Source organism: Camelus dromedarius, chromosome 15 (assembly GCF_036321535.1).
Source record: "Camelus dromedarius isolate mCamDro1 chromosome 15, mCamDro1.pat, whole genome shotgun sequence".
In the NCBI taxonomy this organism is placed as follows: Eukaryota; Metazoa; Chordata; class Mammalia; order Artiodactyla; family Camelidae; genus Camelus; species Camelus dromedarius.
This window is the reverse complement of record NC_087450.1, coordinates 33603382-33858331: the sequence shown is the minus strand read 5'-3', so window position 1 is coordinate 33858331 and position 254950 is coordinate 33603382. Positions and strand designations below refer to the sequence as shown.

The following is a 254950-nucleotide window of genomic DNA, read 5'->3' as shown; positions in this document are numbered from 1 at the left end:
GCGCCAGCGCTGCGCCCCACTGGCCGAGAACCTGGCTGCCAGCGCCGCCGCCCCTGGCGCCCGGGGGATGCCCCCTCCGAGGCCGGAGTGCCCTTTCAAGGCGGCGGCGCTGTCCCCCCCTGAGGGGCGTGCGAGCCGAGAGGAGGTGCCGGTGCGGGATGGCTCCGGGTCCCCGGCGCTCCCTCCGGCCGCGGCTCCTGCGAGCGCCCCGCGGCCGTCCAGAGGCGACAGGCAAAGTGAGCGGGTTCGGAGGAGGCGAAAAGCCGGCTCCAAGAGGCGGGGGCGGGGCCTCCTCGCGGTTCCCCCTCCTCGCCTCCCGGCTCCTCTCCACTCACCTCCCTCCGCGCGCCGCCCTCCTCTTCCCACCCGCGCCCGCACCTCGCTCGGGCTGGGATTCCCCGGCGCCCCGCCCTGGACCTCGGGCTCCCCGCCTCGTGACGCGGTCCTCCCTCTCCGCTCCCTCCCGCATTGGCCAGGAGGGGTCCGCGGGGCGGGGGTGCGTGGAGCCGGGAGGCCCGGGTAGAGGCGGGGGCAAAGCCCCGCGGCCGGGGTCTCTGTTCCCGCGTCCCGCCTCGGGCCATCAGTATGATTTGGGGAGCCCCCAAGGGCCCTTTTAACAGCCCCCAAGGAGAGGGGACAGGCGGGTAAGGAGGAGTGAGGACTGGGGTGCGGGATTTGAGGGGCGGGGACAGATGGCGTTTGGAAAGCTTTTTCCAGAAACTATCCGGATCTCAGCTCAATCTGTGAGACCGCCCCAAAGGATTTCTCAGAGAAAGCACCCCAGCAATTCTTTTCTTGCCGACTTTGCTCTTCCTCTCCCGGCGCGGGGACCCACATACCGCGTGCTCCGAAGGCGGCCGCACACGCCAGCACCCAGTCTCAGTGCCGCCCTCCCGCCTGCCCTCTCCCGGAGGAGAGCGACTCTAGCCCCCGCTTTCTAGAGCGCTGGTCCTAAGAGAGCGCTACGTGTAGCGACCCTGAATCCCCTCGTGACGCTTCTTGTAGAATGGGATGGAAATCTGGGGGAAATCGCCTTGCCACTGTCAAGAACAGAATTTCTCCTTGCCTTCGTCTTCATCCTCCTTTTCATATTGTCTTAATTTCCCCCGTGCACCTTGGAGCCGGCTGGCAGGACCGGCCCTCGGAGCCTGAAGAGCCCTTCAAGGCTCTGCAGAGCTAATTGCCCTGGACCCTGCTCGATGCCCGAGGAGTGGGTTCCACTTGGCAGGGATTATTTTAAACTGCTCCCAGCAATTCAGAAGACTTCCGACACCGGCAGCCCTGCCCGCGCAGTACCCGCCAGAGGCGAAACAGGTGAGTTATAAGGCAAACTGTGTTAAATGCAAAACAAATCCTGGAAGAAAAAATGAGTGAGGTAGGGTGGGATGCGGTCATCTGATCTCAGAGTAACCCAGCTGTTTACTGGGAAGGGTTTTACTTCGCCCTTTACTTTTCATAATTTTGTAGAATTGTCCCATGCCCACTAGAGGTCACCATAAAGAGTCGTTTCGCTCTGATTCTACTGTGGATTCCTAGCGAAAACATCATACACCTAAAATTTGGAATGGTCTCTCTCACAAAGTAAAATCATTCTGGATGGTTTCTTAAAGAATGAAAATCACTGTAAGTTGTTTATCCCTAGACTTGGATAATTTATTTTAAATGTACTTAATGTGATGAAAAACTCAAAAACAGGAGTTTTTTGCTAAATAGCTACTAAACCAGAACACCCTGAAAGAAATGAGATTCAAGACAGAATCGAAGAAGGTGATGGCCATAAACTGGCGGAAAGAGCAGAGCATTCCAAGTAGCAAAATCTCAGGCGTGGAAGATTAAAGTCTGTAAAGAAAGCTAATGCATTTGCTTGGCTGAAAGGATAGGGATCTCCACTGCAGAATTTAGATTTTATCCTATAAGCAGTGGGACCCCTGAAGGTTTTAATAATAGAATTGACTTTATTTCAGGAAGATTCATTTGCCCTCATGGTTTATTCTAAGGAGGCCACTTCTGCAAACCACCTCCCAAATCTTTGTAGATGAGAGTGTCTGTTTTGAGAAACACTGAGACAAGACTCAGCAGGGCTTGGAAATGGATTTGTTATAGGATATGAGGATGGAGAAAAGTTTGCAGCTGCTAACGGAAAGAAGAGCCTGGCTTCACACCAGCGAGAGCCAATTCCTCAGGGAGTTGTTAAAAATACTTTCTAGAAGCATCACAAGCAACATAACAACTATTTTGTTGATTATTTGCTTCAACATTACTATATTTCCTGTTTCTCTATCTAAAAATCTCTTTAAAGTTTGTTGATTGAACCAGTTGAAGAGCTATCATATTTTAAATTAAATTTGAGCTTAGAAAACAAATTAATTTAATGACAGTACAATTTGTGTCTCCTAGGTATATTTTCATAAAGTATCTTAGAGAGATAGGTTTAAATCATTTCATTTGTTTCAAGGGTAATATTCTTACTTGATTTTAATATCGTCAACCACCACTACAGCAACTATCCCCAAATCATTTTCTTAAACAAAGAAAACAATAAGATGCAGAAATGATTGGCTTGTCTCAATATAATCTGGTTTAGAAAGCATTCTTAAAGACAATTCTACTCCTTTGTACTTTGAAAAGAAGATTATGATGAGCATTATTACACCTAAATTTTTTCTGGATTCTAGATGATGTTTAAATTCTTCGTATATAAATCTTCAGGCTGCGTTAAAATTTAAAGGCATCAGGCAGAATTTTAGAATTTGAAAGAGATTTTCTAGTCTCAGTTTATAAGCCCATTATTTAGGGAGGAGTAACAAGGCTTCAGAGATGTGGCTGTAACCTGCCCAAGGTTCCCCAGCCAGTAGCATCATGGTGGAGACATGGCTGGAACCAGGTTTTCTAGTTCCAGACTCTAGTGACTCCATCTCCAGGGCCTGAATTGCTGCCACAATGTCCTATCTGATCTCTGCACTCCAGTTCTTTCCTTCCTCTGTGAATCCTGTACTATGCCACTCAACAGCTCTTCTCTTCTTTTTCATCAAGTCATTCCCCAGTTCTAGAACCTAAAAGGTCTAAAGACCTAAAAGGTCTACAGTGAAACCCACACTGGTTCTTAGGGCCCTCTCTAGATTCAAATCCTGTCTGCACAACTGATTTGCTAAGTGAATTGGAACAAGTTTCTTAACCTCTTAGAGCCTCAGTTTTCTCATCCCTAGAATGGAGGTAAACATAGCTCCATCAGAGGGGTGAAATGGGAATTAAATGAGATGATGTAGGGGTGGTATATCGCTCAGGACATGACACTGGAAAAAATCTCACTTCATGTATGCCTCTATTAGCCCAGGCAGGCCATGCTTATTCTCATTCCTGGATTGTAAATAAATAAAAATTGGACAAGTGAGTTGATTCATCTAAAAATGTGACCAGTCACAAATAATTAATCCAAAATATCAAAAATTCAGTGAGAAGTTGTAACCCATATGCTGCTGAGCCTGGGTTGAAAATGGATTCCTCCATCACTTTGCACTGTGTAACCGGATGTGTTCTGGGTCCTTGAACAAGTCTAACCTCTTGAAGCCCCATTTTCTCATCTGGAAAATAAGGGTAATAGTAAGAGGGCTTTTGTGGGAAGCTGAGCTTGCTGAAGAAAAGATAGAACATAGAAAAGTCTCCCATCACCCTGCCCCAAAGCTTCATAAATTGAAATGCCCTGTGGCCAGTCCCTGCAACTTATTTATCAACTGGGCCTTAAAAAACCCTTGTTCTACTGTTAATTCATATTTCCAGATGTTTATGTTTATACCAGTTTATTTCTCAGCATCTGCAGAATCAGTGGATGCTTTAAACAGTCAGCTTTTTGAATGGAAATGGTAACCTTCCAAAGTCTCTAATTTTATATAAATGAAAGACTCTAATGACTTCACCCACTATGCACAAATACCTCTGTAGAAAGGAAGGATGTAACTTCCAATAAACTGCCCTCAGAACCACCCCAGCACACGGCCCCCACTCTTAAAGGTGAGAAACCGCCAGTGGGACATGTCACATCCCACACCAAAGCCCTTGCCTGTTTCTCTGCTCCATGACACTTTATGCTCTCATGCAAGCAAAAGGAACACTATCTTCTTTAAATTTCCAGCCTTGAGAAGGTCACTGTGAAATTACTACAGGGGAAGCAAAATTTTCGCTCTACCCTCTTAGGATTTTTGACCGAAATTGAGAATTAGATTGACATAAGAATAACCAGAGAAAAGCATCAAAATTTATTTAATACAAATTGTATATGATACTGGAGCCCTCAGAAGAAAATGAAGACCCTAGGAAGTGGCAGAACCTAAATACTTCTATACGAGGTTGAACAAAGAGAAGCAACTGTAGAAAAGTAACTAAGATGTAAGGGGAGGCTAAAGGCAGTTAAGAATTATTTTAACAAGGTCTGTTTGTCCAAAATTCTCTCAGCTTCAACTTCTGTCCTTGATGATAAGATTGGTATTTTCCTGGGGATGGGTATAACTCAGTGGTGGAGCACATGTTTAGTATACATGAGGTCCTGGGTTTAATCCCTAGTACCTCCATTTAAAAAAAAAAAAAAAAAGGTACTTTCCTCCCCATATAGAGGAGTATACCCTTATATATCTACCCCATCTATCTTGCATATGGGGGTTTTATCTCCTGCTCTTAAAAGAAAAGGGAGAGAGTCAGAGCACGTTTCTTGTACCTGATGTTTTGGTAAGTGCTTTTAGCTCAAAATAATCTTTATACCAAAGTGCCGTATATGCGGGTGGCATCTTCTCCTACCCTTCATCATTAGCAGCAACACTCTTGATGCCATTACAGAATGACCCCCCTTCTTTATATCGGCCCAGCCCTCACTCCCATCCTGCTACTATGTTGCCTTATGATGTCATGGCCCTTCCCACCACCACTCCGGGTCCCTTGTTCTTACAGTGACCTAGAGCCCTTTCCACATGTCAATACAAGCTCAGCTTTACACGAAAACATTCAACTATTACCCTCATTTTCCGAATGAGGAAATAAGGCTTCAGAAGGTTAGACTTGCTCAAGGATCCACAGCTCCTAGTAAATATCAGACCCAGTACTGAAGCCCAGAGTCTTTGCAGGCTCTCTTGCCTTCCGTGGTGGCTCACCGCCAACTCTCCTCTCTACCCAGCATCAAACACCCCCGGGAAGGGAGGAACACATTAGGTGATACCAGAGGAAATGCTCTGACAAATCTTGAATGTGGGTCATTCTACAAGAAAACTAATCCTCAGTAAGTCGCTTTCATATCCTGAAATATTTAATGAAGGGATGATATAATGTCTGATATTTGCTTGGAAATAATCAAAGACAGGGGCAAGTGGATTGAGGATCTAGATGAAACAAGACTGGCCATGAGGTGATAACTGTTGAAGCTGAGTGATAGGGTTCTTTATATTGACCTCTCCCCTCTTGTATTTATTTGAAATTGTCCAGAATAAAAAAATTAAATTCTTTTTAAACTTGAGCTTCATTTAAGCTCATTTTTGAATGTTAACAGTTATTCCTTCAGATTGGACCTGAATGCACTCTTTCATAATATCTATCATAAAGAGTCCCTTCAATCCTCCAGAGTGTAAAAAAGCTCAGCACACATTTGACCACATCTGTCAACATTTTAAATGTACACACCTAGTGATCCAGCAATTTTAACACCAGGGGTTTATCCTATAGAGGTAGTCACCTATTACACAGAGATGTGCATTTAAGGATCATTGCATTGTTTTCAATAGCAAAAGTCTAGAAATAACCTCAATGGCCATAATTAGGGGACTGGTTATTTTAATAATGGCCTATCTGAAATTAATGCTGTTGTTCATGCAGACTCATGTACAACCAATTCTAAGCCAAATTGCTAAACAAAAAAGGCCTCCCTCCTGAGCTGTGGACTAAATTATTCCCCCTTTATTTTAAAGATATCTAGATATGGATGTAGCTGTAGATACAGGATAAGATTTCTGAAAGAATACATAAATTATAGTTATGGTGGTGGTTTCTTGGATGAGGGACTGGGAAGGTTAGGGTAGAAATGAGGCCTATTTGTTACTGGTTACTGTAAACCCCTTGTCTTAATTTATTTATTTATTTTTAAACCAGTGCAAGGATTATGTTTTCAGTTAAAAAAAAAAAAGAAAGAAAAAGAAAAATCTCAGCACGTATCCTCTTATCAAATTCTCTCTTTTTCCTTTGGCCCATCCTTGCTGTGTCCTGCCTTCTCTTTCTGCTCAGTTACATCTGGGGCCATGCACCTGCTACTCCCTCAGCCCGGGACGTTCTGCTCCAGAGCATGACGTGGCTTATGCCTTCTTGCCAATCAAGTCTCAGTTCAAAGTCACTTCCTCAGAGAAGCCTTCTCTGACCACCATTCTAGCATATCAACGTATTTTTTAACTCCTTTATCAGTGTTTAAAAAAAAAAATCATCTTGCTCACCCACCTGTTTCTTAGTTATCATCTATCTCCCCACCAGATTCTCTGCTCATTCCTTTTGAGAGCAGGGACCCTAGGTCTAGTTCACAGCAGTGTCCCCAACTCCTAGAACAGTGTCAGGCTCCTTATTGAAGCTCAATAAATATTTGTTGAGTGAAGGAATGAATGATCATTACTGTTGATTAAAATAATGTCCTCTGAGTGCTGAACTGGCAATATCAGTGTGTGCATCTAGTGAGACTGGAATTGACCAACTTAAGAAATCCAGGCTCTTTCTGAAAAGCCACTTTCCTGTATAACAGAGTATGCCAGCTTCCTGCAGAAGCCCTACTCAGTTAGCAGGCCCCACCGTGGGTCAGTGGGTGTCCCTATATTCCTTACCCAGCAGATGCTTTAGTTAGGAAAGTTCTTAGAGTCAGCTCCAGTCAAGTCTGGGTCCCACCATCTGCCCATACCTGTCCCTGGAGGAAGGAGATGGTGTGAAAGCAGAGCAGGGGGTCCAAGGAAAGTACTGTCTGCCACTAAATTGAACACTTCAAATGGGTTAATTGTGCATTCTCTCTCCATAAAATTGTTATCAAAATAAAACGTGTCCAGAAAGGGTTGGATGTGGATCCAGGTGGTTCTGTGTGTCTTGGCTCACAAACTATAGGAAATAGGGAAAGAAATTTAAAAGGCTATTGCCTGAGTGGTAGATGGACATCTCAGAGACCCAACGGCCTGACTGGGTGCTCAAAATCGTAAGGTGAAGCTTCCCAGCAAAGCAGGTCTTGAGCCCAGATGGGAAGGAGACAGGAGAGCCAAGCAGAGAGAGAGGGATTCCCTGACTCTAACCCTTGTCACATCACAGGGCATATTCCCACAGCCTGAGAGAGGATTCTACTCACAAGAAAAATCAAAGCCATTTTCAAAATGAATGGAAAGTTCCCTGCTGTGTTCCACCCATTCTGCAAAGAGGAGAGCTGCCTTAATCAACATTAATGAACCAAAATTAACTAGTTTAGGAGTCAGCTTTCAAAAATACCTGCTGTTTTTATCCTTCTGCCCCTGTGACAATCTATTTCTCTGCCCTACAATCCTGGCCCTCCTCCCCACCTTACCCGGCGCTATTATTTCTGCCTCAGAGGAAAGACTGGGGCTGGGGTGGACTGAAGCGAAGCGTATGATATTCCTGGAAATGATCTTCTCATTGTAGATGCAACCAAAATAGCATTGGCTCCACACTTAATAATTGATATACTCTTCAACAGCAATTGAATTTTTCTCCAAGGTACAGGATTTAAAATACAGGCTATTTTTCTCCAATTCTTAACTGGAGATAAAATAATCCAATTCTGTTGTGTGTGATCCCATTCCCCTTCTATGGCAAAAACCCCAGGCATTTACCTCAGTTTTCCCTGAGATATATGGTCTTGCATGTTAGCAAAAAAAAAAGTGCTCTTCTTAGTGGAAAGCTCAGAGATACAGCAATCTGGAAGATTTGCAGTTTTAAAAGGAGGTTTGGAGCCGATGCAATTACGTCCGAATAAGCCTGTTTCAGGCCTAGGTCAGAGAACAGAGCCCATGGCTCAGCAGAAAATGCTGAAATAAGTGTCGGCTTTAACTCCATGTGCCCATGTGGACGTGCAACTTCAGATCCTGTCCCCGTGGGACCTTCCTCTGCCTGCAAGGAACTTTGCCCTCTGCTTAATATTTGCTAGTACCTTAGGTCTTCCACGCAGGGTTTTTCCTTTCCAGAGGAAAGCAATCACAAATAAAAATCTTTGTAACAAAAGACACTGAAAAGCTTTTTATACCCTTTCACTAGCTTCTATTGTGATGGATGAAACTTCAAGAACAATGGCACTAGAGCAAATGTCTGTGTAAATCTACAAAGAAAGAAGAAAATAAGTTTACCAGGTTTCCATTGACGATGACAAGGCATTCTCTTCTCTAGGTACAGTGCGTCTTTAACTTAGATGATGTCAAGAGATTAGCAAGCACTGAATGTACCAGTGGTCTATCTCAGTAGAGACAGGTACTTACGGAAAGGGAGAAATTGTGAATATAGCTTCCGTTGAATCAACATTAGTCAAGACTTTCAATTTATAGCTCATTGTGTTTTCACCCAGGTAACCAACTCAAGAGTGATATTTGTATTCTATATAGATTAAACATTACTGAGACATCCCCTTACTTATAGGACCCTTAATAAAAGTCCAGTTTTAATGGTGCTACACAGTCAATTCTCCCAGACTGTGAAAATGTGAGGTCTACAAGTAATTTTGCCACTTCTTTTGATTCAGTCACCATGGGATTCTAGAAGAATGTTCATTCTGCCCTCACTTCTTTTCTTTTTTTTAATTGAAGTATAGTCGGTTTACAATGTTGTGTTAATTTCTGGTGTACACCATAGTGATTCAGTTATACTGATTCAGGAATACATATATATATTCCTTTTCATATTCTTTTTCATTAGAGGCTATTACAAGGCATCTAATATAGTTCCCTATGCTATACAGTAGGACCTTGTTGCTTGCCCTCACTTATACCTGCTATATTATTAACTAAGCACATAGGAGAGGTTGGCGTTTCCAGCTACCCCTTCAGTGAGCACCCTACTTCATCTCTGCCTTAGCAAACACTCTGTTAGATGTTTAAGGTATTTTTTGGATGTTAAACCATAGTGACTTATTTTGCAAAAACCAGCTGGGGATTGGAGGGATTGTAAGGGGTAGAGTGAGAACTACTTGAAATAATCTGGTCCCTATTCAGAATTTGATAAAGGATTTTTGTAGTCATTGAGCTTGAACAGGTCAATCTTCATGGTTTTACAAATATCATTAGAACTGAGCATCTCAGAGGCTGAAAAAAAAAAAAAGAACCTTCCTGAGAGGGCCACTAGGAGGCATGAGAAGGAAAGAGCAGTGATAGCACCCTGGAAAAGGGATAGACTCCAAGTTCGGAAGGCAGTGGCCTCCAGAGGCCGCCTGGCCAGTGGTGACACTACACGTAAAGCTGGCAAGAGACTCAGCTCCATAGACGAGTATGACCAGGCTTATCAGGAACTTCAGAAGTATTCTTTGGATAGCCACGTAGCACAGAGAAATGGGTAGAGCTTCTAGGGCAGAGAAAGAGGGCTACCAGGAGGGACATTTGGAAAATTAGGCCCAGCTGAGTTGAAGCCCAGATGGTGACTGCTAGAGACAGTGAGCTGGGAATTAGGAGGAGCTGAGGGCACCAGGGAAGTACCAGGACAGCCAGGCATCCCAGGGGCAAATGGGGACTCATGCCCAGGAAGGCCCTGGAGGGGCCTCAGACTCCCATCAGACCCAGCAGTGCTGGCCCCCTTCCTCCACTCAGGTTGAGAAGCAGAAGTGAGAGCTTAAAGAATTCCAGGTCTGCAATAATGACAATTGGGCAAATCATGGTTATGTTAGGTCGAGAAAATTGTGCTCTGTTAATTTCTATGCTGTTTGTAAAAAATCTACACTTTTACATTTTCATTTGTGTGTGTGTGTGTGTTTTAAAAGGTCTTTCTGTAAAAGCTCAGTCTGTGTTTGCTAACTGAAGGAAGAGGGATTTTTGGCCATGCTTGGGTTTCAGGGTGGCAGCAGCAAAGATAAATTATTAAAAGCACCATAAATATTGCTCCCCTTTCTTTGAATCCAGGCTTTTTATTAAGCACAGAAAGTGGACATAGCTTCGTGAAACTAAAGGTTTCTCTGGTTTAGGGTCCCAACTCAATCCAGCTCTCTAGGTGTCCAGATGACTCCCTCTCTCCTTCCCCAACAAAGGTTTTTAGAAATTCTAATTTTTACAAGCTTACAAACTCAAGGCAAATGTTACAGTTTTATTTGAGAAAATGGCAATCCCCTTACTTTAGGAAGAAGACTTGAAACAGTAGATTTGATTAAAGAATCTAGCAATAACCCATGAACATGAGTCCAAAGCCCATTTAAGCAGCTTTAAAATGTAGATAGAAAACAAATGAGAGAATGGGTAGCAAAGTATACAAAGAAATTAGAAGCCAAAATGGAAACAAAAGTAGGCCATGCAAAAGTATAGCATATTTGATAGGTCAGGAGATAGTAAAGGATAAAAATATAGTTGAGCCCTCTCAGTGCCCAGATTTCAGCTTCTAATACCATTCTCCAATAAAAGGAACCAGGACTCCTTGGAGAAATGGCTGATTCCAGGACTAGGGCAGGAAATATACACAATAAACCTGAAGTATCTTACACTGCCAGAAAGTAAGAAAGTACTAAAAAAACCAAAAAACCATTACAGTGATGGTCGTTTGCAAAAACAACAGCCAAGTAAACTGAAAGAGCTTGCAAAGGCCAGAGCTGGAGCAATCGAAGCAAAACAACACAGTGTTGGATTATAACCCAAAGTATAAATTAAATATCCATGAATCCATACTGATTTAAATGAATGATTGATTAAGTAAGTAAACAGGGAGAAAAGACAAATCTACCGGGTTGAATAATCCTCAATAATTTGTGTAAGTTCTCCACCCTGAAAGGAAGTAGAAAATAACTCCTTACTTCTTAAGTGTAGGTTGCTCACAGTGACGTCCTTCAAAAGAGTGCATATAGCAAGGTGGAAAAAAAAAGAGTAATTTTAAGCGGAGGAAACTGGCAAACTACCTCAGCCAGGTAATCAAGGTCAACATCGCCAATGATGTGAGGTGCTGAGAACAGCACTTCACCTCTTCAGTCTTCCCCTCTACACACACACCCACAACCCCAGTCTGTCTAATCCTGAGGAAAACATCAGACAAATCCCAACAGAGGGACATTCTAAAAATACTTGACTAGTATTCCTCAAGGTCACCAAAAACAAGAAAAGTCTGAGAAACTTTCACAGTCAAAAGAGCTTAAGGAGACGTGACAACGAAATGCAGTGTGGTATCCTGGATGGGATCCAGGGACAGAAAAAGGACAGTAGGTTAAAAACTAAGGAAATTTGAATAAACTAATAAACTTTAGTCAATCATAATATATCATATTGATTAATTAATTGTAACAAATAGACCATCCTAATGTCAGCTGTTAATAATAGGAGAAACTGAATGTGGGGTATATGGAAACTCTCTATACTACTTTCTCAATTTTTCCATAAAGCTAAAACTGCTTTAAAAATAAAGTTTAGCCCTTAAAAATGCAATTTGAAATAAACACCAAATTTAAGATTTTTTTTAATGCAGTTGAGTTCAAGAAAAATCTAAACACAAACCAGGGTTGCAGGTCCATGACAGGTCTCAAAGAGGGAAGGTAAGTGTGTTAGAGACACTTTGAGTCGTGGTTGCCTGAGGACCTGACTGTTCCTTAGTCCACCTTGATGGCCCCTTCTCCTGCCTCTGCCCGCAAGTCTGAGTGTGTTCCCAACCCTACACATGCAGGTCCTTCCTAGATCTCCCATCCTTTTTCAGTTGCCCAAAGAACATCTCCATCTGGATGTCTCACAAGCACTACAAAAATCAACTCGTTCCAGAACAAATCAGTGACCCTCTTGATTCCTCTCTTGTGTAATTGTACCACCAGCATCTGTTCTGCCCAGCCTCATGCCTCAAGATGCTGCCCCATAAGTATGAGAACACCTGTGTGTTATGAGCAGGCTTCCTAAAACTGGTTCCTCAGTGCCCCATCGAATCCTTTATACTTTTTCCTATCTCCGGCCACTTCTGTTATTGGCTCTCACTCATTCTTTGGTTCCTCTGCTGCCCCTTTACTCCACCCAGACATCCCAGCTCCTAGTTCTGGCCTCAAGTCCTTGACTTTGATAAATGTCTCATTCCTCTGTCCTGGCATCTCCTAGAACTCACAGACCAGTGACAAACCCCTTATTGGCATCATGTCTTTGAGACTGGCTGTGTAGACAGACTGTAAGGTAATCCTCAATGATTTCTTGGGTCATCCCCTCCCCTTGAGTGTGGACTGGACCTAGTGACCCACTTCTAAAGAATAAAATACAGCAGAAGCGATAGGATGTCATTTCCAAGATTAGGTTACAAAAAGACTAAGGCTTCCACCTTGGGTACTCTCTCTCGTTTGCTCCCTCTGAGGGAAGCCAGCTGTCATGTCGTGAGTTGTTCTACAGAGAATCCCACATGGAGAGAAGCTGATATCTCTGATCAACAGTCAGAGAGGATCTGAGGTCTGTCAATAGCCATGTGAGTGAGCTGGCAGATCCAAGGCGGTACCTTGTAAAGACTGTGGTCCCAGTCAGCAAAGTGACTGCAGCCTTATGAGAGACTCTGGATCAGAGGCACCCAACTAAGCTATGCCCTGATTCCTGACCAAGGAATTTGAGATAATAACTGTTATTTTGAGTTGCTCACTTTTGGGGTAATTTGTTAGATAGCAATAAATAACCAATACACTTCCAAAAGCTTTGTACTGCCTTCACAGGCAACTCAAATTGGGTATAGCCCAATGGCACACAGACACACCAGATATCATCACACAGAGCCATGGGTCCAGGGCACACAGAAGGAAAGAATGAAGCTCGAGAGCAGGCAGAACCCTTCCCTTCTCATTAATTTAAGCCAATTTGGGAAGCCCTTTGTCAAACTGGCTAATCTAAGGCTGGCTAGTTGCCAGATAGTTGCGCCAGATTTCTTCTAAGGTTAGTCAAGCTGTCAAGTTCCCAATACAAATAGATATTTTCCTAACCTTTCCAGCTGAGTGATGGAGGCCAGCTGAGCAGTCTTCCTAATATTAAACCCAACTGGGGAAACAGAAGAGAGAGAAAGTTAAAACCAGCCTCCCTCCTTAACTCCAACATGCAGTAGAATCGTAAGGGGTTACTATCTGCAGAATATAAGATATCTGTGTCTCCGGTTCAGAGTACAGAGTTAGAGCACTGTGGCATCTCTGGGCGGGTCAGGGCAGATGAGTTGTGGCCCCTGCCTGGTATGTGCTTGCTTTGGAATAACGTTGTTCTTGGCACCCACTTTCAGAAAGGAATGGTCAGCCCCTCTGAAATGAGATACTTAGGCAAATGGCCTGGCAGAGCTGAGAGTCCCATGCTTTTGTCTTAGAGAAAGACAGGAGGCTAAAGTGTGATCTTAGTGGTGCAACAGGGACTGGACCGAGCCTCCATTCCTCCCTTGGGTCCAACCACAACCAGGTGATAGCAGAAGATTCAGGGCTTCCAGAAGCCCATAGACCCACACCTATGGCTGGGGCTTATCAGACCCTCAAGGTGTCTTCCAGAGCCTCCTGTGAAGCATAAAAGTGGCAAACTGGGACTCTACCAAGATTACCACTGTCTAGTGTATGTCCCAAACTTACACACATTTTCAAAACCACCTCTAAGGCCCAGCTACTTCGAACAGCCTGTCCTGCTCTTTGGCTGCTGCATCTCCCCTGCTGGGTACCAGCACCTAACAAATTGAAACGTGTAAGGCTTCCTGAACCAGGGCATGGTCAGGTATTTGAATAATAATCCCTGTGACAGTTTTCTCTTCTCTGGAAACAGATTCAATACACAGGTGGCACCCAGGGGTCTCTTCTGTGTCTCTCCTCTGTGCTCCTGGCTGGAGTGTGCTGATAGGGGTTGACAGCTGGCCCAGCCTGGGACAGCCATGTTCTGCCTGTAAAGCTGGAACATTCAGTGAATCCATACCAAGCCTGAGGGTTTGGGGTGCTGAGTCCAGAGTGTTGCCCTGGAGAATGTGTCCTTGACCTCAAACTGCTGAGAGCCCCAATGCTATGCTAGTTCCTATTCTTTCTGAGACTTGACTACTTAGCTCCTTTACTTCAACTCTAGAGGATGACCTCCACTAAACTCCTAATAATATGTTCTTGCAACCAAAAAAACCTTAACACAAATTTCTACATGTATTTATTTGGCACCCTCCATGTGTGGTTACTATGCTAGGTTCTGGGGATTTGGGAATGCCAAGATGAGTTTTTAATTAGTCTTTATCCTAAAGGGGTTCATAGTTCAATCTATATTCCTTGAACTTGGCCTCAAAATGTAAATGTAGGCTGACACAGGGTCTCTTCCTCCCTCCCTGCTGCTGGAATGTGGACCCTGCTTCAACCAGGGAGATAAAATAAGCCATGGGGGAATAGAGGAGCCACAAGAGTAAGGAACCTGGCCCCTAAATGGCCATAAGAAGCAGAGTTATCTGCTGACCTGGACACTCATCTCTGATGTTATGCAAGAGAGAAATCAGCTTCTTTGTTCTTTAAGCCTCTGAATTTGGGGGTTCTCTTTTGAATCATAATTTAGAAACTCCCTCTCCCCACAACTAATACCTATCCATTAACAGAGACACTGTGTTGTCACAGCCTGCGGTGGCCATCCTAGGGTACATCCTCAGCCAGGGCATGCTGACTCTAGGAAAGGTCACCATGTTTCTAGTTTGGAAACTTCAAGGCATCAAAGACACAGAACTGTTCCTGGGTTTTGCAAACTGTACCTCTCGTCTGATTCCTCTCTTTCCCACGACTTCCCCTTGATTGGCTTCTTGGGAGAAAAAAGAAGGTTTATATTCACCTGGAATGGCTGCAACCATCATTTTGGGAAGTTTAAGACCCTCTTCATCCCTATATATATCTGTACCTACCCTGAGCCATGATTTATACTAGAGATAGATACCTCCAATCTTGGGTGGTGCTACATTCTCTCAGAATCTGGAAGCACTAAGGGTCTGAAACTTTGTATTTTGGGACTGGTAGAAAAGAAGAAAAACCTATCTGGTTATGAGAGGGAAAAAAAAAAAAAAAAAGAGAGGCACCTGCAGTAAGCCTACCTTTCAGGCCTGAAGGCCAACCTTCAATCTGAAGGCCCCAATGCTCTGTGACATACTGAATTACCAATGCCTGAATCCTCTTGGGTCTCTTGAGGGTGAGGCCTCGCAGGTGCATCATGCCCTGTTACTTCTGCATTTCAACTGCAGCCTCTCCTTTGCCACAGAGAAAGAACTACCATGTCAATCCATGCTTTCCCAGGGAGCCCGAGTACCCAGGAATCCAAATGTTGCCTAAAGAAATCCACAGCAAGATAACCCCAACCAGACCCAGAAATCATTGCCCAGACCCAATGATAACATCATTCTGATACCCAGGGGCTCCATCTACCAGACACAGCTCCAGAGAAAGGCAGGTACAGGGGTGGCTGCCAACCCCCCAGGGCTGGTTGCTTGCCCATCTGGGTGAGGCTGAGATTCACGGCTATGCCTGTGTCCCCACACTTCTCTGCAGGCCTCCAGGGTCCTGCCAAGATGACTAACGCATTTCTTTGAGGATCTACTGGCCCTGCCAACACTCAGTGTGCTCTGCGACGTGAACTCAGACAAATGACAAGCACCCTGAGGACAGCCGCATTCACCATCATCTCTGGGCACCCTGGGAAATGGCCTGTGCTATGAAGATTTCTTTCCAAACTTGCCCTGTATCTGGACCATTATTTGTTTATTTTGTTCATTCTTCCATTTAACATTTATTGAGACATTTCTATGTGTCAGGCACTGTTCTGTTATCTGAGGGTACAATAGAGAACAAAATGGAAACTCTGTAGCTTGGAGCTTACATTCCAGTGGAGAAAATGAAATGATACATTAAAAAGTAAACATACAAAATATAGCTGCCAGTATTCCTCAAAACTGAAGTATAACTTAATCACAATTTTCTTTAAGTAAGTATACATACAATATGGTAGGTGCTGTTGAATGCTATGAAGAAAACACAGGGTCATAGTGGTGGTGTACTTCTTTAGACAGGGTGGTCAAGGAAGGTCTCTGCATTCACCAGAAATCTCAGTGAAGGAAAGAAGTAAAGTGTGTGGATTTCTGGAAAAGACAGAAGGAGTGAGTGCAAAGGCCCTGAGGCAGCAACATGCTTAGTGTGTTGGAGGAATACGGAGGAGACCTGCTTAACTATGTCTCTTGTTGGTCATTCCATCTGTCCCTCCCTTCCTTCCTATCTCCCTCCCTTTCTCACTATTTCTCTCCTTCCCTCCCTTTCTTCCTTCCTTCCCTTCTTTACTGAAAACGTGTTTTAATATTCAGTTCAGAAGGAGAAGAGCTGGATGTGGTCTTGAGACTATGCTCATATGCAGCTATGAACCCTTCAAGGCTTAAGTCCTCATGACCTCCGTGGTGTTGGTGTTGTAAATGGTCAGATGGTGCTGTAGATAGTCACATGGAGGCAACAGAGGCTTGAAGAGCCTGGAGAAGATATGTTGACTCAAACTTCAATCTTCTCACATATTTCAAACAATTTTTCTTTTTCATAAAAAAGTGCTGTTTCTTGATAAATAAAATGTCAAAATTTTCTTGTGGAGTCCCAGGGCTTCCTCTCCTCAGCTTGTTAGGGCCACATGATCAGTGGAAGTTCTTAACACCCAGATACTAGCCCTACATGTTAAAGAGTCATCCTTCCATGAGATAGCATGGGCTCTCTCCTTGGTCTCATGACCCTCTAGGCAGCCCGTATCTTTGCATTTGGCTGAGGAAGTTACCTAGTTCTCTTGTAAAAGGAGCTTAGCTTTAGGAGATAGACCTGGTTATTTGAATCCTGGCTTACCAATGACTAGCTATGTGATCTTAGGAAAATCACCTACCCTCTCTGAGCATCAGTTTTTTCATCTATCTCAGCCATTTTCAATTGTTTTGTTTTTTCAATTGTTTTTGCTTTTTTAAGTACTAGAACCATTTTTAAAAAGAGCATGCAAAACTTTTAAAAAGAGTACGCAAAACTTTCATGTATAAATAGATAAAAGAGGTCCTGCTCAGGTTGAGGGGAAGCTTGAAGAGCACAGAGTTCTACCCACTCCCCTTTGCAGGTCCTGCGTCCTATTCCAGGCAGCCCCCAGAGGATCCCCACACTGGGAACTTCACAGGGTACTGTTTGAAGATTACTGCTCTACCCACAGGAATTATCACAAGTTCACCAGCCCTAGATCTTGAGACCTCATGCTCTACGGCCTCACCTGTCTTTAGGTGCCAAGAGCCATGTGACACCTACCTACTTTTAGGGCATTGAGGGTCAAAAGAGAGAAAGCCCTTCTGCCTTCACCTTGCCCTATAAACTAGTTTTATTTCTACTCTGAGGACTTGCCAGTTTCCCAAGCAATTGACATTAAGAATAAACTCACTCATCAGATGAGTCTGTCTCTCACTCTTTCTGCTTCCTTTTCAATATCTTAAGTCTCAGCATTGGGTAGCCGTAGTGTGAGACTGCACATGTGAAAAGTCACCTAAGGAACTTCACCCCTCTTAACTTCCCTATCAAACAACTGCGCTCATGGAGGCTAGGCAAAGAATGGAGATGGGCTGGTCCATGTCTATATGGACCAAGAGGCAAAGAAGACCTAAAAGATTTTAAAGCATTCCCCAAAATGCATCAGTCCAAAGGAGTCAGGCAGAGAGACAAAAACCTCGCAATGAGATTACAACAAGAGACAAGGAGAGAAGAGGCAGAGTCGAGACTTACTCTGTTCAATATGGTAGTTACTAGGCATACGGGACAACTGAGCACTTAAAATGTGGCTAGCCCATATTGAGTGCACTGTTAGTGTGAAATATACACTGGATTTCGAAGACTTGGAACAAAAAAGTGTAACATATCTCAAAAAAAAAAAACCCATATCTCATTAATAATTCTTATATTGATTACATTTGACCCAATACAATTTATAATAATTCCGCTTACAATGATTACATTATGTTGAAAATGATAATATTTTCTATACTGGGGTTTAAGTAAACTATATTATTAAGATTAATTTTACCTGTCTCTTTTTAATTCTTTTTAATGTGGCTACTAGAAAAATTTTAATTGATTATGTGGCTCACATTATTGGAGAATGGTAGTGTAGACTCTGGGCCCTAGAGAGATCTCCTGAGGTGGGGAAGCAAAGCAGGGACCTGTTTATAGGATGCCTAAAACCTTGCCCTCAATGAGGAGGCAAAGGTTAAGAGGAATGCAACACTTCTCTAAGTCTTCTCAGAAAGAGGTCAGATGGAGTCTCTACCCCGTTTGCTTGGTGGAAGATCCTAGCAAGCTTGGGGGCACTTTGAAGGTGGGAGCAGATTCCCATGGGGCAGTGCTCTTTACTCTCAGTCAGCCTAGAACTGGATCATTGATTCCAACATACTCCAGTGCCCACCCTAGATTACCTGATGGAGTATCAGTTGCATGTAACACACAAAGCCCAAAATAATAATAGCATAAACAAGATAGAACTTTATCTATTAAGGAAAGCAAAAATTGAGGGAAATAAACTTTTATGTTGTTTATGCACTGGTGTATTTCTTTTGGACTTTGTCTATTATGTGCAATTAAACCTTGCAGGAAGTGTTGCATCTTGGACCATCTGGACCAAGTGACAGCCATCTTGGACCATGAGAAAATGAGCTAATGAAGGTGAACAGCAAGGTAGAAGGAACCCAGGTCCTGGATAGCATTGGAGCTATCACTGGTTTATTGTCTCATGGTTCAAGAGAATTGAACAATTAGAATTCCATGTTCCAGGCAGAAGAAGGTGAAAAGTGGGGGCAGGGGGGAATAAGACCTTTTCCTTCCTTTTAAGATGACTCCCCAGGAGTACCACGTAACATTTTGATTTGCATTTCATTGGCCAGAACTTGGTCACATGGTACACCTAGCTTCAAGAGAGGATGGGAAATACCTTTTAGATAGGTGAATTCTGCCTTGAATAAAATCAGGATTCTGTCACTAAGAAGGAAGAGGAAAATGCATGTTGGCATAAGAATACATTTGTACCTTTTGGGTATATGCTGATGACCTGCATCGCTCTGAAAGGACCCACAGGGTGGTCCTGCAGCTTTTGGCATGGACATCTAGATAAAAGATAATCCATAGGAGCATTGGCCCTCCAGAGATCTCCCCCTGGGCCTCATACACTGGAGGGGGCATAGAGTAAATCAAGTCTGTGTATAGGGGCAGGTTGTAGACCATCTCTAGGGCAATCCTGCCTCAGTGGCAATTGGGTAATTAGAAATATAGAGTGGTCCCTCATGCCCCATGTTTGACCATAGCACAGGTGTCCCAGTCAGAGGCTTTATTGACTCATGTAACCAAACTGCAAGAAAGGCAGGGGCAGCTGGCCTCAGAGACAACTGAAATCAGATATTCAAATACCACTTTCTCTCTGCATCATCTGCATCTTTGCTTCCTGGTGAAGAATGGCTTCTGCTGAGCTGGAAATTTGTCTGACAAATCAGCCTCAGAGCTTCACATCTACTACCAGAATGGAGCTGCACCTTCCTCCCTCTCTCTGGCTGGAAATTTAAAAATGCCAGGGAAGCAGGGATGGGGAAGAGAGGGAGAAAATAGCTCAGTGGTAGAGGGCATGCTTAATGTGCCCAAGGTCCTGAGTTCAATCCCCAGTACCTCCTTTAAATTAAAAAAAGAAGAAAAAAAAATGCCATGGAGGGCTCTTATTGGTCTGGTGTACACCACATGCCCTGTCCAGACATCAGGGATTGAGTCCGGTAAAGGAGGAAAGGGGGTCCACTGTGGATGAACAAAACAATACTCATTACAGCCAATATTAGGTATTAGCTTTGTAGAAATCTTCGCTAAAATGAGAGAGGAAGATTATATAGTTAGAAGTCTTTCCCCTTTGCTGTGATTTTCCCCCCCAATTTGCTGTTTGCCTTTAGGTTTTAGTTACTCAATAAACACTGCAAAACCCTCATTTTGTACTAGACTACTATGTCCTTCAGTATTCTTTCTTCAGTCATGGTAACAGTTGATTAGGTTACAGCTTTCACTAAATCCATTTCAGTCCGAAGGATACACTTCAGCCACTTGATAGGATTTAGGTGTTCCCCAGGTCTTCTCAGTGATATCTATTCTAGCCACTTCTCCCATTGAGGCCCTTACCCAGATGGCTACTGTCAAGTAATGAGGCTCCTAACAGAAGCCTGCTCAGATCAACTTAGGGAAAAAGGAAGACAGAACTCATGAGTTCAAAAAACAGGCCTTAGGAGGGACTGAAATCTGGAAATGTGGGGCTGTGAGGTGCCAAGGCTGCCATTCTTCAGTATTTCAGTGTGTGCTCTCTTGTGCTCTCTCTTCCTCTTTCTCTTTCTTTCTTTCTCTCTTTCTTTCTTTCTTTCTTTCTTTCTTTCTTTCTTTCTTTCTTTCTTTCTTTCTTTCTTTCTTTCTTTCTTTCTGTGGGGCTATACTGATTATCCCTGCTTCATTCTGCCTTCTTTGCAGATGGACTTTCTCTGTGCTCTTGGGGAAGATAACTGTCTGCTACCCCACCGTTCCAAAATGTGTATGTACTCCTAGATCAAGTACACAGACTCCCAAATCCCTGTCCCATCCACAGATTCTTGAGTAACTGGCCCACTTGAGTCAGGGGTCTTCTACTCCAGTCAGCTATGGTCAGGGGAACAGGGTCCCAAATGATAAACACGGCCCTTGTCCCAGCTCTGTGCAGGGGGTGGGAGTGTGGGTGGGTTCTCAGGGAATGCAGGTAGGTTTTAGGATTATGTTATTAGAATCTCCTTGAGAACTTTCTGTTATAGATCCCTATGGGAAGAGAGTGGTGCTGAACACCAAGGACCATTGTGTCCATTTCTTGCCTGGCTACCTGGCAACAGCTGGTATTTGACAACCAACTGACCCTGATCTACCCATTCACCCATTCTTTGATCAGAATAATGGTCTGTTTTCTGAGAGGGAGGTAATTAGTTTTCTTCATTGAGTTCCGCTTGGAGGAGGTACCAGTGATTGAACCCGGGACCTCTTGGGTGCTGAGCATGCGCTCTACCACTTGAGCTATAACCTTCCCCCAGGATAATGGTTTGTTTAGGTCTCACAGAGGTTAGAGGCATTCCAGGTCCCAGTGATGATAGCAACAGAAAACAGCTTGGTCAGGAGACCATCAGGATTTTCAATCCCAAAGAGTGCTGTTCTTAAAGTGATCTCAAGTGTATTAACTAATGTCGCTTGATTTATGGATTTGTGACATTATAACAGGAAAAGACATACGTGAAAAAATGCTAGATTCTTATCGCATTCTACAATTTCCCCCTCAGTGATCTCTCCATTTCCATGGTTTTAACTGTCGTCACCATAGAAAAAATTCACAAATCTATACCATAGCCCCCCTCTCCACACTTAGCTCTTGGTATAATTTCCAACTGCACTGGATATTGCTGTAAATTCACTATGACAAAGCAAGTTTATTTTTCCCACAAATTTGCTCTTACCACATTACCAGACAGGCATTCAGTGTCATTTCCATGTAGCTGCTGCCAAGTGAGAAACTTCCCTGCATCCTCTCTGTTTGTCCCTTTTCTGCAATCCCAGAACTGCCCCCTTTGGTTAAGCACTCTTGTGTCTTGTCTGGACAATTGCAATAGTCTCTTCACTAACTTCCTTACTGTTTCTCCCTTTCTGTCCTCTGGTCCATTTTCCATGCTGGAATCAGATTATTTCATTAAAAATAAAAACCCAATGTTGCTCCCTGTGTAAAAACCTCATCACCTACAGAGTAAAACCCAAAGCTTCTTAGCAATCAAGGGTCTTAAAGATACTCTAGCTTTTGGTTGTCCAGCTTCATCTCCTATTACGTTCCAGGCATTACACCTCACCTCTTCCTTACACCCTATTCATGTCAATTTCTCACCCTTCCCAGAACAAGCATCTTCCAACTTAGATGCCAGAATATCTATTACAGGGCAATGAACAAATGAAATGTGCTGGAACAGAGCTGTGCATAAATGCTAAGGGACCCAGAGGAGGAGCAACCGTCAGCCTGTGTGCTTGGGGAGGAGGGACTTCTAAGCCCCAAGCGGGAATTACCAGGTGGAGGGGAGAAGATCCACAGCAGATACTAAGGCCGAAGAAGCACAAGGGGGCATCTTTGTAGAGCGTGTGTGTGGTGGGGGAGGGAGGCCAGGGACTGGCGATTGTTCTAGCCCAGATAAACTGCAGTGGAGCATATTAGGGGAATGGTTTCAAGAGATTTGCAGGACAAAGAGGTCCCTCAGAAGAGCAGAAAGAACCTAAGAAAATGCAAGGCTTTGTCAGTAATTCTGGGAGAAATGCTCTGGGTGATGTGAGAACTAGGGCAGGGAAGATCATGCTGCTGGGATGGAGGGGAGAGCGGGGGTAACAGAATCAATGAATTGGAGTTAATAAAAAAATGGCGGTGGCGGGGCACTCGTGCATGGGGAGGAATCTAGCATCCTGTATGTAAGATAAGAGTCTAATATAATGCCTACTTCATTAGATAAAATGTGTAAAGTTTCTAGTTTTGTGCCTGGTGGTGCATGGCAGGTTTTCGAGAGGGTTTAAAGTCAATAAGCCACTTCCCATGGACTGCATGACATGACCCTCGGAAGTAGGGATACAAGGGCAGAGAGCTTACAGGTGGGAAAATGGAGGCCCAAAGTTTCCAGCTCCTTAAGTCAGTGGCTGGGTTTGAGATTCCAGACCAGGCCTTCTGCCTGAGACCTCTATGCCTTTGAAAGTACTTTCAAAAGGAAATTCTAGTTCTTGAAATTCTTTTAAGCTGAGAATCTTGAACTTGCCATCCCAGAAAGATTCTAAGATATGAAAGGAGGGCTCAATATAACTCTAATCACAGTGATAATAGTAGTGCTTAAAAGAAGCCACTCCTGAAAGAGTGATTGGCTGTTTTGGGAACTTATTCCATAGATAACCTGGTAGGGGAAGAGAGGCAGAGAAGGAGGGCCTTAGAGTCAATAAAAAACCCTTAACTTCAGCTAATAGCAATGACAATAGAGGCACCTGGGATTGCTTTGGGCACTTAAATGTAAATGGGAATAGAAGAGTACCTTGGTCGTCTCCACTGTTACATGCTAATGAAGTGGCTTCACTCAAACAAAGGCCACTGGGAGATTAGTGGAGGGTATGGCCTGGTCCCACACTGGGTCAGAAGTCTGAGGCAGTCCTGGGTCCAGAATTAGAATGTCTTCCTCTGACCTATACAACTTTGTGACCAGAAGCAAGACTCTGCACTTCCCTGGATGTGTGTGTGTGTGTGTTTGTAATCAACCCTAGGGGTGGCTACCTCCTACAGTCCAACCTGGCAACCAGATTGTTGATCGTGTTTTTTCCCTAGTCAAACCAAAAGAATTGAAAAGAATTATTTGTAGTTTCTCACATGCACTGCACTCTATTTAGAAGTTTTTCCAGCTTTTATTCCATATGCATATTAAATGTCTTCCTCCAGCATCCATGTGCATGGATTCGGTACTGCCTAATGAGGTCCCTGCCCTCAAAGGCTCACGTTTGGAAGGGAGATAGGGCATATGGAAAGATGGAAGGCAGAATGTGATCAGGTGGGACATGCAGACAAACTAGATAGCATGACATGTCACGTGGATCCCACAGCAAGAGCTGTACAAAAATGGGAGCAAAATGCTTTGGGAGCCAGTGAGTTGGCGTGGGAGGCTTTACAATGATGTGTTCTATGAGCTGTGGAGACACTCCACTCCTGGCTGATGACTACAGTCAATGGAGGACTTTAAAAAAAGAGAGAGTTCCCTGGCCCCTCCCCCAGAGGTCTCAGGTGGGGCCTGGGAGTCTAATAAAAAAACAACACAACAACAAGAAAACAAATGCCTTGTGCTTCTGATGATCAGCCAGGATTGGAGCCCATTGGTGCAGTGTGGGGACAGGCCCAAATAATCATGTTATAAGAATGCTACAAGGAGGGTGTTAACACTCTAGGGAGGGGGTTATGTTTAAGCTAAGAGGTTCACCCAGTGGAGCAGAAGGAAGGCCAGGTCATGGATCATGGGTGTAGAAGATGAGGCCAAGGCAAGCCTCTGTCCTGTTCAAGTTGCTAAGGGGGATCCAAGTGGGTGAAATATTTGTGTTAGACACAGAGTGAGACCAAACAAATCAAAACATCGGAATTTGGAGCAGAGATTTATTGCAGGGTCAAGGAAGGAGAGCAGGCAGATTGTGCTCAAAAAACCTGAATTCCCTGATGGTTTTCAGGGTGGGGGAGGAGCTTTTGTAGGCAAAATTTGGGGTGTGTGACTTTCTTCTGATTGGTTGGTGATGAGGTAACAGGGCAGTGTTCCTAGAATCTTGTGTTCAACCTGAAGTACCATCCTCCACTTAGGTGAGGGCCTTAGTTCCCACAGAAGAACTCAAAGACATTGTTATGTATATTCCTTGAGGAGGAACCAGGACCCTGCCCCAAGGCTACACTATTGTTTCTTGACTGTTCCTCCCTGCATCCCCTCCCTTCCCTGATTAGCAACTGTTTGGATCTGCCCTTTGGAACTCAAGCAAGGTCCAGGAGGCTGAATGAAGCCTAGGTCCTACTAACAAGAAATGGAAGACACAGAAAGTATTTGTCCCAGGGAGGACCCCAAGGGGTGGGTTTTAAGACTAAGAAGGGGAAGTTGGGGCCAGATTGTAAAGAGCTAGCCTTGAATATTGTGCAAAGGAGTCTGGATTTCATTGTGAGAGACTGGAGAACCAGAGCAGGTTGCTGTTACGCACACCATACCTTGACAGAATAGTGTATAAGTTCTTGTAGCTATTTTAGGGACTCGGTTATTCTTTCCTCCTCTCTCGGAGAAATGAATGCATAATACAGATTGCAAGTGAACATTAGTCAGTAAGTTTACAGCAGAATATGAAGAAGGCTATCTTAAAATCATCTCTCACTTGGACTATGGAAAAAGCTTTTTGTAACTAGACTCCGCTTCAGTCCTACACTTCTCAGATTGGTCCTCCTTTACTGCTTCTGAGAGGTATTTCTAAAATGCTTGTTACATCCTTGCTTATGACCCTTCAGTGATCCTCTGTTGTCTCCACATAATAATCAAGTTTCTTCTTAGCCTGGGGTACACAGACCCTCATGACCTGACACCCTCTTAGAGTAGTTAGGATGGGGTTTTTTTGTTTGTTTTGGGGGGGGTTGGGGTTTTTTTGGTTTTTGTTTTGTTTGTTTGCTTAGGTTTATGTAAACTAATTCAAGTTAATTTAAGGAAAAAATGAAAAGTTCATTGGTACAAGGAGCAGGGCTCCAGGCTGAACACCCAAAAGAAGTGGCTGATCAAGCTGGTTTCAGAAATTTCTACTTTATAATTTTGTGTTTATGTTCTTGATTTTTTAATTTTTCCTTAATTCAAAAAATATATTTGATGAAAATGTAATACATTCCCATTGTAAAAAAACTTCAAGCAATATGGAAGTATACAGAAGAAAATTGAGTTATTTTTCACATGCCTTCCACTCCCTGTCCCCAGAGGTAACTACTGTTGACTGCAGACCTTTCTAGCCAAACTACTATCCATTTATATGTCTATGTATTTACACTACAAATAATCCAATTTTTGGTTTTTCCTAAATGCAATTGGACCATATGTATTTTAATGAAGCTTGCTTTTTTTCACTTAATGTTATTTTTCTTAGCTCTTTTTGGGGGGGCAGGGGGTATTTTCCTATATTTTGTAGACATTCAAATCATTTTAGAAATGTCTAACCTTGTTTCTGTGAACAAATAAATTTTAAAATGTATGTTTCTATACTTGATTCTGGAAAGAGGATCAGGGCCCCTTCACCTGGAGGTGTGAACTCACCCATCTTTAGTGCCCAGAGGGGGACAACAGAGGGAACACAGGGCCATATCCTTGGGACTGTTACACATTTTGGTCAATCCTTAGCCAGCATTTCTTCTCAAGTTGCGTAATATTTACCTTTCTTAAAATTGTCATAAGTTGCCATCTATTATCTCTTCAGTTAATTTTCCAAAGGCCTGGGCAAACTCAGTCCTCATATTTCTCAAATTTGAATGATTTCCTGGTTCCTAAAAATCTACACATTCCCATCGTCAGAAGTCTCACAGGCTTGGATTACCACCTCTCTCAAGTTCTTATTCCTAAATAACCACTTCTCATAGGAGCCCCCAAACCTTCATCTGCTTCTTCTGGACAAGAATTCTCTAGGGCTTGGGTGACCTCATCCTCCAGGACTCCTGAGACCTCAGACAGCTGGGATTTTTGAAGTGGGAGCCAACACATAGGAAGGGTCCTCAGGCAATAACACTGTTTCTCCTCATATTTGGGTCATTTTCACCTTCCCAAAGTTTCTTAGGCAGTTTGAGCTGCTATAACTGCATAGCATAGAATGGAAGCTTGTAAACAACTGAAATTTATTTCTTACAGTTCTGGAGGCCGTAAGACTGAGATCAGGGTGCCAGTATGGTCAGGTCCTAGTGAGGACTCTCTTCTGGGTTGCAGACTTCCTTTTGTAACCTCACATGGTAGCAAGAGGGGTCTCTTTTATAATCCCATTCACGAAGTCTCCACTCTTGTGACCTAACCTTCTCCCAAACACTCCACCTCCTAACACCATCACATTAGGGGTTGGGATGCCAACATACGAATTTTGTGGGGACAAAAATATTCAGTCCATAATACCACGATAAAAGAGAATGAAACTTACACTGAGGCAAGAGGGAAGGGGGCAGGGCATGACCATTAAAAGAATGACACAACAATTAGCACCAAGATTCAACTCCCAGTAGACTGAGCTTCAGCGTACACTCACGAAAATACAGAAAATACAATAGCATGCTAAAGGACCACAACAGTTTCAAGGCTAACCATAAAAGGTGGAAAAGTGGGTGATGGCCTAGTTCCTGGGAATCCCAGACCCTTCCCCAAAGTAGCCAGAATAATCCTCCCACTTGTTTGCTTACAAAGTTACCTAGCGTCTCCCTCTCCCCAACTCTCCCTGTCTCCCTCTCTCTTCTCTCCCTCTCTCTCCTCTCTCTCTTGCCTTCCCAACAGCCCACACTTTTTTTATGGAGCGTGTAAATCTACTTTTGCTTTAAACACCCCTATGCCTTGTGGCCTCTCTGGCCTTCTGAGAAGGCTTCACTCTGTCTATTGAGTGTGTTATCTCTCTGAGTGAATCTACCTACACTCTACTATGGCTTTCTCTTGAATTTTTCCCTGCGTGAAGCCAAGGACTCTCACTTGGTGGAGTGAGTCAAGACCTGGGACGTGGCCATCCTCTTGAGCCCAATTTTCCTGCATCAACACAATAAGCTCTAATTTACCCTGTGTCTTTCCAAATACTTCTCTCTGTTGAATTTAAAGTTAAGTTTTGTAGGGAGCATGGCTGCCCATGCTCTATTGTCAGCTCTGCAGGACCAGGAACTTTATATATTAATGTCAACTTAACTCATGGGAGACTGTTATAAAAACTAAAGTGCCAATTTATTAAAATTTAACCACTACTATCTTTCTTACTTAATGCAGGTATAACCGTGTTAGCTCCCCACTGCCTCTAGGCCCTATAGGATTAGGTCAAACTCCTTAGCCTGGCATTTAAAGTCTTTATAATCTGGCTTTGAACCAAGTTTCCAGTTGGTTCTCTCATATCATACATATTCTTCCTATATGCTGTTCCCTCTGTCTGGAATGTCCTTTCTGACTCTACCAGGCAAAGTTTTTATTTTAATTGATGGTCCAGATCAAATATCACCTTCTCTCAAGGTTTTCTCTGACCAGCTCTGCCCCTCCAGCAGGCCATATTAATTGCTACCTATTCTGAGCAATTATGGCTTTTATTTTATTAAATTATAACTCATCATATACTAATTGCCTGCCTCTTCTATTGGATAGTGAGCTAGAAATCTATTTTATCCATCAAGGGAACCCAAGGTACAGTGCATCGACTAAACACAAGACTCTCAAGAAATGTTGAACTGAATTGAACTTCTGCATTTGTATTTTCTGCAATTATTTCCTTTTCTCTCCTAAGTTCTTATAAAAGTTAATTTTGAAAATGTCAGCCTGTCTTAGCTGTCTTTAGAGGAAAGGAGGATAAGGGCGTTTGTTCATGCGGGTACTGAGAAAAAGCACTTCCCTGGGGAGTGGGAATGGTGACTGCTGTGGAAATACAAGTGAGGGACCCCACTGGGAGTTAAAAACACAGCGGAAGAAGCCAGGCCAAATAACAACTGCTTCTTTCCACCAGGAAATTACTTTTTGAGATCCCTTCTTACCTCATATCTGGAGATTTCTTGCTATTGTAAATGGAGAGCCCTGCTTCCCTGTGTCCTTTCTGTGTAGAGTCTCCTCTGCATTTGTGTGGAGCGGGTGAAGGACGGTTTCCTAATTGGGACCTGTCTCAGCTGAGATAAGAAGAATCATGGTTGCCCAATATTCCATCATCTTCCTTCCAGCTAATCAAAAGGTAAGGGTAATAACGTGGGCAAATATAGTAGAACAGATCTTGCAAGACAGGGAAATAAAGAAAAAAGCCAGAGGCATGAATCCAGCCTGACTTTGTTCTGGTGTCTCCTACTTTCATTCCTACAGTGGCTCTCAAACCATCCCTTTGCTTCTCCATCTCCCATCCCCTCCTCTGACCCCCAAGATTCCTGCAAACCCTTTAGATCTGGTCTGGAGAGGGAGCTGGGAGCTGACCGTGGAGGAGGACAGGGGCCCTCAGCCTTCCCTTATTATCTGCATGGTGTTTACCAAGTCTTCAGCCTTGAAGTCATTTATGGCACTCTCTGCTTTACTGAAGAGAAATGGATTTTACCTCAATTTCTGATTCCTGTTTAAATATTTAGTTTAATCAACACAGACCCAAGTGCCTTTTCCATTTCCCCTGATGCCTGGGAGCCAATCATAAATAATGCATCAGATCCCAGCAACATGCCATTGGCTGGGAGTCACTCCATCCCTCAAGTCTCAGGGCCTGCCCTCTGCTGCAACTGCTTTGGGAGAAGCTGGGCTACGATGGAGAAGTCAATCTTGGGCTTTGAAGGCTTCACCTCAAAGCTACTCCTGAGGGAGTGATGGTGACTGGCAAGCAGTCCGCACTCCAGCCCATATCTGAGGGGCCTTGTGAGGTGTGTGTGTTGGTGGGGAGAGTGGGAGAAGTGGGAAGAGGTGGGAACACCAAGGCCACAGACTGTGAGACTTCAGACTCTGTTTTTGAGGTTGCTCCGACCTCGTGAGAGGCTTCAGGCCACCTCTAGAGAGGGTCCAAACTAGGTTCTGTGTGAGCGTGGAGCACAGGATGAGGACACCAGATGCGAAGAGGCAGCCAGATTAAGGGGCCCAGGAAGAAAGACTCCGTGAAATGTTGGAATATTTTCTCCTACCTCCACCTCCAGAATTCTGGCTTCTGACAGGGACTCCACCCTCTATTCTAAGAACACAGTCCAAATTTCACCTCACTAAACCAGAAACATGTAGAGGAGGAGGTGGGCAGAGTCAGGGTTTCCAGGGGATGGACACTTGTCCCCTCTTACAGAAAGCAACCAGTGATGGGCTGGACAGGTGCTAGGTGTCCTTTGCTGAAACCTCACAAAAGTTAAACTGCCTGCAGGTGTCCTCTCTTTGGAGCCAGATTCTCCATGCCCTGATCTGTGCAATTAAATGGGAAACACTGCATTAGTTATAATAATATGGTCCTGGCCTGACTTTGTAAAAGCTCCTTGGGGCAGCTCTGTTCTGCTTGTGCTTTTTTCCTCCAAAACTTTGCAGAGATAAAAGGAAACATAAACAACAGTTTATTTATCCAGGAGTTCAAAGTTTAGCTTTGAGCCCTCCAATATTTTCTGTCCTTTTTGAAATCAAGAGTGCAAATAAACTTCCCTCAGTGTCTTTTAGAAAGGGCAGCGGCTACAAATATGTGGCTAAAGATAAAAGTAGCTGATGAAAGGAGCAAATCCTAGTCTCCATTCCTCAGTCTGGCAGGGTTCACGAGCCCCCCCTTCTCTGCTCTTGGAGTCACCTATACCCTAGAACATCTAGGGCCAGAACCCTACCAGTTCCTTTTGAGCTGTCCAGGATTTGGACAGTCAGAGACCACCCAAAAAAAAAGATGGCAGGGGAGTTGGCCTCTGAAGACCACCATCTTGCCAAACCCAGTGATGGATTGGTTGCTCTGGTTTGTCACAGCTGGGGCTCCTCCCTTTTTCACTTGGCTTCTGAGACCTGTACTCCTCAGGCTTTTTTCCTAGCTTCCTCATTACTCCTCAGTCCTCCTCGGTGGCTCTTCTCTTCTGGTCACTACTTGACTAGTTCTCGATCTTGGCTGCCCCTTAAAATCACCTGAGGATTTTTTTCTCCTTGACGGAAAATCTCGACCCGCTCCGAACTAATTAAATTAGGATCTCTAGGGGTGGGGCCTAGCAGTTTCCTTGGTGCAGCCAGGGTGCAGAACCGACCCCTGCCTTTAATGCTGGCTTGCCCTGGGGCTCAGCCTTCCATGCTGTTTTCCATCTATACCCTCTCCCATGTGACCTGACCAGTCCCCAGCTTCATGGGCTGTCTATGTAGTGGTGACTCCCAGATTTGCATTCTCAGTCTGGGCCTCTCTGCTAAGCTCCAGAGCTCAGTTGTCTATTTAATACCTCCAAACAGGTATCTACAAGCACCTGGAAGTACTAATGTCCATTGATTTTGTCCTCTCATCTCCTACATCCAATCCTTCAGCCAGGGCTATTGGCTTTCTTAAAAATCTCTCTCCATTTGACCGCGTTGGCTATCATTCTATTCCAAGCCTTTGTTACCTCTCTCTTGAAGTATGTTAGCCTCTTAATAAGTCTCTGTGTTTCCGTACTGCACAGTCCATCCCCTGTACAGCAGCCTAAGTGATTTTTTGGTGTTTTTTTTTTTTAACTTTCGGGAGGCTTTCTTTCCAGTTATGATATTACACAGAGCATCACTTACAACCAAGAAACTTTAAGATAAAAAAATACAGTAAGTGGCTTTATTTAAGATGAAAAAATGCAGCAAGTGGCTTATACTCATAGAATGCACTGGTCTTACCGTGTGCCTCATGACCAGGATGTAGTTCATCTGAAAGAAAGCTGAATGGCCTATGAAAAAGTTACAGTATTGGGGATGAAGAAGAACTACAGACTACACAATTGGATATTGTTCAATATGATCTCAGAACTACAGTTTGAGTTGGAAGGAGTCTCTTTCACTGTTACATCAAGTGAAACACAGGAGTTTTGGTTTTTCATCACGATAAACTTTGGATTGATGACTTTTGAATTCCTAGTGCCTAGAGGAGGTTTCATGCCTGCAGAGAAGTCATGCTTTTTTAAAATTAGAAGTCCAGACTTGCCCATTCCTCTTTTGTGTTCCTCATATTCCAGGTGATCTTTTAAAAACATAAATCAGATCCCTGTCACTTCTATGTTTAATAGCTTTCAAAGGCTTCCCATTACACTTTGAATAAAATTCAAACAATTTACCATGGCTACCAGGCCCTACAGGATCCGACCCTACTCACCTCCCTGACCTCATCTCCCACTCACACTGGCTTTCCCAGGTCTGGATCAGGTCAGGCTGAGCCTTGATTTAGGGAATTTGCACTTGCTGTTCCCTTGCCTAGAATGTTGCTTCCCACATGTCCCAGTGGTTCACTCCATTCTGTCATGAGGCCTCTTTTCAGTTCTTACCACATCTAAGAGGACTTCTCTGACCACCATCATCACTTTTTGTTTCTTTATCCTGACTTAATTTCTCTAGAACATTTACCGCTGTGTACTGGCATGTCTACTGATTGATTTACTTGCTCATTCTCTTCCTTCTCCCCTAGAATACAAGCTCCAGGGGGACAGCTGATTTGCCTATCTTATTCATGGGTGTAACCTCAATGCTTTTAACAGTGCCATGACCTATTTGTTGAATGAAAGGGCATTTTTGTAGGCAAGTCTTATCTTCTTAGTATCCCCCCCCCACCCCGCGCCATAGAAGGGTCGATCAGGATGTGAAAAACCAGAGTGCTTCCTGACAAAGAAACCCAATTAAGGGGTTAATTGGTGCATTATCTTATTGGAAATCAGCTCTTGTTCATGGGAATGTGTGATATCTCACAGGTGAGTTGGGGAAGAAAAAATTTGGGATGTTTCCTTTGGCTCTTAGCTAAGGGACATAGCATCTGGGTGCTTTTTTCTCTTAGCACTAAGCCAACCATGTCAGCTGGAAGGAGAGACAAACTGAGACGAGATTAAATTGAGCTCTGTCTGAAAGCTTTGAGCAGGACTTAATGGAGTGGTGTTGGGCCCCCTTCTGTGTATCTCTCTTTTATTCTTTTATTCCACTTCCATGTCCCTTAGTCTCTGCATACAGTGCTCAGTGTTTTCTGGCTGAATCTATGTTTACTTAAAATTGAGTGGTGGTTACCATCTGTATTAGTCCCTAGGGCTGCCGTAACAAATTACCACAATTTAGGTGGCTTCAAACAATAGAAATTTGTTCTGAACAGTTCTAAGGGCCAGAAGCCAGAAATAAAGGTGCTGGCAAAGTTGGTTCCTTCTGGGGGCTATGAGGGAGAATCCATTCCATGCCTCTCCCCCAGTATCTTGTAGTTGCTGGCAATCTTTGGCATTGGCTTGGCTTATAGCTCATAACACCAATCTTTGCCTCAGCCTTCACATGCTTTCTCCTCTTCCGTCTGTGCCCTCTCTTCTTCTGTCCCATAGAAGGACACTTGTCGTTGGCTATAGGGCCCACTCTAATCCAGGATGATCTCATCTCCAGATCCTTAAGTAATTTCACCTGCCAATACTCTTTTTCCTAAATAAGGTCACATTCACAGGTTACAGATGGATATATATATTGGGGGACCACTTTCCACCCATTATGCCACCTTAGAGGCAAGAGGGTGAGGTAGGGAATAGTCAGAGTTGCTTTTTCAGGTGGTGTCCCTTCCCTTCTCCTCCTGTTCTTTTCATTCCCCACCCCAGCTGCTTTTTACGTGCTGGGAGCACAACCTTCTCTCTCTAGCTGAGAATTTTCCCTGTGACATCTCACAGTCCTGGGCATTGCCCCTTGTCTTCACCATCTGTCTTGGTCAGTGACTTGTGAGGCTCTCTGCCCATGACCTGCCTGTTTGCACATTTGGACCTGGACTCTGATCTCCTGAACATGGACCGGCTAAACCTGTTTTCTCCCAAGCAGGAGGACTCAGGAAACCTGCTTCTTCCCCTGGGGCCAGGGTTTGGCTTACTCCTCAGACAGGACACACTGGGATCTGCCCTAATGGTGACACAGAAGAGGGTATTTCTAGCCCAGATCTCTCAAACTCCAGGCCTGTACAACCACCTCTTTCCTAAAGAGGAAACATACACTTGCATGTTTCCAAAGGCACCTTGAACACAACCTGTCTAAAACTGACCCTGTCAACCACCCCTCTTCCCCCAACTTGCCTCCACTCTTATATTTTCTACTCACTGAATCACACCCAATTGCTCATAACTGAGTGCAACATTTCTTTCTTTCTTTTATTTGGGGGGTGGGGGTGGGGGATGAAGTAATTATGTCCATTTATTTATTTATTATTTTTTAGTATAAGTGCTGCCAAAGCAAGCACTATTTATTATTTTTTAATGGAGGTGCTGGGGATTGAGCCCAGGACATTATGCATGCTAAGCATGCACTTTACCACTGAGTTATACACCACCCAACTCCAAGTGCTACCTTTTTACTCCATGCCTCCCCAAAGGCACCAGATCCTGTGGCTCCAACCCCCTAAGTCTCTCCCAAACCCACCTACAGCTCTCATATTCCATTGCCTCTACTCTAGGTCATCATCCCTTTTCACCAACCTGCCAACTGATCTCACGGCCTGGACTCTCTACCTTCTCCAGTCTACTCTTTACTGCGGCCTTAGTCATCCTACAAACACTCCCTGTTGTGTCCCTTCAACACTTCCCATTGCCTTTTAGGATTTTTTTCTTTCTAGGATTTTTTTCCTGACCCCATACCCTATTCTGTCCAGCCTTCTCCCATTCAAATCCACAGGACTCCAGCATTTTGTAGGATAAAAAAAGGAAGCACTTAGTCAGTTAGCGTAACCTTCCAGAAGCTCATTTCTGTCCACATTGTGACTTCCAGTCCCTTTTCTACTACCTGGAGGCGATGCTGTCACTAGAGAAGGAACCTCCTTGTGAATACAATCAAATGGCTGAGCCTGCTCCCCTTTGAGGGCATGAGAGAATCATGGAATACCAGAAAATACACTTCCAAAAATCAAGATGTTCTGGGTTTGGTCCTGGGTTTCATGCTTTTAGGACAGGATCAATGGAAGGAGAATTTCCATGGCTGAAGAAGCTAGGAAACTCTGCCCCCAGTTTCCTTTCCCTTTAGGGGCTCCATTGCCTTGATTCTTGCTGTCACTTGCCAACCTTTCTCCTGGGATACAGTCATCTGCTTTTAAAACCCAGGACCACCTTGGAATAGCTGAGACAAACTGGCCTTTTCCCAAAAGAATTTTACTAACAACATAAGTTAAAGAAAGGCGGGGGGGGGGGGGAGAAAAACAAATCAAAGAAAACACAAAGGACAAGATACAGTACTTTATCCAAAGACTGATGTCTGGTTTCAGATTAATTACACTTTAGACCCCCAGGCTCCTTTCTTGAGCTCAATATCACAAAGCTCCCAGACTCTGGCCAGCCCTATCTTATTTTTCTGCATGTATAAAAACTCCATCCTGATGTTGAGACAAAAACCAACTGTGTCTTATCTATAGCTTTCTTGCAACATCCACTTTTTTTTCAGCTGAACTGTAGGACGCTGGGGACTGCACAGGGAACATTCTGGACCTTTTGGCAATCCTTTATCATGGTTCTTTAATCATAGCAGCTATGTCAGGAAATTTTACCCATGGGAAGGTGGGATTTGCCCTTGGGATTTCTGGCATGATCTGAGAGACACCTCTTTCTTAATAATGAGGATGGCCGGAATAGAGAGAAGGGACCTAATAAGTATGAAGCTTAACATGTGCCCAACACTTTAGTATATTTCAGTTTTTAGCATAAGCCTTTGCCATTGGAATCAATCACTAGTTATAATTTACAGAATTTGAAGATCAGAGGGGTTAAGCAACTTGCTCAAGGTCTTAAAGCTGAACAACCAAACTAGGAGTGCAGTTTGGTTTAGTTGATGATGTTTGCCATCTGAACCATGTAGCCTGAGGAGGTAGAGTGCCTTTGCTTTCTTTGAAGGTACAGGCCTTCCCATCCTTCTTTGTTTACTTGTTGTTGTTTTCTTTCAATGTACAAACATTTGCTGAACTCCTTTATGTGCAGCACACCTCTTTAATATTAGGAGGTGAAAAGTTTTATAGATGAAGTCCCTGCATTCAGCTCTGCACCTGGTTCTCTATGTTGAGTCCATCATTCACGGGCACTTATTCTTTCAGATATTGAGTACCTATTAAGTAGAAGACATTGGCCCAGGAGCTGGAGATAAAAAAGTTTAAATACATGGAATCTAGAGGAAGGAAAGAACCTAGGTTCATCATTACCTCCTGCTACTCACTCCCCCACCTGCAACCCAGATCTCTGAGGCCTTTCATGAGGGGGGTGTGTGTGTGTGGGGGAGCTTCTGGATAAGGCTGTTCCTAAGGGGAGGAGGTAGGTATGTATGGAGGGAGTTTTCTTGTCACTGTTTGCCCATTTATTGTGGTTAGTACCAGGTAAGGTGCACAAAACTGGGGAAATGAGTCAGACAAGGAACTAATGGAAATATGGAAATATTTTTGAAAGGTAGAAATTACTCATTTATTTAAAAATAATGGGGAAACCCCTTAATAGAGCTTGTGATCTATCATTCCTTTGCAGTTTATGGTTTCCAGGTGTCCTTTTCATTTGGAGAAAGGCTTCCTGGTTTAGAGAATTCTAGGTCATAGGAAAGGGCTGAATTATCCGAATACTGCTGCCAGTTTATGGTTTGACTCCAGTTAAATTATTCAACCTATTTTTGTGTCAGCTCAGAAACCGAGAGAGTCATGTCAGATACATCACACAATATGTTTTCTGTGGGATCTCCAGGAGAAGGATTATGATAAATAACAGCTATGTAGTGTGCATAACAGAACACTTTTGCTTTTTGTCTCTAGGTCAAAAGAACTGATGCAGGATCAGAATTCGACTCATGGCATAAAAACCTTTGGGAATCTGAAACTTTCTGGAGTTAAAAAAAAAAACAAAACAACAAGCACCTGTTATTTGCATAGTGCTCTATGCTGAATGATTTACAAAGCATTTTAAGATATCACAACTGATCCTTACCCCACCTGTGAAGTGGAATTAGTGTCCCCATTTTATACTTGAAGAAACTTAGGCAACACAGTCAATCAAGGTAATTCAGGCAAAGGTGATTTATTTTTTATTTTATTTTTTACTTTCCCTCAGCTATCTAGAAAAAAATTTTTTTTCACGTCAGTAATTTGTGGTAATGAACCATCACGAATGCTATCACCAGACAAACAAAACACAGTCTTCTTTTCCGGGGATACACCCCATCCCTGCACAGACCTCAAAACCAGAGTTAACAACGCACATCTGTAAATCACCAGAACTCCAAACAACCCACAACAGTAAGGGATCATCTTCATGTTTATTATACAGCATTGTCTGGGAGTAGTTTGGAATGGATTGGCTTCTCTAAAGAAATTTGTTTGTGTTCATTTGGGGAAGAGCCAGCTCAGATCCAAGTCTATTTGGTTCTTTGTTTGTGTTAGGGTATGGACGCTGAGAAAACAGGGGTTGTCTAGAGAATTCGCACGGGAAAATAACTTTAATAGCTTTAGGCACATAACCAGTTAACAGTCCATCAATAGCAAGCTGATTGGCATTCTCTCTTCCTTTGGGGGGTTGTGGTGATGCTAAACTGTCTGGCTCGGTTCCTCTTCAAGCAAAGGAAGACCCCCCCCCCCCCAAATGGTCTCTTCTCCCAACTATGCAGCACTGCATATAGGGCCTGTCTAGAGGCAGGCCCTCTAGGTGTGGGGGAATGGGGTTCTGTTCAGCCTAGTTTTGGGGTAATCGCGGATGGATCTGCCAATGCAGTTAGTGCAGACTTAGAAGGGGGCGCGTTTTTTCCGGCCTGGTCCACAGCTAGGTTTCTGCCTGGGGAAGCTGAGAGCACCTGGGGTCGTCCTGGTCCTTGGGCCTGCAGACTCCAGGCCTGCAGTATTAACATCACCACGAGAAAAGCGCCCTGCTGCGAGCACTTATTTGCATCCAAGTGTTTGCACCGAGACAGGGGCTCACGTGTTCGACGTCACACAGACTGGGGCTCTCCAGGGACATAAGCTGGGAGGAAGCCCTGTGTCGGGGTGGGCAGGTGCCAGGGTACGCAGGCTGGGGAGGTAGGGGTTCCGGAAAGGCTGAGCCCTTGCCGCCACCCTGATTCTCTTATAGCCCCTGGTCCGCATTTGCGGGTGCAGGCCTCAGTTTGGGCCAAGACCCCTGCCCAAGACCCTCCACTTCCAGCAAGATTCCCCGAACCGTCCCCCTCCCCAATTCCCTGCTGGCCCCATAGCGTTCCAGCCTCCCCGGGCCCAGCCACTCGGCCTCGCTAGCCCAGCGCTGGGGGAGGGCACCTGCCCCCACCCCTCGTCGTCCCCTCCCCTTCACTTCCCCCTCCCCTTGTTCCCTCCCTCCCCTCCCCCCCGCGGCGAGGCGGCAGCGGCGGCGGCGGCTGAGGCGGCGGCGGCGGCGGCAGCGGCGGGCGGAGCTCGGCTCGGGCTCCGCGGGCGGGCGGGCGGACATGGCGGCCAACATGTACCGGGTCGGAGGTAGGAAGGCTTGGCCCGACCCGGCCCGTCTGGGAGCGGGCTTCGGGAGTGGGGGGGTCGGGGCGAGTTCACCCTAACCGCTGGGAGCCACGGGCGCCCGGGCTGAGGGCGCAGGGGGCGGGGGGCCCCGCAGGGGGGGGCTGGGGCTGCCCACCCCCACTATCCCCCTCCCCCACTGTGGCCCGCGAGGTACCGGGACCCACCCACACCCACCTCGCACCCCGCCCAGGGTTTTAGGGCCAGGCCTGCACTTGGGGGTATGAACTATTAGACGCCCCCCACCATGAAACCCCCGTTTCGGTAGGGGCCGTCGAGCCCCCTAAGAGGGTGGTCTTTTCTCGCGTTGCTTCTAGGCAGTAGGTAGTTGGAGAGGGTGGGACAAACATCCCCCTTCTCTACTCCTCCCCTCCATTGGGAGTGGGGGTGGGGGCGGGGGCGATGGGGGCCCAGCCGGGGGCCCAGCTGGTTAGGCCTGTTTGTGGGGACAGGGCCCTGCACCTTTCCTTCGTCACTCCCCCTTCCGTTTCTTCTCTAGCCACCCCTCCTCTCCCCCAAGAACGGAGCTTAGTGAGGCCAGGGCACCTCAGCCAGGGGTAGGGAGTTGAGCTCTGCCTGGACGTTTGCTCTGCTGTCTGCCTCCTTCCCAGCCTTCTGCAGAAGAGAGAAATAAGGTCAAACAAACTTTCTCCCTACTCACGACGCCCTCCTCCCTCTTTCCTGGTAAAATAATAATTCAGATAAGTGGCGTGTTTGTGTGTGAGACTGGCTCATCTCTGCTCATTAGCCGAGCCCTTTGATGGATGGTGGTGGGAATGGCCTGACTAAATGAGGCCACTTTGCAGAAGAGAGACGGAGAGAGCCACTGAGATAGACAATAACAATGCAGCCCAGCCTCTCAAATAAACACACAGTGGGACTTTTCCAGTGAGCCTGTTAGATGAGAGGAAAAGCCATACTTGAAAATTTTTTATCTTTTTTGTTGAAAGCCTGCAGCAGTTTATAATAAAACCCTAAATGGGTCTGGATTAAATATAGTGAAGAAGTGTTTAAAAGATTACTATCACCTCCAGAGAGCTCTGCCTCTCAGAAAGTGACCCCTCTCCTTTTTTTTTTTACACCCTTACCTTCGTAGGTGTGAAAAAGTTTGTGTGTGTCAGCTCTACTCACCTGATTTTTTTTTTTTTTGAAGTTTGTGATTGAAGTATACTTTAGGCTGCTAAGCCTTTCAAGATGCTCTGAATTTGTCTTAGGTCAATAGTTTTATGTGAGAAGCATACTCCAGGGCAAATTGGATTGGAGTGAAAAGATGTGGAAGCAGTTACAGTATAAAAGACATGTTTAGTCAGCCCTGACGACTCAATGATAAGAGGTGTCTTTTTGTTTATTATTGAAGAAATGACATGTGTGGGACAGAGTCTAGGAGAACTTGTATAAAACATTAATTGAAATGAAAAATGCCAGGAAAATAAGGGTCTGTGAATAGTATGCACATGAAGGAATTTATTAAGTTAGCGTTACTACGTTTGCTTTTACCAGGGAATGAATTGCGGGCGTGCTTCATTTTGAATATGAATGACCTAATATAAAAAGTCACAGATTGACAAATGTGAACTTTCTTTGAAAAGATTAAGCTCTTTACTTCCTTTAATTGCAGATTATGTCTACTTTGAGAATTCCTCCAGCAATCCATACCTCATCAGAAGGATAGAAGAACTCAACAAGGTATACACTGAGTATTGATTCTAATATTAAAAAATACTTGTTTTCCATCGAAGGGTAATTGGGTAAAGGGTATAAGAGGTGATTTTACTTTCAATCCCAGCCTCCTTGAAAGTAGAGATTTCAGATTAGAGAGTTATGCAGGATTCTGAATATTCTTTTGCTTTTTAGAATTTGACCTCTGGTATTAAAATGCTAATACTGAATATGTAACATCTGCAGATATCTTCAAATTGCTTGGAGCTTCTCAGAGAAGGTCACTGCTGTAACTCAGTCCCTTTTTATATTTGAAGTTGTAATTTGTGTTTCTCCCTTTTTAGTGAATTTTTTCCTCTTTCAGCTTTAGAGGAGGAAGTTAGGAAGTATATTGGAGAGAATTTGTAAAATTCTAGACTAGGCTAACTAATAAGAATACAGTTTTGGTATAACATAAAGTGTCTTTTTGTACCTTAGGCCCCAGTAAATAAAACTTTACATTAAGATTTGTTCCTGATCACAGGTGTCCAGGACCGGGACATCAGAAACATTATGACTACTGGCAGTAACAGCTTTTACCGTGGAGGCATTCAGTCATAAATGACATGGGCCATAGATTTCTGATGGTTGAGGATTATTTGTGTAGCTGGTGAGAATTCATATTGTTAAAATGTTTGGGGCTGTCTAGCTAATAATTTTCCCTCAAAATGCCATCTGCAGACTGGTCCAGTTCTGAGTACAAGAAGGCCAGGTCTGGCCAAGGTATCCCTGGCTTATGAGCCTTAATATCTTGGTTTATTTTTGGAGATACCCTGGGGATCTTGCATTTTAAAAACTTGTAGTATTTAAGATCACCGCCAAATGAAGAGGGTGGCCTCAGTATAAAATTGTCTGTGGGGGGGATCTGTTGAGGTGTCATTCTCATGTGCTTTTCTTTTCTGTTATTGATGTAAGGTACAATTTAGGCTATGCCAAGCTGTTCACTGTATCAGTTTATTTAGAAAGTTCATTAGAATACAAAGAGAAATATTGGCCTATGAGACCTGTATTCTTTGACTGCTCTCTGCTTTGTTCATTTGGCCCTAAGTGCAGCAAACTCTTGGCTGTTTCTCACATGCACCCACCTTAAGACTGTCTAGTTGTTTCCAATCCCCCATACCTTGCTTTTCTTTCTTACCATTTATCACCTTCAAATATACTTAATGTGTTTATAGGCACATCTCAGAGATATTGTGGGTTCGGTTCAGACCACTGCAATAAAAAGTATGTCGCAGTAAAGCAAATCACATGAATTTTTTAGTTTCCTAGTGCGTATAAAAGTTATGTTTTTAACTTTCATAGTGTAGTCTGTTAAGTGTGCAGTAGCACTGTGTCTAAGAAAAAATGTGCGTGCCTAATTAAAAAATAGTTTATTGCTTAAAAAAAATGCCAGCCATCATCTGAGCCTTCAGAAAGTCATAACATAACATTAAAGATCACTGATCACAGGTCACCATAACAAATATAATAATAATGAAAAAGTCTGAAATATTGTGAGTTTTACCAAAATGTGTCAGATACAAAGTGAGCAAATGCTATTGGAAAAATGGCACTGATAGACTTTCTCGACCCAGGGTTGCCATAAACCTTCAATTTGTGAAAAACACAGTGTCTGTGAAGTGCAGTGAAGCACAGTGCAGTAAAACAGGGTGTGCCTGTATTTTCCTTGCCTGTTTTCCCAAACTAGAACATAAGTTCTAAGTGTGTAGTGATCTTTTCTGTCCACAAATGCATCCCAAGTGCCTTGGAATAGTGACTGGCACATAGTTAACACATTCAGTAATGTTTGTTGTATTAATGAATTTCTCAGATGTCTGATGTTAATACTTGTACATGGCTTTACTGTTTACAAAGTACTTTGACTAATTCATTTTACAGATATTTCTGGGGATCTGGTACCTGTCAGGTACTTTCAGATATGCACTTTTAGGAACTGAAGGATGAACAAAAATAGGTCTAGTGGTGGAGACTGACATCAGTCAAATAATCCCACAATTAGCAGGAAGACGGGGAGGGTATAGTTCAAGTGGTAGAGTGTGTGCTTAGCATGCACGAGGTCCTGGGTTCAGTTCCCAGTACCCCCTCTAAAAATAAATAAATAAATAGATAAATGAAACAAATTACCACCCCCTCCAAAAAAAAGAAAATTGCAGCTGTGCTGAATTTATAAATGTCAGGGCATGGTATCCTGGAAGCATAGAATCTGGGATTCATGTTACCTTTTTTGAGCCTCACAATAAACTTAAAATGGCAAATGCATCATGGACTGTTGTCGTGAAGCCTACTGTAGTTAAATGACTGGGTTGCACATCTAGCTAGAACCGGGATCATTTCATACACCTTTATCATTATATTACCATTTACTTCAAAAGTCCCTTGCCTTCCCCACATGCTCACCTTCTCCCTGCCCCTCTGCTTTCAGCCAAGAGTCATTAATACACTAATTGTCTTCAAGGGGCTGGGGAGGACTGAACTGTGAGAGAGGGGACTCTACTTTCAGAGAATAGCAGTTTGAATGCATGAAGTATTGGTAAAAAGGAACTGAAATTGGCTAATTAAGTACTAAATATTTACACAGGACCTTTATTTCTGAAGGGATGTGAAAAAGATATCTTATTTTAAATAATCCATTAAACAAATACTTATTGAGCACTGACAACATAGCACGCACTATGCTAGGCTCAGAGATACAACAGTGACCAGTGTGGATGTGATCTCTGTCCACACGGGGCCTGTGTTCTCATAAGGGAGACACATGGAAAAGTGTGTTAACAGGCATGAATAGTGATAACTGGTGTTAGCATCTACAAAGGAGCTAAGCAAGAGCCTTGACTTGGAGAATAAGAGGTCACTTCCTTTGAAAAAGCCTTGAGGAGCTTTAAGGACATTGAAGTTGACGCCTAAAGGAGGAGAAAGAGGTCGCCATGGGAGAGGGGCCACAGGAGTTCCAGAAAGGCCCTTGAGAGGGTCAGAGGTCAAGTTGGCTAAGTGGGAAAAGGTAACATAATTGAGAAATCCAAATAATGAATTTAGGAACACTTGGTATATTCTAATTGATCAACCAGGAGAAGAAGGGACATTAACCTACTTTATTAACTTTTTTCTAAATACAAGTTTTTTTGTTTTTTGTTTTTTAACGAAATTCCTCGGATATGCTGTCGGTCACCATTTTTATAGAAAATTCATGGTCCCTTTTTTTTTTTTTTTAAAAAACCTATTTGAAATGTTACTTGGTCATTTGGAAAGCAGGATTATAGTATTTTTTTTTTTAAAGTAAGGAAATAAATTTTTGTCTCATTCTGGCAACTTTTAAGTGCAAAACTAAATATTGGTTGATGAACACAGTTTAACATTGTTTATCTTTTATATTGTCTTTTTCTCTCCCCTATTTTTTACTCACATCTTTTGGAGGAAGTATATAAAGTTAAAACAGGAAACAGCTTCTTGGTAAATTTTATTTAGTCGCTATCTAGATAGGGTGTTGTTCTTCTAAAGACTGAGTCCACACATTGAAAGAGAGCTTTGTGCGTATAATAATGAAGGTACAGTCTCAGAAAGTTCTGAAAGTTCTGCTTGTAGATAAATTTAATGTCATTTGCTATTGTTTTTGGTATGTATGTTGTATAATTTGTATGTATCTTCATATATCTTGTGTATGTTATCAGCCATCCAGTTTGCACTGAGTTCATTTTAATGTTTAGGGGAGTTTTTGGTGGGGGAGGGTAGCCACTAACTTCTTTGAGCCTCTGTTCCAATCCCCCACTCTCAGTCTATATTTGCACATAATTTTAGGAGATCCTTTAAAAGCCCTTTTAAGTTAAAACCTCTCCTAACGTTTAGGATCCATTGGGAATAAGGACAGAAATTGGGAAAAGAAAGTTCCTTTCCATTTGTTCTTTTTTTTTTTTTGAAAGTATCTACCTTTTCTTTTATTCTTTGACTTGTTTCTGAAAGGATTTATGATGCCTTATTAAGATGCATGCAAGATAGCAAAATAAGTAAATTAAACCAAATAAGAAAAATGACACAAAGTCCATTTGTTCTTTAGCTCAACTTTCTGAAATGGAAAGGTGTTTGTTTTTTTTTAAATTTTTAAAATAATGTACTTTCTAAGTCTGGGATAGAAACGGATGGTAGTATGAAGTTCACTAAAAGCCCCTTATTGCCGGAGGATGTTTTATTTAATGTGTTTGACAGAGTAGAGATTTAAGAGGCTGCGGCCTAAATGGAGATAAGAATCCAGGAGAGAAGTTGCTGTTGATCATAGGTTCTTCTTTATACTGGTCCCTGCTTTTCCCACCTGTAGGTTTTGCTCATGTCTTCTTTTTTCTTAGACTGTTATGTCCTCCAGGCTTTGCCTCTTGGGCTTTGCTCCTTTTCTAGCTAGCTAGGGATCATCTACCCATTTTCTCCCTCTTTGAAGCTTTTTTGTACTCCCCAACGTGAGTGAGAAGTGGAATCTGGAGGGGAAAGGAAGGAGTAAACGAAAATAGTGCTGAGAATTTGTCAGGAATGTTTTACTTTTGTGCCTCTGTTGTGGGGAACCGGTGAAGGTTTCTGGGTGAGGGGCACGATGACAACCTGGCTCTGGAAGGCTGGAGAGGAGATGACATGTGAGCACACATCCTTGCTGCAGTGGAGGGAGGCTCTGTGAGGGCAGCCACCATGCATCCATGGTGATTAGCTTGTGGTGGGGCTCACAGGAAGAGCGCACAAGAAATTTGGTGAGTTGAAAGAATAACCAGGCTTCATATATACAAAATATTTAACCTAGGTTTTCAGAGCTTGCTTCTTAAACTATTTGTGGTGAAGGATTTTTTAAGAATTTTCACTACCTCAGACCGCTTTTGTAAAATTTTTTGAAAAGTAGTAGAACAATGAAATTTAAAGTAGTCTTATAAAAATAGAAGCCCCTCTTTTTTCATTACTAGGTTCAATATAGATATAAAATTAACTCTCAAATGCTATAATACACTTACTCTTAATGTCTGTGCTCATTGCACTACACAGTAACAGTTGTGGACTGGGCCTTGGACCACAATTTCAGTAGCTCACCTTTAGAGGAATGCTCAAGGGTGTGTGTGTGTGTGTATGTGTGTATTGTAGAGAAGAGGGATACTGTAGTTGTAAGCTACCTAATAGCCACGTGTGTACATGGTTCAGAAGAGAATATGTATTTTGAACTATGCCCTCCACCCCCAAGCAGGTTTAAATAAGCATTTAATTAGCTTTATAGAGTACCCCTACTGAAGGAACTCACCAGTGAGACAGAAAAAAAATACTTATGTCTTAAAACTCTTGCTTTGTTTTGGGTTTTTAACATGCTTTTGTCTCAAGAAGATGAAACTGATAAAGCACTTGAAATTGAAATAATTGATAGATTTTATTTACATGGAGATATTGGCCTGTTCATTTGGCAGATTGCTGGATCATTACTTCTGGAGGATGTGTCTGATCACAATATTGTGAAATATAGAAGCACTTTGGTTAGGATTTAATAAGATTTCAATTTTAAGGGGCAGTATTTCTCCAAGATTATTTCTCACTCTAAAATAACTGCCGCTGAACTTCATAAAATTGAGAAATTTACTGCAGTACATATATTTTCTTATTTCTTTATGGCTGAATATATCTGTAAGCCTAAAGAAATTCTGAAAATTTGTTCTCAAATTTGTTTGAATTTGGAAATCACAGTAGCATATTATTGTAATCTGTGTGTTTTTACAATGAACTTTGTAGTGAAATGATTGACCCTGAAAGCTCTCAGAATTCATAAAGAATAGAATAGGAGCCTAGGCCCCAGCTGCAGTAAATTACAAGCTAACTGAATATTGATTGTATTGTAGACTGTAGTCAAAAAGAAATAAGGGCTTCAGTGTTCATAACTCAGGGTTTTTAATACTTTCATATGTGAAGGTAAATTAAGTACTCCCAAGAATATTGACCTATATGGATTCATAGGCTCTCTTGGGCTGAGGATACTTTTCCAAGCTATCTAGTACACCCACATGAGGGCTGCCCTGCACCTGCAGAGCTTCACCACCAGTCAAACATGGAGGTGTTTTGGAGAGGGCTGGGTGATTGCACACTTAACCTGTGCCTCTGGAAGTGGGTTTTGAGGACGTATGTTTAACTCTCTTATGTTGTGGCTTTTGAAATTTGAGGGACTAGTTTCTTATGGCTAATCAGATTTAACTATGTGTCTGGCTTTAGTCATTAAAGGTGTTTGATCACTTTAGTTTAATTGAAGCCAGTGTGTTATTTTATGTTTGACATTTCAGTTTCACTTGGAACCTTTACAAATGTTGCTCGTCCTTATTTGAATTTTATAGCTCTCTGATTATCCTGCAGTTGTGGTTGGTACAGTGTAACCGACAGTGATCTTATAATTTTGCTGTCTCTAGTTTTGTTTTATAAACTACTTGAATCTAATACTCAGTACAGATGACTTTTATTTTTCTTATTTCTTAGACTGCAACTGGCAACGTGGAAGCAAAAGTAGTGTGCTTTTATAGACGACGAGATATTTCCAACACGCTTATAATGCTTGCAGACAAGCATGCTAGTAAGTTAATTGTCTTTATCTTGGAAAATTAAAACATGTTTTAAATCTTTTATTTTCTGTAATATGAGGAAAAGTCCTTTTTGTTGCCTTTTGCTTTCCCATTTGTCTTCCTTTTAGTTTAGATGGGAGTAAGTTTTGGGTGGTGCTTGGTTTTAGTATATATATATTTTAGGTTGCATCATATGTTCATTAATTAGTCAAAATGTTTAAATAGAAGTCTTTGCAAATAGGCTTTAGCAGACAATCAGTGCAGTGTTTTGCCATCTCCCATTTTCCATGATAGTTTGAAGGTTGGACATGAGGAAATTTATACTTCACTGGTATTTTGGAGAATTTTTTATCTCCCCTCTAAAACAACGGGGTTATACTTACAGTTTAAAAAATTCTGAGTATTTATTATATGTTTATAGTATTGGTATGTATGGGGAAAAAAAGTTTGCCAGAGAAAGAAGTACAAAGTGATATTTGGGTGTGGAAAATTCCTGTAGGTAGCAACTCTGAGTGCTTCTTTTTTTTTATTGTTTATTTATTTTTTAGGTTTTTTTTGGGGGGGGGGTGTAAATAGGTTTATTTATTTACATTTTGGAGGAGGTACTGGGGATTGAACCTAGAACCTCCTGCATGCTAAGCATTTGCTCTACCACTTGAGCTATACCCTCACCCCCTAAGCACTTCTTTATAGTTTGATCTTTATTGTGTGCTTCTCCCACCACCAACAGCTTTAACATACTTTAGCCCATTTGATTTTTTTTTAAACAACATTTAAAAAGTGATTTAAATTTTAAGAAGGGAGTACTTTATTTTGAAAGCCATTTTCATCCTACAAAATATGTAATGACACTAGGACCATATGTATTTGTATTTTTCAATTTAATACTGTGATATGTCAAACTCTGGTCTTGGGGATCCTGAAGCTTTTGAAATGTTTTGGTAATGGAGGAAGGGACACGATTTTGCACGCAGGTTTGTCTTGTGTGTCTGCCTGAGAATGATTCCTCCACTGTGTCGCCAGTTTAACCAAGCAGATTGACTGTCTCATAAATTAAATTCCTGCTATATTTTCTATTGTACTTCATAATGTTTTTCAGTCTCTTTCTATTTCCATAGAGGTAATGTTAATGATGATATAGGTTATTCTATAATATTTACAAATTATGTATTGACAGATTCAGGGCAATCATACTTGTTCCTCATGTGTGAGACCAAAACATTTCCTTTTTTTTTTTCTGATTCTACAGATTTACTGATTCTTTCTGATTTTCTGAATCTCCAAACTTTTTTTTTAATTGAAGCATAAAGATTGCTTTTTAAAATGACATATGAATTGGGTATTTTAGCTATAGCTGGAATCTATAAATTGAATGTGCTATTAAAGTATCTATACAAAATTATTTGGATTTTATTCACTGTTTACGACATAAACTTAAAGATAGAATGTCTCATTTATATTCACGTAGGTTTGGATTTAATTTAGCTTCTAATGTAGCTTCTGAAGTTGTTGCAAAGGTAGTGAGTTATAAAGATTGTTAGGGGCTCTGTTCACTCACTGTTCATGGAGGATCTCAGCATGGCTGCCTCTTGGTGCTGTCTATGAGGCTTGTAGATATAGAAAATCATTTTTTTGAGAACTGGTTAAGCTCTTGGTATTGACTCATAGAAATGAAATTTTACGAGACTTAATCAATCAAATTATATAATGGTAGTCCTGCAGTTTAAAGAAAGACTTGGGTTTAGATTCTAGTTGGTTAACTTCTTGCCTTGGGAAAATTTCTGAAATTCTTACTCATCTGCATTTTCTTCATTTGTAAAATGGGGTTGGAAAAAAATCACCTCATTTTCAATTATATATGTTTAAAAAAATTAAGGGATAAATTATGCCAGCATTGATGTGAGGTTTAAATGACCTAAGGAATGGCTCATAATGGGTGCTTAATAAATGCCAGCTGGTTTTTTTTAACCTCCTCAGCGATTTGTAGATCATCTCTTTGGGTCGATTACTTCTGTCTACATTTACCTATTTTCTTCCATTATTTATTGATTTTTTACTCTCAAAGGTAACTGTATGTCTGCATACAATGAAGTTAAAGGTATCAACTATATTTCTGTTTGTATTGACTAAAACTTCAGGTGGGGAGGATAAAATTGCTTAAATGATTCATGCTTTATAAAGAGGTTTTAAGGGAGGATTAATAGAGTGTCATATGTTAGATTTCAAAACTACGCTTGAATGTGGGTACTAAATTTTCTTGCAACTTAGTTTCTCCATTTGAGAAACTTCATTGTGGACTTCTTTAACACTTTTTATTGCAGAAAATTTCAAACATATAAAAGTATAGAGAATAGTATAATACACCTGATGTTTACATTATTCTGCTTTAACAGTTATTAATACATGACCAATTAATTCTTCTAGACCCCTACTCGTCCCATTATTTTGAAGCTCATCAGAGAAGTCTTACTATTTCATTGGTAAATATTTCAGCATCTATTCCTAAAAGATGTGGCCTCATTCAAACTTACAGAAAGTGCTTAGAATATACAAGGAACCCAGTAAGCCCTTTACCCAGGTTCAGCAGTTAACATTTTATCATTCTTTGTGTGTATGTGTGTGTGTGTATATTTTTTTTCCCCTGACCATTTAAGAGTAAGTTAGAGACTTAAGTGTGTTTTTCCTAAATGTAAGGAAAAACCCCTATATAGTAAACATCTCAGAAAACCTAATATTTTTACAAGATTATTATCTCATTCACAATCCTTATTCACATTTCATGTCTCAACAGTGTGCTGCATAGCTATATATTTTTACTTAGTCTAGAATAAAATTCAGGCTCACACATTGTGTTTTATTGTCATGTCTCCTTGATACGGAACCAGTTCATCAGTCTTTGTGTCTTTGGACCTTAACATATTTGAATAAAACAGGCCAGATATTTTGTTGAGGTTGGCTCAATTTGTGAGTGTCTAATGTTTCCTCATACTTAGATTCAGATTGTGTGTTTTTTGTATGGATGCCATGGAGGTGATGATGTGTCCTTTTCAGTACATTGTATTCGGATTAACCCAATTATGTGGATGATGTTAGGTTTGATGACTTGGCTAACATGGTGTTCCTCTGAATTCAGTAGGTTATTTTGAGGGGAGATAGTTGGCAATTACGGATGTATCTTGTTCTTGGTCAAATTTTAACCAGCTTATTTTATCATGCATTGATTACTTAAGATTTTGTAAACATTAGTATCATCAAATACCTGTTTTGTTTTCACATTTTTTCTTTTATAACATTTTTTCTTTTTTGTTTGTTTAGGTCAATAGATTGGTTGATAAGACTCAAGTCTTTTTTTCTTTGTCCATTTTTTTAAAAAAATGATACTTTTTGTCTCTTATTTTTCTTGACTGGGGGGAGATAATTAGGTTTTTATTTATTTTAATGGAGGTACTGAGGATTGAACCCAGGACCTCCTGCATGTTAAACACAAACCCTACCACTGAGCTATACCCTCTTCCCCTTTCTTGCCCATTTTTTGGTGTTGCTATGTAATTCACATAGCATAAAATCCATGCTTTTAAACTGCACAATTTAGTGATTTTTAGTATACTCACAAAGCTGTATAACCATCACTGTGATTATTTTCATCACCCCCTCCCTCCCTAAAAAAAAAACAACAATTACACCCTATTCTTCCTTTCTTTCATTCCCTGGCAACCATTGATCTACTTTCTGTCTCTATAGATTGGCTTTTTCTGGACATTTCATATAAATGGAATCTTGCAGTATGTGTTTTTCTGTGTCTGGCTTTTTTTTACTTAGCATAATGTTTTCAAGTTTCTTCTGTGTTATATATAGCATGAATTCCTTAATTTCTTTTTATAGCTAAATGATATCCCATTGGATGGATGTACCACATTTTGTTTATCTGTTCATCAGTTAATGGACATTTGGATTGTTTCCACTTTCTGGTTATTATGAATAATACTGTTATGGACCTTCCTGTACAAGTTTTTGTGTGGACATCTTAAGTTTTTGTACCTATAGATACATATTATTTCACATTCTCTCTCTCTGTTTCAATATTTTGTTGACGATACCAAGTGGTTCATCCGATAGAGTTTCCTTTGGTTTGGAGTTTGTTCATTGCATCTTTGTTGTGTCCTTTACCATGTTTCTCTGTAGATGGATAGTTAGATCAGATTCTAGAGCATCTCAGTCCACAGTTTTTTTAGGGAGAAGGGTGGGGGTGGGAGTACAAGATCATTTCATGGGTAGTATTTTGTACTTTTATCATGAGGTCCATAATGTATTGTTGCCTTTCTCTTTTGTTAACATTTCACTTTGAAATAATTTTACATTTATAAAAATTATTTAAAACGTTACCAAGAATTCCATATGCCCTTTGTCCAGATTCCCCAAATGTTAACATTTTACTCTATTTGCTCTATTATTCTATTAGTGTACATATTAAAAATTTTGAACCATTTGAAAATAAATTGAAGACATATTTCCCCAATCCCTAAAGATACTTCAGTGTGTATCTTCTAAGAACAGGGACATTCTCTTATGTAACACCAGCATGATGAAAATCTATGGATTTATTCAGATTTTGCAAAATTCTCTACTGCCTTTTATAGTAAAAAAATGAAGAATTTGTAAGCTATCTTTTTGTGGTGTTATCATTGATTGGTTGACGATTGTCTTAATCTGTTTATTCAGTAAAACTGCAAAAATTGTGCTTTTAAAACTATCATCCCCTCATTTGTTGGATAGAATATTTCTCTGAAACAAATATTCCCTCTGTCAGCCATCAGGTTACTCTTTAGGTTCAGCTCAAATAGGAGAGGCAGGTTAAATGCTTGACTGATTTTTCTTCTTTTTAGTTGCCAGTTTTCAGAAATAATGGGATGGTTCCTGTCATCCGCCAAAGATCACCAATTTATTTCTTTTTTATTTTTATCATGTACTCAAGGACTTGAACATATTTCACATTTATTATCAATTATTATCCTGTTGATACTCAAGTTGTCTAATCTTTAGCCAGTGGGGCTTATTTAGGTTTGTTCCTGAGTCATTTTGAAATGCTTCCAGTGGTCTTTAATATCTGACTTGCTTTCTGGTATGACAAGATGGTCCAAGCTCATATTCTAGACCTAGAACTGTGTCTCCATGGAGTCCTGATTCCTTTTACTGGGAAATGGTCTTGGAGACCACAATCTGAGCATTAAGAAATGGACTCTCTTTTGAGAGAGGGTTGCGCTATTCCTAGGTTGTTGTGTACTTAACATATTGGACTGTTTTGTGGTATATTCTTCAGAATCAAAAGAAATTTGACTTGGGTACTTGTTACCGATTCTTCTTTTCTAAGGTAATTTCACTGAAAGCTAGCATACATGCTTTGTATTTTAAAAAAACTTGCAACAGACTCACAGACATAGAGAACAAACTTATGGTTACCAGGGAGTAAACGGGGTACAAAACAATAAATTGGGAATTCGAAAATTGCACCTCTTGGGGAGGTGATGGAAATGTTTAGCTGTCTTGATTGTAGTAGTGGTTTCATTGGTGTATAAATCTATCAAAATTCATCAAATTGTACATTTGAAATATGTGTAGTTTACTATACGGGAACCATACTACAATAAAGGTGTTAAAAATAAACAAATAAAAATAAATAAAAGCGGGGGGAAGGGTATAGCTCAGTGGTAGAGTACATGCTTAGCATGCATGAGGTCATGGGTTCGATCCCCAGTACCTCTGTTAAATTAAAAAAAGAAAAAAAACTAAACCTAATTACCTCCTCCCCAAACAAAAGTATTTAAAAATAAATAAATAAAAGCAATCTTGATTTTCTTAATCTGTTAGAAATAGAATTTCAGATTAAAAAAGTGATGACAGTTTAAGATGGGCATGGTTCTCACGACTGATGAAGTCTTTGAAAATGAGGAATTTCATCAGGGCTCTTTATGGCCTTTCACATATTTTAGTTGTTTTTGACATATTGTGTACTTTTATATTGTGATTCGGAAAATGTAAAGCTTTAGAATGTTAAATTTTGTGTCCCTGTCATTTTTTAACCTGTTAGGCAAAAGGTAAAGTGTTTACTGTACTTAACAGCTCTCTACCTTCCTTAAATTTTCTTTCCAACTTTTCAGTTGTGTCACTTACACTGTGGGCTGAAGTTGGGACATAGAGAAAAATGGGACAAGTGAGAATGATTCTTTAACTTATTAATGCTCATTCTGTTTGCCTCTGCTTTTCCACTCTTAACACCCACACACTTGAAGCTTTGTGGAAGGAGAAAAAGAAAGATGGGGAGGATTTATTTATTATTTCTCAGAATTGTAAAGCCACAATTAGCTGTTGGAGAGAACTGGGGAGAAGCTGACCCTGCCTACCTTAAGTCCTGTTCATATAGTTTACCAATTTATTGATAATTCTGATGTTTTTGTGTTACTGATGTAAGTAGAATCAGAAAGTAGTGTTGACACTATCATTATAATTTTAAATAGACATTTCAGGATATGGTAATATTATTAAGCAATAAGGTTATGATTTGTTTCAGGTAAAAGGTGAGGTGACTTCTGTACCCAGTTCTTATCACATCCTGGTTTGAGTCATTATGTTCTTAGAAAATGTTTTGGTGTCAAAGGGCATATTGGGACTTTATTTTTTTAAGATTCATGCAATATACAATTCAGAATTATTTAAAAAATTTAGAATGTTAATAGCGTTTTGGACTAAAATAGGATTTTATAATAGAGTTAGCACCTTTTAAAAAAAAATTTATAACTAGTGTATGTAAAATAAATAACAAGCTCATACTATATAGCACAGGGAACTATGTTCAATACCTTGTAAGTTTTATGAAAAAGAATATACATCAATATATACATATATATGTATAGAGAGAGTTAGAACCAATAATCACAATTGATTGTTACTTCAAAGTACTGAAATTGGATTTTTTTTTTGTTCAGTTGTTTTGTTTTAGCATCTTGGTTGGCTGAAAAGTTGGTTTTAAAATATGGTCCCCAAATTCTTTGACATTCCTTCCATGGTGGAGTCCGTGTCTTCTCCCCTTGGATCTGGTTGGGGTTGTGACCAATACAGTATGGTGGAAGTAATGCTGTGTGGCTCCCAAGGTTATATCATAAAAGGCCATACAGCTTCTACCTGGTTTTCTTGGAATATTTGCTCTCAGGATATTTCTACTTGGAACTCAGCCACCATACTGTGAGAAGACCAAGCTACGTGGAGAGGCCATTTGTTGGTACTATGGTTGACAGTCCTAGCTGAGTGCAGATGCTAGACATGTGCCTCAAGGAGCCACCAGCTTATCCAGCCTGTGCCGTTTGAGTTCCCGTTGAGGCCCCAGTTATTGTGAACCAAAGACAAGATTTCTGTGCTAGGTCTGAATTGCTCACCCACTGAACCTGTGAGCAAAATAAAGCAGTTGTTTTGTGCTACTGTGTTTTGGGGTGATTTCTAACTCAGCAATTGATGATGTAACTAGAACAGGATCCTAGTAGATTTTTCTGTTATGGGGTATTTTTTTCTTTCCGTGACAATTTAAAATCAATATCTAAGCTTATAACTACCTACTTAAAGTATTTAATCAGCTATTAGTTTTCTTTAAGTAGACTTCATTTTCTTTTGACAAATTGACTTGAATGAAGAGATCTTGCCCTAATGCCTTACACTGAATATTTTCCTTATAAGTGATTTTCGGCCACATTGAGCACAAATCAGGAAAAGTGACCTCTTAATTATTCTGAAATGAAATTCATTGATAGTATAACTTATACATATAATGTAAAAAACCAAAATATTCTATTAATAGAATATAATAACATAATATATAATAGGATCATATGTACTGTGTATTTCAGTATATGTATGTTCTGGGGCATGACAAAAGCAGAAGGTATAATGAAATTATAGAATGTTTGCCTATGTGCATAGAATCACTGGCAGTGCGAACTCATATTTCCTGAGGTTTTTCCAAATGGTACTATAGGTAAATTCTAAAGAAAACAACATGCAGTCTTTTTTCTTTTTATATGATGGCCATATTGCTGGAAAAATCAGTTACATTAAAACCAGACCCTATATATTTTGTGTTCTCATATCTAAAATGGAATTAGCTCTAGTCTCAGATAACAGAATCATGTTTTTCACTTATATAAATGTCCAGAGGGACATGCAACAGTCATGTGAGTCAGTTCTTTGGTATTGGACTGTTTTCTGGTATATACCTATACATCTATGGGGTATCTAACATCCTTGTCTTCCGTCTATGAAGTGTTAATACTGCTACCATTGTGGTAGTACTACCTCCCCCAACCTCACCCTTTTCAAAGGACTCCTGGGGGTGTGGACTAGTACCCATTCAAGAGTAATGACACTAAACTCAATATCATAAAAGAAAAACTATGTCTCTGTTGTTGCCTAATATATTTGCTAGTATTCATCATAATACTGGGAACATGGAAGTTACTCAGTAGGTACAAATTTTTAAAAACTCAGTATTTTCCAAAATTCCCCAAAATTAGAGATTAAAGTTACAAGTAATAAAAAAGTTAAAATTGTTTATATTCAGCTGGAATTGATACTGCCTTGACCTGGAATACAGAAGAGAATTTGGCAATATCTAGTAAATTAAAATTCAGTATTTTTATTACTGGATGCTAATCATAGGTGCCCAAGGAAACATGCCTTTGAAATATCGAAAAAAAAAAATAAAATAAAAAAAGGAGAAAAACCTAAGTATTCAGCAATAGGGTATTGAGCCAAACTTTGTTTATGTTCTGGAATGCCTTGTAGCCATTTAAATGAATGAAATAGACTTGTATCATAGGCAGGTGGCACAGTGTATAACAGAATTAAATAACTAGATAAATATGTAAGATATAACCCCAGCTTTGAAGCATATATATTTAAAGTAGAATTTTATGGACATTTATGTGTGAATTTCTATGTGTGTGTATTTATGTGTGTGCATGTGGCATGCATATACATATTGATCCTATAAGACAGTTATAAAGAATGATCAGAATAAGGAAATGTTTTGAGAAATTAAAATGCTTATTGAAATAAAATAATGAATAGAAGGGCTTAATAATAATGCCACTGTATTTAAGTAATAAACATAAATGAGAGATATTTCTTCTCAACTCCAGCTGAAGTTAAGAGGTCTTGAAGAAAGAACAAAGCACAGAATGGAATCCAACTCTTAGAGGACATCAAAAATGCAGTTTTCATACCATTTCTTAAATACAACCTAGCTGTTCAAATTAGCATGCAATCATTTTGGCCTTTTTAAATAAAAAATTTGTCTTTTTAAACCTTCAAAAAAATGAGAGAAAGGGAAAAATTATTAAAAAGAACATTTCTTCAGGGATAAAGGACAAGAATTTTTAGATTGAATGGAAAAAAGACACATACTTCATTTCAGAACACTAAAGAAAAACTGAGGACCCTAGGCTTTTTAGAGAGAAAGTTATCCATGAAGGAATGAGCATCAGATTTCTTAGTTACATACTAGAAGAGCAAATTATTTAAAGTTGAAAATTCAATAAGTATGAATGACCACGTAAAGGTATTTTTCAACACACAAGAAATACGACATAAATTAACACTTTAGGAATACAATTCCAGATTATTAGCACATTAGAATTGGGAAAGGGGAGTAAAAGTTTTCTAAAAGTCTGGTATTTTTTCAGGGGGAAGGCATAGCTCAGTGGTAGAGTGCAATGCTTAGCATGGATGAGGTCCTGGGTTCAATCCTTGGTACCTCCATTTAAAAATAATAATAAATAAATAAACCAAATTACCTCCTTCCCCCCACCAAAAAGGAAAAAAGAAGTCTGATATTTTGGGGAAAAGGAAGGTTATAGTTACTGTTCAATTTATTACATTGATAGGAAGTTCATATTAGTTATATCTCTTCATTTAAGGATAACCAGTTGAAAAATACAGATACGTCATTTGATTTTACTTCATCCACATTGCTAGATTAATATATGAGTTTAAAATGATCCCAAATAGACCCTGACTCAATAGAAAAGAGAAAAATAACAGTAAGGTGACCAGAATAAGTCCAGATATATCAATGACAAAAAATCTGAATGAAATAAAATTTTCTATTAAGAGACAGACTATTAATTCATAACATTCATCAATAAATGAGGCCTAAAGAAAACCTTAACAAATAATTGAAAGTAGGAATTACACAAGTAATATTCTGTCTACAAGTCAATGACATAAGCAACAATAAAAGGAAAACTGGTCAAGGTACTATCCAACTTGGAAGTTTAAAAAACATGTTTATAAGTAGCTTTTGTGCTCAAGGAGAAATAAAACCTGCAATTGTGAATGATTCCAAAAAGAGTGACAGTGAAAGTACTAATCTTAAAAACCTGTAGGAAGAGGCCAGAGTGATACTCGTAAGAAAATCTAAAGCCTTCAAAGCAACCCTTGGGGAAAAAAAATGACTAAAAATAATTATTAAAGCCAGGCATTCAAGATAGAAGAGAAAAAAAAATTCAAAAGAAGGAAGGAATTAAATATAAAAGCAAAAATGAATGAAATAATGAGAAATGTAGAAGTTACAAAATCAGAAGCAGGTTTTTTAAAGTATTATTTAATACTATAAATGAGTTTTCCCCCAAGTTAATCTGTAAGTTTAATGAAATCCCAATAGGACTTCATATGGAACTTGGCAAGGTGATTCTGTCATACACTGAGAGAAGAATAAAAGCAGAAAAAAAAAAGTCAGATTCATTTGTCTTCTCTTCTAGTAAATGCTTTTTTCCTCCTCACTGGACAATGATTTTATTACTGTTATTGTTTTTCTTTTTTTTTTTTTTTTAAATTGAAGTATAGTTGATTTACAATGTGTATTAGTTTCAGGTACGGTAAAGTGATTCAGTTATATATATACACACACACACCAGTATTCTTTTTCAGATTCTTTTCTATATAGGTTATTATAAGATGTTGAGTATAGTTTCCTGTGCTATACAATAGGTCCTTGTTGGTTATCTGTTTTATATTTGTTAGTGTGTACATGTTAATCCCAAACTCCTAATTTATCTCTACCGCCTCTAGTGAGTGCTTTTAAAGTTACATACTTTTCTTTGAGAACCTGTGGTCATCTCACGTAGGTTTTGCTGCGTAATGCTTTTCATTCACTTCTGAGTAGTCCAGGTTTTTCAGACAACAGCAGAGGAATACATTTAATATCACTTAACTTCAACAATTAATCCACATAATCTTACTTCATTGACATTCTGCTTCCTCTGCCTCAGACCCCAACTCAAATCTCTGTAAATACATCTTTTTTAAACTTGATATTTATTTACATGAATAGGCTTAGTTTGTCTGATCTGTTGATTATTAATCGGTTGATTACTTCCGCTAAGTTTATCAGTCCATTTCTCCTTACATTTCTAACAGTTTTTGATCTTGAAGCTATCAGGTGCATAAAGGTTGTTCTTTAGTTGGATTCTTTTTTAAAATAGTAGGAAATATCTTTCTCTAATGATTTTCACTTTGAATTCTGGTTTTTCTGATATGCCATTCCCATTTTTGTTAGCATTTGTCTACTTTGTACTTTTTTTATCTTTTAATTTTTAATCTTTTAGGTATTTTAGTGTTATGTCTCTTCAAACTGCATATAGCTGGGGTTTTGCTTGCATTTTTTTTCTTTTGAAATCTATTCGGGGAGTCTTTAACTTCAGTAGAATATTTAATTCTTTCATATTTAATTATGTTTTAATTCCCTTATGTTTGTGTGCATGTTTTTTCTCCTTCCTTTGGTTGATTTTGTGAAATTTTCTATTTGTCAGGAAGGTATTCATCCTATTTGTGGTCTTTTACATTTTTATTTTAGTTAATTGTTAAAGTTTTTGTTTTCTGAAAGGTAATATTTGAATATGAGTCAGTCAAAAGGTACAAAAAATATATTCAGTGCAAAAACTCCCCATATCAGGTCTTGATTGTTACTAGTTTCTGGTATCTTTTCCAGAGAAAGTCAGTGTACGTGGAAGGAAATCATTCATGTTTGTATACACGTATTTTCCCCAACCTTTTTTTCCCAGAAATAATAATATAGTGGTTTTCATATTTTTTACTCCAGATTTTTCCTTAATTTAAAAAATTTTACTCTCATACATTTGAAAATTGACATCAAAAGTTGTAATAAAAAATTTTAAATATATACAAATTTAAAAAAAAATAGTTGCAAAGGTATAATATCTAGTTTTTGTTGCCAATACTGACATTGAAAAGTAATTGCTATAAACATTTTAAAATATTCTAGTGTAAAAGAAATACTGTGACAATTTGCCCACTATCACAGGTTAAAAAAAAAAAAGCCTGAACAGGCTCTTCTATAAGTTTGAAATTTTACGTGAGCTTTTTTTCTCCTTGAGCTCATTTCCATTTTACTTTCTAAACAGAATTTTAGCCTAATGTATTTTATGCTTGAAAATTTTACCATTCTCTGCTACAAAAATTGTATGTAAATTAAAATTTAAGAACATTTTGTATTTCTTGTTCATAAGGTTCAGGGTCTTAATTTCTTTAGAATTTATTATAATTAAAGTATAAATATTATAAAAATTTTGATAATTGCTAAACATAAAAATACGTTTTTATTGGCAATCATCTCTTAATGAGATGGGTGGGGCTTTAGTTAACAAATCCTTGCATTAATATAACTCATTGCTAGGATGAGACAAGGTGTAGGTACTGATTTGTTCCTGATTTTTGTAGTTATAGATGTAGGTTCTGACAGAATTTTTTCATCTATGTAGATGAGAATGGTGAAGCCTTGCTCATTTATTCGTTCGTCAAATATGTTTTGAGCTTCTGCTATGTTGTGGACACTCTTCTTAAGCTCTAAGGGTGAGCACTGAACAGAGCAGCAACAAACCCAGTCCTCAGAGTGTCTCTTTCTTTATTATTCTGAGTAGTATGTAAAAAATTATATAGCAGTTTTTCATCAGAGGTGATTTTTAATGATTTTGCAGCTGACAGTTCAATTATGTCCTCTTTCAGTCTTGCTGAAAGCAGAGAATTTTGAAACCACCAGATTTAGAAGAGGTTGTTAAACCAGTTAATAAGAGTCATTTTCTGAGAAGAACAGTTTAAAAAGTTTTGCCAAGACCTAACAGTTGCTTTTACGTATGCTTCGTGCTCTTTCCCCTATATAAATTGTATCACTTAGGGTTCTACCAGATAAACAACTGGTTGAAGATTATGTATATGTATGTATGTAGAACCATGCACACACACTGTCCATCAACAGATGATTAGATAAAGAAGATGTGGTATATGTATACAATGGAATACTACTCAGCCATAAAAAAGAATAAAATAATGCCATTTGTAGCAACATGGATGGACCTGGAGATTCTAAGTGAAGTAAGCCAGAGAGAGAGAAAAATGCCACATGATACTGCTTATGTGTAGAATCTAAAAAAGGACACAAATGAACTACTTATTGTTTATAACTTAGATGATTGATTTTTTGAATATGTGTAAGCACATTTGACTATCCTTTATGATTGGATTGCTGCATTCTGTTGATTCTTATTTTGTGGTTGGCTTTATTCTTTTGTTAACTGTGTAAGTTTAAAAAGATAAAGGTCTGAAGTGTTCTTAGAGACAAAGAAAGTACATATTTGTACATTTTAAAACAGTTTTCTCTCTCAGTGAGTTGCTCTTCCCAAAATAAACTTTGTTTACCTCCCCACGCCCAAAAAATCATGCATACATGTAATCTCCTATATGCATACATAATCTCCAGCTGGTTTGTATAAATAGAGTTTTATGGTGAATAATTGGCTTAAATAATTGTGGGGCTGGCCAGGGGGAATTTCTTCTTTCTTAGGGAAATCTCAGTTTTGCTCCTGAGGCCTTTCAATTGATTGGATGAGACCCACCCAGATCGTTGAGGATAGTCTCCTTTACTTAAATCAGCTGATTTTTTTTTAAACTTTCTAAGAATATATGCCTAATTTATTGCGTGGCAACACACAACACACACACACACCCCTGGTTTGATAATCATTGTTTTGAGGTGTTCCAAGCACCTGTTTATTCTTAGCATGTTTGGCAAAATAAAGAGATGCACTCAGCTCATTAACAGCATTGCATAAATCATACTGCCAAAGAGAAGGCTGAAGGAAAAGATAACTTTATAAATGGCCTTATGTCTTGGTTAAATGGCCTTTTGTCTTGGAAAAGTCAGCTGATGTTAATCACATCTACAGAGTTCTTTCACAGCAACACCTGGATTATAATTTGAATAACTAGGAACTATAGCCTAGCCAATTTGATACACAAAACTAACCATCATAGGGACCTTTAAATCAATATACTCAGAAGGGTTTGGGAAAGGTGACATAATGTTCATTGAAGTACACCTTTGCATTTTAATTTATGTCTGATAAAATGTTTGGATCTTGTACTATGTATGTACTTATATATTCAAATATATACGACCTGTAAATTGATGTACAAAGTATAATACGAGTTGTATTGAAATATATTTTCATCAGATTATTGGAGCTGTGGATTTTATTTATTCAATGGAAAATGAGTACCAATAAAACCTTAATGGCAAGGCCAGTACTTCTTGACAAACCTGGCAGCCAAATCACCCTTTCTTTCAAGAAGTCTATTTTTTTGAAGTTTAATAAATGAGTATTGAGCATCCCCTAGGCAACCATCTCCTGAATTCTAAGATAGATTCCTGGATAATGCTAGAGCCTTGCTGTGATGGACTTAGGCCTTCAGTAGTTCTTACAGATTCTCTTTGTTTTTTTGTTTGTTTGTTTTCTTGGGATTGTTTTCTGAGGTGTGATGTATTTTTTTTTAATTGAAGTATAGTTGATTTACAGTGTTGTGTTTCAGGTGTACAGCAAAGTTGATTCAGTTATACATATCATATATAGTCTTTTTCAGATTCTCTTCCATTATGGGTTATTACAAGGTATTGAATATAGTTCCCTGTACAGTAGGTCCTTGTTGTTTATCTGCTTTATATATAGTACTATGTATAAGTTAACCCCAAATTCCTAATTTATCCCTCCCCTACTAGGAGTGGTGTATTTTTTAATCACCATTCAGGGGTTGGAAAAAGTGAAGTCTTTAAGTGAAAATTGTTCATATGTCTATTTATTTATTGACCTATGGTCTCAAATATTTCTAAATTAATAACATGCTAACACTGGCCAAAATACCCCAATTCTGATACCAGCACTAGATAGCTAAGGTGCATGTCAAAGGAATGATTTCAGTAAGTCCAGAATCTTGCATCTTCCCATGCATAAAAAAGTGCTAAATTCATTAACTTGAGATATCTGTTTTTCTTTAACTAATAGTAATCTTTTGATGTTCCAAGAACCTGGTCTTTTTAAAAAAAATTTTTTCTTTTTTCAATTAAAATATGGTTTACAGTGTTGTGTCAATTTCTGTTGCACAGCACAATGCTTCTGACATACATATACATGCATATATTTGTTTTCATTATCTTTTTCACCATAAGTTACTACAAGATAACTGAATATAGTTCCCTGTGCTATACAGTAGAAACTTGTTTATTTTATATATAGTAGTATCTGCAAATCTCGAACTCCCAGTTTATTCCCTCCCACCAGCTTTCTCCCCTGGCAACCACAAGTTTGCTTTTCTATGTGCTAATTGGTTTTTGTTGCAAAAAATCCTTATATTCTGGCTCCTCCCTTACCTTAGAGCTATCTGAGAGGCTGTCTCCTAGACTTGAAGTCCTCAGAAAATCAACCGAATAAAAACATAATTCTCAACTTCTGAGTTGTGCATTTTTCTCTGTAAGATCGACAGAATGGTTTTTTTTTATATTGAGTAACTTTTGCTAAATTAATTTTAATGGAAAAGTCTTTAATAAATGCTGGAGGGGTTTTGTACCCAAGTTATCTTTATTTTTGAATTACATTTATATTTTGCTTTGCCTTCATCTAAATTTTTTTCACAAGGTGTTGATGGGTGATGAGCTTTCTAAATCTTTGCATGCCTTCAAATGTCTTTATCTTACCATCACACTTAGTGTTAGTTTGGCTCTTTATAGAATTCTAGGTTCAAAATAATATCCTCTCAGAACATTAAAGTAATTGCTCCATTGTCTTCTGGAATCTAGTGTTATTGATAAGAAGTCTGATGTCAGTATTGTTCTTTCTCTTTTGTAGGTAACATGTTTTTTCCTCTGGAAGCTTTTTCTTTTAGAATTGGCATTCTGAAATCTTGCCAGAGTATGTCTACATGTTGGACTTATTTCAGCCAACCAATTTATGTATGTTCAAGTGAGGGAAGACCTGTAACTTATTTTAGTTCAGGGATGTTTTCTTCTAAGATTTCTATTTCTTGTCTCTGTTCTCTATAGAATTCCTAGTAACAAAGGTTTGTGACTTCTGTTAATTGATCTCATTCTTTTCTTTTATTAGGCCTTTTGTGTGGTTTACTGGAAAAATTCTTTGATGTAATACTCCAGTTCACTTATCTGATCAACAACTGTATCTTCTCTGAGTCATTCAGCCCAGTTGTTGAAATTGTAATACTTCCAAAAAGAATACTAAAGAGAGAAGAGAAAATAAAACAACAGAAAGTTACTGTTGTGTGTAAAGAACTTTTTCTTGTTTCCAGTTTTTGTGCTTTGACCACAAATTTTATTAGAAGGGATAAGGATTTCTAGATGTCTGTTGTACTTTCTTGTGAAGTTTGACATTATGAGGACATAGCCCGTAGTTCTGTTGATTCGTAGTCTGCCAAGTATGTAGATGCGTAGACCTCAGCCTGACACTCTTCTTTTTTGAATCCAAGTCCAGATGTGGCTAATCTGAGACCTTGAACCCTAACTCTGCCCCTGGAGAACCTTCTCAGTCTTTTCCAGGCAGCTACTACCAGCTGATTGGAGTTGGCACAAAGATCTATTTTCTGTCACTGCATTAAAAGTAATAAATACTCATTCGTAAGAACATTTTTCTCTTGCTACTTTGTAATGTTTTATTTTTGTGAATGACATTTTATAATTATCAGTTATGGCAAGTTTGTGTCTCATTAATCAGATTATCATCAACTGTAAATATTATAGAGGTTTTTTTATTTGACTAGTTAACTATGTTTTATGATACACATTTTCTTATTGATCTGTTACTTTGAATGTTAATGGTTACTATTATCTTTTTAAACAAAGCAAGTACTATATAATTATTTTAAAATTGATGTCACATTGCTTATTGATTATTAAATGAGGCATTCCAGTAATTAGCTATTCTTAAGCTTCTTTAAAAACCTTGTGTTAGCTTGACTTAAATTGTGGGTTGGAAGGATATAGACTCATGTTTTCTATTTTCATATGACGAGTTTAATGAATATCATTATTGTTGGCTGAGTGGCTAATGTAAAATTTTCCACAGGTTATCTTTAAAAAAACTTTCCATTGAAGTATAGTATACATTTTTAATTCTGCAGCTTTCTACTGCTACCTCTGTTTCTACTAGTGCTTTTTCCTTTATATATTGCCTTTATTTAGAATAGCTCAAAATGTGTTTTCATGTAGCATTTCAAGCTATAGAATTTTAGATGTGGAAGTACCTTAGACATAACCTGTTTAGACCCTCTGTATATTATAGCTGAGTTCTTGACCCAAGGCTACCTAGCTGGACTAATATTCTGTCCTCTGATTGCTGTTTTTCTGTGTTTTGTTTTATCTTTTAAAAATTTATTTTGGAGAAGATAAATATGACTATAGCCCATTTTATGTTTGTCCAGTATGGCATTGTGGCAAAACAAGTTTTGGAGTCTTCCTGGTCATTATTAATATGGGTCTACCATTTAGACTTTGGGCAGATTAATTAACCTTGTTGAGCCTTAGTGTCTTCATCTTTAATTTACAAGGAGCTTGCTAATACTTTCTACCTACTGTTACCCTCCATGTCTTGAGAGTTTTGTAGGAATTAAATGAATAAAATGTCTGGCAAATCATGGGATGTACAGAAAATGGTAGCTTTTTGAATCAGAGTCAGTGAAAGAAACAGAAGCCAGTCCAGATTTGATCTGTTACTGGGAATTTAGTGCTTACAAAATAGTGGAAAGTTGGGAGGAACAGATCCTAGGCTGGGCCCCTGGCAGACTCGCAGAACACTACAGAGAAGTGACCCACATGGGAACCTAGTCCCTCTAAAGCCTTCTCTGGAGCTAAGCTAGCAAGCAGCATGCTTTTTCCATTGCCCTTCACAGCCAGGAAGTTGGAAAATGGTCACCTGAAGCCTAAGTCCAAGGTTACCGAAGTCATATGAAGAAGCTTGCTGATGCCTGCCCCTGTCTTGGCACCTAGGAACTTGGAGAATGGAAATTGCTGCATAAAAGCCTCACCTTTTCAACTTCGTTTGCTGATGGCCAAGAGTCTCAGGACAATACCCCTGCCTCATAGCCTCCCAGTACATCTCACACCAGTTCCCATGCTTATAACTTGGAGGATAAGGGGTGTGGGAAGCTGGGAGATAATTATAAGCTTTCTGATTTCTCCAAAGGGAAGGAAGGAGGTTGAGAATATCTGAATATTGGCAACAGTGGTATTAAGATGGATGATAGTGGTGAATAAGGATTATTATTGCTGTGTTTCATATATTCCATTCAGAATTATACATCAAGTGGATGACATCCTAGAACAAAAACTGGAAACTCTAAGTCCAGTTATTTTCAATGGACCGTGTTCCTTCCAATATCTTGTTCTTTATTTATTAAATAAATAATTCACTGTACATCTCAGGATGAGCAGGTGTCTATTCTGAGTGCTGGGAATGTTTGTAGTGACCAGACACTGTCCCTGCTGTCGGAAAGCCTTTGCCCTGTGGGTTACAGACACAGGCTGGTTTACTGTAGGAGAGTAAGTGCTGTGGTAGAGGTGACATGCCCAGGAGGGACGCCCACCCCCTGTCAGGGGGACTTATAAAGTGACACCCAGTGCTTTTAGGGAGTGATCATTCAAAAGTAAAAGTACCCCAATTGCCTACGCATTTATAAAAGAGGAAAGAGAACTGTTTCATGACAATTTGGGGTAAGAACAGGGCAGTGTAGAGGGGAGGTTCTTCGTGTAGAGAGATGGAGAGAATCCTTATGAGGAGAAAATCCTCTTGGGTCTGGCCAGTTCTGTCGCTGAGCTGACGTTTGAGGCATCTTTGATGGCTCCTGCCATGGCCCATTTATCACCTTCACCTGTAAGGCTTTCAGGAGCCTTACTCCTTCTCTGAAGGTGAAGCTGGCATCTGCATCATTACACAGACTCCAGGCCTGGGGCCCGGGTGTTCTCTATCCCTTTTTCTCATTATCTTCATTTTCTTGGTGCAAGATGTGAGAAGGGGCTCCTTTTATTCTATATGTTTATTGCACACATAGAATAAAAGTAATAAAATTTTAAGGCACTGAAGATGGCCTTATTTGTTCATTTCCATTTTTCTTAGTAGCCAGTGGTGTGGTGGTCTTCAGTTCTTGAGGACACAGGTGGAGAAAAGATCAAAACTTGTGTCAAAATTGCCTCTGTGTTAGAGAACAGATACAAATTGTCATTTTTAAAAACAGACTTACAAATCCTGGAAGCATTAATAAATGTACATTTTTATACATTTTTAAAGATTATGCCAATATTTTGTTTGATTTTGTGCAGTCTTTAAGCTTAATTCAGATATTTTTGCTCTGTTGGTTGTAAATCAGTGCTGTTTCATCTGGCCTTTTGTTCATAGGCTTTGCATTTTAGTAAGTTGATAATAACTTGTATCAAAAGAGATTTTACATCTGTAAGCCACCAATACTTTATCTTGAAGAAGGAAGGAAAACTCTGAACTCTGTGTTTTAGGTGCTACACTAGGCACATATTCATTTTGTTCTTTTAATCATTACAACCAGAATTTGTTAATTTATGTTATTATTAGCTCTATTTTTACAGTGGCCCAAAGAGAAATCAGCAACTTACTAAAAGTCATAGCAACATTAAGTCAAATTAGAATATGAGCTTTTTGAGGGTGGTACCCTGGTCTTCTATTCCTTTGTTGCCATTGACTCCACATAGTGGACATTTAAATATTTGGTGATGAATGTCTCAAAAGCCTCCTCTGCCTTTCTAGTGTAGGAGCCTTTTCAATATCAGTCCAACCTTTAGTGATAAGTTGCAAATTAAAAAATGTGCTGCTTTGAATATGTTTGTACCTCTTCCATCAGTTCTTGTAGAGAGCTGTTGGGCTGAAGGCTTTTTCCCTTTTCATACTTTTGTTCCCCTTTTCAAGGCCATAGTACATAGGTCCCATTATATCAGAAAAAGTGTAAGACAAAGAAAAGCTCGGTGGGAGCAGGGGAGTACACCGTGAAGCGCAGCAGGATGTGATATTTTTGGGAAGTGCAACCCACGAGACTAGTTGTTGGTACTGCCTTGTGCTTCTTCCCCCATCTGAGACAGTGAATCCTCGCCATGTATCTTTCCTGGAGTATGTTTTAATTCCTCCATAATCGTGACCCACCACCACCACCATCACCACCATCACCACCACCCTCCATCATCACCAGCAGTGGAACAGATATTTTAATTCATTTGTACTGCAGTTACTAGTAGAGATTAGCACAGAGCAGTGTGTGTTACACATTTCCTAACGAGGATGCTTCTATTTAAGTGAAAGAGGTGGTCATTCAGAAGCCCTCCTTGTACCCTCTTTTTTCCATATAGCTTCCCCACTATACTGAAAATCTTCTAAACTGATGCTCAGAATGATTGTTCCAGAGCTCTGTGCTGCACCCTTTAAAAAAGCCTTTGTAAATACCCTTGGGCATAACGTTATTGTAGTCTTTTAGGTATAAACTTGTGTTTTTAGTTTGTGTCTTTGTGGAGGGAGGTAAGGGCAGAAGTACTTAAATTCTAAAAATGCATATTGGAGTCATTTTTAGTGAAAGGACTTTCTCCTGCCCTATCTCCTTTTATTCTTTAATTTGTAAATGAATAGAGAATAAAATCATCCCTGGATTTACACTACTTTGGTTGAATAGGAATGTTACTTCTTGAGCTTTCATATTCTAACATAGAAATAGAATGATAAAATGTCATTACTTTACATGCTTACTCTAATCAGCTTTTTTTTTTTTTTGAATCCACACTGGAATTAGCATTAATTTATGTCATTAATTTTTGAAACTTCCAAAGGATGATGTACTCTATTTTCACTCGTGGAAGACCTTGAATTTTTAGGGCTAGATGGGTATACGATTTTGAAGAGAAATAAAAGGCTTGGTTTACAATTTACTTTTACTTTTAATTTCTGTATCCTGCATTTTATACAGCACATCAGATCAACTCTTGAGTTTTGTTTTGTTTTTTTCTTTTTAATTCCCTTCAGTAAAGGATAGAGTAGAAATTGCATCCTACCTGAATGCCAGATAAGAATAGTTTTTATCTGGGTTAAAGGGTTACTTTCCAATCATGGCACTTCATGAGCATGGTTTTTCCTGCCCCATAGTTTACTGGAGTAATTAATTTTCTTCACAGCTACATTGAGCATTTCTGTTGGCCAGTATTTATAGATGTTGAAATAAAGTGTAGCTTCAGATACCATCTGATACAGTATCTTGGTTCTATCCAGCTTCTTTCCATAAATAATGATTTTTGTAAATTCATCCTTCTTAACACAGTTTTTTCTCCCTATAATCTCCTACTTTTTCTTGTGTTTTGTCCTCCCTCCACCACCTAGTGTACAATACTTCCATTAGTCTTTAAAGCTGCAAGAATATTTTCACATTGTTGGGATTTGTGAGTCTTAGTGGCAAGGTTGTAAAAATAGCTGGTTAGTCAAACTTGCTTTACATTTTAGAGTATCAGTAACTCATGTGGGTGAAACTGTAATTCCTGAGAGAAATTAATTTCAACCTGGTAGAAAAATTATTGAAGGTGTTGGAAAGACCTCTCCTGAGATAAAAGAACAGGAAATAAAATCTTTTACATGTTAATAATTCTTTTTGCCTTTGAGGTGTACTATGGTTGACTCCTTTGTTGGGTTTTCATAGTTTAAGCAGCAAATCCATTTCTTCTTTTGTTGATGTTGTTTTCAAATTATTCAGTACTCAATACAGTTGGAGAAATGTTTTCCATATTCTTCCCTGTTTGAAAAGACTTTTTTAAAAGCTTGCTTAGGATTGTATATCTTTTCATATAAATGACTATAGGGGGAGGGGGAAAATAAATGACTATAAATAGGATAGGAGAGGATGATAGGATTATATGAAATTTTTAGCAATTATGAAGCTCGTTAGTGAAAGGCCTCTCAGGAGGAAAGATTCTGCAGAAACGTAATTGTCATCCTGTACCCTTTGATTGATTCTTGTTTCTATTTTGTCGATAGTAGACTATCAATGTTCTGAACTTGGTTTCCAGACTGCTTAAAGCTTTGAAAAAGATTATATCTTATAGTATGAGACGACTCATGATTCTTATATTGATAATTCATATATCACATAATTGACAACTTTAAATAGCATGTACATTAGAGAATTCTTTTAGACTATTTAGTAGTTTACAGGGGAAAAGGAGTTGAAAAAAATGCTTCCATGACTATCCTAGCAGATACTTTCTGAATGTCATGAATTTATCTGTCTATTTTGGTGGAATGATTGGATTAGAGGGCATGTGCAGGTTTTAAGGTTTTTAATAAGTGTTTCTAAAGAGCCTTCCAGAAAGTATGAATCAGTTTTGCTTTTGTACTTTGCTGTAATTTAGTCTTCTCCTATATTTTCTTGTAGAAGTTTTATAGTTTTAGATTTAAGTTTGATCCATTTTTATTTAATTTTTGTGCAAGCTATCCATATTCAATTTCTTTTGGGAGCAGGGGTTTGGATGCATATTTAATTGCCCCAGCACCATTTGTTGAAAAAGGCTATCCTTTCTCCATTGCATTGCTTTTGCGCCTTTGTCAGATTTGTTGGTCATGTATGCATGGCCCCATTTCTGGCCTTTCTGATCTGTTCCTTTGATCCACTTGTTGGTCTTTCCACCATTAATACACTTGGGATGATTATTATAGCTTTCTAATACTTTTTAAATATATTTTTTATTGAAGTATAGTCAGTTTATAATGTTGCATCAATTTTTGGTGTGCAGCACAGTGCTTCAGTTATATAGGAACATACATACATCTTGTTTCCATATTCTTTTTCACCATGTTACTACCAGATATTGAATATTGTTCCCTGTGCTTCTAATACTTCTTGAAATCAAGTAATGTTAGCCCTCCAACTTTGATTTCTGTTTTTAAGAATTGTTTTGGCTATTCTAGATCCTTTGCATTTCTGTATAAATTTTAGAATCAGCTCATCAATTTCAGCAGAACTCTGCTGGGGTTTTGATTGGGGTTGTGTTAAATCCATTGATCAATTTGGGAGGAGAATTGACATTTTAACAATACTGAGAAATGTCTTATCAACAATGTAGTAAACAAACAAACTGTGGTACATCCATAGAATGGAATACAGGTCAACAAAAAGAACAAACCGTTGATCGATGTGTTCGGGAATTAGAAGACTCAATACTGTTTTTGGGTATGACAAATAATGTTGCTGTGAATGTGTGCAAGTCTTTGGACAGACATACATTTTCTCTTGGTTTGAAGTGAAGTGGCTTTATCATGTGATGGATATTTTTAGCTTTTTAGGAAACTGCAAACTATTTGCCAAAGTGATTGTACCACTGTACATTCCGTCTGCAGTGTGGAGGAGAGTTCTGGTTTCTTCACATCATTGCCAGCGCTTTGTATGGTCAGTCTTTTTAATTTTAGGCCTTCTAATAGGTGTGTAGCAGTGGTAAATTTTACTTTTTTGAGTCCTGGATATTCTTGTATTACTATAAATCTGTTGAGCCTTGTTCTGGGATACACTCAAGTCATTGGGAAACAGTTTGGTCCTTTTGGTTGTGTATGTGTTAAGTGGATACCGAACAATAAGTGCGCAGACTAGGGCTTAATTGTTCCCTGTTACTTAGGCAAGACCTTTTTGTGTACTCTACCCAATAGTGTGAATTATGAGTTTTTCCAGTGTGGTCATTTGGGAACAAGCACTGTTCGTGGCCCCATTTGAGCACTGGGCAGTGTCCCCTCTCACTCTTCCCCTGGTTTATGGCAGTTTCCTCTCCTGTGTTCATTGATGGGTGCTGTGCTCCAGGACCACCATCTGCAATCTCCAGGTTTTCTCTCGTCTTGTACTCTGTCTTCTGGATTCTAGTTTCTTTGGTCTGCCTGGTCTCTCACCTTTGTCTCCTCATTCCAGGAGTCTGCCAGACTTGCCAGTTTCCCCTCCTTCATTGTTGCCTAGAAGTTCTGTCAAGGCAATCAGGAGGGCCAGTGCTGGGGCTCACCCTCTGTTTCCTGTCTCTCAGGGATCTCTAGTCTTCATTGCCTGATGTGCCAGTGGCCTCATGTTTCATGTATTTTGTCTGCTTTTAAAATTATTTATTAGTTTTTGATGTTTTGGAGTAAATTTGTAAAAACCAAAATGTGTAAATTCTGGTTATTTCAGGCAGGAGGGTAGATGTGGTCCCTGTTACTTCATTGGTCTGGAAGGAGAAATCCTAGTTCTGTTTAAAAGTATTTTAAAATCAAGATGTGAAATACAGTGTAACAGGTAAAGTGTACAGGTCAATCAGTTTTCACAGATGTATGCGTTTCTATTACACCACTCAGATCAAGATGGACAGACTTTCTAATACCTCATTGGGTTCCTTTGTGCCCCTTCTTGGTCATTGCCACCATCTTCCCCTCCGGGTAACCACTTCTCTGATGTCTGCCACTCCCTGTTGGTTTTGCCTGGTCTGTGACTTCACTCAGTGGCATACCTGCAGTATTCTTGCCTGATGTTTTTCACTCAGCACGATGTCTGTGGGATCCGTCTTTGTTACTGCTTCTGTCACTTACTCTTCTTTCTGGCCCAGCAGTGCCTGTTCTCCCATGGGTGGACATTCGAGTGGCTTCCAGTTTTGGCTCCTGTGAATCAAGCTGCTGTGAACGTCCTTTTGGTGTACCTTAAGCTCTCCTTCCTCTTGAGTAAATACTGAGTGGAATTGTTGATTCATGGGGCGGTATACTCTGTCTACTAGACACTCTAGTAGATATCGCCAAACAGATTTCCACAGTGGTTGAGCCACTTTTCACTTCTGCTGTCAATGTATGTGAGCCCTGATGAGACTTGGCATTTTCAGTCTTTTAAAGTTTAGCCATTATGGGGCCACAATTTTTCTTTATTAGGCCAAAGCATGGTACTTAGATTAAGTAATGTGAGGGCTAGGGCGGCCAGCCATCCTGGTTTGCTGGGACTGAGGGGTTCTCTGAACGTAGGACTTCCAGTTTTAAAACCAGGACAGTTCGTCACCTTCAGTCCATCCAGAGGAGGCTCTCAGGTGATGTAGTCAGCAGGATGTGCAGGTAAAAGCAGGAGATTCACAAGGTTCAAGCCAAGCCCAAGTACAGATAAGGACCTGGGCCAGCCTTCCCAGTGGTTGTGTTCTATAGGCAAGAAAACAGGGGCCACTCACTCCACCCCCTTTTATCCTCAGGTCTCAGCTTAAACTGTGTTTCTTCAGAGAAGGCTCAGCTGGCCCCTCAGGCTGCATTAGTTTCCTCTGTTGTATTTTTGGAGCACTGTATATAATCTTATAATACTTACCACACTTTGAAGTATATGTTCTTATCTGAATTATCTATAATCTAGATCATCTGTAATCTTTATATCTTCACGGATATTCCCAGAACACATTGGTAGGCATGTCAATAAATTTTCTTTTCTTTTTTTCCCCTGGGAAGTGGGGTGTGGTTGTAGGGGGAAGTAGGTGAGACATACAGCAGAGTAGATCGTTAGATTTATAAACCATGAGGCTTTTCTTTTTTCTCCCAAGGCAAGGGAGAAATGAGTTGTGTTGTAGGAAGATACTGGCTGCTGTGTCCATAATGAACCAGAGAGGATGGTGGTCTTGTGCTGGAAAATTTGGTTATGCCTAAATCCTTTTATTTTGTTTCTTAAGTTTTAAAATTGATAGCAAATGTAAAAATGCATGGTGGCATGTTAAGGCTGCATAAAATTCCAGATGGACTTTGAATATATTTATATAAGATTGGGCAGCCTTTGCCAGATGCACTGTTCTTTGAATAAATAAATGTAAAGCAGAAATAGCTTAAATTTCTGATGGGATCCTAACTTGCTGTAGAACAACTTATGAGTCATTGTATCTCACAATGTGAAGATAAAATTTCTGTGACAGTTTTCTTAAAGCCAGTAATGAACCCTTGCTTCAGTCAGTTCTTGTTTTTCTTTTCAGATTAGACTTTGAGTTAATATTTCTTTTGCATGTTAGTTGTTCCTGAATATCTTTCATGGTGTCTGTGGTGAAAACAATTTTGATGATAATACTACGCTGTCATCTAATTGTTTTTCTGGTTCTCTCATGAGTGTGTAGCAGTTTTTCCAGGCTGTGTGACACGTGATAGCATCATCACTCATGATAATAATACAATGTGTGCTTGTGATTTCCTGTGTCTTAGAAGTTTCTTCATTTTAATTTCTAACACAATATTGATAGATAGAACCCATGTAAACAAAACTTCTTTGAATTCCTGATAGGATTTAAGAGCATAAAGGGGTCTGGTGACTATACACCTTGAGAACCGCTGGAATCAGTGTTCTGCCAGAAAAATGTGTTAAAATTAGTATTTTATCCTAGTGATTCTTAACTGAGGCTCAGCTGGTGTGGCTCTACCCCAGAGTTTGAAAATCAGAATTTCTAGGGGTGAGATCTGGAGATCGATCTGTTTTTGGTTGTTTACAAAAAGTGAAAACAAAATTTAAATTTGTTTTAATTTTAATATAATTTGCTTTATTAATTAGGAACCATTGTTTTAGGAGATAGGAATCATTTTCCAAACGTCAAAGAAAATTCATTTGAAATTCATTTGAAAAATAGTAATAGCAGCTTTTTAAAATTTAGCATTGTTAGGCACTGTGCTAATCACATTATGTGCATTTTCTTAATCCTCACAATAACCTTATAAAGGAGACATTATGTCCACATTTTACAGATGACGAAACTGAGGATTACAGACAGTAAATAATTTGTCTAATGTCACACAACTGGGAAACGGGTGGAACTAAGTTTTGAATTTAGGTGTGACTCTGAAGCTTAGTGTTAGATCCACTCTGTGTTAGATCTGGAAAGGCGAGTAGTGGAAAGCTTCGGAATGAGATGTGACAGGTAGAGCCCTCAAACAGTAACCTTTTGATGGTTACTCTGTGTAGTGGTTTATGTTGTAACTTTATGAGTCTGCCCTTGCAGCAGGTGACTTGAGTGTTACTGATAGTTCTTACCTGGTCTATTGTGAACATTTCTTGAGGTTCCATCTTCTCTTACTTCATGAGGAAAACAACACTGATACAAAGATAAAACACCTGCCTTTGTTCTTAAGGGACTCTGTGAATCAGATGATTGTAGTGTGCAGCATACTATGACAAGTACCTTCAGCTTTTGCGGCTGCTGCTTTGTAGCAAAGAAGAGGTGACTCCTCCACTTGAGGTTGGCGAAAGTCTCATGGATCAGACACCAAAGTCTCAGACTCCTTTCAACTTTACATGTGATCTCACTTCCGTTAACATTTCTTCCACTCCCGTATTCTCACTGTTTATCTCATACATTTCTATATAGAAGCATTCATCTCCTAGTTCTTTCCGGTTTTTGGTTTCCCAAGATGGGCCACTTTTCTTCTTTGTTCCCCTCCTTTTTAAATCTTCAAACCCAAAATTTATTTCTATATTTATAATTATGTATATCTGTGTATATTTCAGAAATTAATGTTATACAAAATGCCAGTTGAAATTTATATTTTGGCAAGAGGATACAAAGAGATGGGGAGAAGGAAGATAGAGGTAAAGAAATGATTAACACCTATGGTGGTTATCACATTAAGAAAAAACAATTTAACATGGAGTAGAGTTTAGTTACAGAACAAAGAAGTGTTTTCCTTCTCTTGAGTCCTATTCACTTTTTATTTTGAAGTATTTTTAGGAAGCAGAAAAGAGAGACTAATTTGTTAATTATGAACCTGCCAGCCAACTTTGTCTTCCCTTATTATGACATACGTATTTGCTTCAGATTCTTGTAGTGCAGTGTACACTTCCCAACCCCACTGCCTTCCTGGTTTCCCCATAGGGGAATTGCTGTGTCAACTTCAGTGTGTCTTTTTCCATTCTTGGATTTATACTTGAGCTACATATGTATGTATTTATCTAGAGCATTGTTTTTGCATTTTAAAAAATGGTATTTTACATATGTATCCTTCTACAGATTGCTTTCTTGCCCAGTATCAAGTTTCTGAGATTTATCCATGTTAGTATGTGGATTCATTATTTTTAGGTTCAGAATAGAATTCCATTACATGACTATAGTGTAATTTATCCATTCTTCTTTTGACCTTTTGCACTTAATTTGCAACCCCCCTCAGGTTTAACTTGTTCTCTTTTTTTTTTTTTTATGGGGGGAGGTAATTTAGGTTTATTTATTACTCTTTTTTTTTAAGCAGAGGTGCTGAGAATTGAACCCAGGACCTTGTGCATGCTAGGCATGCACTCTAACCACTGAGCTATACCGTCCCCCCTACTTGTTCTCTTTTTGATATAATTTACATACCATATGTAATCTACCACTTTAAAAGGTATATAATTTAGTGGCTTTTAGTATATTCACAAATTTATGCAACTGTAACTATCATTTAATTCCAGGACATTTTTATCACTCTAAGAAGAAACCCTGCATCTATTAGCAGTCACTCCTGTCTATTTCCCTGTCCACTTATCCTCTGGCAGCCACTGGTCTACTTCTGTCTCTCTGGATTTGCCTATTCTGGATTTTTCAGATAAATGGAATCATATAATATGTGGCGTTTTGTGTTTTTCACTTTTGTAATGTTTCATTTAGTATAATGTCTCAAGGTTCATCCATGTTGTGGCATGATCAGCATTTACTTCCTCTTTATGGCTGAATGATAAATACCCCGTTGTATGGATATACCTTTGTTTATCCATTTATCAGACATTTGGGTTGTTTCCATTTTTTGGCAGCTATGAGTAATGCTACTATAAACATTCATGTTCAGGTTTTCATGTTGACATATTTCCAGTTCTCTTGACCTAGGAATGTAATCACATGGTTATATGGTAACTCTTTTTAGCAATTTGAGGAACTGTTGGGCTGTTTTACAATGCAGCTGCACCATTTGATATTCCCATCAATAATGTACGAAGATTACAATTTCTCCACATTTTTACTTACTATCTTTTTGATTATAGTCATCCTAGTCTATAGGAAATAATCTCATTGTAGTTTTGATTTGCATTTCCCTAGTGACTAATGATGTCAAGCATTACTGGCTCTTTGTGCATCTTCTGGAGAAATGTCTATTCAAATCCATTGCCCATTATTTAATTGGGTTTTCTTTTTATTGTTGAATTATAAGAGTTCTTTATATATCCTGGATACTAGATCCTTATGAGAGACATGATTTGCAAATATTTTTTCCAGTTCTATGGGTTGTCTTCTTTCTTGAGAGTATCCTTTTAAGGACAAACATTTTAATGTTAATTCCAGTTTATCTGTTTTTTCTTTGGTTGCTTATGATTTATTTTGGGTGCCATAGTGAAGAAACTTGCCTATCCTAAGATCATGAAGATTTATTTAGCACCATTTTTAGAAAAGACTATTCATTTCCCCAGTGAGTTGTCTTGGCACACTTTTCCAAAATCATTTAACTAGAAATTTATGGGCTTATTTCTGGACTCTCAGTTATATTGTATTTAATTTGTGCCTATCCTTATTCCAATACCATGTAGTCTTGGTTGTTGTAGCTTTGAAGTAAGCTTTGAAGTAAGCTTTGAAATCTGGAAGTATGAGTCCTCTTAAATTTTTTCTTTTTCAAAATTATTTGGGCTATTCTAGGTAGCTTACATGTCCATACAAATTTTAGGATTAGTTTGCCAAGTTTTACAAAAAAGGTAATTGGAATTTTGGTAGAGGTTGTACTGAATCTGTAGATAAGGAGTATTGCCATCTTAACAATATTAAATCTTCCGATCTGTGAACATAGTTTTTCCATTTATTTAGATCTTCATACATTCCCTCAGTATAGTTTCCTTCTGTATTCTTGCTCCCATCCATGCCCCCCATGCCTTACTGCTAATAAACTGTTTTCTGAAGCTCTGCCACCTGTAAAGAAAGTGCAGTAAATAATTTGGTATCAGTCTTTATATCATTGTGATGTTTGTGTGGGACTTCTACTTTAAAAACTTTTAGAAGGTGGCAAATTTAATGTTTCATCAAGCTTTGTAAAATGGTTTAAAACATTATAATATAAATATATTACCATGGACATGATTTTTGATGATAATAGCTATATTTAGTCTTTTAAATTTTTTTATTTTCTAAATGCCAGTTTTTGTCATTATGGTTATTTAATGTGTTTAGGATGTTAATGGCATGGGAGTCATTCCTATTCAGAAGCCAGTATAAGTGTATACAAGTATATAAATGAAATTTAACTTGTAAATTTGAAAAAAAAAGTTTCAGATGCTCTTATGGTGATTTCTGTGTTTGGTTAGGTTAAACTTAGAGATTTTAGTCAAGATTGGCTGCTATTACCATTATTTGTAGAGCTTGTTGCTGCTTTAGCCCTATAGGGTACACATTAGAATTCAGTTAGCTGCGTTTTACGGAACAGCAATTTATCAAATCCTAATTAGGTAAAGAGTATAATTTTGTATGTGGTATTTGCTGGTTTTAATAGTGCCAGTGCAGCAATAACGTCATTGGTCTCCACTGGTAAAATGTTATTAGACTTGCAAGTAAATGGCTCTGGTAGTTTCTGTGCTTCCCTTTGAGTAGTTCATTATAAAGAACATTCAGAGAATCTTAAATCACATTATTCTGTTTTTGAGCTTGGTGTATCTTTTTCTAAATCAGTTTCAAAGTTTTACAGGTTCATTTTCAATTCAGAGTTTTAAAAGTTTGAAAGTAGAGAAGACCTGACACCTAGCCCATTCATTGCCCTCACACGATCCAGAGGAACTACAGCGAGGGGCTTCTGTATGATAAAACTTCTTTTGTGGTCCTGGGTCCATATGTAAGAAAATTTAAAGAATAGTGAGGAACAGAAACGTGCCGTGTGTGTGTTGCCAGTCAGTGTTCAAAAGTTACGGCCTCTGAGGCCTAACCTGGCGCTTTACTTCCTGTGTGAAAAGCCAGCTGCCTACTCCCGGACTGAGTTCTCAGTGCTCCTGCTATTCCCATAGCTACCTGCTCTGGTCCAGGTAAGGCTGCAGAGGATCTGTGAGCCTCTACAGGTTTTATATTTTTAAAAATTTTATAAATTATTTGGAATTATATCTGTAAATGACATCTGCGGTTTTTTGTTTTTTTTTCCTTTAAAAAGAGTATTAAATGCAGGATTAAAAAAAAATCTCAGGTAAAACTTTCTCTCTTTCCTGTCCGTTTCTTCCAACTCTGCTTCCTAAAGGCAAACACTTTGAATTTTCTTCTTAGTAGTAACTTTTTTGCTCACTGATCATCTCCAGCGCCTTGATAGCGCCTGCTCTGGTGCCTATTAATACAATTGACTCTTCAACACTGCAGAGGTTAGGGTGCTGATTCCCTGCACAGCTGAAATTCTGTGTATAACTTGACTTCCCCCAGCCAAGCTTAACTAGTAGCCTACTGTTGACCAGAAATCTTAACATAAACAGTTGATTAACACATATTTTGTATGTTATGTGGATTATGTACTGTATTCTTAAAATAACTAGAGAAAAGAAAATATTAAGAAAATCATAAGGAAGAGAAAATACATTTATAGTACAATGCTGTATTTATTGATACATAAGTTTATGTTGTCTGATTATGAATTGTCTGGCAGTACCTATGTCAGTATTGTCTTATACAATACAAAACACTGTAGGTGTTATCTATATTACTAACACTAGTCATCAAAAATGAAAAAAACATGTGAAAAATTCTTATTTATTTACAGGTATAATGATCCATGCATTAATGATGGAGAGGTAGCAATATGATTCTTTATGGTAGCCTAGTATAAAAATACCATTGTTTCACAATAGCTTAGCCTATATGATAATTAATAAATCATTTAAAAATTTTTATAGCATATAAATAGTATTACAGTCATATAAATAGTACACTATTGGAAACATTTTTACGTTAAAAAAAACACCCAGCAGGCTGATAAAGCAGTTTTTCCAATTATGAGAGGGAGGGAGAGTGAGGCACAATATAATGTATGGTAATGTAAACTCTTTGAAAGTTATAGGGCAGTTAGAAAACTAACACAGTGTTTATATAAAAATCACTCTATGCCTCTGTAAGGATAGACTATTACCTACATTTATTTTATGAATTCATGACATACCTTTTTCTTAATTTTTTCCGTATTTCTGATCTATGTGTTTTATCTGACCTTTTTCAAATTGTTGCAAATCTCCAAAAATTTTTCCAGTGTACTGTAAATACAATATTGAAAAAAATTCACATGTAAGTGGACTTGTGCAGTTCAAACTCACATTGTTCAAGGGTGGACTGTAAATCTTGATTGAATGAATAGAAGGTTGTCCTTACTCTATTTTCAGATGTGATAGCTTAATATGCAGTTCTAGGTTGACTATCACTTTTTATCTTGGGTGGCATTGCTCTGCCATCTTAGCATATAGTGTTGCTATTCTGTGATTCCACTCTAATTCTGGTTTCTTTGCTCGTGCCGATACTTCCTTCCTGTGAATGTTTGGGATCTTCCCATGTTACTACTTAAACAAAAAAATTAAGTATGTTGGGAATTCAATCTGGACACTCATCTTCTTCAGTAAGGGGAAATTTTCTTGAATCATTTCTTTGATAGGTCCTCCCTCATTCCTTTCCCCCCCAAAAAGAAGTAAAAGAATCTGTTTTCTCTATTTTTTCTTTCTGAGACTTCTATTAGTGGGTTGTTGGACCTCATTCATTGTTCTGTTTTCAGTCTTTAGGTTTTCAAGTTATCCCTTTTTTTATTATTATTCTTGGGAGATTTTGGTAATATTATCTTATCCTCCTATTACTTTTTTATTTGTGTTATTAATTTTGAAATGTGTTAACCTATTTCTTGTTTTCTGATTATATTTTCTAAATGGAGTATTCAGGGATTCAGTGATTGTGTTGTAGATAGACTTTCAGCCCTTTCCTTCTCTTTTTTAGCTCTCACCCCACTCTTCTTTCCAGGGTACTTGGCATCTTCAAGGGCTAAGTCAGTGCACCCCCTGTGCCTGCCTGCCCCATGGCATCCCTCTCTGTATGCACATAGATTGTCACTTCCTTCTCCTCACTAAGTGTGTACCTTTTTTTTATGTCTGCTTTCCATCTTCTAAAACTTTTTTTAATCTAAAACTTAAAAAAATAAATCTTTCTTCCATTGTTGCTTCATTTTTCATTGTCATTGAAATGTTAATACATTTTAGTTGCTATTTTGGTGTGGTTTCATGGGGGAAGAGGAAATATATGCATATGTTCCATCTGCCATTTTAAAATTGGAGTTCTTCCTCTTCCTCTGAGGTCTGGTAACTTAATTTTATGGTTGTAATTCGAGTAGCAAGTTAAATATATAAATTTAAAATCAATTAGTTTGAAGAAAATAGTGAATAAAGGCTGATTTGATCTGTCTTAATAACCAAATGGATAGTGTGCTTTGTAGTAATGAATTTTTTGAATTTTATTTTTGTAGAAGAAATTGAGGAAGAATCTGAAACAACAATTGAGGCTGACTTGACTGATAAACAGAAACATCAGTTGAAACATAGGGAACTCTTTTTGTCACGCCAGTATGAATCTCTGCCTGCAACACATATCAGGTAAGAACTTTTTAGAAGTTGATTTGAAGTACTCAGTAACATTGTGACAATTGGGGGGAAAAGAAAACTAAAACAACCTTTTTGAAGCATTTTCCAAACTCTCCTGACAATCTTGCTCAAATTAGTTCACTAAAGGCTTTATTATGTAATTTTATCTTGGAAATCCATAGTGTGTATTAACATTTTAAAGCCCTGCAAATGTTCTGTAGTAAAGTAACCATGTTAGCTTTGTTTTAATAGAGACTTTTCTAATATACTTCCATTTTAGGAAATGTTGGTCCTCTTCAGATTCCTAAAAAGTTTTATAGTTATTAAAATCCAAGAACTAGATCCCAAGATCGGGTTCCCAGGCAGATGTCTCTTGACCTTATAGGATATAAGACTTTTTACTTATTTATTTTTTGGGGGGACCTCTGGGATGAAAACTTAATATTTTTCATTACTCAGCTTGCATCTGCTCTGTGCATTGGTGGGATGTAGAAGTGAAATCCAGTTCCTGGTTTGTAGTTTTAGGAGAATGGGATGGTCTTTTATGATCTGGTGGTAGTAAGATTTAAGTATAGATCCAGGTGAGCTCTTTCTCGGTGCTGTCTGTAATAGGTGCATCTTATTTGAAGGTGTGACAAAATATTTGAACTCAAAAGACAGGCATTTACTTGGTGTCAGGAAAACTTCAGAAGAGGTTGGCATTTACTCAACCTTCGAGAGACTGTGGGGCGTGTTTCAGGTAAAGGGAACAGGCGAGCAAGGGTATGTGCAGGGAGCAGCGTGTGTCCAGGGTCATGGATGTGGGGGATGCAGTGTTTTGTCCCCTCCCGTTAAAGAAGTTCCTTCAACTTTTGTTCACAATCTTTCCTGCTTTTATTCAGTTCTTCAGTAGTCATAATTGTCTTAAAAACACTTTATATACGGAAACAAAACATACTGCCAAAACACATTAACCTTTTTTTTAATTGAAAATATTAACTGTGTATTTCAACAAATGGGCCCCTCCTCTTTAGCTTTGAATGTTGATATAAGTCTCTCTATTTTGGGCTCAGACCGGTTTGGAGACTTCCTAAAGCTCTGATTTGGTTCAGAAGTAGACACAGAGATTTTATTTTCTAAGGCAGGAAATGTATGACAAGGATACCAGAATTCCTTTTCCTGCAAATCTTTTCAGAAATAACTTGATCCCCCTCAGTAGTGAACATCATATTCTTGCTTTACTTAGGTTTTTTAAGGGACACTGTATTTAGATTGGCTAGAGTTAGTATATTCTGTGTGATTTAGGTCTTTTACTGGGAAAAATAATCAGGCCAAGTAATGTGGAAACAGTCACTTTCCCTACAAATAGGGGTTATTTTAAGAAGTAGGAAAGGAAGTTACTTTTTGCTTAAAGAGATAAAACATGAAAACATATTTTGTAATTTTCTTAAAGATGTATGTAACTAATAAATATTGAAGAGTCATATGCATGTATTATTTAATTGGAAGAAGCTAGAACATAAAGATTCACTTTAAACCCAAGAAGTTATGTGGCCAGTCATAAGAATCTTGCCAGCAGAAGAATCTGACAAATGATTTTAAAGATGTATTCAAAACACACAAGTATATTTTTAATTTACCCTCCTGATAGCTTGGAATCTGTTTATAAGTAATGTTGGTTTCTTTAAACAGATTGCTTGGAATGGAAAAACTAGTGATATATTTCTCATCTTCCATACAGACTGAGAGAGTATATTAAAATGTAATTTTCAAGACCTTCTTATGTTGAACATAGAAATTACATAGAATACATGATGATTCAGTCATGTTAAACACATTTCCTGAGTATATTCTCAGTTAGGGAGCTTACTAATGGCTTGATGAATGAGACAAGGCCCCCGGCTTGTAAATGCAAGGAGTTTAACTGGTGGCAATTCTTTTGAATTATGAGGAAGAGATACAGGCATTTGAGGCTTTTGGTTTTTTTGTTCTTCAAGTTGAGATGCAGGCAGAGCCAAACAGCTGAATGGAATTAGGGGCAGTCTCTGGCCAAAGCATGGAGCTGCGCTAACCAGCCCTCATGCTGATGGAGAACAAGTGCACGTTGGAGTGATCCTGACATTCTGCTCATGTTGAAGTCATGCCCTATCTATTTGTGCTATAACAGGAAAAAAATTACTGAAGTCCTGTTGTTCTTTGGCAGCAAAGAGGGGTAATTTGATGAATACTGGCTTTTTATTCTCAGGAACATTATGAAGTGCCCAGAATTTCCTTGGTGATGTATGGAACATAGAAAACCTAACTGAGGCATTCCCTAGGGCCTTTGTAGTTTGTGAGCTGTAATAACTAACTGGATATGACAAGCTTCTCAAAGTGGCAGGGAGACAACTCTTCCTTCTGATTCCATTGGAAGAGAAAGAATAGGAAGGACCAGGACAGTTTTCGGTAGAGTTAGTGATTCATCTCTTGTTTGTGAGATAGACAGGACTTGAACATGAGAATTCCTTTGGAACATTTTTCGGGGGGAAAGGGTAAGGCAGCCTACTTCATGCACAGTGTCTTAGGTCATTAATAATAGATTACATGCTGCATATGCAATGAAGCACTGTAAAATTTATTATTATGCCAGCTGTTAGACCTGTCACATATTTTTATATATACACATATAGATATGCATATACATATATATAGAATACTATATTCAGTTATATAGAGTCTATATTTATTGAACTTGGCTTTTTAAAAATTCTAACATTTGTTGAACTTTTAGGTTCTTTTATAATCCCCATTTTACAGAGGAGGAAACTGAAGCACAAAAAAGTTAAGTAATTTGTCAGTCTCACAGCTTTTAAATGGTAGGTTCAGAAATTGGACCCAGGTCATGTGGCTGCAGATATACAGTATTATGATGCTATACATGCCTTAAGTGTTAAAAGGTATCAGACAGAAAGGAAGCTATTCAGTAGCTTGTTGAATAGATAGGCTGTTTGATTTTTTATTTTTTCACGTAACTTTTCTAAGTCAAACGAGCAGAACTAGATTAAAAACTGAGTTAAGCATATTAACTATACTATACTAAAAGATGATGTTACAGTGTTAGAAAAATATACGTAGTGACTGGGAACTACCTGCTTGATTGGGTGCCTGAGGTTTGGGATGTGGTCAAATGTCAGTTTTTTCCTCATCTTGCACACACAAAGCTTGGCTTTTAAAAGCTGCTAATTACAGCATTGTATGTGTAATGATTAATGCCTCTTCCCAGCTTCTGGTGCAGCTAGTTAGTCATATTTAAACAGAGCCAATCTTTTCCTGCTTGCCAACATTGGGGTCTGGACTACAGCCTTTGAAGTTATGCTTCATTGTGTCTTAAAAGCGTTTCTTTAGGTACCCTTCGATTATTGGCCTCAATTTGTTCCATAGTAAGGGTTTTTGGACTAGTCTTGCTATAAGGAGTGAGTGGTGGTAGAGAAGCCATTATATCCATGTCATTAGACCTGGCTTTTCCTCAGAACATCAGTGGTGAGCCTGTTTACCTTGTTGCTGAACTTTGACTATGCTTTTTTTAAAAATCCAGAGGAACTCTCACAGAACCTGAATTTAATATCAGTAGTAGGATAGGTCTTAAATATATAGATGCACAGTATTCAAGCAGTCTCTCTCTCTCTTTTTTGGAATTACAAAGCTACTTTTAATACTTTATGGTGAGCCCCACAGGAATCAAAAACACTGGGAAGGGGTAACCCCTCACCCCCAGGAGTGACCCAGGGGGAGAGAGGCTACCTGAGGGGAAGGAAGCACAAAAGGGCCGCGCTGCAAACTCAGGGCAAAGGGAATGAGCACTACAGGAGAAATGCTAGTGTGGTGGGACTGGCTTCAGGCACACAGGCAAAGGGCAAGAGGGTTGGACACGAAGCCACAAAGCTACTTGGGTTCCTCCTTCTTCTCATTTGCCTTTTTCTGCTTCTGCTGCATCGTCTCAGAGTCCCTCTGCTTGTGGGCGGCAGCAGAAAGCCCGTCTTGGCGCTTGGCGCTTTCCCTTAACCGAGTCGCTCTGCTTTTTCACGTTCTTCTGGTGCAACGGCAGCAGCTCTGACCTCCAAGCAGGCTCTTAGTGGCAGGGTGCTTCAGAGAAAGCTTTACATTCTTTTCCTTTTAAACAATTTTTAGGTTAGGATTCCAGAGTACAATCATTATCATCACCATAATCACTTTTATTGCTCCATAGAAGGCTGGCTGCAACCGCAGTTTATAGTGAACATTTCTTGGTTTAAACAATGTGATGCTGCCTCTACATTGTCTCTTCATCTCCAAGATGAGGAGCTTTCTTAATTCAGCTGAAAGAAGTATCTTCAGTTGCTGATTAAAATCTTAGAGATTATGTATAACTTGTGTAGATTGTTGAAGTCGGACAACATCTTAGCATGTAGGATTCTTAAAGTTTAGTATCTTCCTTTTTTTATTTTTCCTGCCAGCAGTGGAACACAGAACACAGTACCAGTTAGAATCTGAAGCTTGCCTAGTTTTCATTTAATTTTATTTTCGTTCTTTAAGGAAATAAAAGAATCAACAGATAGAGGAATATCTCTTCTCCATTACTATTGACCTTAAATGAAATTTTAGATTGTGTGCCTTTCTCTCTTTATGAGAATTAAAGATTAATATATGGAATCACAAGTTGCTTAGGGCTCTGAGGGAGAGTGACTTACTTAGAGTCAACACCAAGCTTTTACATGGAAGGCTAGGAATAGGAAATCTATTTTGTATATATATTAGTCACCAAACAAAATGAATTTATGAGCCATATACCACAACCATGAGAAAGGGAGAAATGGAAAAGCTTCTAGCCGATAAGAGATATTTGGGGGAATGGAATACTGTAGTTCCTGTCTTAACATCCAGTGTTTGTGAAGGTAGGGAAATAAATAACTCTTCTATATTTGTGTTTGTGTAATCAGAAAAATCAAATTTTAATGTGCGTATATCCTTTGATGTAGCAGTTCCACTTTGATTTTTACCTAACAGAAGTTCTCATGCAAGTGTGTAGAAATATGTTTATTGCAGAATTGTTTTCTTTATTTTTAGTTAATGATTTTTTGAGAATAAATCAGATCATTTACATTACTAAGTGTGAGTCTATACCACAAGTGTAGTTAGGAACTTGGTGTTTGATAGATCTCAGAATTGTTTTAATATCAGAAAATGCAACCAACTTTCATATTTTTGCTTTATATTTCCATCTTTTTCTGAAAGGAAAACACATTAAAGATATAATGGAAAGAGTATTATTTTAAAATTTGCACATTTGGACATTAGATAGAGAGGGAAAATGCCATTTTACATATATTTTTATCCCCTTCCTTGCCTGACTGCATGGCTGGTTTTGATGAAGGCATAATAGATGGAAATCTGTGAAAAACTAAACTCTTTATCTTCTCTTCCCCAGTAGTAAAGTAGTAACATTAGCTACTACTATTACTATTTGATAGCAAACCTAAGGGTATGTTTTTCAAATATTTTTATTGCAAAGTGCTAAATTTCCTTCAAGAATTATTCTGTCAATTTATATTCCTACTACAGTATATTGTGAATATGCTCATTTTGCTGTTCCCTCAACATCATTACATATTAAAATTTAAAAATAGACTTATTATTTATTTTCTGATAGTGAAAGAATTATAATTTATTGTTGAAATGGGGTAAATACTAAAAAGGACACAGACACACACACAGACCCCTGTAATTCCTCCACCCAGCAGCACTGACATTTTGACGTATCGTCAATGCATTTTTCTTTTCTAATCCTACGTGCGTTTGTTGGATTTGGGCCGCGTGTTGTCGGCGTTTGCTTGGAATGAACGGCAGAGCTGCTGCACTCCTTGGGGCAGCTTCCTCTCTTGTTAAGTAGTACTTATTTTTCAGTGCTGCTGTTGTCAACTTTCCTCTTTCTAGGTTGGTTGATTTGTTTTTAAATATGTGAGAAATATGGTTGGAAAATGAACGATGGAACAGCAGGAGGAGGGGAGGAGGACAGTTAAATAAAGGCTGGAAAAATTCCATTCTTGGGACGTTAACAGACATGCCTGATAGGTTTGACGTATGTGAAGGAGGAGAATGAATCTAGAGTAAGAATACTTTGTTACTTAGAAGGAGTGCTCATTCAGAAACCAGTCCAAGTGTCACTGTCTTGGAATGGGCAAAGATTTCTTAAGACTGAAGATACTCTATGTTTTCTTGAAGTTTTACTGTTTCATCTTTTGTATTTAAGTCTGTTTTATGTATATGGTATGAGGAGGGGTTAGTTAGAAAACTAAGCTTAAAAGGTACTTTTTATAATATCAAGAAATAGCAAATATTTAGGAATAAATTTAAAGACAGATATCTAAAAAAGGGGGGAAGATGTGTAAAAACTACATAGAAACTACAAAGTACTGCTAAAGGAATGGAAAATTTAAGTTAATGCATGGCAATATGTCAGTTTTCCCCAAATTGATCCAAAGATTCAGTGTAATTCCAGAGAAAAGCTTAGCAGGGTTCTGTGTGAGTGTGTGTATGTGTATAAATTGAGAAGTTGATACTAAAATTTTGGGGAATGGGAAGGACTAAGAACAGTGAAAAGGAGTTTTCAAAGCATGATTTGAGTACTCCTGGGTGTCCCCCAGACCCATTCAGATGCTAACAGCAGTAAGATGTTATTCGCCTTTTCCCTGTGTTGATTTTGCAAAAGGAAAAGTCACTTACGAAAGCAAAAATCATGTGCAAAAGCAGTGGTGGGTAAACTGCTGGCACCTTAGCAGGAATCAAGTTAGTGGCACTGATCTTTGCTATACTTGTCACTGTATTGTGTATGTTTGCAGTTAAAAAGAAAAGGGAGAGAAAAAAGACAAGCTTTAACTAAGAATGTTCTTGAGAGATTAATAGTTTATTGATTTTAACAAATCTTAAGTGCCTTTTGTTTTAAATTGAAAAGTCCACATCAAATTAACCACTGTACAGTGTATAGGGTCTAGTCAGTGGCATTGTGTATACTAATAACATTGTACAACCATCACCTGTACCTTGTTTCAAGACATAACTCATCTTCGTTTTATGATGTGTATAAGTCAAATTATTATACTGTATCCCTTAAACTTTTATGTCAATTATATCAATAGAACTGCGGACAAAGAAAAGATTACAACATCTTTTTAAAGTTCTGTGTATGTCAATTATATCAGTAGAACTGGGGGAAAAGAAGAGATTACACATCTTTTTAATGTTCTGTGTGATGAAATGGGAAGTATGCTTTAATCACTTCTGCATATGAAAGTGTGATGGTCATCTTGAGAAAAAACTCATGAGCTTGTTTGAAACGTGAGTGGAACTAGCTGCCTTTTTAATGGAATACCATTTTTGCTTAAAATAACCACTGAGAGACAAACTATGGTTATTTAGACATGAGTATTTGATGGATGTTTCCTGAAAATGAATTAAACTAGTTACTCATGTGAAAACCTAGTTGTCTGTTAAGCCAGACAATGAAGAGATTTGGAAAAGTGTAAGACAGTGGCACTGTTTTCATTAAATTTTTTGGGAAAATATAGTAATTATTCTAACATATTTGCTAATACATTTATTATTATTTTAAATTAATGTTAAATGTTAACTTTTTTCAGTTTTAATTTCTAACATGGTAAATATTGATAGATACAACTCACAAAAGCAATAATTCTTTGAGGTCCTTAATGAATTTTTAGAAACATGAAGATATTTTGAGACCAAAAAGTTTAAGAACCATTGACAGAGTCTTGAATTAAAAAAATGTTAGAGGCTTATATCATTAGATATTAAGACACTTGTATAGTTATAATAATTAATGTAGGGTGGTATTGATAAGTGGATTGAGAAATAAACCGGTCGGACAGAATAGAAAAGCTGAAACAGACCTGCATACATAATACATCTTGTTACTTGATGAAGGCACCACTGTGGTATAGTGGGGAAGGAGCGGTCTTTTCAGTATCTGGTGCCAAATCATTTGACTGGCCCTAGGGGAAGATAAAGGAAAGCTTTTCTTTTTCTCTCTCTCTCTTTTTTCCCCCTTGCAGTTTTTTTGTTGATGAAATGAGGGTTTTGTTTCTCAGCATTTGAATCTTGCTGATTATATTCCCATCTTGTTCAACCGTGTTCCCCTCTCCCTCATATTTCTCGTGAATTGGTAATAGAGAGTGTGTTTTCCTCTCCCCTTCCTCTTTCCTTCTTCCTGGGGGGAATGGGGAAGGACAAGAGACAAAAACTTCTTCATAGGTGGTATTGTAGATCAGGAGGTATAAAATCTCTCATTTCTGGATGTTACTGGTATTTGATGATTATTGCCCAGAGTTCCATTAAGTCACAGTGGTGACCTTCTAATTAACTGTTCCTTCTTCATATACTAATTGGAAGGCTTCTATGTTTGTTGGTTCTGATTCTTAATTCTAGTTTTACGTTTTAGTGTATTGACAACTTACAGCAGTGGCTCTCAACTTTGAACATACTCAACCTCTCTTTTATATATTTTGTAATATTTCCTATGCCATTCTGGAATGAAATTCATAGATAACTTATTACTACACACATGATACATGGTTTGGCTTGACATTGAACTTTGGGTTGAAAATGACCCCATTGTCTTCAAACATCTCTTGTCATTGAACACATAGATTTTCCATACTTTGCATACTACCTGTTTTTTCCCCTTCTTTTAAATCTTAGAATTCTCTTACTCATTGTCTCCTGAGATTTCAGTGACACCTCAGTGGTAAGGATGTTTGATAGACCATTTTAATTGGGAGATATCTGTTTTCCTTTATAGCTGGAATTTTTTTTCTAATATTTCTTTCTTTCTACCAGTATTTTTGATGTTTTAAAAATTTAATGCTTTTTTAAAATTCATTTTTTCTTGAGGTAACACTGGTATCTAACATTATGTACTATATTATACTCCTATTTCAATATATACTACTAACCACAAAAAGTTTAATTTCCATTCATCGCCATACAGGAGATTTCTCTTTACCTATTTTGTTCTCCCCCTGGCCCTGCCCCTTTGGTAACCACTGTTCTCTGGATCTATGTGTTTGGTTTGGTTTGTTCATTTATTTATTATTTGTTTATTTTATTCCACATGAGTGAAATCATATTTCTTTGTCTAACTTATTTCACTTTAGCATAATATCCATGTTGTTGCAAATGTCAAGATTTTATCTTTTTTATGGCTGATTAATATTCCATTGTATATGTATCCCACATCTTCTTTATCCATTCATCTATTGATGGGCGCTCAGTTTGTTTCCATGTCTTGGCTATTGTAAATAATGCTGCAGTGAACATAGTGGGAGGTGTGTATATCTTTTCCTTCCCTCTCCTCTCCTCTCCTCTCCCCTCCCCTCCCCTCCTCTCCTCTCCCCTCCTGTCCCCTCTTCTCCTCTCCTCTCCTCTCCCTTCCTCTCCTCTCCCTTCCTCTCCTCTCCTTTCTTTTCTTTTCTTCCTTTCTTCCTTCCTTTCTTTCCTTCCTTCCTTCCTTTCCTTCTTTATTTCTACCTTTCCTTCTTGTCTAATAGTTTTAAAATTTTTTTTTAAATTGACATGTAGCCAGTTTACAATGTTGTGTCAATTTCTGGTGTACAGCATAATGTTTCAGTCATACATATATATACATATATTTGTTTTCATATTCTTTTTTATTATAGGTTACTACAAGATATTGAATATAGTTCCCTGTGCTATACAGTATATACTCATTATTTATTTTATATATGGTAGTTAGTATGTGCAAATCTCAAACTCCCAGTTTATCCCTTTCCACCCTGTTTCTTCCCTGGTAACTATAAGTTTGCTTTCTAGGTCTGTGAGTCTGTTTCACAAAGTTCATTTGTGTCTTTATTTTAGAGATTCCATATAAAAGTGATATCGTAATGGTATTTTAAATGTTTCTCTTTCTGCCTTAATTCACTTAGAATGATGATCTCTAGGTCCATCTATGTTGATGCAAATGGCATTATTTCATTCTTTTTTTTTTTTTAATGTCTGATATTATTCCATTGTATATATATTACCTCATCTTTGACTGGTCATCTGTCGATGGACATTTAGGTTGTTTCCATGTCTTGGCTGTTGTAAATAGTACTGCAGTAGACATTGGGGTGCACGTATCTTTTCGAATTAGAGTTTCCTCTGGATATATGCCCAGAAGTGGGATTGCTGGATCCATATATCTTTTTGAATTAGTGTTTTCATATTATGTGGATAAATACCCCGAAGTTGAATAGCTAGATCATATAGTAATTCTGTTCTTAATTTTTTGAGGAATTTACATACTGTTTTCCACAGTGGCTGCACTAATTAAATTCCCATGAATGGTGTGTGAGGGTTCCCTTTTCTCCACATTCTCACCAATACTTGTTATTTCTTGCCTTTTTTTTTTTTTTTTTGCCATTCTAGCAGGGGTGAGGTTGTTTTATTGTGGTTTTGTCTCATTGTGGTTTTGATTTCCATTTGCTTAATAATAGTGATGTTGAACATCTTTTCATGTGCCTGTTGACCATCTATATGTCTTCTTTGAAAAAATGTCTGTTCATTTCTTCTGCCCAGTTTTTAATCAGGATATTTGTTTTTTGTTGTTGATTTGTATGAGTTCTTTCCAGTACTTTTATTGCTTGTAAATTAGACTTTTTAAATTGAGGATTGTCTGTCTCTTGTTTTTCCCCTCAGTTTTTACATTCTTACTTGTTTTTGATTTTGAGCGCAGTCTTTGACTTTTATCTTCTAGTCCATCTGGTGCTATTTTAATTTTGCATACCATATTTTAAAATTTCAGAGGCCCTTCTTTATTTTCTGAATGTTCTTTTTCAATGCATCCTATGTTTGTTTTATGAATGAAATCTTTCTAGAATTTCGAATTTCTATCTTCAAAGTTCTTGTTGCTTAAACCACCTGTTTCCTCTAGATTCAGGTTTTTTGAGTTTTGATTTCTTATGTATTTATCTTTTGTGCTGTAGTCTTTCCTCAAATATTAGATGATTCATAGTTATCTGTGCTTTCTTAAAGTTAAGGGAATAGCAGGGGTGACCAGGAGCTACATTTATCTAGACAGACTGTTGGTGGGCTTCTTGTTAGAATGTGGAACAGGTTTTTCTAGGTTCTGTTCTTGAGACTGGAATTTTTTTTTCCTTCCTTTCTTTTTGTCTCTGTCTGTCTGTCTCTCTTTTTTTTTTTTTTTAAAGCCTACAGCACAGGGTATTTCCAGGCAGTCTCCTATCCAATACTCAGTATGTCTGACCCTGCTTAGCTTCCAAGATCAGATAAGACTGGGCATGTCCAGGGCTGTTTGGTCATGGAGTGGAATTTCTTCAGGGCTCTACTAAGTACATCAGTTCCATTTTCCCTAGCATCAGCTCCCTTCATGCATGTTACGGACTTTGTCTCTTAATTGTTTTCTCTTGTATGATTGTATTAGGTGAAACCACCAATGCCATGTTTTATAGTAATGTGTAAAATGGTCATTTGTACCTTGTTCCTGATCTTAGTAGAAATATCTCTAGTATTTCCCTGTTAAATGAAATAGTCATCTTGGACTTTGGTTTGCCCTGATAGTCTCTCTTATCTGTCTGTGTCTTCCAGAATTTTCTGAAATCTTTCATGTATTGATGGCCCCCTCTTTGTAGTGATTTTAGGTTCTTTTGTTTCTAATTCTCATGCTATCATTTTTAAAGTCATCTTAGAAAAGAAGAGATAAACACATGGGCTTTGCCTGTCATTAATTCATTATTATTGTGTTGAGACTGTAAAAATATTACCTCCCCTTTCCCCCATTGGAATGCTGTTAAATGTCTTTCAATTAGGTCACTGGGAAAAATACTTTACAGTATTGAGATTTATCTCTTTGTGTCTCTGTGAAACGGAGTTATCAAATTATTTTGAAAATGCATTGTGACTAAGTTATTCAGCATTGCAAAAGCATTTCCATTCATTTCAAAATGTGTAATCTGAAATTTTTTTTGGTTCATGGTTTACCCAGAGCTGTTAATTTTTGAAGGTAGAATTTTTTTTAGGTGGTCATATATATCAGAAACTAATAAATGAACAGAAAATGCCTATCTATAAGCAGAATTTTTTTTTTTTAACAAAAAATGTTCCAAAGACTACAAAGCTATAATTAGTAGATAGGAGTTGGGAATTTATTGCCATAGTGAGTTTATGAGTTATTGTGATTGGGGCTGGTATACCCAGTTTGGATTAATCCTCAGGATAACCTGGAATCCAAAAGCAGTGGGTGATGGAGCAATCCTTTTTGTTGGTCAGAATTACAGAAAACTGATCCGGTCCTCTTCTTTTAAAAATTTGAACATTTTTTTTTGTTGTTGTTGTGGGTAGGGAGTGGGGAGAATATATAGTATATTGACATGGTTCAGACATCCAAATAGGGGATAAATAATAAAATGTCGCATTCCTGTACAGTCCTTCAGCCCATCAGTGTTTCTAGAATTTTGTTGATTTGCAGAAACATTTTATGCATATAAAAGCAGTGAAGTGTGTGTTTGTGTCTTAAATTTAATGTCTCCACTTAAGTTGTAAAGTAAATTATGGCATTGTTACATTGTGCTTTTTGCAAGAAATATCTTGGGTATAGCTCCATATCAGATCATAAGGCTGTTTTATTTTTCTAATTTATATAATCCTAATTGATGGATTTTTGCTTCATTTTAGTTTTTTACTGTTACAAATAATACTGAAAAGTTAGTAAACTTTTACATGGGTCATTTCACACATGCATGATTGTGAGGATGTATACAAAATAAATTGTAATAGGTAAAATAGTTAAAAATGTCTTAATTGTGTTTTCTGTGTTTTGTAGTTTTCATATTTCTGTATTGGTCAAAGCAGGGAGATTGGGCTGAAAGAATTTGTAAATTTAATTTATGATATGTCTGAAGTCTTTTTTTAATCTTCAGAGAAAACAAATTTTTATAGACTTAATGTTTATCGAAAAATAAGTTGTAATGCTAAATTTTAAGTATATAAGTAATAAAATAGAACTCCACTGTGGATTAGCAGTCTCTCCCCAGTTTGGCTATTCATGTTAAAGAAACGTGATAAGTATCTTTAAAACAAAATTCAAGTAAAGACAGTTTTCTTCCTGTACATTTCTTTATGCTGGTATTTTTGTACGATGTTAGATTTTGTAATTTTCTTTGTATGTGTAAAAAAAAATTTGAGTTAGCCAAAAGGGTGCTATTGAGTCTATAAGTAGTACTACTTAAGAAATGAATGTAGCATAAAGAATTTATTTAGTGTTCCTAGGCTTTTAGGATTGCTAGTAGGAGGAGGACCAAAGGAAAAGTACAGTAATTGGAGAAAAATCATATAATTTAACATTTTAAAGTTTACATGTTTAGCACTTTTTTTATTGAACGTTGTGTTCGTACTATATAATCTGCCTTTGAAATGACCAGTTTATCCACTGTAGGTTGAAGTATCCTCTTCTCCAACCAACAGCCTAATGCAGAAAAGCACTGGGCTTTATCACAGTATATCCTGTATGTTGTTTCGAGTACTCGTGTTCACATGGTTGTGGAAATGCCTGAGATTTTCCTGGTAATCAGAACAATTTTATTTGTCATCCGGCCTTGGAGAAGAGGCTCTTCCTAATCCTTAGTGCCTTTTTTTGAACATTTCCACTTTCTCCTAGCTATGAAAGAAAAAAGTTGAGGGTAGGTATAGCTCAGTGGTAGAGCACGTGCTTGGCATGCATGAGGGTCCTGGGTTCAATCCCAGTACCTCCATTAAACATAAATAAATAAACCTAATTACCTCCCCCCTAAAAATAGTAAAATTAAATTAAATTAATAAAAAGGAAAAAGTGGCATCAAGAGAGGATTTATCCCCCCTTGAATTCCTCTTTGACAGTTTCCTTCACATTTGTTACGAAATCTCCAGGATCATGGATTAATGTCTTGTTGCTTTGGTGCTATCCACATGCCACTAACAGAAGGGACTTTCCAAAATGCTGCTTGTTGTGCTTCTTCAAAAACTTCATTGATCTATCCCATTAAACTTCTCTTTTTTGGCTTTTTATTTCTGTATTTTACCTACTCCAGTGGATGTTCCAGTTTTTGTTTTGTTTTGTTTCTTGAGGGCCCCCTTTACCCTGTATTTGTTAACATCTGTTAAAGTAGAATTAACAACAGAAAATGTATCTTTGGATAGAAGTATTTGAAGGTTCCCAGATTTCTTTCTCCTCTTTGTCCTTCTCTTCCCTTTTTTTTGTTTAAGATGCATGAAATTATACTCTTTTCCTTATATAGGTAGTCCTTAAATATTTGTTACTAAGATACAGTTATGAAAACCATAGTTCATCAGTTCTATAATGTAGAACACTGGTCCTCAACTAGGGGCAATTTTGTCTCCCAGGGACATTTGGCAAAGTGTGGACAATTTTGGTTGTCACAGCTGGATATGAGGTGCTACTGTCATCCAGTGGGTATAGGTCAGGGGTCCTGCTAGACACCCTATCTGCACAGGAGAGCCCCCACAGCAAAGAATTACCTGGTCCAAGGTCAGTAGTGCCAAGGTTGAGAAAACCTGATGTGGTGTCATTGTAAGTAATCTTCCCTTTTTATATATAGAGTATTCACACAAATTTATTCACTTTATCTAATTAGGACTCACCTCACTTTAAATTTAAATTTGATTACTTTTTCAAGTTGTATATGAGTATATAGCTGCCATATATGTACATATATGTATATAGTCATATGCCCGGTTCCCACTCTGCAATCGTTTTCAACTTCTCTGACAGTGGCTTTAGCATTGATACCACTCTTATACTGCTACTATTAATTTACATCTTTAGAAATCTCTCTCTTTATTCCCTTTCCATTGTGTTTCCAACATATCAGACTTTTATTTAACTTAATAATCAGTCTTTGTATTTTATGAATATGTAAATATTCACATAATTTTTTCTTATATAAACTTTTGTTTTCCTTGGGGTTAATAATTGTTTTACCTTTTCCTTTTGATTAGTCTTCTAAAATGTAAAGAATTCCTAGTCCTTCACTTATCTGAAAATTTTTCACACTTGGCTGATGGTTTGTTTAGGCATATAATTCTGGTTTGGAAATAATTTTCCTGATAATTTTTTTATCTTTTGTCAGATCTTACATTGCTGCTGTTGTGAAATAAAATCTTCTGAAATTATTTTGGAACTTTGAACTTTTTTTTTATTCGTTCATTGTATTCAGTGGATTAAATGATGTATAAAACTGCTTGCTGAATTTCCAGTCAGAGAACCTCGCATGGTTCTTTATGTGAAAAAAATGTTGGGAATTCAATTTGTGGCTAATGTAAGATTCATAAGACCAATTAAGAAAGATGTCCTTTGGTGGAGGGGGTTTAAAAAAAAACATTTTGGGAGGAGGGTATAGCTCAAGTGGTAGATCACATGCTTAGTATGCATGAGGTCCTGGGTTCAATCCCCAGTACCTCTAAAAATAAATAAATAAACCTATCCCCCCCCCACCAAAAAAAAACCCAAACAAATAAATAAGTCACTCTTAAAATAATTTTTTTTAAACAACACTTTATTTTGGGATAGCTTTAGATTTACAAGCAAAGCTGCAAAGATATTAGAGTTCCCATATACCATTCACTCAGTATCCCCTAACCGTTGACAGCTTACACAACCACGGCACCTTTATCAACACTAAGAAATTAACATAGATGCATTGCTATAAACTAAACTTAAGACCCTATTCAGATTTTACCATTCTTTCCACTTACATCTTTTTTCTGTTCCAGGATTCAGTCTGACATTGCATTTAGGCGTCTTGTTTCCATAGTCTCCTCTGGTTTGTGATAGTACCTCAGTCTTTCCTTATTTTTCATGGCCTTGACAGTTTTGAAGAGTAATTTATGAATTTTTAATAATAACTTTATTGAGATATTGTGATGGTTAATTTTATGTGTCAACTTCATTGGGCTGTATGATGCCCACATACTTGGTTAAACATTATTCTGGGTGTATCCATAACAGTATTTCCTTGAAGAGATTAGTTGAATCAGTAGGCTCAGTAAACCAGATTGTCTTCCCCAATGTGGGAGGACCTCGTCCAGTCAGTTGAGGGTTTGAAAAGAACAAAAAGGTGGAAGAAGGGAGAATTCTCTCTCTCTGCCTGACTAAGTGGGACATTGGGCTCCTGCTCTTGGACTAGGATTTACAGCATCAGCAATCCTGGTTCTCAGGCCCTTGGATTTAGACTAGAACTGCAAATTTTTTTTTTCAAATCCATTCATCAGTTGATGAAAATTTGGGTTATTTCCACTTTTGGGATATTATGAATAATGTTGCTATGAACATTCATTTACAAATTTTTTGTGTGGACATATATTTTCTCTTACATAACACTTAGGAGTGGAATTGCTGGGTCAGATGGCAACTCTGTGTTTAACATTTTGAGGAACTGCCAAACTGTTTTCCAAAGTAGGTGCACCATTTTACATCCTCACTAGCAAAGTATTAGGGTTCCAGTTTCTCCACATCCTTGTCAACACTTGTTATTGTCTGTATGTGAAGTGTATCTCACTGTGGTTTTGATTTTGCGTTTTCCTAATGGCTAAGAATGTTGTGTCCTTTTTACCCCTTCCTGGCAACTAAAAAAGAATTTTTTTTTTCACTTGAAATATACTTGACATACAACATTATGTTAGTTTCAGGTCTACTACATAGTGATTTGATGTTCGCATACATTATGAAATGATTACCACAATAAGTGTAGTAACCATCTGTCCCTGTACAAAGTTACTACAATATTATTGACCGTATTCCTTATGCTGTATATTACATCCCCATGGCTTATTTATTTTCTAACTGGACGTTTATACCTCTTAATCCCCTTCATCTGTTTGTATGCTCACCCCCTCCCCCTTCCTTCTGGGAACCACCCATTTGTTTTCTGTATCTGTGAGTCTGTTTTCCATTTGTTTTGTTTTATTTTTTTAGATTCCATGTATAAGTAAGATCAGATGGTATTTGTCTTTTTTTTTTTTAGTTTATTTATTTATTTTAACATTTTTTATTGATTTATAATCATTTTTACAATGTTGTGTCAAATTCCAGTGTTCAGCACAATTTTTCAGTTATTCATGGACATATACACACTCATTGTCACATTTTTTTCTCTGTGAGTTATCATAACATTTTGTGTATATTTCCCTGTGCTATACAGTGTAGTCTATTCTACAATTTTGAAATCCCAGTCTATCCCTTCCCACCCTCCACCCCACTGGTAACCACAAGTCTGTATTCTCTGTCTGTGAGTCTATTTCTGTCCTTTATTTATGCTTTGTTTTTGTTTGTTTGTTTGTTTTTGTTTTTGTTTTTTAGATTCCACATATGAGCGATCTCATATGGTATTTTTCTTTCTCTTTCTGGCTTACTTCACTTAGAATGACATTCTCCAGGAGCATCCATGTTGCTGCAAATGGCATTATGTTGTCGGTTTTTATGGCTGAGTAGTATTCCATTGTATAAATATACCACCTCTTCTTTATCCAGTCACCTGTTGATGGACATTTAGGCTGTTTCCATGTTTTGGCTATTGTAAATAGTGCTGCTATGAACATTGGGGTGCAGGTGTCATCCTGAAGTAGATTTCCTTCTGGATACAAGCCCAGGAGTGGGATTCCTGGATCATATGGTAAGTCTATTCCTAGTCTTTTGAGGAATCTCCACACTGTTTTCCATAGTGGCTGCACCAAACTGCATTCCCACCAGCAGTGTAGGAGGGTTCCTCTTTCTCCACAGCCTCTCCAGCATTTGTCATTTGTGGATTTTTGAATGACGGCCATTCTGACTGGTGTGAGGTGATACCTCATTGTAGTTTTGATTTGCATTTCTCTGATAATTAGTGATATTGAGCATTTTTTCATGTGCTTTTTGATCATTTGTATGTCTTCCTTGGAGAATTGCTTGTTTAGGTCTTCTGCCCATTTTTGGATTGGGTTGTTTATTTTTTTCTTATTCAGTCGTATGAGCTGCTTATATATTCTGGAGATCAAGCCTTTGTCGGTTTCACTTGCAAAAATTTTGTCCCATTCCGTAGGTTTTCTTCTTGTTTTATTTCTGGTTTCCTTTGCTGTGCAGAAGCTTGTAAGTTTCATTAGGTCCCATTTGTTTATTCTTGCTTTTATTTCTTCTGGGAGAAAATTTTTTAAATGTATGTCAGATAATGTTTTGCCTATGTTTTCCTCTAGGAGGTTTATTGTATCTTGTCTTATGTTTAAGTCTTTAATCCATTTTGAGTTGATTTTTGTATATGGTGTAAGGGAGTGTTCTAGCTTCATTGTTTTACATGCTGCTGTCCAGTTTTCCCAACACCATTTGCTGAAGAGACTGTCTTTATTCCAATGTATATTCTTGCCTCCTTTGTCAAAGATGAGTTGACCAAAAGTTTGTGGGTTCATTTCTGGGCTCTCTATTCTGTTCCATTGGTCTATATGTCTGTTTTGGTACCAGTACCATGCTGTCTTGATGACTGTAGCTCTATAGTATTGTCTGAAGTCTGGGAGAGTTATTCCTCCAGCCTCTTTCTTTCTCTTCAGTAATGCTTTGGCAATTCTAGGTCTTTGATGGTTCCATATGAATTTTATTATGATTTTTTCTAGTTCTGTGAAATATGTCCTGGGTAATTGGATAGGGATTGCATTAAATCTGTAGATTGCCTTGGGCAGTGTGACCATTTTAACAATATTGATTCTTCCAATCCAAGAGCATGGAATATCTTTCCATTTTTTAAAGTCTTCTTTAATTTCCTTCATCAATGGTTTATAGTTTTCTGTGTATAATTCTTTCACCTCCTTGGTTAGATTTATTCCCAGATATTTTATTACTTTGGGTGCTATTTTAAAGGGGATTGTTTCTTTACTTTCTTCTGTTGATTTATCGTTAGTGTAAAGAAATGCAACTGATTTTTGAACGTTAATTTTGTAACCTGCTACCTTGCTGAATTCTTCAATCAGCTCTAGTAGCTTTTGTGTGGACCTTTTAGGGTTTTCTATATATAGTAGCATGTCATCAGCATATAATGACACTTTTACCTCTTCTTTTCCAATTTGGATCCCTTTTATTTCTTTCTCTTGCCTGACTGCTGTGGCTAGGACTTCCAGGACTATGTTGAATAGGAGTGGTGATAGTGGGCATCCTTGTCTTGTCCCAGATTTTAGTGGGAAGCTTTTGAGTTTTTCACCGTTGAGTACTATGCTGGCTGTAGGTTTGTCATATATAGCTTTTATTATGTTGAGATATGTTCCCTCTATACCCACTTTGGCGAGAGTTTTTATCATAAATGGGTGTTGAATTTTATCAAATGCTTTTTCTGCATCGATTGAGATGATCATGTGGTTTTTGTCCTTTCTCTTGTTGATGTGATGTATTACACTGATTGATTTGCGTATGTTGAACCAGCCTTGTGTTCCTGGGATGAACCCCACTGGTCATGATGTATTATAATCTTTTTTATGTGTTGTTGGATTCTACTTGCTAATATTTTGGTGAGGATTTTGGCGTCTATGTTCATCAGTGATATTGGCCTATAATTCTCTTTTTTTGTAGTGTCTTTGCCTGGTTTTGGTATCAGGGTGATGGTGGCTTCATAGAATGAGTTTGGGAGTATTCCCTCCTTTTCAATCGTCTGGAAGAGTTTGAGAAGGACTGGTATGAGTTCTTCTTTGTATGTTTGGTAGAATTCCCCGGTGAAGCTGTCCGGTCCTGGACTTTTATTTGTAGGGAGGTTTTTAATTGCTATTTCTATTTCCTTTCTAGTGATCGGATTGTTCAAGTGTTCAGATTCTTCTTGATTCAGTCTTGGTGGACAGTATGTTTCCAGAAACTTGTCCATCTCCTCTAGGTTATCCAGTTTGGTTCCATATAGTTTTTCATAATATTCTCGTATGATATTCTGTATTTCTATTTTGTTTGTTGTAATTTCTCCATTTTCCTTTCTTATTTTGCTAATTTGTGCTCTCTCTTTTTTCTTCTTTGTGAGTTTGGCCAGAGGTTTGTCGATTTTATTTACTTTTTCAAAAAACCAGCTTTTGGTTGATTTTTTTCTATGGTCTTGTTAATCTCTATTGTATTTAATTCCTCTCTGATCTTTATTATTTCCTTCCTTCTGCTGCTTTTTGGGGCTTTTTGTTCTTCTTTTTCTAATTCATTCAGGTGGTGGGTTAAATTGTTTATTTGAGATTGTTCTTCTTTTTTGAGGAAGGCCTGTATCGCTATAAACTTCCCTCTTAGCACTGCCTTTGCTGTGTCCCATAGGTTTTGAGTGGTTGTGCGGTATTTGTCTTTCTTTGACTTATTTCACTTAGCATATCTCCCTCTAGATCCATCCATGTTGTCACAAATGGCAAGATTTCATTTTTCTTTTAATGGAGAAATGCTTTTTTTAATGAAGAAATAATGGTTTTCATTGAGCAGGGAAAGTTTAAAGTCCAATAAGTCTCGTGTGGCACTAATAAATTTTCATTTTTCCAAGGAGGAATGGTCGTCTTGAACCATTCTATCAGCTTCAGTTGTATCAAAGTGCAGGGAAGTCATCAGGTAGTGGGGAAATGGATGCTAATTTAAACTTTTTCATGTTTAATTTGTACAATAGGTAACATTTTTAGATAAAAGGAAAAATAACCTGTGTACACATTTTTACGTAAGGTTTTTGAGTTTGTAGAGATTATATTGGACATCTTATTAAGCAAATAGATTCCAGGCTGATCAGCACCTGCTATTAAACACTGGACCATGTTGTATTATTGTATTTATTCACATTTCTCTCTGTTCCAGCACTCTGCACAGTTTCCAAGCCGGAAACAGTATATTTTTAAAAACTCTTTGAATGATCGGTAGGAAAATATGTTATCTCTGTAGAAATTCTGTGCTTCTGTGTGATTCTGTATAGAAAAGCAGTATGAATGATTATATAGACCTGGAGTGATCTTTCTGAATGTTGTGTGGTCTTTGATATGTTTTATATCATTATGTTTGGATGTCTTCATTCCTAAAGATTTAAAGTTCTGTGGAGGAGACATAATTAGGTACATTGCTTGAGGTTCAGGATAAAACAATTGGGTTATCTATATTCACAATTTGATAATGGTTCCTTTAGTTTGTGGTTAGAAATGTATGATGTTTTTTCCTATGAGCCAAGATTTGTTCAGCATAAAGGAAGCCAACACTTTAAATCTCTTTTTAAACTTCTTTTGTCAACAACGTTTGGCATGGTTGTACATGTGTTAATTATATATTCATATTTACTTCATAAAATAATTCTGACTCAACCTCTTACTCTGTTAGCTGTTAATGTATGTACATGAAAATTTAAGTGTCAGATTTTCATTTTTAATTTGGGAAAAAATACACTATAGCTACATTAAAGAGTTTAAAAATTAAATCACCTGTTATTCTTTCATCTTGGTGTAAAATCTACACTTCCAAAAATAATTTATATTTTAGATTGGTGAGATATCCTTCTATTGGTTTTGTAATCATGTTGTGCCTCTAAAAACAGTATAACCAATATTTCTTTGTCTCCTAATATAATTGTGAAAATAGTGGTTTAGTGATTCAGTTTAAATTCTTTTGTCATTTCAGACAGTATGGCGGTGACTTCATGTTTTATTGTTTATATGAATTTTCAGTGTCTGTTATCCCATAAAATTCAAGTGGTATCTATTAATAACATTTAGTAGCTTCTGCTCCCCCCCCCCCCATTTAAAAAAACCTCTGATTTTGGAGAACTTAAAAAAAAAGATTTTTTTTCTAGATGATTAAGTATTAAATGTTAGAAATACTGCTTTTTCAGCTGTTACTGGGGCAAAAAAAGTAAGTGAAACTATTTTTGGAAATCCCATTTATTACTTAAGTGCTCTTGCATGTGTGAGCACGTATTCACAGGTCATAGAAGTTCTATGGCAGCTGTAGTTGTGCTAACAGCAACAGAGCAATTTCCCTACTCTAAATCTGTCCTTTGTAAGAGCATGTCAGATTATTATTGACTTTGAGTGTTATATGCACTGAAGGAATGATGTTAATTTTTCTGCTTCAGTAATATGCATGAAAAAATATATTAGAAAAACAGAAAACCTGTATAACTCTTGGTAACCAAATTAGAGATTTGACAGGATAATATGGAAATACCACATGCTCTCAGAGAAACCTTTTGAAGCAATATTAACCTGAGATGATTAACAGAGAAAGATGTTTTGATTAGAGGAATTCTTTTTTATTTAATGAATATACAATTGCAAAAATATTTTGTAAGCTACAATTTTTGACCTGTGTTAATGTTTTACTTTTGCTATTTTATCTTGCTTTTGGTAATTTTTTCTTTTGAATCATATTTCACTCTGATAATCCAACAAAGCCCTTCTAGCTTCCTATTTAATGTATATGTGATGTATTTGTTCTTGTATGTTATTTTGTGGAGAGCAAGTTGTGACATTTGTTTAGAAAATCAAATGACATTATAACATTAAAAAATATTCTGTGAGCCCTGACCAATATCTGTAACTTGAATAGCCTGTCAGAATTCTCGTTTCAAATTTGTAGCTGTTCTGAATTTTTCAAGCTGCTGAGAGTAATTTAAAAAATGTTTGTAATACATATCACTACTTGGATAATCTTAATTTTTCTCAAGTGTAGACAGGTCTTTTTTAATAGACATTTTATTTTTGAACTCACACTCAGCTATGACCAAAGATAAATGCTGTCAGACTTCAAGGTCCTTGAATCTGTCAGTCTTTATTTGCCCCTTGCTCTATAGAAGTCCTTGTGTTTAAATTTTAACTACTCTTTAGAGCAGTTTCAATAAAGATAGTCCAGATGTGAATGTGTATTATTTTTAGGTTCTCATATGCAGTGGCTACTTAAAAAATCTGAAGGTTATTTTAGGCAAATTTGCGTGGTGATGTCTTTGAGGGACCCTTGTATAAAATTATCTTATATTAATTCTTTACAGAATCAGAAACTGACTCTTTATCTAAAGGTTGCATTGTACTCTGCTTTCTTGGAAAATAAGGAAATTACCTATAAAGTGTTTTATGTTAAAAGAATTTACTGCCTAACATTGTTCCCTCCCCAGGTTGGCCTCTCAATAAATGTCTACAAAGATAGTTTTATTTTTTAGGTTACACAATGTCAGGATTGTAAAGTGAGTCTAAATATATACATATATAAATGTTCCTGACCGCCATCTGGTTTCTTAATGGCAGCTTTACATTTCGAATATTCCTAACTTTTGTAGGAATCACTGTGAAGGTGAGGAGGTCTTTTTTACATTTATTCCCTTTTTTCTCTTTCAACAGGGGGAAATGCAGTGTTGCCCTTCTGAATGAGACAGAGTCAGTGTTATCGTATCTAGATAAAGAGGTAATTCATAAATATATGTATGTTAGTGTTTTTGTTTTCTATTTTACGTGAAGCCTATAAATTTAAATTGTTTCTTCTACCAAATTTTTGCACAGTGATAGCAGTATTATGGTAAAAGTATTATGACTATTTACATTCGAGTAATTTAATTTTTCTGGTTAACTAAGAGTTGGCAAAAACTCCTGTGTCTGTCTCACTTGGTACTTGAAAGGCTTATAAAGTATAGCACATGATTTAGTTGCCAGTAGAAGAAATATTTTTGGCTTTATGAGATAAGTGACTTATGTATACTTTGTCTTTCTCCCTATGTTTTGTTTCTTTCTTTTTTTTCCCTCTCTTTTTAAATAAATAGCTTTTCTTTTAGACTCTTTCCAGATGAGATTTTACCATTGGTGGTCTGCTTTCTTTCCTGGAATCATAATAAACTTTGTCAACTAAGAATACTTCTTTCTGTAAACTTCAACAAGAAACTTTTTAAACATTTTTAACAAGTTGAGTTAGAGCCTGTACTTTATTGAAGGGAGGAAATTCTTGTAAACAGAGTATTCCATATTTTGCAGTTTTTTGTGATTTTTATTGTTTGTATCGTGGGGAAAATATTTTACTATTAATAATATTTCAGTGTTGGGGGAGAGTATAGCTCAGTGGTAGAGCATGCACGAGGTCCTGGGTTCAATCCCCAGTACCTCCATTAAAAAAGAAAAGATAATATTTCAGTGTTTAACCGTTATGGTTTCATGGTAAAAGTTTCCAAAAAGTTTTATTACATGTATTTTTTTTAAGAATTAAAGGGACATATTTTCTTTTTAAAAAGTATTTTATTGTGCTCAAAAGTGCTGTTCCTTTATCTCGAAGAAAACATTACAGAAGATTGGTACAAACATGTAGAACTACTATCCATATGAAAACCTAATAATGAAAATGAAAGGGAAAATAAAATTCAAGGGAGAAAAAAGGTTAATAGTCTTTATAACTTACACGCATGAAATTTAGAAAAGAAAGTAGGGTTTGTTGTCGATTCAACAGAATGATGGATAATAATATGGCAAATGATTATGCTCAGAAATTAGCTTTTGTTCACAGAAGCAGAAATAAAAAGGAAATACTCAACATGTTTCAGTATATTTTATTGTATTTGGTTGTTGAGAGTGGATCTTTTTTTTAAAAGGTGATATTTTTGCTTTATAATTTGTTAGCAATTTGTATGTGCTAAGCACTGTAGTAGATGAAAATTTGCAAAGGTCTGTAGGATTTTTTTTCCTACTCATTTGCTTTTTAACCATGTAGTCCTTTATCAGTCTGCTGTTGGTAGGATTAGGCTTTTCCAGGATGTAATACAGTCATGCAGTAGATGACCCTCAGAACCACAGTGGGAAGCAGGGGCAAGACTTTGCTGGTTCAGATGACCTCCAGTGGTATTGCAGAATCCAGCCAAGGACTGGTGGCTATAGGTCATTTTGCCCATTAGACACAGTAACTAGGGTGTTTGCTCTTAAGGGACCATGGAAAGTTAGGTGGGTGTGCTAGTGGTGTTTATATGCTTATCTATATATACATAGGAGTGTTTCAGAATTTAAAGAACTGCAAAGTTGTACTTACAGATATTTAATTAAATTGTATACAATGTAACATATTAGTAAACTGCATATAAACTAAGCTCCTCTATAGTTCATATAATGTGAGATGTATGTGCATTGTAGTATTTTTGATAAAATGTGGGACAGAAACACTTCAAAACTGAGAGTGCCCGGTATCTGTGAAGGCATCTTTACTGTTTAGTGTGGGCTTTACAGCTTTAAATGATTTCTTGAGTTCAGGTGTCTTCCTTTGACTTTTGCTTAACTTTGCTAGCTTTTAATTTTAGAGTTGTTAATGGTTTTCTGTTAGACTGAAATGGATAATAATGAAACTTCATTATCTACCTTTATTGTTAAGCTATTTGTTTTGCTTTCATTTAATTCTGTACTTTTTTTTTTTTAATTCTGTACTGTTTTATCTGATGACAGTAACATCTTGCTCTCCTTGGAGATTTATTCACCAAAATGAAGTTTTATAGTCTCTGAAGTTTTATGGTTTCATTATTGTGACACTGGATTTATTACTTTATAAAAAGTAGAAGGAATTACATTTACCTAGATATTTTTTGTCTTTTTTCCCCAGGATACCTTTTTCTACTCATTGGTCTATGACCCCTCAGTGAAAACACTATTAGCTGACAAAGGTGAAATCAGAGTGGGACCTAGATATCAAGCAGACATTCCAGAAATGCTCTTAGAAGGTATGTTTTTCTTTGGGTTTTCAAGTCCTATGAAAACAAAGGTACTTTAAAACTCAAATATTATTTTCTTCATATGGAAGAAGCAACTTTCAGGCTAAAGTTTAAAAGTTAGGGCCTCTTCCAATTTTAGACATATAGCAAACAGCAATGAAAAGTAATTTATTTGATCAGTTATTCTTTTTTGACTTTATAATTTTGTGAGTTTTCTAGCTGTGTTCTTCTTTCAAATACATCTTTAAGAATGTTTTAGTGCTGTTGAACTTGTGACATGCTCATGCCTTGGGATCCTGAATGCCCTCCTGTCATCATTCTGAGGTAGCCATGGAATCTGGTGAACAGTTAGGTTTTATTGGGGATGTTGGCTGGTCTGAATAGTTTATATACCAGAGAGATTCAAAGCTTTGCATTTTAAGAACAGGTCTTCCTAGCAAGACTTAATTTTTCCTTCTCCTGCCCTAACTGTATACTTAAAACCTTTATTTTCTGATTTCAAAAGTGAAACATTCTTACTGTTAAAAAGTGAAACACAAAATACAGAAATGTGTAGTATAGAAAACAAACACCATCCCCTTGCCTTCATTCCAAACCCCCATTTAATTACTATTATTATTTAGGGTATTATTTTTGTGCTTTTTTGGAAGTGTAGATTTTACACAAAGATGAAAGAATAATAGGTGATTTAATTTTGGGAGGGGTGTAGTTAGTACTTATTTATTTATTTTTAGAGGTGGTACTGGGGATTAAACCCAGGACCTTGTGTATGGTAAGCATGCGCTCTACCACTTGAGCTCTATCCTCCCTCTAGGGTATTGTTTTTGGTACATGCTCTGGCTCATAATCCATTCAGTCTTTGTGCAGTTCCAGGTTGCATATGTTATTCTGCAGCTGCTTCTTTCAGTTGGTCATGTATCTTTAGCATCTTTCCCCATTAGTAGAGTGACTTTATTTTTTTTGGTGACTAATAGTTCTTAAGTCTGCATGGATGTACCATAATTTCCTTTTCTAGGACCCTATATTAATTTTTGTGTGAGAGAGCCAGATGCCTCCAATAGATTATTAGGGAATTCCTCCCCCTCGTGTCCCCCGACTCTCATTTTGTTATATTATTGTCTTGGCTTTTTGGTTTTTCTTTGCTGCTGCTGCTGTTGTGTTAACTTTTAAAAGTTGAGATTATGCTTTCCTTAGTTACCTTTAGTTTTTCTGTAAATTCCTTGTATATTTTCTATTTGCTTATTTATCTGTATAGGTGTTAATAAAGATAAACAAAGTATTTGTCCTTTGTCTTCAAGTATTGCACATACTGCCTCTTCATTTTTAAAAAAGTTAATGATTTTAAATTTAACTCATTTATTTTTGTTATATAAAAATTTAGAATTTTTGTCATATAGAAGTTTAGAATTTATTAGTCTTTTCCCTTAAGGTTTTCATAATTTGCATTCTTTACCTTGCCTTACTCATAGGAAATGTATACAGAAAAGTTAAATCAACTCAGGATAGAGTTTGCGAACCATAAGGCACACTGGTCGGTTGTCATTGTCAGTGGTGGGTAGGTGGGGTGCCTGTGAATAATACCAGGCTGCATATGTCTGCATTTTAGTGAACTTAATACCAGGAAAGGTCAATCAATAATGACTAAGTTTTGAGAACAGATGCGGTATCTACACTCAACTGTGTTGTGTTTAGAAGTTTTTATGAATAGTTTGTAAGTAGTTAATCAGTTCGTTATAGGCTGACAGATCACATTTATTGGCATTGTGATCTGTGCAAGTGGACTTGTATTCCAGAAATAATTTTGGATGTTTATACAATTGTTAACGTTTGATCTTAGACTTGTATCACTGCATCTAAGTGTTCGCTATATATTTGTTATTTTTAAAAACACTTCATTTAAAAAATTTATAAATAGTGCTACAATGAGTACCCTTTAAATAATGGATAATTTTATATTCTGGATATAACTGGAAAATAAGTTCCTGGAAGTGGAATTTCTAAGTCATAAGAAATGTATGTTTGTAATTTTATTCAAAATGCCAGTTGTCTTCCAAGTAATCATTTACAGGTAGGTTTTTTCCTTGTTTTTTTATTAAGGTGTAATTTGTATGTAGTACATTTCACCCTTTTTTGTGTACAGTACAATGAGTTTTTGACAAATGTTTATGCTCCTGTTGAAATAGTTCAGCAAGTCCTTCTGTGCACAGTCCAAAAGCCAGAAATGTCCCTAGTGTTCATGTGTGTGTGTCACTCGACCCGCAATATCCCCCAATCAGGCCTTTGTTACTCCTCCCTGAACTCTGATCGTTACTTTTTTCAAACTATGTGGACTGTGTTGTTCATGTAATCTTTGGTGCTATTTTAATTATTTGATTTTTAAAATTTTGGACTGCGTGAGCTGTTGATGGTGTGGTTCTCTCTTGAGCACTGAGCATAAACTTCGGTGTATAGAAAGCCTAGAAATTTTGTAGTATTGTTCATGTAAAGATAAAATGCTGAACCAGGTAACAAAATTGGGATGTTTCAAGTGCCAGTGGCAGAAAAATCATATGATGGAAACCCGCGAGTTCTCATTTATCTGAAAAATTATGTACTTGTGATATTAAGCCTCGAAAACATAAAGTTGGTTAGAGTGTTGTAATTTGGAAAGCATATCTACCTAGCTTAGAATTTTAAAAAATTAATTTAAGGAACAAAATCATACATAAAATGAAATAATTTATTCTATAGTTCTTCTCAGTAACAATTTGAAGTTTCTAAGGATAAGAACCTTGAAGTGGTTCTTGTAGGTTAAAGCAATTATTAACACCTTGTGGCATTTGAGGAGTTATACCAGTTATCTGACAACGGCATTCTTTGTATTCAGAAAACGTACCTAAATATTCATTAATGTAATAGATCTTATAGTTTATTAACAAGTATTAATTGCTTTTAACATTGTTTCTCCTGGTAGTCCTCAGGATGAGTGGTTTACAAACTTTATTTAGGCAGTAGAACCCTTTCTTATTATGCATATGACCTTAAATAGGAGAAGTCACATTGTGGATGAGGTGGAAGAGAAAGCCCCACTGAGTCTCATGAGGTACCCTATTGAGCCTTAGGATTTAGAGAACCTTAGGGGTGCTGTTCAGTACTCCGCATCTCTTAGAATGCTGTCTCTTTAATACACAGTCAACATCTCCAAATAAACCTTGCAGCTAGAAGTGCTTGTGATGAAGTCCCTTTGTAGCAGTAGTGTAACAAAGGGACTCCACTATTTTCCCTTTCTTTTCCCAGTTTTTAAATCTGAAAGTTTATTTTATTGCAAATGATATGAATTGTGGTAGAAAAATGCAACTATACTGGAAACAAAAGTAGTAGTCCCTCAGATCTTCCCTTCTAGACCACTATTAACTGCTGTTATTAATTTAACATGTTCTCCCAGACTGTTTGTTACATAAATCTGTAGAGAGAGATCCATGAAATTATGTTTTATGCAGTATTCCATCGTGTGATAGATCCAAGTTTATTTTATGTAGCTCTTATATGTTTAATGGCAGGGCAAGTTTTCCCTCATTGTTCTTAAAAAATTTCTTTGTCGAGGAGGGTCTCATCTCATAGATTTTTTTTCTTACTGTTGAAATTTATCATCAATTTGTCACTTTCTTCCTTTCCAGATTTCATTAGGATTCTGATGGAAATTGTATTAATGTTATATATTGCTTTGGGAAGTGACTGATTATTTTATAGCATTGAGCAGTACGTGGGTCTGCTTCTGAGGTTTCTATTCTATTCCACTGGTCTATCTGTTCATGCTCTAGTTAAACTCTGCTTTAATTATAGCACTTTGTAAGTGTATGTTAATATTTGGTAAGGCTAGTTTCTCTCTTATTTCCAAGCTTCACTAAAACCAGAAGAAAAAAAACCTTCCTTCCTATTTTTTTTTTGAGTTGCAGTTAATTTTTAAGTTAATTTAGGGAGAACAGATATTTTGATGATTTTTGAAACGTCCTATCCAGACACAAGGAATTCTTTCTCTTCGTTCAAGGCAACTTTTGGGTCTTGTGGAAACTTTTGTTTGTTTTGTTCTATTTTAATAGTGATTTTATATATTTCTTACTAAGTTTATAACTTGTTAGCTTTATTTGTAGGTATTCATCTTTAACAATGAAAAACACCATAGTTTTCATCACAAATGAAGAAGTCACTTTGAACTCTTTACTTCAACTTTAAAGCATTTAGCATATCCAGAATGTTTCTTTTCACTTGTATCAGGCAACTAGCTAGATGAAAGATTTAAAGAACCCGTCTTTACTCCCTAATTAGTGTATTTTCAGGGGAGCAGGAGTAGGGTGGCAAATAGGTACACCAGCAGTTAAACCAGACTTGAAAGACATAGACATTGCCATTATAAAGCTTTCATACATGCAGCTTGTACCTGTTTTTAGGGAAATTAAATAGTAGAAAACACCATGTTCAAGAACAGATATTTAGGGCTTGATGCAGTCTGTGCTTACTAACCCTTTTGATACTCTTGAGTGGGTACGTTTAGACCAGTGGCCAGATTCCAATTTGCATTGGCATGAGATGTAGAACCTGAATTAATATCCTGAGTAGGTGGAAGCATCAGCTCCGTGCCAGAATATATCACAGGCTTGCTTTCTTTGTGAACGTGTCCTGATGAATTCTAAGACATCGATGTGGCATTTGTCTTGCTGGTGAAAATTTTTCTTTTTTGTGGCTTTAGAATTTTAAATTTTGTTTATGGCTACCCACCGTGTAACAAACTGTTGAGATCTTGAAAGCTCAGCATATAGTTTGCAAAGGAAGGTAAAGGTTTCTTTTGAGATTTTAAATCTTTATTGAGTTTGAGAAAACCACCTAGAGAATTTTCCGTAGAATAAAGACGTCATATGTAGTAAGTTTTGCATTATTATTTAGCTGTGCTGTAACACTGGAATTTTAAGAAGTAAATCATTTACATGTTAAGTTAAACTTTGTTAACTGTTTAAAGTATTATAATAACATTAAATTATTAAACTAAAATAACTTTGGATTCACAGTCTTGGGTGAAAACTGGCTGTATTATGTTTCAACTGAGTAACATTGGGAAAACTAACCCCTCCAAGTTCCCATTTCTTTCTCTTTAAAAAGGGAATAGTGATGTGTGTGCATACATGATAGAGTTGTGATGATCAAATGAAGTAATTTTTATAAAGCATTTAGCACAGAGTCCAGAACTCAGTGTTAGCTACTACAGTTGCTTCTCCCCTGGCCACCACTGTCTACTGTTACTAATTAAGTAACATTTGTCTGTAGTTGGGAATTTAGGATGCATCTGTCTTTGAAAGTTAAAGAATTAAGTTAGTAGTCCCTTTGGCTACAGTACATGCTCTTTACGCTTGAATTGCTTCACATGCAGTCAATAGATAGAAAGATGTCAGTGTAGTGTGGAAATTATGTCAGTTCATCTGAGACTTTTCTAAGCAGTTATTCTCACAGATGAAGAGTGTTTACAGAAAAAAAAAAAAAAAGGAGGCAATTCTACAGTAGTGCTTTCCTCCAGTGGAGGTATTGGCCTCAAAATCTGTGGCACTTTGACTGTGTTAAAACTATATGGGGCATATTAGAGTTACAAATCAAAGGATGAAAAATATTTTCCTCACTGTTTTAAAAAAAAAAAACCCTGCACACTATATTCTATTTTTAATTTTGTTGAAACTGTACACAGTGACCTACATCTCAGTGGAGGAAGCAAGAGATCAGGGTTTAAGGAGATAAAGGATTGACTGACCTTTGTACTTGGTGTAAATGTCAGTGGAGATTTAACTGTGTTGGTATTTTTATTATGATTGTTGTGCTCTGTGTGTGTGTGTGTGTGTGTGTTCTTATTACCAAGTTCATAGGTTTTAAAAGTTCTGTCTTATTTTTTCTATAACCCTTATTATTTTTAAGTGTATAATTTTGCAGAATGTGTTTTCTACAATATGGTGACTATTAATTAACTTAAAAACATCAGATTATGATAAGTTAATGTAAGCAGGTATTGGTTGCAACCATGTAAGAACAGTAATGCTTAACCCGGAGCAGTTTACCTCCTAGGGAAAGGTAATTATTCTTTTAAGAATTGTATTCTTAGATTTATAGAGATTAATATTTGAATTATTTGACTTTCAAAACTAAATTTTGTTAAATTTATTAAACTACTTGTACAAAAATGATACCCTTAAGATTTTAAAACCATCTTTTTTCAAGTCGTCTTATATTCTCTGAAAGTTTTGTAATTTCTTTATATAAACATTCTTCCAATTTTATTTCTTAATATTTTATATTTTTGTTGCCACGATGAATGATTTTTTTCAAATTTTTTGTTTATTTCTCTTTGGTGGAATGCCATTAAGTTTTATATATTTATTTTAATTGTGCCTTTCTAGTAATTTACTTTTTTTTAATTTATTGAGATATAATTATCATATAACACTGTGTAAGTTTAATTTGTTGATTTGATACATTTATGTAATGCAGTTTGATTACCACCATAGCATTAGCTAATAACTTCTATCATGTCGTATAATTATTTCTTTTTTGTGGTGGGAACAATTAAGATCTAGTTTCTTATCAAGTTTAAAGTTTATAATAACAGTCTGTAATCACTATGCTGTGTATTAGATCTCCAGAACTTATTTACCTATATAGGTTGTAAGTTTGTACCCTTGAACTACATCTCCCTATTCTCCCCACCCTCCAGGCCCTGGTAACCACCATTCTACTCTGTTTTTATGAGTTTGGATTTTTAAGATTCTACATATAAGTGATATCAACAGTATTTGTCTCTACTATTATCCCTTTGATGCATAACTTAAAACATTGCCCAGAACTTTCAGAACATTAATACAAATGGTGATAAATAGCATCTTTGTATGTTTCTGAATTAAGTATAACACAAAAAGTGTAGTATTCTGATGGTTGTTGCCAAGAAAATGAATTGTATTTAGAACAAAGAATATTTCTAGTTGTCCAGTAAAGAATCTGTAGAATGACAGCTCATACAGCCTTAGTTCTTCAGTCTTTAAACAGTGTCATGTGCTGTTAGGGGACTTCTACTACTGAAGAAGTAGTTTGTCATTATTTTCTAGAAATCTTAAAGTATAGCTGAAGGGTTACGGCTAACACATTTAAAATCATTGCTGAATCTACCTTTCTTCAAAATTATGAAGAGGAACATATGAAGTAAAAATCAGGATGCTGTACATAGTCATGTAATTAGTTGGTAAGTACATTTTATAGGAATTAACAGATTAGGGAGATCTTCACAGGCTGACTGGGATTCCAGCAGATCGGAATTGCCCAGATTATCATAAATGGAGGAGGAAAGTGAGGTTATTGCAGTGACTGGGATGAGCATGACCCTCAGCATAGAATTCATCTTGGTCCAGTCTCTGGCTTATCCCATAGCTCGCAAGACCATTCTAAAGATTGCTGATAGCTTGGTTGAGGATTTAGTTATACATGTTCTAAGTAAGTTTGGTCAAGAGCTTCTTAAAAGTTTTTCCTCAAGAAGAAGTGATCAGACTGTGATATAAATGTAATTATATGATGACTCCAAAATGGGGAATTCTCTAGAGTGACTGAATAGAAAATTTCTGTATTTATTCTTTTGTTCTTATCCCACGATATGGTCTGTGCTTTACGTGTGAGTAGAAATGCATTCAGGAGTGTTTTATTATTTATAGCAAATTTATTTAGAACACTTACACTGAATTCTCTTTCTGTTTTATGCTGCAGAATGTATGGATTGGATTGAAGTTTATCAATTTAACTAACTTGAATTTGGAAAGTAAATACCAATTTTACCCATATGTTCTTCTGTATAATAGGAGCTTAATACTAAATACCGTCATTGTTTCATTTTGTATTATTTAAAAATACAGATTTCAAATATAGATTTATTTTTACCATACTATTATTATATTTCTTTTTTTTACCAGTACTATTTATCTTACTTAAAATGTTTTGCTTGAAGATACAGGAAAGTGTAATTGTGTCATTCTCCTTTCTCAAATTTCATGCAGTTTGCAAACTTTTGGGTTTATAACTAGTTTTTAAAAATGAACCTAATGTTGAATGTCTTAGCTCATGGTTATATCTCCTTGTGAGACATTCCTAAAACAAAGCATCCTGTATTATCATCCATCCATCTTTACCTCAGTCCGCACCTCCTGGTTGTTTCTTTCTGTTAATGCCAACAGTATCCATGTAGTTCTCAAGACTTGAAATCTACCCACTATGTTGTCTGTCACTGACATTCCTAAATCATTGTCTGGTCTCTATTGTCACTGTCAATACCATGTCTCTGTCTTTATCATGTATGTCTGTGGAGCAAATTATTTCATTGCTAAGTGTGAGATGTGACGTTTGGTTCTGGTTTTGTCACTCTTCTGCTAAAAAGGCAAGGGCTTTTCCTTACCTCCAAATAAAAAAATCTATTCAGAAAATATATCATCAGTGACATTTTCATAACCCACTTCTTTTATTTATTTAGTTAGTTAGTTAGTTAGTTAAACTTTTTAAAATTGAGTTATAGTCATTTTACAATGTGTGTCAAATTCCAGTGTAGAGCACAATTTTTTGGTTATACATGAACATACATATATTCATTGTCATTTTTTTCGCTGTGAGCTACGTAACCCACTTCTTTTAGCCATCTCTTTTCTTTACATTCCCTTTAGTGTATTCCTGACAACATGAGCTACTTTTTTTATCACATCTTAAAGCCCCATGACTTTGTTCATGTTTTCATTTCTTACTTTAAGTTCTCTACCCCTGCAAGTGCCTTCATATCCTTCAATTCTTAGCAGAAACGCCACCTCTTGCATGATCTCGTTCCCTAGCTAGCCTGAAATGATTTTTCTTATCTTCAGAATCTTACATCATATATCTATGTGTCTCTGTGACATGTTTCTTTTCGTTTCTATCAGAGCTCTTCATGTGTAAGTTTTAGCACAGTTTGAGCTTGCGGCAGGAGCACTTTTTTGTCTTTTAATCTCTTATTGTGAGGTTTGGTGCCTCACGTATACAAATACTCAGGAAAGACATGTTAATGGTCAGTTTGATTGTGTCATCATCAGAGCTCACTTTACAGAGTTCTGCATCTACTGCCTGAAAGGATGTATGCAAACCATGAACATTTACCCTCCTTTTTTTATGGTGTGGTGATCAGAGTCATCAGTCATATGTGACAATATATATGCCTTGTGAGTAACAAGACTCCATTTCCTTTGTTCTCGGACAGGAGAATCAGATGAGAGGGAGCAGTCAAAATTGGAAGTGAAAGTTTGGGACCCAAATAGCCCACTTACAGATCGACAGATTGACCAGTTTTTAGTTGTAGCACGGTGAGTATGGTGCTGTTGAGTCAAGAGATATCTTTTCTTTTTATAAAGGAATTTCTAGAAAATGTATGTGTTTTTCCTTCAGTGTGTTCTACTTTTTTTCATTGGTTGTGTTTTTCTTTTTCTAACTATGTAAGAAAGCCTAATTTATATCACACTACTAAATAATATGATTTATTATCATTAGTTTCTGTTTTAAAAATGAAAAGAGATTAATTTTTACTGATTAAGAAAAATAAGAAATGCCCCTTGTAAAAACTTAAGCACTACAGAAACGTATAAAGAAGAAATTCCACACCTGAAATCCCAGATCTTTAATTAAAGTGGCAATCTCCTTTACTCTAGACAGGGATTTTTGAGGGTCATTGGTACCGTGCCCCTCTCATCGCACTGTGCTGAGTGAGGTCTGCTGGTAGGTGTGAGGCTTTCCTTTGAGAGCTCTAAGCCTGGAGGCCTGGCTGACTTGCTTGCCCCTCCCTGCGCCCTCTTTCTTGAGAAAATGAATAAGACAGAAGTTTATTTTTATTTTTCAGTTATAAAAGTAGACAATGTTCATGTGGGAATTGCTGCAAAGCAGAAAATAAAAAAGATTATCATAGCATTGCATTTAATAGAAAAATCTGAAAAAACCTTAAAGTACATTAGCAAGCAGTTGATGAATGAACTGAGATATACTGAGTAATGGGTTATTACTATACAGCAATGAAAACAAATCAATCAGGGCTATATGTAGCAAAGGGAGAAATCTCAAAAATAATGTTTAGTGAGGATCCATACAGTATGATCACTGAAAGAAATTTTACAGTATGCAACCAGTGTCTTCACTAATGGGTGTATATATGCATATGCATATTACATATGTATATATGAGTTCTGGGACTAGGTATGGAGGTATACTTTTAAAAGTATTTATTTCCTTAAAAAAATGAACCAAACATGGCAGAATATTATTATCTTTTTAATTAATTAATTTATTTTTGTTGAAATATAGCTAAGTTACAGTACTACATTAGTTTTCAAGTGTACAGCATAGGGATTGAGTATTTTTATAGATTATACTCTCTTCAAAGTTATTACAAAATAATGGCTATATTTCCCTGTGCTGTACAATATATCCTTATTGCTTCAAACATGGCAAAATAGTAAAATGAGGTGCATCTGGACATGATTACAAGGGTCTTCACTGTATCCTCTTAATTTTCTGTTGAACAGTTTTCATAATACAAAGGGAAAAAGGGTCTTGGTCCATCCTTAGTACTCACTGTTCATGGTGCCAGTCATCATGGAAGTCATTGGTGGTGGCTAGGCATTCAGACTCCAGAGCCCACACGCCTAGCCACTAAGTTATTGGATGAAGAGACTTGATGTACATTGTTAGGGAGGAGCCAGCCAGTGGAGTGGATGAGACTGAAGATTCAGGAGTAGGAATGAATCACTGGTAGAACTGCTGTCTAGAGACTTCAGAAAATTTACCTGGATTTTGGATTATTTAGTAGATATTGCAGTTTCAGATTTGATTTGTATTGTTTTTTTCTTTTCCTGATTGCCAGCGACCATATATGTATTTTCCCCCTTGAAGCCAGCATAAGAAGCACCAAGGAGGTGCACCTAGTGTCTTTGTAAATTTTTGTTTAAAAAAAAAAAATCTAAATATGTATTAAGACCACAGTCAGGTACTACTGCACATCCCACCAGAATGGTTTAAATTTTAAAAACTAATGAGTGCCAAGCATTGGTCAAACAGCCCTACAGAAGGAGTCTTCAGGGCGCTGTCACGATGTGTTTTTTGACCTGAATGTTGGTGACATGGGTGCACTGACTTTGTGATAACTAGATAGGTGTACAATTTGTACTTTTTGCACATGTGTTATATTTTAATTAAACTGTTTAAAAAATCTCCTCCTCAGCTAGCATGTTTAAAATACAGACAAAAAGCAGCAAGTTTTATCTTCATTTCATGCTTTATTTCTTGAAGTTAGGGATCTCAGTATATGGGAAGAGCTTCTAAACCATTAAATGAAAATCAGTATTGTGGTAATTCTTCTTTTTTTTTTTTTTTTAATGAAAATCTAGTATATATTGAGTCCTCAAAGGAGCTCGTTGCTACAGCTGATGATATCTCATCTCAAGGAAAAATGTTTCTAGAATGTCACAATTTGGGCTAGAAAAGTGGTCAGAACTTGCTGTGCAGTAATAGTCAAACTCTGCATCTAATTTACTTCTTACTTTTTGAGCACTTTTGGATACCAAATTGTTTACTCCATGGCATTTCATTATGGATCGTTCCATTCTTTATGCCACACAAGCCACTTTTTCTTAATTTAATTATAATGACCCATATGTATAGCATTGGCTTGTCAGTTCTTAAATCGTACAGAATATACTTTATCTATACAGCAATTAAAACAAATCAGTGAGGGCTATATGTAGCAAAGGGAGAAATCTCAAAAATAATGTTTAGTAAGGATTCATACAGTAGGATCACTGACAAAAATTTTATAATGTGCAGCCAGTGTCTTCATTAATGGATATCAAATCTGATATTTGATTCTTACACATTTGAATGAACTTGTTTGACTTTTACAGTTTTTTATTTGCTACCTAAATGTGTGTGTATATATGTTTAAGATTAAAAAAATAGCAGCACCTTACTCTTTCCTGTTTGCTTTTATGGTTTATCCAGTGCTGTTGGGACATTTGCTCGAGCCCTTGATTGCAGCAGTTCTGTAAGGCAGCCTAGTTTGCATATGAGTGCAGCTGCAGCTTCTCGAGACATCACTCTGGTAAGGTGCTTTTTGAAGTTTGGGGGTTATTATTTCCTCTGCTGTTCGTTTAATATAAAAACCAGTATGACAGTGCTGTAGATGTGAGAGCTTTCTGGCTCTTAGCCCTGCTAACTGTTGGGTTGATTTTGCTTGGCTGATTGGTTCACTGGGGTGTCTCATTCCTAAATCACCTCTTGTGTTTGTGAGCTAGAACAAGTAAGAATAACTGTTCATGAAGTAGGTACAAAATGGTAAAAAAAAAAAATATTTTGGGGAAAACAGTTCAACTTTCATCTGTTTCCACTTTTGTTCTCTTTTAGTGTATTAGATCTGTGTACTTAAATATTTGTAGATCATGCCCAGTGCTTTACAATTTTGTTAAGTGAAAGTGACCATCTCTTGAAACCATTGCTATAAGGAATTATTCTGTTGTCATTATTCACTATCAGTATTTAAAGTTTTGTGTTCATCACAAAGAGGTTCCGTTTTCTTAAAGTATTTCATTACATTATGATTGCTATCTTCTAAGACTATTTCCTTTTTCCCCTTGATGATCAAATGAGGCTTCCCACATTCGGTTTAATATACCACTGAAGCCTGCTATGGCCGGACATCAGGCTTGGCTTTTGCTTCTTTCACTGCACCCTCCAGCAAAGTAGACCAGGTTTTTGCCGATGGAAGTTCCTTACTGTACTCAATTGCCACTCCCTTTGAGAGAGGCATGGTAGGATGCTCATTTTACAGGTGAGAAAACTGAGGTTTGGCAAGGTTAAGTTGTTTGACTGATATTCTTTACATATAATAAAAGTTCCCGTTTTGTTTTCTGATGGAATGGAATACAATGATAGGCTTTATTACCTTCTCATTATATTCCAATTTGAAAAGCTTTCCACAAACTATTTATCATGATAATGGAAAAAGTAGTACTGGAATACACACCAAATTTGTTTCTTGTGATGCTTTCTTGTATTTTTATACAATTACAGATAATGATGAAAGCATTAACAGTCTATAGCCATTAGGGAACCCCTTTCTCTGTCCTTCCACAAAGACCAGAATGTTGTTTAGAAGCAACTTTTGTCCTCTCCATTGGTACATTGATATTTTGTATAAAAGTTTTGGGATTTCAAAATAGGTTTTTATTTTGGCTTTTGAGGACTTTTAGAGTCCCAAAGAAGCAAGAGTACATATGTCATGTTGTAACAGCCTTAAATCCTGTCAACAGATATTTATGTGAACCAGAACTATATGGAATCTAATCACTACCTGTATATTTTTTCCTGTTCAAAAGATTTTTCCCCCAATTCTTAAACTAATGTACACTTATTATGAAAAAATTGAAAAATAAAGTACAGCAGCAGCCAAAAAAAGTTTTGTTTTTATAACCCAGAGTGGCATATTCTAACCAGTTTGTTGTTTCCTTTCAGCCACTTTTTGTGCATTGTGAACAATAATACTAGCAAGTTACATAATAGTACAGAGGATAATGCAGTAAAACTCCACATCATGCCACCTGAAGCAAGTGTTAATATTTTTGTTCTTTGGGTTAAACAGATTCTCAACCATTATATTACTATTGAAGTCTCTAGTATTCTCCCCAGTCCTGTTCCCCATCCTTCGTCTGTACCTCTGACCCTGATCATCCCTGCCAACAGCAAGGGGCAGCCACTGGAACAAATCTGCTATGCAGCCAGTCTGTGTTTTTCTAGTTTTACTATGTATTTGTGTATCCAAAAACAACATAAACATTGTTTTACATGTGTTTAAGTTTACTCTGTAACATTTTGCTATTTGCTTATTAGTGAAATGTAGCTATGTTAATAAATAGTACCTAGTTCGCTGGTCACTTGTTTTAACTACTTGGTAGTATTGTTATATTCTTTCATAGAATGCTATACCGCATTATTTGTGTATTTTACCAGTGAACATCTGGAGTGCTTTAAAAAATGTTTTTCTTTTGCTGTTACCCATAATGCTGCATTGAAAATTCTAACACATGTCCTTTGTGAGCATGTGTGCAAGCTTTCTAGGCTATAACTAGAATTGGAATAATTATTCATCGTGATTCGTATGGTAGTGCTCATTTTCAGTTTGACCGCATACAGCCAAATTATTCGGCACAGCATACTAGAAATTTATAATCCCACAAGCCATTAAGGACTGTTCACCTTTTTTCATTCATTTCCTTACATTGTCTTCAACACTTGTTATTTTCAGACCAAAATTGTTTTAGTAACCTGATGCCACCTCATTTTAATTTGTATTTTTAAGAATGGAGTAAGGTGGAGGTCTAATTTTGTTTTTGTCTGTAGGGAAAATTACCCGAACATCTTTTATTGAGTTTGTTGTTTCCTCGTGATTTTGTAATCTTCTGTTTTATTTCAAGGTGCTAGATATGCTTAGGATTCTTAATCTGTTCTCTTCTGTTTCATTGATTTATTTGTACCTGCAAAAGCACCACATTATAATAAATTTTGATAGCTGGTAAGACAAATCCCATGTGAAATTTATTTTTAACATATAGTTATCATTTAAAACAGAGTTTTGTACTTTGCCTCCCCTCCACCCAATGTGTTCCCTAACAATATAATGTAAACACTTCCTCATATCATTTTAAGAATTGTGCAGTTTTTTTTTTTTCCTCTAATGTTTTTTCCTCTAATGATCTTGCCTTGTGTAGATAGGCTGTTACTTATGTAGCCAATCTCTTGTGATTTAACACTGTTCTTAGGAGATAATGCTTCCCAGATTATAATGGGGCATGCTCTCCCTGTTGTAGTCCAGCAGATTTCCTCTACACTGAGGAGCAAGAGTGGAAAGCCTGTTCCTGAGATGGGATAGAGCTCTTGTGGCCGTTGGGGCTGATTTGCCCCAAGATGGGTCTGACAGGTGAAGCAGGTGTGTGGGCTCTTGATTCGCAGCTCCAGCAACTCTTTGCTTCCCACTGCTGGTGACTGGCGGAACAGCGGAAGAATTTCTTTTGGTAGAGGGCAGAGTTTCAAGAGTCATTTTTTTTTGTCAGTGCAGTTCATTTTAAAGGGGATACAATCTGTACATCTTAATTAGTTTAAATATTATTGTGTGTGTGTGTCTTTTGTGATGCTTGCCTGTTATGCTCCTTCTAGGCAGGTGCTTTCACACCCTCCAGTGTTTTCATCTCTTCTGTTTCAGTTCCTTTAGGATTTAGCAATTTGGAGGTCACTTTTAAACTACATTATTATCTTAAATTATTTATTATATTGTAATGTTTTTTAACAAAAGTATACTCAGAGGCTTAGGAAATTGTGTTTTGTCTTATTTGTACAGCTGATTTCAGAGACAGGATTTGGGTCTTGACTCCTACTGAGGCATTCTTTCTACCAGATTACCTCTTCTGTTTTGTTCTTGTTAGAATGGCTTGGGTTTAAACATCATTGTTGTCTGTCTTGGATCAGGCAGCACTGAAAAGTCTGTTCTTTTGTCTGCAACATTTACGTGCCTTGGTTTTCTGCACTAACTACTCTAGGTTCACCTTCACTTGTACTCTTTCTGTATGTTCCTATGTTGAGATTGTATTATTTTCAGTTATAAAAATGGATATCTTTTAGAAGTCTTGAAAGCAAGAAGTCATTGCCCTTTGTTATTTCAGATACCATGACCTGCAGCTTTCATCCTGTTTGCCAAGTGGTATCATGCCTTCTACTTTGGTGTTAAAATATAAGATCTTGAGGCATTTCTATAAAATGAATGGGAGTGGTCAAAATTAATAATATGTTGGTAATGCAAGTTTTGCAGATTGTTTTCCAAAAAGAACATATGAAAGACTGATAAATTGTTTTGTTCCATTAGATGAAAATGGATTCATCTTTGAGTTGAATTTGGAGAGTCAGTTTCTTACTTTTCTTTCAGTGTTTACAGGCCTTTATAGATCAGGTTAGTACCATTATCAGGTGACCAGACCATGGACCTGGAGACCACAGAGAGGGCAGGGTTGTGGAACTGCTGGGTAGCTCATTCATAGCTCATTCTAGGTGACTTCCTTTGTGGCTTTTCCTGCAAGGACCTCAGTCAGCCTTCAGCATTCCTAACCCAACACATCTGTTTGTCTAAGACAATTTATGCCACTTGTCAAATCCCCAGTAATATTTTGGGGGCAAATAATTAAGCTGCATGCAGGATTACTAGATCCAACTTTCTCATTTTGAGATCTGATATATATACATGGCTGGGCCATGAATTTCAAACACGACTTGTCTAAGACATGTGGTAAGATTTATAAGTGTTAAAAAGCATTGAAGCCATGGAGGCTTCATAGATGTCACCCTCATTTCATTAAAATGTAAAGTATGCTTAGTACAATGTGCGAAGAAAAAAGATCAGTTTACAATAGTCCCTATGGATACTCGCCCCCTCACTCCCCCAGCATTGTGTACACAAAATCCCCTGGAATAAAGTAAACCCTGGGGTGGTTAGTAAGTAGTAGTTGGTGGCCGGTCTAGCCTGTTCCTTCCTGTTTGTGCCTGTGCATTGTTAGGGAGCTGTTGCTGGAGCAGAGCCTCTGTCTTGGAGAAATGGTAGTTGCATAGCTACTGGATTTCTCTTTTGTCTGGACTCTGAGGACTAAAGCAAGTTGGAAGGTAGGATTCTTGCTTAAACTTTTTAAGTTTTTTGCCTCCTTAGAAATTTTGTAGGATAGACTGTATTAGAGGTAATGGTTAAGTAACATATAAGACTAGAAACTTAGGTTTCCTGATGCCAAGTCTGGTTCTGAGAAAGGTCAGGCTATGTTGATTTAGTAGGGAGGAAATTGCATGCTGGAGCCTCTCCAATTTCTATATCATGTCTGATCTTTTTGAAATGCAACTTTGATTTTGCTGTCTTCTATCTTAAATCCTTTTAATGGCTTTTAATTGCATTTAGGGTAAAACGGTTCCTAGCCCTTGGAAACCACCATTCTACTTTATGTCTCTATGAATTTGACTTCTCTGAGGGGTGTAGAGCTCACTGTGCCATTGGATGTCCAGGTTGGGTGGAAGACAACTGATTTATTGCTATGGCACAAGTCTTTTTGAGCTTCTATCGGTATTCCAAAAGAAACTGCATTCAGCAGTTTATGTCCCTTCAGTTAAAGTAATGTTTACGAACACTAGGCTCTCCTGGATCTTGTGGCCCCACCCTCACTAGGAGAGAAAGCAGGCGGTGCCTCAGTGTCCTCTTCCAGCCTCCAGAAAAGCTTGTCTTTGAGTTACCATGTGGCATCAACTTGAGGATTAAACAAGGTAATACTTGTAGATCATTTAGAACAGAGTCGGGCACAATGTAAGAGCTCAATAAATATTGTTATTGTTTAGCTGATGATGCATCCCCCCCAATCTTTATTGAGTCTTATACATTTTCTTACTTTTTTTTATAGTATTATTGATTGTTTAAAAAGGGGTTTTTATCATGCCATATTTACTGTCATTGTAGTAGATTATCAAGTTTGAATATGGTCATTAGGCTATGGTTAACCATATATTTTAATATAATTGTTACAAGGAAATCACTATATGATTTAAGGATCCCCTTAGAACAAGCTATAATTTTTAGGATAAAAATTTTCCCATTAAAAAATACTTAGAAAAATAAGTAACTTATTTTTCTGATAAGAGAAAGTTGATTTAACCAACAATAGTTTTTTTCTTTTAAAGATTACTTCTTATTTTTTTATTTTTACTTTTTTTTTTTTTTTTTGGTGGTGGGGAGGTAATTAGGTTTGTTTGTTTGTTTGTTTATTTTTGATGGAGGTACTGGGAATTGAACCCAGGACCCTGTGTATTAACCAGTGATAGTTTTAGTCTTCAGATACTATCTCTTTGTAAAAATGCTAGCTGTTGACCATGCATTTCATCCTTTTTGTGAGTCATGTTCACATCACACATTTCATTTAGGGCTTTGAGGGTACTGGGAATTGAGAATATTTCAGAAATCATAGTCATTACATCATTTAAAGAAATTGTACTCAACAGAATATATAAATCTTTTGATTAACATTTTAGGCATCAACTTACATCAGAAATCTGGTCGTCAAAATGAATATAAAAATTGATTATATGAGAATTCCTGTAGTTTTTTAAAGCACAGTTTGCTAAAACTTATGAGTATTATCCATGTTTCTAATGGACTACCACTGCAGTAAAAAAAAAAAAAAGTGAAACATGAAATGTCCCTTCCTTCTTCCTTAGACATGTTTCCTTTTTGCCTGATGATCTCCTGCAGAGAACTTTAAAATTATATTAAATAAACTTAGAGACATTACAAACTATCCTAAGGGAATTGTTCGTATGTGTTAAGGTCTATTTGTCTATCTCTTTAATTTAAGCATAAATTTGTTTTTGTTTTTTGTTTCGGATATATGTCACCTTTTACTTTACGTTTTCTCCTATGCATTTGACACTAATGTAAGAAACATTAGAAAATAACTGTAGAATTAAACTATGGGGAAATACAATGAATATTCTTGTAACTTCTTTGTCTAGGATTAATGGTGAAGAGATTGGGATTTACAAGTTTGAGTTAAGGCTTGCAGTTAAAATTTTTTAAAATTTGTTATTTTTGTATTTAGAGATAATACAAAAATAAGACTTCCTGTATTCCCTTCACCGAGACTGCCCATTTACCACATTTCTTTTATCATTCTTTCCCTATGTACACATTATTATTATTCCTGAACAACTTGAGAGTAAGTTACAGAATGGACGTCCCTTTATTGCTAAGTATTTCCTAAAAGAACAAGGGTATTTTCTCACATAACCACAGTACAATTGTCAGATTTAGGAAATGAATATTACTATAGTACTGTTATCTAATCTAGAGGCTTTAATCACATTTGCTAGGTGTCTCAGTAATATCCTTTATGATAAGAGAAAAACTTTTTTTTCTGATTTAAGATCTACGTTAGAATCACTGCTGCATTTAGTTGTCACATCTTTAATTTCCTTCAATCCTGAACAGTTCTTCATTCTTTCTGTCTCTTGTGACTGGCATTTTGAAGAGGATGGGCCATTTACTTTAAAGAATGTCCCTCCATTTGGGTTGTGGTTGTTATTTTATTAATAATTAGAATAAGTTTTTACTCAAAAGTCCCTTTTGGTCAGTTATGTCTGAAGATTTTCCATTTTTCTTTTAGGTTTTCAAATTTATCAACATAATTTTTCATAGTATTTTTTAGAAAAATTTTCTGTACCTATGGTTATAAATAGCATTACATTCCTGTTATTGTTTATATGTGTCATTTCTCATTTTTTCTTGATAGTTTTGCCCGACATTTCTCTTTTATTGTCTAAAAAAATGAGATTTTAGTTGATTTTCTTTGGTGTATGTTTGCTTTCTTTTTAGTGTATCTTTGCTCTTCATTTTTTTCCTTCTACTTTTCTTTGGCTTTACCCTGATATTCCTATCCCAGAATTGTAAGACCAGTTTTTAGCCCATTATTTTCATTTATCTACTTTTCTGTTATTAGTATTTAAGATTATAAATGTTCCCTTATATCTTACGTATTTTGATATGTAGTATTCATTATTATTTGATTCTAAATATTTCCTAATTTACTTTATAGTTTTGCATTTGATTTTGGGTTAATTTCCAAGGAAATGAGGTTCATAAATTTATCTTAATTGCTTTGTGAGTTGTGGTCAGAGAATATGTATGATGCCAGTTATTTTAACATGATGTGATTTCCTTCAGGGCCAGGAATATAATCCTCCCTAGGGTTTTGCTCCCCCGTCTTACCCACTTTTGCCTCAGCCTCGTACAAGGCACTCTCCGTTTGACCCGTTCTCTCTCGTAGCAGTCTAGAAAATACCCTCACGGTCAGCGTGGAAGCTCACCTCTCCTGCTTCCTCTTCCTCAGTTATCTTGCAGTGCAACTTGTTCACTGGTGTCTTCACACAGTTGTACATATATTTGGCTTGTGTCTAGAATCACGGCCGGGGGTGAGGGCAACGGCCCACAGTTATGCTCATGGTAAGTTTGTAATGACATTTAGGGCCATGTGGTTACTGTTGTCTGCCGCCCCTGTAGTTTTCTTATGATAATAATGGAAAGGAATGAGTACACGTAAGAACATGGCTCTGGTTGTCTTGTAGATTGATTTCCATGAATGACAACTAAGTCTTAACAGATTTGATTATGAATGAGGCATTTTGTTTTGAGTACTATGCATTGAAGCAAAAACTTACAATGGGTGGCATACTTGTCACATATAAAATTTTTTGCCATGATCATGGTTTGAGGTTTATTCATAAGAATTTATATTTCTGTTTGAAAATAAAAACATGCTCATTAATTTAAAAATAGATTTGATGTTCTGAATGCTGTAATTTGTTCTGGACTTACATATGTAAAGTTTTTGTAAAATCCTAACTTGAGCAAATCCGTAGTTAGTATTGAATATATATGGGTATCAGCAGTTGCCAAAATAATGCTACATGTTACAAGTTGGGTTCTTGGGAAACAGGTTTTGAGATGGAGATTAGCATCCTGGAAATTTATTAAGGAGTACCCTTTGGATCAATACCTGTGGAAGAGAAAGGAAGGAGGCAGGACTGAACAGAGGGAGAAGGTGGGCTGTGACACAGTGTGAATGAAGACCTCAGCCTTTACACTCCTGCGTCATTGGATGCAGGCTGCCCCAGGAAGAGGACAGACCTTGGGTGATGAATCTTTCTTAAATTGAGATCACTCCAAGACAACAGCTGAAGGCTGTCATCTCATAGCACTTCTAGCACTGGTGAAAAAGTTCTTAATTCTTAAAGGGGAAAACACAGTATCTATTACACTGCCCAGAATTTCATTGGCTTATAACAACAAGCATTCATTTCTTGCGCATTCCTCTACAGATTGTCCAGGATTCTGCTGAACTACTCTGGGCTGGTTTAGGTGTGAAGCTGTAGGTTGGGTCCAGATCTGGTCCATGTATGTCTCATCCTCTATTGATAAAAGCCACTAGCACAAGTCCAAATGCATAAACTCATGTCAAGGCTCTGTTATGTCACACATCTTAGCATCCAGTTGGCCACACAAATCAAGTGGCCAGACCCAATCTCAAGGGAATGGAAGAATACTCTCCTATGGAGGTTCAGGGGAGGGAGTGAATATTTACCGAACAATAGACCAATCTACAATAGTGTGATTCTGCTTAATGAACAAAAGATGAGAGTTCCACTGCCAAGATTTCATTGTCAGTCTTTTTCCTAAAATACTTCTGTTTGTCATCTCCATCTGTTTTAAATGAGATGAAATGTGACAACACCTTCACCACTATTTGGCAGAGAGAACAGCTTGTGCTGAGTTCTTATAATTTTTAAAATTTAGATTTGAGTGGATCTTGTCATGTATATCTGTATCTCTACTGAAAAGATGGTCTCTTTGCAAAGCATTTATCTGAAGGGAGGACTTTCAGTTTTTAAGTTCTTTATCTTTTTTTTTTAGTTGAGGTATATATATATAATAAAGTGTGTTAAGTTCAGTTAGGTCATAGCTTATAAATTTTTATATACGTATGCATCCATATAACCACCACCCAGATCTAGATGAAGAGCAAATTTCCCTTATGCGCCTTTCCAGTCAGTGATTCCCCCCTCTCATGTAGTCATTATTCTGTTTCTTTCATCATCAGTTAATTTAGTTACTTTTCTCAAAATTCTTATAAATGGAATTAGAGTATGTTCTCTTGTATGTCTTACTCTTCAAGTTTTTATCTTAGTTGATAGACAATAAGCCAATTATGTCAAACTTCTATGTCTTTTCTTCACTTTTTTTTTATGAATCTTTACTGTAGTGTCTCTTCTGTTTTAGGAACTATATTCTGTGTATTATTTACTTAGCTTTTCAGGGTAGAATTAGACTAAACAAAAGTCCATTCAGAAGAAGCTTTTATGTCTGTCAGAAAGATGGAGTTAATATCAATTCCTGGCAAATAATAAAGTAGTCCTCTGGTTTCCTTTGTAAAGTTGGTCATTGATTTTAACAGAATTATCCTTAGGCATCCCACAGTACCTATGTCTGATGGGATGTTTATTTTTCTACGCATCCTGATCATTACCACACTCCGGGCTGTGGTGTAAATGTGGGTTTTGGAGGTTTCATAGCTGGCAGTCAGCTGTAAATTCGACCATTCTTTCCATTTGATTTGTGACACAACACAGGAACTTGTCTTCGAAAAGCAAATCCTTACTTCAGTGTTTCGTAACATGAACACTCTACAGAACAGAACTTTTAAAACAACCTGATACTTTGAGGCTTTATTAGATAGTAGCCCATCGTTTTAAAAGTGCCTATAAAAAGGCATCTTCATTCATCTAATACGAGCAAAAGACCGAAAATCCATTCACACTTTGAGTGTTTAGTATAATATCAGCTGAGATAAATGCATTTAATTCTGTGACTTTTGTTTTCAGAGCCACCTGTTCATTACAGAAATTTCTTGTACCTCCTGAGGAATCTCAGCAGCACAGTTACTTTGTATAATTACTGATTTTGAATGCCATTTTTTAGTTAACTCCTGTAAATTTAGGAGTTTTAAAAATAATTGTTATGGAAATATATTATTAATTGAAGTGATCCCTAAGTCTCTGTGCTAAGTAGTTCATAGTTCTAGCATATGCTTTCATAGATCAGTTATCTAGAAACAGTAGTTTCAGGGATGGTGACAGAATGTATAATAGTGTGTATACAGTTAAACTGCTGAATCTGTTAAGTGAGAGGTTAGCTAGAGAAGTAGAGTTTAGTGGATTCTGAAGTTTGCAGAGTGCAAGTGAGGAATAAAGGTCAATTCTAACATTTTTGTAACCTCTGCTGCAGAAGGGTGAGAAAAAATTCACTTGAAAGTTGCACTTACTATTCCATGATTGTGACACATACAGTGAAAGACTGCACATGGTCAGTGTGGTCTTAGCTGTGATTATAACTAGGAGATTGATAATGAATCCCTACTTACTTTTGTTTTGTGGAATCCAATGACTTATTTTAAGTGAGATGTCAACCTTTGTTAAAGCAGTTGGTTACTGTTCCTAAACATGTCCTAAATCCTGCCTTTGGCATTGTCAGCAAATTCATATTCTACACCCTTAATCAGCGTCTTAATGTATCACAGTGTAAATAACATATTTTTTAATGTGTACTTTAGCTAATATTTTTTTTTCTCTGTAATAGATGTTAGTTGACATTTGAGCTTATTTTATGTTTTTGTACCAGGTTCGCTGTCCCCTACCAAATATTTTAGGGATCACTTATAAGCTAAATTTTTAAGAAATGTCACATAGATATGACGCTAAATTTATGAAATTTAAAAATTATCAGAAGATACTTGTGTAAAAGGTGTAAGACTTGACTTTCATATACTAGAAAGTTTAAACAGAACAACTCACTTATCAAGGATTTGATCACCAAACAGATCTGTGCCACACCAATATGCTTATCCAGACACTAACAGAGTGACCGTTCTGTTTTGCAGTTTTCCTACTGTACATACAAATATGTCTGCATGTTATGAATGGAACTTTTTACAGTAAGCTAGACCCAGGGTACTGTCAAAAAGAGGCAGTTATATTATCCTACTCCATCTTTCCTCCTTTCCAATTTCTCTTCAAATCACTCTCCTGTGAAATATATATGAAACCCACACCAGCCTAGCTAGCTGTTCCAAGCAAGCCTGGTTGTCTATTCTTGGTCTTAGAGGATCTCAATCAAGTTACTCTTTTTACAAGCATGTGTAATTTTGTTTGTTTTATTTTGTTTAACGTGGCTGTGTAATTTTGACTCACCATCATTCTCCTTTTAATTGTTTTCTATCGATCTCTTATTCTTAGTGTATTGTTCTCGTAACCTGAGAATATCTTTTCTTACTCTGTGGCACGTACTCTGTCTACAGATTTTTCCCTTGTCAAGGAAGGCTGTGCCAGCCTTGTACAATAACTGAAGTGACTTTGGCACTTTTAAACAAGAAGATGGTGAAATTTACTGGGTTCTCATTTTAATACCTGGAGTTCCTAGATCTTCGTGATTAGGTTGCTGTAACTAATGAATGCATTTTTTAAAAATACACACCTTAAAAGGTAGAAATGAACATTTTCTTAAAAGCAATACATGATATTTTAAATAAGTAATCTGTTTAACTTTTTCCTAATTTTGTTACTTAAAAAATAAATACTAAGTATATTGCTGTTAATTAAGTGTATCATGCATTTTACTATTTCTGTTCTTAAATAATCTAGCAAGGTGGCATTTCTGGCTGATCTTTTCCATTTTGTTTGTTTTCTTTAGTTTCATGCTATGGATACGTTGTATAGGCACAGCTATGATTTGAGCAGCGCAATTAGTGTCTTAGTACCACTTGGGGGACCTGTTTTATGCAGAGATGAAATGGAAGAATGGTCGGCCTCTGAAGCTAGTTTATTTGAAGAGGCACTGGAAAAATATGGCAAAGATTTCAATGACATACGCCAAGACTTTGTGAGTAGAAAATTTTGAATTAAATAAAATGGGATGGGAATATTTTCTGTTTTAAAAATTTGTAAACCTTAAACTATTCATCTACCAAGCCTGTGACTTAGTAATTTTTATCTGCTCAACATAGAATGAAGGCCAGTCTTGTGGAGGGAGGAATTATCATTTGTCCTGAGAAGTAATTGTGAGTAAGACCCAGGGTCAGGAGGCCCTGAGTTCTTGCTGTAAACTTTGGCAGTATGAATTCATCCTCTTCACCTCTCTCTGAGTTCCAAGTTTAAAATATGCACAGCTTTTCTAACCATTTGCACTAAATATTTCTTACCTCTGCTTTTTAAGCTTGTTGCTCTCCTTTAGACCCTTCAGTATTTTTCTAGTTGTCTTACTAATCATTGAGCCTGAATTTGATACAGACCTCTAACATAGAAACCACCTGTACCAAGCAGAGTAGGAGAATTTGCTTTATGGGTTTTGGATCTCTGACTCCTCTTAATGATATGCAGTATCTTACTTGCATTTTAAATACCAGGTAATCTTGTCTACTTTTATGTACTTCCTTTGTCTTTGTTTTTATGGAATTGAATTCAATTAAGCTCCCAATCTCTTTGAAATGGGGAAATTTCTATTGGAGAAGTTCATAAATAGCTTTCAATAGCAGTCATTCCTTTTTTTAAAATTATGAAAATACTTTTTAAATATGAAGTATTTAATGTTAAGCTAATCTCCTGCCTTTTATGTTGCTGCACCTTCTTTGAATTATTTCTGAAGGGAAATTGTTACTTACCGATACAGGTTGATAAATTAAGTCTCAAACATGATAATTAAAGCTGTTAGTGTTACTAGCATTTGTTCTGGCAAAACTTCACTCGTTACCCAGATTGTTATATGTCATGGTTTCAGTTTATAGGATGTGCAGCTGAGAATTTAAAATGCATTGGTGGCATTTAGCTTCAGATGGTCAGAATAAGATACCAGTGCAATGTTATTAATATAATATAGTTACACCACTAAATAGAAACTGCAGAAACAAAACGCTGAAGTGAAACTGCTTTTCCCTGCATTGTCAGACATGCTTATTTTATGTCCTAGTAATCATTCTGAACTCAGTTCAATTCACCAGTTGTTTACTGAGCATCTGCAACATACCAGGCCCTCAGGTACGCACTAGACATGCAACAGAAGCTGAATGTGGTCCTTATTCAAGAAATGGTTTCATAGTCAAGATCAAGAGAGAGAAAGATATGTCCTCAAGTGAAATATAATGTAATCATTTCTATTGGTAGGAAGAACAAATATTATGGGAGTAGTGGGAAGGGAACTATTAGTTTTGCCTGTCAACTCAGGAGTGGATTCATGGAGTTAACTGGCATTTCAGCTGGACTTCTGGGGGTAAAGGGAGAAAATAGCAGATTGACATCTATACACTAGCTGTGAAACTTGTAGACAGCACTCCTGGGCACTTAATACAGGACTAGGAAGTAACTCTGAAAGTAGCTTGGTGCAGTGTTCTTGGACATAGAGGTGGGCATTGATAGGAGGTAAATAACTGTGTGAAAATTAATATAGCAGCAATAATGCCTTCATGACCTAACAGAATTCTTGTAAATTTGTGGCATGATGTATATTAGTTTTTCTGAAGTGGTTAGAATGCTTGTCAGTGAGCTAATCCACATTAGATTTGTTGTATTTTGGGGGCTGGAATTGGCCACCAGTGTCAAAAACCTTAAAGAAGGTAGAACATCAGGAGGCTGGCTGTTCAAAGAGTTTGTGTTTTGTGTAGTTTGTGGTGTTTTTAAACTTATTATCTCTCCCCTCCACCACCCCGTACTTGTAAAGTAATACTAAAATCTACAGACCATGTATGACAAGCCTACGGCTAACACCATACTCACTGATGAAAAGCAGGTATATGAAAAAGTGTTCAGCATCACTAGTCATCAGGGAAATACAAATCAAAACCACAATGTGATATTGCCTCATACCTGTTAGGGTGACTATTATTTTAAAATAGAGAGCGAGATAACATGTTGGTGAGGATATAGAGAAGAATTGTCATTAATTCTTCTTTAAATGTTTGGTGAAGCCATCTAGTCCTGAGCTTTTCTTGGTTGGAAGGTTTTTGATTCAGTCTCCTGACTAGTTATAGGTCATTCACATTTTCTGTTTCTTCATGATTCAGGTTGTATGTTTCTAGGAATTTATCCATTTTTTCCCTAGATTATCCAATTTGTTTATGTGTAATTGTTCATAACAGTCTTTTATGATCCTTTATATTTCTGTGGTCTCATTTGTAACATCTCCTCTTTCACTTCTCATTCTATTTTGGTCTTCTCTCTTCTTAGTTTAGCTAATGGTTTGTCAATTTTGTTTCTCTTTTCAAAAAATCAACTCTTAGTTCGTAGATCTTCTCTATTGGTTTTCTCATTTCTACTTCTTTATTTCTTCTTTGATCTTTATTGTTTCCTTCCTTCTACTAATTGGAATCACTCTTTTCATTTTTCCCTCCTCTGACTGGGTAATTTCTAATGACCTGTCTTTGAGTTCACAGATATTTCTGCTTGATCAAGTCTGTTGTTGATGTCCTGTATTGTATTTTTCATTAGATTCATTATATCCTTCAGCTTTAGAGTTTGGGTTTTTTAAAAATGATTTCTCTGTCTGTTGAATTTGTTTTTATGTTGTTTTTCTGATTTTGTTGACTTCTCTATCCATATTTTCTTGTAGCTCACTCAGCTTCCTTAAAATAATTCTTCTGAATTCTTTGTGAGGCAAATCCTAGATCTCTATTTCTTTAGGATCAGTTCCTGGAAAGTTACTGTGTTCCTGTGAGGGTGTCATGTTTTCTTAATTTTTCATGTTTCTCATAGCCTTTTGTTAGTTCTGTGCATTTGACTGAGCAGTCACCTGCAGGTAGGCGCAAGGGTACCCGGTGAGTGAGGTGTGATGATGGTTCTAGCCCCTAGGGAGGCCCATTGGCATAGCGCACGTTCAGCCTTATCAGCTGAGGTCAGTGTTGGTAAAGATTGCAGGGGTCCTCAGCAACCAAGGGTGTGGGAGTCTACAGTAGCACTGAGGGCTGTTGGGGTCTTCAGTGGCAAAGGTTGCTGGAGACCTCCTGAATTCCCACAAGGTATGTCCTGGGCAAAAGGATCCCTCTTGGTGCTGGATGTGGCTTTGGAGTGCCCTCACGGTAGCAAGTAGTGCCTGAGATGTGAACATGCTCAGATGTGTCCCAGAGCCAGGAGTGGAATATGTGTGCTCACAGGCCTGGGGCTTAGTTTGCTGGCTAGCCCACAGTGTCAGTGGCTCTGGTTCCTGTGATGTGAGCACATGTGCAGCTCTGGGGTCTGGAGTGTGCATGGAGTGGGAGCTGAGGGCTGGCAGCCCTGTCCTGGGATGCGGACACAGCAGCATCTCCCTCTCCAGGAGGCCAGCAGCAGCAGTGGCTCTGAATTACCTCAGGGGCAGAAGCTGCCAGTTCCCTCTGCAGAGCAGGCTGCTGAGATCCACGCCACAGAGTCCCCTGCTGTGAGAATTCTGTAAATATGATAGCATATTTTTCTCACATTCGTATTTTATGCTTATTATCACTATTTAAATTCTCCATCTATTTTGCCTTTTCAACTAGAGCCTTTGTTATATTATATTAATATAACATTGCGTTAATATAGTCTGTAGTTGGCCGGATTTGGATTTCCTTGTTGTTCTGGTTACCTTCAGTACACCACTGTGTTGGAAGGCCTACTATTTCATGTACTCCTACATCTTTGAACCTCACAGGGCCCCAGAAGCTTAACTGAGTTTCTCCATTCTTGCCAGATATGCCCCTCACCCAGCAGAAAACCCACCCGACCTGGTTACTTCATCTAGCACCCTACCCAGTCTTCAACCTAATGAGTTTCACTACCCTGCCAGCACACAGAGTTATTGAAACAAGCCAATCACATCCTGCTATGGGGACTTTCTTCCAGAACGAGGGCACAGCTCTCCTCGTTACACAAAGCCTCACTTCCACTGCCCCTGCCGGCTCACTTTTCTCAAGTGCAATTCCCGTGCAACCTTACATGGTGTGCAGTGTCCTCTTCTCCTGGACTTCAAGTATATGTGACTAATAAGCTGCTGTCAGCCTCATCTGTTTTGTCTCCAGTGTCATATGTTGTATGTCTAGCCATCCTGCACTGTTTTGAAGGGCGGGTCCTTCCCTCACTGAAGGGGTGAACAGACTTCTAAGTCTTATGCTTAACGTGGGACTCGGATAGCAGAAGGGTTTTTCAGTGTTCCCCTACCATCCTCAGCAGGCCTTGCACTACAGAGCCTCTCCCCGCATTTTTGCCCTTACCCTAGTGGTAGAATGGTGTTGCAGGTTCATGGTGAGGGCACAGGGGGTTTCTTAGTTGTGCTGTTTTAGCCCAGTCTTGGGCAGGCTTTGTGTGCCTGAGTCTCAGTGCTGGAGCTCCCACAGCATTTCTGCTCTTCCTCCAGCTCTCTTGTGGCAGCCAGTCTCTACCTTGTGTAGCCTTTTATTAGCAGGGGTTCTTGGATGTGAGCTAATTTCCAGTCCCCCTCCATTGACCACTGCACTTTGCCTGGGACTTGGGGTGAGATGGTTTCTAGTCCCTCTCAGATGGCAGACACTTTTGCTTCGTATGAAAGGAGGATGTAAGAGAAGGATCTGGGAAGCAAGGGGTTTTCGGCCTGGTCCCCCTGTGGTAGCTGATCACCATTGTGCACACCCACATCACCACCAGTGGGCACTTTCTTAGTTCTCTTGCCCTGTCCAAGTTCTTCCTGCTGGACACCTGATGGAGGAAAGGGAGTGTGGCAGTTTCCTTGTGCACTGCTTTATGTAGCTTCATCTGACAGAGTATAATAAGTTTTGTTTTCATTCCTTCAGAGTATTTTTTTCATTTTTCCCTATGATTTCTTTTTTGACCCACGGATTATTTAGAAATAAGTTTCCCATATTTGTGGGTTTCCCCCATATATTTTTCTGTTACGACTTCCAGGTTAATTCTGCTGTATTCAGAAAACGTAACCCCAAAGCCACAAATTTTACATTTTAGAGATTTGATTGACTTTGACCCAGTATATGGTTTATTATGGTGAATGCACCATGTGTTCTTGAAAGAACAGATATTTTGCTGTTAGGTAGAATGTCCTGTAAATGCTCCTTAGGTCAAGTTTACCCATAGTGTTCAAGTATTCTGGAGCGAGCCTTACTGATTTTTCTGGCCACTTGTTCTATTACTTGTTAAAAGAGTGATGTAATAGAAGTCTCTACCTATAATTGTGGATTTTTCTTTTTTTCTTTTCAATTGTATTAGGTTTTTGCTTTAAATATGTTGAATCTCTGTTATTAGTTACATACACATTTAAGATTGTTAACGTTTCGTATGAATTGACCCTTTTTTCTTTACATCGTGTTTCTGTATCCCTGCTAATATGCCTTGTGGTGAAGTCTACTTTTTCTCCTACTAATTCCCACTCCAGATTTATTTTGTTTCCAGGTATTTCTTGTTTCCATCCTTTTACTTTCATTTATGTCCAGAGTGGGCTTTTTGTAGACAGGGTACAGTTAGATTATTATTTTTTTTAACCAATCTGACCATCTCTGCCTTTTATGAAGAGTGTTTAGACCACTTACCTTTAATATAACTACCAGTAATACCATCTTATGTGAATTTTCCATATATCCCACTGTTCTTTGTTCTTTCTCCTTTTTTTCTTTCTTTATGATTCCCATTTCACCTCTACTAGTGGTTTATTAATTAAACTTTTTGTAAAAGACAGGTTTACTGCACGTATCTTTAACATACCATATTCTACCTTTGAGTCAAATACTGCTTAAATCACATAGATTATAAGAACCATGAAACAGTACACTTTTAGCTCCTCCTTCCCATTCTTGTGCTTTCATTGTCATATACTTTATTTCTGCCCATGTTCTAAATCCCACAGTGCATTATCACTGTTTCTTGCTTTAGATAATCAGTAATCTTTTAAAGAGATCCCCCCAATATTTATTTATTTATTGTTATTTTATTAATTTTTTTAAAATTTACCATTTCTGCCCCTTCTTCATTTCTTTGTGTAGATTCACATTTTCATCACCACTAATGGGGGATTCCTCAGGTTTCTTGCTCTGGTCCATTTCTTTCTGATGAACACCTGATAGAGATCTATGGCAAATAGATTTGGATTCCCCTTGTGTCTAGAGCTTCCATGGATGCTAAACAGTTGTCCTAGCCCACTGATGACCTTTAATAAAATTTAGTAAATTTTGTTGCTGTTCTTACCTTCATTTTTATTGGTCATCTGTTTCTTTTATGCTTTGCCAAAGTAAAAATAGTTTGAGTCCTGTCTCTCCTCAGGGTGACTTGGGAATTTAGTTCAGTTTATTGTCTTGTAATTTTAGCTCTCTGATGGAGTAAAGTATTGGTATAGTTTTGCAAAATATCTGATTTTTTCTCATTGTTAGGGTGGGAAAGACATTCTCTTGTGGATTTCTACATCCTAAGCAGGACCTGACATATGCAGAGGAATCTGGAAAATTCAAAGTGCAAATTGGCGAAGTCCTCTCTTCATACAATGAAGTCCTTCTCTATAGAAACTCCTTTCAGCAAAGGGTATTTCCTACCTGTTATGTCATTTAGGCTTCAGTTGCAGGTAACAAAATTATAGGAGCTGTTTTGAACAGAATGGAATTAAATTTGGGAAATTAGGTGCTTAAAGCCATTGGTAGGGTTGGAGAAGTAGGCTCAGGCTGGACCTCAGAACAATCCCGCAGAAGTGGTTGCACAGATGATTACCTTTGCCCCATATGGAAACTAAAAAGCTCCTGGGTTAACTTCTGCTCCAGGATCACCCTTCTTTAACCATGATTTTGAGATCAGGAGACCTCTAGCAGAGCCGTTGACTCTAGAAAGATTTACACCTCCTACTTCTGCTGCAGCAAAATGAATCCCTTGTGCACCATCTGCTCTATCCCTGCTTAATCACTTGTGAATTTTGGTCTTATTCACACACGTCTGATTGGCAGAAATAAATCACAGAGGAGTCTTGGGAAGATAAAACGTTTAGATTTCTAGCCTTTGTGGTATAAGAAAGTGAACTAGAAGGAAGTCAAAAAGGATACTGAGCAAGTCATAGAGACAACAGAATCCATTTGAGTAAGCTAGTTTCAGGAGAAGGAAATTGTTTAAAGGGGTATTAGAAGGCCAACAGAGCTCTGGGAAGGCCAGGGATCCACGTTTTAATGCTTCACATCCGGGATTTGTGAAGCCAAGAGCAGTATCTAACCAGCAATGGCAGCTCTGTCAGCAGGAACCCCACACAGCATCTGCTGCCTCTGCCTCCAGTCTTGCGTGACTCTGTTCTACCTTGACACTGTCAGTAAGTGCCACGTATCTGGGATCTAGTCTTAGAACACTCCACTTGTTACCAGTTTTTGTATTAGAGTGCTTTTGATTATAAGTGAGAAAAACTCAGCCTCATATAGTTTAGAATAATGAATAGATGTTTTGGTTATATTAGGGTTCTTAGTTGCTAAGTACCAAATTCACTATATCTAATTTAAGCCAAAAAGCATATGGGATATTAGGTTCTCATAAAATCTTTGGGAAGACTAGAGAACCAGGTGTGGATGCTACACTTCCAGAAATAGTGGATAACCCTGTGCTCTCTGCTGCTTGGAATCCATGATGTCAAACATGGAGGTAGAAAGATCAACACAGATGCCCCAGAAGAGTATGATATCTCAGCTCTGTTCTTGCCAGACTATCCAGTCTCCCCTCATGCAGCCTTATCCGCATGTTGCTCACTTATATCTAAATGTCACTCGTGCTTGTCAGCTTGGTTAAATCTGGCCCATTAGTCCAGATCCTTGTTCAGGAGTATCTGGGGAAAAGTGAAGGTCAGCTAGAAGTGGGTTGGAAATGGACGTACAGTTTCTGCCACCACTTGCTTCTTTGACTGCTTAGCATCCATCCTTGCCTTCTGTAATGCTTCTTTTCCATACATCAACTTTTAAACAATAGTAATTATCCTTGAATCATTCGAATATATGGTACTGTTTCCTCCAATGGGGAGGCTTGATGTCACAACATCCGTCTCTGGTTGATGCTTTTTCCTCCTCTGGTTTTAGTCATAACCCTGTCTTTAAAGCTTGTACTTTCTGCATTAAGTTATAAAGGTAAGAAAACCACCGCCAACAGACCTTATATGAAAATAGAAAGGGAATTGGGTACAGAAGGTAAATAATTACACTGGGCAAGGAAAGGAATAAAGATAGCTTCTTTAATTTTCCTTTCTCCATTTGCAGAACTCTTCCTGAGGCCTTTGCTGTCATTCAAAATAGGACCCCCTACCTGCCTTTCCCTTGGTATCTTGGTTGACCAGAGTTCTAGTGGGGTGACCCAAACCTTCATTCCTGAGGTCCTGAGCTCTGGGTTAGGAGCCATGTTCTGTGGCAATAAGTCTGTGTGTGGTATTGAAGAAAAGGCATATCATATCTAGAACAATTGTGTATTCAGTGAGAACAGATAGCTATTATTCCAGGATGCTGAGTCTAATCGAACTGACATGTTACCAGGAATATGCCATGTTGGAGGCCCAGTGTCTGTGTTCCTTGCAGATTAGATACTTAGAGTAATCAGATCAGATTTGCTGAGAGGACATCCATGTGGTGACATAAATGTATAATCTGTCTCCTTACTACTGTGTCCATTTTGTATAGGTGTCCTTTGAGCAATCTTTGAGTGGCTAGGGAAAGAGGCTGGCTGATAGCCATGAAGGAGACCAGCTTATCCAACTGATGAACGAGAAACCTCCTCTACAGAGGAGGCTTTGTGAGCGTGGGGGCTCAAATATCCTCACGCTCAGGCCCACCCTCAGATGTCTGTCCCACAAACCTCTTTTCTAAACCTCATTGTTACAAGTCCTCTGATTCCTTTCAAGTCCCCAGTCATTGTGACAAGTTAATAACCATCGTCCACAGATGGGCATGGATTAGCACCTCTCCTGCAACTCAAAGTAGAAAAGCAGATGTCCACTCGAACGTTCTGGCTCCTAGGAGGCTCTTCCTTCTTCACTGTGCTTCAGAGTCACTCCTGCTCTGGGCTGAAATGCTGCAGCAGTATAATAACCATGGAGAGCCATCTGCCACATTCAGAGTTTTTCCTCCGCAATTGACATGTCTATGGAACTTCCATGAGACCAGACTGAGGGCTGAGGGAGAAATGCCACTGCCTCAGGAGTAGAGACACTGAGCCATGCCCTGTACTCCTCGTGGATGAGGAAGAGTGGTGGTCTGAGTACAGCTGAAGAGGATTTTGTGGCTTAGATAAAATCTGGCTCATGGGAGGCTCAGGTTACACCATTGCTTGGTTTTCTTTTCTCAGGCTTCCAGGTAAATTGCGTGTCACACAAAGAAGAATCGTTAGGAGATAAAGAGGTCTTAGCTTGCTTAAAACCCTAGGAGGCAGTTCGGTAACTGTCCTGTGAGGTTCTGCTGCGGTCGGCTCTTTTCACCGTCCCTCACTTTCAGCTCCATTAGATTGCTTGTTAAATTGGAGAAAATTGTATTTGCTTTAACTGCAATCCAAATACCAGCTGTGACAATCTGTTCCTGTAAGGAGACCACATTAGTTGAAGTTGCCACCCAATTAAGCTTAAAATAATTGCCTTTTTCTAAACTCCATTTATTTTCTCTTCAGGCCAACCAGGTGAGTTAAATGCAGAGGTGATAGGAATGGCATAGATGCTGTCCTTGAGGGTCACAAAGAGACCCCCAGCTGCGCCGCGGTCTGGGAAGTACTGCTTTAACTCTCTAACCCCAGTGGTACATTAGGGCAAGCTAGATGGGAGGCAGAGTGCCGAGTCACCTACCCATAAAATCTGCCACAGCAGCTAAAACTGAATGTCACCAGTCATTTTGTTTGAAGTTTTGATCTGCTCTGATTTGCATCTTGGATGACTAACAGATCTCCTGTTGCAGGGGAACATACTGAATATATTCTTTATTTGTGGGTCTCATATGTAGAGGCTCATTTTTCCATTTTTGAATAATTATGGCAAACAGCAAAGGCAGGCTTCCTATTTTTCTAATATGAACTACACCCGGCTATGTTCTTTTTCAGAGATTTAGGTTTTCATTTTATTTACAACAAAATAGGTCAAAATAGAGCAGTTTTGAAAAGGATGAGAAATATGCCAGAGACCAAATGACACCTAGTTGTAGGTGGCATCTTTGCAAGTTAAAGAACTCAGGCCCAATCTATTTAAATATCATTTCTAAAAGTTTTACTTTAACCCCACCTATACTCTGAGAAAACCTTTTCTGAGTAACTCATGAAATATTATCAGTCATAAGGCTTATTGTTTTTAACAAAATGGGAGTTGAGAGAGATGGAATGTGTTGTCTCTAGCTGAGTAGAACTTGTTTGGGGACCATTTACTAAGAAGTAATTTCAGTTTTCTCAAACATTTCTTTCAGAATGCATCTTCCATGTGGATATTTGCCTCATTATTGTAAAGAAGTGATTTTAAAGGAAAACAGTTTCTACAGTAGCTTGTTTTCATTATCATGTTAAATATTTTTTCAGCTCCCTTGGAAATCGTTGACTAGCATCATTGAATATTATTACATGTGGAAAACTACTGACAGATACGTGCAGCAGGTGAGTTTTTCATATTGCTACCAACACGATTGCACTGAAGTGAACTTTCTGTTTTGTGTTAATATTTCTTAGCTATATACTTAATTTTAAATTTGTTTGCTTTATCCTTTCTAGACCATTTTAAACTACATGATTTCATATCTTTATTGTTTTGAGATTTTAGTCTTAATATTTTCTTCAGAGTCCATTATGATAAATATTTTGGAAAGATGGCAGGGAAGGATACCACTAGAGAGGTACTGTTTTCCTTGCAGGTGCCTGGTCCTTCATCTCTTTGTGAGTATAGTTGACGGGAATGCCTTGAGATGTGTAAAAGAGCCTCTGAAACCTCCTCATGTGTGATATTTGTACACCCCTAAGTCTTTGATCTTAACTGTGGTAGTCGGTCTTTATCAGTTTGATGCTTTGGTACTGCACATAAATTTTTCTCCAAAAATTTCTCTAAAAGCAGGGAATCACTAATTTTTTTTAATGCTTCCCAAATGTACCAAATTGAGTAATCCTCTCAGTTATCTATTTTGAGTAATATTACTTCTGTAGAAAGGTATAATTTCCTGACGTGACCCTAGTCAATACTTGTTTTTATATTCTTCTGGTCACATGTCAGAACTAGTAAAGAAAGGGGCAGATATATTTAACACAGACATTATTTTTCCAAAGTGTGTGATTGGATGCTATAAATATACAATTGAAGGATCACTTTAAAAATTACCATAGTGAGTTGTTGAGACTGTGAATATTGAATAGATACCCATGGCTTGTTAAATTTCTAGAATCAACACCATATATAATTCAAAAAGTGTTTATTTCAAACATCTTAGGTAGCTGTGAAGACCATGTGCTCAGGGAGCCTGGGTAATTCAGAGTAAAACGATTTCCTGCAGATGGTGGAGATGATGGCATTATGGATGGTTGAAACGTGTTTGGAGAAAATTATTTCCAAATATTCCAGTTCCTTCTTTAAAAGTTTTGTATCCTTAAATGCTTCTGTTTCCTTCTCATTGAGAAAATGGAGGATTGCCTTGTATGGTTTCTATTCTGATCTGTCTTAATTTTGGATGTCTACCATACTTATTTTTCTTCCCTATTTGCATTTGTTATTTATGTTGCTCAATCTCTGGACTTGATCATATAATAAAAATTTTCCCCATTCCTTTCCTTGCATTTGGCTCTTAATTGGTTCCTAAAAATGTGACATGAGTTCAGCCAAGCTTTAAAGTACACCAACTGTCTCCCAGCACTTGAGGGTAGATACTTGTTTAATTGGACTTAGATTAGTTAGTCTCTTTCTTTTGCATGGACTTTGGAAACTAATCATCTCCTGAATGATTTTCTAAAAGCAAAGATTATTTGTGTTTTTTTCCTCCCAGAAAGGTAGAAAAGAAATAAAATAGAAACAAAATTTGAAAAGTAAAAATGGTTACTTTATCTGTTCATCCATTCATGGAAGAATGGATAATAGAGTTGTTCATTATTTTACTTTTTAAATTTATGTCTAAAATGTTGTTAATACTTGGGAGTTCTGTGCCTCAGAATTTTTAGTATCTTTTCTTACAAATTACTGCACTTTAAGAATATACACATGAAAGAAAAGCTCATCTTAAAAGGCAATTTTTGAATTGTGCTTTAATATTTTATTTTCTTGTGGATTTTTAAAACGAATTAGTAATAATTACTAGACATTGTGTGTAAAATATTTTATCTGTCTTTTGAATTAGAAACGTCTAAAAGCAGCAGAAGCTGAGAGTAAACTGAAACAAGTGTATATCCCAACTTAGTAAGTAATGGAAATCTTTTAAATTTTTTGCCTCGGAATTAATTCTGTCAGAAACAAAATATGTACATTTGGTCAGTTTCAGCCAAATTTGAATTTCTTTATGTATCTTATTTTCTTCCACTACAAAACACAGTTTGCTTTCCATTATAATGCCACTACAATGATTTTTTAGAAAGAAAAATGGTTAGTGGGAATATCCCCAAGTAGACTAACAAAAGGACCAGAAGAAAAAGCCATGTACCATATTTATATCAAAGCTGCAGGAAAAGTGTTAGAAAACTAACCTATGAAACTATTATTTGAAGCAAATGTGTTTCAGAAAGCTAACATCTTTTGAAACTTCTATATTGTATAATGTATTTTGTTGGCTTAATGTGCATTGCTCTTTTGAGGTATGTTGTTTATTTGATTGAGGATTTTACATTGTTTGCTTGGGAAAGGTCAGGGAAAGCAATTAGAACCAAACTTTGTAAATATTGGTTAAGCAATAAACAGACTTCGATTGTTTCAGATGCCTAGCAGTCTATCATTATTATCCTTTGAGGTTAGAAATCATTGTCATATCAAGATGAATGCCAGTTTTCTTTTCATTAAATCAATTATCTTTGTTTGAGGTCTTTAGATTTTGACAGTTCATTTGTTCAGGAAAATTTAGTTTATTGAGCACCATGTATGTAGTGCTATCCTAGGTTCTTTGCTGATTAAAATGAAATTTACTACAGAGTTCTATGTATTGATTCAAGATTTTTCCTCTTTTGAGCTCAGTACACTTGTTTTATACCTAGCCTTTTGTCTGCTAAATTTTGATATATTAATACATATTTTTATACGTAGGAGTCTCATGGACAATGAATTGTGATATTTCTTATGAATCTTTTATCTCAAGGCAGAAAACATGTAATTTACACAGTCTATAATTTTTATTCAGAGCTGTAATGTCCCTTCTGCAGAGTGGTTTCCAGTATTTTAGTAAATTACATAATTTATTTGACTAACTTTTGAAAGACCAACCCCCCAAAGAAAAAATTGTTGTGGGAGTAGCGGAAGTATATAGTTCAGTGGTAGTGTGTGTGCTTGGTGTGCACGAGGTCCTGGGTTCCATCCCTGGTGCCTCTGTTAAGGGGGAAAAATCTGTCGTGATTCCTGTGTCTTAGATTTTCAAAAGCACACCAGCTTTCTTATACTTTGCAGGTCTGTCACATCAAAGGAAAGGTACATTTGACCAGTTTTCACCAAGTAACCCAGATAATTACTTCTATTCTGTTTTACATTGACTTTTGGAGTCTTGATCTAAGTCAAGGACCAGTGTGCAGACTAAATCTGACCTGCCACCAGATTTTATAAATGAAGTGTTATTGGAACACAGCCATGTTCATCCATTTATGTACTAAGTCTCCTTTTGTGCTACAATGGCAGCATTCAGTGGTTGTGACTGAAATTGTAATACCCACAAAACTTAAAATATTTACTCTGCCAACCCCTGATGAAAGTGAATGATTTTTAGAGATTGAGGTGGAGTTTCTAATGATACTTTTTCTAAAGGTAATATAAATCATGTATGTAAATAGAATATAGGTAAATAGAAGTTATGAATCTGTATTGTTGAGTTGGATAAGAATCTGAGTTCTTTGAAGAATTAATTCTGAAACATTATTTTAAGACAAATAATAGATTAAGAATTGTTTTATACTGTCACTCTTTCGAGTCTGGCAGTCTCCTGTATGCAAGCACTCTGTTCAGTACTGTTCAGTTAAGAAGACAGGTTGTCTTTCTGGAGCCTACGTTCTATTGTGGGGGAGACAAGCCAAACAGCTAGTCACCCAGTGTGGTGAGTACTGTGTTGGAGAGGAATAGCTTTTGTGAGTGCATATACTAGGGGACCACTCTCAGTTGATGCCGTCAGGAAAGATTCCTTGAGGAGGTGAGTTTGCGTGAACTCTGGACGAGGAGGAAGAGGAGGAATTAACCATGTGATGGAGGCTTTCCAGGCCAAAGGGATCATGAGATGGGAAGGGGCAGAACATAGTTAAGGAGCTGAGAGAAAGGCAGTGGGGTTGTTGTGAAGAGAGAGTGGTGAGCCACGGGAGGCCAGTATGGTAGGTAAGGGCCAGGAGTTACTCATCTGATGAACAGCGGAAATGGATTTTAAACAGGGAAGTGTCATGATCAAGTTTGTATATACTTTATGATCACTGGCTGTATTTTAGAAAGTGGTATGGGGGAGGGGAGAGTGGCTGTAAGGAAGCCAACAATGAAGTTCTTGGAGAGGAAAGTTGGACCTAGAGCTGTGGCCTGGAAATGGTGTGCTGCTTAGAGGTGACTGACTTGTATGGAGGGATAGACGGGAGATGTCAAGTTGAGTCCCAGGTTTCTGGCTAGCACAGCTAGGTGAATTGCTGTGCTGGTCACCAAAAGAGGTGTTGAATATGCTGTTGGATATATTGGTCTTAAACTCAGGGGAAAGTTTTGGGCTAGAGGTACAGATTTGAGCTTCATCCGCATATAATATTGTGCTTAAAACTATGGATGAGATTTCTTAGGAAGTAATGAGGAAAAAGGTTTTGGACCAAACTTGAGTATTTCTTGGACCAAATCTAGTATTTCTGTATCAGGTAGAGTATGGTAACCAGGTGAGTACTTTATCACACAAGTTGAGAGGGAAGTATGTTTCCAGGAGGGAAAGAGGTTAACAGCATCAAATGCTAATGAAAACTAGCCAGGGAATTTAGCAACATAGAGGTCATTGGTGATCTTCAGTGTAGTGCTGAGGACTGCAGATAGTGAAGGTTGGAAACTCAAGATAACTGGCCAGAAAAGGCAGTCGAGAGAGAGTTCTTGGCTTTGAGGGGTGAGTTGGGATAGAGTAATGAAAGTTTTTTAAATAGGAGAAATATGTTTACAAGTTAATGAGGAGGGTCCAAGAAAGAATCAGTGTACAGTTCTCAAGAGGGCAGGAGGGGTGGAATCTGGAGCACAGACGAAGAGAGGAAAAGTTTGGGCATTAGCTAAAGGAAGGGCAGTTTCATATAATGCAGCTTTAAAAGTTTTTTTTAAATGTATTTATCTTACAGTCAAAGTTTATTCAGATGGTCACATTGACATCAGCCATTTGTCCCCTGAGAATTAATCTGTAGGTACCTGGTTTTACAAAACATTTTAAGTGGTTCACATGTCTACATTCAGTCTTTGCACGCTCGTTTTCCTTTTGTGATGATTAGAATTAAGGTCAGTGTTTTATTCAGTCAAACAACATTCTAGATTCAATTGAATAACTAAAGTCATGTTTACTCTCATTCTTTTTTTCAGGCAGCTCAACTGCAAGTTCGTATTAGCTCCTTTTCAATGCGTGTATTTAGCCCTGGGTTAAATGACAGAAATTTTCATATTTGGGGGAAGCCTTTTGACATTATCAGCCATTTGACTTCAAGGGGCCATCATTTCTATCTATATAGTAGGTTTAAAAAATAAGAAATATTTTTACATACCCCTGGAATTCTTAATCATTATAAATCACGACTTTTCATTTTGTACGTTTCCAACTGAAAACTGTAAGAGGAGAAATTCATTCTGTCTAGGTTAAAATGTGTTTTTGAAATCAACTTGTCTTCAAAATACATTGCTGGCACAGATTAGAAGTGTAAATAATAGCCCTGTCTATAGAATGGGGCCCTCGGTGCACACATAGGCTAAATGATGCTTTCTGAGGTGGTGATGGGGTGTCACCTAACAGTTACAGTAACAGCACCAGAAAGAATTCTTAATTTGTCATCAGGCCAAATTTACATATTAGGCTTTCACTGGTAAATGTAAACGTGGGAATGAGAAACAGGAAAAAGGAAACTCATGAGCCTACTCTGTGGGGAAATTCCAAGTGTCTTGAAGGTTGTGAGCTCCCTTAGTTCAGTAGCCACAGGAAGAAAGGGTGTGGTCTGCATTTAGTCGTTCAGCATTCTTCGTTTCTAACAAATAATTTGCTAATTGACTGCTTATTTTCTGCCCAGCAAATAGACATGAAAGCTTCTCTAGAATGGAAGTTCCTTGATGTTGGCACTTTGGTTTACTAGGCACTGAATAAATATATGTTGAATGAATTATGAGTGTATTGAGGACATGTTATGTACACTTGTGCAGTATTCTTGGGTATGACTTTTAAGCAAGGGAGTTAGCTGACCTAGATGGGGAAAAGTTAGCCATGTTTGCACAGTAAATACCAAGGTAGTCTAGGCTCCATGTTTCTGAGGAATTGTAGCCTCTGGGGAATCTGATAGATGTTACCTTTTTCCTCTAAAAAAAAGAAATAGCTCAAAATACACGTGTTGGTTTTTCTAATTTCAAGTTATGTAATATTCCTCATTAAAAACTCTATACATAGTAGAAATCATGAGTGGTCACAATATCCCAAAATGCTGACTCACCTCTAGAGATACACCCTGTTGATCCACAGTGTCTGTTGAGCTTGTGGCTTTCGTGCAGTTCCCTTGAGAGCCAGTGGGTAGGGTCAGCAGCTGTCAGACCAGCAGCAGGAATGGGACAGTGGTTTTCTCTAACCACAGCACACTGCCTTTGGCTTCATTTATTTGATCCAAAAGTTATTTTATTTTCTCAGCAGAATTTATGATAAGTGATAAAACTTAATAACTTATATCTTTCAAAAAAGCATCAGAGGGTGTCCTCAGGAAATTGTTTTGGTGGAGAGAAGATATGGCTGTATTTATTTCGTGAGTGTCGGGCTTAAGAGACTGGCTTTTACATAGTCTTGGTTTGTAATGATTAATTGTTTTGGTTCATTTTTACTCTTACCAGTGTATTTCATTTTCACCGAACATTCAGATGTTTATTTATGTGTAATTAAGATAGATCAGTAATGAAATATAGAGCCTTTTGCTTTGTTATACAAGTCATTTTTATCACTTCACTTTATATTTCATTGAAAGCAGCAAACCAAATCCCAATCAGATATCCACCAGCAATGGCAAACCTGGTGCTGTGAATGGAGCCGTGGGAACCACGTTCCAGCCACAGAATCCTCTCCTTGGGCGAGCCTGTGAGAGCTGCTATGGTAAGTTTTCTCGAGCAGAGCAGTTTTCTCCCTCCTTTGAGACTGGGGTGGGTGAAGGGCAGGGGACTCTGCTGCCCCTGTGGGGTGCGAGGTGTGAGGGTTCAGTGCGGCACAGAGGCCTGCACAGAGAATTCGTAGCCTCAGTGAGCAGATGCACCTCCTCACCTTCTGCCGGGACGCTGAATCTAGGTATTGGGTTTCCTTTGGTTTGCTTCTGTGATGTCCTGTGTTTGTTGAATATTCCACAGCAGTGTTTGCTAAGCTGCGTTCAGAGTTGTTACTAGCTTTGTGCAAACCGTGGTCCCACAAAATACACCAAACCTCCTTTTGGAGTTTCTCAGTATATTTAACAAATTAAAGGCTCCAAAGAATTCTGTGGGAAAGACCGGTGTGTGGATACACTGCTATTTATAGTCCTCAGACCAGGTTTCCTCAGAGCACTGGTTTGGAAGATGCTGTTCTGTGATGCTTGCTTTTGGCCTCAGGGCCCTGGTGTACTTTTCATTATTTATTCATGTAAAAACCCAACAGACACTGGCAGTATTATATCTGCCCTTGATGCTAAGTTGGGTTGGTGAGATGAACTGTTAGGTAGTCAGTACATTCTTAATATTTATTTAAAACCTCAGAAAACAATGTAATCTCTTAAATTGGACATTGGTGACACAATCATCTCTTTCTTTCCAATCAAAGTGGCCTCGTGTGGAAGAAGAAAGGACTCTAATATTTATTAAAAGTCTGCTTGTTGCCCAGTTTTTGTCTCTCAGCAGCTCTTTGGGGTGAGGGGTAGCCTACTGCCATAAGGACATAGGGATAAAGAACATTTGTGACTCGGCTCCATACTCCACTAGAAAAGGCTTTTAAACCAATTCATATAATTATCTTTCCTGCAACCAAGGAAGGTGTGAGCCAGACAGATTACTGTCTTCATAGAAATAGCACATGTCTAACCATTTTCTGCACCATGGGAGAACAAAGGGAAACACTTTGTGGAAAATCAGATTCTTTTAGTCAGAATTTTACATGGATTACATCATAACTGTTTTTGAATTGGGAATTCTTAGATTTTGAAGTTCACTTATATTTCAATGAAAATGAATAGAATCTTATAAATGGTGGCTTAATTTTGACTTACAAACTCCTTTCACATTAAGTATAGTCTCACATATCTCTTTAAATAGTTACTCCATTATTTTAATGTGTACATGACAAATAAGCAGTTTTAATTTTATAAGATTTATTTTATGTCTATATATTTGTCTGTCATAAAAATGTACCTTAATATAACATACATATAAGATCTATCTTTATATATAAAGAAAGATAGAATTTGGTGTTTTCTGTTTGTCACTCTTTAACTGAATTTTAATTAATTATGTAAAGGGAAAGGCATTTGTTGACATATTAAAATGACATGTAATGATTTATTTGGGTAAAAATGTATATTTAAATACAAGTGGCATTTTATATTCAGAATCCAATAGGTTCATGCCTAATATTTAGGTTTCTTTTTTAATTTTTTAATTATTATTTTTTAATTGAAATGTAGTTGATTTACAACATTAGTTTCAGGTGTACAGCAAAGCAATTTGTTTATGCATAAACATACACACACATACATGTTTTCAGATTCTTTTCCATTATATCTTATTACAAGAAATTGAGTGTAATTCCCTGCCCTATATAGTAGGTTAAGATTCTTAAAATTTGTGTTTAAAAAAGAAATCAGCTTTTTTTTTAAATTATAAGAGGAAAGGTTTTAGGCTGCTATTTGCAAGGAGTCCTCCAAGAATAACACATGATGGGTGCCCAGTATTATTTTCGATAATTCAAGTGCAGTTTGATTGTAATGGTCACTATATTTTTTCTCTCTGACATTGGTTTGTTAATGTGTTAGTTGGTACCTTGATGTGCTATTTGAACATTTTGATCTGATGAAGGTAACTTAGAGATCAGGGGAAGAATATTCCAAGGCAGACTTAGAGAATCATAATAATTTTTTATGTACTTTATTAACTTAATGTTTAGTGTCAGTGTTTTCTATTTTAAACTTAAGATCCCTTGAGGGAATACTTTAAATGTTATATAGCAGTAATTTAAACTGCAGAGCAAAATAAAACAGGTTTATAGTGTTTAGCTAAGGAATAAATCAACCAAGTTATCAAATCTTGTAAGCATGCTGTGATCTCATGCACATGCTCATTTGATAGGGACTAGTCTGGAAAGGGATTCTGTTTTTAAAGGAAGAAATAGTAAAATAATTATTTTATCTATTGATTAAAATAAAGGAATGGAAAACATACCGCTTCCTGTCAGACTTCTGCCTTTATCAGTGGGACCCCTCTAACCACCTTAAACCTTGAGGTGGTTCTGAACCATTGGTTCATAATAATACTTTTCTGATAACTTATTTTCAGACATGTACACAATAAAGGATATTTTAAATTAACAAACAAAAACTCCTTCAGTAGCACAACATATAAGGGTACTTCCTCTAATTACTCTTAATAGGGGCCACAGGCACTTAATAGGGGCCACAGGCACTTGAAATAAATGGCTTAATGAATTCTGCCTTGAAAAATACATGCGCCTATGAGACTTTCATCTTTGCCTGGTAAACTGGGAGAAGAAAAATAACATCGTAAACTAAAGATGGCTTTGGAATATTTGTGAGATATTTGATTATATGTGTGTTGATGTTACAAATAATACCGCATTCTTTGTTTCTTCTTGTTTTTCTTCCATCTTTAGCTACACAGTCGCATCAGTGGTATTCTTGGGGCCCACCTAATATGCAGTGTAGATTATGTGCAACCTGTTGGCTCTATTGGAAAAAATATGGAGGCTTGAAAATGCCCACCCAGTCGGAAGAGGAGAAGTTATCTCCCAGCCCAGCTGCAGAGGTACATGAGCCTTTTTAGCATTGAGAAATGTCGTATGTTTCAGTGGTTAGATCACTCCTTGAAAACCCAGAAGTACAATATAGGATAACTTAAAAACAATCAAAGAGATTATAGCTAAACAGCACCGAAATGTTTAGGGTGGGTCTGGAGAGAGGGACAGGGACAAGTCCAGTTTTTTCAGGTATTTTAAATACTGGTCTTGAGAGATTACTCAGACAAAAGAAGAATAATGTATGTGGGAGGTGTTACAGCATAAGTGGAGAGCTTACAAATTAAATGTTTGTTTTAATTGCTGTTTTGAAAACACTTTACAACCTTTAGGTACTGTTGAAAGTATATTTTATTGCATAAAAAAATAAATACAAACTGAGCATTTTTTTCTGTCCCTGGGCTGTCATAGGAGGGACAAGAAGACATGGGCTCAATATTGATGTGAACAACAGTAAAGCAAGATTTTGGTAAAATTCTCATAGATGGCAGGTATCAGGCATCTATGTCCACCAAATGGAGACTATTCGTTTTGAATGCTAACAAGATTTAAGGACCCCCTTTAGTATTTTTTTTAAGTAGTCTAATTAACCCCCTGGCAATTTTTTTTGACTATTGTGAATGTGATTTTGGATTGTTAAGGTCACTTTAGAAGGAAAAAATACAGGATCACATAACACCGCCACTTCTACCCAGTTTCCTTCTTTACTTTCTACCTCCTTCCCAAAAGTACACACTTATAAATCCTATCCCCTTTATGTTGAGTTATATATTCTTCAGTGAAAGACTTAAACATTGCACTTTAAGGAGGATGCAAGTAGTACTGTATTTGACAGTTTCTGTTCTTTACATGTTTGCTGGTGTCTGATTTTGCAGGACCCTCGCGTTAGAAGTCACATGTCTCGCCAGGCCATGCAGGGGATGCCGGTCCGAAACACTGGGAGCCCCAAGTCTGCAGTGAAGACCCGCCAAGCTTTCTTCCTTCACACTACATATTTCACAAAATTTGCTCGTCAGGTCTGCAAAAATACCCTCCGGCTGCGGCAGGCAGCAAGACGGCCGTTTGTTCCTATTAATTATGCTGCCATTAGGGCAGAATGTAAGATGCTTTTAAATTCTTAACCTTATATGTTGTGCTTCTGACCATTTCCCTCTTTCCCTTTCTCTCTCTCTCTCTCTCTGTTTTTTTGTTTTTGTTTTTGTTTGCAATAAACATAAGTTTTTGTGTACAGCCTTTTATTTGATTTATTTTTTTAACATTGTTTTGTCTGCTGCCACTTGTGTCATGCCAACCTGAAAAGAAAACGTTAAACTTACGCAATCTTTATGAAAAAGTTAGTGCTCAGCAAAAGATTGGTGGGAGGTGATCCTATCCAGTGGGGTTTTGTGATGAAACTGCCTAAAAACCCTTACTGAGGAGGCAATTTTACCTATAAGGTAGAATAAAATTTGCCAGTTTACACTAATGAGAAATTGTATGTCTTTGTAAACCTGTCAATTTCCCTCAAACCTTTTATAATTATACGACATTATCAAAATTCACAATGTTTCATAAGAAATTAGAAGATTTAGCAAATTATAAGTGAATTTTAAAGTCTTTTGGGTAAATTTTCTGAAAATACACATTTACTTTTTACAGGCTGGTGTCCAGATTTGTGGTTGAGCATTCCTTCTATTTGTCCAATTTGGTTTCCATTTCATAAATCATATACCAAGTATATTACCACATAACATTTACATGACTTTATTACTCTCATTTTCAGCACATTCAGTCTTGCTTATGTTTTTTGGTTTTTTTTTTTTTTTATTGTTGTTAGAACAAAGGTCATATGTACCAGTGAATTGTAGGTTGTTCTGTTATTACCATGTACCCCTAAATGTGTCCCTAATCTGTGTGTGAGCTCTGATTCTAGTCTTGCTACTTTTAGTTACATTCCTGGTTGGCATGTTAGAGCCATGCAACTTTTTTCCCTAAAGGATGAGAAAACTTGCTGTCTGGCCTAACAGGAAATCTTAAAGACATTCAGTAGATATTTTATCTGTGAGATAAGAAATTTCTTATTATGAGATGTTCCATTTTGATTTAAAGAGGGTATCTGTAGAAGGAGTGATGATGATTCAAAAGGGTTTTTTGTTCCTAAAGATAATTTTCAGCAAAACAGTTGGAAGGCTTTAAAACTTACAGATAAAAGCTTTACAAGAAGAAGAAAATTGCTTTGTAAAGGGAGTGGAAATTGGAAGTAATCTCTTCATTCCTTGGAGGGGAAATTTAGCTACATTAGACTCATGTGTATTTGAGAACTTAGATGTATATTGAGGGTTTTTTTGCTAGCATTTCTGAATTCATGGGTTTATGTTATTATCACTTTCTTTCCACTTTAAGAAACTGGAAAATATTTATATCCATCTAAACTGCTCAGTTGATTTAAAACACATACTTTCTTATATAGTTTTGTAAGTATAAAGAATAATAAAACGTATGAGAAAGAAGATGAATGAAATTCTTCCATTAAAATTGGTCAGGATTCAGGATCATCTTTTGTGAAAAGAAATCATCACCAACTAAATTGGCTTCTGAGGAAGCTCCTGTTTCCCATTAAGCCTCTGTTAATTTCTCAGTTAATTTCTAAATTATCCTTATTTCAGTTGTTCTTCAATGAAGTATATTCTTCTGTCACCTCATTTAAACTTTTCTCAATTGAAAGGTCACGTTACTGAAAAAGGGTCAAGATTAAATTACCAGTATTTCTACAAACGTATAGCTATAATGATAAAAGAACAGAGTCATTTGTTGTGATGCGATTCAAGGAGCATATTTTATTTTGTATTTAGCTTCACTGGTCAAGTTACATATAGAATCAGGGTCTCAGAATAATTTTACCTTGAAATTTAAAATTATAAAATTTCAGCAGCCACCTACTCAGTACCTTCTCCACTGGCAAGCAACTAATGAATTCTTCCTAACATCTAATTGCTTCGTGCATTATCTTCTCCCATCTTTTATGTACCTTACAACTTCTGTAGCAGATTCCTTGATCTTGGCTTGTTAGCAGGATTAGGTGTTAATAATAACATATCTGTACACAACCATGTTTATGGTCCAGTGGGAGGGTAAAGCTGTATTTTTGAGTAAACTTTCCTTAGTTTCTCAAAGGCAGTGGTGACCCTGTCCCTCCCTAAAAATTTAAGAATCAATATGCTGCAGTATGAATGCACTTTCAGGTCAGGTGAAAGTTTGTAATTCTAAAGATATTGATGGATCAGGATCTCCAATTAATGCTTTTAAAATAATTCTTCATAATACTGGGAAAGGGAAATAGTTTTCCCTGTGAACTTGAGACTCTTCTTATAAGTCCTGTAGAAGTTGACCCCTTCCGTGGCTTCTGGCCTTGGCAGCACCATCACAACCAATATCATAGCCAGAGTTTGTGGGGTGACAGACTGCGTAAGAGTGAAGAAGTGGGGAGCTGAGGAGATACATTCTCAATTACAAGAGGGCGAGCATAACCACAGCCTTGAGTTCTTGACTTACAAGTTAATCCTTGTTTAGAAGATTTTTTTTTTTTTTTGCTTGTTACAGCAGCACTCTCTGGCCTTTATTTTCATTAAGAAGCTAGTATTAAGGAATATATTATAGTGACAGGAGAATCTTGTTTGCATATCCATAAAGTATCGCGAAGAAAATGTAAGAAGTAATATCTGTGGGAAGGGAAACTGGGAGTCTGAGGCCAAGAGGTGGGAAGGAGACTTTCCACTTTTCATTCTTTTAAACTTTTTCAATTTTGAGTCATGGGAATAAATTTCCTATTAAACAATAATATATAGTATGTCCAAAATGTGTGTGTGTATATATATACACACACACATATATATGATTTTCAAAACCGAATCCCCAAATACCTATTTAATAATAATACCTTTATACATGAATGTATAAATCCACGCTAGACATTGCTAACGTCAGTATAGTGCCTGAGCCAGTTCTACCACATAGATAATGCCTATGAAAAATGGATTGCTAGACCAAAAGCCAAAGCACTGCATAAAGAAAGGTTCCATGTCCTTGACAAGATTTGCAGACCAACAGCATAGTTGTATCGATTCAGACAGCCTGCCTCTTTTCCCCCTTGACACCCCTCCCCTCAGTAAAAGAGCCATGATGTTATGATATTGGTATTTCTCCGTTGTTACTGTCATCTGACATGACTAGTGAGTTACTGAGTGAATTGTCAGAGGTCTGTAAAATCACCCAGCGCCCGGTGAGCACAGGGTTTCTATTTGACACTCAGGATCTAGAGACTTAGGTTAAGTAGAAGTAGGTATGTTAGCAGCATTCCATAGATGAAGCATAAGTGCCCAGAGAAGTGGATCCAAATGAGTTACCTGCCAGCTCTGTAGCTTGCATGGGTAATTAAGTGGTTTCTGAGTTGATAACACACCAGACTTGAATGACAGCACCATTCCCCAGTATGAACTTCAAGAGACACCTAGAGCCCTTTTTTCAGTTTGAAGATGCTAATTTACCTTCAGAAGTGTCCCAAGGGCTCATATTCAGAAGAAATTTGTTAAATATTTTGAGTTTTTCCAGAGATTTCTCAGCAAAAGTTACTACTAATAATCCTATAAAGTTTTGTGGAAATTTAATTTCTACAATTAGGAGAAAACACTTTTGGCTTATTTATTTTGGTAGTTTATTATTTTAATAAAATTTGTTTTTGAATGGATACTTTAGATTTTCCTAAAGGTACAAAAGCAGTTACAAATCTCAGTGCCATTCTCATTCCTGTCTTTTTCAGAGGTAGCCATTGTCATCAGTGTCTAAGTATCTAGAGACATTGTGTCTAACAAAGTAGGTGCATTTTTTTCTTGTACCATTGTTAATGTCTACATTGTTCTGCACTCTGCCTTCCTTCCTTAACATATGCTGGAAGCCATTCCATACCAGTATAGTAAGAGCTTCCTCCTTTTATATCAGCTGCATAATAATCTATTTTATACTTGAGCCAGTTCCCCTATTTAAAAAACTTCTTAGGTTGTTTACAGTCATTTTCTATTATAAGTAATGTTACAACAAATATTCTTCTACAGATATCATTTCAGACTGATGTGTGAAATGTGCATGTAGTTTACAGGATAGATTCCTAAAAGTAAGACATCTGGGTCAAGCAACATGCATTTTGAATTTTGATAGTCACTACCCAGTTGCCCTCAGAAAACCAGTTTACACTCCTACCACAAGTGCCTGTTTCTCTAGAACTTTGTCAGCAGTGTTATCCATCTCTGAAACCCTTAACTAGTTGACAGGTGACATGTAAGTTATATTAGCTTGCATTTTGAATGGGGTAGACATGTTTGCATATATTTGAAAACCATTTGTATTTCCTTTTTTGTAAACTGTTTTGCCCAGGCCTGTTTTCTATTAGAAGTCTTACTGACTTGTGGGGACTTTTTATATTTTAAGAAAGTTAACTCTTGATCTGTGATGCAGATGCTCCCCTATATTGTCTTTGATTTTGTTTATGACATATTTCCCAAGCAGATTTTTTTTAAGTAGTTGAATTTATTTCTCTCTCTCTCTTTTTTAATTGCACTTGGGTTTTGTGTCTTGTTTAGAAATACCTAATTCCTATGAGAAAATTCTGTGGATAGTTTTACTTTGATAGCAATTTTGAAGGCCCATGTGAGGTATTTTTGTGAATTTTAATTCATTGTGGGGTTTTTTTTGTAGGTTTTCTAATACTTCTAATACTTTTAATACTTCTAAAACATTTTAGAAAGAGGGTCATGAGTTGCAAAAAAAATATAACTTTTTCCAGATTTACCTCAAGGAGGTGTAAATCACCCTCTAGGAAGCCAGGGAAATGTGCCTTATGCTCAGTCAGGGGGTTTGAGTGACATGAAGATGCTCTCCCTCTCTGGGTGGAGTTTGATTCCTTCTGGCTTTTGGGGCATTTCTCAGGTTGCTTTCTTTATCTATGTTTTTAATGCATACTAATGATCTCTGTTTAAGTAAGTCAAATGAATAATCTGAAAGCAAGGACTGACGGCAAAGCGGTACCAGTAGCCTGGTCTTGAGTGCAGCCGAGATTCTATTTTTAGCCTGCTCAAGTATGGACGTGATCATCCTATATTTATGATCATTACTTCCGGACAGAAGCTATTTCTTCTCTTTATATCCAGTAAAATCGCTGAATGGATGCATTTTTTAATGTTAAACACTGACCAGGTAGTCTTAACACCCACCTTTCATCCTCATTTATTCATAGTTGAGACTGATAATTCTTGCCACCAACTACTTCCTTTAAAATATAATGAGAATTGATAAAACATGGATCCTTCTAAGGAGCTTTGATCTCCCACTTAGATCCTGTGTAAATTGTCCCTTGGAACATTGCATAATTAATCTATTAATTTAGTGAGAAATTAAAAGCAGATTAATTTAAAGAGAAATGTCTTTGGGTATTGTGTTGGTGACCCCTTTGACGGGTTTGTTGATTATTGTCAAGGTGACAGTCACGTGGGAGTCCATCACTTGAAACAACAGTGGCAGTTTTCCTTTGGGCCTTATAAACTGGATTAAGGAAGAAAGTTAATCTTACTACTAGTAACACAGTAAAGGTTTTTTCCCAAAACATTGAAGAAATGCCAAGATGATGCATTCAAGCTCTATTTTATTAACATGTTTTCTCTTATCCTCTTCCTAAGTAGAACTTGAATTTTAGGTGAATTAGTAATGTTAGGAAGGAATTATTTAGTATTAACTCACAGTGAATTGACAGGGATTCAGCATTCAGGGTTTGGGCTGCTGTTTGTTTGTTTAGATTACTCCTCCAAAATTGGCTTATTACATACCCTCCTGTATTGTCCCTCTTACTCAACAATAGGTGAAAAGCTTCATATCATAGTAATCTTTTTTTCCCCTCAAAGGAAATCAGCTGAATAGGAGGAAAAGAAATTGGACCATTTATAGTTGTCAGTGGTTGCATAATAATTAGCTAGTGCTTGGAATACATATTCAGATTCATATTATTTAAAGCTCCCTGCAGCATGTTGTCTATTTCAATATTGTAAAATGCTACTTTCCCACCTTTTTCTGTTTAATAGTTACTAGAAAAGAGTTTGCTTGATGAAAGAGAACTAGAGCTTATGAAAAAGTTAATTTTTAATTTTTAATTATTTGAGATTCCAAATTGAATTGTACATTTTAATGCTAATAGTGCAGAGAATTCCTATGAATGTCAAAGGAAATTTCCTATATGTAGGCCTAAAAATGTGGACTCAGCCACAGAAAACCTGTAGGACATTTTTGTCAAAAATTTGAAGGTGGGGAAAAGGCATAAACAAAGCAGAATCACATCTGCTAAAGCTACTCTGTTAAGCTTTATGACAGTATCTGCAAATTTTAAAAATACATCAATGCACTCTTTTTTGTGGTTTCAAACTGTATAACTTACCTGTTTGGTATGCGAGGCCACCACGTTCCACATCTACTCTTCCATCCTAATGACAGCTAATTAAAACACAGAGTGTTTGTGTTGTGTGCTTTATTTTTCTCTGTCTGAAATGTATTATGGTAGGGTATGTGGAATGTGATGTGAAATTTTATTAACTAATACCCATCACAATATCATTCTGACCATCGGATGAAATAGTGTCTGCATACATGTAAACTTTCAAATCTCAGTGCTAATGACATCGTAATAGGATATGAAGGATGGAAAACTACTGATGAAACCAAATGGTCCATTTTTACCTGTGAGAAGCTCTCACCTAATGGAACTGAGTTTAATCAAGATACATGCAGACTCCTCAGTGGAGAGGACCTCCCTCTAGGTCAGGGATGGACAACTGTGCTGCCTTTGTCTTCATGCCAGATTAACCTTACATTAGGACTGGTTCCACCTCATACTTTGTGAAAGTTTTTCTACTTTCATACAGAAACAGCATGGCTAGAAAGGAAGCATATTTCCACTGTTTTACACACGCAGAAAGAAAGAATGTGTGTGTAAGATGGGACTTTAAAGGGAGGATTCTTCAGGTAAAATCCCGTTCAGTAATTTGGAACCAGAACTGGAAATGGCTTTCTCAAGCCCCAAAGGGAATTATGGAGGAATCTGGTGGATCTTTTGCACTGTTTTCCACTTGCACATTTTATTTCTGTGCTGTGTGTAGTGTAGGCAGAGAAATCGGCCTCATTGGTTGTCTCCATGTTTCTCTTTCTCCTCAGATGCAGACAGACATGCGGAACTATCTGGAAGTCCACTGAAAAGCAAAAGCACTAGGAAACCTTTGGCATGTATCATTGGGTATTTAGGTGGGTATTTTCTAATAGAGGAAAAACTCAACGATTTCTGTATCTTGTGATTGGCTACTCAATACTGGCATACCTAAATTAAATGCAAGCCTTTCAAATGGCTGAAACTGGATGCCTTAATATGTATAGTCAATTTATTTCAGAAACGTTTAATTACCAAATCACACACGCAACATGCAGTGTTACTGATGTTTACTTTTTCCAAGAAAAATCATTGAATAAAAATGTAAAGTATCTATGGATATAAATGCAGATTAAGCAAAAAGAGGAAAATAAGAATTACTAAATTATTAGAGGGTGAATATTCTTTTTTTTCTGTTGAAGTATAATTGACTTACAATGTTATATTAGTTTCAGATGTACCACGTAGTGATTCGAAATTCATACACATTATGAGGTAATCACCACAATAATTCTAATTATCATCTGTCATCATTCCAAGTTATTAAAAATTAAGGATGAATATTCTTAATATTTTGATTAGGTCATTCCACTATTTCAAGCCCTCCTCACACCTTCCCTTAAACAGAGGAGGATCACTTTATTTACTTTTTTTTTTAAGAGATGAAACTGGTTTTTAACCCACCTTTAAAAAATATTTATAGTATTGATGTGCCAATTAAGGTTACTTTGAAAGGGCAGCATTAGTATTGCTTTCTGGTTTTTATCATGTTATTTAACTTAGAAGTCACCAAAGATGAATGTTCCATTTACACTTTGATATATCATAATTAAGAACAGCAAAAAAAAATTACTAGGCAATACCCCCTGCTTTTTTGGGCAAAATTTTAAGATAAATAATTTACACAATAATGGTTTCTAAAATGGTTCCTACTATACCTAGAAGCTATAATGACATGTTTTTGTGCTTCTAATAGTCTTGCTTTTTCATCTTCTCCGTAAAAGTGAAATGTTCTCAGAGTTGCATTGAACCTTATTACTCTGCCAGAAAGATTTATACTTATGAAGTGTTTAGACTTTAGACATCCACTCTTTTAAAAATCAAAGGGTAGGCTTAAACTTGGTGTATTATCTGGTCCTCACCAGAGCATCCTAGAAGTCAGAGGCTCACAGCTCTCTTTGATGTTACTTCGCCACATTATTTCCTGTTTTATTCCTCAGGGCCTAAAGAGCTGCTTCAGTATCTCCCGAAAATATCACATGGTTAAATCATAGGCACAACCTAGGTCATGGTGATCAAGTCTTTGAAGTTTGCTATCTGTCTTCCCTTGCAGGCTCTAAGCCTAGAGGCCCCTACCACCTTGCAAGGAAAAGTTTCTGATCATAAGAAATAGAATATACCATTGCGTATCAGTCAGCATTTCCGTAGGAAATTATGTGTTCCTCCTGTGGGCGAAGTGGTCTCTGTCCCTACCAGATAAGCCCACAGCTGTGCTGTCCTTACTAGCTGAGCCACACCCCTATACATCTGTCTGAGTATTTATTATGTATAAGAACTACACTAAGTGATTTGGGGAACACCAAGATGAATATGACCTTGCCCTTAAAATCTTAGTCTAGTGGAGAAAGCACACAGGTAAGGACAGTTGAGCAAAGGATTAGATCCTGTAGAAGAATCACAAGTAGTAAGTATTGGACATTTGGAGAAAGGGGCAGTTATTTCTGATGAGCGTTAGGGCAGCCTATGTGAAGAAAGTAATCTCAGCCTTGAAAGATATGTAGTATTTGAATAGATAGAAAAATAGAAAAAGAGTATTTTACCCCTTAATGAGGCCAAGAGAACTATATAGACAAAGACTCCTTGAGTCCAAGGACCTGAGAACAGGGTAAGATAAGGTGGGTTATCTGATCTGATGGAGTGTAGAGATTAGTGGTTGTAATGAAATATGAGGTTGGCAAACCTTCAATACCATGTCAGGGGCGGAGGCGAATCCAGCACTGTATTTTGGTTAGTACCTCATCCATTCCTAAATTTTGGATGTTGACCAGACAAAGATGGAGTAATTCTAACACTCCTAATGGCTCTTTGTAAATTTCAGTAAATAAGGCTGATATCCTGGCCCTCACCTGAGAAGACAGCGTGGCTTGTACATGGTTGGCATGCTGGATGGTGTCTCAGAATCAGTGAAAAGGTTTAGCTTTAGAGAGAGGTTGCCTAGTATTAGTAATAGGCTGAGGTCTTTAAATCCAGTTTCTTGAGCGTTGCCATTTCTGTCCAGCTGCTGTATCCAAAAAGTGCAAGTAGTTCTGGGCTGTGTGACTGACAGCAACATACTCGACACAAGCACAGACATACCACATGCACGTTGCAGTTTTGTGATATATCCTCAACCAAAGCTTTTCTCCTGCTACCTCTTAACTCTAGTATTTGGAGTTTGGTGTCAGATTTCTTCCAGAGCAAACTGTTCTGGGCTGGGAGTGACTGACCCTGGTTGTATATCTTGGCCACAGAGCCGGAGGAGGAATCCTGGTTTTTCACAAAGCTCTCACACCCGAGACGTGCAGCACACTATGTTCCTGGTTTGAAAGAGCACAGAGGTAGTTTTCTCCTAGGCTACCTCTCCAGATAACCTTTGGATTTCTAATTCTGTGAAGAGTCAGATGCCTTATTCCCTTAGTAAATCTCGTGTTTAAGTGACCTTCTGAAGTGGCTCCCCCTGCCCCACCACTCCTCACAACGTGAAGCTCAGAGCTCCAGCTAGCAGGGCCAGAACCAGCTCCCTTTTGATAAATAAAGCCAAAGTAATAGCACTTGAAGTTGATTCATTATGCGAGTCCTTGGGAAAAAAGGCTGGGTCATAAGGAACTGGCTCTCAGCTCATCAAGAAATAAGATGTGTGCCTATTAGCCAACGTAAGTGCACACAGATTTTTAATACCATGTTCTGAGTTGAGAAACCTTTTCTCCCCCCCATCAGAGATTCATCCTTCGAAGAAACCTAATGTAATTCGATCGACACCAAGCCTGCAAACCCCAACTACCAAGCGGATGCTAACCACCCCGAATCACACGTCTCTGAGCATTTTGGGGAAAAGAAACTACAGTCATCACAATGGCCTGGATGGTATGTAAGCCCAGGAGTTCTGGGGGCTGATCCCATGGGCCAGGGCCTCTCTGCCTTTGCCCTCTCCAGAGTGTCATCTGCCACGTCCCGGAACGTGTAACAGACAGGTTCTACCCCCTGGTTGAACTATCTATGTGGAAAGAGGGTAAGAGGGGAGGCTGCCTACCGTGTGCCACAGTGAAGACACCTTGCCAAGTGATATTTCTCCATCTCAGAAGGGACTTTTTTGCTCACATGTCCTGTTAGGAGGCTTGTTGGGAAATGAAAGCCTGTATTTAGCAGGCTGTCTCTGCTGGGTAACAATGCTCTTGCTGTGATGCACACTCGCTGCTCACTTATGTTTTCTTGAGCAGAAGGGATTATTTCGCCTTGTGTCTGAGACAGCAGTGCTGTCTGGGGGCTCTTCAGTGTTCTGCGGACCATTCTGAATTTGGCGTTTGTCCCTTACTTCTTCCACCTTATAAATTTTCTTAATTGCTCGAGAGTACTACAAGTCATGAAAAGAATTGCCTGGGTGATGTCCTAAATACAGAAATAATAATTTGTTTGAAATGGAAAAACTGAGAAATACCACTTCTTATCCAAAGTACTTCTCTTAGGCCTGGCCATATAATGACTCTCCAGGTGGAACTGAATTATCTTCCCATTTGGACTGTAAACACAAGCATAATAAATCATCCAGGATATATATATTGTTCATTTCAAGAGTTCTGGAGTTCGAATCTGTCTTGATTGTTTAAATTTTGGCATTTATAAAAAAAATGTTGGCATTTATTTATGAATAAAGCTCTCTCCAGGCTTTTCATGTCTTACGGAACTCTAAATTCCCTCAGTGACAGTATATTATTTATCATGAGGCCTTAGAGTAAGGATGTGGAATAGACGTTCTAGTAATAATTTCCCATGGTTGTTTTCCTTCAGTATGACTTCTGATGGTCATGGCAATGTCAAAATGAATAAAGAATTGAGGGTGAAGAGTTTAGTTTGCATTTAAAGATATCAATGTGTTATAGATACGGCTTTCAAGAATTTAGCTACACAATAGTCTTGCAGAAATAATTCCTTGCTAATGAGAACATCGGTCATCTCTGCCACAGTAATATGCCTGATATCTAGACAGCAGAAGTCCAAGAAAGGATTGTGTCAAAACGAGATTAGATTTCTTTCCAGCTTTTCCTTGCCCTCAGTGTGAGATCTTTGGATTCAGGCTTAAATGGAATCAGGAATCTTTCTTTTCCATCTTATAACACCCTGGGCTTTCTAGGTTTATAGTCCTACTGCAGAACGCATAAAGTAAATTCTGGTTTATTTGAGATATGTGTATGTTCGTTGTGGTAAAAAGACCCCTCCGTGACTGATGTTGGAATAGCGGCTTTCTAGTACCTTTCTCTGCTCACGCCCGGTGATGACGGTCATTCTGGACCTCAGCCCGAGCCCTGCATTGCAGCTCCTGTTGCTCTTTCTTTGTGTCACAGGCACCTGTCTCTTTGGGATTTCTAAAAAAAATGCCACTCTGTAGTGTTCCCTCTCTAGGGCTCTTTGTCCCATTTCCTTCTGAATGAATGCTGTTGCCAGGGCATTGCTCCTCTGCTGTGAGCAGGAGGAATGGACAGGGCACACAACAAACTCCTGGTGTTAGGTTGACTGAGATGTTCAGCCTTGTTGAGGCTAAGACAGTCTCGTTTCCTGAAGAGACCAAGCTGTTGAAACACTTTATTCCTCAAGACCCATTGATCTTTGCTCTCCTGTCGTGGTACCAGGAGGAAGGCTGATAACATGAGCCTTACTGCCTTATCTTACCTGATTCACAGGACAGAAGGTTCCAGGGCAGGGAGTTTAACTGTTTTGCAGAACACTGTATCTCTACCGCCCAGCATAGTGCTTGGAACTGGGTAGCTGCGCAATAAATGTTGAATACGTGAAAGTGATTGAGAAAAATGAGACCTAGAGAGGTGAATTAAATGTTCCCAAGTTACCAGATACCATATAAATGGGTTGGGACTCCCATTCAGGTGTGACTGATTTCAGGCTCTGCTCTTTTAACCACTGTTATAAATGAGATTGTGGCTCTCAAATGCACTGTATTAGTCAGCAAAGTAGAAACTACATTAAGTTATTTTAACAGCTCATTTGATATAAGAAGTCAATGTGACAGGTATTGGAGGACAGAATAAGTAAACAGGGGACATGGGCCTGGGGCAGGGGGAGAGGGAGACGGACAGAAGCAACCACCATCCCTAGAGCTGGGAGACCAAAAGGAAGAAGTCGGGGTAATCACAGCTAGAATCAAGGAGGGGCCCCAGGGAGCTGGGTCTCAGACCCTTGAGGAAAGGGCTGCTCTGTCAGTGCTGGCATCTCTCAGGAGGTGTGATGAGGCTGCTTCCGGGGGTGTGAAGTAAAGCTGGGAACTGAAACCAACTGCTGCAGCTACCTGGGGTGACACCCACAGGACAGGGAAGGTGCTAGTCTCTTCTCCTCCAGCCTCCCAGGTGCCTTCTAGCACCCCCTACTGGTGTAACAGGGAGCTGGATGGATGGCAGAGAGTCCCAGCCCCACCCAGCATCACAAAGCTGAGTTTAGCTGAATGGATGTGGAGCTGAGAGGCAGGAGTGTAACAGAAACACACACTTTAGAAAATGTCTCCATTTTTGTATTCTCAGTGGACCTTTTCCTTGGGATAACTGGTCTGTTTCTTATTTCCTCAGGATATAGGATCCTAACTAACCTGGGTTTCCAAGGTGAACTCAAGTACTACAGAAAACTTTAGGCTAATAGTGAGTTTTCATGGGAGAGTTAATACCATTAAATATTGGAATTGATAGATACAAATTCATGGGAAGGCTTTGCCCTGTGTGATCCAATAATACAATCAGTTAGCACTGCTATGGTATTATGAGCATGTCAGACAGATGAGTGCACCACACAGGATGTTGATGGGCAGAACTAATTTAAGTGGAAACAAAACCTGATTGTATTGAAATATCCAGGTCTCTCAGCTTTAGGGCCTCCTGTCCCTTTCTCAGATCCCTACCCCCTTCACTTACCCTCCATTTTCAGTTGGAGGTTCTTGACGATGAGAAAAGAGTTTCTGAATTTCTGCTAGTAGAAAGGATTTTACCTGACACTTAAACACACACACATACACAAACAAAAAACAGTGGACAGCTTCGTATTACCTTCTGAAAGTCACTGTCTTTCACCTGGCCCTGGCCCTGTAAAGGCCCTGATGTGACTGGGAGTCAGGCCTCTGTGTCCTCTTAACCCATGGCACCCAGCCACACACAGACCACTGTCGACTGTCCTAAAGGAACTTACATTCCAAGGATGAAAAGGAAATCTGCATACATAAGAAGCCTCATTATTTGGAGTCAGTAGTGATAGAAGACTGAAGTTTCAAAATGTAGACCTACCCAGATCTGTCAGCACCCCTGCACTTCAGTCTCTCCCGTCAGGCTGTTGGTCCCGTGCAGTGCCCCATGCCATCGTGGTGCTTTCCAAATTCTGTCTTCTTCTCTGACTGACACATACTTTGATGACATTCTTATTGCCAGCAAACCAAGAAGCTACCACATTTGGCTGACTTGGTTTACTCCAAGTGACTATGAGGAGAGAAGGCCCTGAGATCAGTTGGGATACAAGAGGTGTTACTTTCCATATCTGAGAGCCCAAAAGAGGGGGCAGCAGGGGAGATGGGATTTGTGCCATGGAAAAAAGAACATCTGAGTGTTTGGAGTCAGATGGGATTACTTGCTGACTTCTCTGATTATATCCTGTGTGGTTTTGGGTCAATTGCTTGTTTGTTTTTTTTCCTCCTCTATAAAGTACAGATTTCATTTGCCTTAACAGAGTTGCTATAATGATTAAAAATTTTCACCTACTCTGTATCACTTGATCTTCCAAACACTTTATGAGGTAGATGTTATAACCTGAATTTTAATAGTGAAAAAAGCCAAAGCTCAAAGAGGTGAGGGGATTTGCCCAAAGTCACACTGCTAGCAAGTAGCAGAGATGAGACTTACAATACGAATCTAGATTAATAAGGACCCCAGATTTGTGTGTTGAGTGCAGCATGTACATGGGAGATGTTTCTGTTTTCTTTGTGTCAGAGATGTGCTTGTGTTTGTACACTTAGAGAGTAATGTAGAGGTAAATTTTCTTTGCTCCATCCATGAAGTATAAGCCATTATTGTCTAATAAAAGCTGTTGCCTCCACCTCCTGCCTCTGTGAAGCTCCTCTGCCAATATCATACCACTTTCTTGTTCTGGAACTTGGGGGCACAGGAGCTATATTAGTCAGAGAGAGGGGAGAAAAAAGAGAAAAATCACAGAATCACCTAAAGGTGAAATGTGCTTAAGTTAAATTATGTGATAGTCCCAGCATTGACTCTGACACATAGGTGTTCATTAAGTGTTAAAATTCCATCCCTTCCTTTAAAGAAAAGCTATTATTAAAGTTGTATTTTGAAAATTGTTAAGATATCAGCCAAAGTTTTTGTAGTTATATGTGAATTGCATATAAATAAAATGCCAATACGTTCCCTATAACTACATTTCTTTCTTACCTAAAGAAATGATCTCTAAAAAAATCACTCATAAAAATCACACAAATGCTCGAAGGTAAATGGGTATGTTTCAAGGTATAGTTGCATATTAGAAGGGCCCAGTGTCTATAAATGAAATTTTCCTCGTTTAAGTCATTTCAACGAGTATTAAAAACAAAATTAGTTTTATGAAGAGTGTTCATTTAGCTTCCTGTAGGTTCCTGTAATTAGAGGCCCTGCAGCAAAGGGGATGGAACTTCATGATCCTGACAGTGAAATCTCTTTCAGAGTGAAGGCTGAGTCAGAAGAGACTCCAGAGAGGGGAGGAGCAGATGGGCTGTTTAAGCATCTCCCATCCTCTCCTGACTCCGTAAGGAGGTGCCCTGGGATCCCCTCAGTGTCAGATGCTTGATTTTAGTCAGTCAGCAGATCTCCAAATTCCACTGCACAGGGACAAGGGGACTTCCAACTGTATCTCCATCTTTATCAAATGGGGGACCTTTGAGGACAGCTCCTGCTGTGTAGTGATACAAACCAAGGGAGCATCGACTGGAAGTGCTCTTAGCCTTCCTCTGAGGCGCGTGGCTTTTGTTCCAGGGGTGCTATGGAAGCAGGCCTCAGTGTGTCAGGAAAACCAAAGCAACGGGCTCAGAAGAGAGGTGAATTTTCTGTAGGACAGAGTTAGGGCATCTGAGCCAAGGAGGTTGATGAATTGTACTGTAAACTTCTTTTTAATCTGCTCTCCTCTGGCTTATTTCCCCTGGGGTTACGTGAGTACACTGTAGATCTAGTTATTTTTCTTATTTGTTTTCTGCACTGAGTAATATCATTTCTCAATGTCGTTATACCATGAAAAGGATATCTGATGTGGATGCCTCTTAGTATAATATTATGATCTGAGGTGTGAAGGCTGTCCTTTTGATGACTTGTTTCTGAAATCAATGATTCAACAGCTCCCACTGTTTGCATCCAACCCCGAGAAATGGGTGGTGGTGAGGGCCGTTGTACCAGTGAGAGAGCTCTGGGAATGCATCTATTGTCTTCACAAATCCCAATAAAAATAGATTGCCAGGAGCAGCTGATGGCACTGCCAGGCCTGCTGAGGCCCAGGCTGCCTTCTGTCAAAATTTTTATGTCACTTTAAAAGACCATGATTTTTTTTTTCGAATCTTCTAAAACACTTTTAATGGAAGAACATTGAGTGCCCCTAGACTCACCTCCGGTCTCCTTGTCTCAAGGTGTAATGTGATAACCTGCTTAAATATATCTAAATGCCTTCTAGTTTTTTTTTTTTCTTTTCAGTTTTTATAATGGATCATTATGGCCCCAGAGTTTATTGAATGTGAAGCAGTTATAGGAAATTGCCTCATGTATCTGGAGAGTGTGCGGACTGCTGAAGTATTACCTGAGGGCAGGGGAGGTCCTCTCACTCTGCGAAGCCATAGGGTGGGGCTTGTAGAGGAAGACAGACCCGAGTGCATTAGGCACGAATAGTCAATAACTTGGGGTTTTGGCATATTCTGGAAGGATGCCACATTGACCACCCCTGGGACCACAGTGGGGTTTATTAATAAGTATCACAGTTTCTCCCAGGGAATACTTTTGTCCTTGTCCCCGAGGAAAATGCTAGTGTGTGAACTTGTAAGAGGTCTAGATCTCAGACCCTCTCAGCAGTATGGAGGTATTAGAAGAGTGACTAAAGTCCAGGGTAGTTACTCAAGGCTCCTCAGCTGTGAGAGCCAGCCATGGCCTCCTCAGTTAAGTGTCTCTGTTTACCTGCAAGGGCCATTACAGGAAGCCTTTCCAACCAGCCGCTTCCTACGCACGCCTACTCTCGGTGACACGTAGAGGCTGCATGTCGGAGAAGGTGAGCCTCTGACTTGAGAGCTGGGTCCCAGGGTTTTTAGGGGGAGGGTAGATGCTTGAGGAAGGATAGGGAGAAGGACAGCAGAGGGAGGGAACTGTTTCCCTGAGAAACAGCTCTTCCTTAGCCAAGGTTTGACTCACTCATCCAAAGTGCAGGCCTATATCTGAGGAAGCCATTGGGACATCAGTACTAGATCTTGATGCCCCAGGGAAGTAAAGACCAAGTCCAGAAACCGAAGGAGTCAGTCATCCTCCTGTGCAGTCTCGCTGGGTCCCAGTGAGGAAGTGAGGAGAAGGCTTCTGAATCTGCAGAGCCCCAGGGCAATGGAAATGGAAGGATTTGTCACAGCCTCGTTGATCTGGGGACTCCCGCTGGGTTCATTTTTAAGCTTCCCAGCCTAGCTCGTTATTTTAATTCAATGTTTCCTGTTTTCCCTTCCAGATAACTGAGCACTCTTTAAGCTCAGAAAACGTCTGAGTTATAATCTATGTATTTTCCTCCCTCAACCAAATACTTATTTTTATCAGTGACTGTTTACATATCCATGAATATGAAAAGTAATTAATGTAAAATTGAGGAGCAAACTTGAAGGCAACTTTGTTAGGTGGAGCTTCTGAAGGAAAATATCCGAGAAGACTTTCCATGCTGGTCTGATTGCAGCTTCACTGAGTGCCTGCACGACCCCTCTGGGGCAGTGAGTGCGCACGCTGACAGTGAGTCCTGGGGAAATAGGGCTAATTGTATTTAAGGCATCTGGGACCAGACAGTCAGCAGAAGAAAGGATAGAGATATTAGCTATTGGACCTCCTGCATTGCTCTTTTAATTTTCTTGTTTCTCCTGTTTTCTTTCTCTGTGTCTTTTTACTCTACTTTTTGGGAGACATTCTCAACTTTATATTCCAACCACATTTGTATGATTTCTCCCTTTAGTCCGTGAATTTTAACTTCGTGTAATTTTGAAATTCTGTTGTTGGGCTTATATGTAGTTAGAATTTTTATGTCTTTTTGACCATTTGTATCACTTTGAAGTGATGCTTTTTATTTTGTTACTCCTCCCTGTATTTTTTTAAATTGAAGTATAGTTTTTTTTTTTCAATAGATTTGGCTTTCTTGAGTATATAGTCTGTTATTACTTGTTTAACTGCTTTCCAGGCTCCAAAATCCTGATGGTGGTTTTTCCCTGGGTTTTAGGAGGGAAGGGAATCACTCAGACACCAGTAGCTAGAAACTTAAAAATTTTGGTTTTCATTGCGTCCAGAATCTCCAAGTCCATGGACTTTGAAATACTTCTGAATAGTCGAACCAAAAGGGAAAAGTTTGTTTAAAAAGAAAATATATATACATATATATCTATAAATGCTTATGGATCAGGATTAGTATAGACAAAAGCAGCAAATGTAGATGGATACATTTGAGAATTTATTTATAAGCATAAAGGGAAATGATTTGGGCTATGTTATTTAGGAAGGAGACCTAAGAATGGGCACAGGTCTTTTCCTGGGGCCCTCTGCCATGCTGGGGGCCCTTCAGTGTGGCTTTGGGTTCCTTGCTGCAAAAAAATGCAGCAGAGCTGAGGACGAGCAGTGGAGAGTGGAGGTGGTGCCAGGGCAGGAAGTAAGCACTGGGATTCTTCAGCCCGGAGTGCAGAGAGGTGACATAGCTCCACTTAACACCATGGCCAGTGTGGAGAAGGCAGGTGTGAACCTGGACGCCAGATCCTGAGCTGCTGGGAGGAGAGGGTTGCTTTTGAACCCAGAGCAGGTAAGTTTAGCACAAATAGAAGAAAGCGCAGTTTACTGTGGCAGGTCAGAAACTTGGGAAACTTACAAGTGACTCTTCTGGCAGATGGTGTAATTCCATATGGGGTTGGACAAATGAATGACAGAGCAGCCCCCCAACACACACACACAAAGGCTTCTAAGAGATACTAGAAATACTGACAGACACAGAAGCCTTAATTTAGACACTGAAGAGGACAGTATGCTCTTAGTGGGATGGATGGAGAATGGGGCAGGCTTGGAGTAGTAGGAAAACCTTTACCTGAAGGAAGAAGATCTGGGTTCAAATTCTGATTCCTCAACTCACCACCCACTCACCTTGAGCAAGTCCCTAACCTTTCTGACCCTCACAAGTTTCTGATGAAAGTTAAATGAGGCAGTTCCATAACCTATCAATAAAGCAAAAGTTAGCCTAGTCCTAAACTGAATTATCTGGGTTTTAATTTAACACATATTTGCCCTGTCAAATACCAGGCTGTGTGCATGTATCTCCCCTATTCTAGAAAGGCTCATGAAGTGAAGGCGCAGCTCTGCTCTATCCTGCAGACCTTCCTCAGGATGGCGGGAGGCTGTGAAGGTGAGCATCCCTGTGCCTCTCTTGGCTGTGGAGTGGCGTGCGTGATGGGAGAGAGGACCTGAGCGCTGCCTTGGCCCGAGCACCTGGTCCCATCTCAGCAGACACCCCCCACTTCCCTCCTAGCCACTTTCCTAATGACCAACCACAAGTTTTCACAACCTGCTGTGTAATATCAGATGGTGACGGTGTCATTTGCCAACCACTTCTCCTTTCTCATTTACTTGTTTCTACTGAGAATCTGCCGGTGCCCAGCTCTGGGTCAGGGAGAGGTAAAGGTTTGGGGGGAGGTGGAGTGGGTGGGCATGAGGGGCACTGTGACACTGTGGGTATTTGAGGTCACTCCACTCCTACAGAAAAATGTGTGCCTAGCCTCTGAGTGCCCACATCATTATGATTCATTATGGTGACCTCAGACCGGGGTGTGCCTTCTCCAGGCCAGTTGTGTTCTGCATTCCTTAGCATCCGGACAGGGAAGTTCCATGATGTTGCTCTGATAAGCGTGGAAGCACTTGCCTGGTATGCTGTGGTCCCTTGCCAGTGACTGCTAAACCTGCCCATCCAAATCCCAGCTTTTAAGAGACTTCAGTGTCATTCACGTATTTTCTTGGCCTCAATTAAACTTTCCTTTGGTCCAGCCTTAAACTATATTGCAAGCTTTTATTTGAATTAGTGCCCCACCTCCTTTTCTTGAAGGTTGTGATGGTGGTGGTGGGCTAGTAGATCGCATCCTTCCTCTCACCTTGCCTTCACCATCGGAACTTGTTTAACTTCAACGCTGTTTCTTTCCTTTTCCAGAACTCACATGCTGCGTGTCAGACTGAGCTGTCCCTATTTAATCCTATAATCCAAGACTTGCTACACTGTCCTGCTGATGTTCACAGCTGTGCCTGGGAAGGAGGCAACCCCATCCCCCGTCCATTTCAGTGGGAGACCTCTGTGTGCACCCCACGGAGACTTGATGGGGCAAGGAAAGAAATTGTGGGAGTGCACGTCCCCAGAACTGCATCTCCATGTGTGAATCAGTGTCACCTTGCTTTCCTCTCGGAGACCTCGCTGCCCCAGAGAGGGACCTGCCTGGGGAGTCGAGGGGGTAGGGGAGCCACTGCGTGTCCCCTCTCCTCCCGAGCTCTGCACCCAGGCACCGCGGCTCCTGGGGCAGTGGAGCTGCTGCGTGCCCAGCTGTGTCACATGTCAGCTGTGTGAGTGTGTACAGGAGGGACATGGCATCCTTCTGAATGGATTTTTCTTAAGACATGTGCCAGTGTTTATGCGGTTCATGATACTCCCTCGTCCTTGCTGTTACTGTCACTCGGCTTTTCCTCAGTAGACTTCACACTTATTTTTTTTAATGGGGAAATTTTGTCCTTCACCCTCTGCATCCTGTATTTGACCCCCTACCTCCACCCCACCAAGGTACAGAATGACCTATGGTTCTGACAAAAGATAAGAAAATTGTCTTTGGTAAGCTTGTGAACTCTTTGTATCATCTGTATTGTGTCGTTGGAGAGAGACTGGGGTTCCGCTTGGTCCCAGACAGCTCCAGCAAGAGCAGGTGTGAAGCTGGGTCAAGTGTGTATATCACTGTGACCAGCCACTGGGTACCGCCCTGTTCCTTCGCAGCCAAGCCAGCTGATGAGGAGCTGCAGCCAGACTGGTCCTTCTACGAGTCTCATCCACCAGGTTGATGTTAAGCAGATGGAGTCTGTTTGGCTTAGAAGGGTGAAGTGGGAGAACTGTGTCTGCAGGTGAGTCTGTGTGTATGACACCATGAGCCCCCTGCCACCCTTCCAGCCAAAACGTTTCTGTGAGCACATGTGCCTGGGCCCCGGGAGACCTGCCTGCCCCCGGTTTCCACCAGCCCGGGCGCTTCCTGTCTGCCCTCAGCTACGGCCCTTGTGCAGGCATCACAGGCTGGCTGCTCTGCGCTCAGTGCACACAGCAGGGATAGGAATGACTTAGTGCCCCACTGGCTCCCCGAGCAGATGTGAGTCTGGCCACTCCTCTGCCTCTGTTTGCAGGGACAGGCTGCGGGGCACAGGTTCACAGCAGCGTGAAAGGTAATTGAAGTCTGGCCTCCCAGCTGTCCCTGGGGTCTGCAGCTGGGAGGCAGCTGGGTGGCTATACTAGATGCCCCAGATGGCTAGGTGGTTGCAAGACAGAGTGGCTCCAACTGAGTTGACTGTCCCTCCACCCCAGACAGAGGGAGGTACTCCTAAAATGGCAATGACACTCAAAATGTCTAGGTCCTCGGAGGCGGGGTTCAGCTTAGCAGAGAGGATGTGATGTGTGATGACTGAAGGTGACGCTCGTGGCTTGAGCTGCCTTTTTCTTTTCCAGTGTTGCGGTCATCGTGGCTTCTCCTCTCAAGAGGGGTTGGTTCTCATCTTAGGCTTTTGCAGGGTGACCCCAGGGATGTTCTCACCACTGCCAACTCTTGGAGCTGCTCTGGGTCTTGGCTTAGGGCCCCATGGTGGGCCTGTGTCAGAGGTGCTCAGTGAGCCGGGTCGGGTGGCAGGCACTGCCCTCAGGGGCCCCTATAGAAAAAACCCCGGGAGATGGGGCAGCTGGCTCTCACGTCATACGCCACATGCCACGTTCTCCTCTAAAGAAAGAGACGCAGCCAAGCTGTCTCCCTGGGCCCTGCCCTGGATCTGTTGTGCACACAGACGTAGGTGGAATGTTCCCTCACCCTTTCGCTTTCCTCTCCTGACCCACCTGCAACGGTGACTGGTGGTCATAGAAACAATTAGCCACCCGTGACTCTGCTGCCTACTTTTTAGGGGAGGCCCTCCTGACCCAGGCCAGGAGATTTGGAGACCAGGGCCAGGCCGGGGCTGAGGGGAGAACAGGGAGGCCCAGCCTAGCTCCAGTTCAAGTTTGGCTGTGGGACAAGTGGGCTCATTTTGAGCCACATGTACCAAGGCAGCTCTCCTTCACCTTGTAGTCAAAGCTCCTGGGTCTGCAGCCCCGTCCTCCTACGGAGAGGATGTTGATTAAGATCTTACGCTCTCACTTCATCTCTGGGAAGTGCCCCAGCCCTGAACCTCCAGGGAATGGAGGAAGGGCGCCAAGGAGCCTCTGATATTTGCCTTTGTTTTCTGAGCAGTTGGCGCTAAGAGGATTTCCCAGCCACCTCCTTTCTGGGGGCTACGGGGTCACCATCGTGGGTGTCAGTGGAGTGTCACCGCTGTGAACAGTGAGCTTGCTAGGTGACACGCAGAGCCTGTCTGCATGGCCCGAAGCACACATGCCCAGTGGTGCTGTGCTGAGCCTGGTCTGTGCTCTCTTGGATGAGGACACAGATGCCTGCAAGTCATCTTCCCTCTCCTTCTGCATCATCACCCACACACCCCTGATTTCCTAGAGGTGGTGCAAGGGAGGAGGACACACTGGCTTTTTCCGCACGCCTCTCACAATTCTACCTTGTCCACAGTCCAGCTTCTGTCAGTCAGCGTCCAATCAGGAAAACAACCAGTCTATATATTTAAAACACAGGAGTTTTTAATCCAGTGAATTGTTTAACACAGAAACAAGAAGAGTTGAGATGCCAAACCGGGGCATGAAGGGCAGCTTGGAGATGGGGAGCAACAGCTGTTGGGACATGGGACAGGACATGTTACCAGATCCTGGGGGACCAGGGCCACTGAGCAGGGCCTGGGACCACAGAGGACCTATCTGGTGGGAGCTGGAGCCACGAGGAGGCATGATCCCCTGCCAGAAATATCCCCCTGGGCAGAGTGAGGAGAAATAGCCTGGCTTCTCCCTTCCTCATGCCCTCCAGATTTCTGCAGGAGCCTTGTTAGCTAAACCGAGCTGGAAGCCTGCAGGCCTGGGAGCCTGGGACAGGCAACCTGCAGCAGTCAGCCCCCCCACCCCACCCCAACCGCTCAGAGCAGAGCAGGGGAGGGCGAGGGGCTGATCAGAGGGTAAGCAGGCCCAGGATGTGCATGGCCTCGGTCCAATCTATGTCATGTCCAAGTCTGGTGTTAATGCCCATGGTGTCCTATGACCCCAGTAAGGATAAGTGGAGGAGCTGCCCCCTGGAGTTTTTATAGATTCTCTTTCACTCTGCCTAGAGAGGAAAGTGCTTTTGGCCGGGTTGGGGTGGGGGAGCTTTATTCTTAACAGTTGTCCAAGTTATCCTTTGGGGGAATTCAGCCCTTTAGCATCCCCACCTCACCATTCCCCTCAGGAAAGCTGTGTCCCAGTTTTCTGCCCACCCCTCCCCATTCCTCTTCCCCCAACCCCTGGCTTTCCCTGCCAGAGAACACCAACCCAGACCATGCATCAGTGGTCATGAGTGTTTCCCCAGGGTAATTCATTCAAAGCGTGGTATTACGGCGTGGACCATCTGTCTGTAAGTAGTCGCCATCTACTAATCAATTTGTATTGTGTTTCCAATAAATTTCTGGAACTCCTGCCTGGTTTTATGCTGTCCTTTACTGGGACAGTGGCTCTGATGCAGGGCTCAGTGCAGGTATGCTCCCAGCCCCCAGTGTCAGGTGCTCCTTCCCCTGCGCCATGTAGCTCTGAGGTCAGGCTGTTTAGTCTGATGTTACCCCGGCCACACAGAGATGCTCAGAGGCCTTTCCCCAGACACAAGGTCTGCACTTTCTTCTGCTGTGTCATAAGCCACATCCTGAGGACATGGAGGTTTCATGAGGCCAGGTCACCCCAGTAGGTGGCTTTTGACCCTGTATCCCCGAGGTCTGGAGGTATGAGGAGCAACAGGCAGACTTTCGCCATCAACCACTCTTGCCTGCTGTCCCCAGAGCCGGGGGAGTGGGGACGTGTTCCTGGCTACTAAGATGGTGAGCCGAGGGAGCATGCGGTAGTGCCCCCACCCGTGGGTTTGACAGGAAGGCTCCTGTGCAAGTGACGTGGGTGCAGCATGAAGCCCAGCACCCTTTTCTGCATCCCACCCTCCACAGCTCTGAAAGTCAGAAGTGAGCATGTCTGAGGTGATTTGAAATGTGTAGGGAGCCTGATTCTAGTGCCTGGCATCCTCCACTGTTTCCCAGGCCCTGAGTGCTGCAACCCGCTGGGGAGAAATTGTTCTCTGCTGTGTATTTTATTGATTCAAGTTTGTTTGACTCAGTGTAGACTCTGTCTCAGTTTCTGTGCTGGGACCCTTGTAGGCTCACTTGGGACCCCTTCAGCCCATGTTTATGACCCTAGTTTGCTGGGATTTATGAGAGATTGTTTTTTAAAAAGAGAGACACTGAGTTTCTTTCAGGTTTCACGAGAAAAGCAAGACATATGTGCGTGGGTTACTGGATGACAGGAAAGGTTGTAGTTAAGGCAAAGCCGTGCTGATACTTGTAGGCGTTACAGGAGAGGGGGCTCAGCCAGGCTGGACTAGGGGTCAGGGAAGGTTTGGGGGAAGCAGAGGGGCCCTCGAGGTGGAACGCAGCAGACTCCCCCACCCCCAGTGAAATCTGACATGATGGTTCTTAGTGTCTTTTTATTAATACCTTTAATCCTGGCTCAAGTACCTCCATCTCTCTGGAAGCTCACTGTAAAGTGTTGTGTGCCCTAGCTCTCAGGGTGTACCATCCTTTCCATCACCAGGACTGGGTTTTTATGATCAAACTTCCTGAGAGGTTTCTTCTGGATAAGTTTTATCTTCCAGTTGTTCTGATCTTGCTTCTGAACTGCAGGGGGTCACTGGAGGAAGCCATTCAACCTGCAGGGACTGTTGCCCTCTCAGAGCTCTGAGTGCCCGACTCACCAGGGCTCTCTGGGCTGCTTGCCGGGGGGCCATTTATATGTTCTTCCAGAACTTGTTTATTCCCAGGACTGGCTCTTCCAATCCTTTGTCCCTCCCGAAGCCCTCACCCCCCAGAGCTGAGCCTTCTAAGGATCCCTTCACCTGTCTTTCCCCCAACTCCAAGACCTACTGTATGTAACAGTGCCCTTCCACCAACCCACGGCGGTGCCCCTTGGCTGCTAGAGGACCCTCCTGGCACCCTGGATCCATTCCCCACCCCCCACCTTCCTTAAGGCCTTGCAGTAGAGTGTCCTCACCCAGGCCAGACTGCTGCTTACTAGCTGGATGACCTTGGGCAAGTCACTCAACCTCTCTGTGCCTCAGTTTTTTTCATCTATAAGATGGGATAATAGTACCCCCCTTGCAGGACTAAATTAATTGGTACATGTAAAGTGCTTAGCACGGGCCTGGGGCAGAGTGTTACTGCTCCGTGGTCCTTCTCTTCTCCTCTCCCTGCATCTTCACCCTCTCCCCCTTTTCCTCATACCACTGTGCTTAAATTGTCCACCCAGTCAGCAAAACAACAGGACAATCAAAGCACAAAAACATCTGTCCTCTTCTTAGCTTCATGGAAGCTATGGTCTCATCTCCCTCTCTTGGAAGATTTCTTGAGAGAGGGAAGAGTTGTGCCTTCAAATCTTATTAATTCCTTAACCCGTTATAGTACTTTATGGCTTCCATTCTGCCTCATCCCAGCCACTCACTGAGTCTGCTGTCGATACAGTCACCAGGGACCTCCCGATTGCCAAATCCAGCACGACTTTTGGTCATCCTCTGAGCTTTCTTGGGCACTTGACGCTGTTGTCCTCATGGTGCATTTCTTTGTACTTTGCATTACATTGACTCCTTTATTCTCTATCCAGAGCAATGCTACGTAACATTCAGATATCACTCATATTCATTTTTTCAGATTTTTTTTTACAAAGATAAATTTCAGACATAGTAGTAATCACCTGGGAACACCCTTTCCATGTGCCTCCATTTCAGAAATCTGCACTTTCCCTCATTTGGTGTTTCTTATCCCAGTGCATGATTTTATACAATTAATGCATACGTACGAATCCATAACCAGTATAGAACATTTTGCATATTATTAAGCTGTATATGAACAACAACCTATCACTTCTTGAGAAGTGGTTTTTGATAGCACCAGACCATGTGGTGTTAATCTAGGGTGTCAGTCCAAGCTGCCTGACCAGACAGTGTCAGACACACACTTTGGTTCTCACCTCAGCTTTCTTCAGCATGCAATTAGGAATTCTGAAAATGCTTTATTCTTGCATGAGGCACTTTGCAGCCTGTCTGGGTGTTTTATGTTTGGCTTTTACGCTCATAAAAGATGGCTCTGTTATGTTTGTTTGTTTGTTTGTTTGTTTATAATACTTCTTTCATGCTTTTTTTTTATTGCTGCACTCCTGGTTTTCTTCCTACTTAAAGGTTTCTTCTGTGCATTTCATTACATATTTCTTTGTGTGTCTATTACTTGTGGGATTTTTAAAAGGATGGTCGTTGGTCCTCCTCACCCTCTCCCTCCCTGACAGCATAACCCCATCCATTTTCATAAGCTCAACTCCCATCAGTAAGAGGAAGATTCTGAAATCCTATCTTCAGCCCTAAGTGTGCTCCTGTACGTGTTTACCTCCAGGTCCTCCAAGCCCCTCCAACTTGCTCCACCACCTGTATCTTCAATGCGTCACTGTCCACCCATCTTCCACAGAGTCACCTCTCTTTTTAACCTGGGCTCTGCCTCTCTGTCTGCACGTTTGTGCTCTCTGCTGCTTCCCTTTATTCAGGCCCTTGCTTGAAATACAGATTGTTTCCTACACAAGTTGTCTCCCACACCCCTTCACCAGTCTGTCCACACTATTACCAGAGTAACTGACCAAAATGCAAAACTGATCATCCTTGACTTCTTAAAAACCTCAGGCACACTCCCCTTCCTGCCATTTTGGATTGTCTGCAGGCCCAGCCCAGGCTCCCGAGCTTGCTGGGTCCAGCCTGCCTTTCCTGCCTGTCTCCTGACTCTGTTGGTAGGCCTCCTCTTCCCTCACCTCAGTCATCTCCTCACCCTACACACTAGGTCTTCTCAGCTCTGTGCCCTTGTTCATGCCCTTCCCTCTACCAGGGATGCTGTTCCCTTCGTACTTTCCTCATCCTCCAAGATTCAGCTTACACGCATCACCCCGACACCTGGGCAGAGCTGGCTCTTCTGCGCCCTGTGCTTTCAGCGGTGGGTTACAAACTTGCAGTCCTTGGATTACACTGGTTTGGGTTACATTTGATCTATTTGCATGTCTCTCTCCCAGGCTTGGCCTGAAGGGGCTCAAGGTCAGAGCTGTATTGTCTGCCTTGGTGTCTTTGTGCCTGGCCCCTGATGGATGCCCAGCAAACACTGGATGATTAGTGACTACAGGCCGGTCAGCCCAGCCCTGCCTGTTTGCCCCCTGCACACAGTCCCTGGGGTGAAGTCATGGAGGCTGTTTGTTCATCCCTCAGGATGACAGCAGGTCACATTAGAAAGAGTAGAGAGGTGCTGTCCAACATCTACACTGGATAGTGCAGCCCACTCCGGGCACCAAAATGCTATTTGAAACCCAAATGTGGGCAATGGGGTCTTTACTCAGCCGATCTCCAGCTCACCTCGTACCAGCACAGCCACTACCCTCCTGTCTGTAGAAAACCCTCCACTTCAACAGTTAGCTGTCCTCCTGCCCCATCCCTCTCAGTCCTTCCCCGACCCCTGCCCCATGATAACTGTCTTCCTCACTCACTCGGCCATATCCAGTATTTCCATCTCCAGCCCCTGGAGCTGGACAAGGGCCAGGGCGCTCCCATTTCATAGATGAAGAACTAAGTCCAGAGAGGGGGCCAAGGTTAGGACAGGGAACCCTTCCATACACGAAGAGTGTGGAAGCAGCTTGCAGCCCTGCTTCTTTCCCATGGGGTGACACCCAGACCCCCTGTTGAGAGGGCAGCCCTCAGCTTCAAGATGAGGGGCAGGGAGTATCCAGGGCAGCTTGGGAGCACGGACCCACACCCTGTGACCAGCAGCCACCTTGGGCGCCTTATAGGGGAGGCGGCAGTGCCTGCTAGCCGTGGGGCCATCTGGTCATTTCTCTTACACCAGGTCAGGAGAGGGAGCCCAGATGCTGAGAGGGTGGCAGGACATGGTAGCGGTGTTGAGGGAAAGGGTCCGGGGAAAGAAGGACTGAAGAAATGACACATGGAGCCCCATTTGCTGCTAGAGTTGCTCTGAACCCAGGCAGGTACAAATGTGGGGAGAGAAGATACTGGAAGGAAGGTGTGTTCAGCACACAGCATGTGTTAGCGCCCCTGGGTGGGAAGCGGAGGATTCCGTGAGAAAGTGCTCCATCCCCAGACTCCAGGCGTGTTTGGGCCTCTCATAAAAAATGTCTGACTTGGAAATTACAAACCTCAGACTGAGGCTGGACTGGCCCAGGCTTGTCCCACTCCTCCCCATGGTGGCAGAGGATGGCCAGGTGGTGGGGAGGGAGTTCCTAGGAGTGGCTCTACCAGTGAGAAAAAGGCAGTCCCAGAGCAAAGGAAGAGTAGGGGGTCTTTGGGGGGGAAAGAGACACCTTGGAGTGGCCCAGGTGGCACACTCCTTTCCACCACTTAGTTTGGGTTGTCAGTATCTCTGTGGGTTTCTGAGAGGAGCTGGTGAGCTTTCAGAAAAGGGAAGTTGGCTGAAGACACACCAGGAGATGGGTTTTAATACCCATCCAACTCGTCCCCTAGGCCGCCTCCCTCTGCCTGACACGCTCTGTCTCCCACTCCAGCATCCACACTGCTCCTGGATGCCTCCCTGCTGGCGCGGGGGTGAATCTCCTGGGCCTTGGCCACTATCCCTAGGGACTTTTAACAGAGTGAGAGTGTCTCTGTCCATGATATAAGAGGGCTGGACTAAGAAGATTAAAGCAATTGGGAACAGGGGATTTGGTCCCATCAGACCTTGTATCTGAAGCCTAAAAGCCTGTGGCTGGGGTGACGATTGGAGAAACAGTCCTAGGCCCTTGTCTCCTCCAGCAGGAAGAGGTGTGTGTGTTGGGGGGACGTTCATTCTCCTGAGATGGCTAGGGCTGAGGATATGTGGGGTTCAGGGGTGCATGTTTGGGGCTTTAGTCACCTCTTTGTAGCCCTTTGGAAGCCCTGAAGGCTGTGTGCCCCCTATGACTTCCCCTGTGGACAGAGGACAGACACATCACCCCACCCCAAAAGAAACCCCTGACTCATGCAACATACACGTCTTGTGCGTGGGGGCCCTAGGCAGCAGATAGGTTATCTTGGGTGCTCTCAGACATTGACACAGGCATACTGAACAAAACAGAAAGGGGTGGAGGTGGGCAAGACGGCTTTGGTTCTGAGGGAGGGCAGTGGGCCAGCTCTGGTGACCCTGAAGCCCCTGCCTCACCCAGTGTCCTTTCCTGGTGTGGTAGCAGCCACCACAGGTTCCAGGGCCAGGGAAGGGTACTTGGCGCTGAGGAAAGCCAGGGGAGGGGGTCTAAGCGGAGCCAAGAGCTTGAACTGGATGGAGGTGGCAAATTCCCAGGCTGAAGAGCCTCACATCATCCCAGAGGAGAGAAGGGCAAGGCCCTTGGTGCCTTGGGCAGGACCTCGGGATTGCAGAGGGGACCTGGAGGCCAGAGAAGAGCAGGGGCCTCCCAGGGGTCCAGGCAGGCCACCTCTCCTGTGAGCCTGAGGGCCTCTCCTGGGGAAGTGTTCTGACTTTAAGGACACACAGGGCAGGGCCCTGGACAGTTTCCCCACTCTGTCCCCAGAGTGTCCCTTCATCTTGGGGAACCCACTTTGAACCCTACTGATGCTAGGGCCAGATGGACCCAGTGACATTTATTTGGTTTTCCTTCGAACAGCTGAGGCAGGCTTGCATTTTCAAAAGGAACTTTACTAGTATTGAGAGAGAAAAGCAAGATCACAGAAAACGCAGCTTTCCGGTTAAGCAAGACTTCTGCTCTCAGTTATCAGGCTCTGGCTGGGAACTGGGCAGCTGGAGCTCCCAAAGCCCCTGCCTGTCTCCTCCTGCCGTCGTGCTCTGCGCTGTGGGGACATCATCCCTGGCACACTACTCCAAACCAAGACCCTTTTCTCTTCCTGCCACCCACCTGGCTCCTGCAGATGTCCCTTGTCCAGTTGGCTGAGGGGCCCTGTGCTGGCAATAGACCAGGGAGTGACCTTGTCCCTCCCGCCCAGAGCCTGCCTGTCCTCGCTCCTGCGGCACGGCCACAGACCCCCAGTCCGGGGAGGGGCCTTCCTGGTCAGTCCTCCTCCGAGATTTCCAGCGAGACCTCCGCCTTCAGCCTCCCCGTGGCCTCTGCCTTCTTAGAGGACACCCATCGGCGTGCAGAGAGCTGGTAGGAGCTCTCATCCCTGGCTGGACCCTGCGAGCCCTGGGTGAGGCCCAGCAGAGCCCGGCCCTGGCGGAGGAATTTGGGGCTGGAGAAGCAGTAGAGCACGGGGTCCAGGACACTGTTGAGGTAGGTGAAGGCCAGGGAGCCGTGGAAGAGCTGCGTGCAGACGTTGAGGGTGGGGCAGGCCCGCAGGCGGAAGGCCACGATGGAAGCACCGCCGAAGATGACGCTGGGCAGGAAGCAAACGGTGTAGACGGCCACCACCGCGGCCAGCACGCGCATGGCCCTGCGCGGGCCCGCCTGCCTGTCCAGGCCGCGGCGCCGGAGGCTGAGCGCCATGCTCACGATGGCGAAGAGGATGAGCGCCAGCGGCAGGAAGAACTCCAGCAGAAACAGCGCCTGGTGCCAGCGGAGTGAGGCCGAGGGGCGCGTGCCCAGCTGGTAACTGAGGCAGGAGTGGCCGGAGTAGGCGGTCAGGAGCAGGTGCCCGTTGAGGAGCAGGAGGCCCCCCCAGAGCCCCCCGGCCACCTGGGCGGCTGCCCCCACCGAGGCCCTGCTCAGCGCGTGGTGGGGCCGCACCACCTTCAGGTAGCGGTTGAGCGCGATGGCCGTGAGGAAGACCACGCTGGCCGAGCGGTTGGTGGACATCATGAAGAGGTTGACTTTGCAGGCAGCACCTCCGAAGCGCCAGGTCTCCTGGCGGAAGTAGTAGTCCACGCGCAGGGGCAGGTTGATGATTAGGAGAAAGTCCGCCACCACCAGGCTGACCAGGAAGACTGTGCTGGACGTCCAGGGCCGCATGTGGAAGCAGAAGATGAAGAAGGCCAAGCCGTTCCCCACAAGGCCCAGGACAAACTCCATGCCCAGGACTGGCGCCAGGAGGGCAGACACCGTGGGGGAGGAGGCCGGGCGGCAGGGAGCTGAGGCCTCTCCAGGTGACCCCAAGGCAGTGGTGAAGGCAGAGGGAGAGAAGGAGGGAGAGGGAGGGAGGGAGGCAGGGAGAGTGGAGGGGGAGAGAGAAGAAAGGGGAGATGCAGAGCTCATGTTAAATTCCATGGGATCCGTGGGCTGTGGACCTGAGAGAAGTTTCCAGGGTCTTCCTACCCCAGCACGAGTGTTCAGGGATGAGTGCTTGCTCTCAGCTGGCCACCACAATGACTCAGTATCCTGGGGTTTGCATCAACAGCTGCTGAGAAACACCCAGGGTTGCTATTTGCAGGCAAAGGGGAACCCTGCAGGCCTCCCTCCCTCCCCTCCTCCCTGGGGCACTGAGTGGCCTGTGAGGTCTCTAAGCCCAGCCTCAGTTGCAGTCTGCAAGGCAGGGCTCAGCAGGGGTGATCGGAGGCCCTGAGAGACCCTGCATGGGGAGGAGGGCCAAGCTGGGGTGAAGTTGAGGACAGTGTTCGCAGCCCTGAGTGGTCTGACATTTGCTTGCCTGAAGGCAGGAGCTGGTCCTGGCAACTCACAGCCCTCTGGAATATGCAGACCACTCTGGACCCCCTTCCCATTACAGATAAAGACAGGAGACTACCTCCTTGCCTCTACCTGCTCTAGCAGCAGCAGGGACTGTGGACTCAACAATGTTGCCCTGGGAGAGGGAGGCCTGGTGGGAACAGCCTGCTGTATGTCCGCCAGCCTGCTGTGGTTATTCCCAGGTTCCGACAGTTCCAAAGTTGTGATGGTCCCAAGTCCACGTCCATGATGAAGACCATCCCACAGGCAGAGGGCACCCCTGCCAAGTTTCTACTGCCATGATCTGGGGGCTTCTCCCACAAACAGAACAATCCTGAGAATCGAGTTTCTCTGCCATTGTCCACCCACCTCGGCGGGCCATCACCCTCTATGCACTACCCACTTTCCCAGTGCGTGGTGTTCTCATGAGCCCATAGGGGCAGGCCCGTGGGTAAAGATGAGGGCTGGGGCTCCTGGGAACCTGGGACAGCACCAAGAGAGGCTGTGGTTCCAGCTCCAGGACTTGATAACCTCCCTTGCTAACTGACTATGGTCAGTGGGGTGCCATGTGCTGCCAACTCTGCTTAGGACTGGGTTTCAGGCACAGTGGCTGTTGGCCCCTCTCCTGCAGACCCTCTAGGCCTTTCCACTGGCCAAGGCTAAGGGCAGACAGCCTGCGATCACAGGGTGCAGGGTGGTCGGACCACAAGCCTGAGATTTGAATGCAGACAGGCCTGGGCTGGAAACAGCCTCTCTGAGTCTCATCTGTAAGGTGGGTGTTCCACCTTCCTATTGACATGTGAGGATTTAATGAGGTCAGGTCTGTAAAAACTTCTAGCAAATTCCTTGGCACAGAGTTAGTGTTCAGAAAAACAGGTTCTAATTTTCATGATTTTCTGTCTAGGATCAGGCCTGCCTTTGGCACTAGGAGCAAACTCCCCTTCTTGTGGCCACCTGCTCTCTGCCCAGCGGGCCTCCCCTGGACATTCCTTTGTCCTGTCAGCTCCCGCACAGAGCAACTCATTGCCTTAGCCTCTGCCCTCACTGCCCAGGACTGGTCACAAGTTAGGGGAAGGCGGGTGGTGTTTTTGCTTTGCTTGCAGGAGAGGAAATCCCTTAGGTGTAGAGCGGTAGGTGGGTGAGGGTTCCGACATCCCTCAGGGCTGGAAGCCCTTTCGGCAAGGTCAGGGCCTCCTTTAGTCAGAGGAGGGGATCAAAGCAGTGAGCTGCCAGGCTGGGGTGGGGAAGGCAGGGTTCAGACTCAAGTTTTCTGGAGGAAGCTTTGATTCTACCCAGGGACCTGTTTAACCCAGATCAGCTTCAGTTCCCTCCCCAGGCGGCCCCTCACCAACTTCTCACTGAAGTCCCAGGAAACTGAGCCCAGATCTCCCACTGCAGGTTCCATGTTTCATCTCTACCTACTGCTGTGCCCAGAGCTCCCAGCACCCCTGGACCCCACCGGGGCCTGTGCATAGCAGGGGGCGCAGGGGGATGAGGCCAGACACCTCTCCCCCTGCTGCCAAGCTCCCCATACAGCTTCACAGCCCTGTGCAGGCTCATCACGATCTTCGGGTATTAACCGTAGTTCTCTCTGGGGGCGGGGGGCGGTTGTGTTTTTTACGTATTTCTGTGTTTTCTACAATTAGCACAGGTCACTTCTGTTATTGGGGAGAAAAACCTCAACAGATGCTATTTTTTAAAGTTATGTAAAAAGAGTAGGTGAGAAAGAGGCAGATAAGAGACCCTTCACACATCCATGGCCACCTGGTGCCCCAGACACCGCCACACAGTCACGGGAGCTCGCGGTGCCTGCCATCCCCCATGGCCTGTGTGAGTGCAGACAAGCAGGCGCTCATCCACCAGGAAGCCTTTATTGAGGGCCTTCTTGGCGGCAGGGACAGAGGGCTGGAGAGGCAGCCTGGCCTCAGGGAGCAGTTCACCTGGCCAAACTGTATAGAGGGCTGTTAGGAGAGAAGGGGAGTTACTGTCCCCAGCAACCTGGCATCCTGGCCGAGAGGACAGGAGATGGATGGGTGGCACTGATGTTCAGGGCCCAGCCTGGGGCACGCTGAGTCACTTGGCAGCAGTACACATAGAAGCAGTGAGGTGGGGGGAGTTATTTGGCAGGGGTGGTGTTCAGGCCAGGGTGGCTGCTCTGGGCTCACAGCAAGAGGGTCACCCTAGGGGCTTCTTGCGGGCGGGGTCCTGGGTCACAGAGAGGGCTGCGGAGCCTCGCCCTTGCTCCCAGGAGTACCTGTGGAGACGCCGGTGGGCAGGGGTCAGACAAGGTTGGGCCCTGAGGATCCCAGGGAAAGGAGGGCAGTCCCAGTGTTGGGGGTCAGTCCTCCCAGGGACTCACGCAGTCCCGGCTGGCACCAGGAAGCTGTCATCAGCGTTCAGGCTCAGGCGCAGTCCTTCCATCATCAACACCGAGGAGCCCTCCTAGGAAAGAGGAGTAGGAGAAGGGAATGGAGGCTGTTGGCCACCACACCTGTGTGAGCATCCCTGAGTCTGCCTCAGGAAGGAAGCCCTGGGAGCCGGTCCAGGCTAGGGGCGTCTAAGACCCAGTAACAGCCTGGTCCCCAAGGGCTGGCAGGAGGCTGGGCCACCCTCTCCCAGGGACCCCACTTGCCAGCTGCCACAGCCATACGTCCACGTCCTGTCTCGAGCCTTTGCTGCTGCCTTGTCCGTGGACGATCACCTGGTAGGAAGTGACAAAGACCGTTCTGGTGCACCCTGCCCCACACAGGACCAGGCCTTGAACCTGCCCCCAGACACCAGGCCTGTATGGGGCAGGGGTGGGGCCCACAACACAGCTTCATTTCCATGCGCAGAGCAGAGACCAGGAATTGGAGAGGAAGGCTGCTCAGGCCACAGGCCTCCCTGCCCACCTGCTGTTGGGATCACACATGCCTGTCCTTCACACACACGTGCATATCTGCTCCCTCTGACACATGACACAACTACTGCTGACTCATATGGATGCCCGCCTGCCAGGGACACACTAGGGACACACGCACACTTGTATACAGGCACAGTGCAAACCCATGTACCACACACACATGAATGCCCCAAAGGACACCTGTCTCCCTTCCTCCATGAGATGTTAGGAGTCTGGCCTAAGGAGGAGGAGGGAGATGGGAGGGGATGAGCGGGAGTGAGAGGGAGGCTGAGCTGCTCCTATCTGCATCAGCCTGGAAGCCCACAGCTACTGTGCAGGCCACCTTCCCACAGGCCCAGAGTGGAACCCAGTAGATATTTGCTGGAGTAAACGGAAGCAGGGAGGAGGAAGGGTGTGAAAGAGGCGGAAGGCAGGGCCACGGGGCGGGAGGCGCTTGGTGGTGTGTGCACCGGCTCGCACAGCCCTGTATAAGCTCAGAGGCTTGTTGGCCAGGCCTCTTAGGGCACGTCTGCATCCAGTGAGCATCCCTCCATAGGGTTGTCTGATTCAAACTGCAAGGGATGTGGCAAATTGCAAAGCACAAGTGAACATGAGCCTCCTAGCAGGTCTCCTTGTTGCCACACTTGCCCACCTGACCTGGTCCTCATGTAGCCTACAGTGATCTTTTTGAAACACCACTCTAGCCTGGTCACACACCTGCTTCAACGTTTGGGTGAAGCTCTCCTGTCTCCAGGACAGGTCCTTGCACCTTGCCCAGCCCAGGAGGGCTGCGAACACCTGGGCACTGCCTGCTACTCTGGCCATCTAGCAATTGTGCCTGCTGCCCCCACCCCTTGCCCTGGTCCCCCAACCTCAGCTATCTGCAATATCAGTCAGTTTCAAGCCTCCAGACCTTTGCTCATGCTTCTCTTTCACCTGGAATGCTCTCTCCATCTCCCTTTCTTCCTTTTGCAAACTCCTATATTAGCTTTAAAGCTCAGCCTATACATCACCTCTGCCAGGAAGTCTTCCCTGACTTCCCTCACAGCTGGGTTCCTTCTTTATCCTCCTATGGCTTCCCGTAGCTTCTCTAGCAAAGAATGTGTCACATGCTTGTGGCAATTGTTGATTAACTTGTCCAACTGCCAGACGATACCTTCATCTATCTTATTTTCCTACCAAAACCTGAAACATAACAGGCCCTCAATAAATGTTGAATGAAAGGAGGCCAGCTTTGTTGGGCTCTCTCACTGTGCAACTCTTCACCCAATCCTCACCCCCAAATATCTCTGTCCCTTCTGGCTCCTAAGGCTATGATTGCCCAAAGGCCCAGGAATTCCTGGCAGGGGGTTGACACTAGACTCTCAGGAACCTGCTGTGGATGGGGGCAACCCCTTACTCTGAAAGCAAAGGAGGATTGCTGGGGACCAGGTAGCTTCCATGGGCTTCCACTCACAGCAAAGCCATCATTCTCTGAGTCAGGGAGGAAAAAGGAAAGTCTGTGATCGTGTCTGCAACCTCCAGAACTGGCAAGTGAGTGTGTGTGTCCATGTGTCACCAGTTCCCATCTCCCAGGGCTGCTGGGTGGGTGCCCTGGGTGGCCCAGGGCTGCATTACCTGGGTCTCATAGGTGTCCCCAAACAGGCTGAGCGGTGTGCCTGCCTGCAGCTCCTTGCGGTGGCCATCCAGCCAGGCCTCCAGGGACATGGGCTCCATGATGGACCGTGTACTCAGGGGGAATGGTGGTTCCTTGAGCAGCTGGTCTGCACCCACAGCACAGCTGTGGTCAGTGTCTTCTGGCCTCGCCTGAACAGCCCCAGCAGACCCAGTTCCCAGTGGTCCCAGCTCCTAGTCTCTGGAATGGGCTCTGAATCCAGCTCAAGGACCCAGCAGCCATGTGGGGGTACTATTTGGTGCCATTTTCTTGTGCCTTGAGTACTGGACAGAGTACTCAAAAGGAGACTCCCTGGTACCCAGGGCCAAGAGCCATCCTTCTGTGGGAAGGGAGGGAGGGAGGGAGGGAGAAAGGTGGTTCCCGGTGGCCTCACCAGGCTTGGGCTTCCCTGTTCTGTGCTGCTCAGAGGTGAAGAACCTATAGGAAGAAATGCACAGGGGGAGTGGCTAGTAAGACACAGGAACACACACACTCACACTCATACACTCTAGGGCACAGGAGCCCACATATGCTCATAGGGCCCTCACACAACTTGTTGTATATCTGCCATCCTTTCCTTCCCCTCCCCAGGTTGCTTTCCAGCCCGGGGTCCTCCCACCCCGGGAGAGGCAGACTTTCTCCCTAAATCCTGGGCGTGGTGGCTCCGGGCTGGCCAGTGCTGCCGAGGAGCACTGCTGGGATGGGTCTGCTCTCCCCGCCAGAGCGCAGGGCTCCTCAAGAGAGCCAGGGGCAGGGGCAGGGCTGGGGGCTCACTCCTGGATGATGGGGGCCAACTGTGTGCCAAGGTCCTCGCAGTAAAACCACTTTTCAAACAGGACGTCCGTGGTGTCCCCCACGTAGTACCTGCCAGAACAAAGGACAGCACGCGGCTCCCCACCTGGACGGCCTCAGGGCAGCCTCTCTCAGGCCTGGCTCTGCTAGTGGACGCCTGCGCCCCCACCCCAGCCCTGCACAGCTGACTGCCAGCTTCGTCCTGTTGGCGCCACCTAGTGGCCAATGCACGCTCACCCACACCCACGCCTGGCTCTCCCAGGAACACCTGTGTGGCCCCAAAGTGGGAGGACTATTATCAGCCCCATTCTCATAGCTCCTCCTAGTTCCCAAACCTGACCATTTACAAAGAAGACAGAAGTAACTCTGAAGCTCAGAGAGAAGCTGGGCAGCGCGGCAGGGATTACACAGCCTGTAAGTGGCACAAGCAGGGCAGACCCGAGACAGTCTTAGAAGCATAGGGAACATCAGTGACAAGTGTTTTTCCAAAAACTGAGGAAGCTGAGGCTGACCAGGACCCGTGGCTGGATCTCCACCTGCCTGCTGGCATTCTAGGTCGGAGCACATGGAACCTTAAGGAACCAATGTGCAGAAGATGCCCCCCAGATGACGGGGTTCTTCTCCCCTTGGGGTCATGGATCCCTTTGAGAACTAGAGCAAAGCACTGGGCCTCTTCTCTGGAGGAAGGTCCACATGCATGCCCACATAGCCTCCAGCAGACTCCCTGAAGTCACCTGGGCCCCCAGCCCCCAGCTCCGCTGGCCTGAGGAATGTCTGGCAGACACATGCCCGGCCTCAGGGCCCTATGTGTGCAGCACATCTACTGACCAAATGCCTAATCCCCAGGCTCAGCTCCCAGGGCCAACACAGCTCTGCTCTTCAGCTCCTCCTGAAAAAGAGAAGTGGTCCTGCTTATGGGAGGTGGTTTACAGACACACAGTGCATCCACCCCACCTGACACCCTGAGTTCCAACCTGGGATGGAGCTGGCCACCAGAAAGCCTCATAACCAGACCTCGATGTCCTCCAGGAATTGCCTTCAGAGTGGCATTTTCACGTTAAGCCTCTGGCTTTTATTAAAGGTCAAAAGCAGCAGATGAAATCTGTTATTAAATTTGCTGTAAAAATGTTACTGAAGACGCTGTCCTCTCCATCACTAAAAACTCCTCATATAAAGCCCCGTGTGAAAAATTGCCTTTCAAATTTAAGGCCAGGCATCTATTCCTATAACAGACTGTTCTGCAGTAAATTACTGTGCAGTCATTAATACTGTGTTTTTTGAAAAGCATGTAATAGTATGAGAAATACTCCTGAATTTTTTTTTAATGTAAAAAAAGCAAAACTCAAACCCATGCTTACAGTAAGACTGCAATGTTGTAAGGTTGCAGATAAGCACAGAAAGAAGACGAGATGGAAATTTAAGTGCTTTGTTGGATTTAATTGGTGGGATGACTTTTGTTTTTCTCTTTATTTTTGTTAATTTCGTTTAATTGAGGTATCATTCGCATACTATAATATTTACTCTTTTCTTGACAGGTAATTTTGTTTAGTTTGCTTTCTTGTACTTTTCCAGACTTCAGGATTAAATGGGTGTGACTTTGGTAATTAGAAAAAAGGGGAAGCATTAAAAAAATTGTCCATTAAAACAAAAGATTAGGGGCAAAGTATCCTGATTTCAGTAGCCTGTTGAGAAATTTTTATTTTCTCAGTTAAAAAAATACAAAATATAGCTTAGCTTTTAGAAAAAATTCTGTGTCCCCCAGAACCAAAGGCTGAGTCCTCCTTTCGGAGGAATAATAATCGGGTGACTGACTGGAACGAGATGGGAGCTCAGCTAGAGAAACTCAGCAGCCATCTCTGCACCTGTGTTCACCCCCTCCTTGGTGCTGACTCACGCTCCCATCTAGGCTGTCCCGGCCCTAATGTCATTTTTCTCAATAATGCCAGCTCGGCTGCTTTCTTTCAGCTCGGGTCCAGTTTCTTCATCTGTAAAGTACAGATGATAACAGTACCTACCCAATATGATCATTGTGAGGATTAAACGAATAAATACACATAAAGCGATTGCCCAGTGCGCAGCACGTTGCAAATGTTATACAAATGTTAGCGCTGGTTGTGGAATGAGCTGGGGTAGAGAAGCAAGGATAGGCGTGCACTGGCAGAGACCTAATGAACTCTGGGGCCAGAGGCTGGGAGAAGCAGCGGTGTTCCAGGCTGCCCTGGGCCAGGTGGGTCTGACGTTGGCATCCTTCCCGCCTTTCCCCAGCAGATCTCAGTGCAGAAAGCATAGGTTCTGGTCTCAGCTAGAAGGTGTCTGGCTGAATGGGCTTCCAGGCAGGTCACAGAGAACATCCCCCCCACCTACCTTCATCATGAAACCCATCCTAGCACCTACCCCAACCTCTCCCCGTCAGCCAGCAAACACAGGCTCTCCATTGCCAACGAACCCTCTCCATGGCCAGGAAGTGCTTCCTTGGGTCTACCCTAGGATCCTTTCCTCTGCTGCTTGCCACCCCCATCTCCGCCCCAAATGCCCAGACCAGGCCCATTTACCTGAGCCCATCTAGTTCTGTTTTCAGCCGCCTCCGCTCAATCACCAGCCCCATGGTGTTGGCAAACCGCTGTGGAGAGTGGGGGACCCCAGCAGGCAGGAGGAAGATCTGCAGCGGTGGGGACAAGGTGCCAGCAAGGCTGCAGTCCCCCACAGAGACCTCAGTGCTGCAGTGTCCTGGCCTCGCCAGCCGACCCGCAGTCCAGCCCAGCCCTCCCCCTACACCAGGAGAAGGCTGAGAGGAAGAGACCTCCACCAGAGCCAGGATGAGTGGACACGAGGGGGTTCCTGTGCTGGGGCTCAGCCTCACCTCTCCCTGCCGAATGACCACATCCCGGTGTTTCCCTCGCTCCAGGACTCGGAGAAGCATGTCACCCTCCAGCTGGTAAAACACCTGTGAGACAGGACAGCAGATGGGCTCGGACCCTCCCCACTTCCCCTTCCAGGTACTTGGCCTGGGTTCTGTCCAGAAAACCTGAGAAACTTCCTGAGGGCCTCGGAGTTTATAAGCAGCAACTTCAATCCTGCCCTGAGGTGCCAGTCTCCCTGACACACACCACAGATAAAAGTGCTGGGGACATATAAGGATCATACCTGGACACTAAAGTGATAACCAAAGTACCTAGGACCCAACAGCTGGTGTCTGGCTTGGGGGCAGGGGGCTGGCTGGGATGCTCCCTGGACAATTCAAGGACCCATCAGCCATGTAGGAGAATCACCCGTTTACTGTGTCCCAGGGCCTGGGCAAGCGCTTTCCCATACAGGCAGATCTTCTTGTATTGTGCCTTGCTTCGTTGTGCTTCCCAGCTAGTGTGTTTTTTTTTGTTTGTTTGTTTGTTTTTTATAAATTAAAGGTTGTGGCAACCCTGCATCAAGCAAATCTATTTGGTGCCATTTTTCCAACAGTATTACTTCCAAATTAAGGTATGTGCATTGCTCCAAAAATATTATTAGCCCCGTTCTGCAGAAAAGGAAAAAAGAAAACTGAGGCTCAGAGAGTAATGCAGCTTGCCCAAGGTCACACAGTCAGTCCTGGAGCAGTAGTGTGGGCCTGAGCCTGCATGTAGCCCTGGAGCCTGGGCTGGCTCCTCTGACCGCAGCGATGCCAGGCACGGTGTGGGCAGTGCTGGGCCAAATCCCTCTGGGAGCCGGTGGGCCATGTACATGGTGGACTTGATGCTGGAAGCGGGGTTGGGGGGTGAATTGGGGGGTGCTGTGGGGGCTGGGAGCACTTGCCGCCTGCTATCTCCCAGGTTGGGGAGGGGGGCTGCAGGGCTCCTACTGTATTTTTCCTATTTCATCCTAAGTCCCTAATTAATGTGTTTACTGAGATCACCCATGGAGCTGGGAGGAGGAGGAGGCAGACACATTTCCTCTCTACCAGTCACACACTGGGTGTTAAAAGCTCCAGCCAAATAGTTGATGGGGTGTTATTAATAATAATTATTATTATTATCATGTAAGGAGTTAGAGGAGATAGTAGATGCTGTGACAAGAACCTCTAAGAGAAATCAATCTGAGCTCAGGGAAACTAGAGAAACTTGGCTTTACCATCTGCCACGAAGGGCAAATTGACAACCCCCCCCGCCCCCCGCGAAGGGTAATTTGAGGAAGGGCAGGAAGAGTCTTCATAGCTCGCAGCCCTGTAGGGTGGGTGGTCTGAGGGGTTTCTCAGGATGCAGGACCATCATGGCTGGAATCAAGAAAGTCCAGGGCAAACCAAGTCAGCTGGCCACCTTACAGCACGACCTAGAACTAAAACTAGGCTCCAGGGACCAGGGCAGAGCACCCAAGTCCCTCTCAGCATTTGGGTCTCATTTTGGAGGTTGATCTCACATATTCAGGTTTGGGGGCAAGGGGACCAGTGCACCACCCCCAGAGCATGGACAGTCCTGTGTCCAGAGGATTATGCCCCAAAACTAGAACCTCCCACACGCACAGAGGCTGGGCTCTTTTCCCCGCTTCCCCAGCAGATTCCTTTGACGATGGGGTTGTCAAGGGTGTCACTGGGTGCCCACAACTTCCAGGCAGCAGTTTCACCCTGTGGTTTCAGTTGTGCCCCCTTCACCCATCAGCCATCTGACCGCCCCCTTCTCCTGTCCACAGGCTCTGGCCCTGTCATAGGAAGTGTCCCCTCCCATGGGCTGGGTCAGGGGAGGGGACAGGGCAGGCTTACCTCCTCACCCTCCTCGATGTGGTAGTCCTTCCTGGTATTGGGGCCCCCTACAAACATGATTTTGAGCTGCTTCTGGTGCCTGCAATGGATGAGGGGGGAGAAGTCATGAACCAGCTCGTGGGAGAAGACAGGAGGGCTGTAGGGGCCCATGGGGGAGCTAGAGGGAGCCTGGGCACACCTCGGGGAGGTAACAGGGCTGTTTGTGCATCGCTGTCCCTGTCAGTCTCCACGTTCATCCCAGTGTGCCCGTGTGCATCCAAGAGTCTGTGTGTGTGTGTGTGAGACTGTAGGTGTGCCTGTGTTCTTCCTCTGCTCAAAGCCCTCCAAGCAGCTTCCCATGTCCGCCCCAGCCCAACATTCACATGTTGAAGTCCAAACCCCAGTCCCTCAGAATGTGACCTAATTTGGCACTAGGGTCATTGCAGATGTAATTAGTTAAGCTGCGATGAGGTTGTACTGGAGTAGTAGTCATAAGGTAATATGACTGGTGTCCTTACTAAAAGGGGAGATTGAGACACAGACACACTCACAAGGAGACACCCATGTGAAGATAAAGGCAGAGGTCAAGGTGATGCAGCAGAAGCCAAGCAATGCAGAGATTGCAGCCAAACCCCCAGGAGCTGGGAGAGGCCTGGAGCAGCCTAGCGCTCTCAGGTCTGCCTGCCTGCCTCACCCCTTGTTTATTTATATGTATTGGCTGCCTCCTCTCATCTGAATGTCAGCTCCACCAGGAAGGGACTTCTGTCAGTTTCCTGCGGATCTTCAGTGTCCAGAACAGTGCCTGGCATCTATCAGGTGCTCAGTGAGCATCTGCTGAGTGAGTAAAGGGAAGGCCTGCATTTTGTGATTATTAATATTGGGGCAGTGCTGGAGGGCAGGGTGGGGGCCTGGAGGCAGGGGGAGCCCGTAAGTACCCATTGTGACAAGGGTGGAACCAGAGCAGTGGCCATGGACCTGGAGAGGAGCAGATGGAAGTGAGACACCATTAGGGGGAGAAAGTGAGGGTGGAGGATGAGACTGTGGACGGGGATGAAGTGGAGGAAAGGGTTGAGGGTGACGACAGTGATAGAAGAGACCAGGTTTTGGGGGAGATGCTGAACATCAGCTGTGGCAGTGCTGCGCAGTGAGAAGAGTGTGGACTTTGGAGTCAAACTCTTGCATATGCTTGGGTCTGGACCCTGTCCTGAACTAGCTCTGTTGACATTGGGAAAGTTATTTATTAAAAATCCTACCTCATGGGGCTACTGGGAAAATTAAAGGAGATGATGGGAAAACACTTGGTGGTCTCTGGCTGGTCAAGGTGTGAAAGATTGTAGCTGAGTGGTTTGAGAAGCCGCCCTGTTGGAGATGCTCTGCAGACACAGCAAACATGGGGCTGTGAGCCCGGAGCTGGGGAGCACAGGCGGTCCGGCCACCCAGTCGAATGTGGGGGAAGGAGGTGAAAGGGCCAGAGGGGACGGCCTGGGAAGACAAATCATGATCCTCCCATGGGAGCGGATCCTCTGATTTCACCCTCTGCCTGCAGCTTCCCAGATAGAGCTGGGGTGTATGATTGGGCTATCCCCAGACCTCAGTTCTGCAATTCGTAGGTATCAACCCCACCCCCACAAGTTTCTGAGAGTTAATAGGGGTTGGAGAGCTGTTTCTCAGCCCTGGTGGGGAGGCTGCGACCTGCCATTTGCAGCTCTCCTAGTCTCAGTCACCTAGCCACCCTCAAACGCCAAGGACACAATCTCCACGCAGTCATCAGAAAGAGAAACAGAAAGAGGGTGGTGAAACCCGGAACAGCCCGTCCCCACCCTCCTCTGAACACCATGAGGATGACATACCCCCTTTCTGCAAGTTCTGGGTGAAGGAATTTGGAGCTGGAGCTTGAAGGGTGAAAGGTGAGGGGTGCAGATGGAAGAAGACGAGGTGAGGACAGAGGGCACGAGGATGGGGGCGTGCGTGGGACTCACAGGAGCTTGTTGCAGACCGGGGGCAGGAAAGAGGCCCGGTTCTCCTCCACCCAGGCCTTCACTCTCACCGGATACTCCATCGCTGCCCGGGAGCCGAGCTCTGGAGCTGCGTCCTCTGCGCCGTCGGAGCGGCGCGACCCGGCCCAGCCGCCTACTGGCCGCCGGCTGAATCAGCAACTGGGGTCAAAGGGCGGGGCAATACCCCCGGCCGCGCGGCGGCCCCTCGCGGACTTGGGTCCGGAGCCATCCGCGTCTCCGCGGCGCCCGAGTGGAGCGGCGGTTCCAAGCACAAGGCACAGGATCGAGAACCTTCCTGGCCCCTTGTCCCACTTTCCGCCTGGGCCCCAGGAAGACTCCAAAGAAATCCTATAAGGGGGAGAAGGGGGTTTGGAAACCCGAGCGCCTGAGCACAGGGGTGCTGGCAGTAGGTTGAAGCCTTAGTTTCCTCGTCTGACAACTGGGAGTGTCTACACAGCCTTCTCAGGGTTACACAGCGGCCGCCAGAGGCCCCAGCTGACGTTAGTGCCCTCTCCTCTCACGAAGGCAGAGGGCAGGCTATCATCCCCAGATTTGTTGGGTGCCGCTCGCTCGGATCTGCCTGTGGCCAGCTCGGGAGACGACCGGAGGAGCGGCGGTGGGCGCAGTGCCGGGGGCCCCGGACGCACGACAGGGACCGCCTGCCTGGCCCGGGCGGCACCGGCCCCTCGCCTACGTCCGCAGGCGGCAGGCGGAGCACCGACGAGGTGCCTGGCACTGTTCTGGGCTCCTTCCATGCTTTAGGGGCATACTCAAGTCACACGACAATTTATGAAGAGTTTTACAGATGAAGAACCGGGCATTCAGACCTCAAGAAGCTAGGGTCTGGGGTGGGGAGGGCGGACAGACCTGGGCTAATGATTCCAGCCAAGAGTTAGAGGCTCCAAGCCGGGATCCTCGGGGGCGCGGGGAGACCCGGCGCCTGGGTGTGTGGCTGCGGAGGAGGGGAAGGTCCATCGGAAACCCGTTTTCCTCTTTCTTCCCGACTTAGAATTCTTAGGAAAACTGTGTGTGTGTTGGAGGAGGGCGGGTGAGGAGGTGGTAGGTTGGGGAGAAGGAACATAGCCCGGGCTCTGACACGAGAATTCAGACTGTAGAGTTTAAGAAATTTGAAATTCCTCCAACTCCTGCCCCCCAGCACATCTTGCCCCTTCCCTGTTGCCTGGGGTGGGCGGGTTTTCTCGGCACCCTCAGACACAGGGGCTCCCTTTGCAAATAAAACCCACTCAGACAGGAAACAAGATTCCCGCCCTTCTCCGCTGGGACACTCCCGTTTCCTCTCGATGCACCCCCACCCCTTTTCCCATTTTCTTCCTCCTTTTTCCTTTTATTTATTTAAAACTTTTTTCCCCCCTCTGAACATTTCTTTCTAGAATCTTGCTTAGCACCAAAATAACTCAAACTATATTCTTAATCTTTCTCATCTGCAAGTAATCAGAGGAGAAGTAAACAGCGACACATGAAACACCAAGGATCTATGATGTGTGAGGTTTGCTTTGGATGTTTGTTAAATGGATGGATGGATGAGTGGGTGGTAAAGGCATGAATGAATTCACACTAAAAGAAAAAAAAACACCATTTCAGCCCAACAGATGTTCTGACACTAGTTCAAAGAAATGAATGTTAGTTATACTGCATTCTAATCTACTGAGGCAAATAACATGAATAAGTGAGGCCACAAGTGATTGGTGTCTGAACAGTCCAGGTAAACCCTAAATACAGGCTAAGTAATCTGCTGCATAGTCACTGTCAAATATGCTGTTTAGCTTGTTCTGCGTAGATAAAACACCATGTCTATTCCATTGGCAAGCCTCCTGGCTTGGGTGTTGGGCACCATTTGATGCTAATGTCCAGAAAGTCGACAATTCAAATGTTACTGGTGTGTCCTGGCATTGTTTAGTCACAGCCACCCGGGTTCCTTCTAGTTTCTGGACCTTACAGCTCACAGCAGCCAGCTCTCCCCTCTGCACCAGCAGCTCATTGGCACCAGAGTCAGAAGCAGTCTCTGCCCCAGGACCAGGGTTCACCAGAGCCTGTTGTGCGTGCTGGTGCCTGGCTCTGTTCTCCCCTGCATGGCGGTTTCCTGCCCAGATCACTGAAACCAGTAGATGCGTCTAGGCTCTGCTGAGCCTAGCTGCTGGTTACAGTCTGATCCCTTCAGTCTCTTGATGGACAGAACTAGTTTCTTCAGTTGCTCCCTTCCCCAGCCCACCTTGGTCTGTCACAGTCTCCCTGTCTCTTACCACTTTCCCACCCTTTCATATAATTCAGCAAATGTTTAAGAACAAATATGAATAAAAGGGCTTGATAATAAACTGTACTGGTTATTTGGAAATCTAGGTTCTGGCCCTGCTATCTCTTTAACTTGAATTATTTACAAGTCTGTTTTAAATTTTCTAGACATATGGTTGGTTTGAGGTTTTTTGCTTGGCTGTCATTCTGTTTTGCTTTTTGTGTCTGATTTTACTGAACTGTGATGAGTGAAGATGGTCAGTGTATTATTTTGGGGTGGGGGGATGTATTAAGATTTCCTTTACAGCTTAGTCTAGGGTCAATTTTTGTGAATGTGTATTCTCTGCTTAGAATGTAATTTCTATTAGTTTATCCTGTTGTGTTACACAAATTATTTATTTCCCAGTTTATCAGGATGCTCATGGGCACAAATAACAGAGACCCTAGTTAAACAGTAGCTTAACCAATAGAAGGTTAGACTATGTAACTGGATACCCAGAGGGAGAATGAGCCTGTAACCTAGTGGTGTCATCACAGACTCTGGTTCTTTCCATTCCTCAGATCTGCTATCTGCAGCAACCTCTTCATCCCAGGGCTGGTTCCCTGAGGGGTCAAGGGAGGGTTAGGGTCTAAGATTGGGGCATTAAATAATAAAAGGGGTTGACCCTCCAAGGTACTGCCTCTCTAGAATGTGATCGAAATTGAGTGTTGGCCCTTGGATGGAGCCTGCAACCACAGCTAAGACCCTACTGGACAGGGCAAGGCAGGGCAGTGGAGGGAAAGCCCTCCATCTGCACCAGGGTCACTGTCAGCTTTTCATGGTTCTCTGCAAAAGAGCAGGAAGTTTCTGTCTCCCTGTTACCTCACAGGAGGACAGTCCTCAGGGAGACATTCACAGACTAGTTCTGCTTAGAGCTTTCAGCTTGGCTTATATATCTGCTACATTTCCATTTTTTCTGGCTCCAGGGCTAATGGGCTCTCCCCTGCTCCCCTCCTCCCTCCTTCCTCCCATGCAGACAATATTCTGCAGCTTGCTGGTCCTCTCCCCGCTTTGCCAGGGGCCACTGACTGCTACCTCCCTTCAAATCACTCTGTGTTAGACACTCCTCACTGCTCCTCCCACCCCACCTCCTGTGGCATCCCCCTCATTTTTCCTGGCATGGATCCTATATGCCTTGGGCGGTAGTGGACATATGTGAGCTCTTACAAGTCCAGGGCACTTCTGGACTCATGGTGGACAGTGGCTGAGCTGGGCATTTCTTGTAGCCCAGGTGTCATGGAGGAATTCACATCTGCTACCTATAGATGAGGAAATGGAGAAATATCGGCCACTCCTACAACTTAAAAAAATGATTAAAACCCCAAAAAACAAAACAAACTGAAAAAAACCAACAAAATGATGGGCGAAAGATTTGAACAAACATTTCACAAATATTTACAAATAGCCAATAAGCACATCAAAAAATGCTCAATGCCATTAGTCATCAGGGGAACACATTACATCTACAATGAGGTACTATTACACACCCAGTAGAATGGCTAAAATTAAAAAGACTGCCAACACCAAATGTTGACAAGGATATAGAGCAACTGAAATGCTCAGCATTGCTGGTGGGAGTACAACATGACACAACTACTTATAAGGGTCTGGCAGTTTCTTGTAAAACTAAACATAGAACTTCATCAAAATTAAAAACTTTTGTGTATCAAAGGACACTATCAACAGAGTGAAAAGGCAACCCACAAAATGGGAGAGAATATTTATACATAATATATCTAGTAATGGATTAATATTCAGAATACATAAAGAACTCATAAAACTCAACAATAAAAAAACCAAACAACTTAATTAAAAAATGGGTGAAGGATTTGAATAGAAATTCCTCCAAAGAAGATACATAAATGGTCAACAAGCACATGGAAAGATGCTCAACATCACTAATTTTTAAGGAAATGCAAATCAAAACCACAATGAGATACCACTTCACACTCATTAGGATGAATATTACCATAAACAAACAAACAACCCAAACAAACAGAAAACAAGTGTTGGTAAAGAGAATCCTTGTGTGTAACTGGTGGGAATGTAAAATGGCACAGCTATTGTGAAACACAGTATGGTGGTTCCTCAAAAAATTAAACAATTACCATATGATCCAGCAATTCCACTTTTGGGTATACACCCAAAAGAAGAGAAAGCAGGAACTTGAACAGGTATTTGTGTACCCATCTTCATAGCAACATTATTCACAATAACCAAAAGATGAAAGCAACCTAAATGTCTATTGACTGATAAGTGGATAAACAAGGTGTGGTATACCCATACAATAGAAAATGAATGAAAATTTGATATATGCTGTAACATGGTTAAACCTTGAAAACATTATGGCTAATTGAAATAAGCCAGACATAAAAGGATAAATGCTGTATGATTCCACTTATATGAGGTACCTAGAATAGTCCAATTTATAGAGACAGAAAGAATAGTGGTTATTAGGGGCTGAGGGAAGGGGTATGGAGAGTTATGGTTTAATGGGTACAGATTTTCAGTTTGGGATGATAAAAAAGTTCTGGAGATGAATAGTGGGGATAGTTGCACAACAATGTAAATGTACTTAATGCTAGTGAATTGTACACTTAAAATGGTTAAAATGGTAAACTTTATGTTATGTATATTTTACTACAATTTAAAAATGCTTTGGGGGCAGTGAAGGTATAGCTCAGTGGTAGAGCATGTTCTTAGCATGCTTGAAGTCCTGGGTTCAATTTCCCAGTACCTCCATAAAAAAAGGCTTAAAAAAAACTATATAAACCTACATTATGACCCAGCAATTCCACTCCTGTATTTACTGAAAATAAATGAAAACAAAAGGACTTGTACAAGAGTGCTCTTAGCCGCTTTGTTTACAATAGCTTCAAACAGGAAATAACCCAGGATGTCCATTAATAGGAGAATGGCTAACCAGCTGTGATGTATATGTGTAAAGCAGTATTACTGAAGCCACTCAGTCAGTTGTTGGACAGAGATAGGAACAAAGGTTGTTTTACTCCAGTTCTTTATCTTTCTTCAACCCCACAGGGTGAGCTTTCCTACTCATCCCAAATTTTTTACATAAGGACAGCCCTGGGTTTTACTGAAACCTCAGAGTTCCACAGCTGCCTCTGCTAAGACTCTTCCTCCTCTCAAAGGGAAGACCCCATCACCACCTGTGCTTAGTCCCTAAGACCTGCCATCCTGCACCTGGTCCAGTAGTCTGGAGTCAGCTGTTGCCAGAACTGACAGAGGAACCAGCCCATCTTCTCAGCAGGAGGGCTTTTGGCATTTATTTGGATGCCCCAGCATACCTGGATCCCAGTTTTCATCTCTCTAGTGGCCCTAGTTCTGTCTGGTCTTTCCCATATTTCAAGTTACAACTCTTTGGCCATCATCACAGGGGGTCTCTGTGAGCCCTGATTAGTGTCTCTCTTAAGGGTGACCCCTGAGAGGCACAGTTCTCATGGGTCTCCTTCTCTGTGGAGTGTTGAGAGCAGGGACTCTTAAGTCACATAATCTGTATTTGAATCCTGGCTCTACCACTTACTTGGGTAACCTCACCGTGCCTCAGTTTCCTCATCTGTGAAAGAAAAGAATACTACTGCTTACTACATATGGTTAGCATGAGCATTAAATTAGTTAATAGGGTGTAAAGTTCTTAGAACACTGTGTGACACACAGTAAGCTCTATGTAAGTGCGTTATTTTTACCCACTGAGCACCACCATGTTCTCCCTATTCTTTGAAAGATTTTGTTCTCATATGACAAGTGAAAGAAAGAATTGGGACCCAGTCAGGATCCAGTCAGGAGGCAGAAAGCACACCAGTAATCTGAACAGGGAAGATTCAGTTTAAAGAACTGTTAATTAGCAAACGGGGATTAACTACCAAGAGGGGTAAACGGAATTCTAAAGGATACAGAAATAACGGATAAAAGGAGCAGCCACTACCTCCAGAGATGACACAGAAAACCCACAGAAGGATAAACTTGGAAAAGGCCCTCCCTCCTCGCCAAAGCTGAGACTCAGAACTCACTGGTGGGGGCGTGGAGGTAGCCCACTGCACGGCAGAGAAGTTTGCTGAGCTGCTGCAGGCTGGGGTTGGCAAGCAGGAAACTGTGTGCTGGGTGATGGCAAAATCTGACTGGAAGCCGCCCACTGGCAGCTGTGCTGTAGGAGCAGGAAAAAAAGCGCTGAGATGAGGAAGAGACGGCCCTTCAGGCTTCCTCTGGCACCTTCCATAGACAAGGCCCGACTGTGGCGCTGGCTGCAGGGTCACAGAGCAGGGTGGAGACGGGTGTTTGTGGAGTAGAGAAGCACTAAGTTAACAACTGGCACACACCCCATCTACGTTCTCATAATTAAACAAAATGTAGCAGGACTCTTTCCTGTTTGTGTTTTATGTATTTATAGTGGTATGAAGAGGGCTATGGTTAGGGCAGCCCTGGGCTCCTGGATGTCTGCGACAGTCACAGTCATGCTTATCCACCCAGGATTATTAATGACACCCCCTTTCGCTCTCAGAAATGCCCGTTTGGAGGATGGAGTATGTGGTCACACTAACTCCTGATGTATCATTTTCTTTCAAACTACTCCCACCGATAGTAGCTAGAAACACAATAAACACACACACACAATTTTGCTTGAAGAGCTACCAAGGCAGCCTAGGTGCCGAGGGCCACGATTCAGGGAGAAGAGAAATGCACCCAGACGAGCGCGCAGCCTGAGCGGCAATCCTCCTTGACGCGTTGGCGGGTTTGTAGGTGGAAGAGACGAAGTGGCGGAGAAGCCGAGCAGAAAGCACTAGTTCTCAATACATGGTTTTAAAAATGGACGTCTCAGTCTGTCTAAAAGAGTTCTTTTAATAGGTATAAAATAAAAAGTCTGATATGAAAGCACAGTATTAGAGTTAAAATGGCAGCATCTTTTCTTTCTTAATGCTGCATAATATAATGGTTCATTTACAGGTTAGGGCACCTTCGATTTGATGAAATATGGTATATTTGTTCACAGGTGTAAGTGTCTCAACAGAAGTGGAACTGCTGGGTCAAAGGACATATATCTGATAGATTCTGCTAAACTATCTTCAAAAAAACCTGAACAAAACAATATTGAATAGTGTCCATTTCCCCACACGATTTCCAACATTGGGTGTTACCAATCTTTAAAATTTTTTTTTCTTCTGACAGGCTCTCACCATGCCTACATTTCAGCTTCAGCCCTGAGTGAAGGTAATGTGTGCTTCCCCAAATTATCATCATGCTCCACTCACGTGCAATGGCTTCAAATCTGCATCACACTTCAGACCCACAACTCTTCCTCCTCCTAAGGGAAAGTAAAGGGTCATTTCCCCACATGATGCTGGTGAGGCTCATGGACTATTAGGACAGGAAGGGATCTTAGACGCTGCCAAATCCCAGGGGTTCTGAAAGACATTCAAGATGGTCCTTGCTGTTACAGGTGGCAGGGCATCGTTTCAATTTCTACTTAGATAAATAATAATTAAAATAATTCTTCAGACACCTTCTTGCCCCATGAACATGGTATGACTTCAGGAGCCTCTGAATGCCTGTTGAACAGCACCTGCAGCAGTCCCTGCACACCAGATGTGTGTGTGTAACTCAGCTGCTCAGGTGGGTCCAAAGTGGGTTTTGACTCCTCTACAGCAACTTGTTAGAGTCATATTCTGCTTCATGTATAGCCATAATGGAATGCTGACTGAAAATATAAAATATGAAAAGTTTGCTGAAATGAAGACCATAAGATGAAAATTCTACAAATCTGGCTCAAGCTGATCTTCATTCACTAGACATGCAAATTGCATTTGGCTGATCAAAATGTTTATCTTGTATGTCAGGACAAAAACCAGAAACAGAAAATATAGTGATAATTATGTCCAATTTGGCCTTCATTATTAGGAATTAAGACTAGCCAAACCCACTTCATGTTATTTGCAGAATGGTGCTTGCATATAGCAGCCAGAACCCTTCTGTTTTATATCATCATTTAGACACAAAAACATGAAAGTAATAAAAATAAACCCTTTTTTAAAGTGCAAGAAGCATAAATTCTAAACATTTATTTAGGAAAGCAGTTTTTGTCTATTTTTGATGCTACAATGAGTCATTAAATTTCATACATTTTAATATACATTTGTCCTAAGACCAAATATGATATATTCTTTTAAAAGTTATTTGTTAACAAAGCATACTTTTCCATTACATAATTAAAGTAAATTAAACATTTTGCATAGCATGGTGAATGGGAAAAGATTGAGACTAGTCTTACTAGATTATGGGTATTACTCAAGATTATTTTAACATTGTACACATCCCTAAAATAAGTTTCATTTTAAAAATCACTACTTCATTACACATCACACAAATTATCAAATAATTAAATAATCTCAAAGTGTTGGCAAGGGTCTACATGACAAAAAGAATTCTCCAGTCAAGGTAGGCTGGGAAGTTCTTATCTGGTCTAGATCCATCAGTTTATAAATGAGGAAATTGAGGCCATGAAAGGGTAGGAGACTTCCTTAAGGTCACACAGACAGGGAGGGCCACAATTCAGGCTCTTAGTTCATTGCTCTTTAGGGTCAGTATGTATAAGGTTAAGTGATTTGAAGGTCTCAGGACACTTCTTTTTGCTGAAAAATCTGTCTGGTAGCAGGGGTTCTGACACTCTCCCTCTGGGTTCAGCATTCCTCTCACTCCTTCCTCCTTTAGAGCCCCAGTCTCCTTGGGGACTAAGCTATTTTAATTCCCAAAGGTTGTATCATGGGCTGCCTTCCCCTCCTATGCAGCCGTGGATCAGTCAATATCTGTTGAACCATTGAAGGAGTAGGTCCATCAAAGGGGGAGTGAGAATGGAAGCCAGACCACCAGGGCCATCTTTGCTCATGGTTCATCAGATGGATTTCACCTGAAGGACTCAGGAGGGAGAAAGAGCAGACAGTGTAAATGCTACTGGATTTGAGAAGACACTGTGTATGAGTCCGCAACTTTCTTGTTTTTTTAGGAAATTAACTCCTTTCAATTGAGGGGGGGAAATTATTCCCACCTGAGGGCAAATCATGCATTTACCTTTACTGCCTGTTCCATCTTCTGGGAGGGACTTATTTCAAAGCTTCACTCTCTGCTGCCCTTGATTTACTGTAGACTTGCCTACGCATGCTCCCAGGAGTCCTAATCCTGGCATGTTTTACACAGCTCTGCATCCCACCACCTGCCTGGTGCTTGCCTGATGGGATCTTGCAGGCATGCTGATCATCTCCTTTCTGAGCTCTTGCTCTGCATATGCATCCCTCAAAGTTTACAAAACCATCTGGAGAGACTCACCTACCTCCTCTCTCTGGGTATGTAACCCAGTCTGCACATGGCATTGAACTTCCTGAAAACACCACCTTCGGGAGGCCCCTGCCTTACACAGAACCTGTGCCTGTCTTCTCATCATCTGCCTGATCACTCTACTCTCTTCTGCTCCAATTTCAAGGTTTTCTACAATCCTACTGCTCGACACTCATCACCCTAACACAACCTGTTACTGTGGGCAAGTCACCATCAAGGCGATTATACATGATCTTTTTTCTGCCCCCATCACTTACTCATGCTGGATCCCCCAATCTATTGCCATAGTGTCCTACTGTTTGCCCTTCTGGCTTTCCCAGGAAAGCAGAGGTCACTAAACAGGGTGTCCAACATGCCAACAGAGGCCCAGGAGACAATCGAATGGGACGACCCCTGAGGAAGAGAGAGGGGGTGGAGCTAGCTGAAGATACCCTCCCAGAGGGATGCAGGTTTCTAGCGGAGTTATCAATTAGAGACAGTAGGCACAGTTTCTAGAGCCCTCAAAAATGTTTACATTAAAAAAAAATTGGAATTAGAAGAAAAAAATAGAATGAATGTAACAATAAATCCAGTCTGGATTATATTTTTCTTTGTTTTGCAGTAGCAAAATATAATTAAAAAAATTTTTTTTTGGATGGAGTAAGGGCCCACGAAAACAAAAGTGCGTGCCTAGGGCACAGGACAGTCAAAATTCAGCCCTGGGTACAGTGGTTCCACTTTCTGGACATCGAGTTATTTGTATGAGACCTCTTGATTTTAAATATTAGGAATTCGCTTTAAAATTAAAACATATATGTTGTGGCCCAACGAAACACGTGGAGCTTAGCCTTCTGTCTGTTGAAGGCCAGAATGCCCATGGCTTGGCACGATTTCGGGGACACTTCTTCAGCCTGGGTGCCCGCGCACCCCGCTCGGGATGGAAGACGGGGCGGCAGAAAGCCTTCGGGGCACGACGAGGGTCTGAGGGTTAAATCCCCGCCCAGTCGGGTGTTGGAAGCTCGATCGCCACCTCCGCCCAGGCGCTCCCAGGGTGCCCTGCGGGAAAGCGCGGGCTTCGCTCACTCAGGGGTTTTCCCGCTCGCGCCGACTAGCCAGGAGGCGCGGGCGCGGCCGTGGGGGTGGGGTCCTCCCGCTCACTGGTCACCAGGGGGCAGGGCGGCCGCCGGGGGCATCTGCGGCCCCGGGGCCGAGGCCGCCCCGCTCGGCCCCACCCCTCGCAACAAGGCCCGCCCGCCGGCCGCAGCCCAGCTCTTGCGCTAGTCCTGCTCCTCGCGGGGCCCGCTCCCGGGAGGCGAAGCTCCACGGACGACGCGGAGGTGGTTTCAGGCCGCAGCGCCGGGGGCTCCTCTGCGGTTGGAGAGACGGGTTGCTCTCTCTTCAAGTTCTAGCCTATCCGTCCCTCCATCCTGGAGGGAGACCCTCGCAGCCTTCCCGCGTTCACTCCGCCGGGGGCCGCTGGAGCGGAAGCTGCGGGGTCTCGGGGCCCGGCTCTTTCCCGCCGAGCCGCGAGCCGCGAGCCGCGGGTGCGCATGCTCCGCGGAGGCCCGCACAGGCCCTGAGTGAACCCTGATAGAGCCATCGCGAGGCGGGGTAAGCGGAGCTCCAGTGGCGCAATCGGTTAGCGCGCGGTACTTATACAGCAGTACATGCAGAGCAATGCCGAGGTTGTGAGTTCGAGCCTCACCTGGAGCATGACCCTTTTGGGTACCCGCACGCCCTTTTTATTTAATTGCCCTAGGGAATGAGTCAGTCCCTGTTTAGCCTTCTCAGTTCCTGTTTCTGACCGCTCTGCGTGCACGTCCTGCTCCGCCGCAGGCAGGAAGCCGCTCGCATTGACGCCTGTTACTCGCTTTCCAAGCTACTTGTTTCCCGCGCACCATCCAGCCTTTCGAACCCGGACTTTTACCTGTTGCTCCCTCTTCCTAGGCATTTCCTTTAACAGCACCCGGTCCCGGGTCATGGTACCGGGGATGCGGACGGGAGGTCCCAGGACGAGGTCAGGTTCCGGGCCGCTGCTCCTCACCCAGGGCCGGGTGCGGCGCGGTGAGCGCTGCGTGGTGGTGCCGGAGCCCGGCGGCCACTCCTGAGAGTTGGGGCCTGAGGCCCAGAGCAGTGCCTCCCCTCCCTTTTAACTACTAACTAGTCATGCCCCCCCCCCCCCCCCCCTTAGAGCCCCTTAATTGCGGGTCTTTCTCCCCCACCCAGGCCTCCAGGCCTCCCTGGGCGGATTTGCAGAGTTCAGGAGAAGGGCCCGGGAGTTTACCCGCCCCCACCTGGGCCCCTTCTCCCCGGCGTCGGTCCAGAGTGGTGGAATTCGCGGGCGGACCAGAGAACAGACGTTTTCTGGGATGTCCGAGCCCCGGGTGCCCTTTCATGCCTGCCACACAGCCCAGGTTCAGAAGCCCTGCCGTGGAGCGGGAAATCTGCCAGCTGGTTTTTGAAGTGTCCCAGCACGCGAACACGCCTCGGAGGCACGGGGCCGCTTTTCCAAGGGGTAGGGGGGTGCCCCATGGCCCCAGGAGGTGGCGCGAAGTAGGGAACGAGCTTAGTTGGGGGTGAGAGGCCTCCCGGACGCGTTCTCCCGGAAGAGTGGTTTCAGCTGTTGTCATGGACGTGCTAGTAGTAACTCCTGGGATGGAAATTCTGCCAGGAATGGTGAGAAGAAAGACCTAGAAAGCTCAGAGGAAGTGGGTGGAGGGTGAAGCTCTTGTCTGTCTCCTCGGCTTCTAACCCCAGCCCCAGATTCGGATGAGGAGCCCCACGCCAACTGAAATGGGAGGCAGTCCGCCCGCCTCATCTAACCTGGCTGCCCGTTCTCGCTGGACCAGGGCCTTTCACTCACAAGCTCCTCAGCAGATGGTGAGTGCTCCTCTTTAGAAATCTAGCCAGACTGGAAACAAATATCTATCCAAAAAATTTGCTTAATTAAAAAAAAAACACCCAGCTTTATCAAGATATAACTCATATACCCTACAATTCACCCATTTAAAGTGTACAATTCAATGGATTTTAGTATATTCACAGATATGTGCGACCATCACCACAGTCAATTTTAGAACATTTTCTTCAGCTCAGTAGGAAACCCTGTATCCTTTAGCTATCACCCCATCCCACTGCTAAATAACCACTAATCCACTTTCTGTCTCTACATTTCCATAGTCTGGACTTTCATGTGAATGGAATCATAATACGTGGTCTTTTGTGACTGGCTTCTTTCAGTTAGCCTAATGTTTTCAAGATTCATCCACGTCCTACTCTGTATCAATACTTCATATCTGTTTATGGCTGAATAATATTCCATTTTATGGATTCTGTCCATTTTTGAACAATGGAGAAAAGATTGGCATTTTAAAAAATGCCAAAAACTGCTTTTTATAAGGGGATTAATTAATTTTAATGATGGAAAGCATTTTCATAAGACCTATGTTAATTTTTTAAAGCTTCACTGTAACTAGTGTTAACAGTTTAGTAGAGTTGCCAAATGTTAGTAAAATTGCATGTTTTTTTTTAAAAAGGAAATTCCTTTTAAAATGTACAAAGCATAAAAACAATCACACTTGCCAAGTGCATTCTTTTAACCTTCAGAGTTTACTCACTGCAAGAACTGGTCAGCTACTTCTGAGAGCTGAGCAGGTTCCCTACGTAGACAGAAATAAATGAATGAAAGATCATTTTGCCCAACCTCCTATTCATGTTGGAAACCCTTCTTCCAAACCCTAGCTCCTATTTGAAAAGTTCTAGTATTAAAATGTCATTTCTTCACAAGGCAATGCATTCCATTTTCTGTCAGCTCTCATGGTTAGAACATTCTTCCTCTTAAGTATTGTTCTATCCCTATTGGTTATTAGTGGAATGGTGGTGGTTTTGGGAACTGTTTTACTGGTGAGATGGTGAAGTGAGAAGGAAGGAAGCTCAATTAGTTGCCCTTGCTGATTAATCTAGAAATCCCCAAATGGGTGGTTCTTAGTGGATTACAAACAAACATACAGACCACTGGCAGATTTGTAAGCCAAAATCTTAATGTGATATTGATTGGATTTTTAAAGGTCATGGTAGTTAATAAAGATCAGATCAGAAAATTATGGGAAACTGCTATAAAAACTATAAAGTACTACATGTACAGGTGTCAGGAGGTGGCATTCTTATCTCCACAAAACTAGTGGATTAGGCCTGTACACAATGTATGGTGGCTTCAAGGAGGAAGATGGGTAAACACGAGGTTGATGAGCTCAGAAGGTAGGTTGAAGTTATAGCTGAACAGCTGTCGGTGTCTAACAGGAGAGATGCCTCACCCACTCAATTGAAATCCATTGAACTTATACACAGGTTGGCATTAGCTTTGTAGATGGCTTGGATGAAGACAGGCTTATTAAAATTGCATGATACAAAGCTGGAAGGGAGTGCAAATTCAGTAGAATTTGATGGTAGAGCCAATCCAGAGACAAATGATAAGATGCAATTTGATAGAGATAATTGGAACCTGTGTTCAGTGCAGAGTTCAGTGTGGGGAATGCCTGACTTGACAGCTGTTTGCATGTAAAGGATCTGGGGATTTCAGATGTGTGCAGCCTCAGCTGTCCTGGCCGTGTGACCCAACTGCTAAGAATGTCAAGCAATTATTAACGCATTACTGTATAATGCATTACATGGTGTGTGTCAGAGACCACAAAACGGCAGCCTGTGGAACAAATCTAGCTTCCAAACAGGTTTTGTTTGGCTTTCTAGTACTGACTTGCAAAATATTTAAACATTTTTTTTAATCATTTGCCTACATCTTGGTAGATTTTACTGAAATGCCTAGAGTTCAAGTTTCTAATGAAGAATCAAAAGACTTGGCCATCTGGGGCTCTCATTCCCAAATTCCCATTGGCTTCTCCCTTTGGATGGGCATGTGATCTTCCATTTGCCATGGTCCTCCATTAATCCCCAACACAGAGGTGGGTACCAGCTGTTTTCTTAACCCCTGACTCATTGCTCTCATTTGTGACCTACAGACACTGAGTGTGTGGAATACTCCTGTTGAACTCTCAATAGGTCAGAACACAGCCTGAGGGCTGTGACCTGTATGAACACAGCCCATTTAAAATTCAACAAAACAGAACCCCAGTTTTTTATTATGGAGAATTTCAAGCATACCCCAAGTAGAGAAAACAGTATATTTAACCCCTGTGAATCCGTCCATCACTACTTTCAAGAATTGTCAACTTTATTTCATTTGTCTCGCTCCCACAACATTCTCCCCTAGGCTAGCACTGTCACTGGAATATTTTAAAGGAAATCCCAGATATAGTTTAATTTAACTTGCAAATACCTCAGTATGTATATCCATCGGGTGACCACTTTTTAGAAGAGCATAACCACAGTGTCATTATTACACCTAACAAGATGAATCATTGTGCCTCTGCATCGTCTAACACCTAGTCTCCGTTCAAATTTCCACACTTATCTCTGAGAGATATTTTTACACTTGGTTTGTTTGAATCAAGAACCAAACAAGGTCCACACATTGCCTTTGATCAATATATCTTTTTAATCTCTTTTCATTTATACCAGTTCACATATATTTGAATACTACTCTCTCTCCACTCCCTTTTATGATATTTATTTGCTAATCTGTAGAATTTCTCATAGAATTTGAAGAGTTGCATCCTCAGAGCATCCTTTAACAATTCTTCAGTCCCCTCCTGACAGTTAGATTTAGAAGCTTGATAATATTAAGAATCAAAAAATTTTTTTTGCAAAAATATATTCTAGGGGGTACTGTGAACTGTTGCAGCACAAGGGAAAGTACATAATGTCTGGTTATTCCACTTTTACTGGTGTTAATTTTATTGGTGATTTCAGATGTGGTCATCATGAAGCCATCCATTATAAAATGCCGCATCATTCTCTAACCTAATGGTTTTAGCAGCTGTTGATGTTCTTTGTCTATATTTGTTATTTTATTTAGGATTACCCAATAGTGGGTTTTTAAATTGTGTAATTCCTTCTGTATATATGACTATGATTCTAAAAAAAACCCTCCTTTTCCCCATCGACTGGTTTTCCTAAAGCACAATTCACATAGAAAAGACTAAATAATATTGCTTGACCCTTTTCCTTTTACTACTCATCTTTAGAATAATGAGTTGAGGCTCTAGCAATTCCCGAAGGTGACCAATTTGTTTTTTACTTTACAGCTTTTTTTGAGGTATAGTTGACATGCAATGAACTGCATTAATGATGTTAAGTAGCTTTTTTAGTGCTTGTTAGATGTTCATATATCTCTTTAGTGAATTACCCTTTCAGATCTTTCGCCTATTTTTTTATTGGGTTGTTTGTCTTTTTAGGATTGAGTTGTAAGAGTTTTTGTATATTCTAGATATAATTACTTTGTTGGATATGTTTTATAAATAATTCCTCCCAGTTAGTGGCTTGAGTTTTCATTTTCTTAATAGTGTCTTTTGATAAGCAAATTTTTATTTGAAATTTTGATAAAATTCAGTTTATCCATTTTTTTCTATTATGGATGGTACTTTTGGTGTTATGTAAAAGAAATCTTTGCCTAACCCGAAGTCATCAAGAATTTATTTTATGTTTTAGTTCTTATTTAGGAGTTAATTTTTGCATTTGTTGAAATGATTAAATCCTTTGAATCCTTTCCTGATTGAATTGCCTTGACACCTTGTCAAAAAGGAGTTGATGATAGATGTGTTGGTCTTTTGCTGGACTCTCATTCTGTTCTATTGACCTGCATGTCAGTGTAGTGTTATGCCAAAACACCACACTGTGCTGATTACTATAATTACATAAATATATAAATGTATATATGTGAATATATATATTTCCATGTCAACTTTAGAGTCAGCTTGCCAATTTCTATGGAAGCATCTTGGAATTTTGACAGAATCTGTTGAATTTATTGATCAATTTGAGAAGAATTGCCTCCTTAACAATATTAAGTCTTCTGATTGCATAAACAAGGTACATAGCTCCACTTACTTAGGCCTTTAATTTCTTTAAGCAATGTTTTGTAGTTTTCAGTGTATAACTCTTATATTATTTCTTCCTTAAATATTTGGTAGAATTCACTAGTGAAACACTGGGCCTGCTGTTTTCTTTGTGAGAAGGGTTGTGTTGTGTTTTTGTTTTTGTAAATTCCATTTCATTAATAGGTATGGGAGTTATTCAGTTTATCTATTTATCCTTGAGTGCACTTTGGTATTTTGTATCTTTCAAGAAATTTGCCTATTTCATTAAATTTGTTGGCATAAAGTTATTCATAATATTCCCTTCTTGTCTTTAGGATCTGTAGTGGTATACCCTCTGATTTCTGATATTGGTAATTTGTGTCTTTTCTCTTTTTTTTTCCTGATAAGTCTGAGAAGATGTTTTTCACTTTTATTTATCTTTTAAAATATCTAGTTTTTGGTTTTATTGATTTTCTTTACTGTTTTCCTGCTTTTCATTTGATTGTGATGCATTTGAAGAGAATATGTACTATGCTGTTGTTGGGCAGCATGTCAGTTACATCAAGTTGGTCTATAGGGTTGTTCAAGTCTTCTATGTCTTTGATTTTTCTGCTTACGCACTCTGTCTATCCTTGAGAGAAGGGTGTGAAAATAACCAACAATGATGGGTTTTTCTGTTTCTCCTTTTAGTTCTCCCTTTTTCTCCTTCATGCTGTTGGAAGCTCTGTTACTGGCTGTGTAAACGTTTAGGACTGTTACCTTTGTTGATGCTTGATTTGTCCCATGTATGGCCACGCGAAGTCTTGTTAACTTGACTCCTGGATCTTTTTGATATAATCTTAGATCTGTGATAGTCTTCTTGTTCCCCTCATGACAAGGTATTTCAAAATGTGTTTTGTACTTGTCTTTCTTCAGTCCTGGAATTGGCCATTTCTCTTAAGAGCCTGGTTCTTTTTGCTGGGAAATGTTATTTAGGAGAACACAATCTGTGTGCTAGAGCTGCTTACTGCTGCTACTCTATAGTTGTCATATTTCCAAGCCTTTTTAGTGATCAGAACTAGGAAATGCATTAAAAAAGAAAAATAAAGTCTGAGTTTATAGTGATATTTCCAATTCAAATGTAAGATTAAAAAAATTATGTCCTTCAATTATATATATATATATGTTTTATTGAAGTATAGTTGATTTATATAATGTGTTAGTTTCTGGTGTATAGCATACTGATTCAATTGTATATATATATATGTGTGTGTGTGTGTGTGTGTGTATATATACATTTTCATATTCTTTTTCATTATAGGCTGTTACAAGATATTGAATATAGTTCCCTGTGCTATACAGTAGGACTTTGTTTATTTATTTTATATATAGTAGTTTGTATCTGCAAATCCCGAACTCCCAATTTATCCCTCTCCCAATAATTTATATTTGAATTCTTTTTCTCTTGCTCTAAAAATATTAGTTCTTTACAACTCTTAAATAATTACTTAATCATTTATTTGCTTTATCCTACCACACACACACAGAATAGTTTCAAAATAGTATCAATATTATTTCTAGAAAAAATTATTTCTAATAGTAAGATTATTGTTTACAGTTTAAAATTCTTTTGTGATTCCTTTTATCCTTAGTTTGTATTCAAAATGCAGTATATAAATTATTGTGTTTTAAAGCCAAAGTAATTTTTCTGTGTATGGCTATGTTATCAACTTGATACACAGTGAATGCTGTTTGATTTAGTTTGTTTTACATTTTTAGAGATTCCTTTTTTCTTTTTATTTATCTAAAATATTTACATGCTTCCAAAGTTAAAACTATAAAGCAGGCTTATTCAGAGAAGTCTAGCTTCTAACCTTGTCCTCTAATCCTGTTTCCTCTTTCTCTGTATAAGTAATAATTTAAAAATTACACTTTTGATTTGTCTTTCCTTTGTTTATCTTAAAAAATATAAGGAAATTCACACTTATCTTTGTATTCCACTTCGTTTCCTTCTTCAAAAGCACTGCTCTTCCTTGCTGATTTCACTAACAGTATATTCTGAAGATTATTTCAAAGTTGCAGCTAGAAGGCTTCCTCACTCCTTATCACAGCTGCATAGTGCTCTATGCCTGTGGGTGTCCCACTGTTTATTTTCGGTCCTCTGCTCATGAATGTTTGGGTTGTTTTCAGTCTTCTGGTTTTGTAGATGGTGCTGCAATGAAGAGATTTGTTCACACTGTTTTGAATATTTTGCTAGTCTATCTTTGAGATAGATTCTACACATGGGATTGCTGGTCTGAGGGATGGATATCTATAAAAACTGTATAATTATGTATTTAGCAATTTGTATTATATATAAAATATAATGTATTATAATACATAAGGTTATATATAACATATCCATCAACTATGTAACATATATTATATATATAAAATTTTCCAGATGTGCAAAATCATCTTTAAAGAGAGTTTTTGATGTGATAATCCATGAGTGTGAGGCCTCTAGAATTCACATCGTAAGAGTAATGGTTGGACAGCTATCATATGATGTCACATGTGGAATCTAAAAATCTAATACAAGTGAACTTATTTACAAAACACAAGTAGACTCACAGACATAGAAAACAAACTTATGGTTACCAAAAGGGAAAGCCGGGGACAGGGGTGGGGAGGGATTAAAAAAAAAAAAAAGAGCAGTGGTTGAAGGGCCTGGGCTGACTGATGCTAGACGGGGCATGCCCCTGTCCTCCACTTGCAGGGGAGGCCCCACTAAGTGCCTTTCCCCAGCGCATATTTAAGGAAGGGGCACTTGATGGAGGCTCTGACCTAAGACATGGCTGGCTGAGGAGCCCAGTTCACAGGGATGCCCTGAAGAGAACCCCAAGCTTAGAAAAAGCCCACGAGATTCCACACTCAGCCCTGCCTGGTACTTCTGGCCCTTGGACTCTCTCCTGCTGCCTTCAGCTTAACCCATTTCTGTTTTATTTTTTTAGTCTTATAGTGTTTAGTCATTAAAAAAAAATCTTTTAACTTTACTTAACCAGTTATCTTATTATCTGCATATTTCCCAAATTACTCTTGTCTTTTAAAAAATTATGTTCCCTTTTAACCATTTTATTCTTTTAAAAACTCTTGTTAATGAGTAGATTCTGTCTCTTTAACACTTTCATTACGACTTTCCCTCTGTATCTAGTCTTTTCATGCATTTCTTTGCTTCTTTCAACTTTCTCTTCTAAATTTATTTTTATCTTCTCCTATCTATTTTCTTCTTTGTTTTAACTGAAACTGTAAAACTGAATTCTCTTTGTTTCTATGCGCCCTGCTGGCTGGCTGGTCCCTTGGGAGCAAAGGCAGGCAACTGGGGTAGAGTTTGGGCTGTGGGAAAACCTGGGGGTGGGGTGGGGTGAGGATCTTTTCTGCCTTAGGTTGCCTCCCTGCCTTTCCCCACAAAGTCCTTGACAACCCTGACCTAAATGATCCAGGGAACCTGATGCCCCTCTTAGTTCCTGTAACAATAAGCCACCCATGATGACTACAGTTGAAGCTGCAAAGAGTGTGGATCCTGGAGAAGAGTGGTCTGAAGGGGGATATATGACCTGCTTTCAGATATTCATGAAAGGAGTAGACATATTCAGTGTTGACCTAGAGGAAAGGACGTGAACCTAGAAGCAGAGCCTGTGGGTGATGATGACAAGGAAGCAAGTTTATTTTTTAAATGATTATCACTGTTGAGAAATGGGATGGGTTGACTGGTGAAACAGTGTGTTTCCCATTTTTAAAAGTGATGGAGCAGAAGCTGGGATGTAGTAGAAGAGAATCGTGCATTGGTTGGGGAGGTTGGGAGGCTTCTGAGGTCTGTTTTAGCTCTAAGATTCTTAGTCCTTGTTTCAGAAAGAGACATTGTACAGTAGATTTTGTTGCTATCTTCCCAGCTCTGGTCCCCGCTTTCAGAGATGGGCATGTGACTCAGAACAAACCAATCAGAGTCCTTCCATGGGATGTTTCTATTTTGAGCCATCTGCAAAGAGTCCTTTTTTCTTTTTGTTTAGAAACATAAAAAGTATAAATCCAGAGCTTCCTGCAGCTCCCAGCAGATAATCTATCTTTCTAGTTGAGCTATTTGGCCTGGGAGAATGAAGGCTACATTTAATGTGTAGCAGGGACAGGGATAAAGAGGCCTGAAAATGTTAGGGTCTCTGATTCTTAAGACTAGCTTCATCAGTTCTCTTTCTGTAGTTTGAATGTTCAAGCTAAAAAAATGCCCCTTTGCATTGGCCAGATAGACTTGGACTTCTCACTTGTAACCAAAAAGGGTCTTGACTGGCATAGTTGTTATTGTACAAAACATCATTTTACATTGATGACTGATTTTTCAAATTTCTTTTGAGAATTCCTTTCAGAAAGAAAAGGCAGCATCCAGTCATTCATACTATTAAACTGGCCCGGGGATACAGTTAGTAGGTACTTCCTTGTGCCTTTGTACAAAGCCCAGCCCTCTCCATCAGCACGCTTGGCATCTCCACTTGAATGACTCATCCAAAAGCACAACACTTGATTCCCCCCCCCATACCTGCTTCTCCCCTAGTCTTTCCCAGCCCACAGATGATCCATTCACCTAGATTTTAAGTGAAAAATTTAGGTGGCAGCCTTCAATGACCCCTCTTCTCCCCCATGTACCTAATCCATCAGCAAGTCCCGTGTCTCCCCCATTGTGTATCCTGAACCCTGCTCTTCCCTCCTGCAGATTCTGTCATCTCCTGCTTGGACTCTGTGGTAGCCTCTTAACTGACTTCCTGCTTCCACTTCTCGTCCCTCTCCCAGAAGGCCAAATGAGCCTTTAATAACATAAATCAGATCCTGTCATTTCCTTGCTTAAAACCATTGACAGCTTCCCATTGCATACAGAATAAAATGCACGGGCCTGCGGTGGTGCAGAAGGCCCCACATATCTGCACTGGCCCCTGCCCACCTCTACAACCTCAGCTCTGTCACTCTGTCCCCACTTAATATGCCCCAGCCACTCTCATCTTTCTGTTCCTTGTTTTTGCCTTGGGGCCTTTGCAGTGGCTGTTCCTTCTCCTTGAACATCTTCACCCAAACTTAGGGGGCTGGCTCCCAAGCCTCCAGGGCTTAGTCAAATATCACCGCCTCAGAGATGCCTTTGAATATAGGATAGTAGTATTTACTACTATCTAAAATTATTGTGTTTATATAAGTGGCAATTGCTTATCTCTCAACCTTAGGATATTAATTCCTCCTGTGCCAAGCCAGTAGGCACTCAACAAAGAATGAATGAATGAATGAATGAATGGAAGATAATAGAGAAACAACAGGTGGACGCAAGCATTAAAGCTGAGCAAAGAACAAGGGCCCCGTTGCTGCTGGTTTACTTTGTAGATTCAGGAGCCAAGGTGTGGTTACTGAGTATTCCATGCCTCAGGTGGCTTCCCATCTAGTTGAAGAGTATGTTCCCACCAGAAGCTGATGAGAAAATACACACAGAGGGTGGTCTGTTTGGGCAGTGACTTGGTGTTGGTAAGAATCACCTGGGGAGTGTTACAAGGCACAGTCCTGAGCTATCGCCAACGATTCTGTGATATCCTAGAACTGGACTCCGAGGAAAGGTAAGGACTGGGTGGCCAATGCATCCAGGCTGACCTCACCCAAGGTCCCTCAGTTTTTAGCACCCAAGGTCCCTCAGTCCCTGGTTAACCAGGCCGGTCAGTCACCTTCAACTGGAGGTGTTCAGAGAGAGGCAAATAGCAGTTGGAGGACCAGCTTGGAATGGCTTCTTGGAGGAGCTGAGAGAAAACTGTTTCCTATCCTAGACTTTGTGTGTTGACTATCCTCCGGCCCTGCCTTTGGGTCAGTCTAGGTTTCCCAGGCACTGAGCCCAGACAGAAGGGAAAGGGAACTATTATTTCTTGAACACCTGCAGTGAGCCCAGCCACTGCTGTAGGGCCATTATTACCTAATCTGTTCCTCAGCAGCATTTTTATTGCTCCCATTTTAGAGACAGGACACTGAGGCTCATGAGGTTATGTAAGTGCCTGAGCGCAGACATATGGCAACCAGAGGAGATGGGAGTGACCCAGTTCACCTGACACAGAAGCCCAGGCCCTTTCCTACGTGTTTTTGCAATGTGTATGGGGGTGTGCGTGTCATAGATGTGACTGGGACCTCAGCTTGACAGCTATCCTTCAGCCTTCAAGGATGGGGCTCTCCTGGGCTGTAGGGAAGCCCCCAGCAACTAGACAGTGAAATAGTTAGGGAAGAGGCACCCAGGAGGTGTCTGTTTGGGGGCTGACTCCTGCCTAGCTGTGCAGATAGCCCCCTACCACGAGGTGGCACTGTGGCTCTGCCTTAGAAGGCTCCCCCAGTGCTGGAGCCAGAGCAGGACCAGCCACAGGACCACTGCTGAGCCTTATTTTATCTGCAGCCTGCAGGACAACCTGGGGCCTTTTCAGAGCTTTCTGCCTTTCGTGGACTCTGGCAAGCCAAGGAGAGAGGGGACAGAGGGGCTGGAAATCTGGAGAGGAGGAGTCTTGGGCCAGTGCAGAGTCTTGGCAGTGAGGGTGACCGTCCAGCACAGCTGTCAGGAGGAGGGGCAGGGACTGCTGTCCTGGGACTAACGGGACACTGGCCCAAATCATCTCCCAGCATGTGCAAAACCCATCGGGAACAGTGGACTTGCTCCCCTATGGTGGGTGCCAGGGGTGGGGCTTGGGCAGAGAAGATAAACTTTTCCCATCTGACAGACTGTTTTGGTCACGTGAAGGCCTGGGCTGGGGGAGGAATGGCCCCCAGTCATCTGCCTGTCAGCCTCCTGCTGACCACAGGACATCCTTAGCCAGGTCACAGAAAAGGTCTCCTTCCATCCCCTGGCTGCCCCTGATGTTCTAGAAAATGTGCTGGCCCTTGGGAGCTGGATCTTTTATCACCTGTTTTGTTTCCAAGGCTCTACCCCAGGGCTCAGGACTTAGAGATTCTCATCAATAAACATCACCACCATGACAAACGTTCAGCTTGTCTTCAGAGCCCACGCCAGTGCCAAGTCGTGATATGTATCAGCTGCTTACCAGCAGGGTCGGTCAGCAGCGTTGATGTCAGAACATAAAATAATGTCCAACCTCTGGCTACAGTTTTCCTCCTGCTCCTTAAGGCTTCCCTGAGCGGGCAGCCTGTGGGACCTCCTCAGCCCACCGGAGTGCGAGAGTTTAGCAAAGCCCATCTGCGAGCAGACTGTGATGGTGGGGAAGGAGAGGGAGGGAAGGAGGGTGCAGGGGGCTTTGGGAAAGAGGGGTGCTTGGAAGTGGGACAGGGAAGCAGGGAGCAGAGGGTGGGGGCTGCTGGAGACAAACTCAGTCACTTTTACAATTCTGCCTTTCCCTCCTCTCTGGGCTGAGGGCTGGGGCAGAAGCTGCCCTTAGGAATTTTTTTACTTATAAATTTTCATTTATCAACTGCTCACATAGAATCAGTGAACATATTTTGTTTTATTTATGTTTAAAATGTCATCTTTTTCTTTTTTATTCAGTAGGTAATACAAAGTATTAAAATTCAAAGGGTTCAAAATAAGTAAAGTTTTCCTGTTTAATATATAAAAGCACAACCTAATTCCCCCAACAGAAAATCAACAAGGACAGTAAAAGACATACGTGGGAAAAATGTGGAAAGGTTGTCGAAAACTCTTCCCCTGAAGTGTGTGCTTGCCTTTATTTTGAGATTTTTTTTTTTTTAGTTGTTTTTGATGTACAGAAGTTTCAACATTTTGTTAAGTCATGTCTTTCCCCATATGATCTCTTCTCTGCCTGGAAGTCATTGCCCATCCTGAGATCTGTTAAACAGTCTTTTTCTTCAGTTGTGTTTTTATGGCTTCATAGTTTTCCCTCTAAGCCACCTCTGAGAAGTTTCCGTTAGTGATGTGGTTATAAGATGGAGTGAATGGTGGTGCCTTTGAAGGTCATTTGGGCTCAGACTCCGGCCCTAGCTCTGAACCATCCATTGTTTCCCCACTTGGCAGTTATTCACAACAGGACAAAGGCTGAGAGGGGCCGGTGTCCTCCTTGCTGGAGGAGAGCCGGGGGAACTGACCCTGCTTTAGGGACCTGGGACGGGTCGGGCCAACTCTGGTTACAGTCTGGGCACCCTGGTCACCTGATCCTCGGGCATAGAGGAGCCAAATGTGGGCGATTCTGGTAGGCAGCCTATGACTCGGGGAGTGCTGCCCACCAGGCCACAGAACAGGCCTGGAATTCAGGGACTGGGGCATCAGGGAGACTATAAGACTGAGAACTCTGAACAGGGACCATGGTGGGCCCAGTTTGGGGGAGGCCCTCTGGGATATGGAGGAGCCCAGTTAATTGGCCAGGGGTCCCCCCCTGGCAGCCAGCCTGCTCTTATGCCATTTCAGAAAATGGCACTGAAGTGGCTGAAATGATCTGTGTGGTAATGTGTGTGTGTGACTCCTTAGGAAACAAAGTCACTGTGGACATATGGCAGGTCCTGAGTCATTCCCGCCTGGTGCCTCAGTCCCAGCGGGAGGATGTAGATGCCCCACCTTCCCCTCACACCATCTCCCTGGATGTTGGGGATGGCCCTCTCAACCTTGTTCAAAAGGGACAGGGCCCTCACGTTTCCCAGGACACACTTGTCTGAGCACTGATTTGAGGACACAGCCCTTGGCTAGGAGGCAGAAGACTAAATGTTGCCTTCAAGCCCTCCCCAGTCATGTGATATCAGACGACATTCTGCTTCTACTTGGGTATCAGTTTACTCATCGATAAAATGGGATGAATGATATTGCTCCATCCGGGGAACCAGATGACCAGATGAGGGAATAGGTGAGACACTGTTCTGGAAAAAAAAGAAAGCAAATCATTTGAGGGCAAGATTCAGAGGCCAGTGGAACGTGGTTCCCCAGCTGGGTGGCCTCTCCCCAGGGCCCCAGCAGGTGGCAGTATCGCCTTCTGCACGTGTGGCTCTCCACCCCCGCCCCTCCTTCTGACACCCAGCCTGTAGGACCTTGGACCTCACTTCATTCACACCCAACATTCCCACCTCCTGGGGGAAAGACGAGGAATCCGAACAGCCTCTGAGACAGCAGACAAGACAAGGAGCCTGAATGCCCTGGATGGGACAGGCCTGGAAAGAGAATTAAAACCTTGTTCTTTCTCTCAAAAAAGTATTGATAAGGTTGCAGAGGGGACTCGTGCGTGAGCCGTCCTGCTCTGCCACGACCTGTCCCACACCACCTAAGGGAGGCTGGGACCTGTCCTCTGCCCAGGTCATTGTCTTTAGTTGGACAGGCCAGCTGGCATTTCAGTGGGGACAGGGGAGAGTCATCTATTTTTGAGCAACAGGGTTTGAAAATTTCACTCTCATTTCAATTCATCTGTGCAGAAAAAAAGAAAGTTACTTATTCATTATATAACTAATCTGGCTTTTTCCACAACCTGTATCTGATGAGTAGTGAGTAAAAGTGAAATATTCAACTTGCTTTAAACATCATGCGACCCAACAGCCTGTCCTGTTAAGTGATGCTCATTTCTCTCAGAGAAGATTGTTCGGTTTTCAGATTGCCTTCCTCAGCTTCTCCCACTAAGATGAGGTCGAGGTGTGTGGACAGACAAGGGCCGCTTGTGTGACATCTGGCAGAAGCAAGGCGCTGGGATTCTGGGGTGTGGTGTCCTCTGGTTTCCCGGCAGGGTCCTTGTCCCTGCTGGCCACGGGCTGTACTTGAAGCTGAGTTTATGTTACTCCTGGTCTGGCCAGAGCCCCCATGATACCCCCCGCTGACCAGCCCGCTGCACCTGGGTTCTCCTGGCTGTGTCCCCCAGGGCCTCCCGCTGACCCAGTAGTGCCCCTTTCTTTCCTGTGGCATCTCCTTGTTGTGCGGCCCTGACCCCAGCTGACCTATTGGCTCATAGCTTGGTAGCCAGGCCTGTGGGAACTGAAGTTGGCCTGTGAAGTGGAACTTCTGAGGTTCTTCTGCCTCCTCACCCTCCCACCCCCCAGAGCCCTGATGGTGGGTTCAGAGCAGTCTGGGAGACTGGGACAGGGGCCTCAGCGGGGTTCCCTCTTTAGAACAAAGCAGATGGGTCATCGTTTCTTGCCTGGGCATCTGTTACTAAAAATGCCATAATTACGCCCAAGGAGAGAGATGAAGGCATCCAGAAAATATGATCTCAAGAGAAAAGCCTGGTTTAGAAGATGTTTGACCTACTGCATAATCATATTTTGAATGATGCCAAGCATTACAGCATTTTTCTTCTGTGCTTTCTATGTCAAACCTTCATCCTAGTCTCTCCTCAGGCAGAGATGGATGCCTCGGGCCAAGGAAGATGAAGGTCACGTATTCATAAAGGCAAGAAAGGAAGGCACATTCATAAATTTTCAAAAGTCCTTTTATGCTTGAAATGTTGCCAACATTGGATAATGGAACCAGGGGAAACATAACAGGTAAAATGTGAAGGCTTTCTCCATGAGGATAATTCCCTGTCTTGCTCGTTAGACTCTGTCCTTTCAGGGAGGATACACAGTGATTTGGAAGTAGATGCCACTCAGCAGAAAAAAAGGGCACACACTGAAAAGTTGGCCCAGCCCAGCAAGGGGCCTTCCTGAGAGTCCTGGGGCCCAGGCAAGATCAAGGCGATCATAGGATGAAAGGAAGGCTCTGATTGGTGGGCTCCTCTCCAGGCTCCTCGTTTGCCCTCTCCTATTGGAGGAAAGAAGACACAGGCAATTCAAGCTAACTGGGAGCCTGGGACAGAGGGAGGGTGGTGGGTGTAATTCACTGGCCCCCACTCCATGCTGTGGGCAGGCAGGCAGCCATGGTGGGAGTCTTCCTCTCTCACCCAGCTCACTCAGGAAGGACATCTCAACAGGCAGGGCTGACAGGCCACTCACTGGCACGTGTGTCTGGATACGTGCTTAGCGGTTTGCATTCACATGTGTTTCCACGTGAATACCTGTAGAACTCCTGGGGTAGTGCGGGACACCATAAGCATGAAATAACCGCCCACTGTTATTGTTGCTGGAGGCAGAGAAAGGTCTCAGACACTTACACACGTGTAGAGACACAGACAACCAGATGTGTACGTTCTCATGCTCAGAGACATACAGACACTCACAAACCTCTGCCTAGAAGCATGTGACTCTGTATTTGTAGATGTGGATGTACAGTCACCGGTAGTGATTACAACCTACTGGAAATTTCCTACACAGTAGGCATTGTTCTAACGCTATACAAGAGGATTAAGCAATTGAATCCTTACAACAACTTTGTGAAGCAAGTGTTGTTATCTATCCCAATTAACAGATGGGTGAGTTGAGTCACACAGAGGTGACAGCTCAAGGTCACAAAGCTAGTCATTGGGAAACCTGGGATTCAAGCCCAGGCAGTCAGGCTTCAGAGCTGGTGCAAATCACCACTGGCTGTTCTGCCGTCTTTCTCACAGACACCCCAGGCTTTACTACAGACTTTCCTACAGATGTGGAGAAACCTCCTACGTACAAGTAGACACATTTCCACGGTCACAGGACACATCCTGAGGCTTGGAATCCCCACCACGTGCATGCTGAACCGTGGTTTAGAACCTTGCCGAACATTCTAGCCTTCTGACTAACTGGCCGAATGTGATAGTGTTTGTTCTTGGTAGGTGGACTTTCAAATGGCTCCAGTCTTGGCACCTTCTGTAGTGAATGTTGGGTTCACAGCCCCCACCCTTTTGGGGGGCTCAGCATGGTTTCAGGGAGGAGGCCAGATTTGCCTTCATCTCTAGGGGCTAAATCAAGTTTTGATCTCAGGACCCCTGGCTTCTTCCCACCCCTTGTCCTTTGCTAGTGCAGGGTACTCCCCTTAGTGATGGTCTTAATATCTCTGTGTTTGCTCAAGCCTGGCTTTTGTGGTCCTTCCATCCCAGGGTCAGGTGTCCCCTGGTCCCCTGGACTTCCTGAGGTCTAGGGAAGAGGTCTCTGCACAAAGGGGAGAGCAAGGAGGGTCAACTAAGCTCCAAGGGGCTGCCTCGATGGCCTTTCATGGCCCCGGGCTGAGTGGACACTGCCCTGGATTTGGGCTTTGACCCAAGGCCAGGCTTGGGTGGGCAGTGAGGATCCATTGTCCCAGAAAGTTAGAGTGAGTTGGGGACTTTGAAATCATCTAGTCCAGTGCTCTCATTTTATAGGCTGGAAAACTGAGTCTCTGAGATGGGAAGGGATGTGCCTGAGGTCACCTTGCAAATCTTCAACCCCAAGTCTTAACTCCAAGTCTAATATTCAATGTGTCATAGGATGTGGCTCCATTGAGGGGGGAAGACTAAGTCTTCCCAAGTGCACAAGTTCTGGGAATTCAGGACAAACTAGAGATACAGGCATCCAAAGTAACAGTTCCTTTTTCTGGGTTGCTGACTACAGTTTTAATCCAGACCCAAGGAGACCTTTTAAAAAGAACTTTGGCTGTTCCGTGGCTGTGACATGGGAGACACCTCTGTTTCCAGCCAGGGCCCTGGCTCTGAGAAGACTTCTGGCCTAAGAAGATCTGAACACCTGCCTTAATTCATTAGCGTTTAACTGAGAAAGAATCCTCACACAAATCTGAATTTACCCCATCTTTCTCCTGGACTGTTCTCTCTGTTGGCAAACATTAACTTTGTCCCTTCCTATGAGCCAGGCTCTGTTATTAGCACTTTACCTGTGTTACTCACTTAATCTTCCCAACCACTGTCATCATCATCGTCATCATACCCGTTTTATCTGTGAGGAAACTGAGGCACAAAGGGGTTAAATAATTGGCCCGAGGCCCCCAGGTTAGAAAGGGTCAGCGTGAGGACTCAAACCCAGGCAGTGACCCCTCCACACCAGAGCTGTGAGCTGGTCCTCCAGTGTGAGGGTCAGCCATCATCCCCAGCTACTCCCCTGGGAAGTGACCCTCTAGATCAGTAAGGAGAGAGCTCAGGCAGGCAGAGAGCTGCACATAAGCCCTAGACATGTGCCACCTTGGGATCCCGATCACCTGCCTGCATACAGAGTTCAGACACACACGCGAGCCTGGCCACACATATCCTGGCTTTCCTGGTCTTCAAGAAGCTGCAGCTCTTGCCCCAGCTCAACCTCCCCATCCCCTTTTTTCTTCTCCCCATGTACACTTTTGATTAAATACGGACAGATGCTTTTCACTTTAATTTTTCAAAGAAAAGATTAGGGCTTTTCAGAAACAATTCTTAGAAGGAAACTATAGGGAAAGGAAGCATATTTGAAACTGTAGAAATGGGTGAATGTGGAAAGCATGGATCTCAGTTACTCATCAGTAGGAAACTGACTCAGTTTGACTGCAGACCCCTCCTAGCCTAGCATGGGCCCTGGGCCCAGACCTGGGGGCCTCAGAAGGTTGTGATGTTCTGCAGCACAAGCCAGGTTTTAGGATGCCTAGGGGATAGGTTTAGCTCTGTAGTGTTCCCACACCTGGTCCTAGGCCAGGCCAGGCCATTCAGATTTGGCCAGTGGAGCTGTGATGGGGCAGGCGGGCTTCTCAGCATCCCACCCCACCTCACGCTCCTCTCTGGTCTTTGCTGGTGCTGCAGTGCTTCTGGCTCCCACCTTGGTCAGGCACCTATTTCTTTGGTTCTAGTGACAGTCACTCCTTGGGGGTAAGAAGAAGGCCCACAGACCATATATCTAAGTATTTAAAAGTTGTAAGTCAGGCTAACAAACTACTAATTAAAATATGTTCTGTCCTTCAACCTTGACAAGCTTACCTTCAAGATGATAAAACTGAGAAGACAAATAAAGTTATGATTTTTATATGACTGGATGTTTTCAAAATATTGAAGACAACTGAATTGAATTATTAGGTTTCTGTTGATGGGCCAATGACGTTTGAATGAATAATTAAAGCTTTATATTATAAAGACATTTATGATGCATAAATTAGTATATATTTGTTCTTTAAAATCTATTTTCTGGCCTTAATTTTAGCAAAATTAGAAACCATGATTTTAAAATAGAGAACTCAGAATTTGTCTTCTATTGGTAGTAATCTAAAGGATTAAAAATAAAATGCACTTGTATTCAGCGTAGTTTCAGTTACCTATTGCTGTGTAACAAAACATTCCAAAGCTTGATGGTTTAAAGCAATCACTATTTTATTACCTTTCATGATTCTGTGGGTTGATTGGGCCTAGCTGAGCATCTCTTCTGCTGCTTTGCTTGGGAATTCTCATGTGTCTGTGGCTGGGTGGTGTAAGGGGCTGGAGCCAAGAGGCTCAGCTGGAATGCTGGGACAGCTGGTCCTGTCCTTCTTTCTCCATAATCTCTGGGCCTGTCTCCCTCCACGTGGCTTCTCTAGTAGGGTAGCTAGACTTCCCAGATGGCAGCTCAGGACTCCTAGAAGTGAGTATTTCAGAAAGGTGGCAAAGGAAACTGCCAGTCTTCCTAAAGGCTACGTCCAAAACTTACACAACGTATATCAAGTGTATTCCATGTGTTAGCGTGAGTCACAGGTTGGGCCAGAGTCACTGTGGGGGCACCACACAGGGCATACATACCAGGAGGTCTTGTTCATCAGGGCCTTCTTTGGAGAGCAGGTTCCTCGGTGCTGGAAGTGAGTGATGTAACAAAAATCTAGAGCCTGTGGTTTGCTTTGGGACAGTTGGAGGGCAGAAGCTGAAGAGTCCTGAGGAGTTCCCAAAGGCTTGAAACAGTAAGGAAACTTATTAGAGGCTGGAGAAGAGAGGACCTGAGATAGTCACTCAGAAGAATTATGTGAAACCATCCCCTATAGTCCTGGGGCAAGTAGAAAGGGTGCCTAATGAACTTGTGATCTGGCTAAGATAATTTCCAGGCAGGATGTTGGAAGTGCTCACTAGTTTCTTCTGGCTCACTCTGATAAGAGAGGAAAAGACAGAGACGAACTACAGAAGCTTTGGAGCAGAATATAGGAAATTGAAGGAGCCCAGGTCTACTGTTCCAGCCAGCAAAAGCCTGGAAAAGTAAGAAATGGTCTCAGGGCAGAGATGACACCCAGGAAGCTGCCTGTAAAATGAGACCTCAGGTATAGCCATGGGAGTGGCTGTAAAACCCTTTAGAAATATTTAAGGGCATGTCTTTAGACCCTTTAGATAGACAACAGGGCTTCTAAGGATGTTAAGGGTGTACCTCTCAGGTCCTCTCTGCTGGGCAACAGGACTAACTAAGACTACCACAGCAACCTCACAGGTGGCTTAAGGTGAGAAGGGCCTTTTTGGAAATAATTGAGGGTGGGCCTTTTGTCTAATGGAGTAGGTTATAATTTGATAGAATTATAGAATTTTTCCAGCTTGGATTGAAAGGGACAGAGACAGTTCAAAATGAAGAGACGCTTTTTTATGGGCAGGAAACAGGCTGAGAAGTTGATTTGGCTGCAAACAACTGACCGTTTCTTCTAGAGAAGGAAGGATAACTGAGACTGTGGAGTGGAGAGCCACGGACAACCACTCCCAGAGAGCAGGACCAGGTGCTAAGAAAGGAACTGGCTCGATTTCAGAATTGCTCTGCACCACTTTTCCTCCTTTTTGAACGGGAATGTCTATCACAGTTGCCCTGTGCTGACCTCCTGGTTGTGTGTTGGGTTTGTGGGGAAAGATAACTTGTCTCGTTAGTTCACAGATCCTCAGACCAAGAGGAAGCATCCCTAAGCACCCACACCTGAGGGGCCTCCCCTGCAGTGGCCCTGAAGTAGATGTTGGGATCCTGGGTTTAGAGCCTAAGCCTGATGTGTCTCATCCATGGATGAGACCTTGGGGGTCTTGGACAGTGAGTGTCTTTTGAAAGTTCGAGGGTCCAGAGGGCAGACTGTGGTGGCCAGCCTTCAAAGCCAGCCCCCAGTGAACAACATCTCCTGTTATTCATGACCTTGTGTATTCCTCTCTCTTAAAGCTGGGCTGTCCCTGTGACTCACTTCTGGCCAGTAGAAAGCAACAGTGATGCTGAGTGATTTCTGAGGACAGGTCACAGGAAGCCTTTTGGCTTCCACCTGGGTCTCTTTCAATGCTCATCCTGGGATAAGCCAGCCATCGTGTAAGAAGTCTGATTCCTCTGAGACTGCCAAGCTAGCCATGTGGACAGGTCACAGGAGAAAGCAGTAGAGTTGTTCCAGCCATCCCAGCTGAGCCCTGGTTGTGAGTATGGATACTGCCATCTTGGACATACAGTCTAGCTGAACCTGCTTTTGACTCTAGACCTTGTCACCATTCGACTGCAGCCACACCAAAGACATCCTCCTCCAAGTGACCACCGGCAGTCAATCCATCAAGCTGAGAGAAAAAAATAATTTATTTTAAGCCACTAAGTTTTAGGATTTGTTATGCAGCAATAGGTAACTGAAAGTGTAAAAGAAAATTATGTGTATTTTAATAAAAATGCAAATTAAATTGTGAAAGGTCAGAGCTTCAAATTCCTTTTCTTATAAATTTTAAATGTTTTTTAATATTCAAAATTATCTATTAAAATTAAAAGGCAAATATAACTAATAGTATAACTATTACATTTTGTCTAATAAATACAGGATTTTTAATAAAATATTTAAAACTGAATTTTAATTTAAGTTTTGAGAATTTAGTTAAATCTTAGTAAATACTTTTATAAAAATATAATCGTCCACAGTTCTAGTGTTGTTTGATGTCTATGTTAGTTGCCAATGTAAAGAATCAGTACCACACTGCATGCATGTTACATCTTGACCTGCATATGTACAAATGTAGGAGAATTATGAATTATGTATACTGGAAAATGTTCTCAGCTGCCACGTACAATTATAACAACTACTGTGCTAATTTGTGAGTACCTCTGGAACTACAAAGAGAAGCAAGAAAATGCATGTTTGCCACTACTGGGACATGCTACTTTTATTGCATTCTTGCTATCTGAGAGGAAGGATTTGTTAAATCAATCCAACTTTTCGCTTACCTAAGTGCTTCTACCATTCAGTCCTCCTTACACTCCAGAGCAGGGTCCATCTCTGATGTCAGTAGCAGCACAACCCACTCGTTCTTATAGCACTTAAACACAATCTCCTTTTTTTTTTTTAATTGAAGTACAGTCAGTTACCATGTGTCAATTTCTGGTGCACAGCATAATGTCCCAGTCATGCATATACATACATATACTCATTTTCATATTCTTTTTCATTAAAGGTTATTACAAGATATTGAATATAGTTCCCAGATCTCCTTTTGATTCAAGAATTTAACATGAATAATGTGGAGAAGCGTTTCCCTGGGCCCTGAATGATGCTGCCCAGGAGAGTGTATGTTCAGGGTTAGAGATTACTCTTTGCTAGTGCTGAGTGCCAGATCCCAGGGGACAGAGGTATCCATGTGTTCTTTAACTGTGTGCGCACGTGCGTGTGTGATTACTGCTTCCAGCCATCCTGTACGGGTCTGGCAGAGGTGTTCCTCTCTCTTGAAGTTCTGTGGAACCCTGACCCTTGGAAGACTCATTCTCTTATTTAGTTCTTTGGTCTGAAACAGATTTCATAGTCAGTTATTAGCCTGGTGTATCAGTTGTCAACTGTAAGTGATAAAAGACCAATTCGAACAGGCTTAAGCAAAAAGGGACTATATTAGCTCCCCCAATTGGGAAGTCCAAGGACAGAGATACAGTGCTCATACTTTATTTTTAGGGAGGGGGCTTGGAGAGCCCTGTGATTGATGGATGGCTCACCAAAACTCCCAGACTTGGTGGCTGGGGGAAGCGTGCCTGGTTCCCCTAAGGAAGGGAGGCAGCCAGAACGCAACACGCCCTCCACACCTGGTTATAACCGTTTGCGAAATTCGATTTCTTGGTCTGTTGTGCTCGACACCTGCGCCAGATTTCTCAAGCAGCCCAGGTAGTAGGCACTATCTTCCTGAAGCTGGGGGCTGCCTGAAGCAGATTATTCACCCACTCCTGTTTGAGAGCTTTCCATCCCTGGCCAAGCCCCTGGTGCAGGTGTGACAGTCACCAGCAGAGCAGAAGTGACTGGGCCCAGCGCAGGCAGAAGGCTTTCTTGGTGTGGGCCACCACTTCCTCTGGTCTGTTGGAACACCGAGGAATCCTCCGAGGACGGCTCCACCAGAATCGTACCACTGCAGGTGTGCACAGTAGAAACGTCTGTACCATAAACATCAAAGGCACATTTCTGCCAGGCGGCGAGGGGTCATTTCCCTCCCCCAGGGCTCTCTGGAGGGGCTCTGTGTGGATGGAGAGCCTCATGGACAGCCTCTCGTAACTCTTCACACAGCTGCTCCTCCACGTGGAATCCCCCAGAAGCCTGGCAAGTGGGACACATTACCCTTCCTCAGGCCCCAAGGGGTCCCTCCCCGCTTCTCCCCTCCCTCGATTCACTTTCCGCTGACCCTCCCATCTGAATGTAGCTGCTGCTGCTCCTCTCTCCCCGCTCCCCCATCAGCGCAAAGTCTCCAGTGTTCCCTGATACACACTCCCAAGGTTTCTCAGGCTGCCGAAAACTCGTCCTGGGAGGAAAGACAGGAGGGGCTGGATGGCATGTCTTCCAAGCTGCCTGCCCAGGCTCCATTTGACCCGCTGCCCGCCAGCAGTGAGTCTATAAGTGTGCGGGGGCCACACCTTGGGTCAAGACATGCCTGACCCCCGGCTCTGGTCTGCGCAGTGCGTCCTCCGGCCCATCTTTTCTGTCTCCCTCTCCCTTTCTCCATTTTTCTCCTTAGATCTCTCCATAACCCTCTCTTCCTCCCGTCTCTCTCCCCCCCATTCCCTGACCTAAATGAGGCTGGTTAAACAAGCCTTAGTACATCGAGACTATGAATGTTATAAGCCAGGCCGTGTGTTACAAATGTTCGTTGACACGAAAGTACCTGTGATATATTGTGTGGCGGGAAGAGGGTTCACCAGGCATTATCAGCATTATGAGCTCAGTTTTCTAAATGCCACCCCACCCCAAAAGACAATGCAAATCACACAACACAGTCATATATATAGCACTATAGTGTTCGTGTCCTTTCAGCTCTGCCCTATGGGGTCTAGGCCTTCTCTAGGTCAAGGCCCTTTGCAGACCCAAGGAATGGCAGATCTAGCCAGAGCCAGGAATGCACTTCAAAGGCTGGATTATCCCTCCTCCTCCTCCTTGCCCCACTATGGCGTTTGTCACTTCCTCCCTTTGGGAGCATCCAGAGGCCCTGGCCAAGGAGAGAGATGAAGGCAGAATTGTTGGATCAAAGTCTAAACACATAATAAAGGCATCTCCCTGCCCACCTAAGGACATGATAATGTGCGTTTACCCACACAAAACAGCAGTGCACTGGCCCGCCATAAACCTTCTCTTATTACAATGCCAGAATGTTTTCCATCTGTGTTTAAGCTGCAGCCTATGAAATAATGTCCATAAAAATAAGATTGGAAGCAAAAATATCGAATGCAATAAATTATGGCTACACTGTTCTCTCCTGAGGGATGTCCTAGCCAAAGAACCTTCAATATTTCTATCTAGGGCTGTGCTTTGTATTTTCTCATACAGCATTCCATTTGTTGACGGGAAGAAAGGGCCTAGACGGCTGAGGTTGACTCAATAGAGCTATGGTGCTTGGCTGTCTGTACCTGCCTGGCATCTTAATTTCTCTTCCAAAGCAACAATGGCTCTGCTTGTTGTAGAACTGCAAAATGAAAGCCGAAAGGGAGGCTGCCCAGGAGGAGATTTGGCCAGTTTCCAACACTACTGCCATTTACCTCCTTCCAGCCCCCGCCCCCCACATCCCCACCACTATCACGACCGTGAATCCAGACACCTTCATGATCATCCTTCATGGACACAACACACCTACCACTTCCCAGGCATTGGCTAGGGTTTGGGGGAGAGGGAATCCTGAGAGACTGATATGACACAGATCTGAGATTTTAAAATCTCTAGGAGGATGGGCCAGATATACAAATAACTTAGAACAAGAAGAAAAGTCAACAACAAGGCACTGAAAAGCTCTCCCAGGGTTCAAAGGAGGGAGGGATGAAGCGCCTTTTGAATTGAGTCTGAAAGGATGGGTTGGATCTAAACCTGCAGGACTGGAAGGAAGTGGCCTTCTCTGAAGAGGAATTGATGGAAGGTAAAGTGCAACATTATAACATTTGGGCGGGTAGGAGTGGAATGAGTTCAACTGGGCTGGACCCCCAGGAGCCTGAGAGGCAGTGAGGGAAATCAGGTTGAAGTGGGGGCGGCTGGACTAGATCAAGAAATATGATGGATAAAGAAAGAGGCCACTCAGTCCAAGGATTTTGGCCTTTTAAAGTGGAAAGTGGAGGACCAATGGAAAGTTACTGAGCTGTGGGAGGATGGAGCTGGTTTTGAAGCTAACCATTGTGATGTGCTCTTGGGGCCAGTGAGCATTCTCTCCTTCTTCCCTGAAAAGATCCCAACTCCTCTCCCCTCTTGGCTGATTCAAAAATTTAATAGGAATGTTGAGTGTTAGCCATTTGCTTTAAATCCTACCACTTCATACTTTGTCCCTTTGCCTTAAGCATTTGTGACAGAGGAAGAAGGATAAGAGTGAAACACATATGGGGGGAGGGTATAGCTCAGTGGTAGAGTGCATGCTTATCATGCACGAGGTCCTGGGTTCAATCCTCAGTCCTTCCATTAAAAAAAATAAGTAAATAAATAAATAAACCTAATTACCTCCCCCTTTCAAAAAAATGAAATAAGAATGAAACACATACAGCCGTTAACTATAACTCAAATAAAGGCATCTGATGCTTTCTAGAGAGTAGAGTTTGCTTGGGATAGGTGTGGCGTGTGAGGGTACCAGGAGCCTGGAGGGTTGGCAGGTACCACAGGAGAGAGGACAGCCCTGTGTCAGCTCCCGTGGCCTGCTTTGCCCTTCTTTGTGGGATCAGCTAGATGTGGCTCTGAGGTGTTGGACTCAGAGGAGAGAGTCCAATGCAGCGGGCATCCCCAAGAGCTAGTGGGGGGAAGCTCAGGCTTTCTGCATCCTGGAGGAATGGACAGGGCTGGTGCCACTTTCTGTGGCCTTTGTCCTTGGAGTGAGGGTGGCACTGCCCTCATTCCACTTTCTCCATGATTCCAAAGGGAACCACTGGAGTTTATCTAGCAGGCGTTTCTAAGGCATTTTCATTTTAAATTCCTATCTTGGCTTTATTTAATAATGCCACCCCCAGTGCAATAGCCTCCCCCCGATTCTGTCCTCTTCTGTGTAGAGGGAGGAAGGCTGACCTGCTGTCCTGTCGTGGCTGGGCCTCGACCCTCATTCTCTGGTAGACGTTTAGGGTAGAGCTTGGATCCTTCCCTCCTCCCAACAGGGTGTTAGCAAGAGTCCAAGGAGTTGGAACTATGGGAGAAAAGGCGCCTTGACCCTTCCCCCGCCTCCCTGCCTGGTTTTGCTCTGAGGACGGGGGAGAGGGCTCTTCCAGGCCCCGCTGGCAGCGAGGCCAGCGTTTGTGGTAGGCGGTGTTTATGTGAACGCACAAATGTTTACGTGAGGTTGCCAACCGGTTATTTATGAGTCTCTGAGCTCTTCCCCAATAAAAGCTGTTTCCTCAGTGTTCTGACAGGCCCCGCATCTGAAACTAATGTGTCACTCGCTCAGCTAATGCAGTTCACTTGTGTTTATTTTTGCACAAAAGCAATTTATCCAGCCGCTCTGGAAGAAAGAAAAAAAAAAAAAACCATGGCCCTGTCAGGAGCCTTCTCTGGAGCCAAGTGTTTTTCCTCAAAAGATATTCCAAATGGCTCGCAGCACAGGGCAGGCTTCTGGTGTCTGTGGGTCTGTCCTGCGTGTGAGGGAGTAGGGGGTGTCTGGCATGAGCCCTTGCTTTGTCTCCGAGTGTATGGATGTGTGTCTTTGGGCCTCTGTCTGTCTGGAACTGAGTGAGTTTGTTTACCTCTCAGTCTAAGAGTTTTGCCTGGGTGTGTTTGGGTTCCTTTTTTTAAAAGGTATTGGGGGTGGGGCTGGATCTAACTTTGCATTCCCTCTGGTGGAGATAAATCAAAGTTGGGAAAGTAAGTTGTTGGCAGTTAAAATGCCTGGAGGAGGTTTGAGGAAGGAGGGGAGGAGGGTGAAGGTTGAAAGGGAGGATGATTGGCTTCAGGGCAAAAAGAGCATTAACACTGGCCGGCCAAGGACTGTCGCTATAAAACCCAGGAGGAAGGTTGCCCAGGCACCAGTGCCTTCCCTGCGGTTGTTAGTTTTATCATCCCCACTCACTTTTCCCTCAGGATTGGCGGTAAGCCTTTCGAGTGACAAGGATGCTCTGTGGGCTTGTTTGGGGGATTCTGTGAGAAAGGAGGGAGCCTGAGAAGTCATTTCCTGCTGCACAAACTGATTTCTGGGAAAAGGAACAAAACAATGAGGGTGAGGGGGTATGCCCGCACCAGGGTGGGGGTTAGGAGTCAGGCTGAGTGTTTGGGGTCTGCCAGCAGGAAAAGGAGGCGCTGACTTGGGCTGGGGAAAGGCCTGGAGGTCTCTCTGGTTCTCAGTCTCACTCTGATTGTCACTGACCCTGGCCAGTCAGTGAGCCAATCTGGGTTGAGTAGGAGAGTCCAGAAGTCTCCATGTAGACCCCCTCCCATTGCTGCGATAGCTCCTGGATGCCCATGGCCACCTGGCATGGAGGGGTGGCCCTGATGGCAGGCGTCTTTCATGTCACACCTAAGTGACACGGCAGAGGTAATGGCATATTAGGACGTGGTTCCAAAACCATGTGCCTGAGGGACCTTCACACTCATTACCCGAAACAAATGTCTTCTCACAGCTCAGACCAAATCTTGGCTGCCTAGTCTCAATCTGCCGGAAAATATTAAGTTAACAGTGTAGAGCTTTCCCCTCCCTGAGTTTTCCTCCAATAAGATTTCATTAAATCTTTGGTGCCTGCCGAATCATAAGTCCGTCACTGTTTGCGTAAACATAGAGAAATAGACAATGGTGCTTTGCCTGAAAGCTTATTTTTATGGGCCTGGGCTGTTCCGATGGTGATTGTGTCTGGCACCCATAACCTGACCACGAGGAAGCTGTCCATTTGTCTCATGGTTTCTCTGGCCAGGTGACTTTCATGGTCATCCCTTTGTTTCCCTGTGACCTGAGTGAATTTGACCTCAGGGCCTGCTCTTCCTTTTGGGGACCGTGTGAGCATGTGGGAGGAAGGTGAGGAGCTGAGGGATGCCAGTCAACCCTGCCCTCTGGTTTCCAGTACAGGAATTCAAACTGGACAGACTTGGGGGTGGGAGTGGGGGAGGCATTTGAAAAGTCGGGATTTGCCCTTTAGATCTAAAGGTCTCCATGGAGCGTCCCTTCCTTCAGTGCCCTGGGAGTGCGTGTGTCTTTGGCCCCCGCCCCCTAGAACGCATCCCTTCCTCCTGCTTCCACTTTTGTCCCTCTTTCCGGTCACCCTGGGATTTTAAACTCCTTCTTGCTGTTGAATTTGCACCTAGGCAGGTGGCCATCCCTCAGTGGTGAGTGAACCTCCTGCCACCTCTGTCGTGGAAATCTCTGGGGCAGGCTCAGGCCTCCCGTGGATTATAAGTCCCGGCCCTTCCCTCCCTGTCCAGTGGGCCCATGACCAGAGAGGAGTGGGGAGCTTTGAGTCTGGGAGTCAGGGCAGAAAGACCGGGGATGAACTTGTACTCTGGAAAGAGGCTTACTTTAGAATCTTAGAAGAAAAACTCCAGCTCCCAGCCCTCAGCAGGTTCAGCCGTCCATCACCTTCCCAACTCTAACTGGCACAGCTGTCTGGCTGTGGGGCTCACCAGCCTCTCCTCCCTGCTTGACTGTAGGCTGTACGGCAAAGCTATCCTCTCTTGCTGTAGCCTTTGGAGTTGCCCCCCACCCAGGCTGTCTTCCCTAACTGGCAGGCTCACCTCCCACCTTGGCCGCTGCAGGCCAGGGAAAGGGCCGTCCCACTGAATGTATGCATCATGGAGCCATATTTTCCCACCAGCAAACTTGTTCTCAGGTCCTCAAGTGAGGGTTCACAAACCCCACTGCCCACAGGGACCCAGGAGGTAAAGTAAGGAGAGAAGGGACAGGACCCAGGAAAGACACTGGGCCCCAGCCTTGGGAGCAGTGGGGAGTGGTGGGCACGGAGGCTCCTGCAGAGCACATGCTCCGTCCACAGGGCTGACCCGCCTTGCAGCACAAAGGGGTTGTGATTCCGAAATGCCAGCCCTGGGAAGCCAGTTCTTCTATGTTCCGATCTGGGCTTTCCTAATGTGATGTACTGGCAGCAAATTCCAACTTGAAACATGGTGAAGGCCAGGCAGTACATGTCTGCTGGCCGGTTGTGGCTCATTGGCCCCTCTGCTGCTGTGAAATGTGGTGGCTCTTACTTCTGGATGTTTGGGGATGCTCACTGCAATGTCCAGGTCCTTGGCCTGGAACTAATTGAGGAATCCTTGCATCAGGTGCCTTACAGGCTCATGCCCCTCGCTAAAAGCTGACACAGCCCATTTCCTGAGAGCTGGATGTTTTAACCCACACTGTCCTGGGGTAGCATAGGTTTCCTTTGTCTACATGAAGGGACACAGACCTCTGTTCTTCCTGTGGAAGGCCCCTCTGGGAAGTCTGGAGCAGTGGCTTTTCTGGATCAGGACACTTTATCCACGCAAGTGACAGATATCAAGGATGGCTTCCAGATTTCTGGTTTGTGCAAAGGGGGGGCGGTGTGGAGCCTCCCCCAGCGAGAAGGAATACTGGAGAATCACTGGGCTTGGGGGGAAGACCCAGACATCTCTGGATTTTACCCCATTTTCCTAGGTTGGAAGGAAGAGGAAGGGAGGCTTTTGGCCTGAGATGTGGCATTGCGAGTGTGGCTTCTGCTTCACCCCATGTGTAGCCTCCAGGGGGAGGAGGAATCAGGGCCCAGAGCCCTGTCCCCAGAAGGTGTTCTTGGGCTCAGCCTAGGTCCCCAGGGACAACCTAGCAGCGACCACCAAGCTTGGGAGGGACACTCATGTTGGTCCCAGGGTCACTGAGGCTGCTGGGATCATCTAGTGATGGGGAAAGAACTCGGGTCTGCATCTGCACTTTATTAGCATGTGACCTTGGGCAATGATGTCACCTCCTGGGTGTTAGTCCCTTCTCTGTGGATAGGTCTGTCCAGTTGATCTGTAACCTCCAACCAGCCTCCATGTTCTCTGACAATGATTCTTCTGCCAGCTGCTGCCTTAGCTCCATTTGACTCATCTTTAGGGTAAGGGTGGGACTGTTGCTTCACTCCTGACTTCAGCAAGGCCACAGCGAGTCACCAGGTCTGCTGCTGGAGGCAGGAAGGGAGCAGGCCCAGGCCCAGTCTCCTAGTTCTTGGAGGAACAGGAGTAGGAGATGGCTGGATCGCGGGCCCTCTGGTGGTCTTGGGGTTTGAGGCCACAGCTATGGTGCAGGCCTCTGTTCTGGGCCTGAGAAGCTATATGGGCTCCTACTTTTCCTACGAGGCCTGTGTGGAGGGAAGGGAATGTCCAGGGGTATGAGGGTTGGGCCATCTGGGAGAATCGGTTTATAGGGTGATGGTGGGGCTTTGGGACCTCAAGCAGGAGTCCCGGGGTGCATTTCCTCACCCCAGCCTTGAGCACAGTGGGTACTTCACAGTTGCTTGCAGTCACCCCCACTGAGTGCCCAAAATCCCCTCTGGGCAGCCAGAGGTCTCTTCTGAGTGAGAAGGGCCCCCTCCCACCCTCATCCCTGGGGGATACAGGAGTGAGATGATAGATCCAGGTTTGACTGTGGCTGTATTTTCTCTCCCTGTGGGTGTTGCTCCAAAAGTCACTGAGTTATCCAGAAAGGTCCTTGGGGACTTTAGACCTGGGGAATACTGGATGTGAAGCTGGAAATTGTTTGGTTTTTTTTTTTGGAGGGGGCCAGTAATTAGGTTTATTTACTTATTTTTAATGGTGGTACTGGGGATTGAACCCAGGACCTAATGCATGCTAAGCATGTGCTCTACCACTGACCTATGCCCTCCCCCTTAGGTGGAAAATTTTCTTTCATCCTTCACCCCTCTTCAGGCCTCATTCTCTTGAAAATACCAGAACAAATAGTGGTGTAATGAATACTCATGTAGCCACAAACCAGTTTCAGAAATAAAATTACAAATCCATTTGAAGGCCTCCGTGAGCATCTCCCAGACACACCTCCCTTCCCCTGCACCCTCTCTTCCCCAAGAAGTAACTACTATCTGGTATTTGGCATTCCTCAATCTCACAAATTTCTTTAACCTTTTACTACAGATGCATATTTTCTTGGAGTATTCCCAGGGTTGTTTTGCATGCTTTGAAACTGTATAAATAATGTCATTCTAATATGTGTTCTTGTGCAATTAGTCTTTTGCCTCTCAGTATGTTTATGGGATTCCAGCAGGCGGACATGTGTGACTCTGGCTCACTTATTTTCTATGCTGTATAGAATTCACTATGTGACTACCTCATTTCTCCAAGGAGGCCTCCTCCCAGCCCCCTGAGGGGTGGCTCTGTTCACTGGGGCACTTTGTGCAGAGAGCTCCAGTTCTGTGGATGCTCCCCACCTCCCATCTCCCCCACCCCACGTTAGGGTACCAGAGCCCCTCCCTCCCTCCCAGGGCCATTGCTTCACAGAGGAGGAATTTGAGTGGATTTCAGGCAGCCTTGTGTTTCCCGTAAATCAATGTTGAAAGTGAAGCCCCAGCCCAACGGGGCTGCAATTGCAACCAGCTGAGTACAGCTGGGCGGGCTAATTTGAACATGGATGGAAGGAGCTGTGTGCTCCTCATGGACATAGTCTTTGCTGGGAACGTGCTGGCAAGTCCTTCTCTAGCACAAAGAGGAGACACTGGCACAGCCGATGGCCCCAGCCGAGCCCCTCTGTTGACCCTGGCTTGAGGCCCACCCTCCTCTCTGCCCTGACTACTCTTGCTTTGCCCAGTGGCCTCCTGGATGGGTTTGGCCACGTGGATGTGAGGTTAGATGTGGTTGTACCAGCTTTGGGAGGGGGAGTAAGGTTCGGGGGCCTGCTGGGGACAGCCTGTCCTAAGGGGTTTACGTTTTAGACCTTTGAGAAGGAGAGAGGCAAGGAGCTAGCCCCCATGTTAGTTCAGACGCTGGCCCTCGACAGCCATGGCACCCAGAGCCTCCAAAGTCACACACTGACTTCCATGAGCCTGTGTGCCTCTGCCTTTGTGGACCCTTTCCTCTATAAAAGAATATTAAAAATTATATCATATGGTTGCTTTGCTATAAAGACTATGGTAGGCAGAGTAATGGGCCCCAAAGATGTCTATGTTCTTCCCAGAACCTGTGAATATGTTACATTGCAGACACGATTTAAGTTAAGGACCTTGAGATGGGGAATTATTCTGATTATCCAGGTGGGCCCGGTAAGATCACAGGGTTTTCATCAGTGGAAGAGGGGGCAGGAGAGTCACAGAGTCGAGTGATTCCATATGAGGATCCAACCCACCATTGCTGACTTGGAAGATGGAGGAAGGGGACTTCGAATCAAGGGGTGGCAGGCAGCAGCTTCTGGAAACTGGAGGAAGCAATGGGACAGGTCTCCCCTGAGACCTCCCAGAGGAGCACATTCATGATAACACCTTGATTTTAGCCAAGTGAAATGCATTTTGGACCTCTGACCTCCAGACCTGGAAAAGAATAAATCTTTGTTGCTTTAAGTTGAGGCCTTTCCCCTGTTGCTGTCCAACTAGCAGATGTGGGCAGCTGTGGCCACCGTGTTCCAGACGCCCAGAGATGTGTGGTAGCCTGGTCTCTCCACTCCTTCCCCCTTCTTCCTGGTCTCTTTCTGCCCCTACATTCACCATAGGTGGGGGCAGGGTGATTGGGACGCTTTTATTTAGTCTTTGCTGAAAAGTGTGGTATCTCTTAGGGCTGAGGTTGTTTGAAGGTAAGCTGTGGAAAACGATCTGGCCACGCTGCAAGTCGGGTTTTTGCTCCTTCCTGAGGCTGCTAAGACTGGGGGAGCGGTGCATTTTTCCAGAGATTCAGTCCCTTCAGAGGTGGCTGGGTCACCCAGCCCACATCTGGGTAGTCGAGGTGATAGTGGGGTGTTTGTGTGTGCACGTCTCTCTGTTTACATGTGTACTCCTGTCTGTGCATATGTGTACACACATGCATGTTTGTGCAGGGCGGATGTGTCAACATACATGCCTGTGTCTGGGACCGTATGCATGTGTGCTTGCTCACGTTTGTGTGTTTGTGTTTGTGTGTTTATGTCTGAGCATGTGTGTTGACTTGCATGTTTGTGTCTGTGCACATGTGTGTTCACACATCTGTGTTTGTGTGTGTGTTTTCACACACGTGTGCTCTCCAGATGTAGGGCAGGATGTACATGAGGCATTAGGCGGCTGAGGGCAGCGTCTTAGGTCTTGACTCAGGTTTCCAAATGGCCCCAGATGTGACCCTTTACCCTCCCTTGTGGTGGTTGAGATCTCTGCCCCCCGAAACCAGAAAACTTTCCTTTGGAACCCAGTGGGCCTCACTGCCTGGGGAGGGCAAAAAAAAGCTAATAGCAAACAGGATCAATGTCATACTGTGGAGCCTGGAGCCAGCAAGACCTCAGTTAATTCTGAAGGAATGTGTGCGGGTTCCCACCCAGCAGAGCAGGCCATGGCCTGACTGAGGGTGCAGAGCACCGGCTGTGGTGGCTGCCTTTGGAGAATAGAGCTTGGCTGGCCAGGGACACATCACTGCAGGGACAGACAGTCACACATACTTGTGTGGCTGGAGTGGGTGAAGGGTGAGAGCGGCCTGCGGTGCTTGGTAGGGTAGCATATGGTACAGAGAGGACAATCCTTAGAGACCATGGTCATCGGGGAAGGCTTCTTGGGTAGGGGTTTAGCTGCGCTGTGAAAGGTGGGGAGGATTTGGAGGGAGAGAGGACATTCCAGGAGGAGGGGAAGCATTTACAAAAGAAGCAGAGATAGAAAAGTGCAAGGCCTTAATGGAGTAAAAGTCCTGACACTTGTCCAGAGGGAGTTTGGGAAGAGAGAAGAGGGAGTCAGAGCAGGAAAGTTAGCTCCTGTCTACTGAGAGGGCTTTGGATGCCAGCCAGAGTTCATCCTTAGGCAGTGGGGAGCTATTGAAGATTCTTGAGCGGGGAGTGACCTGCTGAAAGTGGAGGTTTTAGGAGGAGAGACTGGCCGGCCAGATGATCAGGTCACATGGTGGGTGGGGATGGAGGCAGGGATGTTTGGGGTGAAGAAGCCTTGGGCTGTGAGTGGAGTCAGAGGTGGCAGAACTGAATCCACTTCATGGTTTGTGACTCTTGAACACCCTTCACGTCTTGTTTCTGTGTTTGGATTCTCCTTTGTCGACCTGGGACAGCTCTTCCCCCAAGGCCGGCAGAGCCAAATGGTCCTGGGAGACAGAGGCCAAGCCCCAACCCAGCCGCAGGCCCCAGCCCCTCCTTCACCACCCTGCCCACTGTGGCCGTGACCCCTACATAAGGCCTCTGGGTGTCTCATCCACCTATACCAGAAAGTGGCATCTGTCGCTGGTGGCAGGTGTCACCCCAGGGTGCAGAGGCAGGAGACCAGGGGAGCCCCTGGGCATGAACATGGCCAGTGGAGACGAGCATATGAATGCCACTGTGGCCCAGGCTGGGGGTGGACATGAGTGTGAGCTCTATCCAGTCCTTGTGGAGGGTGTGGGACACCGCCCAGCCCAGATCTGTGTGTGTGTAACCTAGCATGAGTGTGCACACAGTCTAGCCTGGCATGTAGTGGGTGCCTGTGTTTGTTGAGTGAATAAGCATGAATGTAGGCACAGCACAGTTCCTGGAAGCAGAAAGAACTCCAGAAACAGCAGCTGAAGCTGTCCTCACCAGAGGCACACATCAGCTGGGGTAGGGCTGCCTGGCCTCCTCAGTGGGTGGACACTGGCTCTGCTGTCCCTCCCCTCCACCCCCCACATCCACCCAGTGCAGGCTTGATGGTGCATGGTTGGGCTGGGGCCATGACTCCACCCTGTCCTTCCCCACTGTTCCCTGGCCTCTGCGGGCTGGAACTACAGCCTCCTTCACCCATTCTGAGCCCAGTGCTTCCTGTAATTATGAGGTAAAGCAGTGAGAACATCCTGGAAGCTGGCCCTGGCCTGGAGGTGAGAGCAGCTCCTTGGGAAGGTCCTGGGGTGACGGGGGGGGGGGGGGCAGGAGTCCTCTCTCTTCTCTGGTCTAGCCGAGCCGACACAGGCTTCTCTTCTGGAGATGAAGATGATTTCAGTCTTCAAGAGGCAGAGTCACGAGCTGGTCTGAATTTTTTGAGCTGGGAAAAGTGAACCTCTCTGGCAGGCACGATCCCTGTGTGTGGGGGAGCCCGAGGCCCGCTGGCTGAATCACGCAGACTGGGAGCCGGGCTCCTGAGCTCCTGGGTGCCGGCCTACCTCATGGGCCAGACTTGGGGTGCTCCTAGGCCAGGGTCCCCTGGGCTGATGGCCTGCCCAGCCCCTGGGCCCAAAGGGGGTCTCCAGAGCCAGGTGTTCTTTCCCAGAGGCATCCTGGTGGGCCCGAGGGAAGTGGAGGTGGCATTGGCGTTTGAGGGAAGCACTTAGTGTCTTATCAGGACCAGCCCAGCCTGAGTTATTAATGCAGGCAGGCCTGAGCAGGCGCAGGGTTGCTGCAGGGAGGAGAGGAGGGTGGGAGGCGTTCTCTCCCTCCCCACCCCCTTCCTCAGCCTCATTCCTGCCCCCCCCCACCTCTGCTCCTCTCCCTCCCCAGGTGTGCACGGAGGCCAGAGCACACGGCCCTCGGCCGGCCACTTGGCTCTTTCGGGTTCTAGCCGCACTGGGGGCTGATGGAGGAACCTGAGCTCCTTGCCTTCATGGGCGCCGCCGCACAGACTGCTCAGGACTCTGCAAAACTCATCATCTGGCCGGTTGCCGAGTCTCCTTAAATCCACTCTGAGTTGCGTGTTACTTCATCCTCCTGGCACTTTTGAGGGCTGCCTTCCTGTTTGCGGTCGTCTCATCCTGACGTCGGTCAGCGCCGTGCTGGGCTCCGCCATGTTGGAGCCGGGGGCGAAAGGGGAAATCAGTCATACCGAGCCTGTCTTTACTGGGAAAATTTGATATTTCATTCATCCATCATGGATATTTCGCAGTAGTTTGGTTTTTAAAAAGTATTGCATTGAAGTGTGATTTGTCTTGCCTACTGAGTTTTTTTGGCTTCCCTAACATCTTGCACCTGAGGGGAATGCAAAGTGAAAAGGATTCCTTGGTCTGGGCCCAGGAATGTCCTGGGATTGGAAGGGGATTGGAAGGGGATTGGAATCCTTCCTTTCCAGGAGTCTCCGGTGGAGTCTGGTGGGTGTCAGTGTGTGAGAGGAGGCAGGGGAAGGACGGAGAAAAAAAACTCCCAGGTTTTAGAGCTGCTGCTAATGTTTCCGTGGAGCTGAGGGGCCGGGCCGGAGGAGGGGGCCCAGCCCAGGGTTTCACCGAGCAGGAGAGTGGGCCTTTGCAATGGAAACTGGGAGGCCTTGAACGGTGGCAGATGACAGAACCTAAGGGGCCATTAAGCCCTCCATCACCCGGGCCCTCAGTGGGGTCTGCTCCACACACGTGCCTCGTGTGAGTGATTTTTTAGTGGGGGAGTAAAGGGAAGGGTGGATCTTGGGGTTTGCGCCTGTCCATGTGGAAGTGGGGCTGAGAATGTGGGGCATGGATGCGATCTGCCCACTGAACTGTTTAGCAGAAGCCAGTGCCAGGAGGCAAAGCCGTGGGGGGGCAAGTATGATCGACGGGATTTGGGCCAGTTCCCCGGGAATCTCCAAGGGCAGGCACCTCAGCGTGTGCATCTATGACTTGTCAGTTTGAGGATTGCCAGGCCCCTGGCTTGCTGCCCACATTGAGACCTTTGAACGTTTTCTTCCTCATTAACTCCTTCTTCAGAGGGTCGATGGGAGTGAGTGAGAGGGGAAGCCACGGGCTGTGGTGAGGGGCCAGGGCAGCTGGCCTGGGGCCTTGGACAGGCATGTGTGCTCTGGTGCAGCCATTCCTGCCACCTTGGGATCAGGGTGTGCTGGGCCCAGCCTGCATCCTCAGCTCATAAGCCTTCTCAGGCTGTGCACGCGCGCGCGCACACACACACACGTGCCTAGGGCCAGGGTGGGTGTGTGTGAAGAACACCAAGGCTGCCTGACCTCTGCAGTCAACTCCCCTCTTCTTGGGCCATCACTCCCTCCTTCTTCTTGGGAGGGAGTGGAGCCTCCCTTGGACAGGGTCTGGGGAATTAGGAACCACACAGCTCCCAACACACCAGCTAAATGGAGGTCACCTCTGCTGATCCTGTAAGGGCTGAAGGTGGATTAACAGTGGAGAATTGTGGGGGCCTGACTCCCATTCTCTCTGGCTGAGGTCTTTGTCTATATTCACCTAAGAAAGCAACCGTACCCTTGACCCTGAGGTCTTCCCACCCTTGCTCCACGTGGGAGCTCCTTCCTGGCTCTGCAGAGGTGGAGGGAGGACCCCCTCTCTCCCTCCACCCTGTAACCACCCTGCTTGTTGGGATTCAGCCACAAGGTTTACCTCCTGAAGGATGCAAGTTTAGGCACATGCTCCATCTCTGATCCACAAACTTCCCATCATTTGTTTATTCTGGTGTTTCCCTGGTTATAAAACTCATTTACGCTAATTATAGGAAAAATGGAAAACTGGAAAAGCATTAAATAGAAAAATCTCAGTAGCTTAAACCTGGCACTTGGAGATCAACACTGTTGCCCACCACGTGTAAGTTCCTGCCAGTTATGCGCACCTTTTACTTGTCACAGCTCTTTCCTGTCCTCCTCATGTTCGATCTTCTTGCACAGCCTTATGAGGGCCCTCAGCAGTCCCTGTTTTCACCTTTTCATAGCTGGGAAGCTGAAGCAGAAAGGTGCGATTTGTCCTGATAGGTACCCTGCCTTGTCCCACACAGGCCTCCTGAGCATGCTGTCCCACCGGCCCCTCGGATTCTCTCACAAGCCTGAGCTGGGGGCCGTGAGCCCCTCTGCATGGCGGGCACACTTTCCAGCCCCCTGCCTACTGTAGTCTTTCTTGTGTGGCTGGTTTTGAGCTTCACCCACCTCCCTGGGGGACCGTGCATCAAGCCTAAAGGTTCAGGTGGAAGGGTGTGGGGTTGGGGGGTGGCAAAGGGAAGGGGCAGATTTCAATGGCGTGCCTCCTGGAAACCACATCAAATGGTGCAGCTAGGAATTAATAAATAAATTTGGGAGACAAGTCAATTACCCTCCCTCTGTGCCCCTGTCCCTGGGGGCAAACAGCAGCATGTGGTTCCCAGCCTGAGCACGCCTTCCCGGGGGCAGGCCCAGCCAGCGCTGCAGCTGGCTTCTGTCAGATTAGCTGGGCGAGACATGACAGGTCTCTGTCCTCTGGGGAAATGGCTCCCTTCCTGGGAGGCGGTCAGGACATTCCCAGATTACTCTGTTCCTGCCCTCTCCCTGTGCCCCTCCCTGTCTCACTACCTCATAGGTGTCCAAATCACCCACCCCTGCACCTTCGTCCCAGACACAGTTAGTCGTAGGCCCCAAGTGCCACCATGAGAGCTGTCAGATGAAATTGTGATGCCTTTAAAAGGTGCCCCTGAAATGCATTTACTGAGGGAGGGCTATCTTGTTAGTCTCTTCCAGACACATTAGCATCATGGTTATTATTTAAAAAAAAAAATCAGAGTAACTACTTGTTGCCTTAGAAAACATTCATTTACTCAGCAAATATTTAAATGCTGCTTTGTGCTGCATTGTGGAGATACAGAGAAAAGAGACACACCTTCACCTTCTAGGACCTGACAGTCCTGTGGGGAAGTCAGACATTGCAGACAATAACTGTACAGGAAACACTGGGAGGAAAAGTGGGGGGCACCTGGCCCAGGGGGCTTCCCAAGTAGGTGATGCCCAGGTTGCATCCTGAGGGATGAGTTGTCATTGAGGCGAGGGGATGGGAAATGCTGTTCCAGATGGTGGAACAGCATTGCAAAGTCTCAGAGGCAGCGGAGGGCCTTGAGCTGGATCACAGGGTGTGAGCAGGGCAGAGGCAAGAGGAGAGGCCCGAGTCCAGCAGAGGCTAGCTTGTGTGAGGTCTTGAATTATATTTATCTGTTAATAGGGTTTCATGGCAGGGAAGTGGGGGGATATAAACTTCTCTTCTTAAGTCTTTTTGAAGTGATTGGATTATAGGTTCTTATCAACTTTCTGTGTGTGTTGGGTGAGTAGGGTCTTGTTTATTTCTACTTAGACAACACAACAACACAACTCCATAGAACCCAGTAGACCACAGACAAAAAGCAGTGGTCTTCAAAATATAAGAGCAGCATGATGGAAAAATGAGTCCCCTCTCTGACATTTGCTGCCACTGAATTTTCTGTGGTTGCATTATATAGGCATGTTCTTTAGATCAACGATTCTCAAATTTTAGTATGCATGTGGTGTTTGGGATCAGTCCTGGAGATTCCGACTCAGTGGGGCCCAGCAATATGCATTTTTAGGGGTTTCCGTGGCAAATCAGATACAACATGTTTCAAAAACTTATTCCTAGAGCTTGAATTAACAATTTCGTTTTAGGGAATTTGCTTGCAATTCATGAGACTGCCACCAGATGGCAGTGGTGCTTTGTGATGGCTAAGCAGAGAGCTTTTTTTTTTTTTTTTTTTTTTACTTCTGGGGATGGTTGCTGGAGGCACTTCTTTATTGCAAGACTATATAGAAAATAATTATTTTATATAATTTCTAAAACTATTGGTAATGAAATATGAAATTTCAGAGCTTAATTTTAAATTTACCTTTCAATATTAGAGCTGAAGTTTCCAATACGGTGGCCACTAAGATGTGGTTAGTCTGAACTGAGATGTGCTGAAAGTGTAATAAACACACTGAATTTCAAAGACTGAAAAAAAAAAAAAAAAGAAAGGGAATGTAAAATATCTAGTTAATGATTTTTTATCATTATTTCACATTGAAATTATAATATTTTGGGTTAAATAAAATTTTATTATTAAAATTAATTTTGTCATTTCTTTTTACTTTTTAAAAATGCTACAAAGTGTAAAATTGCATATGTGGGGCATGCTGTATTTCTGTTGGACAGCAGTGCGTTAGAAATCACCCAAATTAATTTCTTAATTTTGCAAAGGGGGAATTAAGGCTTAAAGTTTGATGGAAAAGTGCCAGACTTGTAGTCAAAAGACCTCCACTTAAGTTCTAGACTAAATACTCACTGCGTGCCCTTGGGCAAGTCGTGTACCTCCACTTAGCCTCCATTTCATCATCTGTTAAAAAAAGCACAGTAACAATAGCCCTACTCACTTTAAAAAGAGTTATTTAAAAGACCTATGAGATAACGTGGCTGAAGGAGCTTGTGTAAACTCTAAAGCATCAGAAAAAGATCAAGTTACTATTGTTGTAGTTACTGATAACCACTGAAACCCAGATCCTATAGTCTCACAGTTCCTGAAAGCACTCCTGGCACACCCGCAGGTCACTGGATTGGCTACTTCCAGACTCTTAGGAGTTTACAGCTGAGTGAAGGAGTTACTACATACTCTTAGGAAACATAAAATGACAATAGAATAGTGATTCAAGTAAGTAATGGGAAGCGCCACAAGGCACATATAGTTAATAGTGAGTCATTTTCTTCTCAAAAATTTGTATTTCTTGAGTGGGGATGGTAGGATCGGAAGGTTGTAGTTGGGAAAGAGACAGTACCAAACATGAATAACATTTTGTCTCTGTTTGCAAAGAAGTTTATCATCTGAGGGGGCAGAAAGGGGACACCAATGATATACCAGCCTCAGGACCTCTAAAGGGAACACTGGTATTAGGAATGTGTGGCTGGGGTTGCTAATTCCTCACCAGCTCTCCCTTCTTCTCTTCTTCCTTTCTATATAGGATCTGGACTACTTGGAGAGTTGGCAGTTGGCCCAGCTAAGACACTACGGTTTTCAGCCTCATTTAGCTAGGGGTGGCCACATAATGCAGTGCTGGACAATGAGATAGAAGCAGAAGTTGGATCAGGCTTCCACAAAAGCTCTTTAATAGTGGGGGACATTCAGCCAGTGTGCACATAAGAGCCGTTGATCCTCCCTCTGCCTGGAGGACAGGTGTGATGGTAGTGACTCCAGCAACCATTTTGTGATCAATGCATGTACAAGTCACACCCTATGTAGCAGAAGAGAAAGCTAGAATGAGCCTGGGACTTGGACAACATCATGGGGATGCTAGACTGCCTTGAATTTCCAACCTTTGCTCTTATTATGTGAGAGAAAAATGATCCCTATTTTGTTTAAGCCACTGTTATTTGGGTTTTCTGTTCTATGCAGCCAACCCAAGTCCTGAATGACACCAAGCATATTAATGTATATGTCAAGTCTCTTAAGTTCTGTGTGTCTGTGGCAAAGAGACTCTAGGGGATTTTCTTGGGGTTTGAGGTCAGAAAGTCATATGAGATGGAAAGGACCACTCTTAAGCACTAACCCAGCAGGCTGGGTGGTGGTGAAGTGTCTTTCCCCACTCAGAAGAACGTGGACTGTAGAAGTAATAGGTCTAAAAATTCTAAAGAATGAGAAAACAGGAATACCGCAAAGAGCAACACTTAAGAGAAATGGGTGTTCGGGGGCTGACTGGTGCCAGCCCACCTTACTTCTTATCTCCTCTGCATATGGGTCTAGGTGGAACACTAATGGGCAAAATATATTGAGTTGGAACTATTTCTTTCTTTAAAAAATTTGGTAAAAACACATAGTATAAAATCAACTGACCTTGGGGGAGGGTATAGCTCAGTGGTAGAGCACATGCTTAGCTTGCACGAGGTCCTGGGTTCAGTTTTAAAACAGCAGTTTATTTCGCATTCATGTTACTTGGTGGCTGTGGTTGGCTAGGCTTTATGTGTCTTCTCAGTCAGGGACCCTGACTGCAGGAGCACCCCCAGTGTGGGGCATGCCTTTCTCAGGGCGGGGAAAAGAGTAAGTGGGCTGGTGGAAGCTGGGGTTGGCTCTTAATGCGTCTGCTTGGACATGGCACATATCGTCTGCTCTCATGTGCCGCTGGCCAAGTCACGTCACATGGTGGCCATATCACTGGAGGGTGGGGCAGGATGCTCCTTACATAGAAGTCGCTGCAAGTCCCATGGCCACAAGCAGGGATGCACCCCCCTCTTTTAGGAAGGAGAGAGAGTTGAGGATAGGAATAGAGCCTGCCACAGGGCTAGGCTGCTGCTCCTCCAGTACAAGCTCACGTCAGCACTCCCCTCCTTGCCTAGAGTCCCAGACATCTTGGAGAGAGTGGAGGATTTACCTGCAGAGGCTGAAAGGACAGCTTGAGTCACTGACCCAGGCTCCGTCTGCAGGGCTGGACGAGCCGTGGGGCCAAGTGCTTGTGAATCAGACCCCGGGGAGAGAAGCTGGGTGTCTTCTGTTGATCTTGGTGTGAGTAACTCTGTCTTCCTGCTACAGCACTGAAGGTGCCGGACAGAGCTGCTCCCAGACCCGAAGCTTTGTGTCCCTTGGCGTCCCAGTCACTCCCCTCTCCCAGTGAGTGCAGACAGACATTCACAGATGTCTTTTGCTGCAGGACGTGTTTTCCCCAAGTTGATAGGATCAACCTGTTCTTTACCTCAAACCTGTTTTTAAAAGGACTTTCCTGGGTTTTTTTTCTTTCCTTAATTACAGAATATTTTTATAACATACTTTGAACAGAGTAAACAGAACCTAGCAAAACAGTTATTAAAGAGCTATAAAATGGTTTCCTCACACTTGCCGTCTTTTATTTCTTCCTCTTTCAGATGGGTGGGGCTGGGTGGGGTCTAGGTGGGCAAACCTGGGCGAATGAGCTGTGAATTAGTGAGGGGCCATCTGACAAGGTGCCCGCCTCCACCCTCCATCTGAAGGAGTTGGGGCTCCCCTCCCCCAGCCCTTCAGGCACATTCTTGCTCAGCCACGTTTTATTAATTTACAGGCTGCAAAGCAGTCAGTTCTCAGGTCCTGGGGCCACGGGGCTGGGCTGATTTTACAACAGGTGCAGGTGGCCACACTTGTGGACCTCAGGGGAGTGGGAGGGCCGCTTTCTCATCACTTCATCTCACCCCCACTTTCAAGATGCCTAGTATCCCACCGTTAGAACCCTGGGCCTCTGGGCTGAGCGCTGATGTTGGAAAGGTCCCACATGAAGCCATGAAGACCTCCATATGACTAAGTCCCTTGTGACCACCAGAGCCAGGGCTGCGGGAAGGCCCTGGGGACTTTGGGAAATGAGGAGAGGTTCCTGGAAGTGAGTCGGGGCACAGAAAAGGGTGAGGAGAGTGACCCAGCTGGGAGACCAACCCAGCCACTTGTCTCTGGCTGGCTTGGGCCACCCTCTACAGTGGCAGCAGAAAAGTGCAGCCCAGAATGAGTACAGGGGTGAGTCGGACTGGCTTGTGTCCCTGGGCAGAGGGAAGACACAAATGGGAGCACCTGGAGGTGGGGGGGCATGAGCTGGGTCTCCTTGCTCCTAGCTGGCCCCCTGTGGAAGGGCAGGTCTGAGGGGTCACACACTGCCCTGACCCCATAGGATGACCTTGTTGGGGACTGAGTGGTCAAGGAGGAGGAACCTGGCCCCAGGAACACTTCCTGCCCTGGCGGAGGCCTGGGCACCTCTGTGTGGGGTATGTGGGTCGGGGTGGGGTGTGGAGGAGGAGAAGAGCTCTTTCCTATTCTCAGTTTGCCCCTTTTTTTGAACCCTGAGACTGCAGAACTGAAAAAAAGCTCCCCAAGCTTGGAGACACCATCCTGACCATCTCCTATGTGAGGTATCATGTGATTTTATCAAGGTGGGCACTGGACACCCTCTGCTGTAGCTGTCCCCTGAGCGTAGGTGGCTGATAAACTCATTTACTCTGCAGAGCGCATGACTGATAATGGTTAGAGGTGTGTGTCTTGCCAGGTGGATCTGCCCTTCAATGAGAGAAAAGGCTCACTAGAAGCCGGATTGCCAATGGAGGGGAGGAGAGGGCGGTCATTTGATGTAGGAAGCCTTTCTGCTCACTCCCTTTATGAAGGTAATACTCATCAGCCCCCATATCAGTGGAATATGCTAGAACTTGCAAAGCTGTTTCATGTAAGGTACCTTATTTGATCCTCCCACCAATTGATAGAGGTGGGCAAGAAATGGACTATTGTCACTACTTGCAAAATGAAGAAACTGGGGCCCAGAGGGATCACGGATGTGTCCAAGGCCACACAGCTGGATGGTGGCAGAGCTGGGATGGGGAATTGATGGGGAGTGCACTCTAAGCTAGGTCTTTTCTGGGATGCTGCCTTGCAGAGCCTGGGCACAGGGGTGTGGAAGGGGCACAGTCCAGAGGCAGACATGGAGGTGGTAGATGAGGCGGGAGATTTGGAATCAGAGGGCCTGCCTTAGGATCTGGACGTCATCTCCTTCTCAGAAGTTAGTTACCACCTTGAAGCGTCAGTTTCCTCACTGGTAACGTGGGGATAACAACCCCTTTCCACTCGCACCCACCAGGGTTATTGTGAGGCCCCAAGAAGAGATAAAGTGAGTGCATAGTTGCACGCTGCGGAAGGCTGCCCCCATGCTCGGTTCCAGGAAGGCTGGAAGGCTGGAAGGCTGGACCCTTTTGCGCTGTTCACACCCTTCCTTTGGGGGAGGCAGAAGGCTCAGACATAGCCTTCACTTCTGTCCTCCCTGCTTCCCCCGGGATCGGGGCTGAGTGTTTTCTTCTTGGAAAAACAAAAAAATCAAAGCAGTGGCAGAAAAACCAACAGCTCATTTCTGCTTCCCCTCGGCTGCCCTTCTGCTGTCTGGGGCCAAGAGGAGAGGATGTTGCTGGAGGCCTGGGCTTGGCTGGGGCCTTTCAGAGTCCTCCCTGCCCTGCAGGGGCCACCAGGAGAGGCCTGATGGCATTTGTCATCTGTTCAGAGGCCAATGCTGGCAGTGCTCTGAGGTGTGGGACCCCAATCTTCCTCAGGAGACAGGGCAGGAAGGAGAGGAGCCCAGCGCTCTTAGGCCAGGCCATCACTGCCTGAGAGCGCCGAGGAACCACCTGGGCTCGCCAGAGAAACGCGTCTGGTCCCCTTAACTGGAAGTCATCATTCATTTCAATTGACATCTTTCTGGCCATTTGCAAAATGGAGTTCAGAATCCTGTGAGTCTCTTTTTTACCCCCTGTAATGATCAGCAGATGAGTTTTCAGGGTGTGTTGATCTTTTTCTAGAAACAGGGAAAGACCAGTTTCAGAGGAGAAACAAAACCTACAGCCCACATGTTGCGGGCACAGCCGGGCGACCCCAGACGGGAGCGGTGTGGGTCCTGGCCCTCTGCCCTGAGGTGGTGGCTGCTGACGTGGCTTCCCATCCAGACCCGAGGTCTTCACCTGGGACGGTTAGCTGGGCCCACTGGTTCATCCATGTCTCCTAAGTCATGTCTTGGGGGCGGTGGGAGTGGGGGTCTTTACTCAGAACTTAGTTATGGCAGCAAAAGGGACTGGATGAGAAAAGCCTAACCTCTAGCACAGATGAACGCTATATGGCCTTCTAAACAGTTAGGCACAGGCTCAGGGAGTATCAGGTATGTGTCTGACATTAATTACCAGTCTCTCCTCAACAAGGGATTGAGAAAGGAATGTTCTAGTCTGGGTTCCAGCCCAGGTTTCAGGCAGTATCCAGGTTCTGCCCATTCTTCTGATCCTCTTGTTCCAAACCATTTGGAGTCCCATGTGGTTCCATGCCAGCTGCTCCCTTTCTCCCTAGGGCGTGCCTAGGAACTCTTAGTTTCTCTGATTTCCCAAGGTCAGACTTAGAATACAGCATTCAACAGGTATGGTTTCATAGCTCTATTTATTTTTGCTGTTTGTGATACCACACGCTTGTCTGGAGACTGGAAATAGTGGCAGGGCGGGGGGAGGGTGGCTTTCAGCCAGTGTACATTCTGCTAAAAAGCTGGCTGTGCCAAGAGCCTTCTTTCTGCTGCTACTGCGGTAGGTGCAGTTCTCCTAGCAGCCTTGGATTTTGATAGAATAGGAAAGGTACAACTGCTGAATATTTTATCCAAGGGTTTTCCTCTGTTTACAATAAAACCTTTTTCTAAACTAATTACCATGTAGCTATCCACTGCCAGGTGTCTGTACACATACCCACACGTGTTACTGCAGCATACTCCCCCAAAAGCCAGGCATGAGGCAGAATCAGAGGCTATAGGCTTCGCTCTTAATATGTGTTATAAGGGTTACCAGGGAAGATCCAGGAAGGCTGATCACGTAGTTACAGGGCTTTGTTTGAGGGGCACAAATCATGGCCTTCATGGGGCTGAATTTATAGGGCTGTGATGAGACTTCATTCATTGGCTGTAGGGTTTAGGTGTCAGGGTCCTAATCTCATTATTGTGGTTGGTCTTAAATGGCTTAGGTGGCATCTTCCCTTGTCTACCCTCTCCTTCTTCCATCCTCTTCTACACATCCCTGGAGTTATTGTCCTGATCTTCAGTGATCAGACCCAAGAGCCTCCTTGGGGAAGACCCAGGTTCTGGTGGCCACCATCCTAGGACTTCAGGTAGGAGATGACTGTCTCTCAGGGCTTCCCTTGGCCTGTAGGAAGGAGAGACCTTTGGATCTGAGGTCACAGAAGCACCATTACGTACCCATCTCCCAGATTTCTTTTCACCCCTTACAGGGAACTTGTATGCTGAAGAGCAAATAACCAAGGTAAAATCTTAAGAGCAGGCAGAGAGAAAAGACACAAAAGACTGACAGCTGAGGGGGAGGATATAGCTCAAGTGGTAGAGCGCATTCTTAGCATGCATGAGGTCCTGGCTTCAACCCCCAGTACCTCTTCTAAAAATAAATAAATAAATAGACCTAATTACCCCCTCCAAAAGACTGACAGCTGACTTCTCAAGTGAAACAATGGGAGCCAGAAGACAATGAAGTAATATCTTCAAAGCCCTGAAAGAGAGTAAGTGGAAGTCTATAGAAGCTCAGGTATCCTTCAAAAATAAACAAGGAATAAATATACTTTCAGAAAAACAGTACTTGATAAATCTCACCACCAGCTGACCTGCACCAAAGGAAATACTAAAGGGTGTTCTGCAGGCAGAAGGAATATAAACTGAAATATAACCTGGGAGATGCAGGAAGGAATGAAAAACAGTAGAAACGATAAACATGGGTGTGAATCGTAAATGAATGCTGACGACAGCTATAGCCACAGTGATACCTTGTGGGGTTTTAGATGTATAGTGAATTAAAATATCTGAAATCACACATGATAATAGCATGTTGGAGGATGGTGGGAGAGTTGCATTATCCAAGAAGTGGTAGGAGGACTTGTTCATATTAGACTTTGATTAGCCAAAGATAGATGTTGCAACCACATCACATTAAAAAAATAGCAAAAACACTAAAGTGTATTATTCTCAAAAGAGTGAGTCAAGTGGCACTGTAACAGCATTGAATCACTCCAGAAGGAGGCATGAGAGGTTCACAGGACAGGCAGGATGAGTACAAAGCAAATAAGATGATAGATGAAAACCCATTATAACAGTAATTAAACACAGAAGGATTAAACATTCCACTTAAAGTACATAATCGTCAGAGCAAATAACAAAACAACTCTATCCTGCTTACAAGAGACAGGTTTTAAATATAAGTGTACAGAAATATTGGCAGAAAAAATTATAAAATATACTGTACAAAGAAAGTTAGAGTGGCCATATTTATATCAAATGCAATAGAATTTAAGGCAAAAA

At 41.8% G+C, this 254950-nt stretch overlaps 3 protein-coding genes, 2 non-coding genes and 1 pseudogene across 16 annotated transcripts; 3 read left to right on the top strand and 3 right to left on the bottom strand.

Moving 5' to 3' along the window:
- Positions 1 to 36541: 36541 nt before the first annotated feature.
- MTA3 (metastasis associated 1 family member 3) lies at positions 36542 to 172530 on the top strand. 10 transcript variants are annotated; one of them, XR_010384205.1, is made up of 18 exons: positions 37937 to 38002; positions 39657 to 39724; positions 46208 to 46301; positions 80151 to 80277; positions 103618 to 103681; positions 105842 to 105959; positions 115222 to 115324; positions 118005 to 118104; positions 130369 to 130557; positions 141153 to 141227; positions 142946 to 143004; positions 147939 to 148063; positions 150815 to 150966; positions 151831 to 152053; positions 159182 to 159268; positions 162147 to 162293; positions 170983 to 171056; positions 171852 to 172530. XR_010384205.1 is itself a non-coding variant. In XM_064494539.1 (17 exons), the coding sequence occupies exons 3-17, from the start codon at positions 46280 to 46282 to the stop codon at positions 171875 to 171877; spliced, it is 1617 nt and encodes a 538-aa protein (XP_064350609.1). In that variant the 5' UTR covers positions 36542 to 36561; positions 39657 to 39724; positions 46208 to 46279; the 3' UTR covers positions 171878 to 172530. The 10 variants fall into 10 exon arrangements, 8 of the variants coding, with proteins under 8 accessions (XP_064350609.1, XP_031322778.1, XP_031322777.1 ...); XR_010384206.1 differs by having other exon boundaries at positions 170983 to 171325; XM_064494539.1 differs by lacking the exons at positions 37937 to 38002; positions 170983 to 171056 and adding an exon at positions 36542 to 36561.
- On the bottom strand, positions 84109 to 87321 carry LOC105103573 (small EDRK-rich factor 2-like; annotated as a pseudogene).
- Positions 172531 to 181729: 9199 nt separating the features above from the next.
- Positions 181730 to 183269, bottom strand: OXER1 (oxoeicosanoid receptor 1). Its single transcript, XM_031466924.2, has one exon. It carries the CDS (start codon positions 183267 to 183269, stop codon positions 182121 to 182123), a length of 1149 nt encoding a protein of 382 aa, XP_031322784.1. The 3' UTR covers positions 181730 to 182120.
- HAAO (3-hydroxyanthranilate 3,4-dioxygenase) lies at positions 183269 to 196142 on the bottom strand. 3 transcript variants are annotated; one of them, XM_010997146.3, is made up of 10 exons: positions 195677 to 196141; positions 193719 to 193797; positions 191853 to 191936; positions 191545 to 191651; positions 188975 to 189064; positions 188595 to 188638; positions 188164 to 188309; positions 186298 to 186366; positions 186025 to 186107; positions 183269 to 183399 (listed from the first exon to the last, which is right to left on the bottom strand). In XM_010997146.3, the coding sequence occupies exons 1-10, from the start codon at positions 195754 to 195756 to the stop codon at positions 183393 to 183395; spliced, it is 789 nt and encodes a 262-aa protein (XP_010995448.1). In that variant the 5' UTR covers positions 195757 to 196141; the 3' UTR covers positions 183269 to 183392. The 3 variants fall into 3 exon arrangements, with proteins under 3 accessions (XP_010995448.1, XP_010995447.1, XP_031322785.1); XM_010997145.3 differs by lacking the exon at positions 183269 to 183399 and adding an exon at positions 185521 to 185919 and having other exon boundaries at positions 195677 to 196140; XM_031466925.2 differs by lacking the exons at positions 183269 to 183399; positions 188975 to 189064 and adding an exon at positions 185521 to 185919 and having other exon boundaries at positions 195677 to 196142.
- Positions 196143 to 206924: 10782 nt separating this feature from the next.
- TRNAI-UAU (transfer RNA isoleucine (anticodon UAU)) lies at positions 206925 to 207017 on the top strand. Its single transcript is given in 2 exon segments — positions 206925 to 206962; positions 206982 to 207017. It is a non-coding gene; the product is annotated as a tRNA-Ile (tRNA).
- Positions 207018 to 232798: 25781 nt separating this feature from the next.
- TRNAD-AUC (transfer RNA aspartic acid (anticodon AUC)) lies at positions 232799 to 232871 on the top strand. Its single transcript has one exon. It is a non-coding gene; the product is annotated as a tRNA-Asp (tRNA).
- The last annotated feature ends 22079 nt before the right edge of the window (positions 232872 to 254950 follow it).

What these genes read in the sequence shown, in the direction of transcription:
- HAAO (XM_010997145.3), bottom strand. Translation starts at nt 195,756, where the DNA reads ATGGAGTATCCGGTGAGAGTGAAGGCCTGGGTGGAGGAGAACCGGGCC. An exon ending in CCGGTCTGCAACAAGCTCCT is followed by an intron (nt 193,798 to 195,676) that starts GTGAGTCCCACG and finishes CATCCATTGCAG; the next exon opens with GCACCAGAAGCAGCTCAAAA. An exon ending in ACGTATGGCTGTGGCAGCTG is followed by an intron (nt 186,108 to 186,297) that starts GCAAGTGGGGTC and finishes CCTCTTTCCTAG; the next exon opens with GAGGGCTCCTCGGTGTTGAT.
- MTA3 (XM_031466917.2), top strand. Translation starts at nt 37,975, where the DNA reads ATGGCGGCCAACATGTACCGGGTCGGAG. An exon ending in TATCGTATCTAGATAAAGAG is followed by an intron (nt 103,682 to 105,841) that starts GTAATTCATAAA and finishes TTTTTTCCCCAG; the next exon opens with GATACCTTTTTCTACTCATT. An exon ending in CAGTTTTTAGTTGTAGCACG is followed by an intron (nt 115,325 to 118,004) that starts GTGAGTATGGTG and finishes TGGTTTATCCAG; the next exon opens with TGCTGTTGGGACATTTGCTC.
- OXER1 (XM_031466924.2), bottom strand. Translation starts at nt 183,269, where the DNA reads ATGGAATTTAACATGAGCTCTGCATCTCCCCTTTCTTCTCTCTCCCCC.